Below are 224,882 nucleotides of genomic sequence, written 5' to 3'. Positions count from 1 at the left end.
CTGCCAACCTAGCAGTTCTAAAACTTCCAAATTCAAGTAGATAAAAGATGACAAAATAACAGCCTTCTGTGCACCTCAGTGTATAGCCATGCTAGCTACCTAACCATGGAAGCATTTTTGGACAATGGTTCCCTTGCGAAAACAGAGATGAGAACTGCTCCCTACAGTCAGTAATGACTGGACAAGGGGAAATTTTAGCGTTTTAAATTTAATACATGCTACTAATTTCTAGAGAAAACTTCATTTGAATAACATTCAAATTGACTGCTCAGAACTAAGCACTGCAAGATACCTTTACTTTGTCTAAAGATGTCAGTAAAATGCTTTCCCCCTCCCAAACAGAATTCAAAACAAACTTATTTTTCAAGAAACTGAATATTTTTATTTATTATTTATATAATTTATATTAATTAATTAAATATACTATCCCAAGTTCGTCAGAAAGACTTGATGGGTGGATAAGATTGCCTAGTCCAGTTTAAACATCTGGCTGACTGTGCGACAAAACAAAATAATAATAATAATTGCACTTCTATCACCATCACAGCAAATGAAATAGAAAGAAACTGCCAGGAAGCCCAGAAATATGGATGGTTACCTCTCACATTTTGTCATGTCTGTCTGAATTCTCATGCTCTAGATTCCACTTGCAATCTTACAATCAGTTATGTTGACCAAATTCTGCAGAATCCAAAGAGACATAATCTTCCTGGCAGAGTCAAATATATAAGACCACAGATGAAAAAATAAAAATCTTCTTTTCCTGATAACAGTAGTGCTTTAAAATTCCTCTCTGGGCCTGAGAGAATGTTAATCCTTTTCCCCCCCTTTTATAATTCCACTGTTGCTGCCAGATCTATAATTGGCATCTTTTCTAACAAACTTGCCATGCTTTTCTAAACTCTGAGATAAATCATATTTGTCACCATGAAGCTAATGATAATGTGTTTGGCCCACATGAGGAACGACATGATGCAGTTGAATAGCTTGCTGGCATGGAAAAAGCTGGCAGTGGCATTTCGTAAAGAATATTGAGCTCAAATTGTTCCTCACAAACATGCAATTGTTATTTTCAGCAGGGACGTCTTTGAATTATCATCTTGAGAGCATGTTCAATTTCATACCATAGTTTGCCATGTAGTAAATTAAGTACATTGGTACTAAAAATATTTTAAAAGTTAATGTGTCTAAATATGAGTTCAAGAACATTGAGGACTTACATACAAATAAGACACCTACATTATTATTAGTAGTGCTAATACCAATTCCCATAATAGTGGGTGCTTTTGTTTATCAACAACTAAGATGTTTACAGTATATGTATTCAAATAGCATACTGCTAGGGCAGTGGTAAAATTCAATTTTTTTGCTACCAGTTCTGTGGGCGTGGCTTGGTGGGCATGGCAGGGGAAGGATACTGCAAAATCTCCATTCCCACCCCACTCCTGGGGGAAGGATATTGCAAAATCTCCATTCCCACACCACTCTGGAGCCAGCAGAGGTGGTATTTGCCAGTTCTCTGAACTACTCAAAATTTCCACTACCAGTTCTCTGGAATCTGTCAGTACCTGCTGAATTTCACCCCTGTGCTAGGGGCTTGGTGTATCTGGCAATATAAATTCTAAATACAATTTTCAAGAATTCACATTCATTTGCATTTGATGAACATGGTCAGATCTACAACAAGATTTGGCTCTTTCTCTAATCAAAATAATACTGATGCTAAAATTGGGGTAAATAGCAGCAGCCAAATGGCACAAGATATGATGTGTAACTGAACAATCTTGTTACTCAGTTCTAAACATATTTATTTAAAAACAGAAAATATTTAGCTTAGACTATTACCTTTGGACACACATAAACTACTGTTTTCTTGTAGGGGACTTTGGAGAATTAATTATCCAAATGGAATAAAAACTGAAAATCAGAAATGTAAGACAAGTTTGATATTCATGTCTGTGCAGAATTCTACTTTGCTGGTTTAATTCTAGCTGAATAGATTCCTTTGGGAGATCAACATTATCACTTCCAAAATCGAATTTATTCCCCACTGTATATTTACACACTTCAGTGAAGAATACCAGCTTTCAGCTTAGTACAGAAAAGTCAGAAAAAAATAGCATGGTTATTTTTATGGATTCATCATCTTCACAAAAATGTATTAAACAAGTCTTTTGTTTCTCTTTGGAGATTGTGCATATTGTCATTTTGTAATTACAGTTGAAACTTTTGAGCATTTATGTAAATGCACACATTTTAGAAACTGCAAAATAAAGATACGAAGCACAACTTTTTGTGTTGTTGTGATTGTTTAAATTTCCATCCCGCCTGTATGCACAGATGAAAAAAAATTAGTAGAATAATCAAAAGTTGTCCCTTACTGTATTTTTGGTAGTCACCAACTAGCTATTATTCTCCATTATTGTTGAATCACTGATATCTTTATATTCAAGGCAAATTTATCAGATCTCCTGTACTATCCATGGTAGTAAATATTGCTATTTATCTATAATTCTGGATTAAATACAGAAATGAGGGGTAACACTGATGATGTTCTCTAGTTTGGGTAATGAAACATCTGCAAGAAAACAACCAAGCTCAGAGAGATTGTTTTAAGTTTCCATCCTGGATGGAAATTCTGGATTAATTTGGATTAAATACAGAAAATTATATTTCTGAAGGGTCCTTGGTGCTCTCTGAGCTTGGCTGTTTTCTTGCAGATGTTTCATTATCCAAACTAGATAACATCATCAGTGCTATCCCTCATTTCAACCCTGAGCTACAAAATATTCCATTTTATTGGTAATTGTATTCATCTTTTCTTGCAAATGAGTCCTTAATCTTGCCTTTAAAAGGTTAACCAATACTTTAATTTTATTATATTAAATTTCCTTGTAACGGAAATGTGAGCATCTGCCTCGTGTTAGATCTGCTATTAGAAATGGAGCAAGTGCCATTCAGATATGTTTTTCCTACTTTGATCACATATTTCCAATTCCTCATTTCAATGGAATTTAAGAAATCAGTAAAACACAGCTGGAAATGAAATAAGGGACACACGCAATCATCACCATTTATTCAAAGAATAACCCATGTTTTTATATGAACTTGTATGTGTACCCCAGGGTAATATCGATTCCTTACCACATCAGATTGAACCATAAATATCTTTTTTTAGAAATGCTCTGAAAATAAGAATAACATTTTAAAATCAACGGCTCAAGAATATTGCACAAAATGGATTTTTATCATATAATCTTTAGCTGCAAGAATTCTTCAATTCTTTAACCATCACCTTCAGCTGGTCAAGCCATTTGTGTTTAGGAGAAAGATGGCCAATGGAAGCTGTTGTCATATCCTGATTTGGATATTCTGATTTTATATCGTATGGTAAAGTTAACATTAATGCAAATCTTGAGAATCATTGTATGCAATATTGAGAATATGGAACAGACATAAGCTCAGACTGATATGCCTTTATGGATCTCAGCACAATAAGTAATTTACAGGACAAAAACAGTAGGCAAAAATGGTTAATAAAGCCACCCAGAATCAGTTTGCAGAGTGATATACTGTAGCAATATCATTAAGCATCATATACCACTTTTCAGTACTGTAAAGACCTCTCTAAGGGGTTTACAGAGACAGCATATTGTCCCCAACAATTTGGGTCCTTGTTTTACCAACCTCAGAAGGATGGAAGGCTCAGTCAACCTTGTGGATGCATATACATTTAATAAATAAATAGCATATTGAATTTCTCCCTACTCTTTCTTTGGCAATAATCATTATTTTTTGCAATAGTTCTTTTGGGGTTAAATAGCCTTTTCCATTCAAGCAAAAGGGAAAACCCAAGTACCCCGATATATCTACTATGCCTAATGAATTCCTATGATTAAGCAGTAGATTCAAATCAGAGTGAAGAATAAATGAATACCAATCCATGGTAGTGGATCTGGGTACTTGAGAGACCGCCTTCTGCCGATTACCTCCCTAAATCGACCAATTAGATCGCACAGACTAGGCCTCCTCCGAATTCCATCAGCCAGTCAATGCCGACTGGCGACCACACGGAGGAGAGCCTTCTCTGCTGCTGCCCCGGCCCTATGGAACGAGCTCCCCATGGAGATCCGCACCCTCACCACGATCCAGACCTTCCGCGCAGCCCTCAAGATCTGGCTCTCCCAGCAGGCCTGGGAATAGGTTTCCAATCACCCGCCCGAGTGTTTGATTGCTGAATGAAAGTTGTGTTTTATTATTTTTCTTTTGTTCACCAATTGTTTTGTTTTGACCTTGCACTTCCCCTCCCCTGTGGTTGTAAGCCGCCCTGAGTCCCCTCAGGGAAAAGGGCGGCATATAAATCCCAATAAACCTCAAACCTCAAACCTCAAATGGTCTTTGGAAATTTTCCACGTAATTTGGATGGAGGATTTGTCCAGGGGAAACAAAGAAATCCAGTTTTTCACTCCAGTTTTATTTATGTTGTGCCTCAATTCAAAAGATTCTAGGAGGCTCACTTAAAATCAAAATATCAATCAATAAATAAAAAAATTAAAAAGTACAATTCCTGAAAGGAATTGAAGCAGAGTTACAGAAGTCACAAAAGCTTAATTTTAAAAGTGTGAGGAGCATTTTAGATTCGACCAATGGGGACAGGGAATGGGAAGTAAGCTCTTCCAAAGAGATGGAGCTACTTATAAAAAGGGATGCTTTTAGGGAAGGGTATCAAACTCAATTTCATTGAGGGCCGTATCAGGGGTGTGTTTGATCTGAGGGCCTGGGGTGGGTGTGGCCAGGTGGGCATGGCCAGCTCAACATCCCTCATATCTGGGTACCTGTGGTGGCCCAAGCGCGCTGCCAGAGAAAACAGAGTTTATGAGGGCCTCTTGCAGCCCTCCTGAGCTTCATTTCCAGCTGCAGCAGCCTCCTGCAACTCTGCCCAGCAAAAACGGAGATCATGAGGACTGCACACAGCCCTCAGAAGGTCCATTTTCAGAGGTACTGCAGGCTGGTCCTTTGCTGTTTATAGGGCAGCTCTGCAGGCCAGATCTAAGCACCCCAAGGGCTGGTTTTGGCCTGTGGGCCTTGAGCTTGACACCCCTGCTATAGGGAGAGGGAATGCAAATCATCCCCCACCCCCAAAGAGCTAATTGCGTAAACTAGGCAGATTCTGTAATGAGAAAACAGCCTGATAGATCACAGGGTCCCAAACTATACAGTACTTCACCATCAAAACCAACACATTGAATGTTCATGCTCAGAAACACATTGTCAATCAATTCAGCACCTGCAATGTACTGTAGATGTCACACTGCTGAAGCACTGTCAGCCCACCATCTGCACCAACTGAAGTTTTCAGATGGTCTTCAAAAAGAACCCAAAGTAGATCACCTTATGGTAGTCTAGCCTTGCAATGATTAATGCATGAGTAAAAAATATCTGCTGAAGCTTGCTTGAAGGCAAGGACTCTCCCTATTAATTGGGCAAAAGATAAATCCATCCAGATTCATCATAGAGAACAACAAGAAGGCAGATGACTTTTGAGCCAACAGTAACTTTAGTTTCTAGAATTCACTTTTATTTGTATTGTCCGTCATCTTTGAGTTTCAGAGATTGAGAAGATTTATAGTAGACCAAACTCTTGTTGAGCAAATTCCCAAGTACCTGCTGTAAAACCAATTAGGTCCTTATCTGGGGCAAACAATTTTAATTTCTCTTGTAGAAGCTGATAGCACACTTGAGTAAATATATTGACCAGGAAATGATCCATCAAAACAAAGCTTACCATCTTCAGATTGCAAGCCAACCATTCCAAAGAAAGGACTAGATTCAGCAACTGTATGCACTGGGACAGTTATCAAGTTGGGCAAGTGAGATCGTGAATTCCTGAGTTCATTCAGATACTACACTCAGAATTGAAATTTGCCCAGGCCTAACAACTTGGAGGAATCCAGTCCCAGCTCCTTAATCAGATCTAGAAGTTCAGATCGAAAACTGCTGAGCAGAAGAATCAGCAACTTACACATACAGTTCAAGTTCAGATCCACATACTTATTTAACTGCATAACAAGGTGTCTGTTTGCAATCAAGGTCTCATGCAGAATCCTTAAACACTGAAAACCTGAAAGGCATATTATATAATGGATCACATCTCCATCCCAATTAGGCCTGGGTCATGCACGAACGCTTGCTCTTTCCATCTTGATCAAATTATGGGAGGACTGGGCCTTATTACACAATGAGCCCAGCAATACAATACCCATGTTTTAAGGATGAGATGCTGTAGTTGGATTAGAAGAGGGGACTGACCCCAACTTGTCTTAAGGTACTTTGCTTAAATAAATTCCAAACCTCCCATTTGCCTCCATACTCACTGGTGAGGTCAATGTATCACCGTGTTGTTCTTTATGCCCTTCAGCAGTGACATAAATGAATGAAAAATATGCAACCTTTTAACTACAGGGAAGCTGCCCACAGTTGTAATGAGATGAACCTTCGGCAGGGTTGAACAAAAGTTGAGGAAGCCCTAAGGCATATCTAGTCTGTGACTCAGTAAGTTTAATATACCTTGGTGAGATAAAAGTGAGACTTGGCATCTGTTGTACAGAATTGTTCAAGCTGAGCTGTCTTTTAAAAAGCAAAATTATGAGGATGATAGACAACTTCTACCACCACATGGGACCACAGCCTGCAAAGAGAAGAAAAGAATAAGCAGGCCCACAACACTATCTGGAATGTATGGGAAACAAAGAAAAAAGTCATAGAAATACATAATCTGTTGGGGGTTTTCGGCTCATGTCTGCTTAGCTACAAATTCATCTTGTGTGTTCTGTGGAAATAGAAGGAGCCAGGTATGTACAGAGTCCATTCTCCCGTGTTTGAGTCTGAATCCATGTTCTGATTTACTTAGGTACAAAAGAAGTCAATCTATCTGTGTGATAATGCTCACCACAAAGAAAATTGTCAATTTCAATTAATAGTTGTGTGGAAGTTCACCAGATTTTTTTGTTAAAGCAGTTTATTCATTAATTAATGGGTTTCCAACTGCAGTTTGTTTGAATGTGCCTTTGACACATACCGTATTTCTTTTGAGTATAAGATGCACCTTTTTACCTCAAAAAAGAGGGTGAAAATCTGGGTGCGTCTTATACACTGAATACAGCATTTTTGGCCTCCTGAAACCATGCCCCCTTTGCAAAAATGGCCATGCATAACCTTTAGGAGGCTTCCAGAGTGCTCCAGGGAGCTGGGGGGAGGTGCAAAAAAGCAAAAAACGAGTTGTCTTCTGCTTGTTTTATCCTCCCAGCCCCAGGAGCACTCTGTAAGCCCCCTAAAGACTATACATGCCCTTTTTTTGACAAAAAGGGCCAATTTTTGTGAAAAACGGGCTGTTTTGGGGAGGTCTGCAGAGTGCAAAAAGTTTTTTTTTTAATTTGCCTCTTCAACATCTTGGTGCATCTTATACTCCGGTGTATCTTATACTCTGAAAAATATGGTATATTTTCTTTTATCTAAGCAGAGTTTAGATAAAGAAGGGAATATTCTCTCTAGTTCAGAGAAATACACACTTATAATGCTGACCAATATCCTGCTGTCCAAATGCTCTCCAATTGTTGCATTTGATGATTGAAAAATATTTCGGCAAGACCTCAGACACTAGTATTTTTAAAGGTATTTTATTAATATAGATGTGCTTACATTTTTAACGTCATTAGGGATACGTCTGTTACATTTCTTATCATGACATAATGGTTTCCCAGTATGAGGATTGCAGGGATTCAGGAAGAACCTCTAGTTAAGATTCTGTGCAGTTCAGAGAACCCACAAATCCCACTCCTGGCTGGCCCCACCCACCCCACTCCTCCTAGGAGTCCTCACACGGCCCATTTTGGATGCAGGCAAGTGCAGGGCCCGCATCGAGGTTCAGGAAGGTCTCCGGAACCTGGGAAGGCCATTTTCGCCCTCCTGGAGGCTCAAGAAAAGCCCGGGGAGGGCAAAAACTCCCCACCACCATGGTGCAGAAGGCAGACTAAGGCCACGCCCACCATGGCCACGCCTACCCAGCAAATGGGCAGAGAACCCCTTGCTAAAATTTTTGAAGCACACCCTTGCCCTAAATGGCTTAAAATGTTGCATTGGCTATAGATCACATCTTTTTCAGACTGACACTTGATTTGGAACAGAATCAAGGGAAGGACATTTATAAACAGTTTGGATTACTTTCATTGCTTTTCATTATAATTGGATTTACTTTTAATTATGTAGATGGAAATGTTTCCTCTCTGGAGACAGAATGTTCTATTATTCTGTACCAAGGTGATCTAGTTCTTCTAAGCCAGAGTGATGCTTCTGGAAGTAAATCTGTTTTTTTTTAAGTGGCTTGAGGTGTTCCAGTTGTGGATCATGGTATTCAGAGTACTATGAACTACCTCCTGTATGGAAGTTTGGTCCTTGGCAAACTGCCAAACCATTTCTGGAACAGCTGGTTTAGCTTGTTATGGAAGAAGAACATGTCAAACTTCCAAAAATATTCCATCTCTGGAGACAGAATGCTTTGTAAATATCTATTTTTTTTAACGGAAGCTTTCTGGTGAAACTTTTTGATGAATGTTTTTGATTAAACTGTGGCTAATATTTTGGATTCTGAAGAAGTAAAATAGTAAGGAATATTGACACCTTTGAACTTTGGAGTTGGGGAATACTTTGGACAGCCAAGTACACAAAACAATAAAAGATTGAATAAACAAAACCAGAGTTTTTACTTGCATCACAGATAACCAGGATCAAATGATCCTACTTTGGAGATATTATGCAAAAACTCGCTTCTCTGAAAAAGGTTCCAGTGCAGGAAAGCTAGAAGAAAAGAAGAAAATAACCATCACCAAGGGGATGGCCTCAGTTACAGGACTGAGTTACTATTGGTGACTGAGGTGATGGAAGTTGTCAGAGTGCGGACAGTGTGATTACTATTTTAAGACAACCCAGGAGCAAAATACATGACAAAATACAGAGGTTTGTCTTACAAACAGTGGTTTATATACAAGACTTCTATACACAAGGTGTGTGTGTGTGTGTACACACACACATACACACACACACACACACACATATTCTAGACACAGCTAGGCAAGCAATCACTCTCCAACTCTACACGGAGAACTACTATGAAGATAATACACAAGGAGAGAGATACACTAGAACATAGAGGTGCCCTCACATGGCCTCTCTTATATAGACAGCTTCTTAAAGCAGCAATACCTCTGCTGACTCATCCTCATTGCATCATCTTAAATTAAAATCTTACATTGGCTGGTCAGCTTTAAATCATCATTACCCTGACAGAAATACTGTTAGGAGACTTGAAATAACAGATTAGAGATCTTGGAAACAATCTAACTATGTGGTGGCTAGGAGTCAAAACTGATGTATTCAATCAATTAAATTTAGAATTATAGCTTGCTATTTGCCTTACTTAAACCAAAATTTCAAGTAACCAAGCAGCTTTTACTGTTTCTATTATTTTTGTTATCTTATTATTTGTTCCAGTTGTAAATAAAGAAAAAAACTTTTTAAAGTGGTAAAAACTAAGAAGGTTAAAATCTCATTTAAGCACAATCTGATTCCAGGTGACTTAATGGACATGGGGGTTCCCTTCCTCTTTTGTAGCAATATAGAAAAAGTTACGAGCTTCTGCAAATTATTTTGGTAAAGAATTCTTTGGAATTTGCCCATCCATATATTAACCAGACCCAATTTTGCTTCCTTTCAGAACCCAGACAAATTTGGCCAAGCCAAAGATTCTCATTGCACAATACATTTAAAACTATTTTTAAAACATTTAAAAAATACATTTAAAAAAACAACCCCCAGTCCCCATTTTTTTTCTCTTCCACTTTCTCTCCTTTTTGTTTCCTGCTTCAGTTCCTATGAATGTGGTAGTAATTCCTCCATAGAATTTCAGCACAGCCCAGTTTAAAAAAATAAAAACCCACAACACCTTTAGATAAGTTTTGTAAGTTCTTTTTTGTCATATGTAAATAAAGATCTATAAGCAGAAAGTCAGCACTGCATTAAACAGAATGAAAATGCATACTAAGTGGCCTAAACCACTTCCCTGGTTTGGAGGCCTGTCCTATATAGTCACACAAATTAACAGAGCTCTCAGTTCAGATTAACACCTTGGGCAGATAGAAGTTTTCATCATGTTCTTTGCCTCCAGCAGTAAAAAATCTTAAGGAGGTTCTCCCCTTGTCTTATTTCCATACAATGCTTTTTATTTGAGAAAGCTTATGCTGCAGTGATTGTGTTCATCTGAAGATGCCATTGCTATTTTTGCAACTCTCTGGAACAACTGTTGTCCTGCAGAATTCAGCATTCACTGAACTCAGTTTACAATATCTTTCTCCTATGCTATCTAAAGGGTTAGAAATACAGATTTCCAATCAATTGGAGACTGACTGATTGACTGATTGACTCTGTCTCTCTCTCTCAGCAATCAATATCCTTCACAGAATCTATTATTGTCAAACAGTTCTCCAATACATGCACACTTGCTCTGCCCGTATGTTATATTTTGATGGCATTTCAGCCTTCAATATTTATGAAAGAATTCTTCACTTTGTCATGGTGAAACAATTATTTTGGTCTCGGTTGTTTTGTAAGAGGCCCACACACTATCCAACCTGAGTTGAGTCAATGTGATTCTGGATTCCTGACTAGATTGTCATGTCAACAATAAATCATAAACCCATTTAGCTTTCAACAGTCAAATATCTTTCTGATTTGTGTTTTTAATAAAGTCACATATCAAAGCTTTGTGCCCTGATTGGAATGCGCTTGGATGAAGAAGACTTTTAAGCAAAGCCAACTAAAACTCAACAAACAATATATATTTTATGATCCAGTGGGATAAATGTTTGGAAACACTTGTCATTTGATTAATAATGTACATATTGCTTTGTTATCATAATTGCCAATAACAATAATAATAATATATAATTACAAATCTGAATTGAAGGAGAGTATGACATAATTTAACATGGATTCTTTTTAGAGGGTCACTGAAGCACTTGGAGGTTTATCTGTGTTCTCAGGATCACTTGAGTAGTGCTCCTGGTTTCTGTAGTCTGAGATCTTTTTCTCTGGAAATCAATTCCTACTCCCACACCATTCAAAGAGTGTTCATCCCAAATTGCATAGCTAAAAGTCTGTAGAGATTCTGTCATGCAGGCAGTGGTGGGTTCCTACTGATTCAGACTGGTTTGGCTGAACCGGTAGTGGTTTGATGTCTACGTCGCTGCAAATGGCAGTGACCCAGGCCTGCCATGCCCCTGAACTGGTTCTCTGGGTGGTGCCATAGCCACCGCTATCTTGTTTTTTGCTTCTGCACATGCGCAGAGCAATTTTTATTGCACTATGCATGTGCGCACAGTGCACCCACAAGCTAATCGGCGCTAGCAATTTCCAGAACTGACCCCTGCATCCAGGTCAAGGTGCTTTTTCAGGAGGCAACTGGACTTTCTTGGAGTTTTTTTTTTTTTAAGAGGTTTCGCTTGTCATCCAAAAAGCTTCTTCAGCTCTGACAGAATAATGGGGAATGGATTGTTATTTTAAGAATCTTTGACTTTATGATCAACATTAACACTCTACACTGATGCTAACTATCTTACATGCTGGCCAGGATTCTATCACAATGGGGATTGTTATATAGCTTATTCTAAGTAGCTGCAGGAGGCTGAGATGCTTCCCCTTTGCTTATATGGTCTTTGGTTGGCAGGAATCTTCTCAAGAAGACCTCATCTCTTTATTTTAAAAATTGTGTCTAAAGTGTGTCAAAATTGGACGATGGACATAATCCAAATGGACAGGGAAAAAGAGAGCATGAAAACAATGAATGAAGACAGGTTTTGACTTTAAAAAAATATGATAATCCAGTGTTGATTATATCAGTATTACATTGTCAAACGCTACACATTTTTTTAATGTTCAAAGGACATTATCTAAACAATGATATATTCCAGTGAATTGAAAGTAAATGATATATTCCATAGGATGAGAAAGTGATCCTTTGCAGATTTGACCTGTTTGCTTCTATTATAAATAAAATAACTGGAAGGAGAAAAAAAATCTAGTCCAGCACGGCATTCTTGGAAACATTCTTTTCTCCATGGGAAATAACCCATCGGATGGTTTGTCATTGTTTTGATGTGTTGCATTAATCAGAACAGAAAGACAATGTTTGAAAGATTATAGAAATGAAAGCCCCCTTGGGGAAAATAACAAGTTTAATGTACTTTATCTTTCTTTTTTTTCTTTCTTTTTTCTTTTTTAAAGAAAGTCTTTCATAAGTTTACTCCTCTTACAGGAAATTTGTCAAAATGGTACTGATCTGGGGAAAAGGCAATGTTCTCATTAAATACTCCCCAAGGTTTTATATAATTTCCTCGAATATTTGCTACAAAGCAGTCCTTCTGCTACTAATTATAATCCCATTTTATCTGTTCATTATCTCTCTTTATGGTAGTCATTCCTTGCTACTTTATTTTTCAAGAATCATAGATAGAATATTATAATAATGCAAAGAAACAAAGAAAAACGTCAATGAAGGCACCTGTGTCTGACAATGTCTCCATCTTTCCAAGATATATAAATGCATTAATTTCTAATGTTGGATTTTCCCCTTTACCAGAGGGAGTCCCCTTGTGGAGTACTGTGAAGCTGTTACCATGGCAACTCCACTGTACAGTAGAATCCATTTTACAACTGTACAGTATAAGCCATTTTAAGGCAAAACAGGCAATATCTTAACAGAACACACACCCTGAAGGGTGTTATGGCTGTCCCCCACAGTATTTTTTTCCAGAAAGTGTATGTATGTATGTATGTATGTATGTATGTATGTATGTATGTATATATATAAATCTGTGTTCTCAGGGTCACTTGAGTAGTGCAAGTACTACTACATATACACCTACACACACACACACAAACATATATATATGAATGACTTACTTTCTGGAAAAAAATACTGTGGGGGACAGCCGTATCACCCCTACACACACACACACACACACACACTGGTCTTGTTGTATTAGGGTCTTTTCCCATGTAAGATTGAGATTGTTGAGATTGTCTTGGCAACGTTTCGGCGAGGTCTCACTCACCATCTTCAGGCTGGTGTTTTTGGCTTAAAGCATGGCCGGAGCTGCCATCTTTATATAAATCTTGGTCCTTGTGTGTGTGGAGTGCTTGCTTTGTTTCAGTAAGTGGATTGATTGGATTTGTGGCTGAATTATGATTGGTAGATTGGTGCTGATTGGTGCTGGCTGTGGGTCCATTGTTGTTTTGTGTTGTAATGGCAAAGGGTGGACCGATGTCATATTGAACCCTATGGATTAGGAATGGGATGTCACTTACAGTAAGTTCATATGCGAGTAAAGGCAGGTGAACGAATACTTTTGGTAATATAGTGTATCTTCTCAACAGGCTACTTTACTCCTTTGAGAGTAAACAACTGAGAAGGTAGCTATTGACCAAAGTTAAAATTGTGTCTGTCTGTCTGTCTGTCTGTCTGTCTGTCTGTCTGTGTCTTCCTTCCTTCCTTCCTTCCTTCCTTCCTTCCTTCCTTCCTTCCTTCTTTCTTTCTTTTTTTCTCTTTCTTCATGAAGTTCAAATGAAGTTGCTTCAGAATTCATGTTTTCTTAAACATCTTTTGCATTCTTACAAAACTTCGAGAGACAAATCCCAGATATGATAAAAACATCAGATGTGATCTATCAATGCTATTGGTACAGCCTAATAACTCAGAGAATTGAAATTAGTTTTAATTTGAATACTACATACTTCCAAATCACTCATTTGCAAACAACATCCCAGACTAATGAATGGCATAATCCATGCAATCAAAAAAATCATTGACTATGAAGGATGCTGTTGGCTGACCTCTGTCTGATTTACCACTCCGTTATTTCTTCCTTTCAGTTCACTTCTTTTGGGAACAAGAATTATTTGCATCACAATAGAAAGTTCTTCATTTCCATGGAATAAATATAATTAATCTCATTAGGAAGAAGCCAAAGGCAAACTTGCCAAGGAAACTGCAGGACAATTTTCAAAATTCTTAAATCTTGCTAAGAAAATTGCAGGGATTAGTCCAGGCAGTGGTCAGGAGTCAATACTGATTCAGAGGCATCCATCCATATACATCTATAGATACAAATATACATGTTACTCTGAGGCTAGAAAACACAAAAAACAGTCATGTAACTCCTAAAACAATCTAAAAAGCAAAAAATCAGTCACGTCAAACAAACGCATTAAGTAATTTAATTAGGTGTCACTTGCAGAGACTGCCTTCATGACTGTTGTCCTATTCTAATAGGTTTCATCCATTCAATCACCAGAATCTGTCTTCACATGCTCGGGATAGACAAGTCCCTATCTCACCGAAGGTCAATTATCCAACGGCTACTCTCAACCTGGTTTGGTCAGCTTGTCAAAGCTGTTGCCCGGGGTGTGGCTGCTGCACATGCTACAGCTACTAGGAGCCAAAGGTGAGAACTGAGCGACAGGTGGGGACCAAAGGTGGACCAGCTGCTCCAAAAGCTGCCCGAGAACAAGCTGCCCTAAAAGGGCACGACATTCCCTTATACCAGAAGTGCTACCCATCCCTGGACATCCCATACACCCCGAGATAGCAATAGCACTTAGACTTATATACTGCTTTATAGTGCTTTACAGCCCTTTCTAAGCAGTTTACAGAGTAAGCATCTTGCACCCAACAATCTGAATTCTCATTTTACCCACCTTGGAAGGATGGAAGGCTGAGTCAACCTTGAGCCTGATGGGTTTCAATCAGCCAGCAGTCAGCAGAAGTAGCCTGCAGTACTGCACTCTAACCATTGTGCCATCTTCCTAATGTATTCATCTTTTTTAACAAGGACAGTTATTTGTTCTAATTTCATGCGTTTGGGCTGCCCTTTTCATGTATATTTTAGAACTTGGAGGATTGCTAGAATCTCCAGGCCAAGACTGAAAAAAGGCACAAGCAGAGGAATCGAGTCACCACAGAGCAATATATTTAGATCTCTCCCTGGTCCAGAGATGGTCTTATTTTCTACAACTTTTACATTTCACAAAAATACAGATGAACAAAGTACAGACAATTTATTTAGAAAGAACAGCAATTTCAACCAGCAAACAAGTCCAAGATGTGAGGAAAATGTCTGATTCCCATATCAAAGTTGCTACGGAGTAGAATAGGCTTCATCCATTCAGGCTGGTGAGTAGATTCTGGTTTGAACATCATGGAGACTTCCAAATATGTTGACAATACAAAGCCAAAACTCCCAGCCGCATGAGATGCTTTGGGGTGCCCCTTTGAGTAAAGCAGGTCTCAAATGAAAGTTAGCTCTCCTTAATGGGTATCTCCTTGTAGTAGCTACACAGCTTTCTGTTAAGGTGCCATAGCTCTGCTTTTGCTACCTTCAGCAAGGATAAGCTTAAAATCATAGAATCAGAGGCATGGCCATTTATGCTTACCATCTATGCTCACCATCACCCATGTTCTTGTAAACTCTTGCTTAGATTACTGCAATGTGCTCCATATGGGGCTGCTCTTAAAGAGCATTTGGAAACTTCAACTGGTGCAGAATGTGATACGTGGGTAGTAAATATTCCAGATCCACGGCATATATAATACCAGAACTCCGTGAGCTGCACGGGCTACTTGTGTTCTCAGTGCAATTCAAGGTGCTGGTTACCATCTTTAAATCCCTACATGCCTCAGGATAAGATTACCTGAGGGACTCTCTTTTCTATCTGTCCAATTCAATCTAGCAGACTGGGTATGTGGCAGATCCTGCCAGACAAACAGTGTCAACTGGAAGAGCTAGAAGACTGGTGTTTTCTGCTGTAGCCCCTGCTTTGTGAAATACTCTCCACTCAGAGATTAGACTAGTCTCAACCCTGTTGGCATCTGATAAGACTTTAAGAACCTGACTGTCTTCTAAGACCTGGAGCTCATAATATGTTAAAGGCCTCATTTCTTGTCTTTATTATTACTTGACTAGCCGATAACCCGGCGTTGCCCGGATATTTATTTATAGGGGAGAAATGTAATTTCTAATGTTAGATTTTCCCCCTTACCAAAGGGAGCCCCCTTGTGGAGTATTGTGAAGTATATGTTACCATGGCAACTCCACTGTGCTGTGGAGAAGCCAATACACCAGTACAGCACAACAGGCTGCATTTTAACAGAACCAGGGGTGGGTTTCAACCGGTTCGCAGCGGTCCCTGCGAACCGGTTGGTCACCGAACCCGGAAGTAAGTAACTTCCGGGAACGGTGAAGGGCCCACCCGCGCCCGCGCGCCCGCGCCCGTGCGCCCGCGCCTGCTCCTTACCCGGTTTTGATGAATTCTGCGCTTCCACACATGCACAGGACGCATACAGCGCCTGCACGATCCTCCAGGAGCAGCTGGAGCATCGCACAGATGTTAGTACGCATGCGCATGCCGCACGCGTGCGCAAGGACGCCGCCGGCCTCATTCCAACCGAACTGGTTGGAACGGGGCGAGAAACCCACCCCTGAACAGAACCCACACCCCGAGGAGTGTTAGGGGTGTCTTACCCCCACAGTATTTGTCTCCAGAGAGTAAGTCATCTGTGTACCAAATTTGGTTGAAATTGCTTGAGGCGTTCCAGAGTTATGCTGGAACATACAAACACACACACACACACACACACACACACACATGATAGATAGATAGATAGATAGATAGATAGATAGATAGATAGATAGATAGATAGATAGATAGATAGATAGATAGATAGATAGATATAGAGAGAGATAGAGATATTGATTTTTATTTTTTGCATGTTTTTTATAGTTTTAAATTGTTTCAACTATTTTAAAGTTATAAAATTATAAGCCTCCCAGGTCACTTGTCTGAGAAAGGTGGCTATAGAAATGAATGAATGAATGAATGAATGAATGAATGAACAAATGAATGAACGAGTGATAATACATTTAGGCCAATGAATCCAAAGGATGTCATTTACTTTGTTAATCCATATCCTGTAATTTTCTGAATTTTTGGAATTTACCAACCAAAAACATATTATCTGCTAAACAATAAGACATCTCTTTCCCCCCTCCCCCCCCAAATTTCCTGGTCTTATTGATTAAAATTTGGTGGACTTTCAAATTGTGTCTGGAATGTCAAAATGAAACCATTTACTTTCTCCAGCAGGATTTGAATTTATACTTATTTTAGTGCATATTTCTAAAAACAATATATCTAATTTCTCTCCAGGAGAATAATATTTTCTTATTTGCTTGGAACTTTTTTCTCACCACTGAAATATCCTCTCTGTGAAGAAAAAGGAAGTTAAGCAAAATGATGGATTCCTGTTAAACAAGCATTACTGCTAGATTTTCTCTATTGTCTTCAGAAATGAATACATTAAACATAAAACTTTTAAATACAAAATCCTTTACTGGACTGACTGTTTTTTTTCAAGCTGTTTCTTGACTACAGTCTGAAAGTTCTCTGAGTTATTTATATCTGGGTTTCAGAAGCAAATTTTTATCTACCTTCCTTGTGAATAGTAAGCAAGGATTTGCATGTTCATGGAACTTTGTGGCCAGTAATTCAACACTTCCTTAGTTCTCCAAATGTTGGCACCATAGGTAAGGAATGATGGGGGATTTTCTTGGGACAGGATTTTTGTGGGAAAATAATGCAGAGAACATTGATTGCTATACATAGCCTTTCATTCATTCATCAATTTCTTATGACCCGCCAGTGACCTGGCAGATCTGGCAGCAGATTTGGATAGTGAGGAGGTTGGAGAGGAACGTAAGCCAGTTCTGGAGTCTGGGGAAGGCTTTGGATGAGTGCTCTGCATCAGAGGCAGAGATAAGGCCAGGGCCATCAGACAGTTATCAGCTGCCTTCGGAGTCAGATATCAGTGGAACAGAAGAACAGCTGGAGTCTGTTCCAAGTGTGCACCACGGGTGGGTTTTTGCTGGCATTTCTGCTGTTCAGTGTATGCACAATTTGCCTCTAAAAAGGTCTGCACATGCACAGAATGTCAAACAAATATGTCCAGTTTGGCAAGCATGTTGTCCCTACGGGTATGGAGACCCAGTCACCATTTCCACTACTGGTTCCACTGAACCAGTGCGAACTGGTAGGAACTGACCACTGGTGTGTGCATACACAGAGCTGCCAAGGAGCTAAGGAACAAGGGCCGACTCAGGAGTAGAGGCATAGGTGGACAATGAATGGCCCTTCCCATAGGGAATAAAGAGGAGCGAAAGGAGAAGAGAGTTTGCCGGAGACAATAAGTTCAATTCTTTAGGGTGAATATCTGTTCCTGACTTCTTGCCAAGTAATTGCTGCTACAGTGTGGCATTTGGAAGATATCGATCTGGCTAAGAGCCAAAGTGGCACAGTGGTTAGGGTGCAGTACTGCAGGCCACTTCAGCTGACTGTTATCTGCAGTTCAGCGGTTCTAATCTCACCGGCTCAAGGTTGACTCAGCCTTCCATCCTTCCGAGGTGGGTGAAATGAGGACCCAGACTGTGGGGGCGATATGCTGACTCTGTAAACCGCTTAGAGAGGGCTGAAAGCCCTATGAAGCGGTATATAAATCTAACTGCTACTGCTAACTCTCCAAGCCTGATACAGGTCTGTAGTTGTGAAATCTCATGAAAGACTGTTTGCCATGACTTTGCTGGAAAGGAATTCCCTTTAATCTAAATAAAAAAGGTTTTATCAGGACGAGGAGTCTGCTTCATTATTTTGGGAGGCCTTGGTCAGAACAGGATTATCTTCTAGAACATTTTCTCTGGAAATGTTGTTTCCCAATGTAACTGATAGTTTAGAGCAAAAAAATCCTCTAAATCTATGAAGAAAACACCACATGATGATGGTTCTCTACTTAGATGGTTTTTCTAGATGTTCCCTGTAGTATTTTCAGGTTGGCCAAGACAGAATCTCAGAGAATCAAGAAGAGAGGTAACCCAGAACTAAGGAGAAATTTCCTGACAATAAACCAGTGGAACAGTTTGCCTTCAGAAGTTGTGGATAGTACATCATTAGAGGCTTTAAAAAAGAGACTGGCCAGCCATTTGTCTAAAATGGTATAGGGTCTGCTGTTTGAACAGGGGTTTGGACTAAAAGACCTCCAACTCTGCTATTCTGTTAAGATTAGTACTTGAAAGCTGAAATAAACAATTAAGCTCCTGCCTCAAAATATATTGCTTTGAATTTGGTTTTGGACTGTGCTCATCATGTCTTTCCAGCCAAAATGAATTATTGTGCTATAGAGCAGAAGGGAAGCAATAAAATCATGTATTACCACTACTGCCTTATCAATGGAAGATGAAACAGATGGCTTTCACCAGGGGGAGCACATTTCTTGGTCTTTCCCACTGTGCAAGGACATTGCATTCATCATTAATCAGTTGCAGTGTCTTTCTCGGCAACATGTCAGTGAAATGCCTGCCGAGAAGGTTACTCAATCCAGAAATAATGAAATACATCAAATGTAATCTCACTACTCTGTTTTTTCCAATGTGCTTGCCCAACTCTTCCTCACCCCCAAGGCTGATTGAACTTTAGACATTTGCCTTCTACTGCTTGGGATGTAGCCATTGGGTTTCATTTCCCATATGTAGTATCTAGAATGCTTCATGCGTGTCCTAAATTCTTCTAGTGTCGCTTGACCATTTTTTAGCAGCAGATAAGATGGCCAAATTAGAAAGAAAGAGATTCAGATAGGGAAAAAAATCAGATGATATCAAAGAGTTTGATTCCAATGGAAAAGAAGACTCTTCCAAAACAATGACACAGAACAAGATTTCTCCACTAAGAAAACAATAAGGCAACAGCAGTTACTGCAAAGTTTATTTTACTTATTTCCTGCCTTGAGTTATATTTTTCCCAGTTAAAATACATCTCATTCATCCAGTTCATACACATATATTTCATGGTTTGGTAATTGGGTAGAAGGGAGTGGATATATCTTCAGGAATTGCTGTCTATCTAGTTTGCTCTAGACATCTCTTTAACTTCAGTCTGGAGAAATGCTAACACAGAGAAGAAAGGAAACAAAGAGAAGCCTTCTTCTCCATATCTTTATTATCTTGCCAAGTATGTTGGCTGAGTGAAACATCAGTTTCCATTTTGACTTGCACTGCTTCCACTTATGGAAGTTGTGAAACAATTATCAGTGAAAACAATCCTCTGAGATTATTCCTGGAAGGGAATTATATTCTGGACCACAGCGTGGTGACTGAGACTCTTTATATCCAGATGTGAAGAAGCAAATTGTAAAAGCAATTATCTTCTTCTTAAAAAAAACATTTTTTGAAAATCCAAAACAACCCAAAAAGAAAGAAAGGAGCAGCTCTAAAAGAATTGCACATATTTGTATTCCTTAAATGTGTTTAAATGTGCTGGCCTAGAAATCAGAAGTCTGTTAAATCTAGTCCTGCATTTGACATAAAAGTTGACTTGGTTATCCTGGATGAGTCATATCTGAACCAAACTCATCTCATAGACGAGTTGTTATTGTGGGAAAAATAGGAGGAAGTAATTTTATATATTTTTGCCTCCTTGGAATGAAGTAATAAAGGTGGAATAAAAATCTAATAAATAAAATAAAGGGACTGGGTTTTGGGGCTTTTAACACATTTTTTGCACACAAGTATGCAGAACTAGGTTTAGCCAGGGATAGACTTCAAATATTTTAGCAAGGGGTTCTCTGCCCGGTTGCTCTATCCTAGTTGGCCTCCTGCACCATGACCGGGGAAGAGGAACCCTCCCTGAGTTCCGGAGGCTTTCCTCGAGTCTCCAGGAGGGCAAAAATGGTCAGTTTCTGGCCTTCCTGAACTTCCAGTAGGCCCTCCCTGAGCCTCTGCATATGCCCTGCACTTATCAACATTCAAAACAGGCCATGTGGGGACTCCTTGGAGGGGAGGGGTAGGCAATATTGTATAATGATACAATATTAATACAATATTAGGTAAAGTAAAGGTTCCCCTCACACATATGTGCTAGTTGTTCCTGACTCTAGGGGGTGGTGCTCATCTCCGTTTCAAAGCTGAAGAGCCAATTCTGTCCAAAGACATTTCCGTGGTCATGTGGCCGGCATGTCTAAATGCTGAAGGCGCTCCAAACACTGTTACCTTCCCACCAAAGATGGTTCCTATTTTTCTACTTGCATTTTTACATGCTTTTGAACTGCTAGGTTGGCAGAAGCTGCGACAAGTAATGGGAGCTCATTCCATTACATGGCGCTAGGGATTTGAACCGCTGAACTGCTGACCTTCTGATTGACAATCTCAGCGTCTTAGCCACTGAGCCACCGCAACCCCTATTGTCTGTTTGGATAAATAGACATCTCTCAAAGATGTTATCGTTGGTAATGATATACAATAGTTGTCAAATTCCTGTGCAGAACCAGCTGTTAGTTTAGAGGTCCTCTTGTTATCCTAAAATTCTATGTTTATGAAGTTATACAAAAATCTTCATGACTGCACAAATTGCCATATATCTCATTTCTTTCAGGACCTGATGTCTTCTCTATCTTACCAAAGAGAAGATTATCTTGCCTCCCCCCACTACAAATCCTTAACCATTCTGATGAAAAATAAATGGTTGATTTCCCCCCCCCCCCCCAAAAAAAAAGGAAAAGGGCATTTCAATGAAGTTATCAAGAACTGAGTGCGGACTCTTTGAACTTTTAGCAATGAAGAAGACAAGTAATGTGTGAATATTTTTTTCTCTCATGATGCAATCTGCCCTCCGACTGTCTACATTTTCTCTGGTTTCTCATGCCTCACTTAAACCTCAGTGGAAGACATTGTGCTTTGTTACAAAGGCCACAATGGTGAAAATTTAGCAGAAGCTTTAACACTGGGAAGAGAAGAAGACCAGATGATGTCTGAACTACTGTATCTTCCAACTCTATAATTTTATGATTTTAACCCTATGAGTTTAGGGTTTTTTTCAGACTGAGCAGTATTATCAGGCAAGGAGACTTTGGAATGATGAGATGCCAAATGTGGGATCAGTTTTGACCATGGACCCTCCATTGCTTGCAGCAGAGGTGGTATTCAGCCCGTTCTCTCTGGTTTGGGTGAACTGATAGTGGTGGCTGCAGGAGGCTCTTCCCAGCTACCCTGTTGTAATGTGTGAGCATTGTACATGCACAGAAGGGAGAGTGAATGTGCAGACGTGGCGCATGCACTCACATTTGCAAAGGTAAATGAATCCCACCGCTCAGTGGTGGGTTCCAAACTGGTTTACTACCAGTTTGCTGAAAAGGCATTTTGACTGAAAACTGTTCTGCACATGCGCAGAAACATGGCGATGGCAGAAGAGACCAGGGAAGCAGTTCAGGGGCATGGCATACCTGGGTCGCTGCCGGTTTCAATGACCCAGGCCACCATACCACTACCAATTCAGCTGAACCGGTCCAAACCGGTAGGAAGCCACCACTGCCACTGCTGGTTTGCATGGTAGGAATGGAAGGGAAGCAGTCCGTGCAGATTTTACCCCATAATTATTACCAACTCTAGGGGGCAGCGCTCATCTCCATTTCAAAGGTAAACTACTCTGAAAAGCTGCATTAAAATAATACTGAATTCTTAAACATGTAAAAGGATAGAATGGGAATGAAAATCAGGAAGAAAGGGAGATAGAGCAAAAGAAAGAGAGGAGAAGCAGAAGGAAGAGGAAGAGGCAGGGGAGAAGAAGAATGGAAAGAAGCAAAATAAATTGAATCTTTCAAAGTGGAAGGAAACTGTAAGACATTGTAAGTAGGTTTTTGTACGGCCCTAGATAATCCGATGGGCCATTGTTTTAGAGATATTTTCTTATCAGATTCCTCATTGCCTTCAGCAGTGACAGAGCTTCTAATGTAATGGAAAAGTTCAGGGAGATATTCCAAGATGTATCTTCTTTGAAGGTAGCCCATGCTGAACTGTATATCACAGTTCAAACATCAGGAACTGACCACAGAAATGCTTTATGACATTTTGTATTATGTCATGAAATGTTTTATGATTATTGTTATGCTTCATAACATTTGCCAAATTTCAATTCCACGGGAATCATAGATCCTGGATTTTGGATGCATTTTTTAAAGTTACCCCATTAGAGATATCTTGGTTGAAAATTTTTTGCCCTATGATTCATCATTTTGCCCAATTTAAAGGTTACAGACAAGAGAGGAGGGATTTTTTTTAGTATATTGATTATCCCCTACACCATGAGTTTCAAACTCTCACCGTCACATTGCTGTCACGTGACTTTTCATGATGTATTTTTTTCCCCTTTGCAGAGCTGGAGTGGGTGTGGCCAATTTGACACCCCTGCCCTACACCATCTCATTAATACACACCCTGTTACAATAAATGCAGTGATAAAATACTTAAATACTTAATGTATCTATACAATTACCTGCACCAAAAAGACTATTCCCCTCTTAATATTATTAACATTACATAACATGTTGTTATCATAATATTATTTTTATAAATAATTACAGTAATATTGAAACAAGGGCAAATTGAACCTGAATATTTTTCCATTCTAGAATTACCACACTGCTATAAAAAGAAAACTAAATCTTTCCCCTCCAGTTATATAACTTTAAAAGAAGGAGGTCATATTAGATTTTGTTAACAATATGCAACTGAGATAAATGAGCTTCTTTTTGTCTAGTTTTTGTTTTTATATGGAAGGGAGATTATCTTAATTTAGAGTTGTCTTCCTCTCAAGTAGAAATGATAATTAGAGCAATTTTCTTCGTTAAAGCAGAATGAAGATGTTTGGAAAGGTGAAAAAGAAGAATAGAATGAATGCAAAACTATTTTCAGCCTCAAAGTAAGGTTTTTCTTGGTTCAATTTTATGTCTGGAGACATGCTCCATCAACCAATTTTTCAAAGTTGGGTCATGCCACACTTTTTAAGATTTCAAATAAACAAAGTTATCTTTTTTATGCTTGATCCTTTGCTGTTTGCCTTTGATTCTACATGGTGGTAGACTTTTGATTTCCTAATAGAAACATTTGCTAGTAAGACTAATCTAAAGACTCCAAGAAGGAACTACTTAGAGATGTGGCTCACTTCCAAAGTCTGATAGTGATAAGGTTAACAAAACAGGCAGTCCTGCTGATCTGTGAACTTTCATTCTTTAAAAAATATTATAGGCAGAAAAGTAAATGACTGCTTTCTCCCCATATTCTTTTTGGATCCTGAAAGAATTTGCAGTTTCCAGCTGTTGCTGAAGTACAAGTTCTAGCAGTCAGTTTGGCCAGGAGGGCAAAATTCTGGCAGTTATATTACAATAACAGCTGGAAATCCATAGGTTTTCCATTCCTAACAGTCCAAATATCTTGATACACGTATGGGTTGAAATGTTAGTGGTTCATGAACATGTACTTGTTTAATGTCAATAAAAGTGTTTACATGAATCATAAAAAGTCAACAAGGAGCTCAGTGCAAAATCAAATGATTTCTCAATCAAAACGTCTTCAGAATGATAAAATACCTTTTTGGATTTTATTGTATTGTATCTGATGTTTCCAATACTAATGGTATATCATACTAACTAACTGAAGCTCATGTGCTTTGAATGTTCCTAAAGGTAGAAATTTCCTGGTTCACTTATTAGTATTCGCAGGTAGGGTTGTAGCTGACTCCTGTGACTCCTGAGGTCCATTAACAATTTTGAAGTACTAGCAACATTGTAGAAAAGGAGACTGCAAGAAGAACAGCATAAGTTTAGCCTTAAGAGGAAAGTATGGAGAAGGGGCAAGCTTCAAATAGTTTCAGGTCTGTCATCTAGAAGACAATCATAATTTACTGTCATCCCTGAAACCATTTTGGAAATCTTCAGGGATGCCACAGCAAGGCTGGTTGCAGTTGTGGGAATGTGAGGGGGGAGATGAGATAGTAAGGGGGAAACTATAGCCAAAATAAAATTCTTTCTTGTGGGAGCCAAGAACATTCCCATCAGGTGATTGGAAGGTGTGGAGCAACGGCTGCCGAAGGAGGACCATGACCTGATTGGACCATGTGATGGATGTGTGTCCTGGGGGCATGAACTTTGGGTTTTGATTTGTGTGGGGAAAACGTCGGGTCCTTCAGAATCTGGTTCTCACCAGCTGTGCTAATGTGGCATTCCTAATAAATTCTTACTTTGGGGAAACTCTAGGCTTCAGAGTTTTGATTTCATTGGGTCTGTTACTTGGAACTCTGACACTTACTTTATACCATTGCAGAAGTCAGATCTGGAGGTGGATGACCTTAACAGTCTGGTTAGTTATGGATTGATGAGTACTACATCTGGATTCCTGCATATAGCAGAGGATTGTACTTGATGACCTAAATCATTCCTTTAGAAGTGGCACATTCACCAGTCCTCCGGGATTGAGCGGCCTATAAATAAAATTAAACTCAAACTCAAACTAATGCTTTCTCATTAGCATTTCTGATTAAGATAATGGAAGTTGGAGCTGCAAGTCCCCCTCTGGCCCAGTCTTGATATAGGTAATATTAAGTGGGAGAAAGCAATGACTTGATTCGGTATGACTGCTTTCCATTCTTTGCACTTAGGTTACCATGACTTAAAATGTTAATGCAACTTACGGCAATTTTCTTGCTTGCAAAAGAGATGCAAAACAATGGAGTCTGTGTAGTTTTTACTTGCAAGAATGAAAAATTGCCCTCCGAGGACAGGAAATGCTACTGACTCTCTTCAGAGTACCAACATTCTTTTCTGACTTGACATGCCAAATAGGCCTACAGAGAATGAACTTTATATAACGATTGTGCAATAGATGAAAAGGATACAAAACCCTCCTTTTAATTTTCAAGCATACTGACCTTCGACTGAATTGCAGTCTTAAGCAGGATTATACAGGATTCTTCTACTTTTTTTAAATCAGCAATTATTTTCAATAAAAGGACAGATTTCAACCAGGAGTATAATGCTTAGCCAATTTAACACTTCCCAGTTGGTTTAAAAACTTGGTAATCAATGATAAAACTGTTAATCACATAAATTAGACAAAGGTGTGTGTGTGTGTGTGTGTGTGTGTGTGTGTGTTTAATTCTATTTGTTTTCCTACATAGGAATTGTTCTTGTTGTTGTTAGTTGCGAAGTCCGACCCATTGCGAATCCATGGACAAGGTTCCTCCAGGCCTTCCTGTCCTCTACCATTCTCTGGAGCCCATTCAAGCTCAAACCTACTGCTTCGGTGACTCCATCCAGCCACCTTATTCTTTGTCATCCCATTCTTCTTTTGCCCTCAATCTTTCCAAGCATTAGGCTCTTCTCCAGTAAGTCCTTCCTTCTCATTAGGCGGCCAAAGTATTTGAGTTTCATCTTCAGGATCTGGCCTTCTAAAAAACAATCAGGATTGATCTCCTCTAGGACTGACTGGTTTGATCACCTTGCAGTCCAAGGGACTCTCTAGCACCATAGGAATTGCATATGTTCATTTAGGCGAGGGATTGGCAAATACATTGACGTATTGGATGTACCACAGTATCCTGAAATTTTGCTGTTAAACTTTGGTGGAAAAATTACAGCACCAGTTTTTTATCGTTTATTTTTGGTTGAAAATTACAGTTTGTAATTGAAGCAGGACAGGGAATTGTTTATATCACTTTGCTTAAATTACTCACTCCACCTCCAGTGTTCTGAGATTGACCTTCCTGAACAGTGGCAGATTTTCAGATGTGCTGGGGATTAAGGATCAGGATAGGAGCAGTCTGTCACCTAATTTCATTGCTACCCTTAAATCTTAAAGATAAAAGCGTCAAACTCCACCACTTCCGATGACATCAACATATTTTATTTATTTATTTTATTTATTTATTTTGTCAAAGATGTTAAAGGTAACAGGTATAAGTATAAACATAAATATGAACACAGTAAATGACTACAAATAAATGGAGATAGTAGAACAGGGATGGTAGGTAAGCTGGTGCGCTTATGCACGCCCCTTACAGACCTCTTAGGAATGGGGTGAGGTCAACAGTAGACAGTCTTAGATTAAAATTATGGGGGTTTAGGGATGTAAAACAGTCAGACAAGGCATTCCAGGTGTCATCTTTCCGAAAGATGCCCTAATTAATTCATTAGCCTTGAGCCAAGTTTCAACTTTATGAGTTGACACCAGGCATTGACCAGTCATATTTTCTGCAATCAAGTTTGGAGCGGTTTACCTTGAGTTTGTATCTATCGTTTGCTTGTGGTTGAAGCTGAAGTAGTCATTGACAGGTAGGACATATTGACATATGAGACAATGTGTTTGAGCCTTCAAAAAAATAAGGGGGAAAGCTGTAGCCCATCTAGTAGTACTACAATGCCCTGATTAGGACTTTGTATCCATGAAAAAGGGTGTGTGTGTGCGATGACTCAATGATTAAGGACACTGAGTTTATCATTTGGAAAGTTTTGGGGTTGAGACTTAAGCATCACATGATTTTGTGAGTTCCCATCCTTGCCCCCTTCTGCCCACCTAGCAGTTCGAAAGCATGAAAATGTGAGTAGATAAATAAGTACCACTTCAGTAGGAAGATAACAACAGTATACCTTGACTTATAGTCATGCTGGCCATATGACTATGGAAATTGCTTTAGGACAATACTGGCTCCTTCAGCTAAGAAACGGAGATGAGCGTGCACACTCACACCAAGTCAAGTACAACTGTGGAAATCTTTACCATATATATATATATATATATATATATATATATATATATATATATATATATATATATATATATATATATATATATATATATATATATATATATATATATATATATATATATATATATATATATATATATATATATATATATATATAAATATGTACAGGTTTCCAAAGGAGGAGGAGGAGAAGGAATAAGGAAAATGATAAACAGTCCCCCCTCCAATCACCCTATTACTTCAATTCTGCATAAAAAGGATAGTTGTAGTGTAACTGTAAGACCAAATAGCACCCTCAAAACTCTTGGGGATATTTCCCAGACTTTGTCTAACATTTCCTTCCAAAACAATAATAATTGCATAACACAAGTACATAAGTAGTTTTTATTGATTTATTTAATTTAAATAGTTAAGCTTCCAAGAAAGCGCTTAATATTTGGCAATATGTATGTTCAATTTACTCTACATATGTGAGTCAGAATAAAAGAAAAGAAAAAGAAAAAGCTTAAATTATTGTAAACTTCCCTGTATGCTAATAATTATTACCCTTAATGAACATTGAATTCCTGAATGCTGTGCAAATGCTTTAATAATTAACAAACATGAATATTATCAAAAATTCCATCACAAAACACTGATCATTAAATTCCTTTCTTTATTGGAATATTTTTTGTATTTTAATCAGTGTTTGTAAGTGTGGGAAATTGTTCAGGATAAAAAATAGATATTACAACAAAGAATTTCAACCAGGGATACATTTACATACATTTATGCCATTCTCATTACAAATACTGAATATGGATGTTGAAGTTGTTTGAATTTCTCCTTAAGGCTATGGTATACCACCAATTCTTATTCTTTTTTTCTTTCTTTATGTTTCTTTCAATTCAATTTTGTTTATTTCATGGATTCCTTTTTGTTCTTATTCTGTATTTTTAAAAATATTAGTTTTTGTTTTACAGAGTAAAAATGAAAAAAAAAAGTGCTTAAAAATGCAAACAGGACAAAATATTTAGTCTGACTTTAGTTTTGACTGGAATCTGACCTTGGTTGCATTGATTTGCCAATCAGTTAGTTTCATTTACATTTGGAAGTAAATAAATAAATGGAACTACGGATTTGAAACTTTTAGGAAAAATAAGCTCTTCACTAAGATGCTAGAACCAAAGTAAGAAAATTGAGAAAAAAAAGGTTTACATTTAAGAGAGGAAATGACACAGTATTTTTTTCTCCTTTTTGACAGGTATGGTTGAATTAAAAGGAAAGTTAGAGAAGGTAAAAAGGTCATGAGGTAATATTAGAGTGAAACTGTGATAAGCAAGCACTGGAAATCATTATTTAGATAAAGGCTACTTAAAAAAGCAACCAACAACCAACAGAACATTATCAAGTTAATCCTCATAGGAAACAGATTTTTAAACCTTGTAACTGCTTGTCGCATAAGTGTTTTTTCACTAAGGAGAATTTACTACTATTTAAAGACCAGTGTTATGCTGACAATATTTACAATACAATACAATACAATACAATACAATACAATACAATACAATACAATACAATACAATACAATACAATACAATACAATACAATACAATAGCAGAGTTGGAAGGGACCTTGGAGGTCTTCTAGTCCAACCCCTTGCCTAGGCAGGAAATCCTATACCATTTCAGACAAATGGCTATCCAACATCTTCTTAAAGACTTCCAGTGTTGGGGCACTCACAACTTCTGGAGGCAAGCTGTTCCACTGATTAATTGTTCTAACTGTCAGGAAATTTCTCCTCAGTTCTAAGTTGCTTCTCTCCTTGATTAGTTTCCACCCATTGCTTCTTGTCCTGCCTTCAGGTGTTTTGGAGAATAGTTTGACTCCCTCTTCTTTGTGGCAACCCCTGAGATACTGGAACACTGCTATCATGTCTCCCCTAGTCCTTCTTTTCATTAAACTAGACATACCCAGTTCCTGCAACCATTCCTCATATGTTTTAGCCTCCAGTCCCCTAACCATCTTTCTTTCTCTTCTCTGCCCTCTTTCTAGAGTCTCCACATCTTTTTACATCATGGCAACTAAACGGAATGCAGTATTTCAAGTGTGGCCTTACCAAAGCATTATAAAGTGGTATTAACACTTCACATGATCTTGATTCTATCCCTCTGTTTATGCAGCCTAGAAGCGTGTTGGCTTTTTTGACAGCTGTTGCACACTGCTGGCTCATATTTAAATGGTTGTCCACTAGGATTCCAAGATCCCTCTCACAGTTACTACTATTGAGCAAGGTGCCTCCTATACTGTACCTGTGCATTTTGTTTTTCTTGCCTAAATATAGAACCTTACTTTTCATAAAACTATTGCTTGAATGCCAAAGTTGGATCACAGCAGGGGTGAGTCGCTGCCAGCATTACTGCCAGTTCGGCGTGCAAAAAAGGTTTGTACCGCGTGCGCGCGCATTTGCACCTAAAAAGTTCTACACATGCGCACAATGTTAGAAAAGGAAAAAGATTACATTTTTGCAATGAAGATTGTTCTGCGCATGCACAGAACTGAAAACCAAAATGCCGTCTCTGCTGATAGAACCGGTTCGGAAGCGTGGCAGGCCGAATTACTACCTACTCGGCTGAATCAGTCCGAACAGGTAGGAACCCACCTCTTGATCACAGCTCTTTAAAACACTGAGAAAGAGGGATTTCTATGCTGCCTTGTGGGAAGAAGGAAAGGGTATGGAAAGAGAGAATATCTGCTGGAGATTAACCTGAATTTTAGGATCCTTCCACTTTTCAGCCTGCAAATAATCTATACAGCATGTAGGTGATGTGTTTGTGCCTCTCCTTTCACCTGCACTATTGCCTGAAGCAAATTGTAAGTGCTTCCCCCAATTAATTTCTCCTGCTGAACAAATCACTGACCAGCACTAGTAGCGTAGCCTTGCGCAGGCGCAGTTCAGTATAGCTAGCGTAGATAGCGTAGCACAAACTGCGCCTACACAAGGCTACGCTACTAGCGCTGTCTACGCTAGCCCTACGTAGCTGCGCAGGCGCTCTTAGGTTTTTTTCAGGAATCGGCCAGCATTGAAGCGCTGAAAAGGAATGAGAAGGGCGGCGCTGGACACAGGGGGGCGGTGGGCCGCTGGTGACATCAGAGTGCCACCAGCGGTCCAGTAACACCCCTTGTGCCAGTTAGCCCTAATTTGCATACAGAAAGAAACTATGGCCCCCGGCCGCTGCAGCGATCATGGCCCCCAGCCGCTGCGCGGCCCGGTGCCAAGTACTCCACGGCCCGGCACCGGTCCGCGGACCGGGGGTTGGGGATCACTGATGTACAGTATATAAAAGAATTAAACTGGAATAACCCAAGGTAAATTCCCTTTTACATCTGAATTGTCATGATTGTTGATCAGGATTCTGATAATTCTGATGTTTGATCAAAGGGTTCTTATGTTGAAATGACAGAATTAAAGTTCAGGCCTTAACTGGCTTTTGGGCCTGTGGACATAGGAAAACACAAGCCTTTGGGTTGAGCATGTAATCAAAACTACATAATGTATGCATGAGCATTTTTAAAATGTATGTAAGGTTGCCAACTTCATATTAAGTTTCTCTCCCCCCTTTCTCCCTCCCTCCCTCCCTCCCTCCCTCCATATCTATCTATCTATCTATCTATCTATCTATCTATCTATCTATCTATCTATCTATCATCTATCTATCTATCTATCTATCTATCTATCTATCTATCTATCTATCTATCTATCTATCTATCTATCTATCTAATCTATCAGCTTCAAACTGCATTCAGAGTTCTTCCAATCTTATGGGAAGACCCACCTTTGTTCAGCTGAATAAACGTGTCATTTAAAGAGAGAGAACCTGGGCTTCATCTCTTTGTTCACACCAAGCCCCACCTAATCCCTGCTTAGCAATGATAATTAACAGTTATATTGTTTTCAGTGTCTCTGGCACATTTCGTGATATACAGTAGGTCATGTAAATTGTTGCCTGTCTCCCTTTCTTCCTGTTTTTGCCTGTCTGTTAGCCTGCTTTTGACGGTTAACTCTTTAGATGTTTGTTGGCATTTGTTAAATACATATCAAGTCATATTTTTGCTAGCTAAACTGAGGAGTGTCTGCATGTTCTGATCTGGTATGGAATGGACTGGGAGTGTGCTGGTTGCAAAGCTTGGAAACCAGCCATGGTAATTTCCCAACAATAATATTATGTCTTTTTTTTTTTTTTTTTTTTTGCAAATAGCCATTCTGTTGCAAAATTCTGTTTTTCGTAATGAAAAACATATTAAAACATTGGAAACTAAACTATTTGACTGAGAATTATGAAATAGCATTTTTGTAACCTCATTAGAGAAGGAGGCCTGATGATTTTGCTTTTCACACAAATGAGGGGACTAGAAGCATTAGCAGTATTGGATGGTTGTGTCATAAGCCAATACTCGTGCAAACTGACACACCCATGAAATAGAAGTGAAGATGATTTTGCATTGCAATGCTCACCACTGCATTATGCCCTCCACACATTCTCCCCTTTGCAAATGCCCCTGGTACACACCTCTGATTTCTTTTTCTGCATTGTGACTCTGTTCAGGCCATTTGCTTCACACAGAAGCATGAACTACCATGTTTATTCATTAGACTCAGAATAACTTAGAATAATAACCTTATTGTCACTTTAAATGTACACTAATCGGCATACATTAAAAGGAAATTTCATTGCATACAGCTGTCAAAGGATCCCCACCTACAATATACACTACATAAACATGACAAGAAAATAAATAAATAAATATTATGCAGATACCCACATATATGACACAGAGAAACAGCACAGTCTGTATGCATGTACATGGCAAAAAAAATGAATCTAGTGAGTTTATCAGATGGATGGCATAGGGAACTAAACTATCAGAATCTGGTAGTTCTGCTAGAAATAGTCCTTCCAAAGGGGAGCAACAGAAACAGACTGTAAAGTGGGTGTGTAGGGGTCTCTAACAATGCTTTGAGCTCTAAGCACAAAGCGCTTATAAGCAATATGATTATATATTGATACAATATTGATACAATATTAGGTAAAGGTAATGGTTCCGCTCGCACATATGTGCTAGTTGTTCCCAACTCTAGGGGGTGGTGCTCAGCTCCACTTCAAAGCCGAAGAGCCAGCGCTGTCCAAAGACATATCTGTGGTCATGTGGCCGGCATGACTAAATGCCGAAAGTGCACAGAACGCTGTTTACCTTCCCACCAAAGGTGGTTCCTATTTTTTCTACTTGCATTTTTACATGCTTTCGAATTGCTAGATTGATAGAAGCTGGAACAAGTAACAGGAGCTCACTCTGTTTCACAGTGCTAGGGATTCAAACTGCCAAACTGCTGACCTTTCTGATTGACAAACTCAGGGTCTTAGTCACTGAGCTATCGCATCCCTTTGATACAATATTAATGATACAATATTCATTAACACATTTATACATTTAGGAGTCAAATGAATTGACTCCTTCATGGATTGTCTGTGATGACATTTGCAGCCACCCAGGGGTCTAAGGACTACAGGTTGAGAACCACTGCCGAGACCATTTCAGACAAATGGTTCTCCAATCTTTCCTTAAAAATTCCCAGTGATGGTGCACCCACAACTTCTGGAGGCAAGTCGTTCCATTGATTGTTAGAACAATTGTTCTTATTGTCAGGAAATTTCTTCTTAGTTCTTGGTTGGTTCTGCTACAAGTATTTCCCCCATTTCAGACATATTTCTGTATCCCTCTGTTAGAATTCGACAAAGGTGTCACCTATTGATATAAGGCTATATGGTACCTCGTAGCCAGGTGTAGTTTTAAAAATCACGGAAGTCAAAGCAAATTTGTGTCATCAAATTTGTGTTTATAACTATCCAGGATTGGAAATAATGAGCTATATCAGCAGCTCCAGTCTGATTCTCTCAGATATAGTGGACAGAGAGCTTCCAGATTTTATAGCTCACATGACCAGTAGTATGTGTGCTTGCGCATGTATATGGATGAAATAGTCATGTGTTTTTAATATAGTTGATGAATGTTTGTAATATTTTCTTCAAACCTTACAAAAGGAAACGTCGCATAATGTTGGTGTCAGAATATTCATGAACTGGAATAGGACATAGCAATAGGTCAGCCATTGGGGACTGGTTGGAATAGCACATGGTAACAAAATCAGCCAATGTATAGGCATGGCAACTGGGTCAACCAATGGGAACTATTTGGTGACTGAGAGCCATGCCAGACAACTCGGAGCCTGGGCATGGCTTACTTATGTAGCTCTAAATCTGTGCAAGAGAATTAATCTAGTCTGCTCTCTGAATTGAAACTGGGAATCAATTTCTTCTCTCTACCATGTTGGAAGAATCTGCTGTTGGTATTGTTCATTTATTCATGTGTTATTATGTATATAAAGAAGTTAATGAATCCTGCTGAATCAGTTATCTATGTGTTCTTTCTGGATTTGATTTTTGTAACAAACTCTGACAGTCCCTATTCTATGAAAAGTTTCAGGGTTCTGAATTCTGCAAAACATATTGCTATAAAGGGCATAATAACAGCTATTTTAATGATCCATTGGCAATTTTTTAAATGAGCTTTAAAATGGAAGGCTGATTGCCTTTTTTTGGTTTAAAGAAGCCACACATATACGTTCTTCTGTAAGACTCATTCTTATTATTCTAAGAGCAACCAAACACTCCAAGGAATTCTGTGACCTAATACAAACAAGTATTCTTTAACCTCTTTTATTCCAAGATCACTTTGTGTGTGAGGGGCAGCAAATGTTCATTAAAAAAAGGAATAATAACACTTTACAAACCTATTCAAAATAATTCAAACCAGATAAATGGACTTGTTGCTTCTCTGTTTTTAATAAACCATACTTTATAAAGAAACAACTATGTGGACATGATTACTTGAGAGCTATTCTTATTCCAAGACACTATAACTTTTTGTCCAAACTGTCATCTAATGACTCATTTTTATTTTTTGCACAACATCATGTTAATAATTTTGTTCATTACCATTGTTCTCCACATCTTCAGACAGCTTTCTATAGACTTTATTTTGTAGAAACAAATGCATTACTGTCCAGTGCCCTGATGTTTTTTTTAATACAATTTCATATATAATATAGCACAAAGTTTCATACAGTATCATATATCCAGTTCACTTTTTAATTATTTTAAGAAAACAGTCTGAGAAATTGAACAATCTGTAGAATAAAAGAATTAAATTAGAAATTTGGAACCAAGACTGAAGGTGCCCATAGTCAAATTCCATTCAGTTACAAACTTCATTGGATTGGATTGGTCCAATTCCTACCAGAATAACATCGTTGGAAGGGACCTTGGAGTCCAACAAAATTCTATACCCGTGATGGCGAACCTATGGCGAACCTATGGCCCACCTTGTCTCTACAGCATCCCATTTAGCCCCCCCCCCTTTTTGGGCAAAGCGCATGCATGGACATGTTCACATTTGTGAACCAGTAGGGAAGGTAAGTAAATACCACCCCTGATCCAGATGAAGCTTTCTTTAACTTCTCTCGTCCCAGAACATTTAGAACTGAAAGGTTTCATTTTGAATTGGATTTGGAAGCACAGCAGGTTCTAAGGAGAAGAAATAGACTTGAATGCTGCCCAGAAGGACACTGGAAACTGGGAGAGTCTTGGACAAGTATTTTGTTTAAATTATAAAATGAATTCCCACTGCAGCTTTCCACAACTCATGTCTCTAGATGTATTACAACTACTGAATGAATCTGAATGATTTATGACATGCTGATTGGAAATTCTGAGAATTACTTTAATAGTGGATCCAAGAGAATCAGATTGATAACAGTTACCTATTATAAATTCTGAACACAAAGAGTTGTCTGTGTGGGTGGGAAGCATATTATACTAATCAATATAAGTTGCGCTTGGATAATATATATTCATATTCTACTACGCCTCTCCCATTATCTTCCAGATTAGTCTTCCACAGTTTTTCAAAGTCATCAATATACTGAAAATATTTGATAGCTTCCCCTTTTCAATTAGCACTTGTGCTAAAATATACTCAAGACTACTTATATGTCTAGTTATCATTACACTGTTTTCACTTTTTATCTGAACCAAGAATTTAAAAGCTGATGTACTGTGTTCCTTCATTTGTTATATGTCATGAATCTGTCCACTGTATGTAGTTCCTTAGTCACTTAGGGTCTTTTCCCACACATTGATATCAACAGAGCAATGCAGTTGATGAAAATGTATAGATTACTGAATTAGAAATATGCTATTATTCAATGTAAATGAATCCATTAGTGACATACTACAATCTGGAAGCAATGGGTTTTTGCCCTTTTTAAAAAATAATTGTTGCCTTGTTGAAAGGTTTGTTTGTATGTTTGATTATATTAAAAAGATTTTGGCTGGTTCTAGTGACAATATTAGCCTAACATAACTAATAACCTTAAACAATATTATTTATTTTAAATGTACTTTTTAAAATTATAGTGTTTACAGCAGGGGTGGATTTCAACCGGTTCGCGGCGGTCCCCACGAACCGGTTGGTCGGCGAACCTGGAAGTAAGTAACTTCCGGGAACGGTGAAGGGCCCACCCGCCCGCCCGCGCTCCTTACCGGTCTTTGAAGGCTTCTGCGCTTCCACGCAGGCACATGGCACATACAGCACCTGTGCAATTATCCGCCAGCAGCTGGATGGCACATACAGTGCCTGCGTGAGTCTCCGTGAGCAGCTGGAGCATCGCGCAGGCGCTAAGACGCATGCTTGAACTGCGCGCGTGCACGAGGACGCCGCCGGCTCCATTCCAACCGAACCAGTTGGAACGGGATTAGCAACCCACCCCTGGTTTACAGTTATACAAAACCGAAAGTAAGGAAGAAAATTTATAGTAAAAACAACACAAGGATAGTTCACTTAAAAATCCTGAAATAATTCAGTTTATTTATAGGTTCAGTTTGTCTGAAAGATATTAATTCATATGTTTCTCAGTAAGTGGCAATAGGAAGCCCAACTTGGCTGGCCTTGAAAGCAAAAAAGGCCAGGTTAATATATGGATGGGGGATCCAAAAGAAAGTAATGGTTTTCCACACCAAAAAACCAAGAAACTGAGATAAAAATCCAACAACTGCTATAAATAAGGTCTTATATACTATATAATAGTGGGACATGGTGGCTCAGTGGCTAAGACGCTAAGCTTGTCGATCAGAAAGGTTGGCAGTTCGGCGGTTTGAATCCCTAGTGCCGCATAAAGGAGTGAGCTCCAGTTACTTGTCCCAGCTTCTGCCACCCTAGCAGTTTGAAAGCAAGTAAAAAATGCAAGTAGAACAATAGGAGCCACCTTTGGTGAGAAGGTAACAGCGTTCTGTGCACCTTTGGCCTTTAGTCATGCCAGCCACATGATCATGGAGAATTTTTTGGACAGCGCTGGTTCTTCAGCTTTGAAACGGAGACAAGCGCCACCCCCTAGAGTCGGGAACGACTAGCACATATGTGCGAGGGAAACCTTTACCTTTATATTACTATATAATAAGCTCAATTGGGTTGTCCACCAACAAAACCAGGAGCTCAGTTCAGTTCTCTGCACAGGCTTAAGAATCACCTTCATTTTAGATTCTGAACAATTTGGAAAGATTTTATTGTTGACAACATGTGAATGGGTGACAGCTTATTGCTTATAGATGCTGATCCACACTTTCCTTCAAACTCCTTGTACAGGTTCTGCTGACGTTTCTTTGTTGGGTTGCCATTACAAATCAATTATTCTGCATCATCTAGGCTTTATTGGTTATTTCTACATGCCAGAAACAGTAGATGTGTTCTATGACTCTTGGCAAAATTTTAACCCCCCTGCTCCAAAATGGCATATATGTCACTGAAACAAGTAGTTACAGATTGTGTCTCTTCTGTCATCATTCTGGTGATGTCTGGAGTTGTGGTCCATAGCTATGAAGACCATTATCTTTGGAGATTATTTTATATAATCCATATGAGAGATATTCCAAATTAGGTGTGCAAGTTTTAATTCCTCATTTTGGATGGGAAATGAAGACATCTTACAAGGTTCATTTCAGCCCAATTTTCTCGGCTGATGTTTTGTTGGACTTTTGGAGATATTTGGAGTTCCTATTTCATGGTGCTGCCAGAAATTAATATCTGAATGTTTTGCAGTTTTATGTAGGGAGACGGAAGATTGAGTTCTAGTCCTGTCTTGTGCACAAAGCCAGCTAGGTGACCTTGGGCCAGTCACTTTCTCTTCTAGACCTAAGAAGGAGGTAATGGTAAACTATTTTTGAAAATATCTTCCCAAGAAAATTGCAGGAACTTTTCCTGGCAGTCGCCAAGAATTGGAATGATTGAACAGAAGTGGGGAAAACATTAAATAAAAATTTAAAATTAGAGAAGGGAAGGGAGGAGAGGAGAGAGGGGAGGGGAGGAGAGAAGAGGAAAGGAGGGAGAGGAGAGGAAGGGAAAGGAAAAGAAAGGTTTTTTTACATCTTCATTATATCTCTTTTAAAACAATAATGGGAAAATATAGCACAATGACAGCCAAAGAAAGAAGAGTTTAACTAAATTAATATAGAAAGTCCCCCTTTTCCCTTCCTCCATTTCTCTCTCTCTCTATAAATGTCTATATAAAATAAACTTTTCACTTTCTTTTGGGTATCTCAGATTTGTGTTTTTGCTGTCCCCGATCACTGAATTATCTGGGGTGTCAAGAGGCCTTTTATAACAAATTGGCAAGTTTAGACTCTTCTATGAGGAATCTTCCTAATGCTAGCCTTGGCAGGATGACAGCTTTCATCATTTCATTTCATTATTTCATTTCATTTCGTTTCATAAGGTTCACAGGACAAAACCTGACCTTTTCTGTGCTGGAAGGTTTTAAATGTAGTCATTTTTCTGTTTTTCCCTCCTTCCTTTCCATTTTTCTCTTTTTTTCAGTCTTTTCTCTGTCAGATGCCAATGTTGATCCAGTTACAATTTAAACCAGATTATGTTTGGATGATAAGGAATGAAAAGTAACACATTATTGACACATTTCATTGCTTCCAGCTGAGTCTGAAATATCTAACCATATAAAGAATAAATTCACAGTTTAGGAGATTTGAGGGACAAAGGAAAGTCACATTTTACATGTAACCATGTCATGTTTTTTTTAAAAAATATGTTTAAATCAGGCCTTTTGAAGAGAATGAAACACTACTTTGTTACAGGTATTATTTGTTATAGAGATTATTACACACAATATGACATTCAATGTAGGGAAAACATCTACAAAGCAAATTCTTCTCTTTTTTGAATATATGTTTTATGGGTGCACTTTTTCATGAAAAACATAAAAAAATCTCATGTCTATCTGAACAGTGTGTTGTCTGGGCATAATTAACTTTAAGTAGAGCTACAACGCTAACCATAATCATACTAGTAATCTTAATAAACATATCAATATTAATCATAAAATAATTAAACAATTAGTTTATCCATCCTGCAATATTTTCAATACAGATTTTTGTTATCTCTTTGAATTATTTTTAAATTCTAACCTCTGTTTTTGTTAGTTAACCATTAGTAAAATATATGAAATGAAATATGCGAAGCAAATTCTTGATTTGGGCTTTAATATCTATCTATATCTATATCTATATCTATATCTATATCTATATCTATATCTATATCTATATCTATATCTATATCTATATCTATATCTATATCTATATCTATATCTATATCTACATCTACATCTACATCTACATCTACATCTACATCTACATCTACATCTACATCTACATCTACATCTACATCTACATCTACATCTACATCTACATCTACATCTACATCTACATCTACATCATCTACATCTACATCTACATCTACATCTACATCTACATCTACATCTACATCTACATCTACATCTATATCTATATCTATATCTATATCTATATCTATCTATATCTAATCTATATCATCTATATCTATATATTAAGAATTGGATAGAGCCAGAAGAAATAATGGGGTTGGGAAAGGTGTTCTGTGCCATGAAAAAAAAATCAGTTCCAGTAACTGAAACCAATTCCTATGATGTAATTTTAAGGTATGTGACAATTCCTAAGGTAAAGGTAAAGGTTCCCCTCGCACAATTGTGCTAGTCATTCCCAACTCTAGGGGGTGGTGCTCATCTCTGTTTCAAAGCCAAAGAGCAGTGCTGTCCGGAGACGTCTCTGTGGTCATGTGGCTGGCATGACTAAATGCCAAAGGCGCACAGAACACTGTTACCTTCCCACCAGAGGTAGTCCCTACTCTTCTACTTGCATTTTTTATGTGCTGCTAGGTTGGCAAAAGCTGGGGCAAGTAACGGGAGTTCACTCCATTATGCTGCGCTAGGGATTTGAACTGCCAACCTTTCTGATCAACAAGATCAGTGTCTTAGCCACTGAGCCACCATGTCCTACGATAATTCCTACAATTTCCTAAATAGCATGCTGGCTGTGGAATCTTAGGAGTTGAAGTCCAGACATCTTTAAATTGCTGAGGTGGAGAAAAAGTAATCTAGACGATGGATTGCAGACACAATATGGGCTCTACTTCCCAAGGACTGACAAAATTACTTGTTGCCCAAGCATGACAATTTAGATTAGGAAGTCTTTAAACTGGGAGGAAAAACAAAAACCTTGAAGTGAAGATCTCAGATAAGAACATGTGAACTATTGGAAGAGATAGTATTGCTTAAGTAGAACTTATTAAACCATTCAGTCAAAAATCAAGAACATTAGTTTCATGTTCTTCATTGTTTATCCAATAGCGTTCAGCAGACAAGTACTCTTGGTACATTAAGGTAAATGTGATTTAAAAGATATAATGAAGATATAATGTGAGAATGATTATGCAGTTGAAGGCTACAAGTTGTCCAAAAATAAACTAAAGCAATAGAAAGAGATGGGGAGTTGCCCTTTATGTTAAAAATATCCATTCCTCTTGAAAATTGAAATGATGACTTGGCAATGCTGTAAAGAGTATCTGGGTTGAAATAAATGGAGGAACTGATAAAAACAAAACTATTGGATTCTACTAATGCCTGCCCAGACAAGAAAGATATGGATTATATCTCCCAAAAGCAAATTAAAGATCTTTCAAATAGACATGAAGTCAGAGCAGTGGGAGACTTTAATTTCCCTCAAATCTGTTGGGAGACATTCAGACAAGCATGGTTATTCTAGAAAATTCCCGATCTGTCTTGCTGACAACTTTCTTCTTCAGAAAGTGGAAAAATGTGTAAGACCCTATCTTTGACTTGGTACTAATCAGCAGAGAGGATTTTGATGAGGCACTATAAATAGCAGAAACACTGGAGGACTAACCATGAAAGATTAGGGAACACTTATTTGCTAGCCAAAAAAATAAAAATAAAATGAAATGGAAATGGAAAGAGAATCAGATAAGAAAGAAGACCATGGGCCAGGCTAAAGTTGCTGTTCAGAAGTGAAAAGTCAGAACAAATTGCAGTTAGTGTAAAAAAAAATATGATAAAAAAATAAGAAATAGGCTTATTTAGATGCAGTGAAAATAAAAGGGAAAAGATCATCATAACAGCTGGCAAGTTATGACAACAAAATACGATTGCTACAATATTTTCCAGCAAAAAAAAGCATTTCATTTTCCCAGAAATTGTGAAGAAGAGGATGAAAGGGCAGGTCTGAAGCCTGACAGGAATATAGTCTTAATACAAATAAATTTAAATATCCAGGGCCAAATTAATTGCATTGTTGAGCATTCAAAGAAGTTGTTATGGTCTGGCCAAATCTTTATGGGTTATCTGGGAAATCCTGGAGAACTGATGAAGTACTAGTTGATTGAAGGAAAACAAATGCCCCTAACTTTTTTTTAAAAGAGGGGAAAGATCCAGTAATTTATAAACTAGGCAGTCTCCCATCAATATCTTGCAAGATTCTAGAGCAGATCACAGAATGATCTATGACATCTAAAAATCTATGCAGTAATTACTAGAAGTCAGCACGGATTTCTCAAGAAGAAATGTTGCCAGACTAATTTGACCTCAGTTTTTAAAACAGGTTTTAATGAATTTTACAAATACAAAGGTAAAATATGGAAAGAAGACAAAGGGGGGGGGGCAGAGGGAGGGAGATGATGTCTTCTAGTCACTATTGGTTTCTGGCAATTGCCTGGAGAAATCCTTGCGGTTTTCTTGACAAGATTTTCTGAAGTTGTTTGTAATTGGCTTCCTCCTTGGGCTGTGAGAAAAGGACTGGCTCAAAATCAATCCACTAGCCTCGTGTCCAATTGAGGACTAGAACTCATGATCTCCCAGCTTCTAGCCTGGTGTCTTAACAAATACTCTCCACTGGTTATCTGACTATATGACAGCATTCTTCAAATACCTGAAAAGTATTCTTGTAGAACAGTGGTGGGTTTCAAAAATTGTTCGAACCTACTCTGTGGGTATGGCCTCCGTTGTGGGAGTGGCTTGCACCCATGTGACTGGATGGGAGTGGCTTGCCACCCATGTGGCCGGATATGAAGATGCCGACGACACTTGTCAGAACTACCTTAAATTACCTCACACACAGCACTGGCATGCATAAGAATATGATGTAAACTTGTTTTTTAAAAGGCATCTTTGGTTTGCGTTAAAACAACTTCAACACACACAATGTTCTGATTGCACCACAAACGCAGTAGTCATCCTTACCTTTCACAGAGGCACTGAGTTTTATAAATATGAGCATGATAGTGTAGAACAATCATATCCAAGGACCAGTGGTGGGTTTCAAAAATTTTTGGAACCTCTTCTGTATATGTGGCCTGCTTTCCGGGTCCACTGGTGGAACCTCTTCTAACCGGTTCGGTAGATTTGACGAACCGGTTCTACCGAATAGGTGCGAACTGGTAGGAACCCACCTCTGTTGTAGAAACAGATCAATACCTATTGTCTGTGATATATATATATATATATATATATATATATATATATATATATATATGTATGTATGTATGTATGTATGTATGTATGTATGTATGTATGTATGTACGTACGTACGTACGTACGTACGTACGTACATACATACATACATACATACATACATACATACATACATACATACATACATATATATATATATATATATATATATATATATATATATATATATCACTACAGGAAAGCATGTTCATGTTGAATTGCCTGTGATTTCCAGGTCTCACTAGGTATTAGACACTTCCTGAAAAAGAGAGTAGAGCCCAGTATCCTACAAGGATGGCTTTTGTTCCTGAAATTATGTAATGAAGAGATGGTGTTATGTTCTGGGTGAAGAATGGAGGTGAGGCCAGAGTGATTTCTAACAGCTTTTTATTCAATACTGCTTGTGAGGCAACTGTTGCTCCCTGGCTGACCCAGCTCCTTTTATAGGGAAGCTGATCAGCCCACAACCAATCAGGAGGGAGTATTTTCCAGCTCCAACGGAGGACCAGACTGAGAACTTCAACTTACAACTATATACGATACATAATAGACAGTATAATAAAGAGTTGCCTTAAAAGAGAATTATTATCACATAGAAAATGGAATACTTCTGATATTACTATTAATAGTAATCTCTAGATGAAGTAGATATATTTATCTACTTCAGTAGTAGCACATAAATCAAATCAAATCATTCAATGTATGAAGAAAGTAAATTTCAACATAGTGTTTTCTTAATAATTAAAGTGTTAGCAATGTGGCTTCTCTCTTTCTGAAGAATTTTGCCCAACATTAGAAAGTAATGCAAGTAGAAGGCTCCCGCATAGATACACTAGTAAACTCTCAATGCTGCTTTCCTTTCTAAAATCAGATAATCCCACATTTGTTGTTGCAAATGTTTTGATTCTGTTTTTTGGTCCTCAGAGAATAATAATCCAGGTAAAAAGGAAGCCAAATGTATGGTATGCATTTTCATTAAAAAGGAAGACAAAATAGACATACCAGTTCAAATTGAAAAAATACAGGAAAAATGATGAGAATGTTATTCCTTTGTGGAAAAGATCTCTGAATAAGGATACAAATAACTATAGTTATATGCTACTCCTTGAGCTGAAAAGTACAGAAATGCTAAATGGAAACAATAAATATTTGAGGGAGAAAAGTGTAAACTATGCTGAGTTTGTTTTGTTTTTTGCTTTTTGGTTTTTATTCACTACCAACTCTGTTGTACAACAATGTTTAATGATAGCTGATATAATTTAGGAAATATTGATTTCATCAGGTCAAAAGCATATGCTACTTTTAAGCCATTGGAAAAAATAGATAGCAATTTATAATCTTTTTTTAAGTGAAGGTTTGAAGAATGAATATTAAAGGAATGATCACAATCAAAAGCATAAGAAATTTTATTGCAGTATTGCAGTCTTATATTGCAGTAACATAGCCTAAAGTATATTAATAATAGTACAGTTACACATTATATACATTGCAGTGATTAAAAATAAATTAAGGATAAGCAGCAGAGAAACTAAGGAAATATTAAATAATATCAATAAAAATAATCCAATTTATTATTAAAATTAGATTATACAGAAACAAATTGCTCCATCATATGATTTTTAGAATGTTGTTATTTCCCAAATTAATAAGGAATACATTTCTTGAATCAATTCTTTAACATTATAGTGCAGATTTCTTTCTGTTTTCATTAAATAAATCTCCTTGCCAAAGCCTAGAATCAAGGAAGAGAAACAAAGGTGATGTTAGAGACAGGAAAATTTGTATTTCATTTGTATGTTAGTAGGAATGATCAAAATTTTCTATTTTAAACATTATAGTCTGTATATTATTTCAGGTTTGCCCTGCTGAAAATTTTATTTAATTCCATTCCAGAAATTATTACAAAAATTTGTGGATCTGGAAAAATATGCCTGCGTGTATGTATGTATGTATGTGTATATTATTAAGATAAATGCCTTTCAAATAATTTAATATTCCCTGATACTCCTTTTTCTTAAATTGATGTATAAATCAAACAGAATGAAGAAATTCAAACTGAAGAGAAAGAAGCTATTGGCTCATTCATTTATTCACCTGTGTGTCAAATAGGAGGCTGTTCTTTGTTGAATTCATTTGCAGCTATTTTAAAAGAAAGAAATCATGTTAAACTATAAAACAAAACAAACCTGAAACAGATTAAACTGAAAAATGAAGTTATTCTGAATGTGATAAGGACACCCTTTAGTGTTTTCTTCAAAGGATTTCTTCTGATATTTCTAGTTGCTAAATAGAAAAGCAACACAAAGAAAAAATGTCAACCTTCTTGTAAATAAAGAGATGGATATTGTAATGGGACAAGGATAGGACTAGTTTAACAGATTTTAACAGATTAACAGAGTTGGAAGGTACCTTGTGGGTTATCTAGTCCAACCCCCCGCTCAAGCAGGAGACACTACACCATTTCTGACAAAAGGCAATCCAATCTCTTCTTGAAACTCTCAAGTGATGACGCTCCCACAACTTCAAGCTGCTCCAATGGTTGATTGTTCTCACTGTCAGAAAGTTCCTATCTGTTTCTAGGTTGAATCTCTCCTTGGTCAGTTTCCATCCATTATTCCTTGTCTGGCCTTCAGACATCCATTATTCCTTGTCTGGCCTGCTTTGGAAAACAGCTTGACCCCTTCCTCTCTGTGGCAGCCATTCAAATATTGGAACACTGCTGTCATGTCTCTCCTGGTCCTTCTCTTCACTAGACTAGCCATGCCCAGTTCCTGTAACCATTCTTCATATGTTTTAGTCTCCAGTCCCCTAATCATCCTGATTGCTCTTCTCTGCACTTTTTCTAGTGTCTCAACATCTTTTTTTTATAGTGTGGTGACCAAAACTGGATGCAGTATTCTAGGTATGGTCTTACAGGGCTTTATAGAGTTGGTATTAGTACCTCACTTGATCTTGATTGTATCCCTCTGTTAATGCAATTTAGGATTGCATTGGCTTTTTTTTTGTTTTTCTTACCTAAGTGTAGGACTTTACTTTCCTCCCACAAGTTAATTTGTGATATTCACAGAGACCCTCACAGGGAGAAGAACTTAAATGTACCAACTGTACGTCTTCAGCTTGAGGTCCAGCAGTTCAGGAAAAAAACCCATCTGCTAAATGTTCCCACTGGCCTTTGTAACAGCTTTTGACATCTCAGAGAGGCAAAGTGTTATTAACAGACCATTTCCCCAAATTACTGGGTAGCCCGCACAGGGCAAAGGGCTTTTGTTCAACAATGGGCATCAGCTTTGCAGAGAGAAAACCCATTGTTAAGTTTTCAGGTTATGCTGGGAAGATTCCAGTCTCCTTTCCAACGCAAATTTCCCCAGGACAAAAATTCCTGCTCAGTTTTGAGGTTTCACGATTAAATACATGCCCAGCTTTGGAAAGTTTTGCAATTTGGATGGAGATTGATGTGGATTTCTGACTGAATAAAAATGGAGATAAACTGATCTTAAATTCTAATTGATGTCACAATTATGTACCCTTAGAAATCCATAGTACATTATTTTTATATGTTCTCATATGTTTCAATTGGAAAATATCTGAGTCTTCAGTAAAATTTACTGTGTGCTCAAGAATCGCTGTACAGACCATTATAGTCAGCCACTGAGGCTAGCTACCATCGAATTCCACTGAATTTATTTATTTTGGATGACATTAATTCTTTATTTCTTCCTTCATTTGAAAACATTACATCCAGTTGTTTCTTTATAAAAGGAACTCAAAGCAGCTGACACCCTATCCCGACAAGCATGATCCACATTATTAAAAATAGTTATAATAAAAACAGTTCAAATTACTAAAAACAAATCCGTATCTTAACATCAAGAGCAACAGAAAACAATTCCCTATCAAAACAGGGAGACCAGATTTTAACTTCTATTCAACTCAAGGGAAACATAAATACTTCAGCAGCAATTTTGAAATTTCGAGAGGATTAAACCCAGTCCTCAAGGAAGAGAATTCTATAACCCAAGGTATGTTCACTAAAAACAGAGAGAAAGAAAGAAACATGGTTTCTTTCTATAATTCTGGTGCCCAGAATTATATTCAGAAATAGTTTCTATATGTTTATGTTTTGAATATTATGTTTTCAGATATAATACTAAAGAGTTTTTTTTTCCTGGAAACGATTTAAATATAAGATTCAACAATAATGTAAATATGCACAGTATTTCTTTCCATTTTCTGAGTTTGATATTTATCTTTCCATAGGTCTTCAGAATATGCCCATTACAACCAGAAGGCCAGACAGAGGAACACTACAAATGCTGCCATCTGCCATAAACCCAGGCAGATAAAGTTTGTGTTAAGTGTGAGTCGAGTGAAGCGGCAGGACGCTCAGTTAGTACAACAGCTGTTTATTTGGTAGACCAATATCTACAAGTAGCTTAGCTGTCCGGCAGCTCCTTCTTTTAAAAGGAGTTGCCTGACAGCTCGGCCACTGAGATCTCTTGAGTTTTCCCGCCTGTAAAGTGGACCAATCAATTTAAACCAGCAGACTTCCCGCCTGACAGGCGGACCAGCGGGAAACCTGCTTACCATATTCAACAGAGGGTTGAATTAAATGTTAAGATTGTGCAGAACTTTCAAATAAAAATGGTGGTGCTGAGGGGTTCTATTTAGTATACTGTTCTTTAGATATTAAAAAAAAGTTTTTCAAAAAGAGAAATAAAAATATACCCATTTATTTTAGATTACAATAGATTTTTCTTTAAAAAAATCTATATCTCTTATCTTGATCACCCTATTTACCAACATACATACATACATACATACATACATACATACACACACACACACACATACACACTGCACGTGTGTGTGTAAGAAAGTTCCTTTCATTCTTAACAACAGAAATGTTGGTCCCAATTATAATGTAAGTGAAGCACTACCTATATTTTGTCTTTTGTTAAAATACATTTCAGAATTGATTTATGGTTATTATGAAATTATAGCATTTCCCCCCCTCTCTTTCCCTCCTTCCCTCCCTCCCCCCTCTCTTTGTCTCTCTTTGTCTCTCTCTGTGTGCAAGTACTTGTGTTTGTGTCAGAGAGTATGTGCAGCCTTTCTTAAAATGTAACTGAAACTTTTTTTTCTTCTGTTCAGTTGTGCTCAGTTCTCAAAGGCTGCCTAGACAAGGCCCTGCAATTTTTTTGGCGAGCTTTTTTAGAAGTTGTTTGTCATTGGTTCCTTTCTAGGGCTGAGCGAAAGTGACTGGCTCACAGTCACCCAGCTGGCTTTGTGCTCAAGGCAGGACTAGAACTCACAGTCTCCCAGGTTCTAGCTTGATTCCTTAACTACGGTACTATACCAAACAGGATCTCTAACTTGTTCATAAATAAGGCTAGCTAAAGCCATAAAAATTTCATTCCAAGCAAAAGTGATGGAGATTCCAATCTTATTGATTTCAGTAGAACTAATTTAACTCTAGTCTATTGTTTAAATTTACCTGAATTGATTTAGGTTTATTGGATTTATATGCCGGCCTTCTCCCAAGGACTCAGGGCAGCGTACAACATAAAAGAAAACACTATTACAAAAATTAAAAGGGACATTAAATAAAGAATCCAAAAAAAACCCAATTGATATTTACAATAAAAATTTAAAAATAAAATTAAAATTAACAACCAAATTAATCCTATATTTTATTCTATTCAAGCCAGGCCAGCTTGCTGGAAAAGCCAACTTTTAAGGGCGTGTCGGAAGGACCAGAGGTCGGGGATTATGCGAAGCTCTGGGGGCAGCTCATTCCAGAGGGAAGGCTCCCCCTGGGGGTCGCTAGCCGGGTAGATAAAGTTGGTTGATAAGATTCACATAAAGGCATCCAGGGATTTAATTTCCTGAATTTCCTATCACTTTTAAGATCACCTACTACGTGTGGCCTTAATTGAGAATTGAGTCAAATAACCTTTGACTAAATTTAGGAATTTAAGATCTGAAACTTGATAACCTCCATCTCGATTATTAAAGATAATACTGAAACAGAAAGTAGATTTTGAAATTGGAATTATATATAATTTATTTATTTATTTTTGCCCCACTCATACTTTTAATTGCACCCAGGGGAGATTGCAGATTTCCTGAAATTAACACTCTGCCAATATGAACTTTTTCTATTTAACTGTGACAATGAACATATAGGACTTGTGGTTGGAAACCAACTCATTTGAGGTAGAAAAGAGATGTGATTGGCCAATTAACATCTAGTGTGTCTCAATCACCATCAGTGCAACAGTTTTCTTCTTCATATTTATAGATCCCACTCCATTCCTTTAAAGTACAATGGAATGAAATAATTAATTCATAAGGAAAGAATTATATTTGATTTTTAAAAATCTTTGTATTAGTTAATGTTTATCAAACTTTCCCACATCTCTTTCCTATATCAATTCATCAGAATCAATATGGAATATGTATACTACCGTTTCCCCCCAAAATTATGACATGTCCTGATAATAAGACCATGCCACATTTTTCTGGTGGGCAAAAATATACGCCCTCTGCTGCAAGTAAGCCCCCTAGACACCCCCCCACTTCCGGCCAGGCAGAGCACCGCTCACCAACCTAGAGGTATCCCAAAAGTGCCAAGCTGCGGGAACTGGGGGGAAGCAAAGGTGATCGTGCCTAGCTTAGCGCCTTCGGGATACTGCTAGGTTGGTGAGCGGCTCTGTGCCCAGCTGAAGAGTGTTGCGGGCAGCTGCTCTCTTGCAAGTGGGCTCCCAAAGAACTGGGCACAGCCTCATGGACGAATGGCTGTGTTGCACTGTCACAGCAGCTCAGCACAACAGCCATGAAGCAACCACACTCATGAGCAGCCACCCGGCAAACCCCCTTTCCAGCCGGGCACAGTGCCATTCATTGACCTAGGGGTATTGCCAAGCCACATGACCGTCTGTTCGCCGCCGCCTGGCTCCCATAGCTTGGTGCCTTCAAAATGGCATTAAATGGTGCTCTGCATGGCTGGAGGGGGATTGCACGAGCAGCTGTTCCACTCTTGCTCATGTGCTACCAGCCTCATGATGTATGGCCCAGCTCTCTCCGCAGAGCCAGGGCACCTCCGCCGCCGCCTCTGTTGCTGCCGCTGCCGCATGGTTTTTGGCTTCCAAACCAAGTCTTCCAGCAGTGGCCGCTCTGGGCGTACACTCTATGGTTGTGGGCCAGCTGCTGGCAGAGCGTACAACCATAGAGCATACGCACAGAGCGGCCACTGCCAAAACCATAGAGCATACGCACAGAGCGGCCACTGCCAGAAGACTTGGTTTGGAAGCCGTAAAAAAAAGCCATGTGGCAGTGGTGGCGGTGGTGGCAGTGCTGGCAGCAGTGCCCTGGCTCTGTGGAGAGAGCTGGGCCATGCATTGTGAGGCTGGCAGGTGCGTGAGCAAGAGCGGAAAAGCCGCTCATGCAACCCCCCCTCCAGCCATGCAGAGCGCCATTTACTGCCATTTTGAAGGCGCAAGCTGCGGGAGCCAGGCGGCGGCAATCAGGTGCTCACGCGGCTTGGCGATACCCCTAGGTCAGTGAATGGCACTGTGCCCAGCTGGAAAGGGGGTTTGCTGGGTGGCTGCTCATGAGTATGGTCGCTTCATGGCTGCTGGGCTGTGCTGCTGCAACAGCGCAACACAGCCATTCACCCATGAGGCTGTGCCCGGCTCTTTGGGAGCCCGCTCACAAGAGATCAGCACCCAGCAACCCCAAAACAATAAACCCACTCCTCATAATAAGGCCCAAGCCATATTTTGTGTGTAAAAAGAAAATAAGACCCTGTCTTATTTTCAGGGAAACACGGTATATATTAAAAAACACACAAGGAGGATTATTCTATGCAATAATATCGAACAGTTCTGTCAACTATAAAGCTCAGTAAATGAACTAGAAGATTTCACTTAAGGTTAACTCAACTTATATGCTATTCATTCAGCATTTACCTATAGATTATAGAGACTGCAGAAAGAGAAAATAGATTTCCTTTCATGAAAGTAAAAACTTGGGACCCTTGAAACAAAACTGATTGGCAATTGTTTAATTCTGCATACAGTGCATTAATGAATGGAATTAGTTGCTCAATTCAATTCAAACCTTTATTGTCAGAGTACAACATATGTACAATAGATTGACTGAGTCTCCTTTGTGCAACACTCCCCGCCCCCACAACACAATACAATTTACAGTGAAAGAAGCCCTATAGAAGTGATTACTATTTAGTTGGGGTTACTTCTTACATGACTTCATTTGACAAATACACGGGAAATACTGCTCAACAGCTATTAATTGGGAGTGCAAGATGGAAGCATCCATTTTTTTAAAAAAAGTTTGCTTTTTTACCAGTCACTGATAAGGAGGAATATATTCATTAAATTCAGTTTTATTCAATGTCCTTTTCTGTATCACAAATTTATTTCAGCCTCAGTTCCACATGGATTGGTAATTTATAAAAGCAATAGCCTAGCCATTATACATATACATATCGCCAGCTAGGAGACCATGAGGTCTAGCCTCCCTTCGGCATGAAGCCCACTGGGTAACTTTAAGCAGATACTTTCTTAGCCCTAGGAGGGAAGCAAAAGGAAATCACTTCTGAAAACTTGCCAAGCAAACTGCAGGGACTTAATCCAGGGAGTCACCATATATCAACACTAACCTGAAGGTACTATGGGAAGAAAAGCATGTCTTCAAATGTCAGAATGTTTGCATTGTCCTTTACTAATTTGTGCAATTTTTGCCACTCAGTCTATCCAACACAATGCTTTCCATTGTACATTTTTTCTTAATTAACCTTTTTCATAATGTTTACATTTTTGTGCATATTAACTACATTATTCATTATTCATGGATTTCAGCATGCGATTTGTATCTGCTAGGGAAATAACTCAGAAAAATACGAACTGGATATAAAAATGTGGATAAAAATTTTGATTCCACACTTGCTGTTATAGGAGATTGGTTGCCCAGCTGGGAAATAGGATATAGACATTGGGTTTAATCCAGCAGGATTTGTTTTAGTTTATTTGAATGGTAAAAAAAAACCCTCATCTCCTGGATCATTTAGACTCCAACAGATTTCAAATCTTTTCTGATAATAATATATGAGCACTTGCTGGAGACAAACACTTTGGAATAAACAAAGTAATGCAATATTTCCTAGTGGAATCTCAGGTTTATCCTATCCATGACACTAATCTTTTAATTCATTGGCTGGGCAACAACAACCTTCCTTACAATTTAGATATGTTTAATAACCCTTCCAATGTTTTGACATCTTTGATAGGTTAAAGCAAATATTCTTTTCTGCCTGACTCCATCAGATTAGACACTGCCCATGCCAACAAAGAGGAATGGGATAAGCACAAACAGTGCATTAAGCCTAAGATCTGATATGTTTGAGTAGTTTTAAGCCATGGTTGCTTCAACCCCATTTTTCCCCCCATTGATCATTATAAATAGAAGTCGAAATAGAAAAACTCCAGGCCTTGTTTGTTCCTTGAGATCATTTAATGCAGAAAGAGAGGCTAAAAGTGTCTGAAATAAATGAACCCCAGAGCTCCTTGTGTTAGCTTGGAATCATAAGTCAGTTAGCTGACTTTATTGTCATTGCATCTCATACAACAGAATTAAATGCCATCTTCAGTGTACATTATACATAAAAAAATAAAACAAAAATACACATCCTTCACATTCTATACAGTTGTACTGAAAGCCCCCGACATTGCATCAATATTGCACTATACAGTAGAATTACTACTGGTAGAAGCTGTTTTTCAGCCTTTTTGTCCTTGTTTTTATTGTCCTGTACCATCTGCCAGATGGTAATAGTTAAAAAAAAGGGGTGCCCAGGATGAGATGGATCTTTAAGAATGTTTTGAACTTTCTTAAGGCAGTGGGAACTACAGATGAAATCATACTGCAGTAGATTCTTCATCACAGAAAGTAATACAACATTTCCTGTTGTTGTTGTTGTTAATTGCGAAGTCATGTCCAACCCATTGCAACCCCATGGACAACATTCCTCCAGGCCTTACTTTCCTCTACCATCCTCTGGAGTGCATTTAAGCTCACGCCTACTGATTCAGTGAGTTCATCCAGCCACCTCATTCTCTGTCGTCCCCTTCTTTTTTTTTGCAGTAACCTTCCCCTGGAGTGGGGAGGGAATGGAGATTTCACAGTATCCTTTCCCTGGAGTGGAGAGTGATGGAGATTTTACAGTATCTTTCCCCTGCCACTCCCACTAAGCCACACCCACAGAACCAGTAGTAAAACATTTTGACTCCCACCACTGGACCATACCTTCTGGGCTGGGATGCTATTCTTGTTTCAGAGTCTTATAAAGACTATGTATAAAAGACTATAGGAATCTTATAAAGAGCAATATATAAAAAATGATCTAAACCTGCTCAATGAACCATGTGTAATTTCATTTTTTTTCTTTTTTTCTGATGATAGCTCAGAAGTGTCTCCCACAGAGATGTTTAGAACTTTAATCCCACCACATGCCGGATAATGTGAGCTCATGGATGTGCATTGAGTTGTCTATTCACTCAGTTACAAGCTGATATTATGAAGTGGAAGAAAGATTCATGAATGGGAAACACAAGAACTAAGGAGGTTTTTTTGAAGCCTTTATATTAAATAAACTAAAAACATCACAGACACAACGTTTATACGAATACATATCTTCTGAGAAACTTCTGTTAATTTTCTGTGGCTAAGAAGAAACGCACAATTATATTGAAGTGTAAAATAACAAGCAACAATAGCAACTCACGATTCTTTTTAATGCAGTTGTTTTGTGCTATTTCTTTGGGTATTTTCATTTTGACTGCCCCATTGTGAGACTTGTCAAATGCAAATAAAGAAAGGAAGGCAGGAGCAATGGCTGCATGTTCTAGACGTTCATTTTCCACAAAATGTTTATCAAAGAAGATCATTATGTTGAGAGTCCCAGGCAGAATGCAAAGGTTATCTATGGCCTTGTGACCTCTGAATCCAAAGCTCTGTTTCAAACAGAAGAAAGAGAAAAGGTCAAAGAAGCCAGCTACAAGATCTGATATATATTAAGACAATGTCCAGCACTTGCTGCTTTGTTGCCATAACGTGAAACAGAATTCTCTCCTGTTCTGACCACTATCAATGGAAAACCAGTATTTTCTTTTAGATCGTGTGAAGTGTTAATACCGCTTTATAATGCCTTGGTAAGGCTGCACTTGGAATACTGCATCCAGCTTTGGTCACTACGATGTAAAAAATATGTGGATACTCTAGAAGAGTGCAGAGAAGAGCATCAAAGGTGATTTAGGGGACTGGAGGTTAAAACATATGAAGATCTGTTGCAGGGACTGTGTATGAAAAGAAGGACTAGGGGAGACATGATAGCAGTGTTCCAATATCACAGGGGCTGCCACAAAGAAGAGGGAGTCAAACTATTCTCCAAGGAACCTGAGGGTAGGACAAGAAGCAATGGGTGGAAATTAATTAAGGAGAAAAGCAACTTAGAACCAAGGAGAAATTTCCTGACAGAACAGTTAATCTATGGAACAACTTGCCTCCAGAAGTTGTGAATGTTCCAACACTGGAAGTTTTTAAGAAGATGTTAGATATCCATTTATCTGAAGTGGTGTAGGTTTTCCTGCCTAAGCAAGGGTTTGGACTAGAAGACCTCCAAGGTCCCTTCCAACTCTCTTATTCAATTCAATTCTATTATTGTACGGCGCACAAAGACATCAAGGAGATATCTGAACAATTTTGACCTTCCATAAATCTCAGAGTATTACCAAGAATCACTCAAATTTGACACATAGACTTCATTCCTTTTCACACAAGAAGTCACTATTGGGAATTATTGTGATTCGGTAGTTGACTGGACCAGAGATACTTCACTTTAAGTCTGCCTGCAGTTTTGAAACTTCGCCAATCACAATTTCACAGTCCAACCTACTTCTAAGCATTATTGTTTAAGTAATGGAAAAGGAAAGCCATGTTTGCTTCCACAAACTCTTTATATGGAAGGATGTCACAATAGAAAAAAAGGCGTGCCTCTGCTAGAAATCCACTAAAGAAAGCAAAGACTAAGTAGTAAATCATGCAGAGATAAACAGGTATATTTTTCCCCAATTAGCTTGAGCTCCAGGAGGTAAGACAAAACATAAACTGAATGAATGAGTAAAAGAAATACTAGAGAAGAAAATAAAGGCTCAGGTTTGGATTTTCTGTAAAGCATGGTTTATCTCCTGTCTCATCTGAAGTGTTAGTGAATGTACATCCTGCTCATGATTATTTATGACCTCACTTGTGCTTGGCAGAAGACTCCATAATCCTTCCCAAAGTTGTGACCAAAATGCAACTTTAATGCTCTCGGGGTTTACAATGTCACGGTAAAAACAGCAACAGCATTAAAACAACTTACAATCCAAATTGCAACACCAGAGTAGGACAGTAAATTAAGAGAATAAGAAGAAGTCCAGGTGACATTCCTTGACTTGAAAGCTCAGTGTTTAAGAACTTTCTAAAAGCTGCTAGGGAGAAGGCCAATCTGATCTTAGTAGTGACCCCATTCTCTAAAGTTTGTGTGATGCTATGGAGAAGTGTTGCCTTTTAGCTTTGCCTCCACTGACATCCTAGAAACATGAGAAAACAAAGAGCCCTTCTCTCAGCATGATCTAATAGGATGGTCTGAATCTAGTTGGAAGAAACAATCCTGTAGGTACCCAGATGCCAAAGGATGAAGAGCATTGTGAATTAACAGAAGCATGATAAATAGCAATTGGTAAAGTATTCACAATATACATGTAACATGCTTAAGACATGGCCTGCTATGTTGTTAATAATAAAACAAAAATCAAATGAAGCCAATTGAAACAATTTCTCCTCCTGCAAAAATTTTCAGGGAAAATTAGGGGCATTTTCTACTTTATCAAGTATGTTATGTTCAGTGGTGAGATGCTGCCAGTTTAACAACTGGTTCAGTGAGCGTGCGCTTTGTGTGTGGGTGCCTAAAACGCTTGTACGCAGCACTAAAAATGGAGCATTTAGAAGCTCAGCTGCTTACCTTCCAAGTCAGCAATGGTAAGTAGAACAGAAAGGGGTGGGGGAATCAGCTGTGCTGCATGATTAAGATGAGCTAGAAAGCAGGAAATAAAGGGCAGGAGAGGGCAGGGGTAGGTGGATGGGGCCAACAGATTGTCCGCATTACCGATTCGCCCGAACCAACATGAACCGGCTGAATACCACCTCTGGTTATGTTATACAATGATGTGAATAGAAATGAGAGCTATGGTGTTCCAGAATCAAAGATAGCTGGGGGACGTGTTTGATAGCCTTAGACTGATTTGGCTTTAGTCTTTTCTGTATCATATAAAAATGCTGATTGACTTCACAGAAACAGAAAAATGTGTAGGAATTGCTAGATTAATATTCTAGAATCTAGATCAGTGAGTTGCAACCTTCCTAATGCCACGACTCTTTAATACAGTTCCTCATATTGTGGTGACCCCCAACCATTAAATTATTTTATGTTTTCCATATTTTTTTCAAAAATGTGGGTTTTCTGATGGTCAGGTGACCCATGTGAAAGGGTCGTTCGACCCCCAAAGAGGTCCCGACCCACAGGTTGAGAACCGCTGATCTAGATAATAACACACATTTGTTTTCACTGCTATTCCATATGCTAACAGTGAATTTATTCCCAAAGGATGGTTCAATATGTAGGAATTTTTTATAGATTGAAATCAGGGGCTTTCTGCTTTGGGCATCAAATCCAGCATTGGAAGGGTGAAAAGCAGCTACAGACTGGTACAAAATCTGAATAAATATTTTAAACTGCAACATTTTATTTCAATTTTCTCCTTCTGTGAAATGTGTGTGTGTGTGTGTGTGTGTGTTTGTGTGTGTGTTATACTGATGGAAAAGTGATTCTGGTTTTCCAGAATCTTGATTGGGTGTCTTGGAAATTGGCAATTCTTCATTGTTTTGAGTTCTAGGGCTATAATTAGGTTTACATATATAGCAAACTATACAACACATGCATTGTGCTTTGTTTATTTGGGATTCTGATTTACAGTAGCATGTTGTATGAAACTGTACTTCGCTGTGTTTGTGATATTTTTCCACAGTCCTGTAATTAATGTTTGCCTTTCTTCTTTGTATATGTTCAGAAAGAAAGAAAAAAATGGTTATATTTTTATGACCTTCTAGACAAGGCAGTGCTGGATGGACTTAATACATCTGTTTTCATTTATCGAATATTAAAACAATTAGGTCTCAGGAAGGCTAACACTTAATAATACAATAGACAAACACACATACATAATCCTCATGTCTGGTGGTAAAAATATATTTTAATCTGATAAACTGTTATGTTTTCCTTTTTGGAACTCACCTATGATTTTCTTATCCATCTGTGGATCTCTGTGACTTTAAGCATAGATCTGGGGTTATGGAAAGAAAAGATGTATTTTCCCATTTGAGGATAAACGTTTCTTTTTAACAGAATAACAAAGTTGGAAGGGACCTTAGAAGTCCTCTAGTCCAATTCCTGCTCAAGCAGGAAACCCTATACCATTTCAAACAAATGGTTGTCCAATCTCCAGTATTAGAGCACTCACAGCTTCTGGAGGCAGGTTGTTCCACTGATTAATTGTTCTAACTGTCAAGAAATTTCTCCTTTGTTCTAAGTTGCTTCTCTCCTTGATTAGTTTCCATCCATTGCTTCTTGTTCTGCCCTCAGGTGCTTTGGAGGATAGATTGACCCCCCCCTTATTTGTGATATCCTTAGATATTGGAACATTGCTATCATGTTACTTCTAGTCCTTCTTTTCATTAAACTACACATATCCAACTTTATCTTCTGGTTTATTCATGATGGGAATGCATCTGATATGGAGAAAGAGCTATCCAGCTTTCTTGAGGTTTCTTTTTTCCTTTACATTGTTCATGATATTCAATTGCCTTAATTTCAAGAGGACTTATTTATGCAGCACATTATCATGAGCACCTAGGCACAATTATTTTCTTTCCTAATTCAATTAGGTCAAAATATCTCTGATAAGCATTGATATAATGCAAATATACAATGCATCCACAAACATGGTGCAAATGGTGGTGTGTGTGTGTGTGTGTGTGTGTGTGTGTGTGTGTATGTATGTATAAGATTTAGAGCAACTATGCATGAATTTGATGTCCCATCATCACAGTCATGTGGCTACGCTGCAGAGGCTCGGCAACTAAATCATATTTATGTCCATTCATAGTGTTCCATGATTACATGACTATGTTTTATAATGGTTTTGCTGTAAACCAGTGTTTCTTTTCAGTTTTTGGCAAAACTGGTCCACAGCAAATGATTAGTTCACTTAACAACTGTGGTGTTGCTTAATGATCATTGTAAAAAATGGAAAATTTGGTTGGTCATGTACCCACCAACCATAAAATCACCCACCATGATTCTATTTATAACCACCATGATTTACGACTGTGATGGACAGGTTCCAATAGAACAGAACAGAATTCTTTATTGGCCAAGGAATTTGTCTTTGGTGCATATGCCCACAGTGTACATAAGGAGAAAAAAAATACTTTCATCAAGAATAAAAAGATACAACACTTAGTAATAGTCAATGGTACTAATAAGCTATCAAATCATATTAGGAAACAATAAAAAAATATAAATTGAAAGATACAACCATGACAACATGGTTATAGTCATAAGTGGGGAGAGATAGATACTAGGAAGGAAGAGAAGAAAATAGTAATACATTCTTAGTAAATTATTGACAGTATTGTGGGAATTAACTGTTAAGCAGAGAGATGGTATTTGGGGGGGGGGGGGAAACTGTCCTTGTGTCTAGCTGTTCTAGTGTGCAGTGCCCTATACCTATTTTGAGGATAGAAGCTGAAACAATTTATGTCCAGGATGTGAGGGGTGTGTAGATATTTTCACAGCCCTCTTTTTGATTCATGCAGTATACAGATCCTCAATGGAAGGCAGGTTAGTAGCACTTGTTTTTCCTGCAATTCTAATTATCCTCTGAAGTTTGTGCCTGTCTTGTTCTGTTGCAGAGCCAAATCAGGTAGACAGACTCAATAATTCCTCTGTAGAACTAATGATATCTATATACTAACCATGGTTCTAATTATAAGGCTCTAGATCAGGTTTAACAAATTTGGCATCCTCCAAATGTGTTGATCTCAATGTTCAGGACCAGCATGATCACAGTTCTGATTCCCATACTTCTAGGTTAGGAAAATCTGCTCTCAACAGCCTGCCCCAATATCCTGTTCTGATTTTAGTATATTTTTCTCTCTTTTAGGAAACAAAGAAGCTTTAAGGCAATCACAATGATGTTTAACTGTTTTCTTAAAGCATTGGAAGAAGTTTGTCTTCCAGTTTTGAGAAGACCAACATTTGTTTGGCTATTCTACTATAAGAACCACATTCCCAGAACAGGAAACATACAGCAACATATAAGGGACATGAGTCAAGGACTGAAGCCAAAATCTTTTAAAGGTTGAAAGAAGCAAAGAAAATATACATCATGAAGTTATGTTCCGTCTTCCCAAAGAAAATAAACTAACTGTTCAGTGATGGTTCTAAATGTAAAGAAACCAGAGGTTTATAATTTCTTTCAGAGAAGACACTGCTTCTAAATTTAAGCATGAAAGGCTTTCTGGAGAATGAATCAATATCTACATATGGAAGAATAAATATTTCTTAAAGTTAACTTCTCTGAATGATCAGTTTCTTACCCAAGATAGAAATATAGAGTATTTCTTGAAGTATACTAAAGTATAGTACCACCGCTAACATCTTTAAGAAAGCAACTGTTCTTCTAGGTCAGTGATAGTGAACCTTTTCAGCACTGAGTGCTCAAACCGGAACGCCTGTGCATATGGGCATGTCGAAGCACCGGAAAACCCAAAGACCAGCTGGGCAGGACATGCATGCCTGTTTTTTGGCCTTTCTTATGGTCATTTTCAGGACATTTTTGGCCTGAAACCAACCTGAAAATGGCCTGAAAAATAGCCTGAAAATGGCTGAAAAATGTCCTGGTTTGGGGGCATTTTTCAGGCCATTCTCAGGCCGTTTTCAGGTGTTCCAGCGCTTGCAAAGACCAGCGGCATGCATGTGCACATCAGAAACCAGAAGAGCAGCTGGTGACGGTGCACGTGACTACAGAGAGGGCTCCATGTGCCACCTCTGTCATGCGTGCCATAGGTACGGCATCATGGTTCTAGGTTGTGTCATGCATTTTAGAGTTTGATACCAATCAATATTTCAATGTTGCCATTTGATAAGTCCTAATAGGAATTTAAAACCTTTAATTCCCATGTTGTACACCAACATAGATTCTCTGCTTATTAAATTACCAGAGGCTTTCACATTCAAGGTTGAATTGTAGCTTTAGAGATCAGCTGGTAGAAAGTTTCAAGAGGCTATAAATTGTGTCAATTAATGAAATGTAGATTGTCTCATGCTTAAATAGTTTAGCTTAGGTGGCAACAAACTAAAAAATTGTGAGACAGTTTTACCCTTCTCATACAGATATCTGACTCTAAGAAGAAAGTCTGATTTAAATCCATAATCTTAGCCTGTCTTTGGGAGAAATAGTTCAGGATTGTGTTACCATTTGAGAGCTTTCAAAATGTGTGAACGCTTCCATACGAGGATGTTTCTCATTTTAAAGCTGATACAGTTTTCTCTAATCCCACAGTCCTGGAAGTTTTAGACAGCTGAATATTATAATTCTGGTTGGTATAATCAAAATGTGGTGAAGCTACTATTTATTTCAATGGTACTTTGAAATAAATCCAACTGGAAGGAATTTTGGTTGGCCCCTCTTCCTGCCTTCAGAGATGTGGGGGTCTTAGTAGGGCTTGCAAGGGGACTTCTATTTTGACAGCTTCACATTATCCCCCTAAACTCATGTTATTATGCTGGATATAAATCTTGGCCATTCCCTTTAGTATCCTAGCATGAAAGCTGGGAATAGGAGGAGGAGGAGGAAGAGGAGGAGGAGTTATAATAGCGGTGATCTGCTCTAATTAATCCAACTCCATTTATGTATCATAAATTCCACCATCACAAAATTCTAACACAAAATTCACTTTGATGAGATAATGCTCCCCTGCTCCTCCTCTGGAAATCTAGCACTATTTGTTAGGAGTTAAACCACACTGTTTCATCAGCCTCTGGCTTTTGTTCTGGTTTTGTAAAACAAGTTAGTCTGGCATCGATGTGCTCATTGAAGAAGTCCAATTGCAGTTCAGTTCCTTGGAAAATGTGAATGAATCTATTTCAAAGCAATGGTTAAAATACTTTCCCTCCGTAATACCTATGGGAAACAATATCTGGCTCTGGGTAAAAGAATTAAAATCGCTTGAGAGTGCCAACTTTCATGAATGAATGATTAAAGAATGAAAAGTAATTAAGGAGGACGAAAAAAAGTAAATGACCCAGAGGAACAGGCATAATTAGCAAAGAAATAAAAATCCAAATCGTATAATAATCGGTTGGCTGAGATCAGCATTTGGAACATCAAAAGAAAAGACAAGGAAAAAAGGGGGGAAGGTATATTATTGAGAAAGAAAACACTTTCCTTTATGTAAAATTGTTAAAGGTAATGATTTCCCCTGACTGGTTGTTTTCAGCTCTAGGGGGCAGTGCTCATCTCCTTTACTTAGCTGAGGGAGCCAGCATTTTCTGAAGATATTTCCATGATCATGTAGCTAGCACACTATACTCCGAGGCACACGGAATGCTGTTACCTTCCTATAGAAGTGACAACTTTTTGCTTGCATTTACATGCTTTTGAATCAGGAATGAAATATTACTGGTTCAGATTGGTTCGTCCGAACCTGTAGTAAAAATGCTACTGGTTCGCCTGAACCAGTAGTAAAATAAATGAAACCAGTTCGAGCGAACCAGTTTTTCTGACGATCAGCTGTGACAAGCGATGTATATTAGCTAGAAAGCAGGATTTCCTGCTTTCTAGCTAATATAAATCATGCGGCACAGCAGATTATCCCCCCCTTTTGCTGTTTGCTTACCTTACTTTTGCATCTTGGAACGGAAGGAGGAGGACGCGACAAGAAGGTAGTAAAACAGCAACCTTTATTCTAGCAGAGTAAACTATGATTAACCTGGCGTGGTTCGCGCCAAACATTTATACCCCCGGGTTTGAGCAATGAGCCAATGGGGCGTCGAGTGTCTCGGCCAATCAGGGAAGACATTGAACCGGCTCCGCCCGCAAGCCAGTATTCAACACCCCTCCCCCCCTAGTCAAGTACCCTCACGAAGGGCAAACATAGTCCTGTAGATAGGTGGGACGGCGCCGCTCTCGTCCCGACCTTCGTAGCTCCCCGACAGCTGTCGTCGGGGGGGGAATCGCCAACAGAGGCGAGTCTGTGGCGGAACGGTGATCCTGTGATGCGGCCCCGAGAGATGGCGCTCCAATTGTCTGAGATGGTATCTCCGCAACAGCCGGAGTATCCGACGATGGACCCGTACAATCTGGTTGGAATATATGGTCAGAGTCTCGATAAAGGCTTTGAGGGAAAGAATGGCCAAATGAGGCACGTCTGTCCGAAAAGTTCGTATCGGCTTGTCCCCCGTTCCCCGAGGAAAGGCAGTCCGTTGGGGATAAGGTCATCAAGGGTAGCTCGCGCTGAGGGCGAATGTCTGGGGGGCCCGGGCCGTCTATTTCCGCAGGGAGGCGGCGCCTTAACTGGTCCAGGTGGCGCCTCCATTGCGTTCCGTCGGCCAGACCGGCCCTGAAGGAACAGGGGCCAGTCAAAGCTGTGATTGTTGCGGGAACCCACCGTGGATCCCCTGAAAAGGAACGAGCCCAAACGGGATCCCCTAACTTAAACGTATGGGACGGAAGGGCCCCCAAGTTGCTCGGTAAATCCCCTGCATAAAGTGGATGGAGCCTATCTAGGGGGGTTCGCAATCTCCTACCCATCAAGAGCTCCGCCGGACTTTTATTAGTTGTTGGACAGGGTGTAGAGTGCTGGCTCAAGAGATAGGCCGCCACTCTCTCCTGCCAGTCACCCTGGTCCATGCGGCCCAAAGCTTCTTTAGCTGAGCGAACTGCGCGCTCCGCCCTACCGTTACTAGCTGGATGATACGGGGCTGTGGCCGCGTGTCTAATCCCTTGCTCTGCCAAAAATTCTTGGAACGTCGTGGAAGTAAACTGGGGCCCGTTGTCTGAAACTATCACATCTGGTAGCCCGTGTGTGGCGAACATCTTACGAAGAGCCCTCACGGTACTCTCTGCCGTAGTGGAGGTCATGATTACCAACTCCACCCACTTAGAGTAAGCATCAACCACTATCATAAAATTTCGGCCGTGAAAGGGACCGGCAAAATCAATGTGTAAACGGGACCATGGGCCTCTAGGAATTTCCCACTCACGAGGGGCGGCTGTGGGGGGATTCGGCCTAGAATTTTGGCATATTCTACATCGACCTACATAATCTGCGATTTCCGAGTCTAACAAGGGCCACCACACATAACTACGGGCTAAAGCTTTCATTCGCGCTATACCTGGATGATTTTTATGGAGCGCGGGCAGGATTCGTGCCCGTAGAACTTTAGGGATCACTACCCTATCCCCCCAAACAAGGCAACCCCCGTGAAGGGCAAGTTCGGCTTGTCGTGCCTTAAACGGTCGAAATTCTTCCGCTACCTTTTTTTCGGGCCACCCCCTCAACACCCATGAAGCTACTTGGGACAAAATGGGGTCAGCCTTTGTGCAAGCTGCAACATCCGCGGCTGAAACGGGGAGATCGGATTCAGCAATAGACAAAATGGAGAGAGAAGGCACGAGGGCTGTGTCCGTCTGTGGCAAAGGGCAACGACTCAGGGCGTCTGCGTGCCCTAGCTGCTTACCCGGACGGTATACCAGCGCATATGAATACGCCGCTAAAAACTCAGTCCAACGTGTCATGCGGGGAGACAAAATGGGGGGGGTTGGCTTATCGCCCGCCAATAGGCCTAAAAGCGGCTTGTGATCCGTAACAAGGGTGAAATTCCTACCGTAAAGGTAGTCATGAAAACGCTTAATACCGGACACTGCAGCTAGAGCTTCTTTGTCAATTTGGCTATAATTTCGCTCCGTTGACGAGAGCGTCCGGGAGTAGAAAGCTATAGGAGCCTCTGAGCCGTTCGGGAGGACATGGCTCAGGACCGCCCCTATGCCATAGGGAGAGGCGTCACACGTTAAAACTAGGGGCATCCTGTCGCTATATTGAATTAGGACTGCTGACGAGGTTAAAATGTCCTTTATAGCCGCGAACGCCTGCGCTTCACGGCTACCCCATTTCCAGGCCGCTGACCGGTCAAGCAATCGATGTAACGGTTCAGCTAACGACGCCTTGTGGGGAATAAAAGGGGCATAAAAGTTTAAAAGCCCCAGGAACGCCTGCAATTCCGCCCTCGAGGTGGGTGCAGGAGCGTTTTTTATGGCCGCAACTTTCGAGGGAGTGGGGTGGATGCCCTGTGCATCAATAAGGAATCCCAAAAACTCTACTTGGGGAACAGCAATTTCGCACTTGCTGCGCTTTAACTTCAATCCAGCCTCCCTAAAACGTGTAAGAACCTCCCGCAGTGTTTTTAGGAGTTCCAGGTGGCTAGGGGCTGCAACCAGGACGTCGTCAAAATAAGGAACGACGCCTGGGATCCCATGGAGCAACCGCTCCATGAGGCTCTGAAATATCCCTGGGGCAACCGAAACGCCAAATTGGAGGCGGCGGCAACGGAAAGCCCCGCGATGGGTAACAATAGTCTGGGCTGTAGCCGCATCATCGTCTACGGGAAGCTGCTGATAGGCCTGTGCCATATCCAGCTTGGCGAAAATGCGGCCTTGCCCCAAAGAGTGAAGTAGATGTTGCACTACAGGAACAGGATATGGATTTGCCTGCAGGGCCAAGTTGATGGTCGACTTATAGTCGGCACATATCCTCACCGATCCGTCAGGTTTGACCGGGAGGACTATAGGGGTTTCCCAAAGGGCATGATCTACGGGCTCTATTACCCCCTGCTCTATAAGCTTATCCAATTCAGCATCTACCTTTGCTCTCAATGCAAAAGGAACCCTACGTGCCTTCAGCCTAATAGGCGCGACCTGGGGATTGAGGCAAAGGGAAATGGGGGTGCCCTTATAACAACCTAATTTCCCATCGAACACATCTGCGAACTCATCCAAAACGCTATCTACGGCACGGGGAACTACCCTATGCACCCCTTCTATAGTGAGGCCCAAAACGGGGAACCAATCTAACCCCAGAAGGGCGGGCAGGTTATCCTTAACAATTAAAACTGGAAGTTTCCCTTTAAAATCTCCGTATTCCACCCGGATGTGGAATATTCCTGCCGTGGGAATCCCATTTCCCTGGTAATCTAAGAGGGAGACCCCGGCAGGGCGCAATTTACTCTGAGGAACTCTAGGGCAAAGGCGGGAAAACAAAGCCCAAGATAAAAGGGAACGGGAAGACCCGGAGTCCACCTCCATTCGGCAAGGCTGACCTTCAAGACGAACGACGGTGCTAATTTTGCGACCGCCGTCAGGGACGTGGGAAGCCTGATAGACTACGCGCTTAGCACTGGGGAGCTGGTGGGTTGAATAGCAGTCCTCAGCTCGCCTCGCTGAACGTGGTTGTTGGCGGCGTTGCAACGTCTGACGCTGGTTGCTGGGCTGCATGAACGATGGGGCTGGCAAGAGAGCCCGGCAAACCTTGGCGAGGTGTCCTTCTCCTCGGCAACGGCGGCAGACAGCGGAACGAAACGGGCAAGATACGCGGCTGTGGCGGCCGCCGCATCCACGGCAAGGCATGTTTGAAGCTGGCTGAACGGACGTCGGTGGTTGCTGGTGTGGCCTCTGCTTCGGCTGCGTCCTCATCTGTCCGACGGTTTCCTCCTCCTCGTCTTCCGTGGGGGAGAGGTCGTCAACGAGGTTCGTCTGATTGGAAGGCCCCGCAGCGGTTTGCGTGAAAGGTTTCAGCTGAAGGCGTTCCATGTCGGCCGTGGATTGTTCAGAAAGTTCTGCTGCTCGCGCAGTCTCCACAGCTTGCGCCAAAGTAATCTTATGGTTCCGGAACATACGGCTGCGCAATTGTACGTCGCGGACCCCGCATACAAACTGCTCCACAAGATTCTCCTCTAGGTCTGCAAAATCGCATTGGGCGGCCACTGTGCGCAATGCCTCGAGAAACTGACTAATAGATTCGCTGGGCTTCTGCACTCGGCGGCGAAAAGTAAACCGACGAGCAATCAAAGAAGGTGAGGGGGCGTAATGGTCCCTCAACCTGGACATTAGCTCGTCCCACCCAAGTTTGTAAGCTGGCCTCGGAGCGGCCAGGGCTCTCGCAGAAGCAAACATAGAGGGCTCGCAGCAAGACAGGAAAAAGCTGCACTTCTCCTCGTCAGTCTGTGCCCTGTTCTTTGACGCGATTAAATAGCATTCAAAACGCTCCATGAAGCCGTCCCAGGATTCTCCCGCAGACCCAAACGGCGCGAAAGGAGGAAGCGCTGTTGCCATTCTGATGCAAAAAAGCCAGGGAAAGGAAAGAAGAAACAGAGAAGATTTTTGTTCGCTGCCGGCGTTCCTAACCTGAAAGGTATGATTCAAACGCGGAGGCAAGCTGGTTTGTTCTTCTCTGTGGTCACGGGAATCTAATCCCATCCTCGTCGCCAGTTTTGCATCTTGGAACGGAAGGAGGAGGACGCGACAAGAAGGTAGTAAAACAGCAACCTTTATTCTAGCAGAGTAAACTATGATTAACCTGGCGTGGTTCGCGCCAAACATTTATACCCCCGGGTTTGAGCAATGAGCCAATGGGGCGTCGAGTGTCTCGGCCAATCAGGGAAGACATTGAACCGGCTCCGCCCGCAAGCCAGTATTCAACACTTACCTTTTTGATGCTCCGCTCTTGCGCTGGAAGTATCACATTGCTACTGAACCGGTAGCAAAGATAAGTGGATTTCACCCCTGTTTTGAACTGCTAGGTGGGTAGGAGCTGGGCAAGGATGGGAGCTTAGTCTTTCACGCAACACTCGGGTCTCAAACCTGGGCTGTCAGCTTCAGCGTCTTTAACCGCTGAGCCATCACACGCCCTTGTAACGTTTTTAGAATGTGACTTGAAATATTCTTCATCTTTCTTTTTAAAATGTTGAATTTCAAGGGCAGGTCTGCCAGAAGAATGCATTTTCCAACCGAGTCAAAATATGGAACCATCTAGCGTGTTTTAAACATTTTATTATAAAGGATAAGAAATCATGTCCCCCATTTCTTCAAACAGAGATAAATAAACAGTAAATATGCTTGTAGGTTTGACTTTAAAAAAAACCCTCCCCCTTTGCCATTCAGTCCATGCAATAGCAGTCTGGATTTGGTGACTTTAAAAAAAATGCCACTCACAAGAAACACCACAATCTTTGGATATAAATGAATATTATTGAAATAAGAGAAAAACCAACAGTTGGCAGGGACAACTGAATAAAGAACAATTAGGAAAGTTAACCAGAAGAAACAACAAATTAACCCCTTAGACAGGAATATGTAAATACAAACAAATACATAAATACACAATTTAACTTTGTCCCAATTACAAAGAACACTGTGGTACATCCTTGTTTTTTCATGTTTTGTTTTAAAAATGAAAGTGTGTTTTGTTCCCATGCATGGAAGAAAGACGATTTCCCTGGATTAAGAGGAAGCTGAGATCATTGTATTAGATACAACAGAAATTATTAATTAAAATAATTTAAAAAGGCTCAGGCATTGGTTAAACCCAATGATGTTTTAATTTCAGAGCCACCAGTTATGTACATAATAGAAAGGGAATAATTACTGGCTGGAGAAAATGAGAAACTCATTCTATAGCTCAGAAAGACAGAAGCATAAAAAGATGAATTACCAGATCATACAGTTTCTGTATCTAGTCCCAGATTATCAATTGTGATAATACGATAGCTCAGGTAGGCACTTGTATCATTTCAATTGTTTTATCAACTTTCAGATATAGCAATAGCAATTGCACTTAGACGTATATACTACCTCATAGTGCTTTACAGGTGGTTTACAGAGTCAGCATATTGTTTCCAGCAATCTGGGTCTTCATTTTATCGACCTTGGAAGGATAGAAGTCTGCGTCAACCTTTGGCCAGTAAGGATTGAACAGTGGCAGTGGGCAGAATTAGCCTGCAATATTGCATTCTAACCACTGTGTCACCACGGCTCTTGCGATACAAGGACAGGATTTAGAACTTCTACATGTCAATATAATCTGCCCCTGAACCATAGAGTCTCTCCACCTCACACGAATCTGCATGAATTAATGGTGGGTGGGGGAAAAAACCTTTTTTAAACCAGTTTTCCTTTGCTTTGGTAGTTCAGAATTCTTTTTCATAGATTTTGTTTTAAATTCCTCATGGGCAGACTTTAACATTTCTGTTCTTATTTATTACACAGTGGCCAAGAGGTCGGTATATGAATGCCCACTATTTCCCTGCATTCCCTTAAGAATTCAGGAGAAAAATTTCTCATTTAACTTCAGTGAAAAGACCAAATGTATAAAAGTTCTAAATTATCATCCCGTATTTTGCTTATCATAAGCCTCTTTATTTTGAGGAAATATTTAAAGGCACATATGTATATTTTGCTGAATCAACAAATTAATATAATCTTCCCAAGGGAAAAATGGGATACAGATAAAAATAAGTAATATCATGTTTATATGTAAATGATCAGCATACATAGAAATGATAGGCAACAGCTTACTGCCAAAGTCTATGCATTTCTGAAACCATAAAAATAGGAATGAAATGAGTTGATGGTTTGATTCAACTGCCAATGTTCCTCTAATATGGTATTGTGTCTAATGCTAGATGTACATTGGAAGCTGAAAGATCAATGAAAGACCTTGTCACCTTGGCCAAATATCTGAACTAGGTTTCAACACTCATCAGAATGCACATTGAATTTTGGATGTGGATGTATTGGAAACAAACACAATAACCCACAATCTTTGAAATCTCTGAATTCAGGATTATGTGTACCATCTACTGTAGATCACGATGTAGGGAACTACATGTTAGTACTACTCATTTAAAATAATGTATTGTTTTCCCATTTAAATTGATCCACTCAATTATAACTGCTTTCCATTCAGGGCATTTGCAATCCATATCTGTGATTTCTTTCTTCTCTCGTATTCCTTAATTTCCAACCCATTGTCCAAAGGTGTAAATTAAATATAGGAAATAACTCATTGTTTTCTGTTGAACTCTGTCAAATGAAGGTTGAATAGCAGATGTGAAAGTCTAGCAATTTACTAGTAACATTTACATGCAAACCAGCAAGACTGATAAAGTAAATCCAGTTAATACATGGTTATGATATTTGCATAGTTTATGTATTTGTGTATCCATGTCATAAATCTATGTACAAATAACCTTGATTCTGCATTTTTTTTAAAAAAAGATGTGCTTTTTCTTTTTCTTTGTTTTTCATATGACGTTCATACTGAAATGTCATATAAAGCAAAGTAAAGCTGTAGCAGTCAGAAAGAAAAATAATCCCTTTTGTTGTCATACTATCAAACATAGTTGAAATATTTGGAAAAGCCCAATTATCTGGACTGCCAAATTTTAGCCTAGACATTCAGGTCAATTAACAATTCTCAACCTATTGCTCTTATTTTTCTGTCCAACTTGATTCATTGTCTTTTTGAAGGATGCTCCATGTCTCACGTAGATTTAATGAAAAATGACTCATATAATCCATATTGTTCTGGTATTAAAGATATTTTTTCTATCTCAATCCCATTTTCTGATGCCAGGTTGTAAGGCCATAGTTGCATTTTAAGGGGCTACAAATAAATAGCAGTCGTGCTTCTGCATTGAGTTGATACCATTTTCTTGACAGACGAACATCTTCTGCCATCCATTAGACTTTATTTCTGTTTTTTTTTTCTTCAAAAGGCCACTTGGTTTGCATTTCCTATATTTTTAAAAAAATTCTGCTTGTTCAAAGCAAAACAACAACAAAAAAGGCTTTGGTTAAAAGATACCAGTTTATTGGTGGCAACCGAACCTTAAAGTTGTCCACTGAATAGCCACAAAAGCTATTTTATATTATTCATAATCCACAGTTTCACCTGTCCCTAGGTTGGACAGTGACTTGTCTTTGTTTACTGCAGCCAGTGAAATAAGATCCGAAGACGGCTAGGATGTTGGAATTCAGCATTTTCAGGGAGTTTCCACCTTCTGCTTCTAAAGATTACAAAAGGTGTCCTTCAGATGGCCACTATCTTATTGCCTCTTTAAAAGTCCAAGGGACGGATCATCATAGTTGTGGAACGTAATGAGTAACTTGGACCTTTGAAGTAATGCCATTTGATCCCATTTATTTTTCCATGGTGTTGTCCAGCTGAATAAAACATCCCATTAAGATTGGAAGGGCCACAGGCATCAAACCACCAACCTGGAAACATTAGGAAACAAAACAGATGTATTAACGATTAAACCATAGGCCCTTTGGTTTGCAGTATGAAGCTGATGAGCAAATAGCAGTAGCACTTGGACTTATATACCGCTCCATAGTGCTTTTACAGCCCGCTCTAAGTGGTTTACAGAGTCAGCATATTGCCCCCAACAATCTGGGTCCTCATTTTACCCACTTTGGAAGGATGGAAGCAATAGCAATAGCAGTAGACTTATATACGGCTTCATAGGGCTTTCAGCCCTCTCTAAGCGGTTTACAGAGAGTCAGCATATTGCCCCCAACAATCTGGGTCCTCATTTTACCCACCTCGGAAGGATGGAAGGCTGAGTCAACCCTGAGCCGGTGAGATTTGAACCGCTGAACTGCTGATCTAGCAGTAGCCTGCAGTGCTGCATTTAACCACTGCGCCCCAGTGGTGGGATTCATTTTTTTTTACTACCAGTTCTGTGGCTGTGGCATGATGGGTGTGGCATGCCTAGTGGGCATGGCTTGGCAGGGGAAGGATACTGTAAAATCTCCCTTCCCACTCCAATGGCAGGATACCATAAAATCTCCATTCCTTTCCCACTCCAGGGGAAGATTACTGCAAAATCCCCATTCCCTCCCAACTCCAGGGGAAGGTTACTGTAAAATTTCCATTCCCTCCCCACTCCAGGGGAAGGTTACTGCAATATCCTCATTCCCTCCACACTCCAGGGAAAGGTTACTGCAAAATCCCAATTTCCTCCTGATTAGCTGGGACTTGGGAGGCAGAGAATAGATGGGGATGGCACTAGTCAGAGGTGGTAAATACTGGTTCTCCAAACTACTCAAAATGTCCACTACCGGTTCTCCAGAACCTGCTGAATACCACCTCTGAATGGAAGGCTGAGTCAACCTGGAGCCAGGGGGCAGAGGCAGGTGTCATGTGTGCTTTGCATTATGAATGTGGCACTCATACACTGTCGCATGCACACAGACGCTTTCGGCACATGACGACAAAAAGGTTAGCTGTCACTGATCTAAGTCAAACTTGATTGTGTCACGTGACATATCATGACATATCACAACGTGTTTTTGCCTTTGCAGAGTTGGAGTGGGCATGGCCTGTGCGTGACCCATCCATCTTGTGGGCCACCCGTTTGACAGGCCTGATCTAGTGATTTTGAAGTGCTCACACTAAACATACAATTGACCCAATTAAGCTTGTTGTGAGAACAGAGCCAGTATTTTTGAATGAAAGACAAACTAGGTGAACTTGAGGTTCATTCTCCTAATTCTTAATGTAAAAATTCTGTGCATGTGTAGAATAGTGCAACTGCTTAGAGCAGTACATTTAAGAATTCCATGAATGTTTAATGCAGTGATTTTTTTTTCTTTTTCTTTCTGAAAAATCCATAAAATAACTTCTGGCTACCCTATTCAATAATTTCAGGTAAATATAACCCTTCATGTTCTAATGATCTTTGCTGATTTATATAAATAAAAAAATCAATATGAGACACATTGAGTTCTTCCTGGTTTTTACTTGATTAAGCATCTATTGGAACACAAAACAATTTTAACCCCAGCAGAATCTATATATTATCACAAGAATACTTTCACAGCTTCCCTTTTATTGAACAACTAATTTTTTTTATACCATTTGTAGCCTTTTCCAACTTCAGCATAAAGGTTGCATACAAATTTATTGCCATAAACTGTAGCTGTGGATCATGATGAATATGCTTTTCATCATATTTTATAATAGCAAATAAGAAAATCACCATCTATCTTTATATGTAATATTATAATATTTTACTTTATTACAAATGCTAAAATAATATTATGAATAAGTGGACCCTAATTTTAGCCTGGCCTTACAAATTTTATCACCTACTTTATTTCAAGCTTAATTCCACTTTTCTTAATTAATACAGAAATATGATTTCCAGATAGTAAGAATCTATATTTTTATGTACACCATTCTTCATATTCAACTAATTGTGAGCTAATTGTTATAGAATAGCAAAGCCTTGAATGGTTTCCACATTATCACCATGCAATGAATAAACATATTTGCAGTTCCCAAGTAAGTGTTTAAAGATAAGATTTTGGACATTTTAAGGTTTCCAGCTTAGGTGGTTGCTTTGCACCATGCTACATTCTGTCATATCAGTTCTTGTTATCTGACAACTAGTATTATTTCTATTTATTTTCTTTACTGCAGACCCAAAACAAAATAGTTGCTATCTCTCCTTTAACTTCTCCTTTAACTTCTCACTCATACACATTTTTGCATGGACAGTGTTTTTAATGAGATGTTGGTGCTAGAACAAGCTATATAGCCATTGGGTAATATAATTGAACATTTTTTCTTGTTTGGGTTAAATATTAAAATTATGAGCAACATATCTGAAGCTGATGTCCAGGGTTTTTCAACCAACACTGAATTTTCTAAGAGTCTATGCAAAAAATAAATAAAATCCAATTTCAGCCCTTGGAATTTCTAGTAGAAATAATTCCAGATAATTGATTTTAGAACATAGGACAGAAAGACATTTAAGGATCTGGTCTCCTAGTGGACAATCACTTAAATATGAGCCAGCAGTGTACTGCAGCTGCCAAAAAAGACAACACAGTTGTAGGCTGCATTAATAGAGAGATAGCATCTAGATCACATGAAGTATTACTACTACTTTATAATGCCTTGATTTGACCACACTTGGAATATTGCATACAGTTTTGGTTGCCATAATTTAAAAGATGTTGAGATTATAGAAAGAGTGCAGAGAAGTGCAACAAAGATGACTAGAAGACTCAATGCTAAGACATATGAAGAATGGTTGCAGAAATTGGATATGTTTATTTTAAGAAAAGAAGGACTAGGGGTGTCATGATAGCAGTGTTCCAATATCTCAGGGACTGCCACAAAAAAGGGGTGGGTGGGTGTATTAGTTAACCTTTTCTCCAAAGCACTTCAAGGCAGGACAATAAGCAATGGATGGAAACTAATAAAGGAGAGAACCAACCTGGAAATAAGGAGAACCTTCCTGACATTAGGAACAATTAGAACAATTAATCAGTAGAACTAGTTGCCTCGAGAAGTTGTGGGTGCTGCAACAGTAGAGATTTTAAAGAAAAGATTGGACAACCATTTGTCTGAAATGGTACAGGGTTTCCTGCTTGAGCAGGGGATTGGACCAGAGACCTCCAAGATTTCTTCCAACTCTGTTATTCTGTTATCTGCTGATTTTGTCAAAATGATGTCATCCATATCATGCCACAAGTCGTGATGTACATAGGACACTTCCTTAAGATGAGCCGAGGTGGCACAGTGGTTAAATGCAGCACTGCAGGCTACTTCAGCTGACAGCAGTTCTGCAGTTCGGCTGTTCAAATCTCACCGGCTCAGGGTTGACTCAGCCTTCCATCCTTCCGAGGTGGGTAAAATGAGGACCCAGACTATGGGGGCGATATGCTGATTCTGTAAACCGCTTAGAGAGGGCTGAAAGCTCTATGAAGCGGTATATAAGTCTAACTGCTAACTGCTATTGCTATGAAGAGAAGAGAAAGGGCCTTCTAGTGTACCTTTATCAAATTATGGTAAAGGGAACCAAGATGCAAAAAAACCCCTATATATACTGGCAAATTGCATGGATTATTGCCTTAAAAAGTGTCCTCCTCTCCCAAATTTGAAAGCATGATTACTTGTCAGCATGGAAGGAATTGGAAAGGCACACCATTTATTTCTTACAAATATACAGTCATCTGAGCTCAAATTCTGTCCTCAGCAGGTTTTTTGTTGTTTAAATATTTGTAGCCAAACTGTTAAGAGGTAAACATAGCCAAATAAATCACTGAGAAACAAACATTTCCAGATTCTCCTCCATTGTTGATGGCACTGAAGACAAATGAACTCAAACAATCGAAACCAGGCTTAATTAGATTGTAGGGAATCAGTGTATCATTTTACCGGCAGAGCTTCGTTAGATTCTCAAATGGGCAAGGCGGAACTTTGTGGGAACATGCATGCTTGGTAAAATCACAAGTATTGGTTTTCATTCTTAATGTTTCTAGCTCTCTAAGCTTTACTATTTCACTTCTAATGCTGGGAGATGGGGAGAAGCCCTATGGTTTTTACATAAAACTATTGGATCCTAGTGGCTCAGTGGCTCAGATGCTGAGCTTATCGATCAGAAAGGTTGGCAGTTCGGCAGTTCGAATCCCTAGTGCCACAGAACGGAGTGAGCTCCCGTTACTTGTCCCAGCTTCTGCCAACCTAGCAGTTTGAAAGCACGTAAAAAACAGGGACCACTTTGGTGGGAAGGTAACAGTGTTCTGTGCGCCTTCGGCATTTAGTCCTGCAGGCCACATGACCACGGAGATGTCTTCGGACAGCGCTGACTCTTCAGCTTTGAAATGGAGAGGAACACTGCTGCCAAGAGTTGGGAACAACTAGCACATATGTGCAAGGGGAACCTTTATCTTATTTGATAATATCAGATGCTTTATACTGGTGAATTGATGCAACTATAGCCAATAAAAAATGAAGTTGAGCCATTTTGAACTCACAAATTAATAACGGAATGACCCTCCTTTTCCTTTCAGTTTTCAACATTCCAATACTTAAATCCCCCTATTATACAGGTAATCCTTGACTTACAGCCACAATTGGGACCAGAGTTTCTGTTGCTAAGCAAGATAGTTAAGTAGATCATGCTCTATTCTATGACCTTAATGCCATTATTCTTCAGCAAACTACTGCACTTGTTCAGTGAATCCAGCTTCCCCCATTCTCTTTGCATGTCAAAAGCTACCTGGGATGATTGCAAATAGCAATTACATTACCCCGGGATACTGCAATCATTGTACATTCAGGTTAGTTGCCAAGCAACCAAATTTTGATCAGGTGACTGTGGGGATGCTGTGAAAGTTATCTCTTTTTTCAATGCCATTGCAACTTCGAACTGTCACTAAACCAATGGTTCAATGTCGAAGACTACCTGCAAGAAGCTTTCATATTTATTATTTACTATTCATGTCCACTGATAACCTCTTTGAAGTTAAGGCATGCAATTCAGCCTTACTCTTCTCTGTCCCAATTTCTCTTTTTGTTCATTCAGTCTTCCTTTCTTCTTCCCCCTTTTACCTCTAACCCTACCACTTTGAGGTACAGCATTGCAATAGTCATTAAGAATGCATAATAGAAATTTATTGAACTAAAGCTCACAAATGTAGTATCTCCCCCATTATTCCCATTTTCTCCATTCTTTCTTCTGAGTAAATTATTGTTGTATGAAACTCTGACAATAAATACTTATATTTGTATTGTTTTATAAATATAAATATTATACTATATTATTTCCAGATTAATTTTGAATTTCAGTTTTGGCGGTGGTGTAATTTGATAACTACACTAAGCAGATAAAATCAGCTTTGCATTTTAGATGTAAGGAATAGTGCACAAACACCAGGGGTGGGTTCCTGCCAGTTCTAACCTCTTCTATAGAAGAGGTTTCACAAATCTACAGTGCCGTTTAGAACCGGTTCCAGCACCCTCCCCCCACCCATCTGCGCATCATCAAGATGAAGACCGAGAGGGGGAATTCTGGGAGTTGAAGTCCACAAGTCTTAAAACTGTCAAGTTCGAACACCCATAGGGTGTTTTTTCCTAAAGGGTTAGGGGTGCAAGGGTCTTGTAACTTGACAGCTTTAAGACTTGTGTGCTTCAAATGCCAGAGTTTCTGAACCAACATTTTGGTTGCTAAGCAAGAGCGTTGTTAAGTGAGTTTCACCACATTTTACAAGTTGGTCACGCCCACCCAGTCACATGGCTGGCAAGCCACTCCCACCCAGTCACATGGCCAATAAGCCACTCCCACAAAGCAGGCCACACCTACAGAAGAGGTTTTAAAATTTTTTGAAACCCATCACTGACAAACACTATGAACTATCCATTCCATTCCTCCACAATTATTTGGCCTGTTTTTACTTAAAAAAGAAACCCAATAGATCTCCAAGTATTGCTTCAGTTGGGAATGCAGAAATCTGATCTATTTACTGTTTGTGTTTCTAGAGCCATGTTCCAGTGTGTATATATGTCTATGAATTGGGGGGTTGTCAGAATGGTATTAAAAATATCTGATATCCATCATTTTCATTCATAGCTTTCCTTCATCTCAAACTTTTCCATTCAACTCTTCCTAATGTACAGTTTTGAATATAATTTCCATTATAAACATTTAAAGACAGTATCTTGCTGGTATCATTTTTTAAAAAACAAAATATTGCTCAGTGAGATTTTTCAAAATATCTACTTACCCAATGAAATCAATTTTTTTTACACATTTATGCTTTTACAAAACTTTCATTTTTTTTCAGATGCATCCACATAAGAAAATGACATTTTCTCAGGGTTTTTTTTTTCAAATAGAGAAAGAGAATGTCTCTATATGGACTTCTTTTGGTCTTTTCAATTCAAATGTTTGAAAATCTGGTTTGGTGAATCTATTGACAGCGAAATCCTTGGTGGATATTTTCTCATCAGTCACTTTCACATGAAAGTAATATGTGGGGTGAAAAGTACCCTTTGACAACATGATTTTAATTATTTGAACTGTAGTGGCACAGTGATTAAAACACAGTATTGCGTGAAAATTCATCTCACTGCCAGGAGTTCAATCCTGATTGGCTCAAGGTTCACTCAGTCTTCCATCCTTCCAAAATCAATAAAAGAGGACCCAGATTGTTGGGGGCACTATACTGAGTTTGTAAACTGCTTAAAGAGGGCTGTAAAGCACTGTGAAGCGATATGTAGGTTTAAGTGCTACTGCTTTTTTTCAAAAATCTTATTTATGAGACCAAATTTTAGGGTTCATTTTTGGGTGATGTTAAGGTTGAAAATTTTATTTTCTTACCCCCGACCCCCACCCCCAAAAGAGAAGGATGTTAGCTGCTGATTTTGTTACATTTTAATGCCAGATTACTGTGTAAACCAGGATATAATTAGAGTGACTTGCAAAGGAGGTAAATAATAATCAAGTTCATTGCACATCATTAGGAGAATGCTGTCAGATTTTTTTGCTCCATCGAATAGCAATTTTTCCCCATAATAAAATGCTTAGATACTATTATTTTTCTAATTAAAATATAAACCTTAAATTCTGGATTTTCTACCTAGTCTTTGGAGATAATGGATGAATTCATTGAAGAAGCCTTGTATTCATTTCTTCTATAGCTTGTGTATTTTTGACTACTTCAGTGTCGGAAGAAAAAAAGTCATTGTTTTTAAACACCAGGAATATTAATAACAATAATTAATCCATAACCTTGGAGGGTATACTCTGTTTGAATCCACTAGATTATTATTTCAGCACTTTCTTTTGCATATTTTGCCTTTTTATAAAACTTTGAACATCTCCACCCCTGAATTAACACTTCATAACAAAATCTTTGGGAAAGAATTGGTGCCAGATATATTCTGGCATTCTGCTATTTTGATGTAGCTAACCTTTATTTGGTTACAAAATTATACTTAGGGGCTAATAACCAATGAAAAAGAAAGCAGCTCAACTGATGGTTAACTGTAACAACAACATAATCTTTAGAAATTTAAGACAAAGCTGAACATGAAAGAAGAAACTAATCCTCTTTCTTGTTTGTTTGTTTCTTTTTCTGAGTTAAGTCTACATAAGTGGCTCTTAGAACCATTTACACTGCCAAAAGTATGGATTAGTAGGTAGCATCTATTACTAATCTAATTTACAGGATCAGTCATGCCATTAAAGATTTTGTGGGATTTTTCTTAACAAGTCAAATTAAAGTCTAGAAATTCCAACACAGGATGGAATGACAGTCAACCTAAATTATGCCTGTAGGAATAATCTACTAGACTGTAGATTTTAGAGTTCATGACTGACTAATTTGATTAAGTAGGTTCCCTTTTGTCAGATCTTAGAGGCCATTTATTATCTCTGATCTGAGTGATCCAGTTCACACACATGAATGTTTTTCTCTTGTCAACAGCAACAAGTAATGACTTGCTTGTTTGAATCAGTCCTCAGAGATTAATCCCATCAGATACTATCTTAATCTAATGCAGCACCCATTCAAATTGTAACTTTCCTGGGAAAATGCAGGGTTTTTTTTTCCCTTATGTGAACAAGGTAAAAGATTAAGGGAAAATGTGGACAAAAAATAGAACCAGTGCTAAGTAGCTAACTTATTCCTGATTTGGCTTAGAGTAAAAGTCCAAACAGTATTAGATTTTTTTGGCGCTAAGAAATTGGTATATTGCATAAATTTGTTATGTTATGCTATGCTACACAATTTTACGCTATTATATTATTATATGAAGATTGGCTCATTTCCTGTTTATTTTCTGGAAGTACCTCAAGACCTGATATGTCATCAGGCCTGGAAGTCCTAGGAGAATTGTGAGATCCTGAGATGACACCATTATTGCTGTTAACTTCTAAATTCTTGTAACTTTTATGATTTTTAAATCACTGTTTAATAATGTCTGTCTTTTATATATCATTATTGTTTTATATTTTTGTTCTATGACACCCTGAGGTTGACGACCATATATATTTGATGAATAAGTGAAGAAATGCATACCTAACTATATGATAAACAATGACTAAACACAGATTAAACAGTAATACGGTTTTTTTTCTCCTTCAGTTCTATTTAGAGAACAGGGTGGTAATACACCATGACAAAAATTTACAAATTTAATGGCCAGAAAAAAGATATAGCTAATTAGCAATTATAATTAGTAATTACTGCTGACTGTATAGAGCTTCACTCCTGACTTGCAATATAACTTTATCTTATAATAACGTAATTTCCTGCTATAAATAAATGAAGTGTTGAAATTGATTGTATATACTTGTAACCAGCAATTCAGCTAACAAATTTCATGTTTTGGTACTAAAGTGATTTTAGTATTTATTTGTTCATACCATAAACTATAGTAGTTTAGCTACTCATAAGTAGAAAAAAACAACAACCAACTTTGATTCCAGGTTGTACCGATACTGCTACAGCTAAAAATAAGATCCAATCAAATACTTTGGATTTATGCTAGGTTAATTCGAAAGTAAGTATATGCCTCTGATCTACTTGCTTGATGAAGAAAAAAGAAGCCAAGAATTATATCAAAATTAGAAAAATCTTTCCAAAAGTCATGATAGATGCCCTTTATTCTTATTAAACAAGAAGTGTATTGTAATTTTATATACTAGTGAAAAAAAGCATAAAAAAGGTGGTAGAGGGTGTAGATTTAATATCTTTGCTCCAGGTGTAATGCTGCTAATGAACATCACAAGAAATGATTGCATAAATATCTATGTGGCCTTATGTATTCAAGGAAATAAATAATACGATGTCTGTTTATGTATGTGAATCTTTTCCCAGATCTTCAATAACTTGTGGTTCATTAGTTCTATTCAAATGTAAGTACAATATGTGGCCACAAAGGATTGTGGGAATATTTGTCTATATGAATGGAAAACATTTCCCATTAAAGATCCCTAACTTCTGAAAAAGAAATATCTACTGGAGTCATGTGTTATTATGCTCCACTCTTTTCAAACACAAACACACACACACACACACACACACACAGAAATATACACACTTTGAAGAACTTCATATGAAATGAGAATATAGTTAAAACAAGATTTAATTTCCCTACACGAACCTGCTTTATGTCAAATTAAACAAGAAATGCAATGTGCATATGTATTGTTGTTAACCCTGATTATTTTAATCAGCAGCTCAATTCATATACGCTGTTATTTGCCACAGATACTGTATTCTTCATTTCTTAGAGAAACTACAAAATTCCATTCAGTCTATCAAAGATAGCTACAGAACTCATGTATATTTTATATAATTTATAATGAATGAGCTGTCTATATGGATTGCCAAGACCAACAGAAAGTCTGATAAGGAACTTTACTGTCCAGAATACAATTATTTCTAAGATGAATTGTTTTATTAAGTTATATTCACAACTGGTTTTGGGACCAAGCTATTCAATACATCTTTCTAAGTCTGATTATTGAGAAGTGTTTAAAATATAGGAAGATGCATATGGTAAAACATAAACATACATACTATCCAATCAAACTCAATTAAAACCAGGATCATTTACACATTTGGGCTCCAAAAGATAAACTAATGCTATTCCAAAATTTGCTTTGCAATTTATCAGCAGCTATCTTGCATTGAAAATTGGATATTTTTGGATGTTTAAAAAATCTTATTCTCAGAACTGATAATTTCTTTTTGCTGCCTCAGTATGTTTTTCAGCTTTTTCAGTGGGAGATGTGAAGTATACAGCTACTGATTTTGGTGTTATCTGTGGCATACATTTTCATCATGCTGAATTTTCCTGGGTGATCAGACTTTCTAGACTGAAAAAGCCCAAAGAGATGAGTTTATCATGCTTATTACCCTGTTTCCCTGAAAATAAGACCTCCCTGGATAATAAGACCAATCGGGCTTTTGAGCACATGCACTAAAATAAGCCCTTCCCTGAAAATAAGCCCAGCCCACAAATATTGCAACACAGTAGCAGTGATGAGGTGACCACACTCGCCATCTCCTGCACCTCAAATATAATAAGACCTCCTTGAAAATAAGGCCAAGTGCTTATTTTGGGGGTCAAAAGAAAATAAGACCCAGTCTTATTTTTGGGGAATCATGGTATTTCACTTGATCCCTTGTCTCTTTCTTAAGTATGTGCTTTTAGTTATGGAATAAAAGAAAGCCAAGGGTACAGGATTTAGTTTTTCATATTCAAACTTTACTGAAATCCCTTCAAAAATATGAATGAAAAAAATCATTCAGGAATAGTGTAATTATGTTTCTTCCTCTCCATCATTTCATCCAAACATTATTTATGATTCAGTAATTGGATGCTTACCTCCTGTTAGCATTAGAGCACATTTGCACATACAATTGTCATTGTCAGCATCTTTGGTACTAAAGTCAGCACCATGTAATATCAAACTGCTTTGTTTCCCTGCTGTTCCAGAATGACCCTTGAGATACAGCCTAAGAGAGAAAAAGAAAAGGTTAAGAGAGGGGAGATATTATCAAGTACAGTTATTTAAAAATTGCCCTTGACTTGGGACTTCAAGAAAACAGACGTAGGAAATTTTTGAAATCCGAGAACCAGAAAAGAGATTCTCTGGCATGTTGCTAAGCATTTATTTCTCTGATTCCTTTCCCTTGGCTGAAATTAGCACCGAGGCCAAGACCACCTCAACACTGAGTTATTAATAATGATGCTAGTTGAAGTATACAAACAATGTGAATTCATAAAGAAGAATAAGAAGAAGTCACAGAGTGGCATATACAGAACCTCAAAAATGGTGCTCCACATCAACAGCACTAATTGTTGGAATCTATTTTCTAGTAGGTAAGTGAAAATGTTTTGGATCAGCTTCCCAGAGAAAAGCAGTTTTCTAACATGCAACAACAGATACTTGCATCATGTCCCATATAGAATATAGATGAACAATCTCCAGTTCACCTTTTCTTTCCTTTTTGAAATTTGCACTCAAACTTTAGCTACCCAGCCACTTCATCTTTATCTATCTATCTATCTCTCTCTCTCTCTCTCTCTCTCTCTCTCTCTCTCTCTCTCTCTCTCTCTCTCTCTCTCTCTCTCTCTCTCTCTCTCTCCCTACCTACCTACCTACCTACCTACCTACCTACCTACCTATCTGGCTGTGTGTATAAATATGTATATTCCAGCATAACTCTGGAATGCCTCGAGCAATTTCAACCAAACTTAGTACACAGATGACTTACTCTCTGGAAAAAAAAATGTGGGGGTAAGATACACCTAACACTCCTCGTGGTATATATTCTGTTAAGATACAGCCTATTGTGCCATACTGCCATACTTATTTCTACTGTACAGTGCAGTGGAGTTGCCATGGTAACGGCTTCACAGCCCTCCACAAGGGGTCTCTCTCTGGTAAGGGGAAATATCTAACATTAGAAATTACATTTGGTCTGGACATTTCCCCCCTTAAATAAATATCCAGGCAACTCCAGTTATCGGCTACCCTGTTCTCCTGAAAATAAGAGCTCCACGGATAGTAAGCTCAATCAGGCTTTTGAGCGCATGTGCTAAAATAAGCCCTCCCCCCAAAATAAGCCCTCCTGAAAATATTGCAACACAGCAGTAGCCATGAGGTGACCATGCTCTCCACCTCCTGCATCTCAAAAATAATAAGATCTCCCCCAAAATAATGCCAAGTGCTTATTTGGGGGGGGGGGGTTCAAAAGAAAATAAGACCCTGCCTTATTTTCAGGGAAACATGGTAGTCTAGCAACATAACAGCAGTTGTGGTACATTGTGGTCACCAGGCTCTTTTGCTGTCATTCAACATATTCTATTAGATCAGAATGTCTAATTCTATGGTTATTCCAGGATAGTTTTCATAAAAGAGTTTTTCGGTAGATTCTGTTGAAAAATTGTGAGATCTTAGTCCTCTACTCAATTTATTCTGGAAGATTACTTAGATAATTCCCATTTCAAATAAATATGTCAGATGGCAGTGAAAGTTACATATTGCCTAGTTGTGCTTAAGGGCACGAGGCATGATATTTTGGCATGTGTCTTTTTAAAGAGCTAAACATTGTTTGTGTGTGTGTGTGTGTGTGTGTGTGTGTGTGTTAGAAAAAATGTGGCCAATCAGCTAATTGTGTGATAAACGCAATTCCAAATGTAGGCTAAAGATAAAAAAATATTGGTTATGAAAACATCTTTATAAGACAGTTAGCAGTGCCAATTAGATACTGTTTTCTAAGGCAATATACAAATGAGGCTTGGAAGCAATATATTTTAAAGCTTTTTGTCGGTTTTTATGCACTTTAAATTAAATATAAACAATCTGAATTGAGATTAAAGCTTTCTAGATTTAGTGGTTTGGACATTGATGGCTCATTTTGGTAAATTATCTGGGTTTCCCCTCCACCCACCCAAAGAGGAAAATAAATGCCTATGGAATAGTGCTGAGAGAAAAATGACTTTGAGATATGGTATCTCCAAGCTTATTTTAAACTGTCACAGATCATCAGTACATCACCCATGCTAGACTTACAGAAGCCGATGTCAGCATAAAAGAATGGAACCTGACTTTTTGACATCAGTTAATCAAATTTGGATAGAATATGCCACTAAGAAGATATTAGATAAAAGGCTAGTGAGTGGGGGTTTTTTTTAATATAAATTTTAAATTGGGATATGTGAAACTTCCTTGAGTAATTTGGCAATTCTTGGAACCAAATTGGTGAGAATGGTCATAATAATAAGGACCATCACAATTGTAGGGGCATCAGTATTTGTGAGAGAAGGTCATTGCATGTAAGTTGGTATCATTATCATACAACTGAGTTTGCATTCTTTGTGGAATGTTGTCAGCAGGCAAAGCATCGGGTGTTTATGCAAAGGACACCAAGTTTAGATCATTTCTTGGAAAGATAGAAAACTGGGTGCAAACAGCCTGCAATACTCAGTCTTGTATTTATATTGCAATGTTGACATTGGTGCTCTTTAAAAAAAAACAACTTCAAAAGATGTTTGAAAAGATGCTGCTAAACATTATATTTTTAGGTAATATAATCTTTGAAAAGCCTCATAATACAAATTCTGAAAGGAAGAGACTATACCAATATGTGAGATTTATGCTGCAGTTACTACAAATGTTGGCTATTATATTTCTCTTAATGAAAATCATTTAAATTAATGTAGCTACAGGGAAAAAAGGCTTAAAATGGATTGGGAGCAGAGTAATGGGAGGAGGAGGAGGGGGAGGAGGCTGTTTTTCCCAATGCCATTAAAAAAGGAAACCTAACTAGCCTCTTTCAGCAGGAATGAAATTAGGTGTACTTGATGCTCCCTAAACTTGGTAGTTTTCTTGTAAATGTTTCATTTCCCAAAGTAGGTAACATCATCAGTGCTACCCTGTTTCCCCAAAAAATATTTTATTTAATATCCCTATTAAATAAAAGGGAGGCGGGGGAACCCTTGCGGGGCAGAGCTGAGGATTATGCCCAATTCTTAGCGGACAAAATTGCTCGGTTTCGGTCGGACTTGGACTCCACCCCTGCAGTTCCAGCCGAGGCACAAGAGGATCAGATGGAACATCTCTGGGTTGAGTTTCAGGATGTTACCCCCGGGGATGTGGACAAGGCCATGAGGGCTGTGAGTGCCTCCACCTGCGTACTGGACCCGTGTCCCTCATGGTTGGTTACCAGCAGCAGTGAGGTGACACGAGGCTGGATCCAGGCGGTCGTGACCGCCTCTCTTCGGGAGGGGAACTTCCCCGCCGCATTGAAAGCGGCGGTGGTGAGACCCCTCCTAAAGAAGCCATCTTTGGATCCAGCTGTCCTTAATAACTATCGTCCAGTCTCCAACCTTCCCTTTCTTGGGAAGGTTGTTGAGAAGGTGGTGGCCTTTCAGCTCCAGCGGTCCTTGGAGGAAGCAAACTATCTCGACCCCTTCCAGTCAGGCTTCAGACCCGGTTACAGCACTGAAACCGCTTTGGTCGCATTGACTGATGATCTCTGGAGAGCCAGAGATGGAGGACATTCCTCCATCCTGGTTCTCCTTGACCTCTCAGCGGCTTTCGATACCATCGACCATGGTATCCTTCTGCGACGACTGCGGGAGGTGGGGGTGGGAGGCACCGTGTTGCGGTGGTTCTCTTCCTACCTCTCGGACAGGTCGCAGTCGGTGTTAGTGGGGGGGCAGAGATCGTCCCCTAGGCCCCTAACATATGGGGTGCCTCAGGGTTCGGTCTTATCCCCCCTACTATTCAACATCTACATGAAACCGCTGGGAGAGATCATCCGCAGGCACGGGATCAGATACCATCAATATGCGGACGATACCCAACTGTATCTGTCCGCCCCGTGCCAACTCAATGAAGCGGCAGACGTGATGAACCGGGGCCTGGAGGCGGTTATGGACTGGATGAGGGCTAACAAGCTTGTGCTCAACCCAGAAAAGACCGAGTGGCTGTTGTGTTTCCCTCCCAAGGACTCCACCAATATTCCATCTCTCAGGCTGGGGGGTCAAACTCTATACCCCTCAGAGAGGGTCCGCAACTTGGGAGTCCTCCTAGATCCACAGCTATCATTCGACCACCATTTGACGGCTGTGGCTAGGGGGGCATTCGCCCAGGTACGCCTGGTGCGCCAGTTGCGACCCTACCTGAATCGGGAGGCACTCACAACAGTCACTCGGGCCCTCGTGACCTCTAGGCTGGAATACTGCAATGTGCTCTACATGGGGCTGCCCTTGAAGAGCATCCGGCGTCTTCAGCTAGTACAGAACGCAGCCGCGCGAGCGATTGTGGGTGCACCGCGGTTCACCCACATTACACCTATCCTCCGCGAGCTGCGCTGGCTACCTGTCGATTTCCGGATGCGCTTCAAGGTGCTGTTAATCACCCATAAAGCCCTACATGGTAGTGGATCTGGATACTTGAGAGACCGCCTTCTGCCAATTACCTCCCTGCGACCAATAAGATCACACAGATTGGGCCTCCTCCGTATTCCATCGGCCAGCCAGTGTCGGCTGGCAACTACAAGGAGGAGGGCCTTCTCAGTAGTCGCCCCGACCCTTTGGAACGAACTCCCCGTGGAGATTCGTACCCTCACCACCGTCCAGGCCTTCCGCACAGCCTTGAAGAACTGGCTAGCCCGTCAGGCCTGGGGATGAAGATAGTTGCCCCTCCCGAATGATGAATGCATGTTGGTTACTGTTTTTTATTATATGTCTCTTTGTTATTGTCTGTATTTCCCCTTCCCTGATTTTGTGTGAGCCGCCCTGAGTCCCCTCAGGGAAAAGGGCGGCCTACAAATCTCAATAAAATCAAAAAAATCAAAAATCAAATAAGACCTCCCCAGATAATAAACCAAATCAGGCTTTTGAGCACATGTTCTAAAATAAGCCCTTCCCCCAAAGATAAACCCTACCTGAAAATATTGCAACACAGCAGCAGCCATGAGGTGACTACGCGTCCCGCACCTCAAAAGTAATAAGACCTCCCAAAAATAAGGCCAAGCACTTATTTGGGGGGTCAAAGGAAAATAAGACCCTGTTTTATTTTGTGGAAAACACGGTAGTAAGTAATGGGGTTTGTCCTGAGCTACATATATCCTCCTTTTTTTGGTAGGGATAAAATTCTTAGTGTTTTGGATAGAACACTGGATGTTGCATTGTTCATTTTCAGATCTTCTGACTTTTGATGTTGATTGATTGATTCTATGTTATTAGATGGTTGTTGACTCTTAGTAATGAGATAGATTTTTTTCCATGGTGATCTATCTTTAATCCACTCCATCAGCTCTTCCAATGGTGCCCCATCACCACTATAACTGAATCCATCCATCTTGCTACATGTCATCCCCTTCCTTCCTTCCTTCCTTCCTTCCTTCCTTCCTTCCTTCCTTCCTTCCTTCCTTCCTTCCCTCCTTCCCTCCCTCCCTCCCTCCCTCCCTCCTTCCTTCCTTTCTACCTCTCCAACATCACAGGCTTCTCCAGAGACTAGGTCTTTCCATAATGTGTCCAAAGTATATTGTGCCTTGACTGAGAACTATGAGTTTATTTGTTCAATGTCTCCTTTATTTGCTTTCTTGGTTGCCCATGGCATTCTCAGTAGTCTTCTCCAACACCAAAGTTCAAAAATTTAGATGTAAAATCCATTAAAAATGTGTGCTTGGTGTCATCTCCACTAGCTAGAGCAGATGAGGAAATCATCTCCACAGGAGGGCTAAAAAACATCTGTTGAGTTTGGCTGTAATCACCAAATTGTGCAAGGCTGATTGTACTATTCCTCCTCTTTCTTATAAGCCAGTGAATCAAGCAGGCATTTGCATATCCAATGTTATCTTGTTGCCTGGGCTTAAAAAACAAAACTTCAGCCCTTTTTGCCTACATTGTGGTTCATGCAAATTCCCATAAAGTTCATCTATTTTACTTTCTACTTTTGGAATATATCCCTATGTATATTGTATACTTACATCCCCTTTCCTTATTGTTCCATATTCCCACAAACTGTGTTTGCACAAAGCAAATGTTAGTGTCAAGCCCTAAGGTTGTGATGCTGAACCTATGGCACGTGTGCCAGAAGTGGCACGCAGAGACATCTTTCTGGGCATGCCATCCATTGCCTGTTGCTCTTCCGGGTTCCGCCAAGTTGGTCTTTGCACACACATGCATGGCAGAAACCAGAAGAACAGATGACTAACGCACATGCGCATGCTGGAAACCAGAAGCTCTGCTTCCCAACGTGCACATGCGCACCAGGGAACTGCTCTCCCAGTTTCCGGCACTCCCACACATGCACCCCAGGAAGCTGCTCTTCTGGTTTCTGGTGTTCCCCCACATACCCGGTGCCAAAAAGTTTCACCAACATTGCCCTAGGGAAAATCAGAAAATCCAGGGAATAGGGGCTTCTATTTTCATGATGTCGTATTCCATTGAACCATTGAGAATCAAAACTCCAGCATCAGTTTTGGGCGAGAAAAAGGTCACAGGATTTTTGAACTTCAAATGGAAGTCAAACCTTAGATTTTATCAGAGAATGGAACATATGTTAGCAACTAGATGAAAATTCTCTTTGCAATTCCGCTAATGTTACACATAAATAAGTCTGCCTCTGTGTGTTTCTAAAATGGACTATGTTATATCTGAGATTATATATTAGAAGGCTCTACAAAACCTACGAAGTTCATGTGAGTCTCTAAATTGCCTTTGAATGTCTTGAAAAAGCACATGACTCAATTTCTTACCTTGTATAAAACCGATTCAAATATTTTGCTTATGAGATGAATCAGTCCCAATTCTTTTTTAAATATTTTTTTTATTTAAAACAAACACAAACACAACATCCTTCTTTACATGCTGTAGAAAGTGTATCAGTTGGTTACAAAAAGACTTTCGTGCATCTCTTCCACAGTCAACAAACATAATTCATATTAACTCAAGCATTTTAACTCAAATATTTATACATGTCACCATCATCATAATATTTAATAACAAATTTTCTAATCCTCCTTTCCAAATCACTGTTTAAAATTTACATCCAGTTTCCTTATGTTATACCCATATCTCTATCTCTATCTCTATCTCTATCTCTATCTCTATCTCTATCTCTATCTCTATCTCTATCTCTATCTCTATCTCTATCTCTATCTCTATCTCTATCATCTATCATCTATCATCTATCTATCTATCTATCTATCTATCTATCTACCTACCTACCTACCTACCTGTCTGTCTATCTATCTATCTATCTATCTATCTATCTATCTATCTATCTATCTATCTATCTATCTATCCGTTGTTATTCTTATCCCTCCTTTATTTGACTATATCCTGTATCATAACATTTCCCCCCTGATAATCAAAACTTTAACTGTATCTAACTTGGTTCTTTTTTATTAACCTTTATATATAATCCAAAGGGATTTCTAATCTTCCTTACATGGGTACCATTCCATATTCATATCCAATTATACTCATCATAACACTTATAAGATATGAGACTGTTTTGTTATTGGAAAGATACAGGTTGATAGATGGAAGAATATAATTTAAAGCTAGTTAAACTTAGTGAAATGTATCGACAATAGATATAGTTTAAATAAACAATTGATAAAAGTTCCAATTCTTTTGAGTCAAGTTGTCAGTATTAAGGTTCACACATCCCAGGACAGGGATTCAGCTGGTTCAGACCGGTTCGAGCGAACCAGATGCTAATTTTACATCTGGTTTGCTGAACCGGTAGTTGCGAAGACTGGCTGGCTCTGCCCACCCTGCTACACCCCTCCCAGGAGTCTCCATGTGGCCCATTTTGGATGCCAGGTAAGTGCAGGGCCCATGTGGAGACTCTGGGAGAGCAAAAAATGGGTCTCCCAAAAATTCTGGAAGTCTGGAAACAGGCCCATTTCTGTCCCTCTGGAGAGTGGAGGTTTAGGTTTAGGTTTCGTTTTATTTATATGCCGCCCTATTCCCAGCAGGACTCAGGGTGGCTCACAAACCCAAGAGGGGAAGGGAAACACAAGAACTATAAATACAAGCATTTAAAATAACCAACAGACACACAGTCGAGAGGGGAAGGGAACTCATCAACCCCAGGCCTGCCGACACAGCCAGGTTTTAACGGCTTTTCGGAAGGCCTGGAGAGAGGTGAGGGTCCGAATCTCTGCGGGGAGTTCGTTCCAAAGGGCCGGTGCTGCCACAGAGAAGGCCCTCCCCCGGGTAGTAGCCAGATGGCATTGGCTGGTAGACGGAACCCAGAGGAGGCCAACCCTGTGTGATCTAATGGGTCTTTGGGAGGTAATTGGAGACCAGGGGAGGCTGTTTTTGCTCTCTTGGAGGCTTGAGGAAAGCGTCCAGAGCCTGGGGTGGGCAAAATGCCCCCACTGTGGTTCTGGAGGCTGAGTAGGCCATGCCCACCATGCCCATTTCCACCAACAACCGGGCAGAGAAACGGTTGCTAAAATTTTTGAATCCCACCCCTGACACATCCCTAGTATTATTTAACAAAATATTGTATTTACCTTCCATTTAACAATTACCTGCAATATTTTATGAACTATGCATTAAACCCTTTTATTGTTAAAAATAACTAAAAACTAATAAATACATTAATATTATAAACATCCAACCACGATAGGTAGGTGGGGCTTTAAAAGTATTGCAAAAAGAAATTATGACCCTCTCTTATTCCTGTTTATGTTATCAAGATTTTCCATCCTAAGAAGATCATGTGCTTTACAATAAGTTCTCTCTGGACCATCACACATTTTGGTTTTGATTTCTCTAGTGTTAATGGTTTAATAGCCTCTTTCAAATTATGCTTTAGAAATTGGCTGCAGCACAGATGGAACGTTGTGAGATTATGGCTGCCAGCAGGCAGAATGAAGAATAAGAAAGAAGTGAATGAGTTTAATGCAAAATGACAAACAAACAAAACATGTTGCTTGCTACTTGTGCATTTCAAGATTTGACAGCATCTATTTCAAGAACTGGGTTAGCGCATGTATGTGCCAACATACAAAAAGCAGGACTATTGTTTGTTCTCCTTTGACATTTTCATTGCCTACTTTATGCAAAAGCAGAGTTCAATGGAATATGTGATCTAATTAGTAGATTAGAGTTTTTTTTAAAAAAAATTAGCTGTCATGTACTCCATCATGACAATCTGAAATACGCTATCAGAAATGGTGAACGTAAACTGTGAATACATAAAATAAGGAAATCCAAACAGACTCTTAATGGCAAAAATAATTATGTCCTTCCTTTAAAACAGGGGTGTCAAACTCAAGGGCAGGATCTGCTCCACAGGGTGCTTAGATCTGGACTGTGGGATCGCCCTGGAAACAGCAAAAGACCAGCCAGTGAAAACCCTCCAGAGCTCCATTTCCGCTGGCAGAGGATTGCAGGAGGCCATCACAGCTGAAAACGGAGCCTGGGAGCCCATTTTTACTGGCAGAGTACTCAGGCCATCACAGGTGCCCCCAACACGAGTGATGTCAAGCTGGGCATGCTAACCATAGCCACACCATCCCACGCCCCAAGGTCAAACACAACCCTGATGCAACCCTCAATGAAATTGAATTTGACACCCCTGATTTAGAGAAAGCCAAATTGAAGAACATGCAGCAATGGCCAAACTAACAGCATATAGTATATACAGACGTAAAGGTAAAGATTTCTCCTGTTCAATGTCAGACTTTAGGGGCCACTCAGTTCTGTTTCTTAGCCAAGGGAGCCAGCATAGTCCAAATATACTTCCATGGTCATATGGCCATCATGACTCCACACTGAAGCACACAAAATGCTGTTTCCTTCCCACAGAAGTAGTACCTATTTATCTACTCCCCTTTGCATGCTTTCGAATTGCTAGGTGGAGAGGAGCTGGGGCAAATAATGGAATTCATCCTGCTGTGCAAGACCTGGTCTCAAACCCAGGTTATCATCTTTCACTGCATAATGGAAACATAACTAATTTCCCAAAGGAATGGCTTACTTATATATCACACACTGCCCTGCAAGGCAAATTAAGATATTTACAGTGTTTCATTTTGGAATCACACACTGTCCTACTAAACAGTAAATATTACCTAGTTTGGTAATGAAACATCTGCAAGAAAACAACCAAGCTCAGAGAGCACCAAGGACTCCACAGTTCAACCCCGGCTACATATATTCTTAATATCATCAAATATTTAACAATTATGCAGTACATATTCTTCCCAACTCTGAAGCAAAGACATTTTCACAAGACATATTAACATGATGACTTTTCAATTAAACAACAGCAGGGTGAAAGCCTTCTTGATCTGGTGAGCTTGTTCCAGAGGGCAGACATGCAGTGGTGGGATTCAGCCAGTTCACACCTATCCGGGAGAACCGGTTGTTAACTTTCTAAGCAGTTCAGAGAACCGGTTGTTGAAAGAAATCTATTTTTTTTTCACTTTACAGGGCTAATCCTGTAAGGAAGGCAGGAAGGAAACGTTCTGGTGTTGATTCTAGCCTAATCCTTATTTCTCTGCTTACAGAAACTGCCTCTCTGGTTAACCCTTATTACATTGTAACAGCTAAGTGCCCATCAATGTCAGTGACTGCCCACTCAGTCACATGATCACTGAGCCATGCCTATCCAGCTGGTCATTAGGGCAGAGAGCCGGTTGTTAAATTATTTGAATCCCACCACTGCAGACATTGCTACAGAGACAGTCACCAACGAGGTCATAAGAGATAGTTTTATTTAATTTAAGGAATTCAGGACACGCCAACCCAGATGTTTTGAAAGCAGCCCCTCAAGTAACCAGACCCTATGCTCTATCTAAATCTAAAAGTATCCATCCATGATTATATATAAATCAATGATTGTTCATGTGAACAATAGAAGTTGTGTGAATCCAGCTCTAGCTGCAGAATCAAGCCACGATTTGTGCAAACCACAATTTACTGGATCAAAGATCATCCAAACATGTAAGCTACACATCTGGTTACCCTAACCAAGATATAGGATATTCATATATGATTTTTTTTAAAATGTAAGAAATGCTAATTATCATTGTTTACCATTTTTCCAATCCAGGATCATATTTCCTTAACCAGCAGTGAACCTCTAAGATTTAGTTAATCAGAGCAGGACAATCAAGACATGTACTGTTCCTGGAAATGTTTATAGCTATTTGAAACAAATAAATTTGGCCTTGGAATCCTTCTGCTTTCTAAGGACATTGTGGTTATTTTTTAAAAAGTGCCAGGATGAATTATGTGACACTAAGACCCCAGTTAAAAAAACACAAACAGCCCGTTAAACATATTTCTGCTCCCATGGCGTCAGTTGTGGCCAACAGAGCAAGATATGAGTGAAAGGTTCACTCACTGTCATCTATTTATACTCCAGGCTCTTAGATGGTGCCACACTGACCAGGTCAGAAGGGCTCAGCTTGAGTCCAGAATGCTATTTCTTCCCTTAAGAAATCAGGGAAATAAGCCTATAAAAACCTTGAGTTCAGAACTATGATTCTATCAATTGCAGCAAAATTAAGAAATAGCTAGGCAGGAATTGTTACTGCTGTTAATTTTAAGGATGATGGGGTTTTTTTTTTTTTTTGGAAAGGGGAATATATAATGCTTCGACTCAGTCCACTTTGTGGATTTCTCTTAATCATCACAAGGTCTGGGCAGGAAACATCATTTTCTTCTGATCTCAGAACACAACAGCCTCATTTGGCTATTCTGTTGAAAATATATGAGCTGGTTAAATTCCAAATGAAGGCAAACATACGCCCAGGACCATGTTGCAGGATCTAATCTGGGTCGTTTAAATTCCAATTGCCTCTCCCCAAAATATCTCTTAAAACGGTATGAATCTTCTTCCAAAGGAGACATACTGCTTTAATGAATCAACTTGTTTCAGCATAAGAAATGGGATATCAAAACAAATGCATAGAGAAGAAAATGTATCTTAGAAATCTGAGCAAGGTAACTTAAACCTTCATGGGTAGATGCAGTCCAGAGATTTTTTTTTTTGCTTCTTGCTCTATAAACAGAATCAAAGTTTTTCTCCTTGTCAAAGGAGTCAGGGCTACCAATCAAGTAACCATGTCAAGCTCAATAACCAGGTATCTTAAGCAGCAGAGGCTAATCAGCTCTCCATACTGATATTGGTAGTGCCAGATCAATAGTCTACAAAACTCTCTTCTTTTCCACAAGCACAAAAAAAAAAAAACCCAGGTAGAAGGCATTCTCTGAACAATACTGGATTAGAGAAAGTATCAATATAATCAGGTACAGTATATTCATTTCAAAATTGCTGCATAATATTCATAAAGCAAAGGCATCCTCAAGATCAACCACTCTAGTCAAACTGATGAAAATAGTATTGCGGCATTGTAATGCAATGCACTGCAGCTGTTTCACGTAGGCTGAACTGTCTGTGGAGATTCTCAGTCATCCTAGTCATGGTTGTCCCAAATGTGCATTTTCTTTTCTTTTCTTTATGGTTTAAAATATTTATTTCCTTTTTCATAACACACACTCATATGTATACTATACATAGCCCATATCATATAGTATTAAGTAATAATTACATCAGTTCCTCTTGTCAACAATGCCCCCCAAAATAGAAACTCATTATAGCTCTTCTGCTCTCCATACACCTCTTTCTTCTACCACCCTCCAACTTTCTATCCTCCCTCCATCATCCTTTCCTACTCTACTTCCCCTCCCTTTCTACTGCTCCTCTCTCTACAATCCACTTCTCCTTATCCTTCTCATTTCATTTCATTTCATTTTAATGACATTTATAGGCCGCCCTTTTCCCTGAGGGGACTCAGGGCAGCTTACAATAAATAGGAAGGGGGTGCAAGACAAAACACAAGAAAAAAAAACGTGTGAATAAAAAAATAAACCAGTAAAACACAACATTCATTCAGCATTCAAGTGGGGCGAGGTTAGGGTCTTATCACCAGGCCTGACGGGATAGCCAGATCTTGAGGGCTGTGCGGAAGGTCTGGCCGGTGGTGAGGGTGCGAATCTCCATGGGGAGATCGTTCCAAAGCGTCGGAGCTGCAACTGAGAAGGCTCTCCTCCGCGTAGTCGCCAGTCGGCACTGACTGGCGGATGGAATTCTGAGGAGGCCTACTCTATGCGATCTGATGGGATGAAGGGAGGTAATTGGCAGAAGGCGGTCTCTCAAATAGTCAGATCCACTACCATGGAGGGCTTTATGAATGGTGAGTAGCACCTTGAAGTGCACCCGGAGATCAACAGGTAGCCAGCGCAGCTCACGGAGGATCGGTGTTATGTGGGCGAACCATGGTGCGCCCACGATCACTCGCGCGGCCGCATTCTGGACTAGCTGAAGTCGCCGGATGCTCTTCAAGGGCAGCCCCATGTAGAGCACATTGCAGTATTCCAGCCTGGAGATCACAAGGGCTCGAGTGACTGTTGTGAGGGCCTCCCGATTCAGGTAGGGCCGCAACTTCCCCCCTTACCCTCTCTCCTATCCTTTTCTGCCCATCCTTCTTCTTTCCCATTCCTCCTCTCCTTGGTGTATTTCCACTACATGTCAATATATTTAGCCTATCCTATTTTTAAAGAAAAAAATAGTAATAGTAATAGTAATAAAAATATAAGATAAAGAAAAAAATAAGATAAAAAAAGGAAACAGTATATATGTGGTGTCAAATTACATTGAGATCTAACACATCTCATCTAACCTGATATATCCCTCCCCCCACTCGACCCCCCGACCCCCTACAACCTACTCCTCCCCCCCAAATGTGCATTTTCAAGAGGCAACTGGACTTGCTGGTTTTTGCTCCTCAGCCATTCAGCTGAAGAAGCTTCTTGGATGAGAAGTGAAATGTCTTCCAAGAAAAACCAGAAAGTCCACTTGCTTCTTGAGAGAAAGAAAAAAGCACCTTCAAGATACCCAAAAGTGATTTTTCTGGAGGCCTCTGGACTTTCTTGTTTTTTTCCTTCCTTTGAAGATGCTTTGCTTCCCACCTAAGAAGCTTCTTCAGCTCTGACAGGATAGGGTGGAATGGAAGGATTTATACTCCTTGCAGGCAGCTTGTATCCTGTTAGTCGTGGCTCATGTGGTAAGACACTGGGCCTGCGTACCGCTTAGGTCGACAGCTCAGCAGTTCAATTCTCATGAGCAAATAAACTGCAGAATGGAAAGAAAGGTGCCTCCCTCGATTGCCTACCATTCAGGTATCCCACAGATAAAGATAACACCCCCAGAAAAAATCCTTTTACAGAGACAGTCAGCCACCTTGGTGATCCTTGGCTAACATGTGCCATACGCTAAATAAATAAATAGAGGGACATGGAAGTACTTGGAGGTTTATCTGTGTCCTCAGGGTCACCTGAGTAGTGGTCCTTGTTCCTGTAGTCTGCATTTCCTCCCTCTGGAAATCCATTCCTATTCCCATTCAAAGGGCATCCCAAATTGTATAGCTAAAAGTCAAGGAATATAAATCCTTCCATTCCCCACTATCCTGTCAGAGCAGAAGAAGCTTCTTGGATGAGAAGTGAAATGCCTTCAAAGAAAAAACAAGAAAGTCCAGCTGCCTCCAGAAAAAGCACCTTTGGGACAACCATGACCTGGATGACTAAGAATCTGTATAGACTTTCACCTTTGGGATAGACTGAACTCATTCTTTCTGCCCATTTTCCCTTATATTTTTTTCAACTATTCCATTTTACTAGTGATCCATATGCTTTTTGCTTGGAGAATCAATGGAGAACTTTATATTTTAGCTCGGGCAATTGAGCCAGAGACATCTCTAATATGAAAAACTGTTCTGGCCAAAAACATATAAGAAAAAAAAAATCAACAATAAACTGAAGTCATTCCTAAAACAAATTTGGCTGTATGATTTCAAATCTTCCTCTCCCACTTTCTTGATTTCCCGATAAGTCTAACTGAGAATTCATTCTGGCCAATGGAATAACAAATGTATATTTGTACATGATCTAAAACTGTATCAATCTTTAAACCACAAATACCTTCAACTTATATAGATTCATAGACCTATCTATCATACTCTATATTTCCTGTGCAGGAAAGTAATGTAAAAGACGGTCTCCATCCAATACAAATATCCATCCTATGTAATTGAGCAAAGGCCATATATTATCAAACATTTTGGTGAGCGCTTGGATACTCTGTATTCTTTAGTTGGGATCTTGACTTCCCAGAAAGAAAGAAAAACCTTCATAATTGTATGGTTTTGAAAAGTGAGGATATTTCTTAACGTACATGTGTTCAGCATTACTGCACAGAATCAGAGATTCTTAGACTAATAAAACGTAGTAGAGAGAAAGAAATACAAACACCACAGAGAATAAACAGAACACTTCTGAAGTCACCAGTTGGCTGAGTCCAAACTTTCTATAGGGTGTTACAGAACAGTATGAAAGATGATTTTCCATATTTTTTCAGATGCAATGGATTAGTTTGTAGACTCTGAATTCTTACATCAGTGATTGTAATGAAATGTTGGAATGGGGCTCTTTATCCAGTGAGGAGACTCCAGTGCAAAAAAGATACTCAAGATATATATATCTTCCTTTATTTAGATATATATATCTTCCTTTATTTTATTTAGATATATATATCTTCCTTTATTTATTTATCAGCACAAATAAAAACACAAATATAACAAAGGCAACAGTAAAAATATTGGGTTTCTGTCTGGATGGACTCTTGTGACGAGCCTAATGACAGAGAGTGGAAGTGTGACCTTCCTCCCACACTTGGGCATACCAGGGGTTGTGACTTTAAGTATATATATATATATATATATATATATATATATATATATATATATATATATATATATATATATATATATATATATATATATATATATATATATATATATATATATATATATATATATATTTATATTTATATTTAAAGTCACAATCCCTGGTATGCCCAAATATGGGAGGAAGGTCACACTTCCATTCTCTATCCTTCGGCTCGTCACAAGAGACCATCCAGACAGAAACCCAATATTTTTTACTGTTGCCTTTTTGTTACATTTGTTATATTTTGTGCTGATAAATAGCCGAAGGATAGAGAATGGAAGTGTGACCTTCCTCCCATATTTGGCCATACCAGGGATTGTGACTTTAAATATATACCTTTCACCCTGGCCTGGCTGATAAGGAGTCGAGTTCTGTAGCTCAATGGTTAACACATCTGCCTAAGAGGCAATAGAGCACAGGTTCAATTCCCAGCAAGGATATGGCTAGCTGATGAGAGCTAAATAGCTTGAAATAGATCTATACTAGTTTCCCTTTATTTATTTATCAGCACAAATAAAAAAACACACACACACATATACATACATACATACATACATACATACATACATACATACATATATATATATGAGCTAAATAGCTTGAAATAGATCTATACTAGTCTCCCTTTATTTATTTATCAGCATAAATATAACATATGTATATATATATGTATGTATGTGTGTGTGTGTGTGTGTGTGTGTGTGTGTGTGTTGTATTTGTGACTTTAAATATATATATATATTTCCTATCTCCCACAACTCTGTTTTGTTTTGTTTTCATCTTTCTATTTTAGTATTCTTTGAACAAATGCCCAAAGCAACTTGGAAACCAGTTGCTTGGTTGGCTATTTTTATTCCTGATGGAAATGGTGGTGTTTGAATTGAATTTGCTATGCTTTTTTTTAAACAGAAAATTAGATGCAGAATCATTATTGTAATGAATCATTTCATCATCATGGAAACAGCATTCATTTGGATGAGTGACAGCACATAAATAGGCCATTCCTCCTGAGAGATATTCAGAATAAAACAGCTGAAAACCGATGGGAGTCAGAGTGGAGAAATGAACATTGGTAAAATCTCAGGCAGTAAAATCTAAGGCAATAACGTCTATGGCAGTGATGGCTAACCTTTTCCAGGTCAAGTGCCCAAAGTTTGCCCAAACCCCCAAAATGCAATGCGCACGTTAGCCCTAACCCTAACCCTAACCCCACCATGCATGCAGGGCAGAGACCTGGCCAGCGGGAGGCACGCACACATGTGCAGCAGAGCTGAATTCGGGCGATGGCTCACATGCCCACAGAGAGGGCGCTGCATGTTTATGGATCTGAAAACATCTATTAAAAACTAAGACAATTGTGTTTGAGAGAGAAAATGGGGCAAATGATCGCAAGCTATGCCAAGATGAAAGGAGAGTACGTAGATAAATCTGCGTACTTTGATTAAAAAAATATGTTAAGAAAATGGATAGAGATATTTTATTATGTATAAATGGTGGTTGGAAGGTAATAGTGAGTATGTTGTGAGGTGTAAATATTGGTGAAAATAAACAAAACCAGCTGTATAAATGTGCATGCTTCTGCCTCATTGATATAAGGACACGGGCGCTGAATAATTTGGAAGCAATATGAAAATAAGTTAAGAAACATGTATGGTAAATAGAGAGACAATCAAAAAAGAATGGATGCTAAATAAGGATTGAATAATAAACTGGATAAGCAGTTAAAAATACATGCCTTGAGTTGGTCTGATCATATAAAGAAAATGAATAAAGTTTGAAAATTGTTAAGCCAAAATATGAAGGAAGAATGAATTGATTGAGAGGCTGAGGAAAACAAAAAAAAATTGTGGTTGGGTAAACTTCAGTAAATGAGAAAAGGGAACAGAGACTTTTAAAGAGTGTAAACAAGGTGTGAAGTAGCTCATGGAGGTAGTAGAAGCAAGAATACTGTAGTTTCTAGGGTTAGAAAATATATGGAGAGCAACTATGTTTGTGTAAATCTGATTTAGGTATAGGTCCATTTATTTTTCTTATCTATGGAGCTGAAGAATCTTCTTGGAGGTTGAAGCGAAACGTCTCCAAAAAACAAAAACAACCCGTCCCCCCAAAAGTCCAGTTGCCTCTTGAAAATGCACCTTTGGGACAACCATGACCTGGATGATTGAGATTCTCCATAGACATTTAGCTATGCAATTTGGGATGGACACCCTTCGAATGGTATGGGAGTAAGAATGGATTTCCAGAAAAATTGCAGACTACAAGAACCATTTGCACTTCACTTTGAGATGTAGACAACACAGGCTCATCCCCAACAGCCTGTGCGTGTGCTCAACAGTGAAGGAACACAGGACAGAAAACATCTGGCAGAAATCATAGCTCCACAACACAGTCCTTCAAGGAGTTCCAAGAAGGTGCCACACCCATTTACTCTACTCAGATAACCCTGAGGACAGAGACAAACCTCCAACTGGCCTCAAATATTCTCAAGGTAAAGGTAAAGGTTCCCCTCGCACATATGTGCTAGTCGTTCCTGACTCTAGGGGATGGTGCTCATCTCTGTTTCAAAGCCAAAGAGCCAGGGCTGTCCAAAGACGTCTCCATGCTCATGTGGCTGGCATGACTAAATGCCAAAGGCGCACAGAATGCTGTTACCTTCCCACCAAAGGTGGTCCCTATTTTTCCACTTGCATTTTTACATGCTTTAAAACTGCTAGGCAGAAGCTGGGACAAGTAACGGGAGCTCACTCCGTTATGCAGCGCTAGGGACTCGAACTGCCAAACTGCCGAGCTTTCTGATCAACAAGCTCAGCATCTTAGTCACTGAGCCACAGCATCCCTAATAATTCTCTAAATGAATGCAAGTGACCACCTGTCTGCAAGGAATATGAATCCTTCTACGCCCCACCATCTAGTTAGAGCTGAAGAAGCTTCGTGGATGAGAAGCAAAACAACTTCAGAGAAAAACAAGAAAGTCCAGTTGCCTCTTGAAAAAGCACATTTGTGACATTTATTTTTCTTATCTTGTGTATTAATTACTTTAACCCACTAGTTTTTACTTTATTTTTTTTATTATTCATAATGTTGCTTGCCCTGAACTCGTGTGATAGGTATGTGTGGATTGGAACGATCGTAAGTTGCACTTAATCAAAGAATTGTGTACTTGAACTCAAGATGGCAGTGGTACAACTTGAAATCTTCTCTATGTAAGATGATGTTTTTAAGTGTTAAGCTGTAAATAAATCTTTTCTTGGACCTGACTCCTCCTAATCATGACAAAATTTAACAAGAACAGGAATATTGTCTGCGGTTGAGGGCTGCAGTACTTCTGTCTTTGTTTGAGGCACACCTATCACTGAGAGAAAGTCATCCATAACTTTGGAATTATATTAAATAATAACTGGGCTGAAAGAAAACATAAACCAGAATGTGGAGGCTATTAAACTATGTGGTCCCATAAGATGCTGAACTTGGCTAGAGTAAGAATTGAGAACTCTGACTATTGTTATTAGATCACTATCTTTTAAATGAAAAATAATAACTTAACCTTTATTTATGCTCTCAATCTCTTATTTCCATCTTGGGAAAATGTTCATCTCCAGGGTTTTATGTGATGCACACATAGGTTTCTTTATGATCAAAAAAACCCAACAGTATTTTTCTGGTGTTTGCAAAACATGCATTACTTTGAGCCAAGTTCAAATAGCTAGTTTAGCCCAACTGTAAGCCAAATCTGTGCATTTTGTGCTGCACTTGGAGGTTTTTGGAATCGCAACAGCTATCTCCAACTCTACCCACATCTCCCCTACACCTTTAATTAGTAACCGTTGCTGTATAACTGAGAAGATGCATCACATTCTCTCTGTTTTATTTGACAACTGGAAATGCAGGGAAGAAGATTGCCAGGAGCATTGACAAATGTATTTCACTAGCTAGGCTTTTAGCCATAATTGTTTCAAATACTAATGAAAAAAGAGAAAAGGATAGGTTGGAGGATAGAAAAGAGAGAGAGAAGAATAAATACTGAACAAACAGAAAGTCAAATACGCACTGAGAAATTAAAGTTAAAATCCAGCCAAGAATAATTGAAATCCTTGTTAAGAAGGGAGTATAATATTAAAGGTCTTCAACTCTATTTTTGGGAAATTAGAACAATTAGTCAGTGAAATGACTTGCCTCCAGAGGTTGTGGATGCTCCAATTATTGGAAGTTTTAAAGAAAAGATTGGACAATCATTTGTCTGAAATGGTATAAGGTTTCCTGCTTAAGCAGGGGGTTGGACTAGAAGATCTCTAAGGTCCCTTCCAAATTTGCTATTCTCTTATTTACTAAATATAGATATAAACATGTATAATATAGTCTTTCTAACATACAATCTGTGAACATATTTCTTAATAATTCAAATAAAATATTACCAGAGTATTTTACACTCAGTAGTCTAAGAAATAGGACACTGAACATTTACTGATTGCAAAGTAAAAATGGTTCAAACTGAATGGTAAGAAATATAATTAGAAAGCCAGAGCCATAAAATGGGAATATGCTGTTGAAGGAATGCATGCCAATGGGTGTATTCTCCCAATAGGTCTATAAGAGCATCTTATTTATCTACCCAGATGTACATGAAGACAATCAGAATAAACAATACTGAATAGTCTGAATTAGGCTAGGGAGATTCATAAGAGCAGTGGTGGTATTCAGCCGGTTTGGACCGGTTTGAGCAAACCGGTAGTGGCAACCCCCCCCCCCCCCCGGCTCTATATTGTCTTATTTAGCCATATTTTCTAATCCGTGCAAGCTGCACACACGAGCAAAACACATATATGGAAGGCACACATGCTTCCAGTTTCGGTGTGTGGCAAACCAGTGGTAAAATTATGTGAAACCTACCTCTGTATACGATCTCATACTCCAACTACTAAAAGCAAAATTCAATATTCTTTTACTTTCAAGTTGCCAGTAGGTTTCCGACCGATCAGTTACGTGCATATTTAAAAAGGCACTCATAAAAGTAAAATCACATCGGCACTCACCTGTAATTCTGTTTTTCATTTCCTATGTAAAATCTATCATATTGCGAGTAAGCTCGACTTCCTTCCCAATCCATTAATTCGATTCTTAGAGAGTAATGTTTTTGACTGGTGGTTATTGCAAAGATAAATTCATTTCCCAGCCAATATTCACCAGAGGGGCTACCAAAACCCTAGGGAGAAAAAAAAATGAAGAAGTGAGTTTCCTCATTCTTGTTTATATTTATGCAACATGCACCACATAAATGTTCATTCAACAATAAATGTTCACAGCGTTCCTCAATCTGCCTAGTTCTGATTGTATGTCTTACAACTTACATCATTCCAGCCTCAGAAAAATAATTGGAAATCCCAGGACAGAGACCAATGGTGACTGTCATATTTGGGGAAATCAACTTTCATGAGTTATGTAATAATTCTTGACAAATGTGCAGAATGTTCTTGATGTCTTTAATCATTGATTTATAACATATACCAATTCTGTTTCAATAATTTCATGAAGATCAGGATAATGGCTATGTTTTTCTTTGGTCTCTTGGTTAGAAACAGACATTGTAAGTAATTGCTATGAATAACAAGGCAGAAGGGCTACTGATGGAGACATTCTTTTTCCTAACTTTTGAAATGTTTTCTCAAAGATATATTTCTTGCCCAATTATTAAAGGATATCATAAAGGATATGATACATGATAATGTGTCATATCATACATATTATAAAGGGTGCATTTTCAAGCTTAGTCCCTAAGAAATTAATGATGTGCTCAATCACAATTAACAGGTCTCATTGATTTTAATAGAAGCAATTTGCAGCTTACTTCCTTAGTCTGGATCTTATTTAAAAACGTAACAATAAATGATAGAAATACCTAGGAATATGAGAGAAGCATTGTCCAGTTTAACTCATTTAATAGGCTGAGTCTTAAATAAGAAAATAATCTTTAAATATGAATGCTTTAAAATAATGCTTTATTGTATGCCACCTAGAATCACATATGTCAACTGATATTTTGCAACATATTCAAAAGATTTAAACGATTACAGATACAGAAATATTTGCATTAATTTCTCAGTCATTTTATGAGGTTTTCTTTCTTTTCTGTTTTGTAAGAACTGTAAAGCAAATTTTATTTTATCAAAGTGAATGAAAAATGCAATATTGCTCTGTTGAGTACTAGTTTCTTCTGAATAGTTTCTTCCTGAATTGGAAATATATAAGCTTCCGTTGATCAGGAAAAATATAAAACCTGGCAAGGAGTTTTCTTTAGGATTTGACTCAGGAATTCCTTGCATTTCAGCAATGGTTGGAAATGGTGGTATTATTAAGGTGGGCTAATTAAAGAGAATGTTCTCTAAAGTTCTAAAGACTTTAAGAACACTTAGGATACAATGGTAAATGAGATGGTCCTTCATTTCAACTTATATCTTGTATCTGATTGCTGAATTGAAATGACAAAGCTGGTAAAGATGCTAAAAGTCTTGGAAGAAAGATTTCTCATTGGATGTACTTTTAGGAATTAGTGCGTAGGAAAATTTAATATTCATCTCCCGTATAAAAAAGAAAAAAACCTTGTCTTGCTAGCACAATATCAGACAATATCTCATAAACACAATTGCTTTAATAGAAGTTCCAATCTAAAGGGAATAAGGACCAGATAGTAAAATGAAAAGCTATTTGATTCAGCTGCTTTGCAGGAATTATTTAGGGCCAATCAAGCATCTCCTTGCTAGCAAAATCAGAATCAAAATAACCCAAACAAGGAAACTAGCGATATGTGTCATGAACAGAAAGAATCCAGCGTTATTTCAGCAGAGTCAGGACTAACATTTTGCAGAGTTGATGTTAACAATGGAAGGAAACTGCTATGAAGGGTATAAATGTGTTTAATTAAATCTGGCAAAATATATAAGGGTTTCCCATTTGAACCACGTTCCTCCAGTATCATTAAACAGTTTTCTCTCTTACTTCATTTTCCTCATCTGATAATGTTCATAGGAAGCTCTGAGGTTTTTAATGGAAAAGAAAATGAAATTGAAACCAGATATAGCATATCTTATGGACATGTTTCAAAACCATTGAATGAAACCACTAATAAGTCAGTCCTGATCTCTCACCCCTACCGCAGGCAAGTCTACCTTCTGAGAATAAGTAAGAGGACCCTCAAGCTTTAGATGGAAACTATAGAAATGCTTTTCAACAGAACTGCTTTTTAGAGTGGGAAAATCAATTGATATATTATGGAGCATTAATTCCTTAATTTGCCCTTAATATCCCACTTTTAAAAAGTTATTTCAAGCAAGTCCAGCTGTAACTAATTTTTTATGAAGAAATTATAGAAGAGGAGGAGGAGGAGAATATCTACCCAATCAAATAGCCCAAAATAAAAATATGGAGAGACATACAGATATTAATCATAAAAAGTCTTGTAGAATAAAAATGACACAGACCTAAAGCCTTAGCTTACTTTTTCAGACACATTGTTTCATGAAGAAATAGAAGAAGAGATAGAGGAGATAATTTGGCGAATAGTTTCATATTCCTTGCATCAGAAGAAAAGCTTGCTAGAAAACCCTACATTGCAACACTGCACTGACTGAATGGATTATTTTGGCCAGTTATGTGACTGTCAGTTTTCCAAGAACTTACAGCCAATTGCTAGGCCAACCCCCTTGCCACCTCTACACAGTCAATCCTACAAAGAAGGAAGCCACAAGTGAAATCTACTTTGACTCGACACTCACTGGCAAAGAAGACCAACAAAGATGATTATGAGACTAGAGGCCAAGACAGTTGCAGGAATTGACTAAGACACTGAGCTTGTCAATAGGAAGGGTTTGCAGTTCAGTGGTTTGAATCCCTAGCACCATGTAACGGAGTGAGCTCTTATTACTTGTCCCAGCTTCTGCCAACCTAGTAGTTTGAAAGCATGTAAGAAAAATAGGAACCACCTTTGGTGGGAAGTGTTCCATGTGTCTTCAGCATTTAGTCATGCAGGCCACATGACCACGGAGATGTCTTTGGACAACACTGGCTCTTCAGTTTTGAAATGGAGATGAGAACCGCCCCCTAGAATCGGGAACAACTAGCACTTATGTGCGAGGGGAACCTTTACCTTTTAGTCTAGTGAAAAGAAGGATTAGGGGTGACATGATAGCAGTGTTTCAATATTTGAGAGGCTGCCACAAAGAAATGGGAGTCAACCTATTTTTCAAAGCACTAGAATGCAAGAGGAGAAGCAATGTGTGGAAACTAATCAAGGAGATAAACAACCCAGAACTAAGGAGAATTTGCTGACTGTGAAAACAACCAGAACATCTTGCCTTTAGAAGTGGTAGGTGCTCCATCACCGGAGACTTTTAAGAAGAGACTGGACAGCCATTTGTCTGAAATGGATCTTCTGCTTGAGCATAGGGCTGGCCCAGAATACCTCCAAGGTGCCTTCCAATTCTGTTATTCTGTTCTGCTCTTTTTCAGCAGTCAAAAGCAGAAGGATTCATATAACGCAGAAGTTTGGCAATATTTATCATTTTGAAAGCAACACTCCCCAAAGGAAGCAGGTCCAAGATAAACAAGTAGATAAGACACAGACAAAACAAACAAGCCAAAAGCCCAAACTCAATTTGAACTCATGCGTATCTAATTAATATTATATTCTGTTATTTGACATTAACATAACTTCCTATGTATTGAGTAACTTCTTTTTCTTCTGTTATATATTACATAGAAGATGTAATTTTCAGGGTGCTGGATGAGGAGTTTGGGAGCCTAAGTTCTCACTTGACCTGGAGCTCACTTTGGGGACATCATTCTGTCTCAATCCAATCTACCTTGTGGGAAGTAAGAATAAAAATGTCAAAATGGCAGCAACGACCACATGATTGTCCACAAAGGCCACACCTCTTTTGTGTGATGTAAGAAAGGGGAGGAGCTTCACTTACATTTATAGATGAGAGAAAGCCTCTTATGGACTTTTTGTATAAACATAAAAAAGGGAACTTGTGATAATTAGACAGAATAGACTACAGAAATAAGAGTAATATGATGCAACTTTAGAGAGAGAGGTAATATATATTTGTGGGTAACAACTGCTGTGAACAACGTATATTTTTTCTTTCTTTTCTATTTTTCTTCAATTTTTCCTTATACTTTTTTGCTTTTAACTATTTCTTTTTTCTTCCTTACTTCATATGAGTTTGCAGTCATTTTTATCTTCCTCTTTAAAGGTTATAACAAAAAAGTTATAATTATATAAAGAAAAGGGGGCAGGCCTTTGATCACACTATTAAACCTACCATTTTGATTCTTTTGACACCACTACAGTGGTGAGATATGACGTACCGGTGCCTGCTGGGAGCACCAGGTACCGTTCTGGTACGGTGCTCTGGAGGGACCGCCCACCCGCCCGGTCTCTTTACCGCTATTTGAGCCGATCAGGAATTTTGTGCATGTTCACGGAGAGTACGGTGCCTGTACAACACTTCGCTGAGCAGTTGGAACATTGTGGGTGGTACGTACACATGCACACGCTGCACGCATGCTGCACATGTTCACATGGTAGACGCCGGGCTCCATTGCAGTGTACCGGTTGCAATGGGATCCGGGACCCACCACTGCACCACTACTTCACCCTTCTTGCAGATATCCTTGGGAACAGGATTCTTGTCCAATGAGAATTTAAACAGAGTGATAAATGCCTCATAAACCATCAAATTCTTAGAGGTCCCAGCTTTTCTGGCAATATAATATCTGCATCAGTAATAAAGAATGATACACACCTAAAAATTTATTCTTGTTCTGTACACAAATATAAAATTTTGAGGCAGATTTGGGGTGCCTTGTGACCTGGATCTAGTTAAATGTAGTAAGTTGATCCTTGTATTTCATCAGTAATCTAACAAAGTTTATATCAAATGTAATGGCAAAGGGATAACTATATTAATCAGCTAACTTTTTTTTGCAAAGTACAACTCTTTTCTCCTTTCTGATTAAGGGAGGCCATCCTGTGGGGCAATTTAAAACACATTTCTGTGGTCCAGTTAAAATGCCGAAGGGCAGGCAATCAAAAGATATATAACCACATGTCAACACAATTCCCAAAACAGATGTTATCAAGCAACATTTAAAGAGGGAGAATAGGATTCTAGATAGGACTAGGTGCTCTAAGCCGAACAAGCTCAGGCTAAGGAAGGATATTTAACTTTAAATGCAGTAGCAGACAGCAAACTATAAAGTAATTAAACATAAATGTACATGGTGACTTTAGGTTCCCTGCAAAAGATAGGTAGAAAGGAACTAGAGTGCTTACATGTCTGATAAATTTAAACTTATCAGAAATGTAAGCACTCTGATAAGTTTATGATAAATCCTTTCTGAAAAGGATTTGTTCCGTGTGCATTTTAATGCAGCTTTGCATTAAACTTAAAGTTGTATAAACTTACACAAAAACGAACGAACGAATGAATGAATGAATGAATGAATGAATGCCATTTATTTGTAGCTTTTAAGTTGCAATTTGTTCCTGGAAAACATATGTGGTACAGTAAAGCACGCAAACTGACAAAAGAGAAAAGCACATTTTATAAGGAGAAAATAATTGAATGTGTGTATGACTGTCCCAGGGCTCACTGGCTAAGATGCTGAGTTTGTCGATCAGAAGGTCAGCAGTTCAACAGTTTGAATCCCTAGAACCATGTAATAGAATGAACTCCTGTTATTTGTCCCAGCTTCTGCCAACCTAGCAGTTTGAAAGCACGTAAAAATGCAAGTAGAAAAATAGGGACCACATTGGTGTGAAGGTAACAGCGCTCTGTGCTCCTTCGGCATTTAGTCATGCCAGCCACATGACCATGAAGATGTCTTCAGACAGTAGCTCTTTGGCTTAGAAATGGAGATGAGCCCCTAGAGCCAGAAATGGCTAGCACGCATGTGCAGGGGAAACTTTACCTATGGTTGTCCAAAATATTAAGGTAATGGTCACAATATCCATTCTGCTTGCTTCTTTTTAAATTTCATTGTGTATGTCTAAAAACCATCAGAGCTTCAAATATAACACTGAGGCCTCCATCTTGACTTTTTTTATTATATCCTATGAATATCTCTTTATGAGGGAACAGCAGCCAGAAAAATCACATGCTGGTGGAAATGACACCAAACTGCAATATAGTACAGCCAACTCTTTGCTGGGACTATGCATGCTGGGCAAATTGCATGGAGAATTACAATTATTGAGAAGATTCCAGTGTAAATTATGGAACCTGAGACCTACCTAGTGTCAGGCCTGCAATTATATTCCTTTTAGCATTTTGGCCTGCCACACTTTCTCTTTTTTCATTATGCTGTTTCATTAGTATAGTTGATGGGAGGGGGGAATAGAAAGGAGTAGGATTGTGGAATGTGTTATTGTCATTCTTTTCTAGAAGACCAAGGTCATCTTTTGTCTCCGCACTTTTACACCTGACCAGAAGCAGCTGGGTGGAGATGCCAGGGTGGAAGAAGAAGATTGGACCATGTGATGGATTGTGGGTGTGGGGACAAGATCATGAACTTTTAACTGGGTGGAATTCTGAAGTAATTTCCAGAATTGGGATTAACACAGATGTGCTAAGATGTCTGCTTTATTAAATTGGAACTTTAAGGATCATTTTGCCTTGTACTCTGATTTAATTCTACATGATACTTGGAACGCTGACACTTAGATACCTCCATTGTTGAGGGGGATATTTCTATTTCCTTCAATATTTTGATTTCCATTTTTTTAGGATATTATTATGGCCTTTTCTATTTGCATTTGCTATTTTTATATCCTCACATTTTATCTATAATTGTGCACCTCCCAGAATTGCCTAGGGTGAAATGGGCAGCTATATAAATTGGATTAATAAATAAATAAATAAACAATAAGATTTTCTCTTGGGTGTCCGATCCTATTTGTGATTGGATTCCTGCTTGAATTCTGAGTGTGATATAGATGCACAGGTGCTGCCAGCTACTATATAATGAGACCAGTTACTTTGTTCATATTAGAGATAAGAGTCCCAGGTTAGCAGCTGCTCTCAACTGTTGTTGATTCTGATGCAGTTATGGAAGTACTACAATCGGGATACTTCAATCAAATGTTCATATGGGAAGGATTTCAGAAGACATCTCAGCTTACATGATGATGTTAAACACAGAGACTGACTTGCTTTGAGCTCAGCTACAGGCAATTACAGAGACATATCCATATCATTGTCTTGGCAGCAATATGAAAGCAGTTTGCCATTGATTTGTGGGGATTTTGGTTTTTTATGCTTTAATCTAGCCAGCTGAGACCATTTTCCTGGTTGTCTCATGTCCAAGTACTGATCACTCCAATCTGCTGAGACTTTTTGGGATGAAGCAAGACTGGCTTCCACCTGCTGTGATATGCACACAGGTAGTTCTTGACTTACAAGATCATCCAAAGTTACAACAGACCTCCCACAAAAGGTACATATGATCCAGATTCCAAGGTATGATGGTTTCCCACCCCCATGTTAACACAATAATGTTTTGTGTACTAGGCAATTGGCTTGCATTTACCAGTTCCCAGCAAAAAAAACCAAAAAGCCCCCCTTCCATTGAAGATAGTGTCAGGCCAGGAAACCATCTTTTTCATTGGGCTTTCAGATCTGCCACATTTAATGCTGTGGGAAATTGGGAGGGGATTATATAGAGTGGAATAGATATAGTCAAAATAACACTCCTTTCTCAGAGAGTCAAGGACATCTTGCCCTGCACCTGGAGTGGCATAACTGGGAGGCATCTCCAGTTGGGACAGTGCCTGATTGGGCCATGTGATGGACATGTGGGTGCTGGGCAGGGATTTGAACTTTTGTTTGGGTGGGGAAAACCTGGAAACATTCAGATATGGGTTTTCCCAGATGTGCCAATATGGCATTTGTAATAAATTGGAACTTTGAGGAACCTCAAGCCTAGGAGTCTTCTTTTGCTAGGGGTGTTACTTGGAACCCTGACAGATAGTTTGCTTAATGATCATGGCATTCAGTTACCAACCACCACAAAAATTATTATGAAGTCAGGCTGGTTACATGAACACATGCTTAATGACCAGAATGATTTACAACCATAATTCTGGTCTCAATTATGGTCCTAAATTGAGCACTGCCTGCATATTTATTTCTTGGATTGGATGTTCAATATCTGTGCCTCACAGGACCAGACCTGACAAAATTTGTCAGACAGATTTTATATATGTGTAGAGGACTGAATATCATAGTGATTAGAATGCTAATGAGAGATTATGTATGAAGACCTGCAACCACACTAATTGGGAAATAGCTAGTTACCCTTACTTCAACATAATAAAGAGGAAGACAATCCAACATATACTGGCAGGCTATAAGATACAGAACAGAATATACTAAAACCATAAAACCAAGCAGTTGGCATTGTGTTCGGGAATATCTGCATAGTTTATGGGCTATACACTCCCAAGTCCAGATAGGAGAACAAATCATGGATAATAACAGGACTAAGATCCTATGCAACTCCAGATTCAGATGGACAGGTAAGTACTGGTCTATCAACTAGATATTGTCATAGTAGACAAAGATTAGAAGACAGTGGTGGTTGTAGATGTAGCAGTGACAGCAACATCAGGAACAAGCAGTATGGGAACTTGGAAAAGTGCCATGGTCTGATACTGTTAAGGAACAACTCATGTAGAAAGTAAAGACCAAAGTAGTTCCAGCAGTGGTAGTAGCACTCAGAAGTGGGGCTCCTAAACTGGGAGAGTGGCTTCAATGATCCCAAGAGCAACAATATAGCTCTATCTCATCATAGCTCTTCTTAGCTTGAAGATTATGACAAGATATGGTGAACTTTCATGGTTTATCCTCTTCATTTGTCAGAAGAGTATCTCTGGGAAATTGAGGGTCACTATTTTTGCATTACATTGATGAGGACCCAAGAGTAGAGGAGATGAAATATTGTCCCATGTTACACAAAAAAAATAATATTATTCATTACATCTATAGTTCAAACCATAGATTCAGAACAATAAAACATGATATGGAATTACCCCAAACACCAAGCCACTTATTTCCCCATAAAACTGCCATATAACAAGTCTATTGGGTCACCATCACCTGAATCTGAGGCGTTTCAGCTGCCACCTTCAGAATACAACTTTTTGTAAGCCTAAGAGCTACAAATTGCTTTTTCATGTTATGCTGGGATTCAGATTTCAAATAGCAACTGGAGCTATGATAAAGCAATAAATAAAGCAGAAACAAGACTATTTTTACTACATCTACTTAATAATTTCCCTCTTATATTGTTGGAGCGGTTTTCTAGAAATGCCATGAGAGATCCAGGAGATTATATAAAACAATCGGTGCTACAGAGTGTCACAGAATTTCAGTGTAGAATTGACGGCAGGAACAATGTTGTTGGAGATATTGATTGCTAAAACAGAAGTGATACCTTCAACTTCTAGCTAAAATGGAATAGTAGCCATGGTTAAACATTAACTCTGATAAACTTACATCTGAAGTTAAGCCAGCTATGATCTAGTCTCCACCTTGAGTTCCATTTGGAACTGTCCAGGGTGCTAGTTTGAATCTCAACTCTTCTTTTTTTGAACCTAAACCTTGCCCTGAACCTAAATAATTTCAGAACTCCACTTGGGTCATGATCCTCATATATCATCTCCAGAAGATACATATCAGTTCTGCCCGACTACTGTTAGTAGGATAAATATATATACCCCAGAGGATTCCAATTTCCTTTTATCTTACATACATTGATTTAATTTGCTTTTATTCCTAACCCTATTCAATCAAATGATGGTGCAAAGTACAGCCATCATTTCTCAATTCACCAGGATTCAAAATGGCATGGAAGTTTATTTCAGTTATTAATAAGAAATTTTAAGGAAATTATTGCCTTTCCCCATATCCTCACAGAGACAAAGAGATCTATAGATGGCTTCCTGTGAAGCATAAAGGCCTGCAATTCCTGGGTGGAAGGATTTTCTATTTTCTCATAGGGGAATTTGGACCTCAACCAATGTTAACATTTTTGTTATTACTCAGTGTGACACATTCTCTGGAAAAGAAGAATGGAAACGATGGACAAAGGCAATAGATACATCTCTAAACCCACAGGGGAAGAATGGAAGAAAGTTTCTAAATGAAGCAACTTTCTGAAGTATGATTCATATTAAAACAAATCAAGAAAGGAGTCTTGATGGCTATAATAAGCTTGAACCGCATGGTTACTTCTGGTTTATTGTTTAATGGCCATGTTCCCAGCACAAGCTATTGACACAGTGTTCAGCTTTGCTTCAAATTAAGAATAATGATAAAACAATGTCTCCATCTTACCATTTTGTATTCTTTCCAACTTTTTTGGAAATCTAGGCTCCCATCTTCTCGGTGTTGTATTACTGTCCAACCTCCTCCTGCAGTCTCCATGTTGCAAAAAACCTAGACATAAGAACATAAATGTATAAACATCTCTACACTAACTTGTCTTGAGCCAGCCTGCTCACTTTCCTACTGTCAGTAAGAGCCATTCCTCAGAGAGAGAGTTACTATTAAGGTAAATAAGATGGTAATATATACGTAACTCCCCCACTTCTCAACTCTTAAAAAAAAAGTTGGACTTTAAGCTTGTATCTTTCAACAAAACAGAATAATTCACTTAGTTTTTGTAATTATTATAGCCCATCAAATTTTATGCAGTAATGAAATTCATAGGTTAATTCTGTGAACTATTTAAATATTTTAAAATCCATTGCATCTAAGTTCAATGAATACCAAAGTTGCTTTATGTTCAGATTGCCACTAGCACTTATAAAATTAACAAGTCACTGTTTTGTTTTGGAGCTGGGGAAGGGAACTCCTGTGTCACTGCATTCTGAATTATTTTCAGTCCCTTTTATAGGAGATTAAAGGAGAGACTATCTGAAGGGGTCACTGGTTCAAGTAAAGGCTAAGAAGATCTTTATGCAAGATCTTTCATTGCAATGCCTTCTTAGCCATAGCTGTAGCTTGCTTCATGGGCTGGAACTGACGGTCCAGAAAGACTCCCAAATTGTGCACCACCTCCAAAACGACAACGGCAACCCAGGGGTGAAATTCAGCCGGTTCTGACAGGTTCAGGAGTTCAGGAGAACTGGTAGTGCAAATTTTGAGTAGTTCAGAGAACTGGCAAATGCCACCTCTGGCTGGCCCCAGAGTGGTGTTGGAATGGAGATTTTGCAATATCCTTCCCCTGCCATGCCCACGAAGCCACGCCCACAGAACTGGTAGTAAATAAAAATTGAATTTCACCACTGCTGCAACATCATTCATAACCAAAAATAAGAAACCCTGATCCTGGAAAAAGTTCTGGTCAAGGCTGAGCTTGAAATTCTTCCTCCCAATTCAGGGCCCCACAATCTTCAGATACTTGCACAAAACCTCAGTACCTTGAACCCTGGTTGGTTTGGGGTTATGATATACTATTGGGTATTATTTGCATATGGATGATACCTGAAGGATAATGGATCATCTGCTAATGGATGATACACTATATTGCCAAAAGTATTCACTCACCCATCCAAGTAATCAGAATCAGGTGTTCCAATCACTTCCATGGCCACAGGTGTATAAAATCAAGTACCTAGGCATGCAGACTGTTTTTACAAACATTTGTGAAAGAATGGGTCACTCTCAGGAGCTCAGTGAATTCCAGCGTGGAACTGAGATAGGATGCCACCTGTGCAACAAATCTAGTCGTGAAATTTCCTCGTTCCTAATTATTCCACAGTCAACTGTCAGCTGTATTATAAGAACGTGGAAGTGTTTGGGAATGACAGCAACTCAGCCACGAAGTGGTAGGCCACATAAACTCATCCAACATCAGAGTATGATCTCACAAATGTGCTTCTGGAAGAATGGTCAAAAATTCCCATAAACACGCTCCTAAACCTTGTGGGCAGCCTTCCCAGAAGAGTTGAAGCTGTTATAGCTGCAAAGGGTGGACTGATGTCATATTGAACCTTATGGATTAGAAATGGGATGTCACTTAAGTTCATATGCAAGTAAAGGTAGATGAGCGAATACTTTTGGCAATATAAAGTCTTATCACTGTGGGGTCACAAAAATCTTGCCAATAACTAAAAATACTTAACTGCTTTACATGTACAGGGAAAAAAGGATACATGTAGTGTGTTTTGTACAGTAACCTAATTTGATTATCTCTAAATCCCATGGATTTGATATGTCCCTTCTATGTTTTATTTGTGGTATATACTTTTTTCCATTTTAATTGGTGCTCTGTGATCCTTCCTTAATTACAAGGCTCTAGCTAGGTTATGCATGTTTTGTTTCCTTCACAATTGTTTTATTATAAGCACATTCTACAGTGTCATTGCCTCAGAACCGTGATGGGAAACCTATGGCACACATGCCACGGGTCACAGGTGGAGTCATATCAGCCGGCATGCAAGCCGTCAGCTCCAGCACATATGTGTGTGCTGGCCAGCTGACTTTCGGCCTTCCAGAGGGCCAAGGGAGGTGTTTTTGCCCTCCCCAGGCTTCAGGAAGTCCTCTAGAGCCTGGGGTGGGGAAAAATACTTACCGGAAGTTCATTTCTGGAGGCGTTCGTGGAGCCTGGGGAGGGTGAAAATGGCCTCCCCCAGCCCCCTGAAGTAAATACCAAGCTCAGCTTGGAGGTGAGCAGTGTGGTGTGCAAGTGGGGAGCATGGGGGAGGTTGTGCATGCATGCACATGTGGGGGCATGCTTTGCATTATGGGTGTGGGCATGTGTGTGTGCTATTGCGCACAGGTCCTTGCATTTAGCAATAGCAATAGCAGTTAGACTTATATACTGCTTCATAGGGCTTTCAGCCCTCTCTAAGCGGTTTACAGAGTCAGCATATTGCCCCCAACAACAATCCGGGTCCTCATTTTACCCACCTCGGAAGGATGGAAGGCTGAGTCAACCCTGAGCCGGTGAGATTTGAACAGCCGAACTGCAGAACTGTAGTCAGCTGAAGTAGCCTGCAGTGCTGCATTTAACCACTGCGCCACCTCGGCTCTATATTTTTTGGCACTCAACAACAAAAAGGTTCAGCATCACTGCCTTAGAAGATAATCATTAAATTATTAAATACCGGGTTTGACAACAGTGTTTGGTTCATGTTGATTCCTATTCAATGGCTCTTCCAAAATATAAAACTGACCAAGTTGCATTCCTTAGAGTACATTGATTAATATATAAAAATATGTATTAAGTGCCATCACTACCATGGTCAACACCTCCAACCCCCTGCTGTTCTATGAAGCTTCAGTTTCTGCTGTGTATTTTCCAAATAAATGGTTCGGTTAAATTGTAAATGCTCCTTTCAAATGCATGTATTTGAATGCTTATAATCGAGCTGAAAGTGTGCCAGAGTGCTCTCATTGTGATCATGTAAGAAAAGATTATACTCTGTTGTTGGGCGAACAATAGGCTTAAAAGCTCATATCAATTCATTAAAAGTCAGTATTATCTATTCTCGTGCAGGATCATAAAAGGGAACCAAATTTATGCATTTGCTGGTGGTGGAAGTGTTGTCATTACCCAGTTCTTTTGAATGGGTTTCTTCAAACCAAGCTATTATATCTTTGGCTGAATCCATCTGATGCCTTTTGCCGGAAGATGAATGGTTCATACCACGGTTGCTTAGTTGTTTCCATTACATGACTTTGATTCTATTCTGTGTCCTTGATACTTGCACATACAGCCAAAGACTGCTGATTGTTTTTTCTACAGTGCTCCAAAACTGTGAACTTTATTTCGGAAAGAAAGGACAAAAATCCAAGGGGACAAACAATTTGGCTCAGGGCTTCCTTCCATTATGGCATTTGAGTTCAAACATTTATCTACTGCCTGGGGCTTCATTGGTCTTGGATTTAGAGCAGGCATTTTCAAGTAATTTTCAAACATTATCAAGCTTCAACAGAACACAAAGGTCTGTTTTTTAAACATGTTTTTTTCCCCAAATATCCAATCTTTATACTTTATGTAAAAAGTATATGTTTCGATGATGTAAGAAGGGAAATATGCATTGCATTTTGTGTACTTGTCTTTTGTATGACAAACTGGGATGGGAACGTGGAATAGAAGGTGTACAGAGCTAACATTTTTTTTTTTAAAAAAAATCCTTTCCTACATAAGTTTAAAGTTTTTGAATTTTGAGTACTAAAGGTATTACAAAGAAAGAAAAAAAACGCACAATGACAGTGAGATTTACACCACTAAATTATTCATTGTGTGGTCTGCTCATCCCCATAGCAATGAATTGGATAGCAACACCTGCCACAGTAACAGGAGTGGCAGGGCGATTATAAACATTAGCTTTCCATCATTCAAGCCAACAAATGTCCTTAACTGGCTCCCGTCCCAGACAAGGTCAGGGCAGTCAGCCATTAAACACCTTTTAGCATGTTTTGAGGTTGAAATCTGAACACACACATCGAGACACATAAGGAAAGAGGCAGAATTTCACATTGTTCTGCTTTTCTGTTTTTGACAACGGGTTGACTCTTTCAACTGGACATGCTTATAAATGTGGAGGCAGGACTTCGGGCACTGTGGGAGGAAGGTTACAGGACCAGGAACATATACAGGGGAGTTCAAAATTGGTAAGAGAGTGGATGGAAACTCGCTCCTTTCATTTATGCATCACAGATGTCTGCGTGTTCAAAAGAAGCAGGCTTTCATTAAAGCAGCTCCTCTTGTTTTCAAACTTCTTTGCCAACTTTTGGGGGGGAGATTGCAGCTGCATTAAGAAGTTGATTCCTTAAAAGTGAGGTTTCAGGACAGTGGTGGGTTGCTTATCCCGTTCCAACCAGTTCGGCTGGAATGGGGCCGGCGGCATCCGTGTGCACGCGCGCAGTTCACGCATGCATCTTAGCACCTGCGTGATGCTCCAGCTGCTCGCGGAGAATCACGCAGGTGCTATATTGCCATGCGCCTGCGTGGAAGCGCAGAAGCCTTTAAAGACCAGTAAGAAGTGCGGGCAGGTGGGCGGGCCCTTCGCCTTCCCGGAAGTTACTTACTTCCGGGTTCGCTGACCAACCGGTTCGCAGGGACCGCCACGAACCAGTTGAAACCCAACCCTGTTTCAGGAGTTCCTTCAAAAAAAATTGTCCCAAAAGAGGGGTGTCAAACTTGCAACCCATGGGCCAGATCCATCACGCGCTGACAACCCCACCCCCAGTTTAGCAAAGCAGGAAAAAAGTTGTGATATGTCATGTGATGACATCATGACATCGTGAGTTTGACACCCCTGCCCAGAAACTGAAAAAGGAACAGTTTTATTGAATAGTAATGAGATGTGGTGTTCCTCTTCACCTAAGACTTGAAGTATTTCATTTGTGAAGAAGTGGAAGCCCTGCAGAGAACAACTTGAACCAGTACTACCCAAGGGGCTCTGATGTTCTTAGAATATTCATGAATGGGAGAGACATGGTAACAAGGTCAGCCGATGAATAGGCATAACAACTAAGTCAGCCAATGGGAGGTTAAACAGATCTGAGTCTGCGCTGAGGATCAAAACTGAAACTACTCTGTCTGCTCTGAACTGAAAACTCCTCTCTGCTGTCCTGTTGCTTGTGTCCTGCTTGTAACTTCTACCATGTTGAAAGAATCTACTATTGATATTGTATATTTATTCATCTCTTATTATGTATATAAAGGAGTTAATGAATCCAGTTGAATCAGTTATCTGTGTGTGCTTTATGGATTTGATTTTTCTGCAACAAACTCTGATAGATGTGATAGATGTATTGTGGCTCCCTGAATTGATAGAGAAGTTTGCACTAGTCCTTTAAAACAGAGAACTTCTTGTGTTTATTGAAGATAAAATTATACCGAATATTTTAGTGTTTTTATATGAGTGGTTGCTCTACACGCTTCACTTAAACATCATGGTAAGACTGCAATCCAATGAATATTGGTTGGATTGCTGGAGTAGTAAAGAATAATAAGTCTGGAAGAAATCATTCTTTATCCTACTCTCCAGAGAGTTTCCTTTAGCTGACTTTATGGTTTGTTTGCTTTTTCTTACATAGAAAACTTTTCTGTATAGGAAACAAAGTACATAACTGAACTCTAATGTGCACAGCCTTATAGCAAACATGGTTTTTTCTCTCCACTATAGCATTTGATTAATGTAAACAAGGGCTTTAAAAAGGCCTATCATAAATGTACTTGAGGATTCTTTGCCGCCAAAAGGATGAATAGGTGGAATACAAGGCCAAATTTATCCTCAAAACTTGAGAGTGAAAAGCTAAATTTTCTCAACCCAGACTCTCTGTACTTCTGTAAGTCATCTGACATTTTGGGAGTTTAAGGGGTGGGGGGAAATGGGTACCTTTAGGATCTTTGGAACTTTGTAGCTTAACTCTTAAGTCTTGATTTTTAAACTCCTAAATGCAAATCTTAAAAAAAAACCTGTCAGGTACTGAGGATTTAATAGCTGCCAGCTGATGTAAGGTTGTAAGCTGTCATTTGTAAGGTGATGCAATGAGGGCGATTCAGCAATACAGGAATAGCCTCTTTAAGACTCTGATCAGGTTCACACAAGTCATTTACTTCTTTAAGAGGTGTCTATATATACCGTATTTTTCAGAGTATAAGACAAATCTTTTCCCCTCAAAAAAGTGGCTGAAAATCTGGGTGCATCTTATACAGCATTTTTTGCCTCCCAAAACCCAACCCCTTTCACCAAAATGACCATGCATAGCCTTTAGGAGGCTTTCAGAGTGCTCCTGGGGGCTGGGGAGGGCAGAAATGGACTGAAAGTGGGCCCAGGCCTCCTAAAACGGACTGAAAATGGGCCTATAAGTCTCCTAAAAGCTTTGCATGCCCTTTTAAAATGAAAAATGGACTGTTTTTTGCTCATTTTTGCCCCACCCCCACTCTACAAGGAGGAGCACTCTACAAGCCTCCTAAAAGCTATTCATGCCCTTTTTTTGAAAAAAAAAAAAAAAACAGGCCCATTTTCATGAAAAAATGGGCTGTTTTGGGAGGTCTAAAGAGTGCAAAAACTTTTTTTAAAAAATTGCCTCTTCATAAGCTTGGGGCATCTTATACTCCGATGCGTCTTATACTCTGAAAAATAAGGTATGTGGCCATTAGAGGGTGTTTCTCTCTCATCATGTGTCTCATTTTCTCTCCTTGTGTCCATAGCTGAATGGTAAGGGGTTTTATCTGCTGTGTTAATGTCTGTATATATTTCTATATATATACAAACCACTATTAATTGTATAAAGGCTCTGTGTGTTGTGTGCTGTGTTTTGCTCCTAGGTTTATCTCATAATACTAGTCACACTGCCAAAACTCTGACAAAAAAGTCTTTCACTTTTGGGTGCCCATAAAAGGGCTGATGGTGGTCTGAAGTTTTCTATACTGCAGCAACCATACGTGTGACTTTTGAATCATCTTCAAGTCTTTTTCCATAAGAGATACAAGACCCATTCAGTTCCACCCACCTGTTCTTCCCCTGCAATTTTTCCAGGTCTCCCAAGACATGGTGCAAAAAAGGAACTACTGAGAAAGTCATTCCTGCGTATTTCCTGCAGCAGCAGCAGGAATGAAAAGCAGAGTGGCATTTACCAAAGGCCAATTCTAGTTGCCTGACTTTTTGCACAACATGCATTTGAATGGATTAAATGTTTAGAAAGAAACACATACTTTTCTTTACCTTTTTAGGTTCTGATATGTTAGTAACATAAATTGTGTAGACACCGCTTTTATTAAAACCAGCTTGGTATGCATCTGCGCAGTCTCTGAATGGCTTCTCTTCTTCCTTTTTTACATTCTTTAGCAAAACTGCAAAACAGAAAATGAATATGATATTGACATCTGCAGTAATAACCCACAGCAAATCTTCAACCAATTGTGGCATTTCTTCCAGTGACAAGGTTAGCCAGTTTACTTTTCCTGGCAGGCATCTAGACATCAACAGCAAGTTGATGCAGAAATCAATAGCATAGTCTGAACAGAAGCTTCTCAATTCCATTTCTACATGACAGGCATGGAAGCGGGAACAACTCAAAAATGTGACTCGCCTGTTAATTGTCTTAAAGTTAAACTTAAACTAAACATGGAGTGTGTGAGCTTTTTAAACTGAGAATGGTTTTAGGCCTTCAAGTGAAATACTAGAAGCCATACTTCAAAGTTAATGAGCTGCATACTGTACACAATTTATCTGATGATTTAACATGTATTTCACATTTTCTACCTTCTACCTATTAAATTTCATGTTACACTGGAAGAAGTTGGAGTCAACCTTTGGAGAAACCCTGGGGCTACTTCCAAATGTGTGGGAGGTCACTTGTGCACCCCATCATCACAGGCTGAAGATACTGGACTAGTCATCCCATGAGGGAATAGGGCCAGAAAACCTACACCTTGAAAATTAATTCAGTGAACTTACTTCTAAGTAATTAAGTTAATTAATTCAGTGAACTTACTTCTAAGTAAACATATACACTAATGATGAAATTGGTATAACCCATAAATCTTGGACTTATTCAATTATATCCTTCTTCTAACTGATTATGAATCAAAGTTTCTTAAGTGCTTTTTATAGTTTATACATGTCAAAAAACCTTCTCTGTAAACTCAGTTAGTACTTGCAGAACCTGCCCTTCAAGTTATATAAGAACCTAAATTAACCTGAAACTCTCAGTGACTGCAATGCAATAGATAACTAGATCAAGAAACCTAAATATATTAACACAATTGCATTTACATTGCTTACACATACTCTTTCATCTTTATATGGGGGAAAGTTGAAAAGGCACATTTTTTTTCATAGTGCTTTCTCTGACACCCTATTATACCTTGATGGAGGAGATTGTTTTGTAGATTTTTAAAAATCCTATATTAATATAGGATCAATGTAAAAAAGATTGTGGTAAGTTCTAAACGTTTCCTTTATTTTGATATTTCATTTTGATATTATATATGGTAGTTAAAAATCTAAATGGTTAATTCAGATGATAGAGATTCTTACTACTTATCAATGTGGCACTTGTTAATACCTGTGCAAAATCAAAATATAAATGGGTATTTGTTACTGGTTTGAAGTGGGCAGCTATACAAATCAAATAAAAATAATCTTTGTGGACCGTTATTTTTATTATATAATTTTTATTTAATAAAAAAGTTTTGTTTAATGAAACAAATCTGAAAAGGAGAAAATCAGCCTATGGGACTGCTAAGAGCCAACAATGTTCTTACACAACAGGCTGCCTACAGCTAATGGCACAGAGTAGAATTTAATGTATATAAGATAAACCAGTCCTAAGCTTTCTTTATCAGTATTTCTCCATGACATTAAAATGTGTGGGCTTCAACTCCCAGAATTCCCCATGCTGGCTGGAGAATTCTGGGAGTTGAAGTCCACACATTTTAAAGTCAGCGAGGTTCAGAAACATAGTTTTTTACTATGCACAACAGCAAAATCGTCCTTAGAATATATACCTAAAGTCAATGGGACGTCCCCTCCTATTTCTTCAACACAAGTCTAATAGAAGCTGAAACCCATTACCCAGTATTCACACTGTTCTCTCATGCTGCCAGGTAATATTTTGGTATTTTGGTATTTATTAATATTTGTATGCCGCCCTTTTCCCTGGGGGGACTCAGGGCGGCTCACAGTTCAGAAGGAGGGGGGGGGCAAACCAAGTTACATATAGGACAGTACTTCGTTAAAAAACACAACATTCATACTATTCGGGTACGGTGAAGTCTTTAGCCCCAGGCCTGTCGGGACAGCCAGGTTTTAAGGGCTATGCGGAAGGTCTGGGGCTTGAAATGTACATGGGATTGCAGCATGAGGAAAGAACATGCCAGTCCTTACTACAGCTGCCGTCTTTCGAATGACTTTTGGCCAACTTCTTTACCCACACAAAATAACCAAAGTTCATTTTTTTCACAGTTAATATTTCTCTAGGATAAAAAAGCATTTACTGGCTCAAATCGTACCTCTTAGGATATTTTTAAATAACAGCTCTATGAAGAAAGGTTAAAGGGGGGTGGGAATTGATGAGGGTCTCACTGTTCCTTTTGTGTTTCTATCAAATGAGTTTCTCAGCATGGTGTGGTGGAACAAAAGCTTTCTTACAGGTGCCTTTTCTTCCCCCAAACCTGGCGTGAAACTGAGCTGCCAGCGATTGATGTTCTTAAAGGAATCGGATGCTTTTTCTTTCTCTCCACTTCACACTCCGGGTATATGAGTATGTGAACAAAGAATGATGTTTGCTTGGCTGGCAAAATGCCAACCTGTAATTACTCCAGGATGGAGCCACTTTTTTTCCCCAACCAAGTCAAAGGGCTTCCTATGCCAAGAATCTCTTTCCTCCTGCTGCACCTGGGTTGAACTACAATGCAGCTTGCCAAATACTCCACAGCTGTGCCCTAACCAGCCAGCCATCAGCAGGCATTTCCCAAGAAAAAGTCTGCTGGTCAACAGGCAGCTTTAGCTTAGACTCCATGCTGAATATCCTTTTGCAGGAAAAAAAATACTGTAGTCATTAATTGGACATTCAGGAAGGAAAAACATATCTCAGTGAGAAAGCATGTGATTTGTAATCTTATGGTCCCAAGTTCAATCCTAGGGCTCTCTAGGTAAAGGTTTCTGAAGCCTGGAAAAATACCTTTTGAGATAAATCATCTCAAAATATTCACCTTCCTAGCCTCCATTGTACACAAAATTGGCATTTTGCTTTGAGTTTGTTTTCACAAAAAGCTTTTCACACAGCTGGGAACTTTTGGCTTTTCATGAGTGATATAAAGTCTTCAAACAAAATTACAGATCACTGTTTCAATTTCTTCCACTACAGATGATTCTGGTTCAAAAGATGTTCCAATGACACATTTGTTTTCCTAGTAGACTGTTGTGGCCCAGCAGGATCTGGTTGAGCTGCTGATGGACTCGGATAGCGAGGAACCATATGAGTCTGCCATGAAAGATGTGGAGGACTCTGGGCAGGGTTCGGACTCGGAGCAGGGACCAGAGAGGCTGGTTGGCCACCAGGAGGCACCCGAGACATGAAGCAGTGGGGAGGATCAAAGGCAGTTTGTCCCTGATGCTAGATTGAGACAGGCTGAGAAACGGAAGCAGTAACTCCATAGGCAGACTCACAGATGATGATTAAGCACAGGTAGTTGCTGTTTGGCCCCTCCCAAGAGAGATTATAGGTGAGGTGTTGGGAGGGGACATTTGCTGGAAACAACCATTCGAATTAGTGAATAAAATCTATCTGTGTATTCTAGCCGTGTCTGTTCGTTTGGACTCTCTGGGTTGCTTTGTTTGGATTATCTGGATTGCTGCAGCTACTGTATTGAACATGAGTTGCCTGGGCTCTCAGCCAAATGATTCGTTATCTCAGTAATTGAGCAAACAGCCAAGCCTGCATTCTAGTGTATTCACAGTCAGGGGGGTCAGAACAGTAGACTATGGTCAAATATAAAATTCCAACTCACACACTCAAAGTAATATAATAATCAGCATAATGCTTTGCCCAAACTTGCTTTGTATAGTCCTGTGATGGAGAACCTATGGCACGCAAGCCAGAAGTGTCACATAGACCCATCTCTCCTGGCACGTGAGCTGCCACTCATTGCTCTTTGGGGTTCCAGCATACCAGCCAGCTGGTTTTCACATAGGAACATTGGAAATCAGAAGAACAGCTGCCCGATGCTCATGCGTGCACTGGGAAGATCTTCCAGTTTGTGGCACACACATGCACACCATCCAGCTGATCTTTGCATGTGCATGCACACCACAAATTGAAAGACCAGGTGGCTGGTGCACATGCATGCATCGGAAACTGGAATATAATCTTCCCGGTGCATGCATGTGCACTAGGTGGCTGCTCTTCTGGTTTCTGGTGCATGCATATGCACCGGCCAGCTGATCCTCATTTGTGCATGCATGCCAGAAACCAGAAGACCCAGATGGCCCATGCGCATGCATCTTCCCAGTGCATGCATGTGCACTGGATGGCTGCTTTTCTCGTTTCTGGCACACACATGCCTCACATTTCAAAAAAGTTCACCAATACTGATACAGCCATTTAATTTCATAGTAATTTGGAGTGTTTAAAGCAGGGTATCAAAGGAGCTATAAAAACAAAACAGGCATAAGTATACCAGTTCTCTCCAGTGTAATTTCAGGTATTTTTACTAGAACTATAGCAGTCTTAGTTGGAAAAATTGGCTGGTAATTTTGGAAGCTGCAGCCTAAACACATTTGGAAAGCCACCAAGTCAACAAAACTATTATGTAGGGATTGTTAAATGCTGAATGAAATTTAATTAACCTGAAGAAGATAAATCAATTTATAAATTGAATAATTATTCATAAATTGGTCTCTTTGTGTGTTTGAATAATATCAATAGCCATTCTGCTAATTACTCTGTGGATGATTCCCATTTTCTATTGAAGATAGGTTGGTGATATAGCTGATCAAGCCTAATTATTATAATCATTCCTTAGAATCACCTTATCAATTAAATTCTAAGAAAAGACTTGGAATGAAGTTGTCTAATATCAAGTGGGAAGAATCAGGATGGTGTGCTAAGCTCCAGTTCAGCTGATTTATTGCTTATTCCTATACACAAGAATATATTCAACTAACAGCACAAAAATGGCCCTAGATAAGAGTTAATAGAATTCAAGAGCAGATGGACTTGGACTGCTGTGGGATTTTAATGACTCCTGTTTGATTCCTTTCTTAAGTCCACCCCCAGGCTGTGCTTCTCCTTCTCCTACACCTAAACTGTATATAACAATGTGGTATAGCATATAATATACATTATTTAACTGTCACTATTTGAGTTAAAGAGGCAAGACATTGATGTTATATCAATGCAGTCACTGCAATAGAATCCTGCAAACATTACTGAGTAGATTATGTTAAAGTATTGGTAATGTTTATCCAACTGAAACACATATTTTACTTATGTAAATTGGGGAATGAATATATAGGGGTGGGTTCTGGCAGGCACTACTGTTGGTTTGCTCATGTGCGTGCTTCATGCGCACTGCATGCGCATGCACGGTGTAATAAAAATGGTTCTACATATGCGCAGAAGCAAAAACAAGATGATGGCATCTATGGCGCCGCCCCAAGAACCGGTTCAGGGGTGGGGCAGGCCTGGGTTGCTGCTGGTTTCAGCAACCCACACCGCCATACCACTGCCGGTTTGGCTGACTTTGTCCAAACCGGTAAGAACCTACCACTGATACATATATACATATATACATATATACATATATACATATATACATATATACATATATACATATATACATATATACATATATACATATATACATATATACATATATACATATATACATATATACATGCATACATGCATACATGCATACATGCATACATGCATACATGCATACATGCATACATATATACATGCATACATGCATACATGCATGCATACATGCATGCATACATGCATACATGCATACATGCATACATGCATACATGCATACATGCATACATGCATACATGCATACATGCATACATGCATACATGCATACATGCATACATGCATACATGCATACATGCATACATGTCAAAGTCAACAAAAAGCCTGAGTATTGGCGTAAAATAAGAATAATGAATATAGATCTAATCATTTGATATTTATTTCCAATAGTATTTCAAAACTTATCATCCGACAATGGAAGCTAATGAGCATGACTCAGATATGAACGAGATCAACATAAATTGGCTCTTGGGAAATTTGACTCTGTGTCTTTTTTTATGGACTTCAAAGATGGATCACATATCTTCTATAGCCCAAAAGCACAACATGCACACCAACAGGAGATATCAATAGACTTAGAGCAATCCCAACACTTAGAGAAAAAAACAATTAAATAGCAGAAAATGAAACTAATAGTAGCTTGCTAAAAAGCCTGAAAAGCATAAGCAGACTATTTCAGGAAGTGAAATAGAACAAATTAAGAGTTTGAAATATTTAGTGTTGGTGCTACCTGCTATTGGTTTTTGGAAAATTCATATAGAATACATGAAACAATCAGCCTTGAAATGCTAAGTGTTTCTTAGCATTTAGTGTATCTTTCATGTCCTTGCAAGGCAAGGAACATATTCTTGCTGCATTTCAGTTATTTGAGGCAAAGTTTATAATTCAGACGTTTTATGGAATACACTTAGGCCAATTTTCTGATTATGAATCTCCAGAAATGGTCCAAACCAGGTTTATACAATCAATTTTCCATGGATAAAAATACGTATCAAATGCTTTCCTTAGGTAGGAAAACAATTGTTGAAAGTAGAGGTAAAGGCATGGCTGCTCATATATAATTTTTGGCTCAAATCCTCTCCCCCCCCCCTCCCAGCAGGATTGATCCTTCTAATGATGACAGATCAGTTTCAAAGCTCTTGGAATTTACTAGTCCTCAAAAAATGTGTCCTTTTCGGCCTCTCTCTTAGCCCACTATTGTCTTTATAATATAAAATAACCTGTCAAATGGCCAAAGCCAGATTATTTGATACTAAACTATAGAATGAACTTAGTTTAAAACATATCAAGGAACATTTAAAATACCCTAAGTGGAAATCATGTAGATTTTCAACCACATGTATATCCCGTACTCAGCAGCAATTCTTTTTTTAGAAAGACATGATGTTTTACCTACAGCAGTTCTCAGTGGTAGATTAGGTAAAATTCCCCTTTGTCAGAAAAACCTATCAGCACAATTCAAACTTGATAAAAAACCACCCAACATGTTTTGTGCACTGCACATATTATCAAAATATTTCTCAATCTCTCATCTGTCCCTTGTAATACAAGATAGGAAAATCAGATAAGTTTTATCTTGCTTTTCTCTTATTAGACCATAAGCCTAACATCACATTTAATGGGGCTGAATTCGGTGTCACATCTGTTAAAGTATCTAAATATATTACTACAGATTTAGATTTGTGTAACAAACAATAAATATTATGCCCATGATGAGTTTTGTTTCATAGTATGCTATTAGACTTTTACACAAAGTTTAAAAAGTCTATGCTACATTACCATAATGCACTTTTTCTTTTATTGTTCTGATCGTTGATCAAATAGACGTGATGAAATGTGGAAAAATAAGATTACTGCTGGCTCACCTCAGATACTTTGGGCAGGAAATTAAGATGATTTGACATCTGTGTTGAGGTTTTAAGCCTTTTGCATGGCCTGGCTTTGCTACCTTAATATATAATAAAAGTTAAATATCGGGTTCTTAAATTTATACCCAGGATTTTTATACTAATATTCTCAATTTATTTATTATAGACTATCGGTTTAGTATTAATAATATAGGAAAAATATTATTCTTCTATAAGGAGAGGTTTTGACATTTTGAAACTTCTCTCGAAAGAAAAAAGTTAAAAATCAGATTCTTAAATTTTCTCAACTTCAGAATGGTATATGCCTCCTTCATCCATTATAATAATGTAGAATAATCAAGTTTATTTAATGTGTGTGTGTGTGTGTGTGTGTGTGTGTGTGTGTGTGTGTGTGTGTGTGTCTCCATCCCTTGGGGACTGTGTTCTGTTAAGATACAGCCTGTTGTGCCCTAAAATGGCTTCTACCATACTGCCATAAATGGCTTCTACTGTACAGCACAATGGAGTTGCCATGGTAAGAGCTTCACAGTACTTTACAAGGGGGTTCCCACTGGTAAGTGGGGAAATCCAACATTAGAAATTATATTTGGTTGGGACATTTTCAACAAAATCAGGGTTTTCCTGTCTAATACAGGATTAGGATTAATAAATACCCAGGCAAAACCAGGTTATCAGATAGTTAGATAATATTTTTCAAACCAACTTAACTATAGTTTAAAAATACAAAACAAAAAGTGGAAATTAGATCTGGGAGATACCAACAGACTTAACCAAATTGACTCAGGAGAAGTGCAGCACTTTAATAAAAGAGATTTGTATTTTTATCAGGCTAGGGAATGGAGGCACGTCAGTATTGGCCCGACTAGCTACAGTTGCTGCCATTTTCCTTTTGACAACATCAGGACCTCCACTGGTTGCCCACACTACTTTGAGTAGTCAGGATTTGTCGATTTGTCAAAATGACTACCAGAATAAGAATACAGATGAGCAAAAGACTAAGGACAAATTGATCTGTACCAGAGATGAGTTCCTACCAGTTCGGACCGGTTTGGCGGAGTAGGTAATAACTCAGCCAGCCATGTGCCTGAACTAGTTCTATCAGTGGCGCCATAGGTGGCCCATCTTGTTTTTTTGCTTCTGCACATGCACAGAAGTAATTTTTTTACTACTGTGCATCAAGAGTTCACACATGCTTGATGTGCATCCCTGAGAGAACTAGCAATAACAGAAGTCGGAACCCACCCCTGATCTGTACCATCTGCAATATGGCAAGAGTCAAACTTCAGTGTTCAACCCAACCCTAGCAAATGCAAATCCTCTGAAAATGATCAGAATTTACAGGTAATTCTTCAAGAACCAGCAAGCCTCATCCAATATGAAAGAAAGTTTTCTAGGTTCTCAGGAAGGAGACAGTTCATTCCAGAGCAGCAAGAGGCCATACAATTTAGATAGTTAATGTGAAAGAAAGGAGAAAATTGCTCCTCGCTGACAGTTCTCATACCAGGGGTGGGATCTTACCAGTTTAACAACTAGTTCACTGAGCACATTCTGAGCATGTGCTGAGTGCGCACATGCGCAATTGAGAGAATATTCACCTTCCGGATTGCTGCTTGGGAAGGAAAATAGCTGAGGTGTGGCAATTCACTCTGCTGAGCGACTCAGCTGAGAAGATACAGATAGGTAAAGCGCAGGGTCAGGTGGGCAGGCCCACTTGATTGTGTGAGCGAACTAGTTCACTTCCAGCTGATCATCAGAGCTACCAATTCAGTAGCTGGGCTGAATTCCAAACCGATTGAATCCTACCCCTGTCTCATAATTTATGTTTTTGGTGCAAACTAGTCTGCTTTAATTTGGGAATTATCTCTATAGATGAGAAACAACAAAGAAATCTGCTTAAGAAGATCTCAGTATCTTCCTTGATTTTGGAACCCGACACCCAATGTTCTCATTTCACACTACCAGACCAATTCCTGATAAGCACATTAGTAATGGCTTGTACTCCTTCCATCCCAAAATGCACCACTTTAATGTAGTCAAATCAAATGATTTTACATTCTTAAGAAAAACAAATAAAATGTTTTCGCTCTTAGACTCCAAGGGGAACTTATATACCTACTTCCAATGAGCTGGTCTACAATCAGCAATATCAATCCTCACAGACCATTGGTATTAGTAATGGAAATATGGAGGAAGGCACGTTTTTTGTTCCTTTTTCCCCCCACTAACTAGTTTGGGGAGTTGTATACTGGAATGAATAAAGTCATTCATTGCACTAAAGACATTCAAACAATCTTACCCCTGTTTATTTTTCAAACTAATACCATCTTACCTCCATCTTTAGAACAAATGCTGACCAGGCTATGGACTGTGTCCATGAGTTCAAGTTGTTGCTTCTGCATAATGCTGTTATTGGTTGTTGCTTTACTTAGTTGCCTCTCAAGTTCTTGGATAATGTAGGTTTGACGAGATACCAAAACTTGCAGGTCCCCCTTTTCCTCTTTTAACGTATCTAGTTCCTCTTTATGCCTTTCTTCCATGTCAAGAATCTTGTGTTCCAATAGACTGGGGAAACAAACACATTTCAGTGTCACATGTTTGTTTTAGCATGTATGAATAGGTTGAAGGGGTTGGAGAAGAGTGCAGATTATGTATGTGGAACGGCTCAAGGTCTCTTTTTCTCTAACCTAGCTTTCCTGAATTGTATGCCACATGTTCCCAACCTAGGAAACTGGTTAAATACAGCTGATTCTGACCTATCATCTGCCTTCAAAAATCTGGCTCTGCAAAAGACCTATTCCCATTCCCACATGCAAATCACACACATGTGTATGAGAGAGAAAGAGAAGGAAATACACTGCAGAAGATTATTTAATTATGTGTATGTAGATCACAATTCACTCACAAATATTGCTCAACAATAAAACAAACCTCAACAAAGTAATAGAAAAACAATATGCTATATAACATGATAATGTTCCCGCAAGTTACAAGGGAATTGTAAGGTATATACATCTAATGGGTAATAATAATAATAATAATAATAATAATAATAATAATAATAATAATAATTCTTGTGGGATTTCCGTATACAAACCGACAAAATACTGGCGCATAATACACCAGACATCACACTGGTTGAGAAAAATAAGGTCACAATCATAGACATCGCAATACCAGGTGATAGCAGGGTCGCCGAGAAGGAACATGAAAAAATCGCAAGATACCAGGACTTAAAAATCGAAATTCAACGACTATGGCACAAACCAGCAGTGGTAATTCCAGTGGTAATTGGCACACTGGGTGCTATTCCAAAAGCACTGGAATTACATTTAAAACAGTTAAAAATTGACAAAATCACCATCAGTCAAATGCAAAAAGCCGCACTGCTTGGATCTGCACGCATATTACGAAAATACGTTACGACGTCCTAGGCCCCTGGGTGGGGCCCGACTAGTAACCAATGCCAAATCCGGTGAAACAACTGGCCGCTGTGATACAATTGTATAACAATAATAATAATAATAAGAATAATAACAACAACAACAACAACAACAATAACAACAACAACAATAACCCTTCCGAGGAGCTTTATCTTGTCATGTTAGAAGGGCTTGCATGCTCTAATGATCCTAAGGACTATGCTGAACAGGTGCAACATATCAGACAGGTCTCAGGTGAAGGGCCAGACAAAATTTGCTCCACAACCCATTCAAATATGGTGAATACAAAAAAAAATGAAATTTATGCCAGCTGAACCATCGCCCGTATTAACAAGGGTTCCATTGGATGCTATGGCTCCTGGGCATTCTGTGCAAAATGAGCTACAGAGCTCAGCTCCCTCTGCTAGGCAACCAGGGCATGGAGCTGACAGGCTACTGGAAGAAAAAGTGAAAAAGCGAAAAATCTGGACTAGGGAAGAAAACATCTCTATTATCAAAGCTTACTATCAGTCTGACCCAGCAAAACGTGGATTTCAAAAATGAATGTATCAGATTTGGAAGGTGAACCACATGGATTGTGATCTCAGTGAACAAAGGCTAATGAAAAAAAAGGAGGGTTTATTGACATTGCAATACCTGGAGATGCACGAATTGAAGATAAACAGCAAGAAAAAATCACAAAGTACGGGGACTTGCAAATTGAAGTTAGCGACTGTGGAAAAAGAAATTGTGTGTTGTCCTGATTGTAATTGGACCCCTTAAAGCAAAACCTAAAGGGCTACCTCACTATTTGGAAATTCTAAATTTATCAGGCTTGAACATTCTGATTCTACAAAAAACCACCCTACTTGGAACAGCTTATATCCTCTGACGTTACCTTAACAGTTCCTAGGTCCTTGGTTAGGACTCGAGCTGTTGAGCTACCAACCAGCCCCAAAGGCTGTGAATCTCACCAAAGATTAACCACATAATAACAACAGCAACAACTTAGCAATAACAGAGAAACATCTTTAAGCTGTTCACAAATGAAAATACCTGGCATTAAAAAAAAGTTTCCCCCTATATTTTAGAAAATATAGATTTGGCAGATACTAATGCTGCTATTAGGGACATGATAGCTCAGTGCTAAGACGCTGAGCTTGTCAATCAGAAAGGTCAGCAATTTGATAGTTTGAATCCTTAGTGCCACATAAACAGGGTGAGCTCTCATTACTTGTCCCAGCTTCTGCCAACCTAGCAGTTTGAATGCATGTAAAAAATGCAGGTTAAAAAAATAGGAACCACCATTGGTAGGAAGATAACAGTGTTCTGTGTGCAGTCATGCCAGCCACATGATCACGGAGAGGTCTTCAGACAGTGCTGTCTCTTTGGCTTTGAAACAGAGATAAGCACCACCCCCTAGAGTCGGGAACAACTAGCATATATGTGCAAGGGGAATCTTTACCTAATGCTGCTTCTAAGGTTGTAGTAATAGAGGGAAATCCAGGATGCTTAAATCCAGAACATTTCCAAATACAACAATACACATCCCTACTTGTTTTCCTCTTGTTTTCTCCTTTCTTTCTTTCTTTCTTTCTTTCTTCCTTCCTTCCTTCCTTCCTTTCTTTCTTTCTTTCTTTCTTTCTTTCGTTCTTTAGTTCTAAATCTGTACCTTGCCACCTTCAGTGGACAATTCCTGGTTTATGGTGATATGAAAGAGCGGGGGGAGGGGGGAGGCATCCCTATCTACTTTCATTACCCTGTTTATTTCACCTGATAATATCTCAGATCACTGCTTTTAAAAAAAAAAAACTGGTGTCCCAAACCAAACTTATTATAGAGCCGAGGTGGCGCAGTGGTTAAATGCAGCACTGCAGGCTACTTCAGCTGACTGCAGTTCTGCAGTTCAGCTGTTCAAATCTCACCGGCTCAGGGTTGACTCAGCCTTCCATCCTTCCGAGGTGGGTAAAATGAGGACCCGGATTGTTGGGGGCAATATGCTGACTCTGTAAACTGCTTAGAGAGGGCTGAAAGCCTTATGAAGCGGTATATAAGTCTAACTGCTATTATTAAACTTTTGTATGGGCTTCATAAAAAAAATGGAGGAAATATCAAATGAAAAAGATTTGAAGCTAGAATGTCTGCAGGGGGTGGGGGCGTTCAAAAATAACAAGACATCACACATAAAAAGAAAGTGCCTTACCTCTTACCTGCCTCCTCCCCACTGGTACCCCTAGCAGAGGTGGGTTGCTACCGGTTCGCCTTGGTTCAGGTGAACCGTTAGTGGAAATTGGGACTTTGTGAAATGCGAGTGAAATGAACCAGCAGCAATGCCGGCAGCAACCCACCCCTGACCCCTAGCATCCAAAAACCCAGTGAACAAGACACTCCAGACCTATCTCTGGATATTCTCCACTGTCTGCTCCATTCTGCTCTTCTGCTTTGGCCATAACCTGGCGCTTAACAGGCCAATATGGATTACTTCCCATCTGAAAATTAATATCCTGGCAAAGAATAAAGATGACAAAGATGACTGGAATGGCAACGGCCACATAGAAAATTAAAAGCAAAAACAAAACAAAAGACAACCTCTGCGCACATTTTATTAAGATGACAATTTAAAAATGAAACCGCAAAATATACGGAATCTTTGGAAAATATGGTCATATGATATAAGATTTCATCTCTCTTTATATACGAGAACTATAGTAAAGTCCTTTAGGGAATATTTTCTCTTTATCTGCACACACATATGTGTTTGGGGTTGAAGGTATTTTAACTTAAGAAAAACTGATTTCACTAAAACGATTTAGTTTCTCTGCGTAATGTCAGAAGAATGATAGCATCCTCAATTCTCTCCAAACGCAAGGTTATATGAGGTACATAATGTCTTCAGAGACTATGGAAATGAAAAATGATTTGAAAGAGGTAATCAAAGTAAAATATACAAAGGTTCTTCCAAAGAGAAAATTAAAAGTGACACCAACATCACATTTCACCCAGCCAGCATTCTTTCCATGAAGCTAACTTACGTATTTTCTGAAAAGGAACTTCCTTTAAAAATAAAACTCAAAGTAGTCCTTTGTATAATTCAATTTTACATTTTATTGCATTTTGTTTCATTTTATCCTTTTGCCTTCTTTCCCTATGATATAAAATGCTGAAAGATTTAATCTGATTTATCATTTTTAGCTATTTGTTAGAGTAATTTCACCTTTTTTTGAGAAAGATTACATATAAATCTAATAAATAACAGCATATTTTTCATGAAAATGAATGTTGTTTTATTACACATATATGATGAAAAACATGATTTTCTTTATTCCCAAATCCACTTCCTTCTTCATTTGAATCGGACATTTGCTTGTATAATTAAATTTAAATTGTGAATTTCTGAGACTTTATTTAAGATTTCTTAAATCCCAAGAACGTAAAACTCACCAGGCGTCAAATTAAGCTTGCTGTTTGGATGTCTCTAATATCCACTAAGTGGTTAAACGGAACATTCAAAAGTAATGATTACAAAATGAGTTTGCCTGGTTTTTGTCTTCACCACTTCTGAGAGTAAAGATGTCATCTACTCAATTCTTGCAAGGCACAATGGTCTCCTTATGAGGAGCTACTTTTAGGGAATTCGTGGATGAACTTTCAATCTCTCTTTCTCCAGAGAAATTCAAAGGACCAGTCTGATATTTCATAGAGACATTGTCAGTCACCCATGACTTGTACTTGAAATTCTTCATGGGTTGTTTGCTTACTGGGACGTAGCTATTTTAATTTATCATCTACTTTATTCTTTATGTTTGTCTGGCAGTTTGCAAGGGAGACAGGATGTCTGTTTTTTCTACAGATGCCAGGTAAGGTAGGGAACCTGGGACATTGGTGAGAGAGAAGACCAGAGGTGGGCTTCAAAAATTTCAGCAACAGGTTATCTGCTCAGTTGCTGGGTGGGCGTGGCCTAGTTGGCTTCCTGCACCACAGCAGGTGAGGGCATTTTCACCTTCCCCAGGTTCCAGAGGCTTTCCTTGAGTCTCGGGGGGGGGGGGGGAGGAACTACCTCCCCCAGGCTCTGGAGACCTTTCGGAGGCCTGTTTTCTCCCCTTCCTGAGCCTTCGCACGGGCCCTGCACTTACCTCGCATGCAAAATGGGCCATCTGGAGACTCCTGGGAGGGGTGGGGTGGCAGCGGCAGGGAGTGGTGGGTGAGGCTAGCCAGGGGTGGGATTTGAAGGTTCTCTGAACCGGCCATAATTTTAGCTACAGCTTCTCTCAAACCCAGGCAAACCCATAGCAGTTCACTCCTGGAGAAGACCTTAGTTAGTATATGTAAGAGTAGCTGAGATAGGCAAATTAGGAGCTAAAACTTCATTTCTAAATATATGGATGGCTAAGATTTTTCTTCCTTTTGAAAAATACTTTTTTTTTCTGTATAAATCCATGTTTATTTTCTACCCTGCTTGCCTGTTCACTGAATAAAAGCTTAAAAGATCAGGTCTTCCTTCTTCCTGTGGTTAGAGAACCATTATTGAGCCAAGTATTGGAAAAGGAATTGCAGCTGGGAGACTAGGAAAGAAAGTTCATAAACTCCATGAGTAAACTGGGAATTATTCTCCAGTACAGATTTGACATAAGTTGGAGAAGAATATAGCTCTATGAATAGTACTTTTAAGATGAGTGTGATGAGATTCATCTTGTATTTGGGCTTAAGTTCAGTAAGCATCAGCTTTATTTCTAGTCACCTGATCTCATCATCACAGAGGTGATGGAGAACAAAAGAACCTTCATAATATGGTCCAGGATTTCACTATTGGCTGTGGGGATACATTTCCAGCAGTTGCCCAATATCAGCATAAAAATCCAGGGTCATAAAAACCTTCCCTATGCCAACTTTCCATTTGGCTCTGGTTGGAGATTTAAATAGTAAAATCTTCCTGGTTCTGGTTAGGAAGTTGTAAGTATCTCTCATCTACTGACCACTCTTTTGCATCTGTGGGCCAAAAATAATGTCATATCCACACACTAACCAGCCAGAGATATATTGTGTTGTTTAATTTTAGATCCTCTCATTCTCCACATATTCATACACATCTCAAGGCTCTTCTTATTGTTTTTCTTTTGGAGAACAGTTCTGTGGCAAAATGCCTTAAACACGGGTCATTTAACAAAGTCTGGGGATATAATAACATCCACATGTTGTTTATTCATTGACTATTGTAGACCTTCAGCATCATGTATGTTTATAGGTGTGTATATATATATATAGAGAGAGAGAGAGCAAAAGAGAGCATTGAATCCACAAATCTGGTAAAGATACTGGATGTAATTTTTTAAAAACAAATATTACAATGATACTAAAAATACTTTGAACACTTTAATGGATGCGGATTGTAATATCTTACTAAAGGAGTACATGAATAGCTGTCAACTTCATATATCACAAAGATATAGTAATAATGAGGGCAAAGGGGTTAGATCTTCCTTTTGTACAATTATAAAGTGGCTTTATCATACAGATTTACAGATTTAATACTTAATATTCTGCTTTCTACAGAAATATATATTCCTATGTTGTTGGAAAAATGAAAACCACATAGAAACTGAGAGAGAGATTCTCATATCAGAAACAGTTGTAGTTCTCAAGACATGGTATAATATCTAACAGTAGTTATGAATGAACCACTAATAAAACCCTTTTATATCTCCTTATTCCCTCTCATTCCATTCCTTCCATAATTGTAAGATCAGGTTTAAAAGTCCAAGTAGTGACTAGATATTTTATGATAAGTACAAATCTAGCTGTGCAGCAGAAGCTTGTAAGTCTAATGCGCCAATTTAGCATATGTTCATACTATATGCTAAAACAAAACTAAACAAGATACAGTGGGAAGTTGTTTGAATCAAACCAGTAAGTTAAAAATTCATTGTGGAGTTTTCCAACAGAATGTCTTATTTTATGTACTGTGGATTGATATAATAAGTATGGCAGAGATTTGTGAATGGTAGTGGTGTTTACTATTTAAATAACATCCAGCAGATAATGTCTCCCATTTTCCACAACATTTTAACATCAAAGATATTTAAAGAAGGAAGCAGAACATTATACCTACATCCTTTAATATCATTTTTTTTCTTTATCATGAACATTCTTTCCTCCTAATTATTTGAAGGATAAGCCTTCCTAATCAGATTTTAGTTTTTTTTTAAAATTTGGTGATGATTTTGATGATCTCTAGTGTTTTAAAATGCGAGGGGAAAAAGAGGAAGTCCAAACCGATTTTTGTCTGTTTTGGAGACTTTGACATTTTTTTTTTTTACAAATTATAATGTTTAAACTATATTGTAAGTTTAACTATGGCTTTTGAAAGGTTACCACTTCAAAAATAGGAAGAAACTTTCAACCATTCTAATGAAAAAGGCTACATCAAAAGAAAAAGAATTCATGGACAATGGGGAGTGGGCAGTATATGGGGTTGAGTTGGTCGGCTCTTGGCCATGTTAGCCGAAACTACTTAGACCTCTCTCCATTGGTTAAAACTTTTGAGATACTAACAACATGCTCTACTCGGAGAGACAAATGTCCTACAACCATCTTATGCCCCAGATGACATGGCCAGTGACTGTGGGAGAGGTGATTCAAAACAGCAGGAGACTACTAGCTCACAATTTAACCCTGTCATTTTTCAGGAATGTATGGACACCATAATCATCGGTTGTTTAACTTAATATTCATTACCATTCTGTAAAGATAGGCCTTTTGTCTTTTCAATTATTGAAATGCATGAAACCACAAGTCCAGAAACTCAAAAGTTTGCTCCCTCTATCCATTCGTGCCTCAGGGCTATTCAACAGTATTCCCATTGGAAAGAAGCAATTCACTTTTCAAGTTCAGATAAGTTTCAAAAGATCTTTATGATGTGGCACAGGGGCTTGCCAATTGCCTTTCACCAAAGAAGGACAGAAAAAGGAAAACGCCAAAACAATCTGAAGGAAGTGGGGAAAACTTCTGAATTGTGACTTGTGCCAGCAACCAGTGTATAGAACATGTCAGGGGCACTATCAGTTGCATAAAAGGAAAACCAGTACAAAATGTTTTACAGATGGTACGTGGTGCCAACAAGGTTAGCTAAAATTTAACAAATACCTCCCCAAACTGTTGGAAATGTGAATCAATACACGAAACATATTACCATTTATGGTGGACCTGTGAGGAGACTAAAACATTTTGGAAAAGGATCAAAAATTGGCTGGAGGCAATAACAGGGGTTAAAATAGAATGGAAACCTGAAGGTTTTTTAAAAAAATTAGGAATAATGTCTGTGAAATACAAAAAGAAATCCAGTATTTAATACTACATATAATTACGGCAGCAAGGATTGCCTTTGCCCAGAAATAGAAAAAAGAATTAATTCCAAGCGAAGATGAAATAATAAGAAAGGTTATGGATTGTGCTGAAATGGACAAACTAACTAAAGAAATCCAGGGAAAAGAAGAATCATAATTCTATCAGATATGGGATAAATGGTATAGATGGATGGAGGAAAGAAACAAGAATCAATGAAGGAATACAACAAAACGCAAAAATAATAGTTATGAGTAAAATAAGAGGGTTAAGAATGGTGAAATCCAAATGAAATGCAATAGAAGGGGAAATAATATAAGGTGAGCGGTATCGATTGATAATTGCTATTAGAAAGAACAGGAAATTCCTGTTCGTATTGTATTGTGTAAATGTGGTGTATGTCTAAGTTTTGTTTGTGTGTGAAAGTGTCAGAGGATCTTCAGATGACTGCTATGTAGCTCCATTCCATTCCATCTCTCCATGAGGGAAGAAGAATTCAAATGAAAATATATATATTTAAAAGAAAGGAACACTCATCCTTATACATAAATACATGCATTCTGGTGTTTATGAATGCATGATGACAGGAGTGAGCTGCTATGGGTTCATCCAGAATTGGTAGAACCCATAGCTAATGTTATGTCTGTTTCTGAGAACCTCCAAATCCCACCCCTGGCTGGTCCCTCCCACCGCATTCCAGGAGTCTCCACATGGCCCATTTTTGATCCAAGGTAAGTGCAGGGCCCACACGGAGGCTCGGAGAGCGGTGAAAACGGGTCTCCCAGAAGTTTCAGCCCATTGTTCCCCATTCAGTCCCTAACAGTCCTTAAGAGCCTCCTGGCATTGTGCAAGAGAGGTCAAGGTATAGCTTAACTCACCATAGACTGAGACATACAGTGGCGTATCATCAACACATTGATAAAATTTCACCCAGTAGTGAACAGGGCCGTTTCTGGCCTCTGGAGAGTCTCCGGAGCCCAGGCTCGAGGAAAGTCTTGGAGCCTGGGGAAGGTGAAAATGCCCCACCCCACACCGTGATGTAAGAGGCCAACTAGGCTATGTTCACCATGGCCATGCCCACCCAGCAACCGGGAAGAGAACCCATTGCTGAAATTTTTGAAGCCCACCCATGCATGATGGTAATTGCAAAATACACATTACAAAGCTTATTTTATCCTAAAATGTATATATCCAGCCTCCAGCATTTCTATGCAGAACACAGATATAGAACACCTTCCCCTGCAATCTTTCCCCACCACTCTGAGATACATCATAGCCTGGTCAGTATATTGGGCTGTGGGTTTACATTTCATAAAGGTTACTCCATGAGTTTCCATGTCCGAGGGAAGATTAACCTTGGATTTCCTTAGTTCTGGTTCAATACCTTAAACTCCCACGTGCACTTTCAGCTAGCAGAAACACACAGAGAGAGAACAGATAACACACAAGCACTCACCTGAGGAAACGTCCACATAGTGTACATACAAACTGTATTCCAACTATAGAGATAATTCATACTTTCACACCCTGATATTTCATATGCCCTTGGGGAGAAGGTCTGCATGTGCATGCACATACACAAACATTTAATTATACTTGCTTCCTATGGCCACTTATAAGGGGCTGTAAATAATTTAAAAATCATGAGCTGTATGCTCTCCCTATCTCGTTTAAGTAATAAATAGAAGCATATTTCTGTTGCAATTTCCATATTAATCTAGAATTATCAATTAAGTGATTTCAACTTGCAGTTTATAAGGATGTATCTTTCTACAATATATAGGATATACATATATATGTACACACAGAAAGAGACACATATTGTATATACGTGTGTGTGTGTGTGTGCTGGTCTTGTTGTATTCGGGTCTTTTCCCGTGTAAGATTGAGATTGTCTTGGCAACGTTTCGGCGTGGTCTCACTTTTCGGCTTAAAGTGTGATCAGAGCTGCCGTCATTCTATAAATCTTGGTGTGTGTGTGTGTGTGTGTGTGGAGTGCTGGCTTTGTTTCAGTAAGTGGATTGATTGGATGTGTGACTATATTATGATTGGTAGATTGGTGCTGGCATACACACACACATACATCATACATACATACATACATACATTCCTACACAATATATGTATGTATGTATGCATGTATGCATGTATGTATATTTATGTGTATGTATGTGTGTGTGTGTCTGTGTGTGCGCGCGTGTGTGTTTTTGTAGATTTTCAAGGGTGTAGGTATGCTGGTCTTGTTGTATTCGGGTCTTTTCCTGTGTAAGATTGAGATTGTCTTGGCAACGTATACACACACACACACACACACACACACACACACTATATGTTCACACAAACTGGGAATTACACAGTGACCACTCAAATGCTTCACTTTTCAGTGATACCTTATTTTGTTTCACTATGGAAAATACCAGAGCAGCCATGCATGTTCTGAATTTGAATAGTATCTACTTTAGGTAGGCAGAGCAAAATTCTGTGGCTATTTTGTTCCCCCATTTAGAAATGGAGCACCCATTTAGAAATGGACCCTTTTTTGGAGATTTCGTTCAAATCTTGATGAAAATAAGGTGCCCTTTTGAATATCTATGTATCCCTACCTCTTATTAAAGTACAGTAATGCAGTTTTGTCTGGGCTGCATCGTTTCTCATGATATTCATGATTTCATTCATTCATTCATTCTTCATTCATTCAGTTTGGAGGCTTTAACAGTTTACTGTTAAAAGAGAAAAAGTATAGGTATCTATAAAGGAGCAGAGTTGTCCAGAAAGCTAATTCAATATCAGAAAAACCATAGGGACCCCACAATGATCCTACAGTATCTCAAAGCCAGGGAGAACAAGCAGGATTTGAATAGTTTATGATTAGAATGTCATTCAGTAGAAGAAAAATAGCTTTCTGGTGACGGCTCTTAGATGACAATGAACACAGCCAAATGTTTCTTCAAATAGAGAAATTCCAAAGAGAAAGAAAATTATAATGTTGTGGAAATGTTCTCTTCATTCTTAACTTTTGGTGGTAGTCAAAAGTAGAACATGTCCATAACAATACTTGTTCTGGATGAAATACCCCTGCAGATGCACAAAGAACTCCAGAAATATTTGGATTTGACTTATTCAAGTATAATGTAAATAATGGGAGAAACTTTTGGAGAGAAACCAGCATGTTCTGGAAGCGAACATCTCACTTTAAGATTGTAGTGAAGACTATAAGAGTGAAACATTCAAAGGTCATTAATTTTATACTCGCCTGTTTTTCTCATGGATTTTCAAGATTTCATGGGTCTGTTGGAGCAATTGTTTCTCCAGCTTGTAAGTAGATAAGGAATTTTCCAGCAGTTGGATTTCAAGCCGGGATGTTTGATTAAGAACCTGAAGAAGGCAAACAAACAAAAAAACCTTGCAATAAATTAAGACAACACAATGAATCTTTATTGGTACAAGTATGAAAAAGCAGATTAATGCTAAAATGACCTCACTGAAGATAGACACAGATCAAAAGCAATCTGATTCATAACTATCATCTTGGTCAATATATTCATTGCACCAGTAATGGTATCCTATTATCTTCACTACCAATTTGGTAGTGGGAACATGCATGCACAGAAGGTCCTTGATATATATATATCTTATCTTATATCTTATATCTTATATCTTATATCTTATATCTTATATCTTATATCTTATATCTTATATCTTATATCTTATATCTTATATCTTATATCTTATATCTTATATCTTATATCTTATATCTTATATCTTATATCTTATATCTTATATCTTATATCATATCTTACATCTTACATCTTACATCTTACATCTTACATCTTACATCTTACATCTTACATCTTACATCTTACATCTTACATCTTATATCTTATATCTTATATCTTATATCATCTTATATCTTATATCTTATATCTTATATCTTATTTACTAACAGCAGCAAATAGTCCAGGGTTTTTAGCGTTCATTTTCAAATTGTACTTTCAGATCTGAGAAGCTTGCCATGATGAATTCAGTTTTTAAACTAAAGAAACCAGATTCCAAGTATTGCTCTGTAAACATAATTTCTAATATAACATTATCCCATGGTATCCCTTTTGCTATATTTGATCTTTATTTTTTAGCATTTTCATCGCCCATGATAGCGTAGATCTCCACAGGAGGTCTGCATTCCTCTCTCTATTTCTTTAATATCAGCTACTACTTCCATTCTCAACAGGACTTCTTATATATTGAACAGAACAACATTCCTAGACGCTAGGATCAAAAATAACTACATTTACACAACAAAAGGTTTTCAAAAGAACAAAAGAGAAGAAATCATATATCTAAGAATTCATGGAAGCATTTACCTATTCTTCCATCTTCCAAACATTCTACAATTTTTGTTTCTAAAAAATTGGTTTGCACAGGGAGATAATTTTTATTAATATTAAATATTATTCAAGCGTTAAGTTTGTATTCAACCATTCCAATGATAAAATCAGTTTTGAAGAGTCCACCTAAATAAATAAAATTGTATGCCTGATGGTTGTCTGAAAATGGGTAACAGTTAGTTAATGCATATATTCTAGTATGGCCGCATAGCATATTTACCCAATCTCACATGAATGAAAAGCAGTAGCAAAGTAAGTCAATATTAGTTTTTCTTAAGAAATGAAAGCTGTACTATATAGTGATTGGAATTGTGTGAACATACCTTACACTTTTTTCCTCATTTTTAGATTGTCCTAGCTTTTTTTGTGATGGCTGTGAAGGTTGGACCATAGGAAAAGCTGAGCACCCAAAAATTGAGGCCTTTGAACTATGGTGCTGGAGAAGACTCTTATGAGTCTCTTGGATTGCAAGGTGATCAAATCTGTCAGTCCTAGAGGAGATCAACCCTGACTGCTATTTAGAAGGCCAAATCCTGAAGAGGAAACACAAATAATTTGGCCACCTAATGAGAAGGAAGGACTCACTGGAGAAGAGCCTAATACTGGGAAAGATTGAGGGCAAAAGAAGAATAGGATGACAGAGAATGAGGTGGCTGGATGGAGTTACTGAAGCAGTAGGAATGAGCTTAAATGGATTCCAGAGAATGGTAGATGATAGGAAGGCCTGGAGGAATGCTTTCCATGGGGTCGCGATGGGTTGGACATGACTTCGCAACTAATAACAACAAGCTTTTTTTAAATCTTGAACCATATAATGTGCTAAGATATATTTGTCTTTGCTTATAACATAAATAGCTTAATATGTAACCTGCAAACTTGTCCAATTTGCACAGGAAACCTTTTAATATATGAATGAAGGCAAATATACATCTTGCAGGATTCAATCTGGGTAAGTCACTGGGACAAGAGGTTCAGTCTTCTGAGCTTTTGGACTTGTGCTGGAGCCCCTCTTCAAGGAGCTTCTCTCTAGCAGATTCGACCGGAAGTTCTCCAGCTGAACAGATGAGCGGGTTTGAGCCCTGAAGAGTCTCACATGAACTCTGTCTGACAAACCAATTCCAAGATCCTTTTTGGATCAGAACCCCCCTATGTGGGGTTGAAGAAGGGGCAGTGTCTCATCAGACCAGAGGGAGTGCAACAGGTCCCTCATAGGTTGAAGATTTGCTCTCTGAATTGGAGTCAAGGTGGCAACATGGCAACATGGCTGCACAAAAAGCTGACTTCAGGCCAAAGCAACTGAGCAATAGCGTGCAGGAGAAGAGATGAAAGCCTGGTGAGAACATCTAATTAACCCACAATCATAAATCAGAATTTGGAAAAGGCAAAGAACCTTGAGAGTATAAATAATATTGATGGGCAGATCCGGATTTTGGCAAAAAGAAAGAAAAAAGGGGAAAAATAAAGGGTTGAATCACTAGCCCAAAAAGAGTCATTTGCTTGAAACAATTTGGACAGAAAGGAGAAAGTAGAGAAGTGACAAACACACTCAAATGCAAATTCTAAATTTGGTTTTGGATTTGAAAAGATTGTGTCTTTTAAGAGACTAGGAAGTTGAAATGGAAACCAAAACATACCTAAGAGATTTGCATCATTCGAGTTTCTTCTAACTAACATATCTTAAGCAACTCCAATTAATGAGGGGTAGAATGTAACAAGGGGAAAAATTCAAGGAAAAAGCACTATTTTCTCACTGATAAATTAATCTTGCCTGTGCAGCGAATGGAATGCGAAACTCTGAGCAGGAAGTTTTAATTAACCAATTGCCATAAATCAGAATTTGGAAAAGCAGTAGGTGAAGAGAAACATACCAGAGTTTGGCTGTGAGCGAGTTTGTTCCAATTAATATATTTTGAGCAACTATAACCAACAAGAGATGGAAGGTAACAAGGGGAAAAATAATAAAATCAAAAGCCGGAAAATTATGAAGGTTTTTTTCTGCAAAAGATCAAAATGGCTCCCGCCTCTCTTCCTCTCCACATCAGCTGAACTAGCTAAATTTAAGGTGGAACAGAGCTCTGAAATAAGAACTGTATAGCTAACTGTAACTTTGGAACTGGACATTATGGAAAGGTGGGAATTTGAAGAACTACGTGAATTATTAAAAATATGCATAAATCATTAAAATCAAGTCTAAATAGAATTTTGAACTCAGATATTGAGGAGAAAAAGGAAGTGAAGGAAGAAGTGAAAGAAGAAGAGAGGGGATAATGAAGGGGCAGAAATGGTGAAAAATAAAAAGCACACCAAAAATTTCATTGGGTTTGACAGTGGTATAGGGAAAATTGAAAAGGGGGGATGTGTCCCAACAAAAGAGGAAAAAGCAGTTAAAAGATCTCACTGAGTTTGACAGTGGCATAGGGAAAACTGAAGAGGGGGGGTATGCCCCAACAAAGGGAAATACAAAAGATTTCACTGGGTTTGACAGTGGCTTGGGGAAAATGGAAGAGGGTGGACATGTCAAAACAAAGAAAAGGGAGAAGACAGGAATAGAGAAGTGGGACAAAAGACTTACTAGGAAGAAATGAGACAATTAGAAATTGTTATATGGGGAATTATAAAGCTGAGATATGTGGTTTACTCCTATACATGATAATAAAGCTGAGTTGCTAACTGATTGAATATGATAATGGAAAGATAATTAAATAAAGGTTAAAATATATGGACAAATATGAAATTGTTATGGGGAGAATGTAAAGCAGAGGTATGTGATTCACTTGTATACATGATAATTAAACTGAGTTGCTAATTGATTGAATATGACAATGGAAGGACAATTAAGTATGAGTTAAATTATATGAAATATGGATACATACAGAATTCCTAAGCTGATGAACAAAGTGAGATGTGTAACGCTTGTTATTCTATATAGTAGATTAAAGGAATTGTAATGAACATTGAACAGTAAGGATTGTTATTTTAACACAATTAAGGCTAACCTGCCAAGATATGGAAAAATGGAGAGGGAAAATTAAATATACTTACAATGGGAAATTATTGAGATTACAAAGACAGAATTACAAATTTGGGACATGTAAGGATGCATAATTATATAAATATAATGATGAGAATAGCTGGGAATTGTAACCAGGACTACATCTCGGCCAAAAATAGGCTGGATTTTTTTTTAAAAAAAAATACAATTACTATATATGTATACTTTTTTTCTCTTTTAAAAAAGAATGAGGAAAATATATGTTAAAATTAAATATGTATATTGAAAAGGAATTATAAATACTATCAACATAAAATGGAGCTCGCTCAGAGGCTGAAATACACCAAGTAAGATTAAGAGTGTGAAGTAGAGGAGAAAGGTAAGGGGAGAGAGGACAAGGAGAGAAGAAGGGGAAGTAGAGAAGAAAAGGACGACAGAGGGAAGAAAGGAGGAGAGGAGAGAGGAAGAACAAAGTGATGGATAAGGTACAAATATGGTGTATGGAGAGCAGAAGAGCCAATAATTGTTTTTGGAAGTTGGTGGTAAGACAAATTGATGTAAACATTTAATAATATAATATGATGTTGATTATGTAATAGTATAAATGTGGATTGATATATACATATGTATGTATGTATATGTGTATGTGTATGTGTATGTGTATGTGTATGTGTATGTGTATGTGTATGTGTATGTGTATGTGTATGTGTATGTATATGTATATGTATATGTATATGTGTATATCAATCAATCAGAGTGTGTGCTTTCGGATATTCTATGCATGATATTTATGTGGTGCCTGGTTGGTTGTTACATTATTGGTTGATTAAGGTGTGGATGGTCGGCTATTAAGTCATTGGCTATTATTTTCTTGTGCTGCTATGTACTTGTCTCCTAGTGCATGATAAGATGATGGTAAATCAGCATTCCTGTTGATTGACAAGGGGCCCATTTCATAGATTTCAATCATTTCCATGGCTATCTTTGTACCTGCATGGCCAACAATTTTAATAACTGCAAAATTGGATACATCTCCTTGTTCATTGCAATGTGAGGCTACCAATGAATTTGGATGTCGTCTGACTGCTCACTTCTCTTCTTGCAATCTTGTGGTTAGCGTCCTCCCTATGTGTCCTACACAGTCACAGGGACAATCCATGCAGGGAGATCTGGTAGATTTCATTACAAGTATTTCCCACCTCCAAGCGATCTTTGAAATGCATGATTTGCCCTCCAGTTCTGGTGACCAACCCAGATTGGGCTTTTTTATAGAGTTTACTCTCAGATCTTGTCACAAAACACAAAAACATTGAGAAGAAAAGTTGGAACACTCGTATGATTTTTTTTATCTCTTGCACAATTTAGTCCTCATGTGTTACTTTAAAAAAAACCTTAAAGAGAGCAATATCTATGTTTTACGTCTTGAACATACCCAATATTTTCTTCATATGGTGAGAAAGTGCCATAGAAAGCCATTAAACTAAAATCCTGCTTTCTTAAGGCGTACTGAGACTGGGAATGGAAAAGGAAAACTAGCAACTACACCCTGGCAAGTCATATAAAACATAGAATAGATTCAACCCACTCTGGTTTTGATATGCTTGATTCCTTTTAATACAGTGTAAACCTATAATGTGTCGTCTCTATTCTTCATTAGGACATAAATACAAAAATGCAAGTCTTTTGTTCCAAAGATTTCCTGCCTTACTATCCCATTACTTATAAGCTAAGTCTATTCCACATGAAATTTTTATTAGACTTTCTCTGGAAAACAAAAAACGCTGAGAGCTTAAACAAGGCTTGTCATCACCATGTGTACACTATCTCTAGCTAGACTGGTTTTTCCCCCCCTTGTGTAACTGATCTTGGTTATTCCATATGTTGATATGCATTTAAGTAATAATTATAGAAAGGATATTGCATGTATAGGTCAAGGTTGAAGTGTGTGTGTGTGTGTGTGTGTGTGTGTCTGTGTGACACACTCGGTATGTGTAATTTGCTCATGTAATGATCACAGATATGACTGTATTTGTTTAAAGCAGACAGTCTAAAATACAACAACTGTTAGATAACATGTAGACAAAACTGTAAATAGAAGAGAAGAGGAAAGAAGGGTAAGGAATTATGAATTGTGAATGGGTAGATAAAATCAAAGGGCAAACAATAATGAAAGGATGTCCAATGAGTTTGGACCAATGGGCTGTTTCAGAATTTGAAGTGCTGATACTAAGCAATTATCTCTCTCTTCTCTTCTGACACTAGTCCTGTTTCTGATGGGTTCCCAGCACTCCCTGGAATTAACCAGATGTTGTCTGGACTTCCTAGCCTTTTATGTAGCACTGAGTCAATTACAGCCTGAAAAAGCAGCAAAATCGAGCTATCTTCTTTGATATTACAGCCAACCCACATCTAGGTAATGACTAATGGCTATATTGGAATATAGGATTTAGATGACCTTTAATTAGGTAGCCTCCATGTGATTTATCCTAGGTATTCCTGGACATGAGCTGACCATGTCAATGACTCTGGACTGGTCTTACATCTTTGCTTCAGTTTTCAATTGCTTCCATTCTTTTGTATTGTTATCACACTGCAATAGCACAGAATTTGTAAAATGTAACAAAAATTGATTCAAAATAATCTTAATCTGTTTGAATTTATGACTTTGTAAGTATTTTTGCACATATGCAGGATGTTTTTGGTGCACATTTATAATTTATTAAGAAGCTGTAGCCAAAAGACAATTTTGATGTGATCAAATGCTGGTTCATCAAGACTTTGGACACTGCTTTAGCAGCTCAAGAGGAAAGCCTCTGCATCATTAAATTGTAGAGCTATATCCAGTGGTGGGATTCAAATAATTTAATAACCAGTTCTCTGCCCTAATGACCAACTGAGTAGGTGGGGCTTGGTGGTCATGTGACTGGGTGGGTGTAACCAACTCAATGTCACTCACACTCGATGGGCGCTTTACCTTAGCTGTTACAGTGTAATAAGGGTTAACCGGAGAGGCAGTTTCTATAAGCAGGGAAATAAGGATTAGGCTAGAAACAACACCAGAATGTTTCCTTCCTGCCTTCCTTACAGGATTAGCCCTGTAAAGTAGGAAAAAACAAAATGAGATTTCTTCCAACAACCGGTTCTCCAAACTTAGAAAGTTCTCCCGAATAGATGGAAACTGACTGAATCCCACCACTGGCTATATCTATGAGTACTATATTTTTGTGCTGTCCCTTCTTTCCATCTGATTTATAAGTTCACTTCTGATGGCTCCTTATCTTAAAAAACAAAGAAGCCCTTTAAAAAAGATGATTCATTGGAAAGTAAGACATATTTTCTCCACTACCCACTTGCAAATTAGTTTTAGACATTTTCCTGTTAAAGCAGAATTATGGACCAATTGGAAACAGACTGACCAAATCCATAGAACAATGGAAGAAAGTCACTCATCCTTACGAGGAAGGAGTCTAGCATTTTCCTGCCGATGCTAGCTTTTCTAGCACATTAACAAATTTAAAGAATTTTGATCAGTTAGTTGATAACTTCAGTGAGAGTAAATTTTTCTGTTGAAAATACAGACCAAGTATTGAACACCTGTTAATGTGTAAATATACCCATGGAATTAGTTGCAAGGATGACTCAAGATATTATAAAAATATAAAAGTAAGGAGAGCTACCCAGCTAGAATGCCTTATGTAGACCAAGTATGGATAATCATTAGGACTTTATCTACTCTGCCATTACTACTTTTCAGTAAACACTCAAAATGTTTTTGTTTTAATCAAAAAATGGCTACCTTTCTATATAAGAGAATATATGCAGCTCACAATCAAAGTGATCACCTTCTTGGCTACATCAGTCAAAAAGGAATAGTCAGAAAAAGGGAATGGAAATTATTGCACCATAGTCATTGTTCTGGTGAAAATAATTGTGACTACTTACTTGTGTTTCAACATCTGTGAGCTTTCTTGTCTGTTCTGCTGTCTGGCTGAGAAGGCTGGTTCCTATTTCCAGCATGGTGGCTGTGTGATTTTGGACAGCGTTCTGCTGCAGCTGAGCCATTTCTGACTTCATGTTTTCCACAATGTAGTTCTCAAGCTACAGAACAAGAGAAGAACAAAGGCCACAGAAAAGTATTTGGTTTAATTTTGTTTTGGTTCAAGCCATGATTCATTTAAACAATGTTTGCTGAGTAAGCCACAATGGCTGGGTTCCCACAATATGCTAAACCCAATTAAATCACTTTATGGCTTAGTTAGCTTAAGGACTGCATAAGGGATGTGGTGGCTCAGTGGCTAAGACACTGAGCTTGTCGATCAGAAAGGTGAGCAGTTCTGCGGTTTGAATCCCTAGTGCCGTGTAATGGAGTGAGGTCCCATTACTTATCCCAGCTTCTGCCAACCTAGCAGTTTGAAAGCATGTAAAAATGCAAGTAGAAAAATAGGAACCAAAAATAGGTGGGAAGGTAACAGTGTTCCGTGCACCCTCAGCGTTTAGTCATGCTGGCCACATGACCACAGAGACATCTTTGGACAGCGCTGGCTCTTTGGCTTTGAAATGGAGATCAGCACTGCCCCCTAAAGTTGGGAATGACTAGCACTTACGTGCGAGGGAAACCTTTATCTTTAAGTTCATGGCTCAGTTTAATATGTGATGGTTGTCATTTTATATTTTGGATTACATATTTATTTTTATACATATTTTAGTGTTACAGGTAGTCCTCATCTAAGTAATGCAGATGCTTACAGGGAAATTCTCTCTAAGCTTAGTTAGTCAACTAAGCAAACCATGTGATTAAGAAAAAGAGAGATGCTCTAAAGACCAATAGCAGTTGCTATTGTCTTATCCAGAGAAAGTACCATCATACAGTGTCCTGTGCCTGAATTTTTTTGTTTTCTTTCTTTTTTGCCCCTTGCAGGGAGAAGAGACTACTTAAACAAGCCATCTCTTCCTCAACTACTTTTTTTCTGAAGCACAGCGGATCCCTAGAAAGTTCTAATTGCAAGATAAATTGCAAGATAATTGCATGACCTTACGCCGAGGTGGCACAGTGGTTAAATGCAGCACTGCATGCTACTTCAGCTGACTGCAGTTCTGCAGTTCGGCTGTTCAAATCTCACCAGCTCAGGGTTGACTCAGTCTTCCATCCTTCCGAGGTGGGTAAAATGAGGACCCAGATTGTTGTTGGGGGCAATATGCTGACTCTGTAAACCGCTTAGAGAGGGCTGAAAGCCCTATGAAGCGGTATATAAGTCTAACTGCTATTGCTATTGCTATTGCTACTTAGTTGTTTAGAACCCTCTAGCCAGCCCATAAATGCTACCTGAAACTGACCAGACCTTATTCAGTTTCACACTGAAGGCTTATGTTGTTGTCATAAATGATCCCATTGGTTGGAAAATGAACCTTTTATTACCATTTATTATTGTCATATTTGCAAAAGGATCATTATCCAATACAATTGTTAAACCATACCCATATATGGGGTTTTTTTTGGTGGGGACGGGGGTGTTTCTTATTTTATTTACTGTTTGCTTTCCTGCTTTACATCACCCAGAGTCACATCATTACTGTTGGACAGCCTTATAAATCCAGTTCATAAATAAATAAATCAGAAATGTAACATTATTTAGAACATATTTTCCAGACACTATTATATTTTGCTCCAAGGAGTGTAATGTATATGGTTCCTCCCATGTTATCCTGTTTACAATCTCATGATATAACCTAGGCATTAGCACGAGAGAAAGCAATTGATTAAAACTGATCCAGGAAAATGCATTGATTTGTAAAGTTTTAAACGTGATTTCCCACACATAACAGAGAATTCAGGAGACAAAAGATAGCAATTTTAAAAAATGAAAACAACTAAATTTTTTGTATGTCAAGATTCAATTAGGCCACACCAGTGGTGGGTTTCAGGCGGTACGCCCCGGTTTCAGGCGGTACGCCCTGGTATGGGCTTACCGGAGCCTGCCTGGAGCACTGGATACCATTCCTGTATGGTGCTCCAGAGGGCCCACCAGCCTGCCCGAGCTCCTTACCAATCTTTTAAGTCTTTGTGTCAGACCTGCAATTATATTCCTGTTAGGATCTTTGGCCTGCCACACTTTCTCATATTTCATTATGCTGTTTCATTAATGTAGTAGTTGGGAGGGGGGAACAGAAAGAAGTAGGATTGTGGAATGTATTGTTGTCATTCTTTTCTAAAAGACCAAGGTCATCCTCTGACCGGAAGCAGCTGGGTGGAGATGCTAGTGGGGAAGAAGACAACTGGACCATGTGACGGATTTGTGGGTGTGGGGACAAGATCATAAACTTTTAACTGGGTGGGATTCTGATATAATTTCCAGAATTGGGATTACACAGATGTGCTAAAATGTCTGATTTATTAAATTGGAACTTTAAGGATCATTTTGCCTTGGACTCTGATTTAATTCTACATGATATTTGGAACGCTGACACTTTGGGGCTTCCGCGCACGTGCACGGCAGGTACAGTGCCTGCTCGATGCTCTGCTGAGCAGCTGGAGCATCACAGTGGCTCATGGAAGTGGTAAAACACATTTGTGTGATGCGCACATGTGCGTGCACGATGCGCGCATCCATGTGGGCACTACCAGGCCCATTCCAACTGTACCGGTTGGAATGGGATCCAGAACCGACCCCTGGGCCACACCTTTAGTTGCCTCACATTAGTTCTCTAACAAAATATCTAAGAATAGGGAAGCAAACAGTGTGATCTCTACTCAATACCAGAATATAAAACATGCATAAGAATCACCATAAATTATACACAAATTGTACTTGGAAAACCGCTTCAAGGATACAGATTTTTCTATATTGGATTATTTCACAATTGTTAAGTGTTTAGTACTGTAGGAAGTTAGCACCCACCCCTCTCCCCAAAAACTGAAATATTCTAGGAAATATTAAAAAGGCAACATTTTATATTTCCCTGGATGAGAAAAGGAGAAACATGTTTTAAAGGCAAAGCAGCTCCCTGTCCTATCCACCTTTGTCAATGGACCATTAAGGCCTGAGCCAGTCTATTCTACATAACAAAGATCTACCTACTTCAGACTGCCATAATAAGAATCCCAAAGCCCTTTCATTACATCATCATCCAACAACAACTCATCCAAGCTTGGAAGTCAAAAGGCAGACAGCCTGCAAACTTAGTTTAAGACCCCTGCCCCCTGGGAGTCTGACTTCCAATCAGAGTGCATTTATGGCAAAGGAAGAGAAGCTCTGGGAGGGCATAAAATCAGGGCACTCTCAGCATTTCTTCCCTTTTTTCTCCTTCTTCATCCAACATCTCCAAGGCATGTCACCCCCTTTTTACCCAGGAGCTCCAAGCCATGTGGTCCTGTCCACCATTAAACCATCTTTCCAAACTGCCTGCATGTTTCCAGTGTCTTTTTTCCCCACTTGGAACTGAACCCAGATGGACATTTCTTCCAACAGTACAAAAGAGTCTGGTCAGTAGTGTGACATAGTCCTTTATACACCTGTATGATTTTGGTATTCAGAAACAAAGTTTGATTCCCCTTGTAAAAACATCAGTTACATAAAAGCTGTTCTTGTACCATTTTGTAGATGATCAATAAAAACAGTTCTTGGTTAACAACAGTTCATTTAGAGACTGCTCAAAGTTACAATGGGACTTTTAAAAAGTGACTTATGGCCACTTTTCACACTTATGACCATCACGGCATCCCCATGGTCACATGTTCAAAATTCAGATGTTGGGCAACTGACTCATATTTATGATGCTTGCAGTGTCCTGGGCTCATATGATTGTCTTTTGTGATCTTCTGACAAGCAAAATCAATGGGGATTCACTTAACTGGGAAATTGTGAGTTCTAGTTCTGCATTAGGCACAGAGCCATATGAGTGACGTTGGGCCAGTCATTTCCATTCAGCCCTCTGGAGGAGGTAATGGCAAGCCACTTAGGAAATCTTGCCAAGAAAATTGCAGAGATTCATCCAAGCTGATGCCAGGAGTCAAAACTGACTCAAAGCCATATTTGTGTGTGTACACACTCATATACTCATATAGATTGGATACACATGCACAGACAAAGGCCTGAAACTCCTCCATAAACAAATGCTGCTGACTAGGCATCGTGATAACTGGAGTGTTTGCAGATGAAGGAGCTGTTTTTGCTGTTGTGATAATATTTCTCCGGAATTGCCAGTCACAAATGAAACTACACAGGATTTGATTCACTAGGAGTTGAAGCAATGAAACGTTAGATTTTGGTTTTAATCTCACTGGGGCTGAGGATAAATACCATATCAGCCTGGGATTTAAAATCGTTAGTATCAAATGTCATAATTTACAATGAAGCATGTACTATTTCAGCAAAAGAAGAATACGATAAGAGCCGGATATGCCTTGATTTAAGGACTGCAAGAGAATGCAGAAAAGCAGTATTGGATTTATACTGATGCTTCATTTTATCTTTTATCTACCTACTTCTGAAGATGCCAGAAGTTACATACTTAGGAAATCCTGAGGACAAAAAGATTTGTAGGTAAGAGAAGGCGAAGGAGAGAGAAAGAAATGGAGAAGGAACAGGAGGAGGAGAAGTTATAGTCAGTTGTAGATTGCTTAGCTGTATTTTTAAGCTTGGGATTTTAAATGTATATGTTTGAATATTAAGTTTGTCAATTCTGCATGGAAAAAAATCATTTAATACTGTTTCTTTCATTATGCAATTCACTCTGATCCAACTTTTGAAATATTACTATTAATATTACAAAGGTAGCAATACACTGGCAGGTTTTCCCCCTACAGTAGAATCCAGGGACATCTGCTTTTTCTAATCATTCTTGACTTTCAATCCTGTGTGTTTTCCACAATGTGGTATTACTCAGCAGCCCTGCAATAAAGCCCCAGCATTCTCAGAAATAAAACTGTCTGAGAGTTCAATATTATTATTTAATAAACATTCTATGAGATTGCACATTAGGAGTATAGTTGACTAATGCTTTCAGTGTTTACTAAAAAATCTTTATAGAAGCCACCCAAATACTCATGAATAAAAATGCAAACAGAAACATGATACATATGCATGTTGCTAGATCTTGGCATGTGGCTATAAATAAATTAAGAGTTGTTCTCTCTCAGAATGATCAGTTTCTCTTTCATGGGAAAAAAAATTACATTCTCAAGGTAAGATGAGCTTTCAAAATAGCTTCATCATTCCTGGATGCAGGAAGAGGTGAAATGTAAAACAAGCAAGAACTATTACAGGGGACAGCCCTAAAACCATACCACATTTTTTGAAATCATTCATGCTCCGGGTGCTGTGGCTGGGATTGAAACTCTGAGCCCAGAGAATAAAGTTTGGTGGCTCCAAGGGCCCTCTGAAAAATGGCAACAACAAGGAAGTCTTATGTCTCTTCTTGTTAAGCTACTTTTTAAAATTTGATTTTAAAAAGTGTTATTTCTTCTCCATTACAAAATGGAGCTTATTTTCAAAGCATTAAGGTAGCTTGTATATCTGAAGATGTAGCGCTATTAACCAAAGCACCATAGTACCACTTGCAAAAAAAAAAAATATACCAGAGTTATATATTTTGAAAATCTCCCCCCTCTCTCATCTATCTATCTATCTATCTATCTATCTATCTATCTATCTATCTATCTATCTATCTATCTATCAATCATCCATCCATCCATCCATCCATCTGTCTATATATCTGTATGTCTATCCATCTGTCTATATATCTATATGTCTATCATCTATCAACTATTTCCAATAGCATAGATCAAGGTTGCTTGCCATAATGTTGGGTATGTAAGCAAGCCTTGGCATAGAGTCTTATGGTTTTATTATGACTGCCTATTTGCAAACACAAATACAAATAGTGTCAATTTCATAACTTACTTTCACATAACTTTTTTCCGCAAAACAATGTGGCATTTAACTTTATTGCTTCTACATGTATTGATTTGGAGAAAATCAAAATGAAACCCAAATTTCTTGAAGGATCTGCCAAGATCCATCTTTTATTTTTCAAGTGGTCAGCAAAACACAACCATGAGAACCTCAGTTATACAATATAATTTACAAGTACTGCATATGATAGTTAGATCAAGGATTCAATGCCACCCAGTAAGTTTCATGGCTGAATCTCTTTCTCATACTCAAGTCCAAGAGTATGTTCTCCTATATTAAATCCACTTGTATTTTACAAAGGCTGAATCATTGGCTGAATCAATCTAATCTGCTTTTTTTTTTTTTTTGAAAAAGTGCATCCATCCAAGATTTTAACATTAGTATCTGATTTAACCAGCAAAATTGCTTAGAGCTAGAGTCAACCGCACATGCTCCCTTTTTACCTCTGACATATTTTCAATAAACTTCTGAGAGCATTTATTTGAATGTTCACATATGTATATGGATCATACACACAAATAAACAGTTGGTGTTTATTTGAATATGCAAGCACTGAAATAAACACAGCTGGGTTGGACTATATGATTTCCAACCGAGATGTTTCTTATTCAAACAACTTGCCATGGTTCACGAATAAGTGTGCTCAATAAGATTCACCATAAGGCAACACTGCTTTTCTAGAAAATTACATTTGATCCATCAAGTGAGATTTCCCAGTGGAGATAAGTGCATTATTTCTACTGCTGAATTCTTGGAATCCTGACAAAGTAAATACTTTATTTTCTTTATTGCATCATAATTAATAAATATGTTTTATACTGAGTTATGAAGATAGAACACTGTTGTGTATCAGACAGAATTTGTTTGAATTGGAAGTATCTCTTCAAATTCTGAAGAAGAGATGTTTCTTTTCTTTATTCTTTGTTGTTTAATGAAGGGGAAAATGAAGAGGAAATCTGTTTCCTTGCATTACATTCATATTCACAGCTTAGAGACAGGTGAATTAAACTAACTATGGGAAACTTTGATTTGGTTGTAAAGATTTGGGTGGGGAAAGTGAGCGAGTCACTTTGCTGAACCTCCTTGTATCTAATATGGTTGTCTATCAGTAGATAGCACCATTTGGGGGGGGGGGAATAGCAATAGCACTCAGACTTATATACTGCTTCACAGTGCTTTACAGCCCTGTCTAAGTGGTTTACAGAGTTCGCATATTGCCCCCAACAATCTGGGTCATCATTTTATCCACCCCAGAAGGATGGAGGGCTGAGTCAACCTTGAGCCTGGTGAGATTTGAACTGCTGAACTGCAGCTAGCAGTCAGCTGAAGTAACCTGCAGTATTGCACTCTGACCACTGCACCACCTCTTCTTCGTGGGATTTAATTGAAAAGTGCAGAACCGAAGAGTCTAAAGTACTGGACAGAAGACTCTACCAAATTCTAAAATTTGAACAACTTGTAACTGAATATGAGCAAATAATATGACATTCGTTCACCAATTTACATGAAAACGTGAAAGGAAGAAAATACAGGAATGTTTCTCAGCCTGGTTCTAATTTTAAATTAAAAATGCAATATGATTAGCTGTATCTGCTCAGCTGCTTTGCAGTCCCTTGTGCATTACCTGATCAGTCATAATAGCATTGTGTTAAATAGCAATAACTTATACAAGATATTCAATGTTTGTATTGTTCAATAGTTTGTAATAGAGTGAGGCGGGGGAGAGATCTAAAATGACTATTTTTCTTTTACCAAGGATGATTTAGTTGTGAACCAAAGGAGGATTCTTTTTCATGCAGCAAGTGACATGATGAGAATATTTAAAATTACCCATTGAAATCAGTTAAAGCATTAGTCACAATCAACATACGTACACAGTCACTGCATCAGTGTTGGGTTCCTCTCCCTGTCATTTCTGGTACGGTGCTCACGGGGCTGTGCGTCCTTTCATGCACACACTCCTTGCACACATGTGCACTCCACTGCCCCTGCAACACCCAGTTGCATGTTGGAGCTCAAATAGGCACTGCACGCTGTGTGCGTGTGTGCAACTGGCTAGTTGCTTTAAAAACCAGTATAGAAGGCAGATGGGCGGGTGGGCCAAATGAGCCAGTGTACCAGTATGCTGTCAGAAGCTCCCCGCTACTACCAGTATGGCTGTACTGGGCCATACCGGCCAGAACCCACCACTGATGGGGACTGCAGATCAACCCTGACTGCTCTTTAGAAGGCCAGAAGACGAAACTCAAATACTTTGGCCACCTAATGAGAAGAAAGGACTCACTAGTGAAGAGCCCAATGCTGGGAACGATTGAGGGCAATAGAAGAAGGGGATGACAGAGAATGAGGTGGCTGGATGGAGTCACGGAAGCAATAGGCTTGAGCTTAAATGGACTCCAGAGGATGGTAGAGGACAGGAAGGCCTGGAGGAATGTTGTCCATGGGGTCACAATGGGTCGGACATGACTTCATAACTAATAACAACAACATACCATGATTCATCTAATGCATGAAAAAAGTAAAGTAATAAAATAAAATAAAATAAAATAGAATAAAATAAAATGAAATAAAATAGAATAGAATAGAATAAAATAAAATAATAAAATAAAATAAAATAAAATAATAAAATAAAATAAAATAAAATAAAATAAAATAAAACATATATTTTATGATAGCAGTTTGAGTACTCAAAACATAATTAATTCTGCACCAACCACAATTATTATCTCCCCAACATCAGAGAGATGAGGTAGGTAGACAGCTGCTCCTGAAGCCCTGTCCTCTTCTGTCTCTTCCCCAATCCCTGTGTCACAAATAGGGCCATTACATCAACTGCCCTGTGAGAAAATTCTAGAGGTTTAGTATCCTCCTCCTTTTAAAATAATATTTATTGTTTTATTTTATTTATAATTGTTTCACTTGTAAGCCAAGTTGGGAGGACTATTATCTTGAAAGGCAGCTATTAGTCATTGTAATAAATAATAAAGACATACTAAATAGCAGGTGTGCTGAGCAGTTATTAATCTGAGATTTCTCCATTGAAATGCAACATTACTCAACATTTACTACTCAGCTACACCAGTGCAATAATAAATTATTACTAAGATATTTCAAGACATTCAGAGAGGTCTTGGTGAGGTATTGCATGCTAACAACAATTAAAATTTAGAGGTTAACTATTTTAGACAATTCTAAAGTTAGATTTAGATGTCACAGCTCATTTTGGTTAAGGTTTCTCTTAAATAATATTGGACAGTGGCAGTCAGTTGTGTCCTATAAAGACCAGGCATTTATGATCTTCAGTTTTTACAATAACAACTGCATAGCCCTAGTGGTTTGGTGATGAATGTCCCTTACAGATGTTAATATTTACCTTAGTTTCTCCACAATAATTGTTTAAAAATTATATATTGGTACATCTTTGCTGGAAGGGCTTTATAATTACAGTGATCCATACAACTCCAAAAATAAGCACGGCAGTAAAGGAACAATGACAGCTTCCCACAGGACCGTAAAAACAATAAAAGCTTAATGGAAACTGCAGTACTTTTTCTTCCCATTCTCATAACTCTGCATGCTTCCATTAATCTTTATAGAGATTCATCTCCAATGTTGCTTTTAATGAAATAATTTGCATAACACTTCATACATAAATTTTTTCCCAACCATTTCTTACAAAAATGCTTGATGGAAAAGTTTAATCTTCCTTTAACCAGAATGAAAAGTCTGCAAATTAAGGGGGTGGAAAGATTGAAAACAGTTTTTGTTGTGAACAATAGTATTTATTGAAGCATTTGTACAGATTTTAGAACGCTTGATGTTGTACTATTACAAGTGCAATTAAAAGTTGCTTTGAAATGTTTCGAAGTAAGCCTAATTCTACAAAATAACAAACTGGTTTGAATCATATAAACTGGTGTGCATATTGTACTGAAGTTACCTTTTGTGCATCATATTACTTTTGCCCATCAAGGTAGTATCATCAACGCACTGCACATAATTGACATTTCTCATTCCAATTTTAAAATCAATAATCTTCTTCCATTACAACTTCCCTTAATATATATTTAGGAGATGTGTTGAATAGATAAGGGGAGCATATATAGTCTTGTCTCACTTTTTGCCAACCTAGAGCCAGTCTGTTTCACCATATACTATTTGCAATGTGATTTTTTCTAAACAGTATCTCAGGAGGGCAATGAGATGTTCTGGGATTCCCAATTTTTCCAAACACTTTCCAAAGCTTGACATTATCAACACAATCAAAGGACTTCCCACAATCAATGAAGCATCAATGGACTTTTCTGAGGTATTCTTTGGCTTTCACAATTATATAAATTGTCAGTCATCCAGATCATGGTTGTCCCAGGTGTGGGATTCAGCTGGTTTGGACTGGTTTGGGTGAACGAGTAATTGCAGCGATCAGTTGGCCCCATCCACCCACCCCTCCGCTAGTCTGTCCTATATTTCCTTTGTTTGAAGCCTAACTGAAAGGTGCAGCAGAGTGGATTATCGCACCTCAGCTGCTTTATTCACCGGGGATGCAGTAGAAGGTAAGTTTTAGAGCTATTTTTAAATGCACTGCACATGCTGGTTGTTACCCCAGTTGAATCTGACCACTGGGTTGTCCCAAATGTGCTTTTTCAAGAGACAATTGAACTTTCTGGTTTTTCTTTGAAAAACATCTTCTCTCTGAGAGCTGAAGAAGCTTCTTGGATGAGAAGCAAAACGTCTTCAAAGAAAACCCAGAAAGTCCAGTTGCCTCTTGAAAAAGCACCTTTGGGACAATTCTATAAACTGCATCAGAAATAATGTTTCATGTTCCATGGGTTTTTCTGAAGCTGGCTTTCCACCTCTTTTTCATGTAACTAATCTGCATTGGGTGTTCCTTGGAGGTTATTTTTCTAGCATGTGATATTAAAGATATTTTCTAGTATGTGAAATTAAGAATAATTGCACACTCTTGTTAAGTCTCTTGGAACATAAATTGACCTCTTCCTATCTGTTAGCCACTGTGTTATTTTTCAGAGTTGCTGATGTAGCTTGGTTAGAACCTTTACTGTGTCTTCTTCTTTTACCTATCATACTACAGAAGATATTCCATGAGTTCTGTAGCTTTTACAGATGTTGTCATGCTGCTTCTTTTCTCTTCTAACAGTTCTCTGAAAAATCTTTGCTGAGTACTTTCTGAGACTTTTCTTTTTTTAAGAAAAAACTTCACTGTGGCTTCTCTTATCTTCTTGGCAATTTCCACAGTTTGTTCTGACATACAGTTTGCTTTCTTCTTTTTCTTCATCCTTGGCAGCTTCTTTATCACATTCATCCCTAACAACTTCTTTAAGTTCATTTCACGGTGCCTCTAATTCCCAATCAATGAGGTTCAGAACTTCAAAGCAATTTCTGAGGTTCTCCTTGAAATCATATTGTGGTCATATTGTGGCAATTGATTGGCTTTCTTCTTTCTCTTTACCTTAACTTGGAACTTGGATATGAACAGTTCATGATCTGCTTCCCCATCAGCATGTCTTTGATGATATAACTTTAGCTGATAATAGAGTCAATTTGATTTCTATGAAGTCTGTCTGGTGATGTCCGGCAAAGAGCTGATATTTTGTTTGTTTGAAGACTGTGTTAGCTATGAAGAAATCACAGGAATGGCAAAAAAAATAAATAAGTAGGTCTCCTGCTTCATTTCAATTTCTTGAGCCATACAATTCAACTATATTTATAAATTAAATTTGTTAATAAAACTCATTAACCTCCCTAAGGGTACTTAGATAACATGTCATCAAGTTAAAAGATTTTTCCTGGAGTAACTTAGTTAATCAAACAAACAAAAAGTTACATCCATGCATTCAATTTTATGACACATCTGTGTTGATTGTTGCTGCTATTTATGTTTAGTTCCTTATTCCTCAAGATATATAAATAAATATTGTACTTGATTGGAACTTCCAGCAGTTCATTTCTGTAATAAATCCAAGGTAGATATTGGATAATAATAATCCTAATATTATTTGGCTCAGTGGCTAAGACGCTGAGCTTGTTGATCAGAAAGGTTGGCAATTCAGCAGTTCGGATTCCTGGCATTGCATAATGGATTGAGCTCCCATTACTTGCCCCAGTTTCTACCAACCTAGCAGTTCAACAGCACATGAAAATGCAAGTAGAAAAATAGAGACCAGCTTTGGCGGGAAGTAACAGCATTCCCTGTGCCATTGACATTTAGTCATGCCGACCACATGACCACGGAGATGTCTTCAGACAGCGCTGTCTCTTCGGCTTTGAAACAGAGATGAGCACCACCCACTAGAGTTGGGAATGACTAGCACATGTGTGCAAGGGGATGCTCTAGTTTTACCTTTAAAATTATTCTGCCAAATAAAAACTTTTGGTTGTAGGAGCATCACAAATACATTATACTTCAATTAGAAGTATAGGAAAAGTCCAGTACAGCAAGATCACGAGACTGTTCATTTGTTTTGGTTTTGGTTCATTTTTTGAAAAATCTCAACAGCCAAAGATGATTCACTTCTTCAGGCTTCCTTTAATAGAAGGCTAGTTTGCAGAAACCAAGCGTTAGCCTGTTATAACATATGCATGCATAATATGTTGGTTAAAATAATCCCAGCCCTGAAAAGATATATCAGCACCAAATTTTGTAATATTTGTTTGTGATTCAGTCCATTGAATCAGCGATAGCGATGCTCTTTTATGGAAGCAGCCCAGACATTGCCAGGCCATCCTCAAAAGGCAGTTTGAATGCTGCCCCTTTCCCATCAAAGATCCGGTTCCAAGTTCAAGGTTGGGGCATATGCATAAGACACAATAAGTGACATCTGGAATATGCTTCTGCTCTTCAAGTTTTTCTTTAAACTCTTCCCAGTGAGAAGAAGCTGTTAAGGGCAGATTTAGGTTAGGACACATAAAGATTTATCTGCTGGAAAGCAACCAGTGACCCTGTATAAGGATGAAACAAGGAGGTCAATGACAAACTGTTTCCTGCCCCCAAGGAGATGTCAATAATTCTTCTTGTAGCAGACAGACATTTGACTCCTAACCAGATATTAGGCAATTCCTACCCTGCATAGCTTTGCATGCTATATCTGGAAACAGGTTTTATTTATTTATTTTATTGAAAACTTTCTTAGCATGTCTGAAAGTTTACATCAAACTTTCCTAGAAAATTGTAGTTCTTCTAAAAACTCTTATTCCAAGTAAACAATATATGTTGGGAATGGAGTTAAAGCTTGTTTCCTTTGAGAAGGGGGGGGAAACACCCATTTAGCTAGATATAAAAAAGAAAACTTTTGAATTTCTCCATATCTGAAAGAAGTTATCTTCCTTGGGTGAATCTCCAGTTGAGAGATACACATATGTGTAGTTTCAAGAGGTTAGGATACATAAAATATTTACATCACATCCCGAACTACAGATGATGAGAGAGACAGATACCAAGAGTGGAAATATGTTATTAGCTGCACTGGATCACATTACTAAAATCCATGCATTACATTTATGAATTCCCTTGAAGATGAATGATACTAGAATATTCTTTTTCATGTCATGAACTATAACATCCAAGGCTACAAAATTAGTAACAGAGTGCATTTCTACTTGTCCAATGAAGCTTTATGTTGCTTTCCCCTTTATCCTATATCAGATGCTATAAAGGGCAACTATATATCCTGGCCCTTCAACTCACTAATTATACCTTGTATTTTCATATCATCCAATCACAGCAGTTTTCAGTTCAGCAATATACTGTTAAACTATCATGAAACAAGAGAATAACCTGAAAAATGTTTCTCTATTGGATCAACACAAAACGTTTGTAAAAACACTGAAGAACTCAGCAATAGGATAAAATAGAAAAAGAAAGAAACCAAACTGTTTGACAATATTTGATCCAATTAAAGATTAAGATTGTTAGAAAAAAAGAAGGAATATAAAGTTGATTTATTTGATCAAGGTTAAAAGGAACCTTTTTTTAAAATAATGTTTTATCAACTCTTTATGTAATTTTTGCTGATACCAGAATTGAAAAATTAATGTTTTATAATTGTAATAAAATCTGGCAGCGTGCAGATTTTTTTGGGAGAAAAATCAATAAAGTGCAAGCTCAGTAACAGATGTTAGATGGTATTACATTCTGTTTTACATCTTCCTATAATTCTACAGCCTCCCTAATTTCCTATACTTCACTGAAAGCACACATTCAGAAGTACACATATACAAACTATAGGGAATTTTATTTTTATGTCTTGTAGTGGATTGTAATTGAAGCATGAAAAACCAGGGAGGTTGCAGACCCCTGGAGACAGTGTTGTAAAACAAAGATGATTCATACACACTTATTTGTGCCATTGTAGCAATGATTGTGCAAGAATATCACATTCCACATTTGAAAATATTCCTGAAATTATCACCTTTGAAGAAATTTCCAAAGCAATTTTATTTTCATGAAATTGAACAATGATGGTGGTGGGGATATCAGCACAGTTATGTAAGACTGATACAGAGGTGGGTTGCAAATCCAGGTGCTACTGATTTGCTTGTGATTGCACGCACAAAACATTTCTGCATATTCTGAGCAGGTGGACAGAGCCTCCTGCCGCCACCACTACCAGTTTGCCTGATCCGTGCCGAACCGGGAGCAATCCACCTCTGGACTGATACATGTTGTTTTTGTTGACCTGAGTTGGCTGTTAGGACTTTATTGGTGTGCATAAGGTTGAGAGACCACTAAGGATGCATACTTGGCAGTGGTGGGATGCTGCCAGTTTAAAGTGCTTGCATGCAGCACTGAAAATGGAGCATTTAGAAGCTCAGCTGCTTACCTTCCAAGTTAGCAATGGTAAGTAGAACAGCAAGGGGGGTGGAATCATCTGTGCCACACAATTGAGATGAGCTATAAAGCAGGAAATAAAGAACAGGAAAGGGCTGGGTTGAGTGGGTGGGCCCAGCTGATCATTGGAGCTACCAGTTCACCTGAACCAGTCCATACCGTCTGAATATCACCTCTGATAAGTGGGCAATTTCTACTCCCTAATGCCAGTTCAACATCAATAGAAGAAAGCTTTGCAATTATAGCCTAGCAGCCTGTATCTCAGTGCTGTTCTTATCGAATCAAATAAAATATCACATTTTTTCATCTTCTGCATTTTAAAGGGATAGAGAAATCCATATGGTCCAAAAATGACATGAAAATCTATACAGTCATTCTTTAAGAGGATGATGAGTTTGATTTTCATTATAATATGACAAACAAATAAATAATAAAATCAAAATGAAATTCATCTTAAGAAAACATCAAGTATGATTAAATTCAAGGATACCCTTGATTTACCAAATCCAGATAATTTAGATGAGATTATTCCAGGACTGCAAGAAATAACCACATATATGTCTAATGTTTTTGGCTAGCCCCCATGTTTTAGTACTAGATTTGGAGAAGAAGTGGATGGAAAGAAAATATGTAATGAACTGGGGCCTTTCCAGCTTGGAAAATGTTAATATGATTGGCATTTCTTATTGTTTCTTTTTTACTTAAAATCTCAGGCAAGCCATTATCACTTCAACTCATTCTGTGACATGGGAAGAATGATATAAATAATGTTTTGAAGATTCCTTGGACCATTTCCTTTAAGCCCAGCTTCATTAAACTGGGGGTCTTGCCCCCTATGGAGCACTGCCCCAAAGATTTTCTATCAAGTGAAGGGACAGATATATCAATGGATGGCCATCTTGTCTTCTTTGTTATCATTTCATATTAAAATCACAGGGTTGTAAAATGTAACTTGGCCCATCACATTAATGAAAGATGAATGACACCCACAGTAATGAAAGAGGACAATTTTAGACCATAGGTTACAGAGAATAATAAAAGAAAAAATAGAAGAAAACTTAATCCATTCATTTTAAAAGGCTTGCATAAATTCCATCCATGAAGATAGCATTTAAAAAGTAAGATAACCACTGTCCAAAACCATTCCAAATTTAATTCCGCCGCTTGACTCTTCTATTCTTCAATTTAAATTAATTTTTAAGTTTTTATAGGCAGTCTCTTTTTAAAACAGTACAAGTTCCTCACCAGCTGGAAACACTTTCTCTTTCCATATCCTTCCAATTTGGAGCCGCTCCGACTTCGTCACTCTTGGCTAGATTTTTTGTCGCCGGCATGAATTGCATTGATGACTTTGTGATGTACCTGAGGTCAGCAAGACATATGCTTCCTGCTCACCGTCTCTTCAGGATGGTTTAGGTCCGATTGGACCACCCAGTGGCAAAAGTATCAGCCGCAGTCTCGGAGAATCGAGACTGCACATCTGTATCATCACAACATTGGCACCTCCTCCGAGTTCAAAACTTCTGTTGTTGAGTGAGACATTAAGTTAAGTGACTTTTGTCCCATTTTACAAGCTTTCTGGATGCAATTGTTCAGTGAATCCCAGTAGCTGATAAACTAATGACCAGTTTGTTAAGTGAGTCTGCCTTCCCCTTTGACTTTGCTTGTCAGAAGGTTGCAAAAGGTGGTCATATGCATTGGTGGGAAACAGCAATGGTCATAAATATGAATCAGTTGCCATGCATCTGAATTTTGACCTCATGATCATGGGGATGCTACACTGTGAAAAACAGTCATAAGTCACATTTTTAATGCCATTGTACCTTTGAACAGTCATTCAGTGAACTATTGTAAGTAATACCCATATTGTGTTATTCAATGATATTTTGCAATTGGGCACATCTGCACAAAATACACTTCCAGCAGCATTAACAAGAAAGATATAATACAATACAATAGCAAAGTTGGAAGGGACCTTGGAGGTCTTCTAGTCCAACCCCCTGCTTAGGCAGGAAACTCTATACAATTCAGAAAAATGGCTATCCAACATCTTCTTAAAGACTTCCAGTGTTGGGGCGTTCACAATTTCTGGAGGCAACCTGTTCCTCTGATTAATTGTTCTAACTGTCAGGAAATTTCTCCTCAGTTGTAAGTTGCTTCTCTCCTTGATTAGTTTCCACCCATTGCTTCTTGTTCTACCCTCAGGTGCTTTGAAGAATAGTTTGACTCCCTCTTTTTTGTGGCAACCCCTGAGATATTGGAACACTGCTATCATGTCTCCCCTAGTCCTTCTTTTCATTAAACTAGACATACCCAGTTCCTGCAACCGTTCCTCATATGTTTTAGTCTCCAGTCCCCTAAATCACCTTTGAAGCTCTTCTCTGCACTCTTCTAGAGTCTCCACATCTTTTTTACATCATGGTGACCAAAGCTGGATGCAGTATTCCAAGTGTAGCCTTACCAAGGCATTATAAAGTGGTATTAACACTTCATGTGATCTTGATTCTATCCCTTTATTCTATCCCTATATAAGATGACTTATATATTAAAAATGATTAATGTTGACTCCTCAATTGGAGACAATGATCAACAGAACTTTATGTTTACAATGTGATGCAGGGAAGCATTCCTGTGACTGGAGTAGAGATAGCTCAATGAAGTGAATCAATGCTGCTTCACCCTGGATAGACTGATAATAATAGATTGTACAGCAGACAATCTGAAATCCATTAGAAAAATATCCCACTGATTTGTTTCCAAACCAGCAGCTTGTATTTTCAAGGCTTAGTTTTCTAACAGAATGTGTTGAAAAATGAGTATGGCCTCAGAAAGAATGTTGTGTTTCACACAAAAGGCCGATAAATGCCTTTCCATCAGCATCCTTATTCTTTGTAAGAAATTCAATCCTAAAATTTCTTTTTAGACCCATTCTTGACAAATAGAAAGACTCTTGGGATCTCTAAAACTTAATAGCTCCTTTCAACTTATAAATCCATTGACTATTCTTCCCAATGAGACGAACATTTAAATAGAATGTTAAAGCTATGGGATTATGATGCTTAGTTGGATTTGGCAACCCAGAGTCGATGGAACTTTTATTCATGGCATGTAGTAATTATTTATAAGGTATCTTGGAATATCTTGTCTTGTTATCTTGGAACTATAAACAAAGTTTTTAAAAAATATTGGATTGGCAATCTCAGCTGATGAAAAAGGCAACAAGTAAAACACAGCAAAAAATATTTCATTGACAATGTATTAGGTTTTAATTTAATTTTAATCCACAGTTAAATTAGAAGAATTTACTGATTGTAAAGCTCATTGAATAGCAATTGCAAAGTGAAGGATTTTCCTAGATTAGAGATTTTTAAACAGCCATTGGTAGTCCTTAGTAAAAGATATTAATTTTCCAAAATTTCCCCAAATCCCGAAATTTTCTATTTTAACATAGCTAAACTTTACCTTTACAAAGTTTCCCCTTGCACATATTTACTAGTCACTCCTGAATCTAAGGGGCGGTGCTCATCTCTGTTTCAAAGCCGAAGAGCTAGCACTGTCCAAAGACGTCTTCGTGGTCATGTGGCCAGCATGACTAAATGCCAAAGGCGCATGGAATGCTGTTACCTTCCCATCAAAGATGGACCCTATTATTTCTACTTGCATTTTTACATGCTTTCGAACTGCTAGGTTGGCAGAAGTTGGGACAAGTAATGGGAGCTGACTCCATTATGTAGCGCTAGGGATTCGAAGTGCAGAACTGATGACCTTTCTGATTGACAAGCTCAGTGTCTTAGCCACTGAGCCACTGCATCCCTTTTAACATAACGTTCATGAAAATTCTGTTTTGTTCTGTACAAATTTGTATGTATATTAGCATGTTATCTAAGCCAGCAGCCTCCAACCTTTCTGGCTCTAGGGACCGGTTCCATGGAGAGAAAGGTTTTCCCATGGACCAGAGGGTGTGTGTGTTTTCTTGTATGACCTGCATCTCATGCATGCACAGATGGAGCTTCACTCATTTGTATGACCTTGTTTATGATATGCTGTGTACTGTTGCTGGTCAGCAATGCTGAGAGCTAAATTAAAATTTAGCATTACGTTCCCATCTTTTAAACACTATATTGGTCATTTTGGTGAGATATTACATAACAGCTGCATACAACATTCATTGTCTAAACTCCCAGGCCTTTCTATAGATGGAAGATGCATATTGTACATCCAGTTCAGGGGGGGGGGGAAATTCTAACCATAACTTATTACACAGCTGTTTTCTTCCAGTGAGATTTGAGTTAATGTTTTCATTACTCCAACTACAGGACTATTTCCACACACCAAATACTACTTGTGTTTTTTTCTCTCTTTCTCTTAATTATGCAATACTTGTGCATCTTCCAAGTTAGTCTTTCCAAAAAGTCAGGTTTTTTTTAAAACCTGATCAACCTTATAAGAGAAATGGCAAGCATTCTACTGAGCATGATTAAACCAGATCTCTAGATCCAACCTATGCCCGAATGAATTGCATTCTATAGCTCTATTTCTCATAGTGGTCCTGAATCCACTGTTAACAATAAGGAAGTAAGAAATAGCTATTGTCACCTGGAGCCCTAATCATGAAAGCTTCAATCATCTATCATTGATCAACAGAAAATATCCTATAGGTAAAGGTAAAGATTCCCCTCGCCCATATGTGCTAGTCAATCCCAACTCTAGGGGCAGTGCTGATCTCTATTACAAAACCAAAGAGCCAGCACTGTCCGAAGATGTCTCTGTAGTCATGTGGCAAGCATGACTAAATGCCAAAGGTCCATGGAGTGCTATTATCTTCCCATCAAAGGTGGTCTCTATTTTTATACTTGCATTTTTTTATTAAAAGTTTTATGAGTTTTACAATTATATACCTTTCCCCTTCCCTCCCTCCCCCCCATCCCACATCCCCTCCCCCCCCAACCTCCCAGAGCAAATACAGGGTATAAACATTTAGCAACCATACACTAAAATAAACTAACTAACTTTAGCATCCCCTTTTGTAAAGCTAACTTTAGATAAGTTGTAACATTCCTTGTTCATTCATTCATAAGCTATCTGAAATTTCTTAGTCCCTATTTATTTGGAATATAATCAATCCATCTTCTCCATTTCAGCTTGTATTTCTCATCTGAATAGTCCTTGAGGTATGCTGATATTTTAGCCATCTCTGCTAAATTTGTTACTTCTAACGTCTATTCTTGAATGGTAGGCAATTCTTCCTTCTTCCAATACTGCGCCACCAACAATCTTGCTGCCGTTGTTAAATTCAGAATCAAATTTGTCTCTATAACTGTACAATCTGTAATTATACCTAACAAGAATAACCGAGGAATAAACTTTATCCTCTTTTTAAGAATATTTTGAATAATCCACCGTATTTTTATCCAAAGTGCTTTGACTTTTTTACAAGTACACCATATATGATAATATGTAGCATCAACACAATCACATCTCCAGCATTTAGGTTGTAAGTTTGAATACATACAAGCTAATTTTTAAGGATCTAAATGCCATCTATAAAACATCTTGTAAAAATTATCTCTCAGGTTTTGGGCTTGCATAAATTTTACATTTCTTACCCATATATTTTCCCATGTTTCCATCATTATTGGCTCTTCAAAATTTTATGCCCCTATACTTGCATTTTTACACGCTTTCGAATGTTAGGTTAGCAGAAGCTGGGACAAGTAATGGGAGCTCACTCTGTTATGCAGCACTAGGGATTCGAACCACCGAAATGCCGACCTTTCTGATCGACAAGCTCAGCGTCTTAGCCACTGAGCCATCGCGGCCCTTTTAAATATCCTATATTCTACTATAATTGGCTTTCAAACAATATGCGCTGTGTCTATTTGGAAGGCCACCAGAAACAGAAGGGAGAAAAGGGCTTCTAATGGCATGTGATTATAGTGCATAAGATGCAGATGTCATTTTAAAAGTTTTGTTCTTTACAGTACACAAGCTAATTAAAAGTAAAACAACTCTGAGCATTGTATGTTTTTTCACAGTCTGTTGGACTGGCTTCATAACGTCTGAACGGCTGGGATGCATCCACTCACACATTTTATAATTACGATAATAAAAGCAGACAGCCACGTGGCTATCTAGCTTCATTATGACTCTACCACACTCCTTATTTACATGACTAATAGTACAGTTCACATTTGCTGCATCCAAGAGGAAGCCCAGTGTTAAGAGCTTATCGGTTGTCATTTGTGGTTGTTTAGTATATAATTTGAGTTAACTAGAAACATGCTTTCTATAATGCCTTTGTATCTGAGGGCTAAATAACATCATTTGCTTTTGGGGTAGTAAACAGAAATTCAGAGCTGTTCTTAACATCATAGTTTTCAAGATGTAGTAACTCTAAGCCACTAGACCAAACAGCCCAATCTATTAAAAGCATACAATATTTTGAATGCATTATGACATTTAATAGAAACTCTTATCTAGATTATGGATTAGACTTCATGGGCTTTCTTAAATTCCATAAATTATAACACAATTTTTTCTTAACTAGTCTATATGTAAGCATTAGTGATTCCTGTTGATTTTAAAATCAATTTATTGTATATGAAAGCAAACAAAGCTTGCCTTTTTCAGATATATGCCAAGGACAGACTCGCAAATTATTCTCAAATTATGTTTTAAGGTAATTACTAGTCAACATAATAGTAATGAAAAATCTTTAGATGCAGAATTTCCTTCAGATTCACTCATGTGCTATATGCTATGAATGATTTTCTTTGAGTTTTAAATAACGATGCTTTTTCTTTTTACACTACTGGTTTTGAAACCCATTTAAAAGATAGATAAGCTTGACTTAACTGGATTCTTAGTGTTCTGGTCTTTAAAGTAATTATAGGGATTGATTTGATTGATTTATAATAAACAATATTTTATTTTAAGAGAAATGTGTTGACATTCACTGTATCTTGCTATAATAAACATTTTTAAAATACCTGTCTTTCAAGGAGTTAAGGATGATATGAGCCATTTGTCTCAGGACATCAAATATCCAAAAGTACAGAGCAGGAGAGGAAGCAAGAAAGAAGATAGAAAGAAAGAAAGAAAGAAAGAAAGAAAGAAAGAAAGAAAGAAAGAAAGAGACAGGAAAGAAGAAGGAAGGAAGGAAGGAAGGAAGGAAGGAAGGAAGGAAGGAAGGAAGGAAGGAAGGAAGGAAGGAATAGACTTTAAGGTAAATTGATTATTTCTAGATTATATTGCATATTCCATATCAATCAAGCAAATGTGGACATTCTAAAGACATACAAAGTAAAGTCTCCCTCAGGTTGATCTCAACTCTTGATGGCTCCATTTATACAGTCATGTTGTCTCCAAGTTTTTTAGCAAATTTCCCAGGGCAATAAAAAAGTGACTTCTGATATTCTTCAAAGCAGTTATACATCAAATACAATACAGTTTGACCCCTCCCTCTAAAGTTACATTATATCAACCTTCTTTGCATAATGAACAGAACCACAAGTCACATTTTATTTCATTTTTCACACTGAAAAATCCCTAAGAGGCTTTCAGTCACCAATAAATGCAGATTACGTTTTTCCCCCTCAAATCAAATAAGTCCATTTATCCATGTCAGCCAAATAGTCCTTGACTTACCACAGTTCATTCAGTGGCCATTCAAAATTACAATGGCACTGAAAAAAGCGACTTGTCTCCATTTTTCACACTTACGACTGTTGCAGCATCCCTATGGTCAAACGATTTATGTTTGGATGCTTGACAACTGACTCATATTTATGACGATTGCAGTATCCCAGGGTCATGTGACCACTTTTTCCCACCTTCTGACAAGCAAAGTCAATGGGGAAGCCAGATTCACTGAATAACTATGTTACTAATTTAACAACATGCAGTGATTCACTTAACAAATGCAGCAAGAAAAGTCATAAAATGGGGCAAAACTCACTTAACACATTTCTCACTTGGCAACATAAATTCTGGGCTCGATGGTGGTTGTAAATCAAGGACTGCCTGTACTGAAATAATCTTCCATATTTGTTTTTTTTTTTTTAAAAAAAAATACTGTTTATTCATTAGTCCTACAAAGAAAAGTCCTGCCTTTAAAATAAACAAGGAATTTAAAGTCAAACAGCTCACCATTATGACAAGCAGAATGTCCCACAGTCACATGATTGCCATTTGCAACCTTCAAAACAGCGAAGTCAGTGAGGAAGCTGGCTGGAAGTTGTAAAATGGCCATCATGTGACCATGGGATAGCAGTAGCACTTAGACTTATATGCCACTTCACAGGTCTTTACATCCCTCTCTAAGCAGTTTACAGAGTCAGTGTCTTGCTTCAACAATCTGGATTCTCATTTTACTGACCTCGCAAGGATGGAAGGTTGACTCAGCCTTGAGCTTGTGAGAATCGAACTGCCGAACTGCTGGCAGCAGGCAGACAACAGAAGCAGTCTGCAATGATGCATTCTAACCAGTGTGCCGCCACCACAGCAGAGATGCTGCAACTGTGCAGGATTTGCCTAACAACAAATGTGCAGCCACATGATGTCACCCTTTAGAATTGCATCACTTAGTGACAGAGTTGCTGATTCAAATTACTACCATTAGGTGAGGGCTACCTGTAGTTTCCCCTCCAGATACTAATCAAGTCCAGCCCTTTCACTCTTTTAACTATAAAAGTGTGCTTTGACGACCCTCTAAAAGGATGCAAATGACCCGCTGCCTGCAAAGAATATAAATCTTCTCTTTCCCACTATCCTGTCAGAGCTAAAGAAGATTCTTGAATGAGAAGTGAAATGTCCTCAAAGAAAAAAGAAAAAGGAAGAAAGTTCACTTGCTTCCTAAAAAAGCATCTTTGGGACAACCATGACCTCAATGACCAACAATCTCTACAGTCTTTTAACTACTATATTTTCTACTTCCAACACAGTCCTCTTTTTTTTTTAAGTGTACAAAATTCTTAAACAATGCACCTTTTTTTTTTAAAGATATGGCTTTTCAAATAGAGTTTGGGTGGGATATGGGAGACATAATTAATCCATGTATCATTGTAAAGGCATGGGACTGGGAGCAGGAAATCCAGCTTAAAGTCCACACACAGCCAAGAAAACTCAAGGGGGTGATTTGAGTGATTCACTGTCTCATAGACCCCCCCCCTCTTACTTCACAAATTACTCGTGGACATAAATCAGAAGGTGGAGTTTGAAGCGTATCTGTACATTATGAGTCCATTGTGACCATTAGGAAAATTGGAAGATGGAGAAAAGGTCTTTAACGCACTATCTCTGTGTTTCCGGGCCTATTGTTGATTAAATGAGTCTCTGCTTCATTCATTCATTCATTCATTCATTCATTCATTCATTCATTCATTCATTCATTCATAATTGAATGTATATTGCCACCTATTTGCCCGGGGCAACTCAAGGCGGCTTACGTAGTATAAAACCCCATTTTAAACAGCAAAACTAATAAAAAGACTCCAATAAATCAATATAATAAAATCACCCTCCACCTCCCACACAGCAACAATAGATCACATGAGACATTTAATGGGCTCCATCCCACTCTGGGTTCCCCAGGCCTGCTGGCAGAACCAGGTCTTCAACACCTTCCAGAAAAGAATTAGAGTGGGGGGCATTCTAATTCTAATGATGTTCCAGAGAGAGGGAGCCACCACAAAGAAGGCCCTTCTTCTGGGTCCCACCAGATGTATCTCCCCCAACATTCCCTGTCTCCCCACTTGAATGGGTTGGGTCTCTCAGATAACCTGGTCCCAAGCTATGAAGGGCTTTAAAGGCAACAACCAGCACCTTGAATTGCACCAGGAAGCAAACTGGCAGCCTTGTTTTAAGAGACAAGGAAGCACATCTCTTCTGAAAAGTTTTTGCTGAATTCAAGAATCCAATAGGAAGAAATTCCATTCTTGACTTTCTTGAACTTCTAAAAAAAAGTTGGATGTGTATTTAAGAAATAAATAAATTTAACAAATTCAAATGTAAAATTGAGAAAATGTTGCTGCTGATTTTATGAAAAATGCCATTGCCTTACCCCAATGGATATAAATACCATCCAATGATATTTCAAACAATAGTGATCCCTACATACCACATTGAGAACATAAACAGCAGAGATAAAGTAAAAGTTTCTGCATAAGCTAGAGTGAGCCAATTGGTTTTTTTCTTATTTTGAATAAGATTTGTAATCCCCCTGGACCACTATATGAATTCTGATGTGTATAATATCTGAAAAGCTGAAAGGAAGATATCTAAACACAGGGATTTGCTGTACTGTACTAAAATTAAACCAACAAGGGGCCAAAGCATCTCATTTCTCAATCACAGTGAAACATGCTTTGTTTTACTACACATTAACATTCTCACTCTTCTGAAAGTTGACATATCATCATTGAATTAGGAAAGTGGGTAGACTTAAGCAATTCTTACACAATAGCATCTTACTATATTGCTGAAGTTGTATCTCAGAGGTCATACGCTTACTATGACTAGGATGTCAATCATTGGTCTTCAAAGAAAGTTATATTAGACTACAATTCTATCTATGCTTACCAAGGAGCCAGTGGTGGGGTTAAAATGTTTTTACTACCGGTTCTGTGGGCATGGCTTGGTGGGCATGGTGTTGCTTGGTGGGCGTGGCTTGGTGGGCATGGCAGGGAAAGGATACTGTAAAATCTCCATTCTCACCTCACTCCAAGGAAAGGTTATTGCAAAATCCCCCATTTCCTCCTGATCACTTGGGCCTCAGAAGGCAGAGAATAGATGGGGATGGGGCCAATCAGACGTGGTATTTACCAGTTCTCTGAACTACTCAAAATTTCTGCTGCTGGTTCTCCAGAACTGGTCAGAACTTGCTGAATAACTACCTCTGCAAGGAGTGTAATCTATTACACATGATTGGGGGGGAGATACTTTCAAATGACATGCATAAGATTGAACCTTTGTCTCTTAGATACAAAACAAGTAAACAAAAATATTTATATAACCCTTAATAAATGCTAAAGGTGAGACAATCCATTTCTGAGGAGCAGCAGTAGGATGAAGCACCTCACAGATTCTACTGAATTGGCCTAGAAGGCTTTTTGGACACTCTGATAAATTCCAACCATTAGAAAGTTTTCTTACGCATCGATTAGGTTGAACAAAGACTTTCCTTTAATAATTTACATCCCAGATTGCTAGTAACTTTGCTTAAAATGCTGGGGTCAGAAAAATGTTTCACCTTTCCTGAATATTTTAAATTTTGAAAATTAATTTTAGAAATGGAAATTGCCCTGCTTGTGTAGGTACTACAATTCTTCTCTTCTTATGTATTTGGAAAGAAGAAAAAAGAAGGAAGGAAGGAAGGAAGGAAGGAAGGAAGGAAGGAAGGAAGGAAGGAAGGAAGGAAGGAAGGAAGGAAGAATGGATCTGGAAGCACCCCAAATAATTTCATGTGGTCAAACAAATCTAGTATACTAGCATAAAGTAACAAGGTAAATAAAATTACAAATACAGTAATACAAAAAGTATTTATTTGTTATGTATTTATAAAGATGATGTTTGTTGAGACAACAGTGAGATACCCCTTGATGTAAATATGGTTAGGATTAAGTAACAACATCAATCAATGTTGATTAATTGCTCATCACCACACAACAGTGTAACTAAATGTACTTATATTACTCAAAAGGATAATCTAAAAAGGAGATCTGGAGATCTTGGGACAATAACAATGTTTATTTGTCAATCCTGCAGGATAAATTATGCCCCAATTTAGGAGAACATTTTCCCTGCCAAGACTTAAAGCCATTGTACTAAAAGGCCATTTTAAAATATTTCATTAGCACAAACTTTTTGTACATTTCCAAGTCATCCTTTCAGTACAAAGGTTTGGGCAACTCTGTTGACACTAAATCCATGCAACCTACGCTGTGGCATTGTGTCTTTTATAAAGGAGTCTACACAGTGCTCTGAAAACTTTTGAGACCCTGCCATTTGGATTCAAATTGTGTGTGTTCAAGAGAGGAATGCATCCTGTGTACCACATGTTTTCTTTTTCCTAAAAGGACTTAATCTTTTCCATAGGATTTTTTCTCCCTGTTTCCAATGGAGCAAAACGCTAATACCACCTTGCCTACTTTTCTCCTTTGACGTTCTTCAAACGTTGTGTCATGATATGCAATCGAGTTGAGATGGAAATGTAAGCACATCAGCCTTTTATTTTATTGGGGGGCGCTGAGAATTACTTTGCTGGTAATGAAGAATGAGAAGAAAAAGAGATCCTGCTACCCCCCAGGACTTGTCGAAATAACAGTGGGGTAGTATTAGTTACTGTTTGCATGGACAGCCGCCAGCCAAGTAAGAAAAGTAAGTAGTTTAAAAGAAAGAAAAGAGGATCCCTCAAACCAAAATAAAAGCTACACACCAGCTAATAAAAATGTCTCTTTGGCTTTTCTGGGGACTCAGAAGTCAGATGAGATTCGCAAAGCGTTCCAGCCGAGTCTCACATTGATTCACTATTTTCCAGCTATGACAAAGGCTGGTCCATGGCTAAAGAGGCAATTGATTTCAAACAAGGCCTGCCTATCAACCAGCTCAGAAACCAAGAGATGATGGCTAGTGAATGAGAGAAGGCTCGGTCAGTATTGTGCATAATATAAACAGGGGAGGGGAGGGGAGAAGGGGAAAAATCCTCTTGACTTGTTTTGTTAATGAGACGCCACCTTGGATTCATTTCATCTGGGATCTAAATAAAAAGGCTTCCATCCAGGCTGAAACTGAAATGAAACTGAAGTGCAGCCTTGGAGAGAAGGATGAAACAGAATTTTTTTTTAAGTTTATAAAAAGAAGGCTTCTGCAGTGTCAATTTCCTCTTTTTCATTTAGAAACAACAAACAAGACAGAAGGAGCCATAGTCAAAAGCAAAACAAAATAAAAATAAGTGTAGTTCAATTAGGAACTACTAGTAGGAGCCGAGGTGGCGCAGTGGGTAGAGTGCAGTACTGCAGGCCACTTCAGCTGACTGCTAGATCAGCAGTTCAGCGGTTCAAATCTCACCGGCTCAGGGTTGACTCAGCCTTCCATCCTTCCGAGGTGGGTAAAATGAGGACCCGGATTGTTGTTGGGGGCAATATGCTGACTCTGTAAACCGCTTAGAGAGGGCTGAAAGCCCTATGAAGCTGTATATAAAAATCTGCTATATATATAATTGTTTTGCCTGATTCAGGCTTTATGAAAGTCCTCATCACATGGTCCTTGGGATTTTGGAACAGCTAGCATGGAACAGTGACTGCCTTTGCATATTGTTTACACTATCCTCTATACCTGTGATGGCACACCGATGGCATGGGTGCCAGAGGTGGCACACAGAGCCATCTTTGTGGGCATGCATGCCATTACCAGCTATTCTGATTTGGGCACTCGGTGCTGAAAAGGTTCACCATCACTGCTCTATACACACCCTAAAAAGAGATTTTCAAAATTCATCATAGATTCTTCTGGAAGCAGGCGTGGCGTTTGTATCCAGGATTTCCATGGTGGGGTGATTGCTGGCCTTGGCAGGAATGAAGTTTGGCTAGCAGCTGTCTTTTCCCAGAAAAAAATGTACTTTCAAAAATGGGGTCAGAGTTTCGAGTTTTTAATTTCTTTTCACAGCATATTCACAGCAGTGTTGTGGGATCCACATAGGTTATGGTTCTTTGGGAGCACTTCCTTGTCTGATCATGGAACCAGGTGTGAAACTTTTGCCTGTAATGACCTTCATGGGACTCTCACTATCAATATACATCAGTTTTCATAATTAGATTTATCCCCATCGTGCCTTTAAAAACTGATAGGTAGCTAAGTAACTATCAACTTTGTATTCTGTCTGACTGTTTTCTGAATCTCTCCAGTTGGCCATTCTTGTCATCTCAAGATTCCTTGGTGAATTCCCTATAACTTTGGTCGCGCTGATTGATGATCTCTGGCGAGCCAGGGATAGGGGTCACTCCAGTATCCTTGTGCTTCTTGACCTCTCAGCAACCATCGACCATGGTATCCTTCTGCGATGGTTGCGGGAGGTGGGAGTGGAAGGCACCGTTCTTCAGTGTTTCTCCTCCTACCTCTCGGACAGGTCACAGTCGGTGTTGGTCGGAGGGCAGAGGTCGACCCCTAGGCCCCTCAATTATGGGATGCCACAGGGTTCGGTCCTGTCTCCCCTCCTATTTAACATCTACATGAAGCCGCTGGGTGAGATCATATGCCAGCACGGGATTAAATATCATCAATACGCAGATGATACACAGTTGTATCTGTCCGCCCCGTGCCAACTCAGTGAAGCGGTAGAAGTGATGTGCCAGTGCCTGGAGGCTGTTAGGGTCTGGATGGGAGCGAACAAGCTTGCGCTCAATCCCGACAAGACCGAGTGGCTATTGATGCTCCCTCCCAAAGATGGTCCAGTTATTCCATCTCTCATGCCCCTCAGAGAGGGTTCGCAATTTGGGGGTCCTCCTGGATCTGCAGCTGACTCTAGAACATCATTTGTCGGCTGTGACCAGGGGGGGCTTTGCCGAGGTTCGCCTGGTGCACCAATTGCGACCCTACCTGGACCGGGAGGCCCTTCAGATAGTCACTCACGCCTTCGTCACCTCAAGACTGGACTACTGTAATGCGCTATACATGGGGCTGCCCTTGAAGAGTGCTTGAAGACTTCAGCTTGTCCAGAATGCAGCCGCGCGAGCGATTGTGAGTGCACCTCGGTACACCCACGTTACACCTATCCTCCGCGAGCTGCACTGGCTGCCTATTGGTCTCCGGACATGCTTCAAGGTGCTAATCGTTACTTTTAAAGCCCTTCATGGTATTGGACCTGGGTACTTGAGAGACCGTCTCCTGCCAGTTACCTCCCAAAGACCTATTAGATCCCACAGATTAGGCCTCCTCCGAATTCCATCTGCCGGCCAATGTCGGCTGGCGACTCCTCGGGGGAGGGCCTTCTCTGTGGCTGCTCCGGCCCTCTGGAACGATCTCCCTGTGGAGATCCGGACCCTTACTACCCTCCTGGCCTTCCGCAAAGCAGTTAAGACCTGGCTGTTCCGGCAGGCCTGGGGCTGTTGAGCCATCCAGCCCCATTCGAGGTTATGGCTGTTGTATAATTTTAAATTGTTGTTTGTTTTATTTTTTATTTTTTTGTATCCCTTCCCCTTTTTTTATTGTGAGCCGCTCTGAGTCCCTCAGGAATAGGGCGGCATACAAACCCAATAAAATCCCCCCCCCCAAAATCCAAAATAACAATTTAGTGGCTATTCTGCGGCTTTCATAGAGATACTTGGAATAGAGGTAAACAAATTCTCATCATTATCTTGCCAATCCTTCTGGCGGATTGGTCATTTTGGAGATATTGTTCCCCTTATTCAGAATCTCTATATTGCTCTCACTTCTGAATCAACTTTATTGTGGTTTTTTAAAAAGTTGGCTCATCTTTAAAAGTACAGCAACAGATTGATTTTGGTAGTAGATTCGAAAAGAGCTGTATGAAGTGGTAAACAGTTTTGTGTCACCAAAGTGATCTCCAAAGCACCAGAGGGCAGGACAAGAAATAATGGTGGGAAACTAATCAAAGGGAGAAGCAACCTGGAATTAAGGAGAAACTTCCTGACATTGAGGACAATTAACCAGTGGAACAGCTTGACTTCAGAAATTGTGGGCACTCCATTACTGAGGTTTTTAAGAAGAGACTGCATAGTCTATTGTCTGAGATAGTATAGATATCCCTTCTTGTCATAGGGTGGACCAGAAGACCTCCAAGGTATTCTATTCTATTCTATTATTCTATCCTATCCTATCCTATCCTATCCTATCCTATCCTATCCTATCCTATCCTATCCTATCCTATCCCCCATAAGTGAAATAATAAGCCCAGAATGTAGGGAGGTCTTTCAACCTGCACAGTCAAATTTTTGAGTCATTCCAAGATCTTGTTCAGCATTGAGAAATAGTTGGTCAACATTAGAATCTTAATAGCTTTCATCTGTCTCCCTCCCTCCCTCCCTTCTTTGGCACATTCCGCTTGTAACATTTTAATGAGTTCCATACAGGGCATCTTTCAGAATAAGCACTGGAAAAAAACAAGTAGTCACAAAAAGCAAGTTTTCATGGACTGCTGTTCTATTATGTTTTACAGAGTCTTAATTAACTTTAGTCTAGACTCATTCTTTACTTCATCCTGATCTCAAATGCTCATAACCTGTCTGCATTGATTTCCACAAAAACCCAATTATGGGGAAGAACTAATGCTAGTTTTTATTATTGTTCCAGAGAAGCATAATATAAAGTGAATTTCTGTTGAGCTGGGTTTGGAGACCACTTCAGATGACCAAAAGCCAACTTAAGGGCCAGGAACGATTCTTTGAGCAAAGAGTAAGCTTTTACTAAAAGTCCTATGAGACATTTCCATAAAAACTTGCAGCAAATTAGCCACAACATGAGGCTATTGGGCCTATTAAGCTCCAAATTTCTGTCTGAATAGAAAAATAAAAAGTACCCAGTTTCAAAAAAAGCAGCATGGATGACTGAATGGAAGTCAGGAAGAAGGAATCCAGGAGAGGAGAATTCTTTTGATGGAATTAGATCACAATGCAATGGCATGTTCAGTCCATGTTCGCCATGAGACTCTAAAAGTCCAAGATAGATTTGATATGTGGACACACAAATAACTCATTTATTTACATATGTAGCAGATTGCAGGAACGTTTGAAGTGCAATGAACCCACAAAAAAGATTTGAAAGCATATTTATATTATTTATATTTTGCTCCCTATAAAACCTTTATTTCCTGTTATTTGCATTTTTGGATTACCTAAATTGCCATGATTACAGTAAGATTTTTTTTGGAGAATTGGAATATCTACCCAATATATCAATTGGATGCTATATGATTAGGAAAATAAATACAGAAACTGCAATATAAATATCTGGCCTGTACTTTGAATTATAGATGAGACTATAACATTGAAATAAGGAGTAGGATTTTACAGGAAAAAGTGTTTCTTCAGTTAAAAAATAAACATGCTTGCTGTCAGGGCTAAGATTGGAATTTAATTAATGGTTTGCTTGCTAAATATAATTTTGGAGGAGTAGAAACCTGAACAGGTTTTTTTTAAAAAAAATAGCTGTATTTAAGGAGAATTATTGGTTAAAAAGGGCAAAGTGTAAGAAATAAATAAGTTGTGAGAATCACTGAGAAAACCAGTTGGATGAAGAAGATAGTAGGAGAAAATAGTAAAATGTACTTTTGCAATGTACTTGCAAAAATCCAAAACACAAGATGCATCAAATAAATCAGGGGTGGGTTCCTGCCAGTTCTAACCTCTTCTATAGAAGAGGTTCCACAAATCTACCGTGATGTTTAGAACCGGTTCCAGCTCCCTCCCCCATCTGTCCGCACCATGCTTGACCCACCCACCATTCACTGATTGGCTGGCTCACCAATTGCCCCGCCCACCTCTAAGACTCCTATCTAAACCTTAAAGTCTTAAAGCTGTCAAGTTTGAACATCCCTGTTGTTTTTTTTCTAAAGCGTTCGGGGTGCAAGGGTCTTGTAACTTGACAGCTTTAAGACTTGGGTGCTTCAAATGCCAGAGTTTCTGAGCCAACATTTTGGTTGCTAAGAAAGAGCCTTGTCAAGTGAGTTTCACCACATTTTATAAGTTAGCCACGCCCACCCAGTCACATGGATGGCAAGCCACTCCCACTCAGTCACATGGATGGCAAGCCACTCCCACCCAGTCACATGGCTGACAAGCCACTCCCACAAAGAAGGCCACACCTACGGAAGAAGTTCTTAAAAAATTTGAAACCCACCACTGAAATAAATATACAAAACTCTTACTCTTACTTTCTTCAGAAATCAGGAACCTTGGTGATGCAGTGATTAGAATGAAGTATTACAGTCTAACTCTGCCAAGAGTCTGAGGTTTGATCTTAATGGGGCTCAAAATTGACTCGGCCTTCCAAGGTTGGTAAAATGAGGACTCAAATTGTTGGGGGCAATATGCTGACATTGTAAATTGCTCAGAAAGTGCTGTAAAGAACTATGGAGCGGCATATAAGTCTAAGCACCATTGCTATCTGCATTTTTATAGCCCAGTTATAGTGGGCATATCTGAACACAACCAATAGTTCATATAATTATTTATGCTAAGTAATATTTAGTAAATCCAAACAGGGACAAAACAAAAGAAAAGAATACATGAATATATCAAAACACGGAAAATACTTGACTGGAAAAAAGGAAACCTAACAGAAACAAAGGATCTAACTGTATCAGAGTGGAATCAGCGTAGGATCTATAGGTAAATGTTACAATTTGTAGGCAGATCTACAGGTTAGAGACCAAGGTCTAAAATTAATATTTGGTCCAAAATTAAGTTGAATCTACATATTTTATTGGATTTGTAATGCGATGTCACTAATGTAAGCAACTGTTCCTTTTCTTGATGCCAAAGAACGAAAATATAAGATGACTTGCATGAAAGAATAAAACAACTACATCTTCACTACAAAATTTTCTGGTACCACTAGAGGACAACAAGTAGACAATCTACAGCCATGATGGCAAACCTATGGCGTGAATGCCAGAGGGGGCACGCAGAGCCCACTCTGTGGACATGCCAACCACCATCCCAGTGCAGCTCCACCGTGCATGCCAGCTGGTCTTCGGGTCTTGCCACGCATGCATGAGGAGGCGGGGTGCATGCGTGGGGTGATGCTTGAATTGCATTTTGGGGGCTCGTGCGGTGCCCCTGTACCCTGTTTTGGCTTCCAGGTTGGTGCAGGAGGCCTTCCAGGCCCAAAACAGGGCATGGGGGCACCATGCAAGCCCCCCAACACTCAGTTTTGGCCCTGGCAAGCCTCCTGCACCAACCTAAAAGCAAAAAATGGGTGAGGGGGGAACATACATGGGGGTGGGGGAGCATGGGGAGGTCACACATGCATGCGCAGTGGGCAGGGCATAAGCGTGGGGGTTGTATACACATACATGGGGTAGGGCAAGCGGGGAGTTCTTGCACACATTTCATTATGGGTGCGGCCACGCGGGCAAGCTGTCACACGCATGCACACGCACTTTTAGCATGCGGCGGCAAAAAGGTTCGCCATCACTGATCTATAGAATCTCTTTCCTGCCATCTTGTGGTTGCTTGTGTGTTTGCAGGCAGACATGACAACCTTATGAAATCAATAGGACCAGTTATTCTATCCTGTCTTTGCATTGTTTTGAAAATGTGCATTGTATTTAACACCATCATTTTTCTACAAAACACACTTCTTTTGGTCTTTGAGGCAGTGCTAGTTATAGAAGCCAAAAGCATGTTTCTCTGCTATTTTGAGGTTGGAAACATATGCAAAATTTAGAGCCTAAAACAGAGGTTGTGGGGAGGCTGAGAAAGGAATGGAAGAGAGACCAAAGGATGAGTCAGCTGACATAATGTCTGAAATGGAAACTCAGTCCAGGTGGGGAGATTTGCGTGGTAAAGCATTTCAAAGGACACCAAGTGTCTCTGCATTCATTGACTCCCTTTAAATGAGTTTAATAAAAGTCTAGGCTGGATTAACCTTTTATCACTAATATTGGGGCAAGTGTGATCATTAATTCACAGAGAATGTAAGCTTCGAAACATGCTGGATTTATATAATTAGGGGCGAAATATTCCAAATATGTAAACAGTACGGCATTGTTTGAGAAATTTTGGTTTCAAGACAGTTACAGTAAGTATGTGAATCTGGTTTTGATGGGCCATGCCGAAGACATGGGTAAAGTGCTAAATGTGCAAGCAATTATGGAACTTGGCACAGTAGCACTATTTATACTTAAGAGACTGTACATTTGCTGCTTTGGGGGAGGATGTTTACTTAACCAGAGTCTATTAAAACACGCTGAAGACTATCACTGAAAAATAAGTGCTGTGCTGTGAAGCATCTTTTCATTGATGAAACCCAGAGACGGTCAGTCATCGCAAACGGGAAACAAAGGGTGATGGAAGTTGGCAGAAGGCAGAAAATCTTTTATCTCCCTTTGAAAAAATAAAAAAAAAATCTGTGCTGAAGTGCTGGAGGCAGTAGAAAGGTTTCTTATTATTGGAAGTTGGAATCTCTGCCTTGTTTAGGTATTTGTTACTCTGTTATGTGCTTGTGCCGGGAAGCAAATTGGGCAGAAATGTCTGGAATTAGGGCTATGTTAATCAGCCGTGGCCTGATTCCACCCAATTTGCTATTTCTTTTTCTTATCTATTAGTTCAAACTGCCAAATATACAGGTAGTCCTCAATTTACAACAGTTCATTTAGTGGCCAATCAAAGTTACACCCAAACCAGAAAAAAGGGACTTATGACCATTTTACATTTTATTTACAACTGTGGCATGGTTACAGGATGAAAACTCAGACAAGTACGGCAAGTACCGTACTTTTTGGAGTATAAGACGCACCTTTTCCCCTAAAAAAGGGGGTGAAAATCTGGGTGCGTCTTATACACTGAATACAGCATTTTTGGCCTCCTGAAATGGATGTGCAGAAGGTTTGGGAGGCTTGCAAAGTGCTCCTGGGGGCTGGGGAGGGCAAAAGCCAGCAAAAAATGGGCCATTTTTGCTTGTTTTGCCCCCCCCCCTCAGTCCCCAGGAGCACTCTACAAGCCACCCAAAGCTCTGCATGCCCCCACTTTTTTTGGAAAAAAATGAGGCGTGCAGAGGGTTTGGGAGGCCTGCAGAGTGCAAAAAAAAAATTTTTTTTAAATTTACCTCTTAAAAAATCATGGTGCGTCTTATACTCCGGTGCATTTTATAGTCTGAAAAATACGGTAGTTCATATTTATGACCATTGTAATGTCCTGGGGTCATGCAATCCCCTTTTGCAAACTTCTGACAAGCCAAGTCAATGGGCAAAGCAGATTCACTTAACCACCATGTTACTAATTTAACAAATGCAGTGGTTCACTTCACAACTGTGGCAAGAAAAATTGTAAAATGGGGCAAACTCATTTAACAAATGTTTCACTTAGCAACAGAAAATGTTGGGCTCAATTGTGGTCATAAGCCGAGGGCTACCTGTAGCAACCAGTACACCAGAAGCAGTTTGAAACCCGGTTCATGTGGTCAATTGTATGACCTTACCATCCTCCATGTGGCATCGGTATAACTAAGGTTGGTTACATAATCTACTCCTTTCTTTTCTTACTAAAACGTCTTGTTTGACAGCCCCAGCTGACCACAACTACACTGAGTAATTAATGTTTATGACCATGGCACATAGCAAAATCACAGCTTGGAATGTCGAGAGAAGTAAAACATGAATTAACCAATCAAGAGAGGAAAGTAGATGCAATGATGATTTGTGTAATGACGGGAAAGGGGAGGAATGTAATATTAGGGCTACCAAATCCAAGATGCAAAAATCCAGATGACCAGTAGACAGTTTTGGCCTCAGTTGTGTTTGTAACTGGAAGACTACCTGAATTATCAAACAAATGCTATCCCCATGGAGAGATGATTCTATTGGAATTTGAATTTGCTACTTGGGCTGATAAATGCTGCATGAATACGTAAGGATTGCACCTGAAGTTTGATCATATGATGGTGTGGATGCTGCAATGCTCATAAGAGCTTATTGCAAGGATTGGTTTTTTTTTTCCAGTTTCATTGTAACTTTGAACTGTTGCTAAGTGAATGTTTGTAAGACAAGGACAACCTATACTGGTGTAACGTGATTTAATATGGCAGACAATTCCAGGGGAGGAGAACTGCATCGCATCAAAATTCTGGGAGGATAAGCGCCTTTTCACAAAATGAATGCCTGGGATTGGTTTATTCAAAAAAACCTCTGCTAATATATGTGGCAGTGATCCAAGTCAGCAAGAAGGCGATGAAGTGTCACAGTGTCACGGTGCAAGATCTATTCTTTTGACATATGTGCAACCTCAAAACATGTACAAAAAAAGAGAGACTTGCACTGTGACATTCCATCAGCCATCTAGCTGATTTTAACCCCTCCATCCTTGGACACCACAGCTGCTACAATAGGCACATTAAGTCAAAAGAAATACTGATTCCCCAGAAAGCAAATGGATGACATTTTCACAATGATATGCTCTAGTTTAGATCCTTACCTTTAGACTTTTTGGGGGGATCTGGAATATTTTCAATAGAACATTTCTTTTCAGCTTTCCATAATTGTCATTTTTCAGTTAGTAACTACATGGGACCCTAAGTTATTATCCAAATATAATTTGGTAAATTAGTGCTTTATATATGCAAATTTTCCATTTATTTAACTTAAAAAGAAAACAAATAAAACAAATTCAGAGAGCATGACAAGATCTTCACTTTGAACATTTCCAACTCAGTATTGATTGATTATTTATTTATTATATAGCCATGCGTTGCAATCTCTATTTACGTTTTTAAAAGGATATCTGTTTAAGCTAAACAGATAATACCTTTTCTACGTGCTTACTTCAATGTTTAAAGCCACACTTCTAGTCATCTTTATGGTGTTTAAAATAAAAATGGTCATTTGCTAATGGAACATATTCTTGGCTTTTTCTGACAAAAACCTAAACACAGATCATAAAAGTTTTTCTGCTCTGCTCAAGAGGCACCACAATGGCTTGGCTGAAGGAGACAAGAAACCCCCAAAATAATGCTGGATCTTTCCCAAAAGCCATTTTCTCAGTTAACATGTCTACACTAATAATTTGGCACCAATAAAATATAATCATGGGTGCATATTTGCAGATATTAAAGTCCAATATATCTGATCTGTGGAATATTTTCTGCGCTTGATGAAGAAAAAGTGAAACTGAATTATGATCATAAAAATGCAATTATAGGAAGGATTTTCCCACAGAAAATGCATGAATCTCCTTTAAATTCATTAAGATCTTAATGAGCAAGTGTTGAAAGATTGTTGTTTTAAAAGAAAGATTGTTAAATCATAAAAAGTACATTTTCACTTATGGGAAAATGATTATTTAGCAACAAAAACATTTATATAGAAGGATAATTTCTATTAACATGTCTATTACAATGAAATGCTTAAATCAGATATATTACTGATTTATTGTTCTTCATCCAATACCTGCCTCTTTCTACAAAAAATTACAAACTATTCTGCAATTGTATAACAGTTTCTGCATATACTCAAGGCTATGGTTTTCCCAGTTGCAATGTATGGCTGTAAATGTTGGACTATAAGAAAGGCTGAGTGCCAAAAAAATTGAGGCCTTTGAACTCTGGTGCTGGAGAAGACTCCTGCGAGTCCCTTGGACTGCAAGGCAATCAAACTGGTCAGTCCTAGAAGAGATCAACCCTGAGTGCTCTTTAGAAGGCCAGATCCTGAAGATGAAACTCAAATACTTTGGCCACCTAATGAGACAGAAGGACTCACTGGAGAAGAGCCTAATGCTGGGAAAGATTGAGGGCAAAAGAAGAATGGGATGACAGAGAATGAGGTGGCTGGATGGAGTCACCGAAGCAGTAGGCCTGAGCTTAAATGGACTCCAGAGGATGGTAGAGTACAGGACGGCCTGGAGGAACGTTGCCCATGGGGTCGCGATGGGTCGGACTGACTTCGCAACTAACAAGAACATAACAGTTTCAGGAATAAAATAATTGACTTTGTACATACTATCTAAATATTTGAATAGATGATATTTTGCACAATAGGGATCATAAACAAAGAAAAATAATAATTGAAATGTTGCTAACAGAGGTCTTAGACAGATGTACAACTACAAGTTAAAGCCTCATTTAGTTTGGTTCTAAGTTTGTACATTTAGGGAATGTCTAGTTCAAATTCTACTTTTCCTTAAGGTAAAGATAAAGGTTTCCCAGTCAATAGTGTCGAAGTCTAGGGCCGGTGCTCATCTCTGTTTCTTGGCCTACAGAGCAAGCATTGTCTGAAGACATTTTCCATGGTCATGTGGCCAGCATGGCCATACACCAAAAGCACATGGGTCGCTGTTACCTTCCCACCAAAGTGGTACCTATTAATCTAGTTACAAATGCATGCTTTTGAACTGCTAGGTGGGCAGAAGCTTCTTGCCTAAAAGCTAGACAGTTGTTTTTAGACAAATTTATTTGTTATAAACACTTCTAGGATATGGAAACCTTGATAATGAATTACTTTACACATTGCTATAGGAACTGAGATATATATATTTTCCTGTTTCTGTCTATCTTGTCTATCTATTCTCTCCTCTCTCCTTCCTTGTCTTTCTCAATATGTCTTCAGAACTAGTTATATACTGTAATAATAAGTTAAATATATCTATAAACCAGAATACTGCTGAACTCTACTACATTTGCAGTATTTATGTGAATAATTAGTAAAGGTAAAGGTTCCCTGGCACATATGTGCTAGTCGTTCCCGACTCTAGGGGGCAGTGTTCATTTCTGTTTCAAAGCTAAAGAGCCAGTGCTGTCCGAAGACATCTCCGAGGTCATGTGTCTAGCATGACTAAATGCCAAAGGCACAGGGAATGCTGTTAACTTTCTACCAAATGTGGTTCCTATTTTTACGTGCTTTTGAACTGCGAAATTGGCAGAACTTGGGACAAGTAATGGAAGCTCACTCCAATACATGGCACTAGGGATTTGAACCACCAAACTGCCGACCTTTCTGATTGACAAGCTCAGTGTCTTAGCAACTGAACCACCACGTCCCTATGTGAATAAATAAAATTATGCAAACTGCAAAACAGGAGAAAGAAATAAGAAGCTTAAAAAATTTAAAAGGAAATATAACTAATATCTAAATAACTATACTTGTACATTGTTTTCATATCTGGCAACTGCTCTGTGCTTCCACTTCAATATTTATTATATTTCATAAATAAAATAATGTTTTATTTCTCCAATTCTCCATTTCTCTATTCTCCAAAGCACATGAGGGTAGAACAAGAAGCAATGGGTGGAAACTAATCAAGGAGAGAAGCAATTTAGAACTGAGGAGAAATTTCCTGACAGTTAGAACAATTAATCAGTGGAACAACTCAGCTTCAGAGGTTGTGAATGCTCCAACATTGGACATTTTTAAGAAGATGTTGGATAACCATTTGTCTGAAGAGGTGTAAGGTTTCCTGCCTAGGCAGGGAGTTTGACTAGAAGACCTCCAAGGTTCATTCCAACTGTGTTATTCTATTCTATTCTATTCTATTCTATTCTATTCTATTCTTGGAAGTAATTCCGTCAAACTGGCTTGTATTTTAATTAATTTTCTCTCACTGTTTCCTGCTCTCTTTGATTTCATTTGTTGCCACTTTATTTGTATTATAATATTCATCTATTATATAATGTAAGGGTCTGCCTCAACTCCTCTCACAAGAAAGTAAAACTCTTGAAGCCAGTCACATTTGAACAGGAACTTTTACTGAGAGAGAGTGATTGCAGAAAAGTCAGGCGGAATCGGAGAATCAGGCGCGAAGTGTAAAGCTAATTTTTCCCTTCAAGTTCCCACCTTAATACCCGTGTCAATCATTAGCCAATCATCTGCCACAAAGGCATTTTGACTTTGCTGAGGTGGCATGATGGAGAAAATGCCACCTTTGGGGCACATCGAACTTGAACACCCGGCATGAACCGGTTGGCAGGAGTCAATGGAAATGGTGTGAACCTCTCCTTCCTCAAACTCCCTAGCAGTACAGCAAAGTGAAAGCATGTAAACTATTTCTGATGCCTCCCCTGTCCCTTCCAGAATCACAGCGTTCCGACAGGGACCTGACATATAATTCATTTCTTGCATTTTCGTTTTTCACGACTCATTTTTTATTAGATAGGATAGATCTGTCTAAATGTGATAAATAAATAAAATCCCCCATGCCTCCCAAATCAATCAGGAATTTTAGGCTAATGTCATTAGTAATTTATACAAGAAAAGACATTACCCAAGTCAGGGAAAATATCTGCAATGGCAAATTGTAGCTAATCTCTACATTTAATTTTTAAGATTAAAACCAAATAACACAGATATCTGCCTAAATGCTTTGTTTTTTTGGGGGAAAAGGTTCAACCAATTGACATTCCTTAATACTAAAAAAAATAGTGATCTGTTCCCCTATTTCTGCTTTATTTCTCCAACTGAGCAGGCTATTCATCTGCAGCTATTTTATACATACCACCTGGAATATCCTTTAAAGTAAAACTTTTGGAATATTTGTTCATTTTGTGTGCTGTTTTGTTTGTTTTGGTCCCCGCTGACTTAGTGTGTGTTAAAGATTGGCCCATATTTCATCTACCTGATTAGCTTGTTGAGTTTATGTTCTTCTTTGGAATATTTCCAGTGTGACCTTCTGCTTCTTGGCTTACACTTCTGGGCTCCAAGACAGAGTTTTCTTCTTTGACTCAAATGGCATAATTATCTGCTTTTGGACACCAGATCTGTTTCTTGGTGGTTCAACAGTTTCCTCCTATTACTTTCCCTATTATATTTTTATTGACTTTGGAGTTTAGGGTAGCAAACCACAATTCCCTAAAGTGCTGTCGATGGCTGCCAGAAGATACCTCCACCATCTCCATTCTGTCCAAATAATGCTGGCAAAATGAAACATCACTGAAATCTCTGAAAATTTATAGTAGTACCCAGAGAGGTCAAGATTTTACAAGAACGTCCTGGAGCCTCTTCGTAGCTCCTGTAAGCCTATCTCCTTAGATATGTTTGCAAAGTGTGGAGTGAATGTTGGAAGTATCAGCAAGAGGGAATGGAGGTGAAATAATTTGAGAGGTGCTGAGAACTTGTAAATATGATGCAATGGAACACTTATGTGGTTGAACTGAGCAATTTGTTCCTTCAATGGATCTTAGGGGAGAGAAGCGTTAAAACTGTAAACTGCCAGTTGCCTGCAAGGCAGAATTACTCATTCTGTTAAAAATTCTTCAGAGTGGTAGAATTCAAGCTAGATGGGTATCACAGCAGAGGTGAACATATCTAGAAGACTATGAAATGTTGTGGAATTGTGCCTGAGGTCGGCATGGCTGGCTAAGTCACAAGTTAAAAATGATTTATTGTCCCTAAGGTTGTCTATGAATTAGTATGAAGCCATATTACTACCCAGTGTACCTCTAAGTCTACATCTAGTATTGAATTCACTGAATGATTTTTTCCCTTGCTGCCACCTATATTAGTGGATTTTCCCATTGTTCTCATTGCAATCAGTATTTATTTCACACATTTATTTTACACAATACAAGCAATTCTGTAGAATTCTAAATTCTGTTTTATATCAGGTTAGTGTACAGATAGACCTCAATATATCACCACAATTGAGCCCCATTTATAGCAATAGCACTTAGACTTATATACCACTTCATAGTGCTTTACAGCCCTCTCTAAGTGGTTTACAGAGTCACCATATTGCCCCCAACAATTTGGGTCCACATTTTACCCACCTCAGAAGGATGGAAGGCTCAGTCAGTAGTAGCCTGCAGTACTGCACTCTAACCACTGCACCATTGTGGCTCATGTGAGATTAAGAATAAGAACATAACAATGAGTTTATGTTGCTAAGTGAGAAATTTCTTAATGAGTTTAGCTCTATTTTAGGTTTTTGTGGAAAGGGATTAACATACCATATTTTTGGGAGTATAAGACACTTCAAAGTATAAGATGCACCTAGCTTTTGGGGAGAAAAACAAGAAAAAAATCTGCCTCTGCCTCCAGCAATTTGTCTCCTTGCAGCAAACAGCTTGTTTCAGTTTCAGTTTCAGCACAGCTTAATTAGCACAAGCAGCTGATTGTTGACCCTTCTGAGGATCAGCTGTTTCAGGCTGCAGGGCTAGCCATATCCTACTGCCACCTCCACACACCCCATTTTCGGTTTCTGCATCCTGTTTTCAGCCTCCGCACACCCCATTTTCAGCCTCTGCGCACCCCATTTTTCACCCATCTGGGCAGTGGGGATCAGAATGGATGAAAAATGGGGCACATGGAAGCTGAAAATGGGGCGCGCTGAGGCCAAAAATGGGATGTGGGGGGCAAAAATGGGATAAGAGCCGAGGTGGCGCAGTGCAGTACTTCAGACCACTTCAGCTGACTGTTATCTGCAGTTCAGCGGTTCTAATCTCACCGGCTCAAGGTTGACTCAGCCTTCCATCCTTCCGAGGTGGGTGAAATGAGAACCCAGACTGTGGGGGCGATATGCTGACTCTGTAAACCGCTTAGAGAGGGCTGAAAGCCCTATGAAGCGGTATATAAGCCTAACTGCTATTGCTATGTCAGAGGTGGCAATAGGCTATGGCAATTCCTGCAGCCTGAAACAGCTGATGGTGAGGAGGCCAGTCCAAAAGACAATCAGCTTCTTGTGCTAATCAAGCTGTGCTAAATCTGAAACCAAAACAGGCTGTTTGATGTTTACTGCAAGGAGCAAAATTGCTGGGAGGCAGATGCCAAAGGGTGGCAGCCGGCGGGTGGGCGTAGCTACATTCGGTGTATAAGACACACTCAAATTTTCACACTCTTTTAGAGGGGAAAAGTGTGTCTTTTACTCCAAAAATATGGTAATTTATTTGTCTGATTTTTCCTTTTTATACATGCAAGAGTTTTCACACTGAAACGGGGTATAGGCTCGTACAGAGGTGGTAATATGATTTAGATGTTTCTTTGTAATACGTGCAGGGACATAATGTCGAGCTCATCCTAAAATATGTGAACTCTCTCATAAGCAAAACAGGGTTCATTTCTAGAGTTTCCTTCCAATGTAACTTGCATTTGAGAACTCAAACAAGCTAAATGAAGCCAGATTTGTTTTCCTCCTTCATAAATCTTATTCTGAGATAAGGAAAATAATTCCTCAATTCATTTTTTTTTAAAAAACTGATTCTGCCCTTTATGACTCCCCAAATTACTCTTTGGAAGTTTAAAGAGAGAAGGAGAAAGAGAAAGACACCAGAGATAAGAGCAAGGAAAGGGTTACATCCCTCCTTTCAGATCCCTGTGGTTTCAAAAGCTTCCCACAGGATGAGTAATTAACAAAAACAGTGGGAGATCCTAATCACAATTTTCCTGTGTTATGTCTAGTTTGGCACGAGGCTCACTCTAAAACTGTTGGTATTTCAGCTATATCTATGACAAAGAGGTAATGGAATATTCAACAGTTAAAGTAATCTTGGAAACAGGCAAATCTGGCATTCAGCTTGATCCCAAAACAGTGTTCTTGTGATGAAGTGACAATGTTTGCAACCTATGGATAGATTTTGCCTGATGTGTATCTTTTCATTTTACTTTAGGGGAGGAGAGGGAAGAGAAGAGGACAGGAGAGGAGGAGAGAAGAGAAGGGAAGGGAAGGGAAGGGAAGAGAAGTGTTGTATATATTTGTGAGGGAAAGAAGCAGGAGCCATGGAATCAGAGAGTAGATGTTTATTGCGAGATGACAGCGATTCAGAATGTGTTACAACTGTCACGGTATTTATACTCTCAGGTACCAACTGTCATTTAACTGTCATTATAACCACCAATCACAGGCTGTGCTTCGCCCGACCAATTAGAACGCAGCACAGGCCGTTGCTGGGCTATAACAAGAAGAGAAGAGAAGAGGTCTGGGCAAAATCCCCATTCCCTTCCCACCCCACTAACCTGCTTTCCAGCTCCGTTCTCCTGATCAGGGCAACAAAAGAAGATCAGCTGGGAGGCAGCAGGGTCGGTGCCAGCCTATTTGCCGGTTCTCCGAACTATTCAAAATTTCCACTACTGATTCTCCAGAACCTGTCAGAACTGGCTGAACACCACCTCTGATACAGATTAAGTATTTTAGGACCATTAAGATGACTACAATGAACAATGGAGACATAGTTTTAATCCTCTTTTTTTTTTTTAGATATTAATTCCCAGGGAAGTTTTTTTCTTCTTCATCCATTGATTCTGAGTTGGCATTTTAAGTGACAAAACATATTCATTCTTCTTCTATCTTTTAAAATGTCTTAATATGGCCATTAAAAAAGTTAATTCCAATCAGTTCCAGAAGGAAGTATTCCTCCAAAGTGAATTTAAAATGACTGGAAAGATTGCAAAATTCGTTTTTAATACGTATAACACATCTACTGCTGTAATCTTGCAATTTATTATTTCATTGGGGGGGGGATCCTACTAAAGATGGAAGTAACTGAAGTTCTTAATATTCTTCCTAGATAAATTCAGAAAAGGTTCATATTTGTCTCAGACATGCATGTGAATTTAAATGTTGAGTACCATAAAATACGCCTTTGTTTTTGTTTTCAAATCTCTGATAGACTTAAGTTTTATGTTGTGGAATTTTTTACGTTTATCTGGGATTTGGGGATTTGTTTAGCACTTGGTAAATGGAAGTTTGTGTAAACCAAAGCAATGATTTGAGTTTCCCTCCTGGTGTTTTATTAACTCTGCTGTTCTTTCTTTCTTCTTTGCTTCTTCAAGGTAGCAATAGGGGCACCTGTTTTTCATCATAATTTTTCCCAGGTGTGAAAAAAAAAACCAAATAGAAAGGCAAATCACTTTCCTAATCTAAAATAGTGTATTTTTAAATTTGGTTTACTATTTTAAGCAAAGTGCATTTCAGGCCTTCTCAAAATACAACTAACAGCACATGATCAACCACAGGAAGACTGCGGGGTGCCTGGTATTGGAAAATTAAAGACTCTTGAGTAATAGAGTTATAAGTAGTATAGTCCATATTTAACACATTTTATTTTTTCTGTTTCATAAAAATGATGTCCAACTTGAAATATAGTTACCTGAAGTTAAATTACATATGCTCTGGAGTTTCATGCATCACAGCTTTCTAACACAAAGTAGGCTTTCTATACCTACAGGATTCTCTTGCAAGTGATGTGTATTCAACCATTAATTTTGGCAAGCCAATTCCACTGGCTTAAGGCTCATTTTACTGTTGGAATTTTGTTCTGTTCCCACAATTCCCACCCTAACCTGAAAACTTGCATTCTTCCCCGCCTCCCAATTATATTATAATATATACTTGCTTTTCAAGGAATGGAACCATCAGTTCCTTGCTGGATAAATTAATAGCAGTAAATGATGTAACATGTCTATGAAGTGGGACATCTTTGAATTGAATGACCAATTCATTAACAAACAATAGCACCATTACAGTTAAAATGTTAAACCAAACCATGATTAATTCTTGTGAATAAAAAAAATACTAAAATTAGGATTTATGTTCCCTTCACCTGTATTTGTGGGCAAAACTAAGAGTGTAATATAATAACAAAGATATTGGACTTGGATTTAGAAGATCTAAGTTTTACTCTTTTATTTGACTATAGAGTTCATTGAGCATGTCTGAACAAGTCACTCGTCACCTCATCACCTCAAGACTGGATTATTGTAATGCGCTCTACATGGGGCTGCCCTTGAAGAGTGTTCGAAGACTTCAGCTAGTCCAGAATGCAGCCGCGCGAGCGATTGTGGGTGCACCTAGGTACACCCACGTTACACCTAGGTACACCCACGTTACACCTATCCTCTGCGAGCTGCACTGGCTGCCCATTGGTCTCCGGACATGCTTCAAGATGCTAGTCGTTACTGATACAGCCCTGCATGGCATTGGACCTGGGTACCTGAGGTACCTGAGAGACTGCCTCCTGCCAATTACCTCCCAAAGACCGATTCGATCGCACAGGCTTGGCCCTCTCCGGATTCCATCTGCCAGCCAATGTCGGCTGGCGACCCCCCCCCCGGGGGAGGGCCTTCTCTGTTGCTGCTCCGGCCCTCTGGAACGAGCTCCCCGTGGAGATACGGACCCTTACTACCCTCCCGGCCTTCCGTAAAGGTACTAAGTCCTGGCTGTTCCGGCAGGCTGGGGGCTGTTGAAGTATCCAGCCCCACTTCAATTGTGAATGTTGCTGTATTTTTAAATTGTTGTATTGTCTTGTACTGTCTTATTCATCCCCTCTCCCTGTTTTATTGTAAGCTGCCCAGAGTCCTTCGGGAGTGGGCGGCATACAAAACCAATAAAACTCAAACTAAACTCAAAACACGCTTTTAAACCATTCTGGCTCACAAGGTTGCTAGTGTGGAATTGAAAGTAGAAATTTTGCTCATGTAAAGGTCCATCAGCTCTCAGATAAAATGCTGGATATGTTTTCAGCAAGTAACTAAATTCAATTTAAAAAGGAATCACCAATTTTTATTTTAGAGCACATCACAGCTGGGTATTCGATATAAAGTAGGAACATACCCAATTTTATTCTCCCATTATTTAAAAAAAACATTCCTAATAAGAATAAAGAATAATACAAACTCATTAAGACTCCATATCCAAGCTATTATTTTCATGGGTATAATGGCTCAGAGATACTACATAACTAAATGTCAGATGAAGAAACAACACCGCTGTTCTATCACTAAGCCTTCTTCTTCACTTTTGGAGCTTTTGAAGGGATCTAGATTATTACTGTTAGACATACAAACCTAGGCTAAAATGACCATTGCATTGTTCCAGCATGGCTTTCATTGTATTCTTAATAAGTTCTTGGAGAACATCCTTAGGAAAGATTCACGTGGGCATACGGTACATAGGAATTTTGTATTTTATACAAAATATAAAAATACAACAAGCAACTAAAAAAACCCACCTCTAAATCAATACCTGTGTCAGATTTTTAAAAATGTCTCTTGCTTCCCAAAAGCAACAAACTCCTCAAAATGCGCTGCTGACTTTAGATCCTATTTTGTTAAATTATATTTTGACTCTAGCCCTATTTTTACTGCGCATATTCCTTAGGAATCTCTACACCTTCAAGATTAGAAAATTATATTCCATGCCTGGTTTGGGCAGTTAAAATTGACATTTCCTACTTGAATTCTGCCTGTTCAATGAAAGAGAGAGGAGGAAGCAGAGATATTTGTCACAGCTCACATGATAGTAAGTGGAAGCTGTAAAGATACTAAATCAGCAAATGATATAGCTGAAGGAACCTCCCTACCAGTAGTCTTTAAACTTGTTCAAGCAAGCTGAGAAAGTTACTCATTCAACTTTAAGGAAATTCCCTTTGTCTGTGTATTCATGTTGCAGATATATCTATCTAAAGCTTCAATAGGATCCTGGGCAACATCACAAAAATCTACAATAACATAAAATGAAAAACCACACCGGGCCACTTTTCTTGACTGTCTTCTACTATCTGTCCTATATGCACATACCAAACGTGCATTATAGAATTGTCCAACTTTTCCAAACATACAGTATATTATTGGGGGGAGGCAAGTCATAGGAAGGAGCAGGAAATGTTAAAGTACTAGTGATAGCAACAAATATATTATGAAAGCAGTTAGCAGAAAACAGAAAGCAAAACAGAAGAGGAAGCTGAACAGCATAAAAACACACAGAAAACTGAAATAGTAGACTAGTGAAAGATGATTGTTCCAGTGATGGGTTGCTTAACCCATATCCTGTTGGCTAACCAAATCTTCCTGAGACATCCATATTGCGCTGACCAAGGTGCTGAGTGCTTGAACTAAATACAAGGGCAGGCAACCTGTTAGCCTGTGGTATGTTAGAAATATTATGTGCCACCATACTTAAAACTGCCTTTTTTAAGGAAATAAATGAGACTTGGCTTTCATGACTTCTGGAGTTCATCCTACTGATACCTTCTCTTCTACTATTTTACTCACCTACACGGTTTGACAGCCCAACCTCGACTGAGACTTAATTGTGCCAGATTGAGAAGGTGCTAATGTTTACAAGTAGGTGAAGTAATAAGCAAAATATTAAGGGACATCTGTCCCAATGGGGTGTCTCCTAACTTCTTTTGATATTCTTCTGTCAAATCAGGAACAAATGTTCATGGAGGTACACTTTAGAACTGAATGGACCACATTAATTCAAAAGCAACTTTGAGATGATGCTTCATTTGATTCTTCCCTGATTCTTCCCCAACAGTTCATGTTGCTAAACAATATCCAACCTTTGTGATATTTTAAAATAGATTCAATAGAATCAAGAGGACAAAATATCACAATTAGTTTACCTCCCTTTAAATTTAATGAATCTATTCTAAAATAGATTCAATAGAATCAAGAGGACAAAATATCACAATTAGTTTACCTCTCTTTAAATTTAATGAATCTATTCTAAGCATATATAAGCAAATCTGAGTTTCAAACAGTTTCTTAGTTTCCTGATCATGAGTTCATCTTAAATGGTTTCCATACTTGATGGCAAATGCAAACTAAAATGGTTCTACAAAACAATTTTATGGGAATATTGCCATATATATTTTCATAATACATGCATTTTTCTATAAACATTTCTTGGTTAGCGTTTTTGGCATGCATTCTTTTCCTAATGTTATTTATATTACATGAATGCTTCTCCTTAAGATATGAATTTTCATTTTGATATTAAGATAACTGAGTTGCAAAATTCTAAAATATCATTCTAGTTTGTATATAGGTCAGGAGGTTAAACAAATGGTCTAAGGGTATTTCTCTTCCATGGCAAATTCTAAATATCTTTAGATCTGGCTCTAACACATTGTAATAAAATCTTGAGGTACCCAAGGGATGATGAGGTGAATGAATTTTTAACTGGACAGAACTAGTTCAAGTTAAATTCTTGTTGTATCCCTCTTATCTAAATCCCAAAGTTTAGGAAAAGAAACACGTTTTATGAGGTGGAATAATCTAATTAAAGTCAACGAAGCTTCATACAAAACAGATAAAGTTATTTTGATTTATTGCACAGTGTTCATTACATACTAAATGCTTAAGTATAAACACACACACAAACACACACACACACACCCCAAATCTCTCAAAATAGGAATTGGGCTAGATTTGCTGAGATCTTCCCAAAGCAGGAGTGAGTTATATGACAAGACTTAAAACCACCCAGGCATTTCCAAAGCTGAGAAAATCCAGTCTATAATTAACTGTGAATAAAAAGAGGGTCAGTTTACAGATAGTTTTCAATATTCTATCAAATTAATGTATTGCTTAGGGGACCAAGAATGTAAGGAGGTTTTACTCAAATTCATGTAATTTTCTTCAGAGGATGGGAGCCATGACCTCTCTGAGAGTTTTGGTCTACAACCCAATCCTTCTTTACCAGTGACAATGCTGTCTGGAACTGATAGAACTTGGGAGTCCAGCAGACTCTGCTGGGTCATATGTTAACAATTTGTATATTTTGAACACAATCCTTCTTATTGCACTCTATGTGAGAATTGGGGGAGGAAAAACATTTCAGCCTTTCACAATCAATTTTCATGAAATAATGCAGATCCACTCACAAAAGTTCTATGATATGCGAAGGTAATAATTATTGATAATCACTGTCAAGTAATTCACTTTCTACTTAGAGTATATCAGAGAAATCTTCAATGTATTTTCTTTGCCCTTTTATTTTTAGTTGCTATACAGGACCAAAAGTTGTAATGCTAAGTTCCCTAACTATTACCCACCTGTTCCTGCCCCTCATCATCCTGGAAACAGAGGGATAGAATCAAGATCACATGAAGTGTTAATATCACTTTATAATGCCTGGTTAAAGCCACCGTTGGAATACTGCATTCAGTTTTGGTCACCACGATGTAGAAAAGATGTGGAGACTCTAGAAAGAGTGCAGAGAAGAGCAACAAAGATGATTAGGGGACTGAAGACTAAAAAATATGAAGAATGGTTGCAGGAACTGGGTATGTCTAGTTTAATAGAAAGAAGGACCAGGGGAGACATGATAGCAGTGTTCCAATATCTCAGGGGTTGCCACAAAGAAGAGGGAGTCAAAGTATTCTCCAAAGCACCTGGGGGTAGAACAAGAAGCAATGGGTGGAAACTAATCAAGGAGAAAAGCAACTTAGAACTGAGAAGAACAATTAATCAGTGGAACAGCTTGCCTCCAGAAGTTGTGAATGCCCCAACAACTGGAAGTCTTTAAGAAGATGCTGGATAGCCATTTGTCTGAAATGGTGTAGGGTTTCCTGCCTAGGCAGGGGGTTGGACTAGAAGACCTCCAAGGTCCCGTCCAACTCTGCTATTGTGTTATTGTAAAAATGGGCATGGTAAAGATTATAAAGCAATGAATGTTGCAATGGCCACCATTTATGATGGTTTTAAAAGGATAACATTTCCTAGTGGAAATTCCTTCATACCAACTTTTCATCTAGGCCAGGGGTCCCCATCCACCAGGCCATGACCCACTACTGGCCATGGCCAATTTGGAACCGGGAACCACGCTTCAAACTGGCATGTATATACACAGCTCAACTTGCACAAATTGGGCTGCACATGTATGTGTATGTATACCAGTTCACATGGCTCAGTTCCCCTTCCCCCCAATCAGGCCCCCAAGCTGCAAAGGTCAGGGACCTCTGACTTAGGCAGCATGTTAATCCCTATCCACAAATCATAAAATGAATTCTGTCTGTTTAGGAAGAACATCGATACATTCAAAAGGCTTCTGTATTCGGTTTGTTCTGTTTTAACACTAACATTAAAAAGCCACAGTATACAAGTGCAATCATGTACTTTAGAATTTAACACGTAATAGAAGTATACCGAAGGGAGGAGCTGAGTGAAAGAAGAAGGAGGGTGGAGAGGGTGAGAGAGAGGGGAGGAGAAGGAAGGGAGGGAATGGATTAAGAGAGGGAGTGATAGGGTTAGGGTTAGATAGAGGGGGAGGGGAAGTAGGTGTAGAGGGGTATGTGAGAAGGAAGAATGAAAGTTGGAGGGGGTTGAAAGAGGGTGTATGGTGGGTCAAGGTGGTATATTGGGTTTGTATTGTAGGGGGCATTTTCTATATAAGTGAGGGCTGTGTTTATTACTCAATGTTATATGCCCCGGTTATGCACAGTAAACATGTGATTGTATAGAATGAAATGGAAATAAAAATATTATGCAAAAGGCTTCTGTAATTATAATTATTTATTTCTTCAAATGAAGAACTAGAGCTGGATGCATTTCTTAAAAGCTATAGTCAAATATACAGGATATATTGATAATGTTATTAATGATGAACAATATAGATTGTTATCACTATTATTATATAGTTATATGTTATTACATAAAGGACATAATTACAAGTTAGAAGCAAAATTGTTCTTTCAAGACCTTTTCCCAAAAGTAATACTGTATGTATATGATGTCTGTGGCCACTACTTCAAAATCTAGATTAGGGCAGCCATACCAACCACAAAATTAGCAAGAGGATATGGTCGCTGGAACTAGACATGTTCTTTGTGCCAAAATATCTGTGTGTAAAGTATCAGCTTTTTATAGGATGGAATCTATGTTTTAGCAGCATGGCTTTCCTTTACCCACCCATAATCCAAACTAATCAGGATTAAAATATAAAAAAAACTGGCTTTGTTTGCTTTAAGGCAAAGTTTATGTCCTCTAAAATATTGCATCCCATAAAATCTGCCCTTGAAAGGATCACTCTTATTTTTATTTTTTTACCAACATGGTAAGAAATGATCCTTCAAACAGCTGCTTCTTAGATTTGACCTTGAGCAAGGCTGTCTATATAATCCTGGCGGGTATCTTTAGTAAGATAATTCTCTCCTATTCGTTGACAACTTCTGAATATACATTTTAAGGGTATGGAAGGAGCCAATTCTCTCTCTGTGGCTTGGAAGGATGATATCTGAAAAGTTATTTAGAATATAGAATGTTGTTTGGAATATAGTTTGAGCAGACATCCCTGAACCTTTTACAGCCACACAAAATATTTTCCAAAAAGATCAAATATTTCAAAGGACAGATGTTTATAAGCTTCTTAAAATTTCAAAACAAAAGATAGCCCTGCTTGTTGGTTGTTTCAAGAACAGATTTATAGTGAGAAATGACTTCTCAGTGCTGATTGCCATTAAAACCTTGTATGATATGGAAGTCCTAGCAAGATCTCAATATGTAATAATTTAAACATCCCTAAGAACATACATTGCTCACTATACTTTATTTATTCTTCTTAATATATCTCTTTAAAACCACTCCGGTATAGCTCTTGGAGTTTTGAAAGATTTATATGTCATTCCTAAAATGAAAAACATCAAGGAAGGAAAAGAAAAAGAGAAAATATAAGTCACGGGGAAACGCAGGAAAGGATATAAATTGAAATATTGCATTTCTCTTAGAAGCTACAATTTAAAATATTTTATCCTTCCATTTTTGGAGACTGTCTAATCAGGCTGAAATATGATTCAATTTTAGTTGTGTATCAGTTGGTCACTTATTTTTGATTAGCCCAATCTTTTTTAATTCTGAATATAATCTACTTCACGGGATCACTTTCCCAGTAGCTTCGTATTTGAATATGTTCTCCAGAAAAAAAAACTTTTTTTTACATTCACAGTTTATAGTTTAACGTATTTATTTCAATGGGAAACTGAAATGCAAAATTCTGAACTTGCAGCCTGCAAAATGCCAATAGGTTTCAATAGAAAAAAGTTCTTGCAGTTCATGGTTGAACTGTGGAGGCCCTTGATACATTCAAAGCTTGGTTATTATCCTTAGCAATATAGCAATAGCAGTTAGACTTATATACCACTTCATAGGGCTTTCAGCCCTCTCTAAGCGGTTTACAGAGTCAGCATATTGCCCCCACAGTCTGGGTCCTCATTTCACCCACCTCGGAAGGATGGAAGGCTGAGTCAACCACCGAACTGCAGCTAACAGTCAGCTGAAGTGGCTGCAGTACTGCACTCTAACCACTGCGCCACCTCGGCTCTATCCTTCTGTCTGTCCTTCAGACATTTTACTACCCAAATAGATAACATTATCAATGCTAAGTAATGAAATGTCTGCAATAAAACAACCAAACTCAGAGAGAACCAAGGACCCCACAAATAGGTTTATTAACTGAAAAACCAACAAAAACTATTTTGAAATATTAATTATAGTAAAAACAGACAACCAATCACCATCAATCACCATAATGGATCTGGAGCAAATAGGGATTCTCTTGGTCAAAATATTTTTTGTAACACACATATGCTGTTTCTATAGATTATAATCCATAACTTGATCTGTCCCCCTTGGACCTCTGAAAGAGGCAGAGTGCCCTATTTCTTTAAGACTGGAGAGACAATATGGAAAATTTTAAAGAAGTATTTTTGTTGTGGAGAACCAAAAAAAAAAATAGTTGGCTGTATAGAATTCCATGTGTGCTACAAGCATTGGGTCCAGAAGAAGCCAAAAATTAGGTGTTCCAATGGTCTTAATTCCAGTGGGACTTTCAAGAATCTAAATGCATATACAACTCCAGCTGATTTCTAAACAAAAACCAAATGATACATTTACCCATTTTTATCCAACTGCTGAAAAAACAAACTCATGCCAGCCAGCTACTCTTTGTTGTTTGGCATCTTGCTATGTTTACAGTGATGACAAATTCTAAATAAACTGCAGATTGTCTTAGATTAAAATATTGTTAAATCTGCTTGCTGATTTCTATGGATCTAAAACTGTGGATTCAGGAAGGTTTTTGTCCATAATGATTTAAATACAGAAGACCCTATGTTAATAGGTAATGGTAAAGGTTCCCCTCGTGCATATGTGCTAGTCGTTCCCGACTCTAGCGGGGGCAGTGCTCATCTAAGTTTCAAAGCTGAAGCACTGTCCGAAGACATTTCCGTGGTCATGTCGCCGGCATTACTAAATGCCGAAGGTGCACGGAACGCTCCTATTTTTCTACTTGCATTTTTTACATGCTTTTGAAGTGCTAGGTTGGCCAAAGCTGGGACAAGTAACGGGAGCTCACTCCATTTCGCGGTGCTGGGGATTCGAACCACCAAACTGCTGACCTTTAGTCTTTTAGCCACTGAGCCACTGTGTCCCTATGTTAACAGAGGTGTTCAAAGTAGGTCTCTGAGACCAGTAAGGGGCAACTAGAAAGACATAGAAGCAAAGCACCAAGGAAGGAAAAAAAGGATAGTCCGTTATGATATGGATCTTCTTCAAATCCTAGCAAACATTTGGAAAGACTAAAGAATACTGTGGATTTAAAAGGATTTGAAAATTGCTTTTTGTTTGTGAAAAGGCCTTTTCGTATAACCACTTGCATATACATCCATGTGTTTCAATTGCTGCCAAATCTGTTGGTCTTTACCAACAGTTTACATGTTGGGCGCCCCAAGACTCATTGTGGGCATTTTGAATTATCTCTGTGGGTTTCTGGTATTTGAAGAAATAAAGCCTTTAACAACTTTCAACCACATGAATGGAAGAAAAAATATTTAATGTTGAAAGCTGCCAGCTATTTTATTTTGGAAGACCAACTGCATTGATTTGGGGTGGGGGTGGGGGAATGCTTATTCTACCATTGCAATCATTGACAGCCTGACTTTCTTCTTGGCTACTGTGTTTACCCCAAAATAAGACCGGGTCTTATTTTCTTTTGCCCCACAAAATATGGCCTTGGGCTTATTATAGGGGGAAGGCTTATTGTTTTGGGGTTGCCGGGCAGCTGTTCCCTTGCGAACTGGCTTCCTAAGAGCCGGGCACAGCCTCAGGGGTTAAGCAGCCATGAGGTGACCATGCTCATGAGCAACCACCCGGCAAACCCCCTCTCCAGCTGGGCAGAGCGCCATTCATTGACCTAAGGGGTATCCTTAAGGTGCCAAGGCACATGGTGCTCTGCCCTCTCCGTAGCTCCCGTGTCTTGGACATTAGGGATACCCCCTAGGTCACTGCATGGAGCTCTGCCCAGCTGGAGAAGGAGATTGCGCGAGCGCTTGTTCCACCCCCAGCAAGCATGCCTCCCAGCCTCACCACGCCCTGGCCCAGCTCTGCCTGCACGGCCAGGGTGCCGCCGCCATGCTCCGAGCACAACTTCTTCTCTAGCTTCCAAACTCCAAAACTCAGCTGCCGAGTCTCCCAGCAGCAGCCGCTCTAGGAGTGCGCTCTCTGGTTGTGGGCTGGCTGCTGGACAGAGAGTCTTCTAGCAGGCAGCCCACAACCATAGAGCACACTCCTAGAGTGGCCACTGCTGAACGACTCAGCAGCCGAGTTTTGGAGTTTGGAAGCCAGAGAAGAAGTTATGCTCGGAGCACGGTGCTGGTGCCCTGGCCCTCCAGGGAGAGCTGGGCCAGGGCATGGTGAGGCTGGGAGGCATGCTTGCTGGAGGCAAGACAGGTGCTCGCGCAACCCCCTTCCCCAGCCGGACAGAGCTCCATGCACTGACCTAGGGGGTATCACTAATGTGCCAAGCCGTGGGAGCTGGGAAGGCTTGGCACCTTCGGGATACTGCTAAGTTGGTGAGCTGTGCTCTGCCTGACCGGAGCGGGAGGGTTGTCCAGGGGGCTTATTTTTGGGGGTGGGCTTATATTTTTGCCCATGTGAAAAATGTGGCAAGGCGTTAGTTTCAGGACATGTCGTATTTTTGGGGAAACACGGTAACTATTCCAAGGCATTAGGAGAAAATCTAATTCCTTACCCCTTCATAATGATAGTTGCACCATGGGGAAACTTTTTTTTCCAAGCCAGAAGACAACAACGCTTTGCTTTGCTTGCTTTTAAAGCTCAGTGGAACAGTTTGTGCTTTTTGTACAGAAACATGCAGTTCCACTCCTAACATCTTCAATTCAAACTAAGAACAAGCCGCTAACATTGAAGGACTTTATTAGAAAACTAGGAGTATATAAATCAAAAGATCCAGGAATAGAGAAAGTAGGTCAATAATTTCAGTAGGGTAAAATATTCCTGTACACTAATGAAAACAGAATAGGAATGAGAGGAAAAGACATAATTCTGCATATCCTCACATTTAATTTTTCTTAAATTTTACACGCTCCAGTTAACATTCACACAGACACTTGTAGCATGCAAGAAGGATTTGTGCGGAAAAAAGAAATGGCTATAAAAATAACACATCGAAGGTTTTTTTGTAAAAATACTTGTTAGAAACCCTTGCTTGCAAAAGAAAAATATACTATGCAAACTGACCCACAGAATAAAGGGCAAATGTGCATAGCACTGCCAGGGTTCTTCTTGTGTCCAATTTTGCCTTTAAACAAACAAACAAAACGCTGCAACTGACGTGAAGAGGACTAAATCAAAAGTTTATGATCAGATTATGAAAGTAACCAAAATTGATATATGCCTTTATTCCTAGAACTAAGTCAAGAAAGCCCAAAGAATAGATCAGTACTGGAGGGCCAAAATAAATGACCCCAACTCTTTAACAATTATGACCTAGTGACCACATATGGCCAATAGAATGTAGATGGGCAGTTGAGACTCTCCTTCAATGTCTATCACTCTCCTTGATGTCTATCTATGTTGCTTGCTGGGTGCTGCTCAAGTCATTTGTTTTGTGAGAAGATAAAGATATATAAATTGGGTAAATAAATATATAATCTGACACTACTGTATTTCCTTTGCTTTTTTTTTGCAAGCACACACATTTGGGCATCTGGGTTTGTGATAGTGGTGAATATCTATAGCTTGGGTGTAGGATGAGGGTGTAGGTTCACTCTCTGAGCTTGTGAGTTGGTTTCCAAATGTTTCATTACCAGGCTAGGTAAGATCTTTAGTGGAATTTAAGGAATGTCAGTGACTGTGTTCTTCTGTTTATAATGGCTTTGTGTGGTTAGCAGGGCTTGTGATGGGAAGGTCACTTCAGGTGAGGATCATGTCAGGTGAGGTCTTGCAATGGGTCAGGTGTAGGTCAAATCAAGGGAGGGTCTTGTCATGGATCAGGTGTGGGTCTTCTCTTGGACGCTCAGCCTGATAGCATCTAGTTAGCATCATGTTGCCATTTATTTCCTGTACTGAACTCTATTTCTCACTCACTAGCCCTTCGGTGGCCCCGTTTTTTGGCTGCCGATGTGAATTTCAGGTCAGTCTGCAGAAAGGGCTCCCTCATCTTATTACAGATGAGAAGACTGACCTAGTGTGTTTCACTGAAACTTTCTTGGGTGCCAAGGAAGTGTTACCCATTTTAAAAAGGGTTTTTTGGTGTGGCATCAGCAAAAGCTCCCAGGCAGCAGTGGGAGAGTAGCTATGGTTATCTTAGAGACATTACTTCATAAACAAATAGATGCAAGATGGTTAAGTTTGGCTGTGGGAATCAATAGGAACCACTGCTATTGTCTCAGCCTCCCTGCTGCATAGCAACTTCCCTGCCAAAGTTCCTGGTGCTGGTGACTCTTCATCTTTTGTTCAGGATATGGTAGTATGACTCCAAACAGAACTAGTGCTCAGTTTGGGGGTCCTTCTGGATTCAGGGCTCCTATTTGAGGAACAGATGGCAACTCTTTGGAGGTTCTGCTGACAAGTTACTCATACTTTAGTCACCTCCCGAGTGTAATGCACCCAATGTGGAGCTGCCTTTGAAGAGAATTAGCAAGTCACAACTGTTTAAAAATGCTGTACTGAGGACAGGGATGAGCACTCCTGCTGTGCACACATTATACCTGAGCTGCATGGTCTACCAGTATACTTCCAAGTGCATTTAAGATTGCTGGTAGTCACCTATAAAGTCCATTATGGAATAAAGCTGGGTTATTTGCAGACTTCTTCTTCCAACCCATTAGATTCCCATGCAGAACAAGCATGTTACAGGCCCTGTCAATTCAAGGTCATCTGCAGGAAGCCAGGAAGAGAGCTATTCTCTTACACCACTTCCCCTGTGGAACACCATCCCCTCCAGTAGTTGAGATTGGCTACAATTCTGTTGGCCTTCCCCAACATGGATGAAGACATGGCTATGTTCCCAGACTTGGAGGACAGATTGTCAGGTTCAGCTTAAGGAATGATTGTATTAATTGTGGTTTGATTGCTATTTAACCCTGGCTAGATGTATTTTATTTCCACTTGGTTGTGTTTCTAACTCTTGTTAACTATGCCGAGCCACCAGGGTGAGATGGACAGCCACATAAATGTAATTAACAAAACAAGCCAATCTTCCTTTCTGATGTAGTTGTGGAATCTTAAACCAGATTCTAGTTTTCCAGTTTGTTTGTGTGTTTACATTTCATGTTTCTAGACCATTTATCTCCATCAGGGAAGGATTCTGGATGGTGTACAGTATAATAAAGGTAAAGGTTCCCCTCGCATATATGTGCTAGTCGTTCCCGACTCTAGGGGGCAGTGCTCATCTCTGATTCAAAGCCAAAGAACCAGCACTGTCCAAAGACGTCTCCATGGTCATGTGGCCGGCATGACTAAATGCTAAAGGCACATGGAACACTATTAACTTCTCACCAAAGTGGTTCCTATTTTTCTACTTGCATTTTTATGTACTTTCCAATTGCTAGGTTGGCAGAAGCTGGAACAAGTAATGGGAGCTCACTCCATTATGCAGCGCTAAGGGTTCAAGCTGCTGAACTGCTGACCTTCTGAACGAAAAGTTCAGTGTCTTAGTCGCTGAGTCACTGAGCGTCCCTATTTACAGTATAATATCACCATATAAAATTAGAATTAAAATATTAAAGTTGTCTCACCTACACAATCTTTCAAATTTTTAATCAGATGTTGATCTGGCTGGCCCTCAACAGCTCCTTTATGACATTGTTGACAGTATTACAGTGTGCAACGCATAGAGGGTCTTCTCAGCAATGCAACAGAACACAAATAACATTTGTCATAAACTGTGTGTGTGTGTGTGTGTGTGTGTGTGTGTGCACACGCGTGTGTTTATTTAAGAGTGATAACACTCATTTTATTTGAAACTTTTATGTATCAGCTGTTCTATTCAGATGTTTGGAACAAATGACCCTGTGAAGGTTATCTTAAGGCTCCTTAGGAAAGAATTACCTATCCTTTAGGAAAATAACCTATTACTTACCGTCCTGTTAATCAAAGTATTTTTGATGCTCAGGATACCTTGTTTTAGAACACGCAATCATTGTGTTTCTGGAGCAGGATGGCAAATGCTTATTCCGGTAGAGTTGCATGTGAAGAAAAATCAGGTGATAAAGCAGTCATACTGAGGAAAGGCTAATACCCCCAGAGATGTAACAGAGACAGCATGGTGGAAAAAAGCTCTCAAAATCTTAAAGTAGTGATATTGCTGTAGAAGATTTGTTAGGTTGGGATTAGAGAAGAATGTAAAGGTTATAATGCTCACTTCATATCTGAGCTGGATAATCAAGCCACATTGACAGAGAATTAAGGGGAATGGATGAATTAGGCAGCGATGTTTACTGAACATTTCTGTAGCTAATAGTTTTACATAATTCATATGGGAATGTTAGTTCCATTGTATATCTATTATGTGAAATATTAACTCATTCAACCTTTGTTCAGTTCTTTTAGCTGTATTCATTATCATTGTCCACAAACTAACTTTAGATTAATGATATTGCTAAATTTCATAGTTTCCTGACTTGGAATACAGTCCTTAGAGATTCCTAGTACTGCCCCTCTAAACACAGAATACCATAACTTTCCACTATAACTTATTTCCCCACATAGCAGCAAATTCTTCTTTTCTTGAAACATTTAAGAAGTCCACATAATTGGCAATGCCAAGAACACTAAGAAATGCATGGTTGGCCTGCCATGTCACCAAAAAATAAATAAAGGAAGAGTGGAAGAAAGGCAGGAGTTCATAGGGTGAGAGGTGAAGAGGCTGATTCACAATATGCTCTGCATCATTAGAAATTAAATGAAGCCTGTAAAATATTTATCATTAGAAAAGATTGCTCTCCAGTGCCTTAAAGAAATAGGGAGAGTTTATTCTGGGAAATGAGTAGTATCCATAGGGATAAGCATCAACATAACACAATGAAGGCCACAATGTCATGACCCATCATCAAAAACAAAACATTTGCTTTTGCAATGTGCATTATGAATATGTTTTGTTGTTTCCTTCACTTTACCATTTTATAGACTGTGCTGGCACCTGAGGACACCAGGACTATCCTGGGAATACCTGGGAACATTACAATCCTCTCTCCCATTGGCCAGCCGGATTGAAATAGCCACTGCAGAAGGTCAGTGCAAAGGGTGTTCCATGTCCCCAAGCCTTAGCCTCTTTCCTGTAGTGGAGACGTTTCCTGCCACTCTTTCTCTCCAATTCTTTGCCCTGGAGGACTTACAAACGAAATGAGAGAATTGGTAGAATTATGAGGTGATTAGTTTATCCAAGGTAACGGTTCCCCTCGCACATATGTGCTAGTTGTTCCTGACTCTAGAAACAGGAACAACAACAACAACAACAACAACAACAACAACGAAAAGGGGGGAAGTAGTGGCTCAGCAGCTAAGATGCTTGTCGATTAAAAGGTTGGCAGTTTGGCGGTTCAAATCCCTAGCGCCACATAATGGAGTGAGCTCCCATTACTTGTCCCAGCTTCTGCCAACCTAGCAGTTCAAAAGCATGTAAAAATGCAAGTAGAAATAATAGGAACCACCTCTGATGGGAAGGTAACAGCATTCTGTGTGCCTTCAGTGTTTAGTCCTGCCAGCCACAAGACCACAGAGACATCTTTGGACAGTGCTGGCTCTTCAGCTTTGAAATGGAGATGAGCACCGCCCCCTAGAGTTGGAAATGACTAGCACATATGTGCGAGGGGAATCTTTACCTTTACCTTTAGTTAATCCAAGACAGGGCTCGTCTTAAACTAAATCTAACTCCTTTAACAAACTGGGTCAGTGATCAATTTTTGAAGTTCCTACCATAGACTGACCCACTAATGTGTTGTGGGAATGGGGCCACTATTTCTCAAAGGGTACTTAAGTGATAAAATAGGGGATTCACTGTACAGCAACCTGAACTCTTTAGTTGAAAGTGGCATATGAAATGGACAGGCAGGCAGTCAGGCAAGATAAATAGTCGGATGTGGTGAGAAAAAGGTCCACGTGCAAGAAAAATTAAGATTCCTTCAGCTGTATGTACTGATGTTCTAAGGGCAGAATAGTACTATAGGAAATAAATTGTAGGGCAGTGCATGAAAGAAAGACTAGATTGCACAGGATTCTTGACGTCACAAAACACTAACTTTGTGTAACATGGTTAAATGTCTTAAAAGTCTAATCAAATTTTGTGTTCACATAATACATGTCACAAAGCATTATAATTTTGCATAACATGGTTAAATGTCTTAAAAGTCTGAACCCAATTTTGTCTTTACACAATAAAATGAGATATAAACTAGCTCTACGATGAATTTCACATAGTCTAAAAATGTGAAAACAAAACTAAGCTAAAGCTAAGTATATACGGGACCTCTAGACCCTTAACTGACTAGGTTAGGTCAATTCTATTACTCACATGGGAGTGTGTTTTCCTCTACAATCATAACGGCACTGACCTACCATCTTCCTTATTAAATATCATAAACAAAATCAGTAAAAAAAAATCAATGTAAGGGCAGAATCACAAGTGAATAGGATACTATGTGTATATGTTTTTAATGTCCACTTAATCAAGGAAGTTTTTTTTTTAACTTTTACACAGGGATGTCACCAAATTTAAAATGAGGGGAGAAAAACTAACCAAGGGTCAGAGTACAATAATAATAATATATAACATCTTCAAATAGTGCTGGGAAATCCTTCTGCCTACAACCCTGAAGAGCCACTGCTGGTTTGTGCAGATGGGAGGTAGACAACCTGTTGCCCTCCAGATGTTTTGGATCACATCTCCCTTTCACTATAATCAACACAGACATTAATCAGGAGATATGAAATCAGTCCAAAACTTCCAAAGGAAATTATGTATCTTATCTAATTGTAGAGAAATTGTGATTTTTATATTCCTCATTTCCTTATTTTAAACTATCCATTTTTCATTTGAGTAGAACTCAATCAGTTTCTAGGTTTTATATGCACTATCTAAAACACCATCTCCCAAATTAGATCTTCCCAAAGTTGTTGGACTTCAACTCCTATAATTCCCATCCAGAAGAGGACATATGGGAATTGAAATTTGTCACATCTGGAAGACACCAGGATAGGAAAAGGATAAATGGATACCATACAAACATCTGCACAGTTGTGAAGCTATTTGTGGTTCTTTTGGTACCATACATTTGGGTTAGTTCAGCATGGGAAAAAAATGCTGAAAAATTGCCAAGCTAAAACTTTTCAGACAGTTCTTCTTTGACAAAGTTTAAACACTGAAATTACAACCTAACTGCACAACAGCCAGTTATTGCAAGGAATAAAAAAAAACACAGTATGTGGTCAGTTTAATGCTGTTAGAAGAAACATGGCAGATATGAAACCCAGAGTTAAACAGTGAAGGAAGTTATCCATGTTAAAACAAATACATTGAAGAAAAAGCTGTAAATATGTTTACTAAGAATCTTCTAGTAGTTTTGGCAAAAGTCGATTGTTGCTAAACTGAATTGTCTTCCAGCCAATCATATCAACATTAATAATGGAATATGCAAATTTCATTGGATAAATACTAATACATAATTGTTTACAGCCAGACAGGGGAATTTCCAGTTTGATTTGAATTGACAGTTCAGTGTAAGAGCTTTCAAATATTTCTTTTTCCAATATTTAAAAAAAGTTTAAGATACATTTCTTCTAGATTAGCTAAACTAAGAACCTTACAATGTCAGCTTGCCAGTTAAACATGTTTCACTTTCAATCCCCTTTCCAAAGTGTAAAGATTGTGTTATGTGTGTATACTTATCTTATGTTCTAATACTAAACAGTTTTAATGAATGTGATATATTACAGCAACTGCTCGAAAACACAGATAGATCCAAGCACTGTGCAATACTGCATATGTGTGTGATATATATCAATTGATGCCTTGGATCACAGCCACAGAAGCAGCAATGTTTCTAATTTGCTCATCTGCAGCAATGTATTTTCAAATAGAACATTACTAGAAATGACAGCTTTAAAAAGTCATTCAGGAATATAAATCTGAGCTTCAATGCATTTCATGTTTTCAGTTACATATTCTTTGCTATTAAAATTACAGTCCCAATGTCCTGTATAGACAGCAACAATGAAGCAAATGGACTAAATAAACCAAGATTTGACAGCTGAAGGCTACAGAGACCCTTGCAACACCCAAACAACTTTTTCAGACTTCCAAAGCTACCTATCTTCATAGTTTCTGAAAGATGTCACTCCTGCCAACACAGAGTATGTGGCCAAAAAGAGATTTAACCTAGTGTGAAATAAAAGGGAACCCACACACCCCTCCAATTTAATCTCCCAAACCAAGGAAAACAGTCAGAAATATCCTGGTTTCCCAATCCCTGCAGCTTTCACATCTGTAAAATGTTACGTTGGACCCTGGGCATCAAATTTTTATCTCCCTTGGACTATGCATAAACTGTTATAAAGTACTCAGAGAGTCCGATAGGAATGACTCATGCTTTATTCTATGGAATAGCACCGAAGAAAGATATGTGATGTTTATCCACCTGCTAAACATTTTTAAGGCAACTCAGGGGAAACCTTTCCTCCACTTTCTAAATTTGGAGAGCCACTGAGGAATGCAAGCCTCGGAGATACGGTTTTGCTGCTAAGTGTCTGTTCATCACCTATTTTCTTTTCAAGCATGATGGTCGGCTGCAAATCAAAGGATTCCACTGCCCTCCAAAGACTTATTTTTCTGTTCGCAAAGTTCAGAAGCAAAAGAGTGAGCTTAGTTCAGTCCCTAGTGGTCAACTGCAGAACACAAACAATTTCCTACACATGATTTTGCAAGGCAGTCCTCTTCAGAAGGAAAGGAAAAGGAGAATCTCTTGCCTCGCAGAAAAGTTTGCGCAAACAGCCACCAATGAATGAATGAATGAGTAGACTGCATCACATTTCAAGGTCTTACATGAAACTTTGCTAAACCCAGATGTGCAGTTTCAAGATGAAGTCCTACACATGTTGAATTAGGAGTCACCCTTGTTTACTTCTGTGGGACTAATCCCCTCTTATGAAGAGAGAAAGGGAATGCAGTCTATCCTATGAGAACCCATCTCACCAAAGCATGAGAACCTTGAGGTTTCCACCAGAGCAATTCTTCCGATTGCTACCTAAATGTGGAAATGAACCATAGCCACCCGACAGCCTTTCAAAAACCAAAACAATAATAATAATAATCTTTGGCGAGCCTATCTTGATGTGACTCAAAAGTACATTTTGTCATTTTCAAATGCATGGAGGTTTGACTGGCTAAAGGAGAAACAAGCTTCCTGCCTGAACAAGGAGAAGTGAATGCAAATTGGTAGGACCAGATTTTGATTAAAAGTTTGGAATGAGAAATTTTACAGGGTGACACAGACTGCCTGGGCAGCTGGAGGCTTTCAAACAGAGCTAGGGAGCCTTCTTTCAGGGAGGTCTTTCTTTGAGTAGTGGGATGGACTGGATGACTTCCAACCCACTTCCAACGCTAGCATTCTATGATAGATGAAGTAAACAGTTACATGTTCGCCTTCTAAGAATGAAATTCTATGTGCTATTCTCTCGGAGTAAGTCCTATTAAAAAAAAAACACTTTTGGGACCCATTTCTGAGAAAGCATCCTGAACATACAGTGCTGCACATGCTTATTTTTTTTAACATTCATTTCGAGTTTCAGTGAACACAGGATGCACCACTTCGGTTAATTAATGAAGAGTGTGTGGAACGCACAACACAGAGGAAGCCTCTCAATGTTCATTTAGTTTCTTATAACTGCCAAAGTGATTGCAAACAACTTAGGACAGGTCCACCACAAGCCTGATTCAAAATATTCATTATCAGTTCTCCTGATTTTTTTTTAAAAAAATGCTCCTGTTTTCACTATAGTTCTACACAGTGCTTCCTTTCAGCCAAGCATTTTCACTGAAGGACACATCTAACGTTGCTAACAGGCAGCAAGATTTTTGCTTAAATGAATCCAAAAGTTATAAGAGGAGTCCAACCGTTTATTTCTGTGCTACAATGCACTAAACAGTTAATTTTACTTAAAAACATTCATTTCTGAGCTAGCACCGTGTCAAAGGTTGCTCCAGTGATAATGGATTCTGTTAACCTTTGATGTTTGTTGTCCCATGCACACAGTTCTGTTTTTTTTTTTTAATAAGAGCCTACGGACAAAACATACTAACCACAGGTATTTCAAATAACATGGAAATCATTCCTAAAACACCTTGTAGAATGTACTTGTCAAGTTACTTTTAACACTCTGCACATCAAGCTATCCACCTGGCCATAGATCAATAGCTACCTCGGCTGAAGGTCCTTGCATTTCTTTAAATCAGTTTGAAACCAACAAGCCAATATCTGCCAATCAGTCATCAAACTTTTGCTGCCAGTCATTCTCACTGAACCAATTTTCAGAGTGCCCCTAGTTGGCGAGGGCAGCAAACGTAACATCTGCATCAGAATGGTACATGCATCATGCAGGAATCAATACAGGTGCTTGAGCAGCTCCAAAGGGAAGAACTTACCTTTTGTAGCCACTGAGTGTAATTTTCCATGACATGCTCCAGCCGCTGCAGTTTCTGGGAGGAGAAATCTGTCTCGATGTGAGGGGCATCCCTTTGCAGCGCATTGGTGTTGTATTGGTCAGAAGAGCTTTCGCGACAGTTTCCATCCTGTTCAGGAAGTATGAACGTGTAGGTGCACTGTCCGTGCTGAATCCGATTATACCTTCGTCCATTGGACTCCGGAGCCCGGCGTGGACTAGTGCAGTTGATGTGCTTCAGAAGAGAAGCAAGGAAAACAAACCAAACGAAAATGGTCATGTTACTAGCCCTCTTCTGTCCTGCTCTTGACACCTTGATCCAAGCCTCCTCTCCTCGCCTTTGCCTTCCTTTCCCCCCTCCCTCTTTTTAATGTTTGCTTTGCCTTTAAGGATTTGTTTAGGGGATCAAAAGATAAGGAAAAGGGAAGAAGGTTCAGAAAATAATAGTGAGCTTTTCTTTAAAAAAAAAGATTATATCTAAATCTCAATGCTTCCTTAGCTAAAGCAGGAGCAATTTATTGCATAGTAGCAGAGATTTATCGTTTCCTCTCTGTTATACTTCAGCATGCAGGCTCCTGGACTCAACTGCCCAGGCATAGCCTCCGAGTCTTTCTTCTACTCGAGCTGCCGCTGAACTGCTATTTTGTCGGAGACCTCAGTGTGTTTTATTAAGGTTGTACATTCAAGCCAAGTTGGAAGCTGGCAGCCTTTCACAAGATGACTTGACAGGAATGTGTGTGTGAGTGTGTCAGGGATGCCTGATGCATTTTGGCAAAGAGGGATCATCTTACAAGCTGGCTTGAAACATGCCCTCTAACATGTACGCCTGCTTAGCTCCTCCTGCACACGAGAGGACTGAGACCGTTTGCCTAAGCTGAACAAGCCTGACAGTCCACCTTAATAGACTTCCTACTTGGAGACTGAACTATTAAAATGTACTTAGAGGGACCAAGCTTGTTTTAATCCCTCCCAAGTAAACATTAACATACAGACCAGTGCACATGGAAAATATCTGCTGCTATCCTGGAAGGGTTAGGACTCTTTTTGGAAATGCTAAATTGGGGAAGGAACTGAGAAATGAAGGAATAAAGGGTGAGATTGCCAGTGCAGAAAGATTGCTTCTCTTACTTAAGGCACAGAAACTTTGCTATATCAGAGATGTCATCAAATGCATTGAAACAATTCCTAGGAAAAAGTCATCGCAAGGTAATGCCTTTGCCTTTTGCTAGACTGAAAACGTGTTTGCATGGTTAATGTGGGAAATGCAAGCAATGAGATTTTTTTTTCCTCCATTGACCTTAAGATTTCAAATACTGAGACATGGATAACATGAACTTTATGGACCTGCATAAATAGTACAGCTATACTTTGAGCTTTGGAGATAGCAATTTCCCCTTGCGTACTCTTTTGTATATGTCTTTTTAAATGGGAGAGATGCCTAAAGCCACAATGACAGACCCCCTAATTCCACTTGCAACCAAGTATCTCCTGCATTGCACAGGATTACGAGCAAGAGATACTGAGTTTCCCACCCCATCAATTTAAAGAATTATCCCACCATTGCTGTGACAATATACTATAACTTCAGCTTCTAAAGTATTATATTTAACACTGTGATGGCTGGACAATGCTACAAACTATAAGTGTGGATAGTCTCATAACCTGATTTATGTATTCTCTATATAATGAGCTTTTGTCCCCCCTCGAATGGTATGGTTGTTGTGTGTTTTAAATTGTGGTATTGTTTTGTTCGTGTTCTTTTTTCCTTATTTGTACCCCCCCCCCCTTGACTTGGGTTGTGAGCCGCCCTGAGTCCCCTTTGGGGAAAAGGGCGGCATAGAAATATAATAAATTCAATTCAAATTCAATTCAATATATATCTAGGTTGGGAGCCCAACATGTTTCTACCCATGTTGGGCTACTCATTCCATCCAATATGAAAAGGTTCCCAGAGTGTATAGTGAGTCCATTCATAATGTTTAGATTACATCAACTATTCCAGTGCAGATGACCAGTATCTGCATGCTGGCAAAGTGAATTCATTGAAACTCTATATTCATTAGGCAAATAAAAGTATAGATCATGCAGGCAATTTCAGTTCATCAAAATTTGAAAATAAAGCCATCAATTATGATCCTGATTCCTGGAGGCTAAAACATATGATGAACAGTTGCAAGTACTTGACATGGCTAGTCTAGTGAAGAGAAGGACCAGGGGAGACATAATAGCAGTATTCCAATATTTGAGGGGCTGCCACAGAGAGAAAGGGGGAAATCTATTTCCAAAGCCCCCAAGGCCAGACAAGGAACAATGGATGGAAATTTATCAAGGAGAGATTCAACCTAGAAATAAGAAGAAATTTTCTGACAGTGAAAACAATTAACCAATGGAACAGCTTGACTTCAAAAGAGGTGGGTGCTTCAACACTGGAGACTATCAAGAAGAGACTGGGTAGCCACTTGGCAGAAATGGTATATGGTCTCTTGCTTGAATAGGAGTTGGACTAGATAACCTACAAGATGCCTTGTAAGAGCCAAGGTGGCGCAGTGGTTAAATGCAGCACTGCAGGCTACTTCAGCTGACTGCAGTTCTGCAGTTCAGCGGTTCAAATCTCACCGGCTCAGGGTTGACTCAGCCTTCCATCCTTCCGAGGTGGGTAAAATGAGGACCCGGATTGTTGTTGGGGGCAATATGCTGACTCTGTAAACCGCTTAGAGAGGGCTGAAAGCCCTATGAAGCGGTATATAAGTCTAACTGCTACTGCTATTTCCTTCCAACTCTGTTATTCTGTATTCTCCACAAATTGACTAAGCCCACATTACTCACTTGCATAGAATAATCCTCAACATTATTTCAATGTTGCAAAGTAGGAAAGATGTTTTGCACAACTGGATGAACTATCAATCAAAGAGTTCTCTGTGGTTGTGTATTTTTTTAGCATTTTTCAAACTATACATTGGAAAACCCCAAATATTCCTGTATGGCTGATTCAGCCTCTATAACTGATATACATTTTCAGTAGAACTGTGTAAACTATCAAGGCTGTCATTGTTGTAAGTTTTGCTTTCTGCTTTTCTATTGTAACTATTAGATAAATGGTACATAACCAAAATATATCTTTTATAGTTTCGTTAAAAAATAAGAAAAAAAACTAATTTTTTTAAAGAAAGGAAAGGAAATTGTTTTTCACCTATGACATTTAGGACTCTTAGACACAGTTCCACCCCAGCTGGCATCACCTCTTTTATAAAATTATGTTGAGTGAAGCTTTTATTCTAAAAGGGTTTGGCATCTTATGTTCTTGGGTGCCATTGTGCAATCTCATCATGGTGCAGAGGTTCAAGACAAGCAAAAGTTTTTCCAACTCTCACCACCTTGCTCAGTTTATTTTGTGAGATCTTGTAAAAGGTAATGTTTCTCCTTGCAGATATGTGCTAGTAGTTCCTGAGTCCAGGGGGTGGTGCTCATCTCTCTTTCAAAGCCAAAGAACCAGCACTGTCCAAAGACATCTCCATGGTCATGTGGCCGGCATGACTAAACTCTAAAGGCGCACGGAACGTTGTTAACTTCCCACCAAAGGTGGTTCCTATTTTTCTACTTGCATTTTGTGTGCTTTCGAACTGCTAGGTTGGCAGAAGCTGGGACAAGTAATGGGAGCTCACTCAATTACATGGCGCTAGGGATTCGAACTGCTGAACTGCCGATCTTTCTGATCAACAAGGTCAGCATCTTAGCCACTGAGCCACCGCTTCCCTTTGAGCCACCATACCTAATTTTTTAATTGCTTATTGTTTTGAATTTGAATTCAGTTTAAAGCTTCTGAGATTTGATGGAATGATCTGAAAAATAATTATTTATGCCTCTTCCACTGAACAGATTTCTAATTGTCCCTATCACTATGATTTCCCCATTGCATAAGTTTGTAACATTATTCAGTTGTCTTATGGTTTCTTCTCTCAGGTACCTGTACACTTATTCAAAGACACAATTCAGAATACCTGAAGGAGGATTCAAGTAGGCATCAACTTTATTGACTTTGTGGCACCAAAGGTAATGCTATTCTTCCAAGACATATTAATCTGTTAAATGTTGAATTTTTATGCTTCATTGCAGCATTTTAAATTCTCTGGCTGTAGTTTTGTCTACTTCATTGCATATTTTAATGATTATCTTTATTTTATTGCCAATCTGAGATATTACTCAAAATGTGTGTGGTAATTATGGTGAATTGCATGTGTTATAAACTGCCTGGGAAAATGCTGCTTTGAAGGATGGTATGCACATATGCAATACCAAATAAATATAAATAATATTGTGCAGAAGATTGCATGAGGAAAAAAATTAACTTCTTTGCTGGTACCAAACCAATCAGCAAACTACCCTGCATCTGTCTTGGCCAATAACTGTCTTTCCTCACTTTTGTTTTGTAGCAATGAAATTTGATCATGTAAAGTGGAGTAAGTGTATTCCCTTACGGTGTCTGGAGGGACTAATCAGGTCTGATTAATGAGATTGTTACTTAGGATCCACTCATTGTGTTTGGGTGGCCATTTACTCCAAAGTTTTCTGGAACATATAGTATTCTCCTGGATGCCACACCTTTCCAGAAATGCAGGGAAGATTGCTAATTGGGGATTTAAGGGTGTAAGAGATTGGACTTGCTTGTGCCAAGAGCTGCACAAAGGATGTCTTGAGGGGGTAACTGTAAGATTGTATTTACTGCATTTTGATGAAATGACTTCTCATTTTCTTTATGGACAAGTTACTCAGAGTTTATAATTTCGAGCCTTCCCATGATAGATTTCCTCAGCTGCAGGTTTTGGAATAGCTTTCTTCAAGGACCAAATAAATTATAACATAGAAACTGAAGTCCTCTAGTTATTTGCTGGATCCAAACAATGCTCTTTTAAAATTACTTTCCCCAAACTAAACTAGAAGATCCTACCTTATCTTAAGAATGTCGCTTTGTATATTGATACAGTGGAGCAAGAAATGCAATTTTTCATTTCCAAACAAATGGAAACCAAAGATAGAGCCAATTGCTCTGCATAGTTTTGAGTCGAGCCCAACCCCACTTGAAGTGGAACCAAATCAAAAATGAAATGATGCTAAGACTCCCATAGTTGGGCTGTAGAAACCTGAGCCACTATTGATAATTAGGTAACATCAGGTGATTGTCAACTGTTAATGTCTGCATGGATAGATTTTCTCCAAATGAATCTGCCCCCATCTGGTCTTTCAAGTCTTCCACTGTTTGCCGTGTAACTTAGTCCATCCACTTTGTTGCTAGTCAACTTCTTCTCCTTTTTCTTTCCACCTTTTCCAGCATTAGAACCTCCTTTCGGCTAAGTATTTACAAAATGTGTCCAACATATGATAGCAACAGCAATAGCATTTAGATTTATATACTGCTTCACAGTGCTTTACAGCCCTCCTCCAAGGGGTTTACAGAATCCATGTATTGTCCTCAACGTTCTGGATCCTCATTTTACCAATCTCGGAAGAATGGAAGGCTGAGTCAACCTTGAGCAGTGACACTTGAACTGCCGAATTGCTGGCAGCTGGCAGTCAGCAGAAGTAGCCTGCGATACTGCATTCTAACCACTGCCCCACCACTGCTGATCATTTGAGCTTGGTGATTTGTTCCTGAAGTGACCAACTCTAAGTTCATTTGTTTGAGGGTGTACTTGTTTGTTTTCTTGGTTGTCCACCGCATCCTCGGGGAAGTGGTGAAATTCATTTTTTTTTCTACTGGTTCTGTGGACGTGGCTTGATGGACATGGCACGGGAAGGATACTGCAAAATCTCCATTCCCACCCCACTCTGGGTCCATCCAGATGTGGTATTTGCCAGTTCTCCAAACTACTCAAAATTTCTGCTACCGGTTCTCCAGAACCTGTCAGAACCTGCTGAATTTCACTCCTGCCTCCGGGGTCATCTCTAAACCAAAGTTCACAAATACTCTTCCAATCCTGATGCTTTGAAGTCCAATTTTTGTTTCCTAAGGTATCATTGGAATACCATTACTTGAACTAATTTGATCTTTGTGGTATAGACACAACATGGCATTTAAATATCTGTCAGCCTCTACTTTACTTGCTTGCTATTGGCTGCCATAGAAACAGTGGGGGCTTAAGGTATTTGGAAAGGGAACCATGTGGTATTGGAGGAGTTATCAGGAGGAGGGTTGAATCTCACCATCTTCTATGCATGCTGATGTTTGGACTTGGTGAAGATCAACTGTCTCAACCGTCACTGCATACCAACTGAATGAAAAGTTTTGAAGATGTAACACACATGACACCTTAGTTAGATGAAGATTGGTTATTGGGTTGGGGTGACTGGAGGGAGGGTGCTCAGTAAACGTTTGATATATACTTGTTTGCGCCTTTTTGGCTCAGATCTTGCTTTTCTTTCACTGCTATCTTTTCATAACCAGTAAACATATCTTTAATTCCACAAAAAATGGAGTTGGGAATTTTCTTTCTTGGTTATTGATGGAGGCATGCCTGACATTAAGCAAGATCTCCTTTTGCACTATCCCGGAGCTAAAACCTTCCTTGGGGAGTGCACATAAAGGAAAAAATAAATAACCCCCCCTCCAAAGAAGATGTCCAATCCATGCAGTGACCTGGAAAACATGGCAGCTACCAGATCCTCCTATCTCCTGGAAACGGAACAGATGGCTGAACTGGATTTGGAGGAATGGTCCGTCCTTCCCAGATGGTCATTGGGAGTGGGGCAGAGGAGTGATCCTGAGGAGATTCGGGCCAGAGTTACCACCAGACGACGCTGGAGACCAGAGGCTGGCTGGCAGAAAGCCGAACAAGAGGACCTCATGATGACCCATGTTCTGAAATTTCTTCAAGAGGCATGGGAGAAGCGCCATTTCCATGAAAGCAGCGCTGAGAGGAAAGTTGAATTTGCTGAGCAGGAGGAGAGATATGTGGACGACTTGTCTAACCTTGGGATGGCCTTGGGGGCAGACAGCGGAGCTGATCCAGATGGAGGAGCCCGAGATGCAGCAGCAGCAGCCGCTTGAGTCCCTCCAAGGGGGGGGAGTGGGCCCCCACAGATGCTGAATTCCAAAGATTCCTCCCCTTGGAGTGAAGTATGAAGGGGATCCCAAAGAACTTTGGATTTTCCTGGTCTAGGTTTGGAATTACATGCAACAATATGCAGAGGATTTTCCATCAGAGAAAACCAAAGTAAGAGCTGTTACTATGGCATTGGAGAACAAAGCGGCAGCTTGCATGGTTGCTTTGCATAATGATTACTCCTCCCTGCTGAGGGATTACAATGTGTTTATGACAGCCCTGGGGAAGCACTTTGATGAGCTCCCCACCGATCAGAAAGCGAGAACCAGGATGACAACCCTAACTCAGGGGAGAAGGCCAGTGGCTGAGTACACCCAAGAATTTCGTGAGCTGCCTGTGCATATGTGGGGGTGGTCTGAGGAGGCTTTATTGGAAAGCGTTGTTTCAGAAAAGCTTTCAGTACAGAAAAATCTGACAAATTCTTCCTTTATTTGATGCCTCTCCTAGGAGGATTTCATAGAACAGAAACAACTAGCCATGTCCTCTTGAAAATTGCTGCCTTTAGAAATCAGAGTTATAGTCCTGCTTCTGATCTGTTCATTTGGTTGTCCTAACTTTGGCCATTCCATTTGAAACAGTGTGTATTCTGCAGCTGATGGTCAGTTTGATGTATTTCTGTGATTTTGTTTTTATTAGGTTCCTTAATCCATCTTAAAGTCTTTGCTAGATGCCATGAAGACTGAGAATTAAAATGTGCAAGCTTCATGATAAACCTGCTCATGTTCCTGCGATGCTTGTGCTGTGATTGACTTTTCACAGACCCAGATTAACCATGAAGTAAAATAAGCTTAAGGTATCAAGGGAAGTGGGGACCTAACAGAGTTTTCTTTCTCATAGCTCTCATGCCTTTACCACTTCACTGCCATGCCATATTCAACTTTAGTTTTCAGGATTTATTCCGTCTTAAGTCAAGCAATGGAACGGATGAGGGTCACTATTGTTAACCTGCACTTAGGGCATCAGTTGGCCTTATGCATCCCTGAGTTTAGAGGGCAGATTTGATACACCATTCTTTTTGATTGTTTAACATTTTTATTGAGTTATAAAGTATTATGAAATGCAAAATACAAAGTAAATAGAAAAGCCATGGGGTGGGAAAGGGGAAAGAAAAGTGAGGAAAGATAAGAAAAAAAGAGAAAAAGAATAGAAAAATATTAGACAAGATGATAAGGGTATAAGTATTAAGAAAGAAATTTATAAACTGAGGGCCTTCACTGATAATCTGGTTATATTTTTACAGGACCCAAAAATAATATAGACATTTGATAAGGAAACTGAATGAATTTGAGGCTTTAGCAGGTTTCAAAATAAATAAACAGAAAACAACAATGGTGATCCAGAATATATCTTCTCGGAGCAAATGATATATTGAATAAAAAGTTGGATTTTAGGGCTGAGAAAAAAGTTAAATACTTAGGGTTTATGTTGACAAATACAAATATAAAACTGTTTCAAAATTGTAAATTGTAAATTTAATGAATTTATATGCCGCCCAATCCCGAAGGACTCCGGGCAGCTTACATAAAAAAAAAAAAAACTGAAGAGAATACAAAAAATATAAAATAGAGAAGAAAGCAGGTTAAAAAAACACATCATGCACTCAGTCTTAGTGGGGCTGGACCTCAGTCATGAGGTCAACAGCCCCAGGCCTGTCGGAATAGCCAGGTCTTAGTAGCCTTACAGAAGGCCAAAAGAGTGGGCAGGGTCCAGATCTCTGGGGGTAGATCGTTCCATAGGGCTGGGGCAGCTACAGAGAAGGCCCTCCCCCGAGGAGCCGCCAGACGACATTGTCTAGTTGACGGCACCTGGAAGAGGCCCATCCTGTGAGATCTTAGCGGACGCTGGGAGTTATGTGGCAGGAGATGGTCTCATAGATATCCAAGTCCTAAGCCATGTAGGGCTTTAAAGGTGATAACCAGCATAACTATGTCCCTCTTTGGAAGGATATTAAACAGGATTTACAAAGATGGGGTAAATTGCATTTACCGCTATTGGGTAGAATTTCTGTAATTAAGATTAATATCTTACCAAAGATCCTTTTTTATTTCAGATGTTACCAATACTTACAACTGATGATACACCATTCTTTTCAATCTCTTCCAGTCTTTTTTAATGCTACTTGGATTTTATATAATATGCCATATTTTAGCCATCTGAATGTAATTTTATCTTCTATTCAATATTGATTTTCATTATATATTCATCTTTGTCATAATTTGCTCCTATC

The 224,882-nt window shown here is 38.9% G+C and overlaps 1 protein-coding gene across 1 annotated transcript; it reads right to left on the bottom strand.

Moving 5' to 3' along the window:
* Window positions 1–69,085: 69,085 nt before the first annotated feature.
* ANGPT1 (angiopoietin 1) lies at window positions 69,086–216,269 on the bottom strand. The gene is made up of 9 exons (XM_087706775.1): window positions 215,542–216,269; window positions 149,417–149,572; window positions 141,351–141,472; window positions 129,670–129,902; window positions 119,874–120,001; window positions 112,519–112,620; window positions 102,157–102,326; window positions 81,173–81,303; window positions 69,086–70,254 (listed from the first exon to the last, which is right to left on the bottom strand). The coding sequence occupies exons 1-9, from the start codon at window positions 215,836–215,838 to the stop codon at window positions 70,094–70,096; spliced, it is 1,500 nt and encodes a 499-aa protein (XP_087562901.1). The 5' UTR covers window positions 215,839–216,269; the 3' UTR covers window positions 69,086–70,093.
* Between the last annotated feature and the right edge of the window lie 8,613 nt (window positions 216,270–224,882).

This window comes from Thamnophis sirtalis, unplaced genomic scaffold (genome assembly GCF_051295495.1).
Source record: "Thamnophis sirtalis isolate CommonGarterSnake01/CBP01778 unplaced genomic scaffold, rThaSir2_p1.2 scaffold_2, whole genome shotgun sequence".
Lineage (NCBI taxonomy): Eukaryota > Metazoa > Chordata > Lepidosauria > Squamata > Natricidae > Thamnophis > Thamnophis sirtalis.
Note: the sequence above shows the minus strand (reverse complement) of the source record. Positions and strands in the feature narration are given on the sequence as shown.

Bases quoted from the DNA above. Each gene is read 5' to 3' on its own strand.
- ANGPT1 (XM_087706775.1), bottom strand. From the start codon at position 215,838: ATGACCATTTTCGTTTGGTTTGTTTTCCTTGCTTCTCTTCTGAAGCAC. The intron at 129,903-141,350 runs GCGAGTATAAAA...TTGTTTCCCCAG, and splicing joins AAAATCCATGAGAAAAACAG to TCTATTGGAACACAAGATTC. The intron at 120,002-129,669 runs GTAAGATGGTAT...TCTGTTTTGCAG, and splicing joins CATTTGTTCTAAAGATGGAG to TTTTGCTAAAGAATGTAAAA.